Here is a 243,893-nt window from a genome sequence, read left to right as displayed (position 1 = left end):
CCAGTCTAGCTCTCTGCTGTGGCCTGGAAAGGCAGTGGAGGATGGCCCAAGTGCTTGGGCCCTGCACCCACATGGGAGACCAGGAGGAAGCATCTGGCTCCTGGCTGCGGATTGGCGTGGCTCCGGCTGTTGCAGCCATTTGGGGGGTGAACCAACGGAAGGAAGACCTTTCTCTCTGTTTCTCTCTCTCTCTCACTGTCTGTAACTCTACCTGTAAAATAAAAATAAATCTTTTTTAAAAAAAAAAGATGCTTAGGCCTTGTACCAGAATACCAGGGTTTAATATTCAGTTCTACTCCTGACTCCTGCTAATGTAGACCCTGGGAGACAGCAATCCTGCCACTCAAGCAGGGGACCTGGATTGGGTTTCTGGCTTCCAGCTTCAGTCTGGCCCAGCCCCAGCTGTTGTGACCATTTGAGGAGTGAACCAGCAGATGGGAGCTATGCCTCTATTTTGATCTCTGTTTCCATCTTTCTTTCAGAATAATTAATTAAACATTTTATTTTCTGAAGATTTACTTATTTATTTAAAAGGTAGAGAGTGATGGAGAGAGAGAGAAAGAGTGAGAGAGAGGTCAGTCCTCCATCTGCTGGTTCACTCCCCAAATGGCTTGACTGAAGTCAGGAGCCTGGAGCTTCATCCAGGTCTCCCACATGGGTAGTGGGAACCCATATACTCGGGGTGTAGTCCACTGCTTTTCCAGGCACATTAGCAGGGAGCTAGATCAGAAATCAGAGCGGCCAGGACTCAGACTGGTACTCCTATATGCAATGCTGATGCTACAAGTGGTGGCTCAACCTGCTGGACCAAGATGCTGACCCAAACAAATTAAAAAAAAAAACAATTTTTAAAAGAATAAAAAGCACTGGGTTTTTAAATTCTCAGAGCCATGGCTGCTTGCTTTGAAGCATTTTCCCTGCCTTTGGAAATGTCCCCATGGAGCCTGGAGAGCCAGCAGAGAAAGGGTGCTAAGGCCTGCACATGCTCCCCTAAGATGCATCTATTTAAACCCCAATCCCCCAGTGCAGTGATATTTGGATGTGAGACCTTTGGAAGCTGATTAGGTTATAAGGATAGTGCCTTAGTGTTGGGGATACATGTCCTTATGAGGAAAACATGGCAGTGATTGCCGCTTCTCTCCCTGCTCGCTGACAAATGAGGATACAGTGAAAAGATGCTTCTCCTAAAGCAGATCTTCTAGAACTGTGAGAAGTAAATGTTTGTTTCAAAGCCACCCAATCCAGGGGCCTCCTTGTGGAACTGACTGAGACACAGGGCTGTTTACGGAAGGGGTCTAAGTATTACAGTTGGAAAAGAGAAACCTTTAGAGTTCTTTTTTACTCTGGATTTCTATAGGCTTTTGTTGAGTTTTACACTCTTTGTTGGATGCTGGATTACATCAAGGAAACAATGGGTGACTTCTTCATGCTCCTGTGATGTGCGGCTCCCTTGTGGGTTACTAGTTGTCCCAGCATACCACTAGGGGTGATGGGATGAAAGTGGTGGAGACATGATTGACATGTGTCTGGAGGGATGTACCCCTAGAAGACATGTTTCTTAGACTGTGAAGTTGAATTATGATGGCCTAGTTGTGGAAGACCACCCGCAGAAGTGTTCTGGAATTCATGTCCTATGTATCATCCTCCTGTTGGGTGTGGATGGGGCCTGTGACTTGCTTCTTCTTCTTCTTTTTTAAAATTTATTTGACAGATAGAGTCAGACAGTAAGAGAGAGACAGAGAGAAAGGTCTTCCTTCCGTTGATTCACTCCCCAAATGGCCGCTATGGCCGGCACACTGCACCGATCTGAAGCCAGGAGCCAGGAGTCTCTTCCTGGTCTCCCATGCGGATGCAGGGGCCCAAGAACCTGGGCCATCCTCCACTGCCCTCCCAGGCCACAGCAGAGGGACTGGAAGAGGAGCAACCGGGACCAGAACATGGCGCCCATATGGAATGCTGGCGCCGCAGGTGGAGGATTAACCTAGTGAGCCACGGCACCGGCCCTGTGACTTGCTACTAATCCACAGATGGTTGCAAAGGTAATGGGGGATCATTTCCTTGATAGCTTATGTCGGATTGTAATGTACATCTTGTAGACTTTCTACATTGCCTTGCAACTTGTATGCTCTGATGAAGCCAGTGGCCTTGTTGATGGGGCTCATCTGACAAGGGACCTAGGGCAGCCAACAACCAAGCCAGCAAGGAATTGAGAGCTTCAGTTCAATGACCTGCAAGAAACCATCTTAGCATCCAGCTTGTGAGCTTGGAAATGGATCCTTCCTGGTCAAGCCTTCAGAGAAGACAACCCACAGACAACACCTTGATTGCAGCCTTGTGATGCAACGGCTAGATTCCTGAACCACAGAAACGGGGAAATAAGAACAGCATATTATTTTTACAGATGTATTTATTTATTTGAAAGGCAGAGTTACAGAGAGGCAGAGGCAGAGAGAGAGAGAGAGAGAGAGAGAGAGAGAGAGAGGTCTTCCATCTGCTGGTTCACTCCCTAGGTGGCCACCACGGCTGGAGCTGGACTGATCAGAAGCCAGGAACCACAAGCTTCTTCCTGGTCTCCCATGTGGGTGCAGGGGCTCAAGCACTTGGGCCATCTTCTACTTCTTTCCTAGGCCATAGCAGAGAGCTGGATAGGAAGTGGAGCAACTGGGACTCAAACTGGCACCCATATGGGATGCTGACACTGCAGGTGGCGGCTTTACCCTGTTAGGCCACAGTGCTGGCCTCATTTGCATATTATTTTAAGCCACTAAATTTGTGTCTAAATTGTTATACAGCCACAGAGAGCTAATACAAGGCCATGTCTAAAGATTCATGGAAAAATAGAATTAAAGGATAAGTTTATTTTGGTGTACAGTATTTTTGAAATCCATGCATAGTTTTTTCATAATATGCATTTTTCATGGACCCTTTGAAGACCTCTTTTTTTTTTTTTACAGGTAGAGTGGACAGAGAGAGAGAGACAGAGAGAAAGGTCTTCCTTTTGCCGTTGGTTCACCCTCCAATGGCCGCTGTGGCTGCAATGCTGGAACCAACCCAAATGCCCATCAACAGTAGACTGGATAAAGAAATTATGGGACATGTACTCTATAGAATACTATACAGCAGTCAAAAACAACGAAACCCAGTCATTTGCAACAAGATGGAGGAATTTGGAAAACATCATGCTGAGTGAATTAAGCCAGTCCCAAAGGGACAAATATCATATGTTCTCCCTGATTGGCGACAACTAACTGAGCACCAAAGGGGAAACTTGTTGAAGTAAAATGGACTCTATGAGAAACAGTGACTTGATCAGCTCTTGTCCTGATGGTTGATGTACAATGTAATACTTTATCCATTTTAGTATTTTTTTTTGTGCTAGTACCATTGGTTGAACTCTGTAATTAACACACAATTATTCTTAGGTGTTTAAATTTTAACTGAAAAGTGATCCCTGTTAGGAATTTGGAAAACATTATGTTGAGTGAAATAAGCCAATCCCAAAGGGACAAATACCACTTGTTCTCCTTGATAGGTGACAACTAACTGAGCACCAAAAAGGAAACCTGTTAAAGTGAAATGAACACTATGAAAAACGGTGACTTGATCAGCCCTCACCCTGACTGTTGATGAGCAGCTTAATATGTTATCCCTCTTAGTATTTTTTTTGTTCTACTTAATACTTTTGGTTGAATACTGTAATCAATACACAATTCTTCTTAAGTGCTGAAACTTAACTGAAAAGTGATCGCTGTTAAATATAAGAGTGGGAATAAGAGAGGGAAGAGATGTGCAATTTGGGACATGCTCAAGCTGACTTACCTCAAACGGTAGAGTTAGAAACATACCAGGGGATTCCAATTCAATCCCATCGAGGTGGCATGTACCAATGCCATCTCACTAGTCCCAGTGATCAATTTCTGTTCACAATTGATCGTAATGATAGGACGAAGAACCAAAGGGATCACATAAACAAGAATAGTGTTTGCAAATACTAGCTGATAGAATCAAAAAGGGAGAGAATGATCCAACATGGGAAGCGAGATTCACAGCAGACTCATAGAATGGCAAATGTCCTAACAGCACTCTGGCCTCATAATCAGCCCTTAAGGCATGTGGATCCGGCTGAAATGCCCATGAGAGTATTTCGGGCATGGAAAGCCAAGACACTCTGGGGGAAAAAAAAACCTAAATGAAAGATCTCCACGAGTGAGATCCCAGTGGAAAGAATGGGTCATCAAAGAAGGAGGTACCTTTCTCTGAAGGGAGGAGAGAACTTCCACTTTGACCATGGCCTTGTCTAAATATGATCAGAGTCAGTGAACTCAGGGGGCTTCCATAGCCGTGGCTGCTCATGACAAGAGCCTAGGGTGATTACTGATGCCATAAATAAGAGTGTCAATTTGTTAAGTCAACAACAGGAGTCGCTGTGCACTTACTCCTCATGTAGGATCTCTGTCCTTAGTGTGCTGTACATTGAGATTTAATGCTATAACTAGTACTCAAACAGTATTTTACACTTTATGTTTCTGTGTGGGAGCAAACTGTTGAAATCTTTACTTAATGTATGCTAAACTGATCTTCTGTATATAAAGAGAATCGAAAATGAATCTTGATGTGAATAGAAGGGGAGAGGGAGTGGATAAGGGGAGGGTTGCAGGTTGGAGGGACATTATGGGGGGGAAGCCATTGTAATCCATATTCTGTACTTTGGAAATTTATATTCATTAAATAAAAGTAAAAAAAAAAAAAAAGGCAGGAGCCAGGTGCTTCTCCTGGTCTCCCATGGGGTGCAGGCCCAAGCACTTGGGCCATCCTCCACTGCACTCCCTGGCCACAGCAGAGAGCTGGCCTGGAAGAGGGGCAACCAGGACAGAATCCGGCGCCCCGACCGGGACTAGAACCCGGTGTGCTGGTGCCGCTAAGCGGAGGATTAGCCTATTGAGCCACGGCGCCGGCGTTGAAGACCTCTTAAATGCCAGTCTAAAAAATTGCGTCAGTTTCCCGATAATCAGAACTATTTCAAGTCCCTGAACTTGTGGTTTTTTGCTCCAATAACATATCTGTTCCAAAGAGAAATCACTTATTTCACTGGGAGAGCACTACTTTCTCAACCCTGACAACAAATTACCATCATGCAAGAGGTGTTAGAGGTGTTTGCTTTGCTGTGCTGTGCTTTGTTTCTCATGCCAACACGAGGGACCATTCAGGTAGGAAGGGGATGGTTGTACAATCTACAGTTGTTCCTGCTGGGCAGCCAGATCTAGAACCACTAGTTTAGAGTCACCTTGTATATAATTGCCTGGCACTTTTATAGTGGCAGTTCTGTCCTTGTTTCAGGCATTCAAAGGTTCAGAAAACCCAGCTACATAATTAAGAAATGTTTTCAATAAAAGAAAAGCACTTTTTCTGTGTCTGGTTTAAATTTTCTCATTTTATTGGGCAGGAAGAAATGAAATGCCAGGCCATCTAATTCATGCCTAGCCATCTGGCAACTAGGGAGTCATCTCACAGGGACAGAGTGGTGTGGCCAACTCATAAGCCTTTAATTGGAAGCAGGATTAATTGGCAAAACCCAGATAATCAAAAGCTTTCATTTTAGCCCGGTCCCTGCCCTTTTGGCCTTTTCCCTGAACCCTTAGCAAAAACCAAAGGAGCTCCCAAACAAAGTAGGGTTTTACCCCATAGCTGTGTGTAGTCTGAGGCGCTACAGACAACCAGCTCTGTAGACACCAGTGTGGTGGCAGTAGTGGCGTGAGAGCACTGTTAAAATCCTCCCTGGGGGCCGACACTGTGGCGCAGTGAGTTAAAGCCCTTGCCTAAAGCGCTGCCATCCCATGTAGGTGCCGGTTCTAGTCCTGGCTGCTCCACTTCCAATCCAGCTCTCTGCTATGTCCTGGGATAGCAATAGAAGATGGCCCAAGTCCTTGGGCCCCTGCACTCATGTGGGAGACCCAGAAGAAGCTTCTGGCTTCTGGATTCGGATTGGCGCAGGTCCAGCCATTGTGGCCATCTGTGACCATCCAATGGATGGAAGACCTCTCTCTGTCTCTATCTCTCTCTGTAACTCTGTCTATTAAATAAATAAAATAAATCTTTAAAAAGAAACCTCCCTGGAGAAATGCTATATGGGAAACCAAGAGGTAAGTTTGCCACAAAGCACCTTTCTGTGTGAGGGAGACCAATCACAAGAGCTGACCAGAAAGAAATGTAGGTAACATTAGAATGGAAGTGTGGGGGCCAGCAGTGCTGTGGTGTAGCCACTACCTGCAGTGCCTGCATCCCATGTGGGCACCTGTTTGAGACCTGGCTACCCCACTTCCGATCCAGCTCTCTGCTATGGCCTGGGAAAGCAGTGGAAGGTGGCCCAGGTCCTTGGACCCCTGCACCCACGTGGGAGACCTGGAGAAAGCTCCAGACTCCTGGTTCAGATCAGCCCAGCTCTGACCATTGCAGCCAGTTGGGGAGCGGGCCAGTGAATAGAAGATTCTCTCTCTCTCTCTCTCTCTCCCTCCCTCCCTCCCTCCCTCTCTGCCTTTCTCTGGCTTTGCCTTTCAAAGAAATAAATGGATCATTTAAAAAAAAGGAAAAAAATTGGAGAGTGCCCCAAATACTATAAGATCATGGAGGAAGGAGGAGTAATTGATGTGAATTAGGAAGTTAGAGAAGTCTTCTCCAATCAAGGCTTCTATGTTGCTTAATTATTCCACAATGGTATGAATATACATAATAAGTAAGATGTATAACATGTGTGTTTTGCCATAATTTTGAAAATTGATACTTAGGAAAACTTTCCACTTGGGCTTCAACTAGATTGATCAACCCTTCTCAATAGCTCACTTTCAAGCTATAAAAGTTTGAAGAATTTCTGCAGACTCATAGAATGGCAGATGTCCTAAATAGCACTCTGGCCTCAGAATCAGCCCTAAAGGCATTCGGATCTGGCTGAAAAGCCCATGAGAGTATTTCAGGCATGGAAATCCAAGACACTCTGGCAAAAGATCTCTGTGAGTGAGATCCCAGTGGAAAGAACAGGTCTTCAAACAAGGAGGTACCTTTCTCTGAAGGGAGGAGAGAACCTCCACTTTGACTATGACCTTGTCTAAACAAGATAAGAATCGGAGAACTCAGAGGGCTTCCATAGCCTTGGAAACTCATGACTGGAGCATAGGGAGATTACTGATGCCATAGACAGGAGTGTCAATTGGTAAAGTCAACAACAGGAGTCACTGTGCACTTACTCCTCATGTAGGATCTCTGTCCTTAATGTGCTGTGCATTGAGATTTAATGCTATAACGAGTACTCAAACAATATATTTCACTTTGTGTTTCTATGGGGGTGCAAACTGTTGAAATCTTTACTTAATGCATACTAAACTGATCCTCTGTAAAAAAAAAAAAAGAAATTATCAACTCCCAACTTGACTCTCACTGGGATTAAACATGACAATAGGTCTGATCTGATTTCATCATCATTTAAAAAAATCATCTATTATTTTTCACTTTATGTTTCTGTGTGGGAGCAAACTGTTGAAATCCTTACTTAATGTATACTAAGCTGATCTTCTGTATATTAAGATAATCGAAAATGAATCTTGATGTGAATGGAAGGGGAGAGGGAGTGGGAAAGGGGAGGGTTGTGGGTGGGAGGGACGGTATGGGGGGGAAGCCATTGTAATCCATAAATCGTACTTTGGAAATTTATATTCATTAAATAAAAGTTAAAAAAATTAAAAAAAAAAGAATTTCACTGTAGGTGAATAAGAATCCTGATAGCATTTAAATAATGAATGGGATTCTCTCAAAAGGAGGTAGACCAGGAGAGGCCACAGCGAAAAGCAGAGGGAATGAATGGTGTACGTAAAAAGCTAGTGCTGGGTGGATAGCATTTGGGTGAATCACATCCAGTGTTGCTTAGGATGAGGAGGGAAATCAGGGGGAAATAAAATTGGTATGATTGTTTTTAAAAAATGAGATAAATCTGCATGACAAAGTTTGCTATTTTAACCATTTTAAATTATATATTTATGTGGTTTTCAATATATTCACAATATTGTGCAATGATTACTGCTACATAATTCCAAAATATTTTTATTATTCCAAAAGAAGCCCTATACCTTTTCCACATTCACTCCCAGTACCTGTCAACCACTAATCTACTTTCTGTCCATTTCTTTTTATCTTCTCCTTTTTGAACTCCCAGTATGTGTATGTTGTTCTACTACATAGACTCTGTTTATTTTTCTTTATGCTTTGTAATTTCTCAGTCCGGGTAAATCCAATCAGCCTATCTTCAAGTTCACTGATTCTTTATTCTGCCTGTTCAGATCTGCTGCTGAGTCCCTCTAATGAATTGTTCATTTCAGTTATTATACTTTTCAAATTCAGAATTTTTACTTGATTATGTTTTGTGATTTCTTTGTTGATATCCTCAGTCTTGTGTAATATTGTTCTCTTGGTTTTTACTTTGTTTATTATCAAGTTAGCATTACTGAAGAGTGGAAATTCCAGGGTTTTCTTTTGACTATCCCTGACATAATAGCCTTAATCCCATGGTTCAGAGAACCAGTGTGAACATCTGTCAGATGCCAAGAATTTTATTTTAATTACCTACTCAGGAGCTGCGGAAATCTGCACAGAATGGGTTTACAGACTCGTAAGACTCACTGTGTAATGGCCTGTGCTCCAGCCCCATTGACTGTCTGTCCCCATTAGCATCCCCCCGACTGTAGTCTCAGTGATAATCCAGCATCATAAAGATTTCAGGGTTTCCCTTGCTCTGGTGCACATTTATACTGGTAAGCACCTGCCACTCCATTTGTAAATGATTAGGACGACTCACAACACCCTATTATGTTATCATAGAGTCTTTCTTCAAGGGGTCCTGACTGCTCTTTAATCAAGCAGCTCCTTTAACTCGTGTCTTAAAATTTGTTGAATGGCTGTGGCCTTCCCATAAATCGAGACTCGAATCAGACTCCTGTTTCCAAGATCTCTCACTCTCTCTCTGTCTCTCTCTCTGCCTTAGGCAAGTCAGACTGGTTGTTAGTAGGAGATCCATCTGTTCTTCAATCCAGAGAATCCCATGACCAATCATTTGGATGGTTTCTTTTGTCCTATTTCTTATTGCAGATAACACATCTACTTTGTCTCTGAAAGCTGAGCACTGCTACACGGTCCTTGCACCACAGGCTGAGATGCTGGGCCTTTTTAAAGGCAGCATCTCCCACATTTGTCTCTGACCTTCAGAAGATGGTTACTTCTGTGCTTTCCTTCCTTTCTTTTTAAAGGTCTATTTATTTTATTTGGAAGGTAGAATTATAGAAAGAGAGCGAGGGAGAGAGAGAAATCATCCATCCCCAGATGGCCACAGTGGCTGGACCTGGGCCAGGCTGAAGCCAAGAGGCAGTATCTTCTTCTGGGTCTCCCATGTGGGTGCAGAGGTCTACATGGGTGCAGAGTGCACTTGGGACATCTTCCACTGTTTTCCTAGGTTCATTAGCAGGAAGCTGGATCCGCAGCACAGCATTCAGGTATTGAGCTGGTGCCACATGGGATGGCAGAGCTGCAGGCGGTAACTTAACCTGCTATGTCACAGCACTGGCCCCACTTCTGTGTTTTCCAAAGACACAAACACTTAACACTCTTTTTTTAATTTTTTATTTATTTATTTTTTTGACAGGCAGAGTGGACAGTGAGAGAGAGAGAGACAGAGAGAAAGGTCTTCCTTTGCCGTTGGTTCACCCTCCAATGGCTGCCGCGGCCGGCGCGCTGTGCTGATCCGAAGGCAGGAGCCAGGTACTTTTCGTGGTCTCCCATGGGGTGTAGGGCCCAAGCACTTGGGCCATCCTCCACTGCACTCCCGGGCCACAGCAAAGAGCTGGCCTGGAAGAGGGGCAACCGGGACAGAATCCGGTGCCCCGACTGGGACTAGAACCCGGTGTGCCGGCGCCGCAAGGTGGAGGATTAGCCCAAACACTTACCACTTTCTAAAGGGAATGTATTCTGGGTCCTCTTAAATGCCATATTAGGAACTGGGTAACTAGATTGCAATTTGAGCTTTCCTAATTATGTAACACTTTGGACTATTTTTTCTAAATTACACCTAGGGATTTCTAGCATCACAGTTTAATTCAGCATAGGCTATCACTGAGTCCATATTTCAAGTAACGGAGCCAACATTTAGAACAATTCTCAGCTGCTTCAGTTAGTTCATTGAGTCCAGAAGCCTTATCAAATTCAGTTATAAATTCTGAGAGAATTTATAACAACTTAGGTTGTTCTCTCTAATACAGGAGCGATACTAAATGTATATTCCCATTACAATCCTGAGACTTTAATCTGTACAAATCAGAAAATTCTTGAAATTGTTTTTGACATATGAGTCTTTTTCCAAGTATGACTTGGTGATGTACTTTATTATGCAATGCAATTACTGTAGTTAATAGTCTGGAGGTGTAGGGTAGGCTAAACAGACCTTGTGGGCCTATGACCAGGGCAGCCACATTGTTCTTTGTGTTTAGAAAGATCCCACACTTAGTTTATTGCTCTGCTGTCTCCACCTGGAAATTCTGTCAGGGCACACAGGACCCTGAGCTGTTATTTTGCAGCCAGTCCTGGGAGTGGAACACAAAGAGAATTGTGTTGTTTGTGCAGAATAACTGTGCTAGGTGCAGCTTTGTCCGACAGGGAAGGGGGTTGGTGCTTCCACTGGCATGGCTCAGTAGTGTTTATGAACTCAGGATACTCAGGCTTAAAATTTCCACTAGGGTTTTTGAGGTCCCCTTTATCCAAATTAGTCCCTGATACTTTTGCAAGAGTTATGGTAAGGCTATGACTTCAACCAAGGTTGCCCTATTTTGGATTTTTGGCTATGTCAACTTTATGATTAGATAAATGGAACTTTTAGGTGTTTTTTTTTTTTATTTTCTTATCATGGCTTGATTAAGAATCTGAAACCTTGAGTCTGTGACTTACTTTCTTGCTTAACTCTTTAGTAGTTAGAAGAAACCATTCAATTCCACAGTTCTCATATTCCTCATGCTCTTTTTATTTATTAACAGACACAAAGACTGTACATTTTTCTGGGTTGCCCTATGATGTTTGTATCCATGGTTACATATGTAATGTTCAGTTAGGCTAAGCATATCAATCCTCACAGACATTTAACACTTCCTTATGAGGAAAGCATTCAAATCCATTTAAAAATTTTTTTAGGAAAATCTGTAGTATGTTTTCACTATCAGTTGTCCCTCTGATGTGCAATAGTCCTCTCTAACTATAACTCAGTACCTGCTAATCAATCCTTACACACCCCTCCTTCCCCCTATACTCCCCAGCCTCTGGGAACCGCCATCATACTCTTAGCTTCTATGAGACCAACTTTTTTATATTCCACTTAATACTGGTCTTTCTGTGCCTGTCTTATTTCACTGAACATAGTGACCTCCCGTACCTATCATGTTGTTGCAGATGAACAGATTTCATCCTTTTTTATTTTAATTTTTTGAAAATATTTATTTATTTGAAAGTCAGAGTTATACAGAGAGAGATAGAGACAGAGCAGAAACACAGACAGAGAGACCAGTCTTCCATCCTTTGGTCCACTTTCCAGATGGCTGCAACAGCTGGAGCTGGGACAGACTGAGACCAGGAGCTTCTTCCAGGTCTCCCATGGGGCCCAAACTCTTGGGCCATCTTCTGTTGCTGTCCCAGGCCATTAGTAGGGAGCTGGACAGAAGTGGACACGAACTGGCACCCACATGGGATACTGGTGTTGCAGTTGGTAGCTTTATAATTACGGCCCCTCATCCATTAGAGTATGTACACCACAAACACACACACACACACACACACACACACATTTTCTTTACCCGTTTTTCAGACTCATGTTGTTTCTTTGACTCTTGTGAATGGTACTGCATGAACACAGGAGAGCAGGTGTCTCTTCACTAGATGTATTCAGTTTCCTCTGGCTGTGTGCTCACCAATGGGATCGCTGGACCACATGGTTGTATGGCGCTCAGCTGTTTCAAAAAACTTCCTACTGATCTCCATGATGGATGTACTGATATAACTTCCCACCAACAGTGTGTAAGGGGTCCCTTTCTCCCGCATCATCACCAGCACCTGTTATCTTCAGTCTCTTTGGTTGTAGCCTCACTGGAGTGACGTAAGAGCTCATTATGGTTCTGATTTGCTTTTCCCTGATGATTAATGATGTTGAGCATGTTTTCACTTACCTGTTGGCACTTTATATCTGTTCCAAGAAATTCTTGCCCATTTCGAAGTCTTGAAGCATCTCCCCATCTATATTTTTATTCTTTTTTAATTGCAATTTGAACCTCCCTATTTATGTAATACTTTGGATTACTTTCTCTAAATTGCACCTAGGAGATAGCATGCTTTTAATTTACATTATAGTCTAAGGCTTAATACTCCACTAAATAGTTCAATGAGTAGATAGTAAAAAGACCATAGTTCAGCAGAAATACAGGCTAGGACTGTAAACAATAATTAAATGAAAGACGTCCGTTTCACTCATATATAGTAAATTTTAAAATAATTACAAATCATTAAAACTATAGTAGTACATCATTTTTAACCATTGATTTGACAAAGGTATAAAACCAAGTTTGATAAAACTATATTTGCAGCAATACTGATACAGAGGCATTTCTTTCTTTTTTGTTTGTTTGTTTCTAGATTCTCCTGCATAAAAGGGAGAACACGTGATATTTGTCTTTCTGTGTCCAGTTTATTTCACTCAACAACAGTCCTCCAGTGCATGCAAATGGTATAATTTTATTCTTTTTTTAGCTGAATAATATTCCATTGTGTATATATATGTACACCACATTTTCTTTATCCATTCATCTGGTGCTGGGCATCTTGGTTGATTCCATATTTTGGCTGTTGAGAACAGTGCTGCTATAAACATGGTGGTGCAGGTGTCTCTTTGACTGTGTTCATGTCTTCTGGGTAAATACCCAGTAGTCGGCTTGCTGGATCATATGCCAAGTCTATTTCTAGTTCTTTTAAAAAAGAAATATCCATACTGTTCTCCACAGTGGCTCTATTAATTCATTTTGAGAATATTTCTCAAAGTCAGGTAGAATAATGCCTCTTTCAGTGTTCTTTTTGGTCAAGATCACTTTGGTTCTCTAAGATCTTTCATGTTTCCACATGAATTTTGGTACTTTGTTTTCCTAATTCTCTGAAAAATGTCATTGGTCTTTTGATAGGGATTGCATTGAATCTGTAAGTTACCTTGGGTAGTATGGACATTTAAATGATACTGCTTTTCCAATCCACAAACACAGGATGTATTTCCAGTTCTTTGTGTCTACTTCAACTTCAATGTTGTATAGTTTTCTTTGGTTAAACTTATTCCTAGGCATTTTATTTTATTGATAGCTATTAGAAATGGGATTGCTTTCTTTTTTAAAGATTTATTTTATTTATTTGAAAGAGTTACAGAGAACGAGAGGGAGAGATGGATAGAGAGACTGGGGGGAGGGGGTCTTCCATCTGCTGATTCTCACCCTAAATGGCCGAAACAGCTGGGGCCGGGCCAGGCCAAAGCCAGGAGCCAGGAGCCAGGAGCCAGGAGCTTCATCCAGGTCTCCCTCAGGCGTGCAGGAGCCCAAACACTTGGGCCATCTTTTATTGCCTTTCCCAGGCACATTAGCAGGGAGATGGATTGGAAGTGGAGCAGCTGGGACTCAAATCGGTGCCCATATGGGATTAAGTGTTGCAGGCAGTAGATTAACCTGCTGCACCACAATGCCAGTCCCTGGGGATTGCTTTCTTGATTTTTCTTTTTCTTTTTTTTTTTTTTTGGATAGTATGCTACGGGTGTGTAACAACATTAAGCATTTCACATTGTCTTATAGATTCTGATAGTTGTATTTCCATTTTCCTTTATTCAAAGAAATGTTCAAATTTCCTTCTTGATTTCTTCCTTGATTCATTGGTTCTTGAAGAGTAGGCTCTTTAATTTCCATGTATTTATGCAGTTTCCATAGGCTATTTTTTGTCATTTAGTTCTAGTTTTATTGCATACTGGTCAGAAAAGATACTCAATATGATTTCTATTTTTAAAAATTTGTCAATATTTGTTTTGTAACATCTTGGAGAATGTTCCATGTGCCAGAGAGAAGAATGTGGATTCTGCAGCTGCTGCATGGAGTGTTGTGTAGGTGCCCGTTAGGTGTGGTGACCTGGGGTATAATTTAAGTATGTGGTTTCTTTGTTGATTTTTTTTTATCTGGATGATCTGTTCATTTCTGAAATTGGAGTGTTAAAGCCGCTTGCTATTATTGTATTGATCTTGATATCTGTGTATGTGTGTGTGTGTGTGTGTCTCAGTTCATCTCTGTTTGCTTTATGTGTCACAGTGCTGACACTGTTTGCAAACATATGAGAAGGTAGTATTTCCTCTCCAAGAATTGAGCCCTGTATCATTATCAGCATTGTTCTATAATGATCTTCCTTGTTTCTCTTTACGTCTTTTGATTTAAAATCCATTTTATCTGCTGTAACTATAGCTTCTCCTGTTTTCTTTCAGGTTCCATTTGCATGGAATATCTCATTCCCCCTTTCATTTTCAGTCTATGATGTCTTTAGAAGTAGAGTAATTTTCTTGTAAGCATACATACATTTGGTCACTCTGTGTCTTTTAACTGGAAAACCAAATCCATCTACATTTTAAGTAGTTATTGACAGGTAAGTTCTTACTCCTGCTATTTTGATACATGTTGTCTACTTGTATTTCCCTTCTTTCTCCTTTTACAATCTACCATTGTTGTTAAGTGATTTTTCTCTAGTTGTGTGCTGTGATTTTTTTTGCCTATTGTTTTTGGTAAGTCTATGATACATTTTTATTTGTGTTACTATGAGGATTACAATGAACATATTTTGGTTATAACATTTTGAAATGATAGCAACTTAATATTGCTTATATAGAAAAAGAAACAGATAAGAAATTAAAATTAAGAATCCTACACTTGTACTCAATTCTTGTCCACATTTTGAATTTTATAAAAGATTTATTTACTTATTTTGAAAGCCAGAGTTACAGAGAGGTGGGGAGAGAGAGAAAGAGAGAGAGAGAAAGAGGAGTCAGGAGCTTCATCCAGTCTCCCACATAGGTGACCAGGGCTCAGACACTTGGACCATGTTCTGCTGCTTTTCTCAGGCCATTAGCAGGGAGCTGAGTTGGAAGTGGAACAGCCAGGGCACAAATGGGGTCCATATGGCATGCCGAGTTCACAGGCAGCTACTTTATCTTCTATGCTACATGGTAGCCCCACATTTTGAATTTCTGGTGTTCCACTTTACATCTTTGTATATTGCCTGTCTCTTAACAGATTTATGTAATTATTATTTATTTTTCTTTCTTCATACTAAACATGTGAATGGTTTACATACTATATTTACAACATAAGAATATTCTGAATTTGGATAGCTACTGTTACCAACACGTTTGCTACCTGCTGATGTTTTCTTCTCACTCATTAGCCTATCTTTCTTTCAGTTTGAAGAAGTACCTTTAGCATTTCTTATAAGGTAGATACTGTAGTAATAAATTCTCTCAGCTCTTTTTTTTCTTTGAATGTGTTTATTTCCCCTTCTTCCCTCTTTCCCCTTTGTCGCTCCCCCTCTTCGTGGAGGAACGACACAGGACCCTGCGCTGTTCTTTCATCTGCTCGGCCCTCCCCGGGTTTGCTGCTGGTTCTTCCTGGGTTGGCTACCGTCCCTCCACCTCCGTGGAAGGGCGGTTCCCCCTGCCACTTTCCCCACTTCTGCAGGGGAGTGGCACACCGCTGGCCGGCTCTCCCGGGGGCTGCTCAGGTGTTCCTTCAAATAGATGTTCCTGGTGCATGGTGTCTCTCTCCTCCTTTATAGTCCTCTTCCACCAATCCCAACTCTGCTACCCACACGCCGAGTACGCTGCTCTCCTGCAATCAGGAGCAGGATCAGCTCCTGCAGGTCATCACTCAAGTTGGCGAGAGGCAGCTGCGTAGAAGTTGTTACTCCCTTCTCAGCGCCATATTGTGGGAGAGCAGATGCATAGAGTAAGTCTTAATTCCAGTAACTTAGTCTAGTCCGAGTTGCTCCCCACAGATCCCCCTTTCTTTTTATTTTTGGCGTTGATACGCGCCTGTCTTCGGTGCCCCGTGGCGCACACTCTGCTCTGCTTGCTGGAGTTGCCCACAGGTGCTTACAAGCCCTACCAATCAGGCAAACCGAATCCGGGTCCTCTCTTCGCCATGTTGTGAGGAGGTTTTTAGGCGCTGATGCGTGCCTGAGTTCGGTGCCCTGCAGCGCATGCTCTGCTCTGCTAGAACTGCCTGCAGGTGCTTGCAAGCCCTACCAATCAGGCAAACTGAATCCAAGCCCTCTCATTGCCGTCTTGTGGGGAGACTTATTGATGTTAATTCGTGCCTGTCTTCGGTGACCTGCGGCGCATAAGCTGCTAGCCGCCCGCAGGTGCTCACCACCTCCCTAATCAGGCAGACCGAATCCAAGCTCTCTCATTGCCGTGCGTGTTGTGGGGAGGCCTTATTTTTCTCTATTTCTCTATCTCCGGGCATTCCTATTTCTCCTATTTTATTTCTATCTACCAGCATTCCTATTTCTCTCATTTTACTTCTAAACTTCTGTTTCTCTTATCCCTGCGGCATCCTGGCGCCCGCCCCGAGGCTGCTTCCCGGCGCCCGCCCTGCGGCGGGTTCCCGGCTCTGCGCGGCTCGGCTTCGTGCGCTCCGCGGTCTCCACGGCCTTCGCGCCCGCACCATGGCCTTCGCGCTAGCCCCACGTTCCCTATCTATCCGCGCCCCGTGCACTCTCCCCACTTGTGCCCCGCGCGCTCTCTCTGCGCGCGGCAGCTTCCGCGAGTCACACAGCCCAGCTCACGTTTCCGCCACCGGCATTCAGTCCAAGTTCCCCGGGCTAACCTGGCGAATTCCAACCTGGTGGCCCACGTCTCTGCCTCTGGTTCCAGATTTTCGCCTTTTGCTCCCCGGGCTGACTTGAAGAATTCCAAGATAGCTTACGTCTCCGCCTCGGCCTGCCCCCGCGGCTTCAATTTCCCTAACATTTTTCTCTACCCGGTATGTTTCCCTAACTTTTCTTCCAACAACAATATTCCCCTCTCATTTCTCCCGGCTTCTCCCCACAGTCCGCATCCGAGTCCAAGCCTCCTCCAGGTTTCACTTTCGCTTTCAATCTCCTAGCTTCCCTGCCATAGTCCGCATCCGAGTCTATGAAAGCTTTCACTTTCGCTTTCAATCCTAACTTCTTTCCCACAGTCCATATCCGAGTCTATGCCTAGGCTTTCGATAGCTTCTTCTGGCACCTTTTCCGTCCTGCTTTTCCCTAGGCTCTTTACTAGTCTCTCTCTCTGGTATTTTCCCGCTTCTTCACTCCTAAGTTTCCTATCCGAGTCACAGCACCATTATGTCGCTCCCCCTCTTCATGGAGGAATGACACTAAACCCTGCCTAGGCTTCCTATCCGAGTCACGGCACCATTATGTCGCTCCCCCTCTTCGTGGAGGAACGACACAGGACCCTGCGCTGTTCTTTCATCTGCTCAGCCCTCCCCGGGTTTGCTGCTGGTTCTTCCCGGGTTGGCTACCGTCCCTCCACCTCTGTGGAAGGGCGGTTCCCCCTGCCACTTTCCCCACTTCCGCGGGGGAGCGGCACACCACCGGCCGGCTCTCCCGGGGGCTGCTCAGGTGTTCCTTCAGATAGATGTTCCTGGTGCATGGTGTCTCTCTCCTCCTTTATAGTCCTCTTCCACCAATCCCAACTCTGCTACCCACACGCCAAGTACGCTGCTCTCCTGCAATCAGGAGCAGGATCAGCTCCTGCAGGTCATCACTCAAGTTGGCGAGAGGCAGCTGCGTAGAAGTTGTTACTCCCTTCTCAGCGCCATATTGTGGGAGAGCAGATGCATAGAGTAAGTCTTAATTCCAGTAACTTAGTCTAGTCCGAGTTGCTCCCCACACCCCTTCCCCTTCCCTCTTCTCCCCTCCCTTCTGTTCCCCTCCCCTCCCCTCTCCTCACCTTCCTTCCCTTCCCCTCCCATTCCCTTTCTTTTTTTTTCTTTTTATTTGAAAAAGAGAGACACAAAGACAGAGATCTTCTTTCACTATTTCACTCCCCAAATGTCTGCAAGATCCAGGGCTGGGCCAGGCCAAAGCCAAGAGCCCAGAATTCAATCTGGGTTTCCCACTTGGGTGACAGGAACCCATATACTTGAATTACCACTTGAACTTCCTCCCAGGGTGAGCTTCCTCCCAGGGTGCTCATTAGCAAGAAGTGGGGTCAGAAGCGGAGGAACCAGGACTGAAACCAGGCACTCTGAGAGGCTATGTGGGCATCGTAGGTGGCAAGTAACTGTTGCACCGAGTGCCGACCCCTCTCCTTGGCATCTAAAGGTCAGCTTTTCTGCATGGGTGTTCTTGGCTTGGTTTTGGTTTTGTTTGTTTACCCTGAGCACTGTGGAAGTCTCAGTCTACTCCCTCCTGGCCTGTAATTTTCTTCTGAGGAGTCTGCAGTCTGATGGATTGGGACCCCTTTCTATATTATTTGCTATCTGGTCTCCTGCAGCTTTGAGAACCCTCTCTTTATCTTTAAACTTGGTGAGCTTGACTCTGTCTGAGGCAGACCCGGTTGAGCTGAATCTTATTGGTGATCTCAGACGTTTTGTGCCTGGGTAGTGTCCTGCTCCAGGTTTTATTAGCATCTCCTGGAATAGACCTTTGGTACCTCTGGCATTCTCAAGTCCCTCTTGAATTCCAATTACTCGGATATTTGCTATTTTTGTGCTGTCCCAAAGTTCCCATAAACTTTCTTCATTCCTTTGGATTCTTTAAAAAATATTTCTCCTCTGTATATTTTCTTTATAAAAAAAGATTATTTATTTTAAAGGCAGAGTTAGAGAGAGAGAAAGGGGTCTTCCATCTGCTAGTTCACCCACCAAATGTTCATGACAGCTGGAGCTGGGCCAATTGGAAGCCAGGAGCCTAGAGCTTTATCTTGGTCTCCCATGTGGGTGCAGGGACCCAGGGACTTGGGCCATCCTCTGCTGTTTCCCCAGGCACAATAGCAAGGAGATGGACTTGAACCAGCACCCATATGGAATGGCAGCACTGCAGGCAGTGGGGGCCTTTACCCTAACAAGGCAACAGCGCTGGCCCCTCTCTGTGTATTTCCAAATAGCCTGTTTTCAAGCTCCCTGATTATTTGTTTCATCTGCTGTCTTCTATTGTTGATACTTTTTACCATGCTTAAATTGTGCTTTGTGTACTTCTCAGTTGAAGTATTTCTGTTTGATTTTTTAAAAATGACTTCCCCCTCTCTGTCAAGCCTCTACTGGAGTGTTAAGTTGTTTGTGCTCTCCTGAAGTTTCTTGGGTTTCCTTAAAATGCCTCTTATCTGAGCATTTGACAAGGCGAGATAGGTGCTTTCTGGAAACTTACTTTGTCCATTAGGTGAATCCCCCTGAAGGAGCTTGATGCTTGTTGACATATGACATCACTTGTACAATGAAGGATTGGTTATTTTTTTCCTCCAGTCTTCATAATCTGGCTGAATTTGTGCCTGTCTTTCCAGAAAATTCTAAGCCATCTGCTCCCTTTATCTGGGCCTGTAGACTCTTTGATCACTTCGGCACTAGGTGGCGTCCTAGGCTGAGATTGGCTGCCGGTGTGTTGCTCCTGCCTCAGTGACGCCCTGAGTTCAGGTGTGCCCCCAAGCTGCAGTGGGAGTGCTACGCAGACTGGACTGAGGAGAGGTCAAAAAGGGACAGCATTGTGACACTGAGGGCTAAGCTGCTACTTGGGATGCCTGAATCCCGCGTTGGAGTGCCTGGGATGGAGTCCCCACTTTACTTCTGATCCAGCTTCTTAGTAATGTAGGTCTGGGAAGGCAGCAGATGATGGCCCAAGCACTTGGGTTTCTGCTACCCACGTGGAAGACCTGGATGGAGTCCCTGGCTCCATGTGGGAAGTGAATTAGCAGATGGAAGCTCTCTCTACAACCCCCACCCCACACTGTGCCTTTTATTTATTTTTTAAATATTTATTTATTTACTTTGAAAGAGTTACACAGACAGAGAAGGAGAGGTAGAGAGGTAGAGAGGGAGAGAGGGAGAGAGGGAGAGAGGGGGAGAGAGCGAGAGCGAGCGAGCGAGCGAGAGAGAGCTCTTCCATCCACTGGTTCACTTCACAATTGGCTGCAACAGCTGAAGCTGCGCCAATCTGAACCCAGGATCCAGGAGCTTCCTCTGGGTCTCCCACTAGGGTGCAGGGACCCAAGGGCCCAAGCCATCTTCTACTGCTTTCCCAGGCCATTGCAGAGAGCTGGATCAGAAGTGGAGCAGCTGGGTCTTGAACCGGCACCCATATGGGATGCCGGCACTGCAGGCGGCAGCTTTACCTGCTATGTCACAGTGCCAGCCCCAATAAATCTTTTTAAAAATGAAGTGGCCCATCCTTACAAGTCTCACCTGGGAGCAGAGAAGGCCTAGCCAGCCAGTCCTGTGGCCCTCAGGGGGTCAACTCACACATTTTTGGGCGACCACAGCCTACCCAGACCAGCACAGCTAGGGTAGGACCAATGCTGGTGGTGCTATGGTCTGTCTGTCTGTTGCTGGGGTAGACTCTTAGCCCATGCCCACTGCAACTAGCCACCAGGGATGCTGGCTAGAGTGCTAGTTTAATTGCCTGGAGCCACGGGACTCCACCTGGGTATTAGCCTGGGGATAGGGACTGGTAGGGTGTGTTGGGTTTTTCCAGCCCAGCCAGCATTGAATTCCAATAGACACTCCTATGAGTCTTTGCTGTCTGCCCCAGGATGGCAGAATATAAAGGCAGCACCTTGGTCACCCAGGCTAGCACTAAGCTATGTCACACCTGAGACTCACAGTCACCAGGCTCTGCACAATCTTGGGGGTACAGCCAGGGCCATGTGAGGTTGGCAGTGGTACAAGTTTGTCCCACCAGGGCGAGGTTGCAGCAAATATGGGGACAGAGGCCTTGGGTTTGGTCAAGTGCTGGATCTCACCGAAGTAACCTAGCTATGAGCTCCACTACAAGTCCCTAAATTTCTTTTCCTGCATTACCCTTCCCTCCTATCCTGTCTTGCTTGACTGCCTACGGGACTTCGGAAAGGGACAGCAGGCACATTCCTTCAGCCACCCGGCTAAGGAGAGGCTAAAACTCAGGTGTGAGCCTAGGGGCAGTTTGTATTGTGGGGAGGGGAGCACTGGATTTCAGGTCTAAGGTCTGGACATAACCCTGCACCCCCACTGGCCCCCGCCAGGCAGATGTCATCTCTCTCTCCCCGCTGCGCTGTTTGCTGCTGTGGGAGGAGCGACCTGCACAACTCTTTCCCTTCCGCTTTCTTCAATGAGCCTTTTCTTCTCATTACACTGAGACCAGGCACTGTGGCCTTCCACCTGGCTTCTGAGACTCCAGTGAAGGCGATGTGGTACATGCGTTGCTGTTCAAACTGGTGTCTCTGTGGGGAGATCACTTGAGCATCTTACATAGCCACCATCTTGCTCTGCCTCCACATGCACTTTGGTTTTCTTTGAAAGAGTTACAGAGAGAGAGAGAGAGAGAGAGAGAGAGAGAGAGAATCTTCCATCTGCTGGTTTACTCCATAGTAACCATTACTCCATAATGACCATAATAACCAGGGCCGGGCCAGGCTGAACCAGGAGCTAGGAGCCTCTTCCGGGTCTCCCACATGGGTGCAGGGGCCCAAGCATTTGGGCCATCCTCCACTGCTTTCCCAGGCACATTAGTACAGAGCTGGATCAGAAGTGGAGCAGCCAGGACTCAAACTGGCACCCATATGGGATGCGGGCGTTGCAGGCAGTGGCTTTACCCACTACACCACAGCACCAGCCTCTCCACATGGCCTTTGTAGTGGCTCATCAGAGCAGCAGTGAAGTCCTCCAAAGCCTTCCCTCCACAGACATTTCACTCCAGGAAACCCAGGGCTGGTTTATGAAGATGTCTTCCTCTGCATGTTGTGGCTTCGTAGTGCCCCCTTCTCAAAAGCCAGAGCTCACTACTTTAAAACCCCATCAACAACAGAGACCCAAACAGGGAGATCTGTCTCTCCCAGGTCCTCAAGCCTGGAGGTGGGTGTTTCAAGGCTGATGGCAGCCCCACATGGTCCTCAGCCAGCTCCTTCATCTTCCTTCAATGTTGTATGTGGTAGATGGCTCCTGCCCACACAGTGGCTTCACATTACATTGGGCCTATTAGTGTGCCAGCCATCACGTAGAAGTTCTAGAGAGAATGAAAAGAAAAGGAAGAAAGCGCAGAGTGTCTGGCCGTGAAGTAAGCATGCTTTTAGAAAGTTTTCTTGTAAGTTCTACCAAGTGACTATAGCTTATATCTTACTGGCCACCCAGAGAAAGGCTTGAAATGTAGGCTGGGAAATGTGGTTCTGTAACCAGACACATGGCCAGGCACAGCTACATACGGGGTTCTTTTTGGCAAAAACGAGCAGAGAACAGGTGCCAGGAGGTAGCTCTGTCTTAAAGTGCTGAAGCATTTTCTAGATCTGCACTATCCCGTATGATGTCACTTGTATGTGGCTACATGAATGTAAATTAGAATTCAATAAAAAGTCAGCTTTTGAGCATACTCTTCACATCTTTAGAGCTGGTGGCTACCCTATTGGACAGCATACACCTCAATGTGGCCGTTACTACAGAAAGTTCTGTTGGGAATCACTGTCCCCATAGCTACACATCAGCATTTTATTCTTTTGGAGGGGATTTCTTACAACTGTGAAAGTTAAAGATGAGGTGGAGAAGCTGGTAGAGCTTGCTGACAATGGTGCAGAGGCAAGTGGGGGTGAGAGAGAGGAGAGAAGGGAGATGGAGTATCAACTGGCGACTGTGGAGCTTCACACTTCAAGCTTGATGACAGCAGAGAGAAACTAGGTTTGGCATTCTGGTCCCCTGAGGAGCGGCAGTGGGCACTCACATCTGGTTCCAGTGGGCTGATTGCGCCATCGGGAGGAGATGAAGAGACAGAAGCCAGCACTTGGCGATGACTCCTTCAGCATTCCCAGCGTAGATTCCAGCAGAGAACCAGGGTCACAAGTTGAGGAAGACTCAGGGAAGGACTGCTCTTGGACTTGTGGTTTGCAGGTTTCCCGCTTTTCCCCCCGGGGTGGGTAGCTTTGAGTGTGGCTGTAGGCGAACATAAGGGTTCCTCAAAGAGGAAAAGATGTATGACAGGAGAGGGGAATGTTAGTGGAGCCATTTGCTGTTGCTATGACGAAAATACCCACAACCGGGTAACTCATAAGGTTGTTTCTTTGGCTCACAGTTCTGAAAGCTGGGACATCTAAAGGTACAACATGAGCCTCTGGGAAGGATCTCACTGCTGCGTCACAGCCCGGCAGAGGGCGTCACATGTGAGACGGAGCAACCGTGCTAGCTCCGGTCTCTCCCCGTCTCCTAGAACTACTAATGCCATCTGATCTCCCCACAGTGCCAGGTTTTGAAGAGAACTCACAACATGGCCAGGCCATCCTTCTGGCCCTTGTTGTGATCTATGAGCCTAGATGTGGTCCCTAGGATGTGCTTCGATGTGGTAGAGAGAAGGATGGGGAAAACCAGACAGCATGAGCGGGGAAGGGAGCGGAGTGAACATATTCCTTGATGGACTGTAATTCTGGAGAAACAGCCAACTATTGCGTGGGAAAGAAAAGGAGATGGCTCAGTCTAAGGAAAATGAAAAAGAGCTAGAAAAGGCTGATGGTGAATGGAAAAGAGGCCAGAGTTTCAGGAAAAGAGTGACAGGAACATCACATGGACTCAGCAAATGTCCTCTGGTTCTGAGAAGCGTTCTGCCTGTCTGAATACTGATGCGACTATTATTGTAAGTACTGTGTATTCAGTCTTGTTGAGTGTGAGGCCCGGGCTGTGCAGTTGAGTGCATCATCTCGTTCAGTCCTCCCAACAGCCTTTAGGCTGGGGCTGGTCCTACCCCCATTTTACAGATGAGCAAGGACAGACGGAAATGAAGACGGTGCCGAGTCCTTGCTTGACCGCCTGTTTTGTTGTGGAACCCGGGCAGTTTATGTCATCTGTTAAAGCCTCAGATTCTTCTTGGAGAAACAGAGATAAGTCTATTTTCTAAAATGGGGCCATGAAATGAGATAATATGTATTAAAGAGCCTACTACAGGCTGGGTGTGTGACTTTTCAAATAAACAAACAAAAAATCATAGACCATGAACCATTGCTGAGCTAACCGTGTGTTCAAGGTCATCCTGATTTGAGTCTGTATGCCCTCCCCCAGATGTGGCCTTCTAGGAGGATCTATGTTAAATTCTGCTCCTCGGCAGGGATCATAAAACAGTGGTGCAGCGTGGTATAAAAAATAATAATAGTTAAAAAAAATTAGGAAGCAGCAGGAATAGGCATGGTGGCCTTCAGACACACTGTGGAGTCAAAGAAAGCTCCTCCTACCCCATGCTCGCTCTGGCACACACATGCTGCCAGCTTAGAGAATCGTGAGGGTCCCTAGATTCCACTTGCCTTTTTTTTTTTTTTTGACAAGCAGAGTGGACAGTGAGAGAGAGAGACAGAGAGAAAGGTCTTCCTTTTCCATTGGTTCACCCCCGAATGGCGGCTGCGGCCGGCACACCGCGCTGATCCGAAGCCAGGAGCCAGGTGCTTCCTCCTGGTCTCCCATGTGGGTGCAGGGCCCAAGGATTTGGGCCATCCTCCACTGCACTCCCTTGCCACAGTAGAGAGCTGGACAGGAAGAGGGGTGACCAGGACAGAATCCGGCGCCCTGACTGGGACTAGAACCGGGTGTGCCGGCGCTGCAAGGCGGAGGATTAGCCTAGTGAGCCGCGGCGCCGGCCATCCACTTGCCTCTTACCTATCATGTGACTCCCAGTACCACAATGGGAAACTAGTCAATGATCTGCATCTCAGAGCTACTGCTGGGCCAAGCTGACTAAAACAGCCCAAGTGCTGTGTCACTGTTGGAGCTGGAGCCTAAGGATGTCTTTCCAGCACAGTGAGCACAGGTGAGGGCTGCAGGAAGCTGACTGCACAGCAGATGACAGGGACCTGGCAACAGGCACCTTCGGCAACAGATCTCAGCGCCCTTGTGAAGGCAATGAGTAACGAAGCTGTCTGCCTCCTGGTGAGCGGCAGGGCAGGCTAACACCACTTTTCTGCAGGTATGCTGAGAGACGGGCACCCGGGGAGAGGCAGGGCTAAGCCACATCCAGATGGAGATGACAGAGCCGGCCCCAGGTATGACTCACACACATTTCCTGCAAAGGCTCGCAATCACTTTCCTAGGCTAAAGCTGGCAACCCTGAAATCTCCCTGACCCCGAAGAAACACTCATCGCCCCGCTGTTGTGGTTGAAAACCGCTGCTCTTGTTTATTGGAAAAGCAGAACGTCATGCACCTGTAGGGATCCAGCTCCCCCAGTTCTCCAAGCGCCAGCTGCTCGCCACCCTTGGCCTCACCATTCCCGAGGGTGGGAGCAAGCCTGCTTTCATGAAACGTCCTCAGCAAGAATAAACTAGAAGGTGCAGCTTCTGTCATACCATACTAGGAAGACTATAGCTAAGAAAGTGGTGGCAGAAGCTTGCGGCGTGTGTGCCCTGGGCAGAAGTCCCCTTCCTATCCAATCCAGGGCACAGATGTCTCTCCCGCGGTACTAGGCTGTCACCTAGACTTGAGTGACACGAGGCTCCTCTCCCTAGACTGGCTGGCCAGAGCAAGAAGCACCCGGTTCTCCTAAAGGCAGAAGAGTAGAAATCTGACAGTCACTGCCATTTCCGCCGGAGATGACAGCATATCAGGCCCTGCAGTGTCTGCGGGGGCCTCTGGCTGGCAGATCCCGGTGAGGGGCCAGCGGTGACTGTTGGTCAAACAGCAGGGAAGGGCATCTGTTGGCTTGCAGGGCCATCAAGGGGAGAGGCGAGAGGCAGCCACTGAACCAACTTCGGATCAAATGTGCTTGAGTGGGAAGTACAGTGTGCTCCCTTTTTTACTGGCAGTACTGTCTTTCCAGTGAGGATAAAAGTGCTTTGCTCCTGCTAATGGCTAACCTAATAACAAGCATGCTGATGTGCAGACATGATCCTCAAGGTGTGGGCGGGCCTTGGGGAGCCAGGAGCAGGTGCATGTGTCAACACGCAGAGACAGCAATGCCTGCAACAAGCCTTCAGGGACCCGGATGGGAATCAGGTGAGGTCACCTTGATCCCAGTAGGTAAGGAGGTGTCTCTGGCAGCACAAGAGTCCAGAGCTGTTTTAGGCAGGGGGCATCTGACCTTGCATTCAGGACGCTAGAAGTAATGACTGAGCAAGCAAGTCAAGAGTTGAGCAGTGGTTGAGATGGTTCTCAGCTGCTTCCAATTTAGCACCGCCGGCTGCAACCCTCTGTCGACATCGTCTTCAACCTTAGGGAGCTGGTACCGGGAGGCAGGTGTAAATGAACTTGCTTCATTACCTGTTGCTGCCTCGTTCCCAACTCAGTTCCTTCAGCTGAATGAGCGAATCCAGCCTGAACCAGCCTCAGTTGACAGGGGACTGTTGGCTGCAGCTGGGTGGGGTTCGTGGATGGGCGTCCTCCTTTTAAAGACGCAGGCAAGCCGGCGGACGTTCCAGGGCTTGCTGGATCTGAGAGCTGACAGCCACACCGATTCTCTGCTGAGATGAAGGCTGAGCCACTTGCCACCTTGTACACAGAGCCCAAAGTAAACGCACTTCCGGGTTGCTCCTGGGAGGAAGCAGGCGAGCAGAGAGCACCCGGAGCATCCTGCTGCCTCTGGACTTCCAGGCAGGTGTTAGGGGCCAGGGCGGGAAAGGGCAGGGCGTGGAGGCGGAGGCCAGCGAGGTCAGTACCCACGGGGAAAATCAGATGTGCTTTTTTTTTTTTTTAATCCAAATAGACCTTACCAAGTGCATAATAAAAATTCCTACCAGGTTTGAAACAGGTGCACCTAACAAAAGCTCCGTCGTTCTCCCATCCCACCTCCCACCTGGAAAGGCGAGGCGGGCGCCGCAGCCCGGTGCACCTGCGCTACCCGCGCAGGTACGGGGCGCGCGGGGGCTCCCGCCCCAGGGCGTTGATGTGCGGGAGCGCGGCGGCCGCCGCCAGCTTCTCATTCAGCTTCTGGTTCACCAGCTCCAGGTGGCGGCCGTTCTTGCGCGCCTGCCGCAGCGACCGCTTGACCTTCTTGACTCGCTCGCGGAGCTGCTTGTTCCGCTTCTCCAGCGTGGCCACCTTCTGCTGCAGCTTCTTGACGTGGTCCTCTTCCTCAAACAGGGCCTTCTGCACCGAGGAGCACATGAGCTGGGGAGAGAAACCGCGCGGTGGGAGAGGCCGGTGAGTCACAGACATCCCCCCGGCCCCCCACGGCCTCCTACCCCCAGCCCCAGCCCAGGGTGGGGACACACCAAGGAAGGGCCCTGACCGTGACCTTCCTGGTCCTCTGCGCTGTGAGTCCCTCCCTGACCTCATACACACGGAACCCCTCTTTGTGCTGTTTTCCTTACTTGCATGGCTTTGGAGGACTGAGTGTTGAAATGCTGTTCCGAATAGCACAACGCAAGGAGTGCCTATGAGTATGTGCAAGACTAAAACTCGAAACCGAAAAAGAACAAGGCTGGGTAACTTAAGAGCCTCAACCCTACTCCTTAAGATATATATCTTAGTATATCTTATTTTACGTCTATATAAAATAAAGGCATTTTCTCACTTCCTCTTTCTGCCCCCACCTGTTTTCCATTAGAGTGATGCTTGCAGAGAAAGCCCTGAGCCTTGATTTTTTTCTTTTTCTTCTGCTTAGGTGTAACTTCTGCATTTGCAGACTCAACATGTCTCGGCTCAAAAATACTTGGGAAAAAATTCAGAAAGTTTCACAAAGTGATATTTTAACTTGCAGAGTGCCAAGAGCTAGGCTGAATCCATGTTATGAAGTGAGGTGTGGTCATACCTGTCATAGCTCCCCCCCATTCCATGGGTCCCCCTCTCTCTGGCCCCTGTTTGAATGTTTGCACTGTGTAGTTAGGCCTTTGGTTACACCTGTACTGAATAGGTAGACTTTTTTCCCCCCTTGTTAGTCCCTCAACACAGGGTAACAACTAGTTACATAGCTTTTGCATTGTGTCAGGGCATTATAACCTGGAGGTGATTTTAAGCATATGGGAGAATGTGTTGTTGAATGCAAATACTGTGTCATTTCATATAAGGGTCTCAAGCATTCATAGACTTTACTATCCATAGTAAGGGTCCTGGAGCCAATTCGCCAGGACATTACAATAGAGTGATGTGGTTAAAATCCAGACCGTGAGGCCAGGCTGCCCTGGTTTCAAGTTCAGCTTCTTCTGCTGGATGAGTTGTGTGACCTTGGGCAAATATTTTAAGCCCAGAACTGGAGTCAGTGCTTCATCAACCAGAGCCCCCTTTGGAATACAAGAATGTGTCCCCCCAACTTCCTGGAGTGCTACAGGCTGACAGCCCTCAGCTGGGTCTCTTCCCACAAACTGCCCCTAACTTCCAAGAACCATCCAAGGTCACACTCTTCTCTGGGGCACCAGTATCTGGTGGCAGATTGACACAGGGTGTAGAAGCCAGGACCGCCATGACAACACAGATGATCCCAGAAGGGCTGTCTCAGCCTTGCAGCATCCCATGGGGTGGGTTCCAGCCTTTGAGACTGCATCACAGGCCACCTTTTCCCTCTGCCCTGTCCTGCTTACCTCCCACCCTCTCCCTCTCCCCTCCCCTCCCCTCCCCAGGTGTTGATCCCAGGAGAATTCTCTAGAAAACTCTCATCTCAGTCTTTGGCCTGTAGCTGTTGACACTGTGGAGGAGTGGAGTGAGTGTGTGTGTGTGTGTGTGTGTGTCGGTACCACTGGCAAACAGCAGGCTCCTTAAGGCTTAGATCACGTTGGTCTTTGTAACGTTCTTGGTCTGGCCATTTTAATGTATGGTGAAAACTCTGAGCCAAGTGTGGTGATCCAAAAGCACTTGCCGTTTTAGTCAAGACCTTTGGGCTCCTGCATGTGTCATGGTTACAAGATGGACCACACACACAACACTGCCCTCTTCTGGTTGAAACAAGCCTCCTCCAACAGAAAAGGTGGACCCAACAAACTCCTAGGAGAACTATTAACTTCCCTGCACGTGCATTGATGTAATCTATGTCTCTTCCTGAAGGTTTGATGTGGCCAAGTAACTAGGCTAAGCACTTTCTATTCTCACATTAAGTCATGGTTTTGATAAGTTCTGATAGATTCTCAGCTCAGAACAGGATACAAGAGTCCAAGCAAAGTCTAGGAAGAAAGGCAGTAGTGTGCTAGGTGGTAACGCCATGGAGAACAGAAAGCATGGTTGACATGCTTCAAAAGATGCATTTTAAAGTGATAAACACATAGAAAGATGGTGATATCGAGGGCCCCTTGTTCATAGAGTGCTTTTTGAAGCATCAATACTCTTCACTGGCACTGCTCTGACTACGGGGACACCTGTTCCTGCCTTTGGGGAGCTTAGGATAACAGGATGAACTTCAACTCCAGCAAGAATAACACAGCACAGCTAAGCAGAGGAACTTGGCAATGACTTGAAGCCACGGTAGAGCAGAATGAGAACTTGGTAGCGGTTAGGGGTCGAGTTGTGTGTGTGTCTGTAGAGGGCATGATTAAGGTGGGGTCAGCGAGTTCCAAAGCAGAGTTGAGTTTGGGAGGAATGGCTGGGGTGACTGGAGTTACTTAGTGGGTATGTTCTTCTCTAGTACTCACAGCTTCTGTTTGGGAGCAAGAAGACACTGAAGGAGGCTAGTTATTTGTCCAGTATCAACAAGGAAGCCACGATCCAGGACTCCCTACCAGGCAGAGAGTCTGTCTCTCTGCAGCAAAGTGGGCTATGCCTCCATCAGGGAGTGCCTTGGCTGTGTGAGTGCAGCCTAATGCTATGCAGTAAGGAAGTCCCTGCCAATAATCCACACCAGGACTGCTGAGTCCTGTCACCTCCAAAGAAAAGGCCACCTTGCTTAAGGGGAGAACTTCTAGGGGAAATGTGTCTGTTTCCTTAAGAAACTCTCCTTTCTCTGAAATGCTTATCCGATGAAATCAGTCGCTTAAAAAGAATCAGGATGCATTATTCGCTTGTTTAGCCATGTGGTGTATTTTAGTGAACTGAGAGGAGAGGGGAAAACCAAGCCCAGTGGAAACAGGTACTGCTACCTTTTTTTTTTTTTTTGAAGAAGAAGAAGAAGAGGAGCCCAAAAGAAAGTCCCACAGGGCAACCCTGTGGCAAGAGATTCCTAGCACGCAGGCTTGTCCTGAGCCACGGGTGAGAAATCACCAGCCTGGCAGATGCTCAAGCCCTCGAGCACTCTGTGGCAGAGATTTTTCTCTGGAAGTTTTCATGCAGCCAACAGGATGCCTGCTTCAGGGCAGATGGGAAGATTGTCACTGGGGAGCTTGCTGCTTTTATTTTCAACAACACACAAGTTAGTCTGGGATATCTATTCTTCCTCATCTTTTAAAAATAACACTTCTAAAAACATAAAAGCAACACAAAATGATTGCATAAAAACCTAAAACACAGGGAACCAAATGAAAAGAGAATTAAAGTACTGTGTAATTACACCGAGATAACCACTGTTGGCATCTGAATACATTTCTTCCCAGTGTAGTATCTGTGGGTATAGATAAGTAGATAAATGTTTTAAGCAAAAATGGAATCCTGCTGTGACTAGATTTTTCTGTTCTGATTTTTTCCCCCTTTACTTTGATCACGATGATTTCCAGACATTGGTTCCACTGCAGCAGTATCAGGTGGTTCCACTTAACCATGAACTACACAGTTGGGTCACCAGTTGTTAACCCTCTGTGCTTGTGACCACAGGCCAAAGGGGAAATTGGTGCTTGGCCCTGGTGAGGGGGAGTGGTCTAAATGTGGCTCGTGGGTGACCTGTCTCCAGTGACAGGCCAGATCCCTGGAGAGCCCCTCACCTGTGCTTCCAGCTAATGTCATCTCATTGGCTTTGTGGGTTCCCCCGGAAGCTCAGGTGCCATGAGAAAGTTCCACAGTCAAGATGATGTTGAAAGGTTAAGGAAATGGGTCTATGGTATGCTCTAGAGTCAGCTCTGTCATTTTCAAGCCATTTCAGCTTCCATGTGTTCGTTCATACCGGCAAGAAACATTTCCAGCGCTGTGTGGTGCAGAGTTTTCCAGGGCGATTGCAACATGCCTGTAAGCTTTGGATCTGGCTAAACCAAAAGATGGCACATCTCAAAGTTGCGCTTTGAGGGCAGCAGGGATACCAGATACTCATTGAAAAGATGCTTTCCTTCACAGCTGCTTTCAATTTAAATAACCACCTATTAAGACAAGACAGAGTGTACTTTCTGGAATACAAAAATAAGGGAAAGGTAGTCCAAAAGCAACAACAGACAATTGGCTTGTCTTTTAAACATTTTGTTAGTGTTCTGAAGAATGAAGAAAAAAGGAGAAAGATCTAGGGTGGTGGTCAACAAACTATGCCCTGTGGCCCAAACCTGGTCCACCACCTGTTTTGTGAATACATTTTGGTAGACTACAGCTACCCTCATGTGTTTATAAATAGTCGGTGGTAGCTTTTGTGCCATGATGGCAGAGCTGAGCAGTTGTGACAGTGACCATATACCACAAAGCCTGGCATACTTAGTACCTGGTCCTCTACAGTATAACAGTTCTGAACCCTGCATTCAAGAGGGGCTCAAGGCTAATGGAGGTGGAAAGGCAGCCACTGACAGATGGATAGATCTGGGGGCAACAAAGTAGGGATGGCCAAGGGATGGAAGACACTCAAGGATTTCACTGCCTGAACCTCACTCCTTGATTAACGCTTTGCATCACTGATTTGTGATGGCGGCTTTGGGCTGCCAGCTCAAAACCTGAACTCTTGGGGATCCTCATCAAGGGTCCTTTTAGCTCTATCTCGATGGATTGCTGCCAACTTCAAGCATCTATGTGGGTGTTAACAGCTCTTCCCAGCAGGACTCGCCACCCATTTCTAAAATGCTTTCCCCAAGAACACTGGGAAGATCAGCTCTCCAGCACCTATGACTGTGCTTGCCTCCAAAACATCAGCTCTCAGTGTGGAGAAGCACGGGGCAGGGCATTGCTCCGGCCATGCCATCGGTCAGTCCATTCTCAGATGTGTGCCCCACACTGTGTTTTCTCACCTAGTAGGGGGCAAACAAGAGTCCTGCATTGTCCGTCTGATCGAGGGACTCTGGGGCAGTTGATGAGCCTGTGGGCCTCCACCCAAGACCTTTGCACTTCTCTCTGGCTCTTTCCATAAACAGAAGTGTGTAAGGAAGTGGGTGGGAGAGCTGCATTCATGCACGATGGTTTCCTAAATGACTCTGCAGGGCCAGCCTGGACGACACCCAGAGCTGCTGGAAGTGACGACAGGGGAGTTCTTTTGAGGACTCTCTGGAGGAACAGCCAGAGATGTCTATGACTGTGTTTGACTTGGCAGAAGTTTTTTTTTTTTCGGTTTTTGGCTTCACCCAAAGTCAAAGGAGCTGGTCTCCTCAGGCCAGGAGTCCAACAAAGCAAAAGCATAGACCCTAGACTTGTAATGGTCAAAAGGCGAGGCTAGTGGAGAGTAAAGGAGAGGATCCTGGGGTCAGGCAGGAGTTTGCTTTCCACTGGGCAGCATTGCTTCAGAACCTCAAGGGCTGCCTCTGCCTTGCCTGGCTGGGCATGGCCCCAGTTGCCGCTCCTGTTCCTCCCCTTCTCATACTGCCAAGGAGGCAGCAGCTGGGCATCACATACAGGAAGGGGTTAGCAAAACCGGGACAAGTCCTGGCTCAAAGGATGCCATGGCCTACATAACCAGGTACCTGTTAGAGTCCATGGGGATTGGAGTCCTCAAATGCCCTGTCTCCTGACAGTGGAGGCCGTGCTGAAGTCAGTGAACTTGCCTCAGCTCAGTATCCTCATTGACAAAATGGGCAGAAGACTGTCTCTTCCACAGAACTCCGGACAGAGCCCTACAATCTTTTCAACCCCATTGTCAAGTTTATCACATTGTGCTCTGTTTAGTTGGATTCTCACCCAGACTATGGGAGCACAGGGCTCCATCCCTTTCTCTTTGTATCCAGCATCTAGGAAGCATTAAGAACTTAATAAATAGATGAAGGTGAAGACTGAAAACAGGTTGATTAGCTTGATTAGCTAGAAGCCAGAGCTATCTTTTGAACACTGTGCATGGTTTAACATCATCTTTGTGCAGCCCTGTCTGAAAAAAAGTTAGCTTTAACTAACTGTTGTGGTAAGAGGCAGAACTGGCCTTGACGATTCCTGAAATGAGTGCCTTTTCCCTTTCTGATCCCTGCATCCCACCTCTCTACTCCTCTTCTTTCCCCCTCTCCCTCTCTCCGATACTGGGTTATTTTTTTTCATTGCAATACCAAATCCCACAAAAGTTGTGAGGCAGGACAGATGAGAAAAGGTACTGTAATTTAGAGGGGAGATGCTGGCTTACAGAAGACATCATCAACTTCGGAGAAAGACCATGCTTCAGAAGCCAGGGCCCATTGGAGAGGGCAAACTGGGAGTGAGGTAGAAGAGGGCTGGATCTTACTTGGCCAGGATTTAAATCCTGAATTGCCCAGGATTAAAACCAGGAAGACTGAGCTGTCCTGGATGAACTCCCTGCCATCAGAGGGAAGGGAAGTTTATAAACCAAGTGCAGCTATAGAGATCATAAAGCTATGCCTTCAGATAAACACACAGTGCCTAGCATTTCCCAGAGAAGGAGCCATGGAACGCTCATGTCATGAGATGCTTGCATGGAGACCAAAGGGGCTTCACTGGTCCACTAAGTGCAGAGACACTGCATATTATGTCTTCCTCTCTGATGTAATGCTTGTTAACACAGACGTGCACACTGGTCCAGTGTGGAACAATCTCTATAGTCTTTATTTTCCTCCACATCTCATCCATAGTAGAGCTTGCCAGCAAGCATTAAACACAGACTAGGAGAGCGAGCAGCCATCTGCATTTCTCCCAGCAAGTTTAGCAGATTCTTTTCTCTTGTCTGTGATGTGAAGACTGGGAAAAAGGAGGCCATGGAATGTGGAGTTCAGCCCTTGGTGTGTTCCTTGACCTACCAAGGGACCATGTGTTGGGGGAGGTGGGGGGAGGTTGCTGATTCTGAAATCAGAATTCCAGGATAAGACAGCTGCTCCCAGCCTTCATTTAGCTGGCACTGTCCATGTGAGTAGAATAAGGCTCCCAGGTGATATGGGAAGGAGGATGTTTTAAGTTACCAGATATCCACTTAAGAATCAGCAGCACCATGGTTGGGGCACTGGTCTCGGCACAGGGCCCCAATCAAGCTGGTGACCCAAGACAGTCACGTCTAAGTTCCAGCCTCTGGAAAACACCTGCCGGTGCTTGATGCCTCTGAGTGTTTACTCAGAGCTGCTCCGAGACCCCAGCCCTCAGCCAGTTATGGTCAGCTAAGTTTGTCTTGTTACATGAAAACAGGAGGACAAGAAGCCCTGGCTGATGCAGGCATGCCCTTAGGTGCGATAGGTACCACTCACAGCCACTAGAGTCCCAGGTTTTTGTAAAGATGTGACCATCGGCCTTCTGATGTGTGTGCACTCACTTCTATGGTATCTCTGGCTATAGGGAAGGAAAGGTAAAAGGATCTGACGATGTAGCCTTCTTCCCCAAACGTAGCAGAAGATGTGCTACCATGAGGGCTCAGGATGGGGTGGGTGTGTGTGGATTCCTGTCCCGTCCTGAGTGAGTGAGGGACCCTGAGCCACCCCATCAGCCCTTTGAGCTCCATGCCTTGGGTCACTGCTGCTGCCCCAAGGAAGAGCAGGTCATCAGCCAAGTTAAGCTGAGCCTTGCCCTGTGGGCCCCTGGGTTCCAGGAAGAGCTCAGAGCAGCCCCTCCTCATGTCAGGACATAGCAGTGAGGCTGCTGGGAGCAGTCCTGCTGGCCCATGGACCAAGGGTCCAGGCTACCAGGTCCACAACAAGGCACAAGGATCAGCCCGCTGTGCCCCTGCTGCCTTGGCACCAGAGCAGTCAGCCTGACCATGTCTGGTGTGATGCCTCACTCGGACACCTTTCACAGCCTTGAGGTGTTGGACAGTTAAGGTTCAGGCTTCAGATTGTCAACTGAAAAGTGCAGAGAAGGCTTGGGCTCTGCCTTCCCTGCTGATGGCTGCTGTGTGCGCTGGCATCGGCACCACTGGCTGAGAATCCCAGCACTCCTGCCTCCTGCCCCCGACTGGGGAATGTGGTGGAAATTTATGAGCTGTGAATGGCTTCATGTGTACTTCTCAGAGCCTGATGACTTGTCCACACCACATCCAGGGCTTGACTCAGCTGAAAGTTTATTTGGGAGAGTTTACCAAGCCCAGCCATGGGTTTTCCTGCTACTGAACTAAGACAGGTAGCCCTCGAGCTGGGACCACCCTCCAACTGCTTCTCCTTACATTGCGTTCAGCAAGACTTTGCTTCCAACGTGGCTCTGCCACTTGCTGGCTATGTAGAGATCCTGATATTCTTGGTGAGAAAGACACAGGGATATTTGGTACCTTACAGCCACTGAATGTTGACTATGGTTAGTATTACACACAGCCAGGCTCAGCCCCGGAATTCCTTCTCAGTTAATATCTCACTCGGGAAAAATATTGTTGGAAAACATGTAAACAACAGATGACAAATGGATCCCGAAGCGCAGGGCTGTGTGCGTCTGCCAATTCAACGGTTGTCCTTCCTGGCTTAGGGTCTGGCAAACGTCCTTGCAAACTTGAAGGCTTCAATAATATTGTCAGGGAAAAATTTATATGCGGAAAGCGTCAGGTTCCAGAACCCTACCCAGTGTGGGGTTATGGGCAAGCCCTGTGACAAATGAAAAATGGATATTATCTGCAAGAAGAATTTTAAATATGCCTTAATTGGCCCATTATATAAACAACCAGGGAGTCAGTCCTAGCCACCTCTCCAGCACTCGGCTCTCCCCGCTTCCTTGGCCATGACTGCACAGCAAGCTCGTTTCTCATCCTCCTTCCTAGGCCACCTCCTGGGAAGCTTCTCCCTCCACTCTGTGAGCGGCCTCTCTTGATTAATGATTAATTGCCTCCCCTAAAACATGGCTGGGGGCTGGCACTGTGGCATAGCTGGTAAAGCCGCCCCCTGCAGTGCCAACATCCCATGTGGGCACCGGTTGAAGTCCCGGCTGCTCCACTTCCGATCCAGCTCTCTGCTATGGCCTGGGAAAGCAGTAGAAGATGATCCAACTCCTTGGGTCCCTGCACCTGCATGGGAGACCCGGAAGAAGCTCCAGGTTCCTGGTTTCAGATTGGCAAAGCTCAGGCCATTGCAGCCAGTTGGGGAGTGAACCAGCGAATAGAAGACCTCACTCTCTTTCTCTGCCTCTCCTTCTCTCTGTGTAACTCTGACTTTCAAATAAATAAATATTTTTAAAAAATGGCCTGATCTCTCAGGATTTTTTTTTTTTTACCAGTAATATGTGACTCGCAGCAAAGTCTCAAAAGAGCAACTATTGAATGCAGTGATAAATTATGAAGCTATTATATGCTATGTAGTTTCCAAAATTGGAGACTACCAAAAAACAGTCACCTGTAATCTCACCGCTCAACAGCAACTCTCATTTCATTCTTACTGGCATGTGTTTCCTTTAAATGTTCTTTTTAATTCTGAAAATATTTGTTTATATTGATGAGTGAAAATTTGGGGGCATGCCATGACGTTTTGAAGTATGCATTATTTCTAATAGCTAAATTGAGTTAATGAATGACTGCATTATCTCATTCACTTTTCATGGGGGTGAAAACACTTAAAATCTACTCTGAGTATACAATACCAATACACAATATTTGTATATTTCATTATTATTCATTGTAATCTCTCTGACAGATTTCCCAAACTGATTCCCATCTAACTGAAGTTTCACATCCTTTAACTGCCATCTCCCTAATATTCTACACTTCTTCCTTCACAACCTCTCGTACCCACTGTGCTGCCCCCTGCTTCTGAGTTCCCCTTGTTTTGGATCCCACGTCTCAGTGAGATCATGCAGTGGTTGTCTTTGCATGTTTCACTCAGCGTCACGTCCTACCAGCTCCATGACAAGACTTCGCTTGTGTAGAGGCTGAGTGCACTGGTATACACCACATTTACTCTGTCCATTCATCTCCTGATGCACACCGAGGTAAATGTCATATCTTGGCCATGGTGGATCATGCTGCAATGAACAGGGGTGCACAGAGATCCCCTCAACACCTGGGTTGCATGTTCTTGGGATACGTATCCTGTAGTGGATTGCAGGGCCGTGTGGTCGCTCTATTTGCAACTTCGGGAGGCTCTTCCATACTGCCTTCCGTATTGGCTGTACTGATTATATTCCTACCAAACATACAAGCGCCCCATATCTCCACACCTTTGCCAACACTGATTACCTCTTGTCTTTTTTCATGGTAGCCATAACAGGTGTGAGATGATATCTCCTAATGGTTGTGATTTGCATTTCCCTGATGATTAGTGATGCTGAGCACTTTAAAATATGGGCCATGTATGTCTGTTCAGATTCATTGTCCATTTTTTTTTAAAGATGTTATTTATTTGAGAGACAGAGAGAAAGGTCTTCCATCTGCTGGTTCACTCCCCAAGTGGACACAATGGCCAGAGCTGGGCTGATCCAAAGCCAGGAGCTTCTTCTGGGTCTCCCACGTGGGTGCAGAGGCCTCAGCACTTGGGCCATCTTCTACTGTTTTTCCAGGCCACAGCAGACAGCTGGATCAGTATAGGATTAGCTGGGACGTGGACCTACTCTCATATGGGATGCTGCCACTGTAGGCCTCTGCCCAGTATGCCACAGCACTGGCCTCTTGTTGATCATTTTTTAATTGGGTACTTTAAAATTATTCTTTTCTTGCTTTGGAAGTTAACCCTGATCAACTGTATGGTTTATAAATATTTTCTCCCACTTAACTGGTTGTGCCTTCACACAGTTTTCTCCTTGAATATGCCGGAGCTTCTCGGTTTCACGTAACCCCACTTCTCTATTTTCTCCTTCATTGCTGTTATTGGGATCAGGTGCAGAAATCTGCCCAGGACATCATTATAGAAATAAACTCCCTCTGTTTTCTTCTACCAATTTTACAGTTTCAGGTCTTACTTTAAAGCCTTTAATTCATTTTGAGTTGATAAATTGGAAGGAGATGAGAGTCTAATTTAATTATTCTGTGTGTGGATATCTAGTTTTCCTATCATTTATTGAAGAGAATTGGTACCGTAGTTGAAAATCAGTACACGTGGATTTATTTCTGGGCTCTTCATTCTGCTCTATTGGTCAGTGTAACCAGGTTGATTGGTTGGTTCATTTGCCAATACCACGCTGCTTTGATTACTAAGGATTTGTAGTGTTTGAAGTCAGGTGGAGTGATTGTCTCCCAACTTTGTTCTTCTCAAGATTACTTTGGCTATTAGGAGTCTTCTATGGTTCTATATGAATTTTAGGAATTTTTTTCCTATTTCTGTGAAAAATATCATTGGAAGTTTTTTTTGTTTTTTGTTTTATTTTTTGAGATGGCACAGAATCTGTAGATTGCTTTGGTTAGTGAGGACATTTTAACAATGCAACTTTTCCTCAGTATCTGCAAGAGATTTGTTCCAGAGCCACGGTGAACACCATCAGTGGATGCCCAAGTCTCTGATATAAAATGGTAGTTTTTGCTTATAACCTATGCACATCCTGCCATATGCTTGAAATCATCTCCAGATTATTTATACTACTTAGTTCAATATCAATGTTATGAGAATAGTTATACTGTATTGCTTTTAATTTTTTTAAAAAATATTTTTGATCATGTTTGGTTGAGTCCACAGATATGGAACCTGCACACCACAAGGGCTGTGCTTAATTTTTCCAAACCATGCACAGAGGGTATCTCTTCATTTACTTGTGTCGTCTTTGATTTCTTTCATTTCTGTCCTACAGTTTTCATGTTCTCTTACCTCTTTGATGAAATGTGTTACTAAATTTGTTTGGGTAACTATTATAAATGATATTGTTTTCTTGATTTTTTTCAGATAATTTGTGGTTAGTGCATAGAAACTACAAATATTTATATCCTGCAAGCTGCTGAATTCATTTATTCTAATAGCTTTTTGGTGGAGTCTTTTGGATTTTCTATATATGTAACACCATGTTGTTGCAAATAGGGAAAATTCAACTTCTTCCTTTCGTATTTGCCTTAGGTTTCTCTTTTTTGCCTAACTGCTGTGGCCAGGACTTCCAGTACTAAGTTGAATAGACATAATTAGAGTGGGCAGCCTTGTCTTGTTCCTTATTTTTAAGGGAAAACTTTCAACCTTTCTCCATGAAGTGTGACACTGGCTGTTGGTTTGTCCTATATGACCTTTACTGTATTGAAGCATATTAAAAAAAAACATTTATTTATTTAAAAGTCTGAGAGAGAGCTTCCCTTCATCAATTCACTCCCCAAATGGCCACAATGGCCGGGTCAGGGCCAGGCTAAAGACAGGAGCCCGTAGCTGCTTCTAGGACTCCCATGTGGGTGCAGGGGCCCAAGCACGTGGGCCATGTTTGGCTGCTTTTCCCAGGTGCATTATCAGGGAGCTGGATCAGAAGTGAAGCAGCTGGGACATGCACTGGTGCTCATATGGGATGCTGGTATTGCAGGCGGTGGCTTAACCTTCTGTGCCACAGCACCGGCCCCGGTATATTTTTCTTAAACCAAATTTGTTGAGTTTCTATGTTTTTTTTTTAATCATGAAAAGATGCTGACTTTTATTAAATGCCTTTTCTGTTTCTGTTGAGATGATTGTGAGGCTTTTCCATTTTCTGTTAATGTGGATCTCATTTATAGATTTGGGATGTTACACCAGGCTTGACTCCCTGGGATAAATTCCATTTGATTATGGTGAATGATTAATCCTTTTAATGTGCTGTTAAATCCCGTTTACTAGGATTTTTTGCTGAGGTTTTTTTACATCCCTGTTCTTCAAGGATTTTGCCTTGTAATTTTCTTTCCTTGTAGCGTCCTTGTGTGACTTTGGTACCAGAATAATGTTGGCCACGTAAAATGATTACAGAAGTGTGGCCGCCTCTTCAATTTAGTTTTCAAGTGGTTTGTTGAAGGACTGGTATAAGCTCTTTAAATGTTTAGTAACATCCAGCACTGAAGTCCACCGTTCCTTCCAGGCTTTCCAAGTAGTTGGCATATAATTGTTAGTAGCAGTTATGAGCTTTATGGTCCTTTGTACTTCTGTGGTGTCAGTTGTAATATCTTCTCTTTCATTCCTGATTTTATTTTTTTCTTAGTCTAGCTAAAGGTTTCTCAGTTGAGTTTATCTTTAAGTCAACTCAATTAATTCATTGTTTTTCTAGTCTCATTTCTGTTCGTTATGATTTAGTTCCTTTTACTAAATTTGGGCTTTTTTTTTTTTTTTTTTGACAGGCAGAGTGGACAGTGAGAGAGAGAGACAGAGAAAGGTCTTCCTTTGCCGTTGGTTCACCCTCCAATGCCCACCGCGGCCGGCGCACTGCGCTGATCTGATGGCAGGAGCCAGGTACTTCTCCTGGTCTCCCATGGGGTGCAGGGCCCAAGCACTTGGGCCATCCTCCACTGCACTCCCTGGCCACAGCAGAGAGCTGGCCTGGAAGAGGGGCAACCGGACAGAATCCGGCACTGGGACTAGAACCCGGTGTGCCGGCGCTGCAAGGCGGAGGATTAGCCTAGTGAGCCGCGGCGCCGGCTGGCTTTGTTCTTTTTTGTAGTTCACTGAGGTAACATTGGGTTGCTTCTTGGGTTCTTTCTTTTTTGATGTGGATGTCTATTACTGTTAACTTCTCTCTTAGAATTGTTTTTGTTGCATCTCCTAAGTTTTGGTATGTTGTATGTTCATTTTGGTTTGTCTCAAGATATTTTTAAGTTTCTTTTTTTTTTTTTTTTAATTCAATTCACTGGTTTTTCAGGAACATGTTGTTTAATTTTCATGTATTTGGGAATTCTCCTGAATTCTTGATAATGATTTGTAGATTCACTGTGGTTAGAAGAGATACTTGATAGGATTCCAGTCTTCCTTGTCCAAGTAAGACTTGTTTTGCCAGCTAGTGTATGATCTATCCTGGAGAATTTGCTACGTGCACTTGAAGAATGTGTACTGTGCTGCCGTTAGATGAAATTTTTTTGTTTCTGTCCTTTAGGTCTATTTGGTTTAAATGTAGTTTAAGTTTCCTTAATGATTCTCTGTCTGGAGGATTTGTCCATTATTGAGAGCATGAGAGTCCTCTACTATTATTGTACTGCAGGCTATTTCTTTCAGCTCTATATATTTAGGTGCCCCAATATTGAGTGCGTATATATTTATAGTCATTACATCTCCTTGATGAATTGACCTCTTTGCCATTATAGACTGTGTCTTGTCTTGTAGTGTTTGAGTTAAAGTTTTGTTTATCTGGTATAGATGTAGCTGCACCTGCTCTCTTTTGTCTTCCATTGCATGGACTATGCTTTTCCATGTCTTCAGTTTCGGTCTATGTGTGTTCTTAAAGGTGTAGCAAGGGCCTGGCACTGTGACATAGCAGGTAAAGCCACCACCTGCAATGCTGGTATCCCATATAGGCACTGGTTCGAGTCTTGGCTGCTCTACTTCCAATCCAACTCTCTGCTATGGCCTGTGAAAGCAGTAGAAGATGGCCTGCGCCCTTGGGTCCCTGCACCCATATGGGGACCTGGAAGAAGCACCTGGCTCCTGGCTTCAGATTGGCACAGCACCAACCATCGCGGCCATCTGGGGAGTGAAACAATGGATAAAAGACCTCTCTGTCTCGCTCTCTCTCTCTGCGTAACTCTGAATTCCAAATAAATAAATCTTAAAATAAAAAGGTGTAGCAAGTCTCTCTTGTAGGCAGTTTACAGTTGTCTTTTTAAAAATCCATTCAGCCTTTCTGTATTTTGGAGAATTTAATCCATTTACATTTTATGTAACTATTGATAGGTGAGGACTTCTGCTGTTTTGTTCATTGTATTCTGGTTGTTCTATAAATCCTTTCTTCCTTTGTGATTATTTCCTCTAGTGGTATGCTTTTATTTATTTTTACCTTTTGTGTTATCTACTGTGGGTTTTGCTTATTTAAATCTTTTTCTAATATGTATCCCTTAACAAACTATATAGCTTTTAGTTTTAATAGTTCTGTCAAATTCTTTTAGCATTTCTTGTAAGACAGGTCTGGTTCTGATTAAGTTCATCTGCTTTTGTCTGTCTGGGAGTCCCTGTCTCTGATTTCTGACGGACAACTTTGCTAGCTAAAGTATTCTTGCCTGGCACTGTTTTTCCTTCAGCATTTTGAAGATATAATCCCACTTTCTCCTGGCTTGCAAGGTTTCTGGTTAGAAATGCACCATCCTTATTTGAGCTTCCTTATAGGTGAGAGGTCTCTTTTTCTGCCTTCAGGATGACCTCATTGTCTTTGATTGTTTTTTACCTGATTATGTATTCATGTTTGGACTGGATCTGATAGGAGACCTTTGACCTCCTGTACCTGGGTACTTTTATCTTTCCCCAGATTTGCAGTTTTCTGCTATTATTTCTTTAAATAAACCTTGTGCTCCTTTGTCTCTTCTTTAATTCCTGCAATTAGAATATTTTCCCTTCTGTTGTTATCCCATAAATTCTAAAGCTTTTTGCGTTCTTTTTTGATCATTATTATTTTTCCTCATTTTTTTAAAGATTTATTTATTTATTTGAAAGTCAGAGTTACACAGAGAGGAGAGGCAGGGTAGGGGGGATTTCTTCCATCCGATGGGTCACTCCCCAATTGGTTGCAATGCCCAGAGCTGTGCCAATCCGGAGCCAGGAGCTTCTTCCGGGTCTCCTACGCAGGTGCAGAGGCCCAAGGAGTTGGGCCATCTTCTGCTTTCCCAGGCCATAGCAGAGAGCAGGATCAGAAGTGGAGCAGCGGCCGGTGCCACGGCTCACTAGGCTAATCCTCTGCCTTGCAACGCCGGCACACCGGGTTCTAGTCCCGGTTGGGACGCCAAATTCTGTCCCGGTTGTCCCTCTTCCAGGCCAGCTCTCTGCTGTGGCCAGGGAGTGCAGTGGAGGATGGCCCAAGTGCTTGGGCCCTGCACCCCATGGGAGACCAGGAGAAGTACCTGGCTCCTGCCATCGGATCAGCACGGTGCGCCGGCCGCAGCGCGCCAGCCATGGCGGCCATTGGAGGATGAACCAACGGCAAAGGAAGACCTTTCTTTCTGTCTCTCTCTCTCACTGTCCACTCTGTCAAAAAACAAAAAAAAGTAGAGCAGCTGGGCCCCAAACCGGCACCCACGTGGGATGATGGCGCTTCAGGCCAGTGAGTTAACCCACTGTGCTACAGCGCTGGCCCCTTTCCTCCTCATTAAGTCGTATGTCTTTCAGGTCAGATTCTTCTGTTTGATCAGTTCTATTGTTGATGCTCTTTATTGCATTTTCATTTCACTCATATTTTTCAGCTCCAAACTTTATGTTCGATTCTTTGAAAATAATTTCAATCTACTAAATTCCTTGTTTTTTTGAAGGTTTATTATTGTCCTGATTCAGTAAGCTTTTTGTCTATTTTCTTGAACTTCACTGAGCTAACTTAAAAGAAATTGATTATACTTGGGTAGTTCATACAGCTCAATTTCTTAAGAGTCAGTTTCTGGTGCCTTATCTTGCCCCTCTGGTGGTATCATGTTTCCCTGGATGTTCCCAGTCCCTTGTGGCCTTGCATAGATGTCTGTATACTTGAAGAAGGAGGGACTTTTCCAGTCTTTGCACACCAGCTTTTGGCTGAGAAAGCCCTTCACCAGTAGCCCATCCAGAGATGCTGAGTAGACCATCTGGTGTTGTCCATGGATGAGTTTATTGCTGGAGTCCTCAGGCTAGCCGGCTGGAGGCTAGGGTCTGCAGGATTGGGCTTGGAGCCTGGATCCAGTAGGGTAGATCTGCTAATTGGGTCAGTGGGAGCTCCCTAGTGTCTTGAGTCCACAAGGGCTGACCAGGTGCTTGGATGGTTTGGGTGCCTGGTCCCAGGACTATCACGGCTGGTGCAGAACCTGGGACTTCTGGAATGAGCCTGAATCCTGGGTCTACTGGAGCCTAGGACCAGCCTGGAACCTGGAGCCTGAGGCTATGGGTCCACAAGGGTTGTTCAGGATGATGGTCCTGAAATCAGTCTAGCACTGGGGTCTGTTGAAATGGGCCTGAACTCTGGATCTGCTTAGAGTACAAGGCTGCCTGGCCCAGCACAGGGCACACATGTAGTGTGTGGCCACAGGTGCTGGTCTAGTGCCGAGGTGGACCTGATGCCTGGTGCTGAATGACTGACATAGATCAGGTTGGATCTGGAACACAGGCAGGGCCTGGAGTCTAGGTAGGACGATGAGGTCTTGCCCAACTCTGGACTGGCCTGGAAAGTGGGTTTGCAAGTGCTGGCCTATTGGCCAGGGCTGCTGGAGCTCTGCCTGGTATAGAGGTGGGCCTGAAGCAGGGGCTCATCCAGAACCCGGAGCTGCTGGGCTGAGCCTGGCCATGGCCTAGAGATGAAGTCTACATAGCAGTTTTGATGCCAGGATAGTCTTAGGGGCTCAGATCAAAGATACTGGCCTGGACTCTGGGGCCGCAGAGGCCTGCAAGCAGTAGATGTGATCCAGTGCTTAACTTCCCACCCTTTCCGCCCAGGTGCCAGAGGGGGTCTCTGCCTGCATTGTGCTGCCTAGAGCTGGGGGAGAGGTAACGCACAACGGTCCGTCCTTTGCTCTCTGAGGTGTCTAATTTCTGCAACATATCCAGGTGCTACGATCTCACCTCTGGTTTTCTTAGCTGTAGTGAAGGTTTTCATGTGTGGGTGACGAGGGCTCCAAGGTCCTGGTCCAGCATCTGGCTGCTGTCCTGTTTCTCAGCACACTGTTTTTTAATCGCGAATTGTGTGTGTGTGTTTTTTAATTTGACAGAGTTAGAGAGAGAGAAAGGTCTTCCTTCCATTGGTTCACCCCCCACATGGCCGCTATGGCCGGCGCATCACGCTGATCTGAAGCCAGGAGCCAGGTGCTTCTCCTGATCTCCCACGCGGGTGCAGGGGCCCAAGCACTCGGGCCATCCTCCACTGCACTCCTGGGCCACAGCAGAGAGCTGGACTGGAAGAGGAGCAGCCGGGACTAGAACCCAGCTCCCATATGGGATGCTGGTGCCGCTAGTGAGCCACGTTGCTGGCCCCAAATTGTGCTTTTTTAAACCTTAAACTGCATAAACACATTACAACCCAAGAGTTTGGCTATTCTAATATCTGCTACTATTTCACTTAAGATGACTCCTTAATTTACTTAGCCATAATCCTTTTGTTAATACGAATTTAGCAACGGCCCACATGTCCATTTTAAATGCTGTTAAAGAACTGAATACATTTTTTATGAGGGTGACTTCTTTAGGATTAACACTTGAAAGTGAGATTACCAGGATAGAAATAACAAGCATTTCTTAGAATTGCCAAATTATTTTATAAAAATGTTATACTGGTTATGATTTTTCATATTTACTTAGCTGATCTCTAGTTGGGTTTATGGTTTAGAGTATGTAAATAAAACTTCAATAGCAAATCAGTTATTCTCCCATATTTTAGTAAATACTCCTCCCTTCCCCATCTATTTATATTACTTCCTTCTTTAGAATTCTTACTTGGACTAAGGTCTGATTAGACTTTGTCCTGTTTAGCTGTGGATTAGTCACCAATACCATATGACTTTTATTGAATTAAAATGTATGATAAAAATTTTTAATTATAATGTGGCCAGAATTTTTAAAATACAGAAGTATTCCCTAAACGTCTTAAAATGTCATGTGGGACCTATAGAGTTCCATATGTATTTTGAGAATGGATCAAATACTAAAGACCAGTGGCAGGCGTTATAGTGCAGAAGGCGAAGTCCTCCTGGGAGACTGCATCCCATATCCAAGGGCTGATTCAAGTCCCTCTTACTCTTTCCCATATGGATTCCTGCGAAGGCAACAGATGATGGCCCAGGTGCTTGGGTCTCTGCCACCCAAAAGGGAGACCTGAATGAAGTTTCAGGCTTCTACCTTTGGCCTGGCCCAGTCCTGGTTAGTGTGGGAATTTGGGGAATAACCAGTGACTGGAATCGATCTTGCTCTCTTTCTCTTTCTCTTTCTCTCTCTCTCTCCACCCCCCCACCCCTAAATGCCTTTCAGATTAAAAAAAAAAAAGTTTTTAAAAAACCACAGACCAATATTTCATTCCAAGTATACGGTTCTCTGATTAGTCTCTCCTTTCCCATTATTTTATCTTGAACATGTTTTTGGTTCTTTCTGTTCTTCCTAATCAGGGAATCAGGACATGAAATGTTATAGTTTCATCTTGGGTTTAATCTATAAAAGCGGCATTTCCCCCTCTTCTCATTACCTATGTAGAAAAATATGCACAGATGTTCACGCAGGGAATCAACAAAGAGGATCACTGCAGAAATGTTTATAAGCATGAAAAAGTACGAACAACTTTCATGTCTACCAACACGGGACCAGCTAAACTGTAATCCAAGCACTCTGTGTGTTGTAATGTGCAGTTAGAAAGATCAAAGGGAAACGTTTGCCAACATGCATTATCAAGTGTGGGGAAAAAAAAAGACCAGATTTTAGAACCATTCCTATAGTATGAGACCATTCATTTGAATAGTGACAAATGTCCACATAACTCTATTTAAGGGGCCACATGTGTGTATCTAAAGGCAAGAGGTCTAGAAGGGTCTTCTTTTTAAAGATTGATTTGTTTTGAAAAGGTCAGAGTTAGGGGGGGAGATACACATGTGTACACATACACACACACACACACACGGAGAGAGAGAGGTCTTCCATCCGTTAGTTCACTCCCCAATTGGCAGCAATGGCTGGGGCTGGGCCAGGCCAAAGCCAGGAGCCTGGAACTCTATCCAGGCCTCCCATGTGGGTGAAAGCACCTCTGACCAGGCCTTCATCTACACGCAGGTGGTAGGTTGTATTGTTTTCCCGCTTTTATAGATTATAAAAGTGAAGTGCGGAGAGCTGAAGTCCCTTGCTCAAGGCCCCATGAGAACAGACAGAGCTTAAAGTTGAGTCACAGGTTGTATCTCCATGCCCATCACCTCTGTAGGAAACGCGAGATCTTAGATACGGAGATTTAATTTGCAAACCAGCGATGAGGGGAGGGCTGGTTCCCCTGGCCTCAGTTTCCCCCTCCCCGTCCCCCCAGGAGCACACACAACCCGTTCTCACAAAACATCCACCTTCCAGCTATTCTCGAAAAAAAACCAAGCAAACTGCATAGTGTGATATGTGCTTGGGACACGGTGGACCAGAAAATAAAATGGAAAACCACCATTCCGTTTGACTGCCTTCTGTGTCCAGAATCCTGCTCATGGGCAGTCCTGGTATTCAATTTAAAATGAATTAAGGAGGCAACTTAATCAGGGAAGGACGTCAGACCCGGCTTTTAAAAACTCAAACTTAATGAACATCAAATTCCACACTGGTCCCCAAGAAGGTGACCTTTTGACTCGTAAACTCACTCCATGCTCTGAGGCTGGGGCCACCTCTGTGCTGTGTTCCTGTCCCAAGACTGCCTGCCTCTGTGTGTGTGTGTGTCTGTCTACTGGGAGGGTCAGCCCACACCCAAAGCCCTGTGACTGAACTTGAACCAGGAAGCCCTCCCCACTGCCAAGTTTCACTGACCAGTGGAAAAACCTAGCCTTATCCTTTTCCTAATGATATCTTTAAATTGTGGTAAAATACACATAACACAAATTAAACCATCTTTTTTGCCCTAAGATGTATTTATTTATTTGAATGTCTGAATTAGAGAGATATCTTCCATCTGCTGTTTTACTCCCCAGATGGCTGCTATAGCTGGGGTTGGGCCAAGCTGAAGCTAGGAGCCTTATCTGGGTCTCCCACATGGATGCAGGAACCCAAGCACTTGGGCCATATTCTGCTGCTTTTCCCAGGTGCACTACCAGGGAGCTAGATCGAAGTGGAGCAGCCAGGTTTCAAACCAGCACCGACAAGGGATGCCGGCAGCAGCTTAACCTGCTATGCCCCAATGCTGGCCCCCAAAATTGACCACCTTAATCACTGTTAAGTGTACAGTCCAGCAGTATTAAGAAAGACTGATGTTATCTGCGGTCTCTGTTCCTCTTGCAACACAGTTGTGATTTATTGTGAGATGCACAGGCCGTACAGGTTAGCACCCTAACACTTCGGGGTGTACAGGTGAGTGTGCTAAGTGCACTCCTGTTGTTAGGCGGTCGTCACTGCTGTCGGGCTCCTGGGCTTGACCTTCACCTCTGAGTGTTTCCTCCCCACTCTGACTCCTCTGCGCATCAGCTCAGCTTCTGCCTTTACACACTGATGTCTACTCTCCCAGATGGTTCTTTGCTTTATTTACAGAGGCGCTGTGCTTGTGGTTCCATTCCCCAGTGTGACCTGCCCATGCAGCACAGGCTCTCGTGTTGCCCCCCTGCTCCCCAGGGGCCTCCTGAGCATCCTTCCAGGCCCAGGCTGGCACTCCCTGCTCAGCGGGGTCAGGAGCCATTGCTTTGGGACCACACACCCTTGATGAAAGCCCACCCAGTGCCTTTGTTAGCATCTGTGGGGGCGGGGCACTGACCCAACGTTAAGATCCCTATACTGTCTACCATAAAACAGGGCGAGTGACGGCTAACTGGTAGGGTGAGGTTGTGAGCAGCCGGAGAGAGGCCTGCAGAGAGCTGGCTCTGGAAGGGCCAGTTAGATGCTGTTGTGCTGGATTCTAGGCGCTGTTCTGACCTGCTGCCCTTCTCCTTTCCACGACATCCTCTCCACCCTCCCCCAGCCCCTCAGTGGGAACCCAGCATGTTCGAGTGATCCCAGCGTGTGCAAAGCTGGTGTCAGGCTCGCTGACGTCTGAACCCTAATGAGTTTCTGTGTCTAACCGACCTCCCCCATTTGGCCGAATCTGGTGGAAAATGCCTACGGAGATGTCCCGCCCTATGGTATGGAGTGTGTGGCAAGAGACGCTTCCTCGAATGCCAATTTACAGCCCCAAAAGGGAGCTCGGGATCTGGGAGACTCTAGAAAAACATCCTCTCGCTCTAATTCTTGCCAAATATCCAATATACAAACTTAGGACGACTGTTCCTTCCCTCCCCGCCTTGGGCATGAGATAAGACAGACAATCCTTTGACGGGTCTGAAGAATAAATCACATCATCACTTCTTTTCAAAAGTCAGTTGGATCCTTCGCAAGCCTCAAGAACACAGGCAAGGAACCGGGAAGACACAAGCAGATCAGAGTGAGCTTTCACAGACTCCCCACCGTCTGTGAGTCTTGTCTTGTAGGAGGCAAAGTTGTCTCTGCAGATGCTCCCCGCCTGGGGAGTGCACGCTGGGACACTTGGCTTGTGTCACAGCTCAGCTCACCCCAAGCCTGCAAAGGGGCCTCCCTTAGCGCTGCTGTTCTGGCAACACTGCTTTTGCATAAGCAGCTGAGTCACAGCTACGCTGATTCTCCACTGTTCCCTGCCCATACCCCAAAAGTTGCTTCCGAGCTTTGATTCCCAACATGTCCCCCTCAGACTCCCCAAGGCCGGTCCTCTGATCCATTCCTGGATCCCTCAGCCTCACATAACCCACCTCTGGCCTCCTGTGGCACAGGGAACCTCTCCTTTTGCATTTATCATGCGGGGGCAAGAAACAAAACCAATTCTATGTTGTTGTAAGGGCCATAGCTGGGTTGGCCTTTGGGGTCTGTTTCCCAGTCATTTCTAGCCTTGTTTGTACCTCTCTGTACCAAGATGAGCTCTGCGAAGGCAGAGTCTGTATGGGGCTTCCTGCCTGGGACTTGTTGGGTACTCAGTGAACTTCAGTGCATTAAGATTTTACAAGCCAATACCACCCCTCTGGCCATTTAGTCTTTGGACACAAGTTCTTCTGCCATGTGCATCTTTGCAACTGTCGACAAGGACACCTGAACGCAGCAGTTCACACACCCTGGCCTCCCAGGGCTGTACTTGGTGGTGAAAGCCAGGGAGACTGGAGTTTTCCCCCTTGCTTTGGTGCATTAATGAAACTCTAGGCTAGGCGTGAGATGCAGTTGTGAGCTCAATTTTGAGATCAGTTTCAGTTGCAATAGAATCATCATGGCCTCAATTTCCGCGTTAAGCACCTGGTCTCATTAGCAAAAGCTCTGCAACCTTCTAAATGAAGCTCCGAGTTCATTGAACCCTTCCGAACCTCCCAGAAAGCTGCAGAGGAGACCAACAGTAGGGCATTCCAGTTCTCTGATCGTCTTAAAAACCTGCTTACCATACAGTGTGGTTTAAGATACAAGAGTATGGCGTGATAGGCTGCCAACTGCTTCCAAGCAGAAATGAACTTCTTGTAGTCTTCGGTGAGGTTTTAGGAAATCCTAGAGTGCCTCCCGAAGCAAAAATTCACTGCCAAAATGGAATGTCTAACTGTGCTGCCATAGCAACCAATCTGTCACATTTCACTTGGCCTAAGAATAATCTAAACCCTGATGATTCTGAGAATAGCCTAAGTGGAACAGCCAGGTGCAGTCTCCACAAGGGGCCGGGGTTAATATCCATTTTCCTGCTCCTAAGCCACTGCCTTTCCACGGATCCCAAAAAAAGCCCTCACTTTCTTACTGTGCATGTCATGGCGGCAACACAAAGCTTTCAAACCGGAAGTATATGCTGCAGCTCCTGCTTCCCTGTCCTGTGTGCATATGGATGTGTGAGACCGTCCGAAACATGCAGTCAGCTTGGGCCTCACAAGTTAGGGGGAATGAAGAATGGAAGAATAAAGTGAGAAGAGCTAGAGCTGTACATTATCAATCCAAGAGGCAGATAGAGAGCAAACTCCCATCTACTGGTTTAGCTTGCAAATGTCCACACTAGTTAGGGCAGAGCTGGGGCCAAAGCTGGGGACGCAATCTAGGCTCCCATGTGAGTGGCAGAGACCCAAGTACTTGAGCCATCACTGCTGCCTGCCAGGGTGCACATCACCAGAAAGCCAGAACCAGGAAACAGAGCTGGGACTTGAATCCAGGCCCTCTGGTAAGAGAGGCAGGCATTCCAGGTGGATTCTTAACTGGCTGATTCTTTTTAAAGATTTATTTACATGAAAGGCAGAGGTAGAGACAGAGACAAAGAGAAAGACACAGATTATCTTCCATCTGTCAGCTCATTCCCCATTGGCCACTATGGTCAGGTCAAAGTCAGGAGCCTGGAACTCCATCCAGGTCTCCCATGTGGCCCAAACACTTGGGAAAAGTGGTGGAAGATGGCCCAAGTCCTCAGTAGTGAGCTAGATTGCAAGTGGAGCTGCTGGGACTGGAACTGGTTGGCCATATGGGATGCAGACATCACAGATGGTAGCTTAACCCACTCCACCACAACACTGGCCCTGGGACTCGGGTACTCTTGAGTGGAAGGAGGAATTTATTGGGCTACATGGCCACTCCAGCAGCTAGATATTTTTCACTGGAAACCTGCAGTTCTGTAAGAGACTGGATGCGGCAGTGGTGAGCAGCCATTGGGTCACACTGAGCGCAGTTGACGATGGTGGATTCAGTCTGAGGTCCCAGAAGCTTCTGCATGCTGAAAGACAGGGGCTACCAACTCTGCTCAGGGGTGAAAGCCGATTTGGAAGGCAAAGATAGGCTGCACGAAGCACATGGCCCCAGGAAAACCGAACCGGAAGCTGAATACCCGAGTCAGGCTGGGGAGTCTCCATCAAGGAGCGGGTAGCAGCGAAGGAGATTCTAGACTGAGGAACACTGAAGCACAGGTGCTGAGAAACCCAGCCAGTGGGACAGTGTTAAGGTCCCCAGACAATGCTATACTCTTCGCTTCTTTAGCTTATATTCAATAGGAAACCACTCTTAGTCAAAAAAAATAACCGAGATCTCATTTTCTCTTTAAAATCCATTTTTTTTTTTTGACAGGCAGAGTGGACAGTGAGAGAGAAAGGTCTTCCTTTGCCGTTGGTTCACCCTCCAATGGCTGGCGCGGCCGGCGCACCGCGCTGATCTGATGGCAGGAGCCAGGTGCTTCCCCTGGTCTCCCATGGGGTGCAGGGCCCAAGCACCTGGGCCATCCTCCACTGCACTCCCTGGCCATAGCAGAGAGCTGGCCTGGGAGAGGGGCAACCGGGACTAGAACCTGGTGTGCCGGTGCCGCAAGGCGGAGGATTAGCCTAGTGAGCCGCAGCACCAGCCTAAAATCCAATCTTAATCAAGAATGATTCCAAGTCCAGGCCTGTTGAATCCTTTTTCAAGGCTACAGAGGTAGCTTCTCTTCTGGTGAAGGCATCTGTAGCTCTGCACATCCTCCCCTGGAATCTCCCTCTGCACCCCTGCAACAAAACACTCTGACCACGCCCGGGGTCCAACCCATGTTGGTTCCTTTTGTTCGTAAGCACAGTGGCCTATCCCAAAGGTAAATTCAACAAAAGGTGTCTTAACAAAATATAGGTAGTTTTACCTCTTGCCTGTGGGTTCATGCAGAATAAACCCATTTCCTCTTTCTCAAGGTCACATGCCAAAGGCTTGAACATAACCATTGTATCTTCCCTCAGTCCTCTCTATTCCACAGCAAACACTCCAGCTCCCTGGATCATTTCTCACAGATTTTTCCAGACCCCTCCTAAGTTGACTGCTCAAGACCTTCTCCAATCCATCCTGTTGCGGTGCCCACTTTGGGATGTTACAGCTCCAACTTTGCATAGGAGGCAGCGGAGCACAGGCAAAGAGCGGGGAACTCCAAGGTGGGCGAAGGAGCAGAGCAGCTGGGGCAGGATTTGGGAGGCCTGGCTCAGCTGCAGGGGCAGGATCTGTAGGTGTAGCCTGGCTGGCTGAGGTGCTATGTCCAAGAGGAGAGGTTGGGCAGGAGCAGAGGACAGCTGGCCACTTGGCGACCCAGCTGGAGTACAGGACAGTGCTATTTCTGGATGGGGACTAGGGTCCTGGCTGGGGTGGAAACAGCTGGGCAGTCAGGAGCAGAATCCCAGACATGGGATAGCCTGGGGAACACAGGTGGAGTGTGAACACAGCTGTGATTTCGTGATAACGAGTTGGTCTCTACTCCAAGCACCGGGTTGTGTATAACTGGCAGTGATCATCCAATCCTGGACCTAAGAACTTGATGTAACTCTTAAGCAGTACAGGAGGGGGATAGAAAGCTAGGTATTTAAACTTGTTTCTATCTGAAGTGGCTGAACTGTGGTCTTAGCTGTGAGGTCCAGTGAGAAACGGGCAAGTTTGTAATGCTTTGGGTTTGTGCCCTGCAGAGCACTGTTTTCCAGGAATATGATTTTAATGATGCTTCCTGGAATTCTGCATCTCTCTATTTGGAGAGAGAGCCTACTTTCCCGGGTGCATATCTTGCTTGTCTATTCAGGCAGGAACAAAGGTGAAATAACAGATGGGACAAATAGAAAACAGCAAATAGCAAGATGGTAGATCAAACCCAGCTATTCAGTATGAATGGATTGGCCACTAATAAGCAGATTATCAAACTGGGTAGAAAATTTATTTTCAAGAAATGGGCCTGAAATACACAAATACGTTGAAAGCAAAGGGACACAAAGGCTTATACAGATATGTCACGTAAACACGTAAAAACATGTTTGGCCCTACTGTTAGCAGGCAAAACAGCCTTCAGGACATGGACTAGGCAGGACTGGAAATGACAGAGTACTGCACTGAGGGTCAACTCATCATGCACACCTTGAAATCACAAGTATTTATCCCCCTACAAACAAAACACATGAAGTATACTCAGGGAATATTTAACACTGAGGGCATGAGAAAGATGAATAAAACATAGCTCCTACCCCCAAAACAGCTTCAGTTCTATTAAAAAAAAACTAGTGTTTTAAGATTAAGATCAGTATTAGCTACAAAGCAAGAGGTCTCCAGGTCTTATTTTTTTTCCTATATCAGCTGATGGAATTGGTATTTGCTGGCTCCTGTTTTCCATCCATCCAGAAAATAGTATCTTTAAAACTCTTTTCATTGGGGAAATTTCCAAACACATCAAAGTAGCAAGACCAGGATGAGGAACCACTATAAAGCTCTCACCACCAACCTTAGGCAGTTCCTAGCATTTTGCTCTCCTGATTAGTCTACCCACTGGCCCTTCCTCACCTATCTTTTGCTACAGTACTTTTAAGGAAATCCAGGATGCTTCTCTATCTAATAAGGGCATTCTGAAAAAGCAAAACCACCATGCCATTATCACATTTAAAATAAAGGATCATTCAGGATTACGTAACACCCGCATAACTGCTTCACTGCTATCTTTTTTTATGTGGGTGTCCCTTGACATCTGGGGGGGTTCCTGGAACCAATCCGTAGGAGACACCAAACCACAGGTGCCCTGGTCCTTTCTGTAAAACGGTATAGTGCAAGTATGTGCATGTGACTTGATGCACTTCCTCCCGTGTAATTGAAATCCTCTCCAGGTTATAAGCAGCATGATGCAAATGCAGTCGAAGTAGTCATTGGATTGTTTAGGGAATATTGACCCAAAGCTGAACATGATCATAAAGATGCACTTTTCCTCAAGTATTTCTGATCTGCAGTTGGGAGAACTGATAGGTGTAAAGGGCTGTCTGACTTGAGTTGTTTAAATCATGATTCACACGAGATGCAGCTAGACGGTCCGTTGGTTGCTTCCGGTCCTGAGTATCTTTTATGCTGTCTTCTCCCTACTTTCTTGAAGAAGCTATCCATCTCTTAAGAGAAACCAGGTCAGCCATGCTACAAAATGGCAAAGGATTCTTTTTAACATAACCAACATCTCATCTGCTACACAAATAAAGAATAACGTGGAAGCTTAGGGGTGAATTCTCTAATGCATACTGTTTGGTCTAAAAACAACTCCAAAGGGATGACATCTCATTCCCCAACTAATACAAGCATGCTAAACCTATTTAAGACAATTTGAACCTCATTAGAATCCCATGGACCCCATTAAGATTATCTGGAGCAGAAACTTTTTTTAATTCAATTTCAAAGTGAAATTCACGCTGCATTTCAAAAGCACTAACAAGATGTGTAGGTTCTGTCTGTCTCAGACTACACACACAGTCCAGAAAAGGAACCGCAATGGAGACAGAGGCCCCGGAGTTCTGCAGGATGCAAACATTGCCAAGTCATAAGTAAAGATCTAATTTCCTTCTAACCTCAAGGCATGCAGGGGCCTATGGAAGATGTCAAGGAATGCAGGTGTGCACACCCAGGGCCTCAGCATGTTAAGACACAGCTGAGTAAATGCCATAGCCACAGTGTTCAAATAAAACTTAACCTAGACACGCTCTGAGATTAGAAGAGACATTCTGACAGCCGTGGAACCAAGGCTTAGTCAGCCGGTGCCACGGGGAACCGTGTCCAGCTCTCATCTATGCCAAACCTAAACTGGATTTTCTCTTAAAGATCTGGGAGAGTCAAAATCTTGGAAAGACAAAGGTTCAAGAAGTCCCAGGCACAGGCTAGAATGCCGTCAAGACTACAACACATGCAAAGAAAGAGCGTGGAATGATTTTTTTTCCCTCTGCAGTTTTCTGAGCAATTTCTCTGCAGCCCTTGATGTCCAAGGTGGGATACATTAGTGAGGTGAAGGCCCCACTTAAGTCAAATCCTTGTCAACACACAGGCCTAGGAGCTTTTTATAACAGTTGTCTTACAGGGGGCAGGCACTGTGGCCTAGCAGGTAAAGCTGCTGCCTGCAGTGCCACCATCCCATATGGGCTCTGGTTCAAATCCCAGCTGCTCCACTTCCGATCCAGCTCTCTGCTATGGTCTAGCAAAGCAGTAGAAGATGGCCCAAGTCCTTGGGCCCCTTTGCCAATGTGGGAGACCCGGAAGAGGCTCCTGGCTCCTGGCTTCAGATCGGTACAGCTCCGGCCATTGTAGCCATCTGGGAAGTGAACCAGCGGATGGAAGACCTCTCTCTTTCTCTGCCTCTCTGTAACTCTGCCTTTCAAATACATAAATAAGTCTTAAAAAAGAGTTGTCTGGTGAAAGCAATTGTCAGATTCCTCTGAGATGTAACAGTTCCACGTATTTGTTTCTGTTCTATGCGGTGATAAGAGGACCCTCGACTTGCAAAGTGCTTTCAAAATGCTTTTATGTCATGAAAGCAATTTGAGATGCCGCTTTGTCGGGAAATAGGACCTAGTTTCTGTTGATGAACCCTGAGTGACGGAAGCTCTTCTCTTCCTGTGACAGGAACGCAGGTTCCCCCTGATGGATTGTTTCTGTGGGTTCTTGGCAACCAGCTCCTGTGGCATCAGGGGAACTGGGATGTCAGGTGGGAATGTGCAGAAGAGTCTTCCTTGTGTGACTGTCACCTGCCAGAGCAAACAGTGGCTGCTCTCATCGGGCTGACGGCTGACACCGTGTTCTAGGGCAAAAGTTCAAGAGGGAAGGAGAATATACGCCATTCCTCAGGGGGCCAAGTGGTGGCGTTTGGAGACACACTGGGCTGTCATCCATGGGGGATGACGCTCAGCAGGTAGAGACCAGAAATGCTAGCAACCTTCCCGCAACACACAGGACCAAGAATCATCCATCCTCAAACGTCAGCTGTGCCAAGGGCAAGAAACCCTGCTCCAAAGGATGTATGGGGTGCAGAGCAAAGGAGGGGCTGAAGACTGGGACTTCAGAGAGTCCAGGGGGACCAGGGCATGCAGCATAGCAAAACAAGGGCTGCTATGAACCTGGGGTACCTAAAGGGATCCCCCTGGGAAGGGCGATCTGGCAGCCTCTCCTTGGGAACAGTCCATGCATGATCGCTTGTTGCTCTGGCACTGGTTACAGAGCCACACTGGGCCGTGTCCCCCTGCAGCCCTCACCACCGGTGACAAGGTTCATCGGCTGCAGCGTGGGTCTCGGGCAGCCCAGGAACGCCTTCTCCAGGTGCCTCTTGCTCGCTCATTCTCAGTATTCATTTGCTTTCTTTTCCAGGCCTGCCTGAGGGTCCCCACTTTGCAAATCTGAAGGTTTATCTTGTCACCAGTGTCCACCACTCGCTTTAGCAGGGGCCACAGCCTACCCCGGCCCCTGACCCTGAGCTGCAGAGCCTCGGGTGGGCAGCGGGTCCTTGGGCTGAATGCCCTTGCAGAGGGAACCCCCAGGGTGAGCCCCACCTGGGCCTGGCTGTATCCCGGGGTGGCGGTCTTCTGCTCTGCAGGGTTCTGCTTCAGCTTCTTAGCACCAGGCCAGACTGCACAGGGCTCAGGGCAGGACCCTCGCAGGTGCTCCCCACCCAATGCCCCTGCCTCGCCCTGGGACTGTAAAGTCTCCAGACTGCCTTAAGGCATGAGCTGCTGTCTGCAGTGCACCGGTCCTCTGCAGAAGTCCCACAGTGAGGGTGTGAGGGACTCTCCCACGCCTCTGTGCCTGGTCCAGATCAGGGAGGGCCATGAAAGCTCAGTCAGGTTCCAGGGTCAGCCGAGCCTGGCTCAGGCCCTCCTGGCCTGTCGTCCCCAGCAGCTCAGGGCATGAGAAGGCAAAGGGTGAAACCAGGTGTTCCTACATGGGGAAGAAGGCTGCCCAGAGCTGGGGGCCTGGTGACATGAGGGCTCGCCCCAGACTAGTGGGTTTGAATGAAAGATTTAAAGTGTACGGCAGAGCTGGTGGAATAGGACTCCACCTCTTTCTGGGTTCACATTGTTTACGTCAGAGGATGGGAAGAATGACACTTCCCAGATGCCCTTCCGGTTGGATCTAGAGGCCACCAATCTCACACGTGATTGACAGAGGGGAGGTGGAGGTTAGCTCGCTGCTGGACCAGCCGCAGCTCTTCAGCTTTTTCTCTGGCTGCTTTTTGGCAGAGGTGGCTGCTCCCTTGGTGGGCTGGGTCTGTGGTTTGCTGAGAGTCACTGCTGCAGGTCAGCCTCAAACCAGCTCCTCCTGCCCTTTCAACAATTTTGCCAAGACCAAACGCCTCTCTCTGTTAAACTATTTGCTCCTTAAAATTCCTAGAATAACTAGTATTACCTCTAACAGAACTGTGATCAGCACAGCAAAGAAAGCCAGAAATCCTAAACTGTTCTCAATTCAAGCATTAGGTCCTGGGTGTGTGGCCTGTAACAGGGCTCCCCACCTCCCAGAGGAATTCAGAGGCTCTGTGGATATAGGTAGGAAAACATTACACCTTTTTAGCAATTAATGAACTCAAGGGCTGGTGTTGTGGCACATCAGGTTAAGCTGCTACCTGTAACTCTGGCATCCCATATGAGCTCAGGTTCAAGTCCCTGCTGCTCCACTTGTGATCCAGCCCCTGCTAATATCCTGGGAGAGCAGCAGATGGCCCAAGTGGTTGGGCCCCTGCCACCCATGTGGGAGGCCTAGATGGAGTTCCAGGCTCCTGGTTTTGGCCTGGCCCAAACCTGGCTGTTGTGGCCATTTGGGGAGTGAGCCAATGGATGCAAGATGGATCTCTCTTTCAAATTAAAAAAAAAAAAATCAGTTTTAGCTCCACAACAAAACTGAGCAGAAGGGACAGAGAGTTCCCATATTTCCACACACGGCCCAGCACCCACCCCACCCCTAGGAAATCCAGCTATAGTGGTGGATTTGCTACAGCAGAGGAGTCTGCATTGCCACCCCATCATCATCCAAGGTCCACAATGTGCATTAGCATCCACCCTGGGTGTTGAATATTCCATGGGGTTTGCCAAATGCATACTGGCATGTGTGCACCATTGCAGTATCACACAGAGTATTCTCAGTGCCTCCCAAATCCTCTGCCTATGAATCCCTCGCTTCTCCAGCCCTGGGTCTTGTTACTGTCTCGGTGGTTTCTGCCTTCTCTAGAATATCATGTAGTTGGAAGCATACAGTGCGTAGCCATATTAGATTGGCTTCTGTCACAGTCCGATAGGCATCTAACTTTCTGCCATGTCTTTTCATGGCTTGAGAGTTCATTTTTTTCTCAACAATAAATAATATGCCATTCTCTAGGTGTGCTGTGGCTTATGTATCTATTCACCTTATTGAAGGATTTCTCAATTGCTTCCAAGTTTTGCCAATTATGAATATATTTTCTGTAACTGTCCATGTGCAGGTTTCTGTTACACATTAGTTTTCAGTTCATTTAGGTAAATACCAGAGAACACGATTCTGGGATCCCATAGCAAGAGTATTTTAGTTTTGTTAAAAATCTACTAACCTGGGACCAGTGTTGTAGCACAGTGGCTAAAACTACCACTTGTGATGCTGGCATCCCTTATGGGTTTGGGTTCAGGTCCCGGCTGCTTCACTTCCAATCCAGCTCCCTGCCAATGCACCTGGGAGAGGCACCAGAAGATGGCCCAAATGTCTGGGCCTGTGTGGGAGACTCGGGATGAGGCTCCTGGCTTTGGCCTGGCCCAGCGTGGGCCATTGTGGTCATCTGGGGAATGAACCAGCAGATGGAAGATCTCTCTGTCTCTCCCTCCCTGTAACTCTTTCAAATACACACACACATTCACTCTAACCAGTACTTCATAGTGGCTGTACCATTTTGCTTTCCACCTGCAATGAATGAGAATTTCTTTGCTCCACATTGTCACCAACATTTGGTTGTTCTCAGTGTTCTGGAAATTGGCCATTTTGATAGGTGCGCAGTAGTGTCTCATAGTTGTTTTAATTTGCATTTTGCTAATGACACCATGTTGAACATCTTTTCATATGCTTATTTGCCATTAGTGTAACTTGAGATGTCTTCAGATCTTTTGCCTGTTTTTAAACCAGATTGTTCATTTTCTTATTCTTCAGTTTTCAAAGTTCTTTGTACATTTTAGATGTGCAAAGAGTTTCTCCCAGTCTGTGGTTTGCTTTGTCATTTTCTTGACACCATCTTTAGCAAAGTAGAGGTTTTTAATTTTAAATAAAATACACTGTATCAATTTTTTTTTCATGGATTGTGCCTTTGGAATGTTATCTTTAAAGTCATTGCCATACCTAAGGTCCTCTAGATTTTCTTCTGTTACCTTCTAGGAGGTTCACAGATCTGAGTTTTACACTTGGCTCTGTGGTCCATCTTGAGTTAAAGGTTTTGAAAGGCAGAATAAATCCTGTGTCCTTGTCTTTTTGCATGATGATATCCAGTTTTCCCAGTGCATTTGTTGAAAGCACTATTTTTGCTTTAGTGCTGGCTTTTGTTTCTTTGTCAAAGATAATTTGAAATTTGGGTCTGTTTATGGATTCCCTATTCTAAGTCTTTGTCTTTTATTATCATTTTTGCCAATACCATGCTGTCTTGATTACTGTACCTTTAGAGTAAGTTGTGAAGATAGTCACAACTTGAAGGTTCTTGGCCTTCAAGGTTGTGTTGGCTATTCTTGGTCTTTGGCCTCCTTATATAATTCTTAGAATCAATGCCCACAGAAAAAGTACTTACATTCAGATTGAGATTACACTGGCTCTATCGATCAAGGTGAGAAGAGCTGACATCCTGACAATATCAAATCTCCCTATCCGTGAACACAGAATCTCTCCACTCTTATTTTTTTGATACCTTTTTCGGGGTTTTATAATTTTCCTCATATTGATATTATATATTGTTAGATTATAGCTAAGTATGTCACTTCTAGGGAATGCCAGTGTACACGATGACTCAAATTCAATTTGTTCCTTGCATATTGAAAGGTGATTGGCTTTTATATTAACTTTGCTGAAATCTTGATACAATCACTAGTTTCAGAAATTTTTCCATCCATCCTTTTGGACTCAATTTGCTAGTAGTCTGTTGAAGATTTTTGTGTCTGTGTTCATCAGAGAAGTTGATAGTTTTTTGTTGTATTCTTGCTTGGCTTTGGCATCAGGGCAATGCTGGCCTCATAGAATGAGTTTGGAAGGGTTTCCTCCCTTTCAATACTTTGAAATAGTTTGCAAAGAACATCTGACATTCATTCTTTCCTTAAAAGTTGGGTAAAAGCAAAGCCCTATTCAGTCATAGGCTTTTCTTTATTGGGAGACTTTTTATTGCTGACTCAGTCTTAATACTTGTTATCAGTCTTATGTTTTTCAATGTCCTTTGGTTCAAGTTTGATAAATTATACATGTGTATAGTTACATAACTTTCTTACAGGTTTTCTAATTTGTTGGCATTTTTTTTTATTATTTTTGACAGGCAGAGTGGACAGTGAGAGAGAGGTACAGAGAGAAAGGTCTTCCTTTTACCGTTGGTTCACCCTCCAATGGCCGCCGTGGCTAGCACGCTGCGGCTGGTGCATCGCACTGATCCGAAGGCAGGAGCCAGGTACTTATCCTGGTCTCCCATGGGGTGCAGGGCCCAAGCACCCGGGCCATCCTCCACTGCACTCCCGGGCCACAGCAGAGAGCTGGCCTGGAAGAGGGGCAACCGGGACAGAATCCAGCGCCCCGACTGGGACTAGAACCTGGTGTGCCGGTGCCGCAAGGCGGAGGATTAGCCTATTGAGCCACGGTGCCGGCCTGGCATATAATTTCTAATAGTCCTTAATGATCCTTTGTATTTCCACAGTGTCTGTTGTTATGGCTCCTTTTTCATCCGATTTTGCCTCCTCTCTCTTTCTTGGTTAGTCTACCTAAAATTTGTCAATTTATCTCATCAAATAATTCTTTATTTCATTGCTTTTTTTTCTTTAAGTGTCTGACATTTATGTCTGTCCTTGTCATTGTTCTTTCTTTCCTTCCAAGAACTGGATTTAGTTTGTATCATTGGTTCTTTATTTGAGGTCTTTTTATTTTTTGAGGCATTTACTGCTGTAAACTTTTTTTTTTAAAAAAAAGATTTATATTATTCAAAAGGCAGAGTTACAGAGAGAGGGAGAGAGGAGGGAAGGGGCAGAGAGAGAATCTTCATCTGCTGGGTCATTCCCCAGGTGGCTGCAATGACTGGAGCTAGGCTGGTCCTAAGCCAGGAGGTAGGAGCCTCCTCCAAGTCTCCCACATGGGTGCAGGGACACAAGCATGTAGGCCATCTTCCACTGCCCTCCCAGGCACATTAGTAGGCAGCTGGAATGGAAGTGGAACAGCCAGGACTCGAACTGATACCCATAAGGGATGCCGGCACCATAGGCAGCAGTTTACCCGCTATTCCACAGCAGCAGCCCATCAACTTTATTCTTAGTACTGCTTTATTTGTATCTCATAGGTGTTGGCTTGATGTATTTTAACTTGTATTTCCTCCAAGAAATTGATATCCTTTTTGATTTCTTTATTTACCCGTTGGCCATTCAAGAGAATGTTGTTTAATTTCCAAATTTTTGTACGATTTTCAAGGTTCCCCGTGTTGAGCTCTGGTTTCACCCTGTTGTGGTCAGAGGAGATACATGTTATGATTTCAACATTTTTTAAGAAACTTTTTCCCTGAGACTTGCTTTATGGCCTAGCATGTGGACTATCCTGGATGAAGAGAGAAGTGAGTGTTCTGCAGCTATTTGGTCTGCAAATACCTGTTAGGTCAATTTGGTCTGTAGTATAGTTTAACTGTGATGTTTGTTTATTTTATTTTTGTGGATGATTTGCCCATTGGTGAAAGTAGAGTGTTGAAGTTCCCCACAATGATTGGACTTTACTCTCTTTAGATGTTTTTTTAAAATTGTGTGTTTCAGCATTGGATGTGTATATATATATATATACACACACACACATATGCAAATTTAATTCCTCTTGTTGAATTGAACACTTCATCATTATATGGCCACCTCTTTTCACAATTCTTGAATTAAAGCCTATTTTTTCTGATACCGTTGTAGCTGCTCCTGCTCACATTCGGGTTCTGTTTACATGGTGTACCTTTTCCCATCCCTTTCCATCTATGTGTGTCTTTATTGGTGAATTAAGTTTCTTGTAGGCACTGTATCCTTGGGTCTTTTTAAAAATCTGTTCAACTAGTTCACATATTTTAATTGGAGATTCTAACCAATTTACATTAAAGGTTATTAATAAGTAAAGGTATACTCTGATTTTTTAATATCCTTTGTTCTGGCTCTCTTCTTCAGGTTGTGGTTTGGTGGCTTTTTGTAGAGTTTCTCTTTTTGTGTGTCTGCTCTACTGCTGACACTTGTACATTTTCATGACGGCAGGTGTCACCGTTTGCTTCTAATGCAGGGCTCCCTTAACCAGTTCCTGAAGGGTCGTCCTGGTCGTGATGCGCTTCTTCAGTTTTTGCTTGTGGAAAGTTTTTATTTCTCCGTCATTCTGCAGGACAGATTTTTCCGAGTACAGTATTCTCAACTGGCTTTCTTTTCTTTGAGGATTTTGACTAGGTCACCCTTTTCCTCTCCGGGCCTGTAAATTTTCTGCTGAGAAATGTGCCATGAATCTATTGGGGATTCCCTCGGTTCTCTAGCTAAGTTACTCTAAAATCTACTTAGATTCTAGAATCCTCCCTGTGTCTTTTGTTTTTGACATTTTGACTATAATATGCCTCAAAGGGGATTTTTTTTTGTCAAATCTATTACAGGGTACTTTGAGCATCCTGATGTGAGATGTCCATATCTTCCCCAAGACATGGAAACATTTAGCGATTATTTTATTGAATACATTTTCTATCCTGACCCCTTTCTTCTCACTCTGAGACACCCACAATGTGAATGGGTTGTTTGCTTAACGATGTCCCTTAAGTCTCAAAGGCTTACTTCCTCCTTTCAAAAAGATTTTGGTCTGTTTGATTATTTCAAGAGACATGCCTTCAAGCTTAGAAAGTCCTCCTTCCTACTAAGTCCTTCTGTTGAGGTTCCTAAATGTGTTCTTAATTTTATTTATTGAGTTATTTAGCTCCAAGATTTCTGATTAGTTCTTTTTTATGGTCTTTTTGTTGAACTTTTCATATCATTGTCCTAATTTTATGGAATTGTTTATCTATATTCTCTTGTATCTCATAGTTTCCTTACAAGTTTTTTTTTTTTTAAGATTTTATTATTTGAGAGGCAGAGTTAGAGAGAGAGGGAGAGACAGAGAGGTCTTCTATCTACTGGGTCACTCCCCAGGAGGCCACAGGTAGGCTGATCTGAAGCCAGGACCTTCTTCTGGGTCTCCCATGTGGGTGCAGGGGCCCAAGCACGTGGGCCATCTTCCACTGTTTTCCCAGGCCATCAGCAGAGAGCTGGATTGGAAGAGCAGCACCTGGGACTTGAATAGGCACCCTTATGGGATGCCAGTGCTGCAGGCAGAGGCTTGGCCTACTATGCAATAGCAGTGGCCCTCTACAATTACTCTTCTGAATTCTTTGTCAGGAAATTGATTTCTATTTCTTTGTAGTCCAGTTTTTTCATATTTCTTGTATCCTTATGTTGGTTTTTGTCCATCTGGCATGCTAGCTGCTTCACACTGATATTATAGTGTGACTTTTGTAGCAGGAGATTTTCTGCTGGTGATGTGTCCCAGGGTGGTGGTTGGATGTGCTGCATGGGCACTTTAGGGTAGCTTCTGTGTGACTTGTTGAGCTATCATCAATGTAGATGATATTTGTATCTCAGTAGCCTAACATGCAGGGGCTGTGGGGATTGCACTGGTAGCTGGGATGCGGCTCACGGATGGCTCTGGGCACAGTGCACCAGCTATGAATGTAGGCCACCCATCCGTTTCCATGGGCATGGGAGGGTGGGGCCACCGTGGGGGGCCTGGGTAGGTGCAGCACAGAATGCCAATCCCAGAGTCATGCACCTGTCAGGGTCTGCACAGGGAACTTCACCAGGCCCCTGGGGGCTGACCGCTCAGGAAGGTTTGCCCAGCTGCTTTCCGGGGGCAGAGCATGGGCAGGTGGGCAGGTGAGGCCAGACATCGCCTTCGTAAGGCTGAGCTTCTGAGAATGAGCAGCTGTATTGCTTCTTGAGGCCCTAGGAGGGTGGGTGGAGCCACCCAGTTGCTTCCTGAGGGCCTTGGTAGGCAGATCCCCGCCCCCCCCCCCAACACACTGCTATGAGGGAGCAGGGAGGGGAGGGGGGAGGGTCCATCCAACTGTTCTGGGGCCTCTGCAGGCTGAGCCATTCAGGGTATGATGTGGGAAGATGGACAGGGAGCTCCTGGCTGGCTCACGGGGCTGGGTGTGTGGGGATGCTGGGAGCAGCCACTTCACAGGGCCCTGAGTGAGGGGAGGGCACAGTGTGGGCTGGACTCTTTCTCTGGCTTAGCACAGTGCTGTGGCAATGCAGCAGCTTCCCAGACTGGCTCAGGGCCTGTGAGGGCTGCAGGTTTTCCAGGAGTAAATGCCTCAGTGCAGGTGGAGTGAGTGGGGACTCTGGGGGTCTCCTGCTGAGTGCAGTCCCTTTCGGTGCAGGGTGGATCTCAGAGGTGCACTAAGAGATGGCTGTGTGCTTTGTTCCCTTCCTGCCAAGGCCATTGTGTACCTCCTTGCTTTGGCATTGTCCAGTCTTGGGCTACTTTCTTCCCTCCTCCCCAGCAGGTGGAGTCTTCCCTCTGCTGTGCAGCAGAGCAATCCAAGGCTTTTTAGAAGTCTGCAGCCATGACCGTACATGCATCTGTGGTTCCCTGCAGCGCGCAGCTTTTGCTTCTCATGTTTCTATGCTCTGCTGTCAGGTGCACAGTATCAAGGATTAACATGTCTTCTTGAATGACAGCTTTTTTTTTAAAGAATTATTTATTTGAAAGTCAGAGTTACACAGAGAAAGGAGAGGCAGAAAGATTGAGAGGTCTTCCGTTCCGCTGGTTCACTCCCCAAATGACCGCAATGGGTCTCCCACACGGGTGCAGAGGCCCAAGGACTTGTGCCATCTTCTACTGCTTTCCCAGGCCACAGCAGAGAGCTGGATCAGAAGAGGAGCAGCCGGGACTTGAACCTGAACCCATATGGGATGCTGGCACTTTAGGCTGGGGCTTTAACCCGCTGCACCATAGCGCCGGCCCCTGACAGCTTCTTTCTTCCTGAGCTCTTTTTTTTGCTCTCAAGTCCACCCTGAAATTTCTTACTCTAGCTTTCCTGGGAGTAGTGTTAACATGGTATATCTTTCTGCATCGCTTTACTTTTAAATCTCGATGTGTCTTTACATTTCAAGTGCAACACATATTTGGGTCTAATCTCTGATCCACTCTGACAATCTCTTTTAGTTGGGATCTGTAGACCATTTATGATTAGTGAGTGATACTGACCCAACTATATAAATAATCACATTTGATACTGCTGATTACTTGTTACTGCTATTCACTGTTCCTACTTTCGTTTTCCACATATTTTCTATCTTTCATGCTTTTAATTGGGCATTTCATTCTTGATGATTTCATGTTCTTTGCTTTGTTTGCTGTTTTGCTTTGTCACCCAATGGCTGCCCTAAAGTTCTCAGTATACAAGAAATCCAGACTCACTGTTGAGTAACACTATATTGCTTCCCAGGTAGTACCTTCTAGTAAAATATGCCCGATTCCTCTTTCCCACCCCTGTACCATTGCAGTTATTTATTTCACTAACACATCAACTTATACAAATAATCACACAAGCATATGTCATTGAATACAGTGTTGCTATTATTTGCAACAGATGTTCTGTCAGATTAAGAATAAAAGACACAAGGTTTTTTTTTTTTCTTTTGAAGGTTTATTTATTTGAAAGGCAGAGAGACAGATCTTCCATCCACTGGGTCACAGCCACAGTGGCCAGGGTGAAGCCAGGCCAAAGCCAGGAACTGCACGCTTGTCTTGTTCAGGGGCCCAAGGACTTGGGCCATTTTCTGCTGCTTTCCCCAGGCACATCAGCAAGGAGCTAGATCAGAAGTGGTGAAGCTGGGACTCAAACTGGTGACCAAATGGGATGCCAGCACTACAGCGTAGGCTTAGCTTTCTATGGCACAGCACTGGTCCAAGTTTTATTTTATCTTTGTTTTTCCATTTCCCACTGCCCATCCTTCTTTTGTGTATAGCCAAGTTTTCAAATCTCCCTCTCTGAATAACTTGCAAATCGAAACTACCAGCAAAAACGAACAACAAGCCTTTCATTTTTATTTGCCTGAAAAAGTCTTTCTCCTTCACTTTAGAAGAGTAATGACGGGGCTGGCACTGTGATGTAGCGGGTTAAGTCGCTGCCTGCAGTGCCAGCATCCCATATGGGTGCTGGTTCTAGTCCCGGCTGCTCCTCTACCTATCCAGCTCTCTGCTATGGCCTGGGAAACAGTAGAGGATGGCCCAAGTCCTTGGGCCCCTGCACCCACATGGGAGACCCAGAGGAAGCTCCTGGCTTTGGATCGGCACAGCTCTGGACGTTGCAGCCATTTGGGGAGAGGACCAGCAGATGAAAGACCTCTCTCTAACTCTGACTTTCAAATAAATAAATCCTTAAAAAAAGAAGAAGAAGAATGTCAGAGGGTACAGAATTCTAGGTTGGTGGTAATTTTCCTCCTGCACTTTATTTCATTCCCGTCTTCTGCCTTGCATAGCTTCTGAGAAGAAATGGGAAATAATTCTTGTCATTGCTCCTTTCAATGCTATTTCTTTTATTTCTCTGACTTGAATAGGTTAAGCCTAGGTCTCATGTGTTGGCATTTATTCTGCTTGGCGTTCAAGCTTCTTACACCTGTGGTTTGTGTCTGCTGTTAATTTGGGGGACATGCTCAGTTGCTTCTTCTCCTATTGTTCCCATTCCATGTATGTTATGTCTTTTGCAGTGGCCCCAGTGTTTGGATATTCTCTTCTGTTTCCTCTCCGGTCTTTTCCAAAAATTTGAAAGGCAGAGTGACAGAGATATTCTGTCTGTTGGTTCACACCACATAGCCAGGGCTGGACCAGGCAGAAGCCAGGGCCCAGGTCTCCTACGTGAGTGGCGGGATACAAGTACGTGGGATCTCATCCACTGCATTCCCAGGCACATTGGCGGGGAACAGCAGCGACTGGAACTGGAGCTCTGATAGCGGATGCCAATGTCGCAAGCAGCAGCTGCACATGCTGTTTCACAGTGCTGGCCCCTGCTTTTCCGTTTTTGAAGCGTCTGTTGTCATATTTATTTCCTTTACCCAAAGCCCACAGACGTTCTTCTTTCCCACTGTAGTCTCTTTCATTTATAGCATGTATTCTTGATTCTTTATGGTTTCTACCTCTGTTTACATCATTCATCTGTTCTTGGATGTCATTTACTTTTTCCATTAAACGCTCAGCATAGTCAACATGGGTATGAAAGAATTCATAGTCTGATAAGTTTGAAACTCCTGCCACCTCCAATTCCTGTTTGGATGTTTGTTCAGCCTTTTCCAACCTGCCTTTTGGTATGCTTGGGTCAGTTGGGCTATGACAAACCCCCAGTGGGGGTGAGGGTCTGTTTGTAAGTCCCTCTCGATGGCCTCATTAAGAAACAAGAACATGCTCTTGTGTATTTGAGAACATTCTCTGCTTTTCCTTCAGGCAAAACTTTGGGAAATACCCACCCATCACACCCATCCAGAGATTTTGACTTTGGGCTTCTCCCCCTGGCTCCTGCCATTCTCAGCATCCACCTCTTTCAGTGTCAATGTTGGGACCCATGGTTTTCCCTGTGACCTCGCTTCTCTGATGGACGGTGGTTGGTTTTTCAATTTTTTCAAACTTTATTTGCCGTTCAGATACAGTTAGGACTTTTAAGTTCCTTACGTGGCTTAGAAACAGGAAATCTCTACATATTTATTTGCACTCATCTCTTCACTGATACAGCATTTCTTTCAGCATTAGCAGTACCTGAGATGTCACCAGTCTAAACCAGAAATGTCTTGTCATGTCAGGATTCAAGGGTACTTCCACAGTTCATGGAACTAACAGATAAATTTATTTTGATGCAAAAATTTGTAATCTGATTTTTTTCATAAGACATTGTCCATGAACTTTATGAAGATCCCTCGTATTATTTATGCCCATTGTGACTTTGAAATTAGAACTGTCCGTAGACCAGCTGCTGGATGTTTTTTGTAGTCTTTTAACAAAGGTGTAGGTCTATTTCTATATCACAAAATTGTTTTTAAACATTGTCATAGTCTCTGTAACCGGAATTGCTATCCCTTGTAATTCTGTGCATTTCATTTTATGCATTGAAAATGCTACCCTGCAGACTGTCAGACAGCAGCTCCAGGCCACAGAAAAAGTGACGCACCCCTGTTCACGAGGGACAGCGAGTGTGACTCAGTAAGCCCATTCAGAGCTGACTGCTGTGGCTAAGGGAAAGCTGACTGCCGTGCCTCGGACAGAAGGCTGCCCTGGTCCCCGGCCTACAGCGAGGCCTGTGCAACCTTATATGTGGAACTTCAGAGGCCACCAGCTCATCCACGTTTCAGTCCATCCCTCTCAGTCATCATTCAACATGCTGGCCCCCTCACTCTCTCATCTGGCCCCTCCTTGTCTTCCATTCTCTGACACAGCCTCGTCTCGGGTCCTGTTGCCCCCAAGTCCCTGGAGCTCTACGGGATAGAAAATAAGTGTCTCCAAACATCTTCATCTGCCTGCCTATCTGAAGCCTGGATGTTGCTTAAGAGCACGGCCACCTCACCCCTCAGCATTGAGGGCTGGAAGGTGGGGTCCACGTTCTTTCCCCAGCCATGCTGTTTCTAAACTGGCCCTCCTCCGCTCCCACAGAAGAACCCCCGGGTTTTCAGATACAGTCCATCTTATTACATCACCTTCTTTACCTCTTCATCATTTACAGGCCTCCTGCATGCCTGCCCACACCTGTGAATGTTTCTAGCCTCCAGTACCCAAGCTTGTCTCCCCAAGTCCTGTTGTCATTCCAGCAGACATTGGGAGCCACATGGATAATCAGTTGTGTCTCAAATCTTGCCTGCTGTGATCTTCACCCAAGGTTGGCTTTAGCTGCTTTCTCCTTACGGATATGACCAATGATGAGTGATTACCTAGAACTATACTACCTTTAAAATTCTGCATCCTATTCTGACCACAGACTTCTTGGACACAGTGTAACAAAGTGTGAAAATCTTGGGCCTTGATACCAGTCTTCCTGGCTCAAGTCCCACCTCCACTATGTACTAGCTTGAGAACTTGGAAGTTGTGAATGATAATAGTTGTGTCTCAGAGGGTTACTGTGAGTTAGATGCAGTCATGTGCACAGAGGATCTGGACTAATGCTCAGCATGTAGTCAGAGCTATTTAAGCACTGGTGGGAATGCTCACCCTCTAGACCACTCATCACTTGTGTTTTCTTTAACCTGTTGACATCCAAGGCTTTCAGTCTCCAGGCCTCTGCATTTGCTCCAGAAATGCCATGAGCTCCTGTGTTCACTCCTTCTCTTTGCAGCCATGCTGACTCTGCCAATGAATGGACCCATGGTCCATGAACTTCAACCATATTCCTGTCCATATCCTCAATCCCCTTGCCTTCTTGTCCTTTTAATAAAGTTTCTAAGAGGTTGGTGGCTTTTGCTACAAGTGAATACTTACTGACTACAACTCTGATGTCCCAAGTCAGATCTCTTTCCCATTACTGACAACAGCAACTTCTATCCTTCAACACTCTCCACACACCTTATTCTAACAACTCCTTTTTCTGTCTGGGTTGACGACTTTGGTCTTTCCCATTCCAATGCAAAAGTTGTCCTTTTTGTGAGGAAGTTCAAGTCCTGCTCCTCTGCTCCCATTTCTGTCTATCCCACTCAGAGTTTAAGCTGTGCAAGAAGGAAGCCATGCATTTTATACTGCATGCTGTTAGCATCTAGTACATGGTAGAAGCAGATGAATTCTGTCCAGTTATCACCTCTAAAAATATGCACCCTGGGAAAGCTAGATTTCACTCACATGGGGACTATTAAGAAAAGTCATTGCATGATGTAACAGAGACTCTGATCAAATCATAAAAAATAGCTCCTGAAGGGGTGATGAAATCAAATCCTGGTAAATCCTATCCAAAAGTTCTTTTTACAGCCAATGATGTAAGCACTGGGCTCATTCTATGCATTTTCTGAACCTACAGATTGTTAGGTACTGAAATCACTCATCAGTAAAGGTTACAGACCTGTTACAAACGGGACATTCTGAGCAGGGAGGATAGTCACCAGCCTCCTTGTGTATTCACAAGGCAAACCTAGATATCTGAAAACCTGCCGATTTGTCTGACAGAGAACAGGATTCTGTTGGTGGATATTCTACATAGTCTGATGTATTTTGAGCTATTTTCTATTTCAGTTACAAAAGCAACAACCGAAAGAAAAAATGAGACATCTGGAAAAGGAATAATTGTGAAATATTTTTTTTCCTAAACCAAGCTCCAGTTTACTGTTTCTCCTGGGAATGTGTTTTTATAGTTGGAAAATGAGATGTGAGCGGTAGCTGCTGCATCTCAGTGCCCAGAATTCAAGCACACGAGCCACAAGGACCTCACCGTGTATCTCTCAAGGGGCACAAAACATTAAGATCCAGGCAGTGGATGAGGTTAGGCATCTGCAGAAATCACCTTAAAGGTTAGGGCAGTTCTGTAATCAAAGGCGGAAAATCAGATCAAGGCCTTTGCTACAGCACAAAGAACATAGGATATGGAGCCAGACACATCCAAGGTTGAGATCCTACTCAAGTCACTAATTGGCTGCATGACCATCCAATCAGTAACCTCCAAAGGGCCCTAGTGCGTGTTCATGGTACCCTCTTTGCATTTGGTTTGACTGTATCCTCCCAAAGTTGTTTGCAGGTTCTGGGCGGAGCCAGTGCCTTCAGGAGAGATTAAGGTGGTTCTCAGGGGAGCTGGTTGTCCTTGTGGGAGTACCTTGTAAAAACAGCAGAATTGGCCACTTCTTTCTTTTGGCTTCCTGTCTCCCCCTGTGATGGCTCTTGCTGCTACAAAGTACACTGCAGGGATCCTCGCCAGAGGCTGAAAGGATGAAACTGGCCAATCTTGGACTCCCAGGCAGCAAAACTGCGAGCTGAACCTCTAGATGTACCCTCTCTAGGTATATTTCTATAAAAACATAAAGTGGATTAGTACATATGTTCCATCCTATATTGACAGGAAGGCGTAAGCTAAATAGTGTTTGTGATAGGTGGACCCCTCTCCCTTGCCTTCTGAATTGCTTTTCATTACTATAATGAAATACCTGAACCAGGATAAATTTATAAAGGAAAAGGCTGAAGGAGCTCCCAGTTCTGGAGGTTCAAAGTCTGGGATTTGAGGGCCAATGGTGAGCAGTGTCACGACAGGAGCACGTGTGGAAGGAAGAGATCACATCTCAAAACAGGAAGCCAGGGAGTGACTCGGCCGCCAGGTGTGCTCTCAGCCCCTCACTCTTGCTAGAGCTCAGAGATCCCAGCCTTTCAAGGACAACTCTCCTAGGGACTTCAGGAGCTGTTGCCTGTCTAGAGAATTGGATGAACCTTACCAAAGGTAACAGAATGACAGTAGCCACATCTTTATAGCTTTGGGACCAAGGAGAATCCCTTTGTGTGCATTTTAGACCAAAACCCAAGGGCCCCTTGTGCCCTGAGATGTCCATCTTTACCCCATTCCCACTAGGCCTAGACTGTTTCCCACACCAGAGGAATAACCCCAGCAGCTTGATTCCCGGGACAAAACTCACTGACATCCCAGAGGAAAAGAAATACTTCTGTGGCAGGGATTTCCAGTGAAGCCCACGAGGCCTGTGGGTCCAGACCTGTCCAGCTGATACCCAGATAACTTTCATCAAAAACAGTGGTAGGCACTGATCCTCTGTCTTCAATCTTGCTCTTCCCATGGGAACCTCTTTTCTCCAACCCCTGCAGTTCTGCCCGTGATCGTCACTGTATTACCAGACTGCCTCTTGAATGGGAAGAAGTAACTATGACGCTTATCCTGCTTTGCCTTGCACTTGGTAACCTCAGAAGCCCAAGCTTTGCTAGGGAAGCACTAAGTTAACCAGATTAGTTTCCCAAACATGCCTCTCCTAGCTGCTCAAGATCCCAATTCAAGAGAAATTTTCATATTTTTTAAAAAGTTGAGAGGTAGAATTAAAGACACAGACTGGTCTTCCAATCACTGGTTCACTCCCTGAATGGCTGCAGCAGTCAGAACTGGGCCAATCTGAAGCCAGAAGTTTCCTCTGGGTCTCCCATGCAGGGGCCCAAGTGCTTGGGCCATCTTCTACTGCTTTCCCAGGCCACAGCAGAGAGCTAGATAGGAAGAGGAGCAGCCAGGACACGAACTGGTGCCCATATGGGATGCTGGCACCACAGGCACAGGCTTAGCCAACTATGCCACAGTGCTGGCCCTGAAATTTACATTTTTAACTCTGTTGGGGCTGGTGCTGTGGGGTAGTGGATTAAATCACCGTCTGCAGCACCAGCAAGCCACATGGACATCGGTTGGAGTCCCAGCTAGTCTGGGACTAGTTCAATCTAGTTCCCTGCTAATGTGGTGCTGGGAAGGCAGAAGATGGCCCAAGTGATGTGGGAGACCTGGATGAAGCTGCTGGCTCCTAGCTTTGGCCTGGCCCAGCCCTGGCTGCTGCAGCCATTTGGGGAGTAGACTAGTAGAGGGAAGATCTCTTTCTCCCTCTAATTCTGACCTCCAATAAATTATTCAAAAATGGCTGGCGCCGCGGCTCAATAGGCTAATCCTCCACCTGCGGCGCCGGCACACCAGGTTCTAGTCCTGGTTGGGGCACCTGATTCTGTCCCGGTTGCTCCTCTTCCAGTCCAGCTCTCTGCTATGGCCCGGGAGTGCAGTGGAGGATGGCCCAAGTCCTTGGGCCCTGCACCCCATGGGAGACCAGGATAGGTACCTGGCTCCCACCTTCGGATCAGCACGGTGTGCTGGCTGCAGCGGCCATTGGAGGGTGAACCAATGGCAAAGGAAGACCTTTCTCTCTCTCTCTCTCTGTCCACTCTGCCTGTCAAAAAAAATTATTCACAACAAAACAAAAATCCATTTTTAAGCAGCAGGGAATTCTACATCACAAGCCTTACCTGTGCTTAAGGTACTTTTCTTGGCCATCCTGTTTGAGCTACACCAGTGCCCTTCGGTCTTTTTTTAGGCAAATGGTGGTAATGAAGCTGAAAAATCCAAGCTCAGTAGCTTTGAGAAAGAATTTTTCTACCCTGTCTTCTCTAGGGCCTCACAGCTGTCCCTCAAAATACAAATTTAGAGGAGATGACTCATCTTTACAAGAGCAAAAAAGATATTTGGAAATTGAGCAAATGAAAAATCGCAGAAGTATTTTCCACAAATATTAGTGAAACGCTGTAGTTTTTTTTTTTCTTACATAAGCAAGTAAATTTAACTTGTTCCATCCATCTGCCAGAAAGCCAGTTCAGATTCAGATATTTCATAAATGAGTTTTATGTTGTTGTATCTGTCACAAGGCTAACCTTTTAGAACGAGAGCTCTAATTTCCTTCTGTGTATGTGTGATATTTTTCTACTTCTGGGAGGTATTGCCAAAATTAAATTTTAGAAGAGCTCCATTTAAAGAAAAATAAATGCTTATAAGTATTCCTTAAACTCTTCGAAAGTAACTCAAAAATGTTTTCAGACTTATCATGATGTGGGGTAATATTTGGTAAATTAAAGCTAGTTTAAAATTGCTCAGTTTGGTTAAACGAGGCATGTCTTCAGGGTTGTCAGCATTGGAACAAGTGTGCAATTTTCTTATGCTTATTAGTGAAAAGTCAGCTCACATTATTCCTGTACTACAAAATGTCAAGAAAAATAAGGTGACCTCTGGCTGTTTAATGTCCCATTCTCATGAGTAATCCAGCTATATTTATTAAGAACAAAGGAGAAACATGCCACTAAGGTAAAACTCGCATGGGAACGATGTCTTAATTGAGGCCAAAGGACATTCATGTGATTTCTCAGGCCTAGCCAAAGACCCGAAGAGGCTAGGGACAAAAAGTTCATATCCCCCACGTCTTATCCCAGAAAGATTGCAGACAGTAGGGTCTGTTGGTAAGCCTAGGTGCTGCACTGAAAAAGGATAGCAGGAGAAAGAACAAGCTTCCAGAAGTGATGATTCACAGATTTGCCGCTCTCCAGCATGGTGGCGTGACAGGCAGTCACAATCGCCTGCTTCCTAGTTTTCACCAGAAATAGTCAGGGAAACAACTCAACGTACAAGTGTCCAAAGAAGATGTGTTTTTGGTAAGGAAAGCTGTTTTTTTAAAGGCAAAAGTAATTTTTGTTCTAATGTAGAATGACTGGGTTGTGTCACAAGCAAAGTATAGGACTCAAACTGAGTAATATGGCAAAGTTGTAGAGGGTTTGTGGGAAGAGGAATCTGGAGAAGGAATCTGTGTGATTAAGCTAAGATTTTAAGGCAATTACAAGTTTTTCTTAAATGGGTATTAATGCCTGAAGTACCCACTAGTGCAAAACTGTACTTGGTTCCTCTGTTCAAATAGTAATGTTTTCTTGGGCCTACTCTTAAAGAAAAATCCTTTAACAATTTCTTATTAAGTAATTGGTGTAGGAAACAAAGATTCTATTTTCTCAAGATAAATTTTCTGTGTTTCATGTCCTTGTTAGGTCTTCGGTTACTCAAGAAGACTGAATCCTCTCTATTAAAAGAGCCAGGGGTTCTCTACAACTATCTGGCTGTCTGTATTTGCCTTTGAAGTCTTTCAATTATCACTCTGGTTAAATGGATAAGTATCATTTCACAGGGTCCTCTGATCCTAATTTAATCAAATGTTTTAAGCCTTTTGGCATTTTGACAACATCCTAAAATCAAACTCTAAATTAAGACTTTTTGACCTCAAACTTACTTTGGGAGTTTCCAGACGGGCCTCTGGAATATCTCAAAAGACTGCCTTCCCTCTCCTTAGGGAGATACGGTAATTAATTGGGCTACTATAATAGGTTAAATTGCATGAGAAGCATTGTCAAATAATAAATGATACTGAACATTTAAGTCACACTGTATAAATATTACTAATAACAAGTTTCTGAAATTATATCAAATTCCTAGAAATCTACTTAAGATATTGTATGTTGCAGAAATAACCATGGCCATTTGTGTTTTTGTTGTAAGATTGACTGGGGCTGGCACTGTGGCGTAGTGGGTAAAGCCACTGCCTGCAGTGCTGGCATCCCATATGGGCGCTGGTTCGAGACCCGGCTGTTCCATTTCTGATCCAACTCTGTTATGGTCTGGGAAAGCAGTGGAAGATGGCCCAAGTGCTTAGAACCCTGTACCACGTGGGAGACTCAGAGGAATCTCCTGGCTTTGGACTGGCACAGCTCCAGCCATTGCAGTCATTTGGGGAGTAAACCAGGGGAAGATCTCTCTCTCTGTGTAACTCTGACTTTCAAAAAAACCAAATTTTTAATGGTTGATTTATTTGAAGGGCAGGGTAAGGCTAGAGCCAAGAGCCAGGAACTCTATCCAGATCCCCATGTGCCCAAGCACCTTGGGCCATCTTCCACTGCTTATGCAGGTGTGTTAGCAGTGAGTTAGATCAGAAGTGGGACAGCCAGTATTGCAGGCGGCAGCTTAACCCACTGCACAGCAGCACCGGCACAAACCATGGCCATTTTAAGTCATGTCCTCCAACAGTTAATTGTTTCACCATGGTAGTTTGTTCAAAGCTGTTACAAGCAGCAATGAATGTCAAGTTTTTTTTGTGAGAAGGGACTCTGACAAGTACTGGTTTCAGATAACTTTAAGATCATACCGTTGTACTGTGTAAGACTTTCCAGAATTCGCACAAAGAAATTGATTGGTTCATAAAGCTTCTAATACAACATCAGTCTGAAAAAGAATTAGTCGAATACCAAGGAAATGTCTTGGCAGATTTTCATGCTAAGATATGCAGTGAGATTGATCCAAGCCAAATTTCCTATGATAACCTATGCAATAAACACTGCCGTGTATCTGAATTGGAGAAGCCAAATTAGCACTTAAAAGGATATAAATCCCAGCTAAGCAGACTCATGGAGGGCCCAGATGGCCAGCTAGTCCTACCTGAGTCCTTAAAGCTTCAATTATTAAAATCTCTATATTCTGTAACTCACCAGGAATTAAATAAATTGATGAAAATTGCTAAAATGGTTTATAATCAATGTCTGCCTTATTAAACCCATAATCTTGGTAATACATGATGATTAAAACATCAGGTGATTCGTTCCCACCACCTGCTGGACTGAACACATAGAACATAGACTTCTGTGAGAATTTGTGAGATTTCATTCAATGGCTACCCTCAGTGAAATATGTTCTCAGGGCTGGCACTATGACCTAGCGGGTAAAGATGCAGCCTGCAGTGATGGCATCCCATATGGGCACTGGTTTGAGTCCCAGCAGTTTCACTTCCAACCCAGCTCTCTGCTATGGCCTAGGAAAGCAGAAGATGGCCCAAGTCCTGGGGCCCCTGCACCCACATGGGGGACCTGGAAGAAGCTCCTGGCTTCGAATTCGCACAACTCTGGCCATTGCGGCCATTTGGGGAGTGAACCAATGGATGGAACAGCTCACTCTCTGCCTCTCTAACTCTGCCTTTCAAATAAATAAATCTTAAAAAAAAAAAAAAAGTCTATGTTCCCTAGTTGAAGTTTTCCTGCACAGGAAGACCAATGCTGTAATAGTAGGCAAGATATCATTAGCAAATGAGTTTTCATGAGCTGGGCATTGTGGCACAGTGGCTTAAGCCACCCCTCGCAATGCCTGCAACCCCTATCAGGATGTCGAGTTTAAGTCCTGGCTGCTCCACTTCTGATCCAGCTTCCCGTTAATGCATCTCAGAAGGCAGCAAATGATTCCTCAAGTTCTTGGGCCTCTGCCACCCACATGGGAGATCTGGATAGAGTTCCAGGATCCTGGTTTTGGCCTCACCCAGCCCTGGCTCCCATGAGGATTAGGATGGAGAACTAGCAGATGGAAGACACCTACCTCTGCCTTTCACAGAGATGAAAATAAATGAGCATGGCTTTAAAAAAAAAAAATAGAATGTTTCCTTTCTGAGGTGTTCCTGGAGAATCTCTAGCAATAGAGGTGGTTATTTCACTAAGCTATAAAATCATTAAATGAGGTATTACAAACACAGCGGCACTTGCGAATGGGCAGGATTGCCTTGGTCAAAGATATTACCACTAGCCTTGATGACGAACAGATTCATCCCTCATGGAATACACATTCACCCCTCTGACATAGTTACCGTAGGGCATACAGATGCTCTAATAATACAATATCATCTATCTCCCACCCTTATAAACTCTGATGCGATTCAATATTGCCAGGCTTTAATGCATTATGCTAAAGTATATTTTCTCCAGGTAGAAAAATCCCTTCATGATTCACCAACTGGTGACAACCAGACTATTCAAGATCTAGAACCTGGAAGTTGGGTTTTTTTGGAAACCACACCAGAGAAAGACTGCTCTCAACCTTTACTGGAAGGGACCAGACCAAGTCCTTCTTACCCTTTGTTATAGCACAGATTCATGGCTTCAAGTCTTGAAGGATCCACATCTCTCAACTCAAGAAGGTCCCTCTGGACCCTTGGGACTATATATTCATTGGAGACCTCAAGGAAAACAGACTGAGGAGGGAGCTTTCTCCCCAGTAGCAGACAACATTCTGGATGCCCCAGACCACAAATCAAGGCTGTTCTACTACCACGAAACCTCTGTTCTTTTCCTCTTTCACCTTTGAAATCTTTTTGTTTATACATGGCAAAATGATGCTGTGGTTAGGATTTCCCAACTGATAGCTTCCACAGGAAATGTAACTGAATGCTGGAAATGCCATGTAGAATCTAAATCATGTGATCCTCCTGTTCACCCTGTGACACATTTTACTGATGTTCCAAGTGTGATGCCTTTTCAAGTTTGCACATCTGGTCCTTTTTTATATTGACATATTTATATTCCTTGTGTGCACTTAACAGTGCAGTGAAGATTTTACTGTTTAATTTTGCAAGAAATTACATAAGAAAACCAAATGGAAATGTCATTATACAGTTTGTAGACAGATTCATAACCCTAATTCTCTAATTGTTGGTAGCCTCTAACCTTGCAATAACTCAGTAGTGGAGCACTGAATAAATACTGACCTAAATATTGGCCCCTAAGGCATAAGGCTTCCCACAGGAAACCGTCTGATGTGCCTCACCAGGGTGTGTTTTCATCTGTGGAGGATTTAATGGTCAACTATATGTGATGACAACTGCATGTCTCAGTGAGTGGGAAATGAGAGGTCAGTTTGGGTTAAGGATTCTAATGGTACCACTGTTACTCTCTAACCGGTAGGAAGCTAAACATTAGTCAACCCCTGGTTAGTGTTCCCTAAGGAATGGAGAGGCATTTGCCAGCAGGTGTAAGTCCCTCTGAATGGGCAGCTTTTGGTAGAATGCTTGTTCCCCAATTTGGCATACCTTTAAATGAGGTTGTGCTGAGAAATCTTTCTCAAACATGAGCTATTCTATTGCGAAGGTCATGGTTGCCCAAGAAACATGTCTAAAAATCCCTTACTAAAGCTGATTTAGATGACAGGATTGCCTCTGGCTATGTGACAGCTCACACTTCCTGCTATACTTGGACAGACACGTCTGGTATTGTAGAAACTCAGCTACAATAAATCAACAAGCAGGCTACTTGTTTAGAATAAATGGATTCCTCTTCTGGATCATTCTCTGGTTTATGGGGATCTTGATCAAGGAGCATATTTCAGTCTGTTGGTGTTATCCTCATCATAGTCACCATTCTAGTCTTCCTGGTATGTTCTATCCTTTCAGGTGTCTTAAATGCCTGTAGGTAGCTCTCCACTGGGTACCAGATAGTTTCATTCCAGTTAGAGCAACACACATAGGAAAACAGCACAGTGAATCATTCATCTGACCTGATACCATGGTGAAGTCCATATGGAGGCCAAAAAGACCACTACAATGGGGACAGAGAGTGGTGGCAATGTTTAAGGTTTTGGCCAATCTCTCAAGATTGAGAGACTTATCAAAAAGGGGGAATCATTAAGTAAGTAGGAGGCCATCAGCCTGAGGATGTCTCTTTATAGTATAAGTTCCTCCATAACACAGTGCAATCCAAATGTAAGAATATACCTTTTGTAACAAACAGCTAGATTTTAGCCAACCACAAGCAGTCAAACTTCAGGCAGCCAACGAGTCAGCTATGTCCCCACAAGGCCAGTACTCAGCCAATCAGTGCTTTTCCTGCTTTGCTTCCTGTTGAACCTATAGAAGCTCACTGCTCCCACTACTGAGCAGAGCTCTCTGAATCCCCTCTGGCTCTGAGTGCTACCTGAATGATGCATCATTCTTTCATCAAGTAAACTGTCAAGTTTAATTCGAGGTTTTTCTTTTCAGACATAGCACATTTTACCATGAGCTCAAGACTTGTACGCTCCATTTGCTGTTGTGGCAGGATAAGGTTTTCCTTCCCTAACCTGTCTCCTGCCTTTCCCCTCTTAGCAACATTTCCTGCAGGATCTTCACTACTTGTGAATGGTGCACCTGCTTCCCTTTCATCCCATGTGACCTCAATACTCTGCTTCCTGGAGTCCCCATACCGACTCCTCTTACTATAACCATCCCCCTCCTCTGCACAGATGAAGACGAAGACCCCGAAAAGACAGTCTTAGAAAACTTAAAATGGACAGAGGCTACCTCTATCACTGCTGGGTTCCCCATTTGATCTCCAGAATTTATTTTCTGTCCATCACCAGTTCCTCCCCACTGAGGTTCCTAACTGGGTAGGGCCCTGTCTCCTGCCCAGATTCCCATGTCCCTGCTGTAGCTTCCAGGCACTGTCAGTCCCATTCTGAGGCCAACACAGGAGGAAGGGATCAGGAGAGAAGGAGGCTCTGGAGCGGGGTTGTAGCTTGGTAAAGGTGTTGCCTATCCAGTGTTTGGTAGATGCAATTTGGTCTCCAGTGATCAGAGGATATAATGTTCTTCCTGAAGTTTATGCCCAGGGGGACCAATACTCATTTATCTTCTGCTCACTTCACAACAGCAAACATTTCACAAGCATCTACCACGTGCCTGGGTGTTGGAAGCCAGAAATACCTAAAGTGATGACAGGATCGCATCGGACTATCCTGCTGCACAATTTGGTGGATCATCGCCTCAGCTGCAGGCCACCTTGTCACGACCTACAGTATCTTGTATTGTGGCAAGCACCCAGGTCTTCTGTTTAATGACTGTGTACTCTGTAACAGGAACTTAACAGGAGGTGCTCCGTGCATGACTGAATAGAATACATCGCTACAATTTGGGCCTAGCAATCAATCAGTGGCTCTTGTATGAAGAGCTGAGTTAGGGCAGAGAGGCGGCTTATAGGTTTCCTTTAAATGATGATAATAATGGCTACAGTTGTCCAGTCCCTCCTAGGGGTTAGGCACAGTGCTAAGCACAGCTTCCCAGTAGTCCTCTGGTATGCTCGCTATTATTAGCAGCGTCCCCCCACCCCCCGCCCAGTCTGTAGATGAGGAAATGCAGGGCTACGGCTAAGATGTTCCCGAGCTTAAATGGACAATCCAGACTTTGAACTGACGTGGTCTGACTTCAGAGCTCAGCTCCTGGCCACTAGTTAAACAAACTGACTCTCAGAATACGGGGCAGGCCAGGGCTCCTGGGCATGCCAGATGTCCCGGAGAAGAACGTGTGTGATGTGGCTGAAGGTCTGTTAATGGAGGGCAGGGTCTCCCTCTGCTACTGAAACCACCTGTTCTTTTTCGTTTCTCTCTCTCCCTTCAGAACTTTTCCTAGAGTAGCTCATCTCTTCTTCCAACCCTTATGTAAGGGTCCTTGTTAAACAGGGTCTGCCCTTTCTAGTAACATTGGACCCAGAGTCCAAGTGACTCAGCTGCTGACCCAAAGTAGTCAAAATCCCAGTTCTGGCTATTAGGCCGACTCTTTTACGTCTTCTAACATTGAGGGGATACCTAGGCGCCGGCAGGCCCGTGAGAGGACTGCAGTATCCCAATTGTTAGGGATCCTGAGAGGGAATGCTCCATGGGTTAGCCAAATAGCAAAACAGCCAAACACCATTATCCGTGGGTCCTTAATACAGGCTCTCACCTTTTCCTTGGTAATGGACAACTGCCTACAACACGTGAAACTGCCCAGAATAAAGACCATGTGTCCCAGCCTGTGTTGAGCCAGGTGTGGACATGTGGTTTAACTCGGGCCATGGGAGACCAGCAGAAGGCTGTGTGCAGATGCTACAAAGTGCTTCATAAAGGAAAAGGCACGTCCTTCTCTTGCCCTTTTTTCTTCCTGCCAGCTGGAATGCAGGTGTTTAGGATCCTGAGATGAACTTAACCATGGAGGCCATGGGTGCTAGAGCAGCCAGATCTAAGAACCTGTCACCATCAACTTCCATTCCAGCCTGGACTGCCTGAATTTCCCAACAAAGAGAAATAAGATTCTACCTAGGCCACGACACTTGGGTTTCCCGATCCTGGAGTTGAACCTACTCCTGAAGAATATACCCTAGTTTCTCCAATAGGACAGGACTGTCCTGCTCACTGAGAGAAAGCCACAAGTGCAGGTTTCCTGTGCTAATCAACAGCCTGACCTATCACATCAGTTACTTAGATGAGATTAAATCCCTCCTCCCTAACCCCAGTTAGAACAGCTGTTATCAAAGAGACAAAAAGTAACACGTGTTGGAAAGGATGCAGCGACCAGGGAACTCTTACACACGTTGGTGGGAATGTAAATTAGGAAGCTACTAGACAGCAGAGCAGAGGCATTTCTTTTACAACTGAAATTAGAACTACCCTATGATCCAGCAATCCCACTCCTGGGTGTATCTCCCCCAAAAGTGAAATCATGACACCAAACACACTCCCATGTTTATTGCAGCATATTCACAATAGCCAAAGGTAGGACTCAAACATGATGCCCAGCAGTGGATGATGAATGGCTAAAGAAAATGTAGTGCATATACACAATGGGATACTATTCAGCAACAACAAAGAATGAAATCCTGTCATTTGCATCCAAGAAGATGGAACTGGAGGACATCCTGGGAAGTGAGTCAAGCACAGGGAGACAAACTGCATTTTCTCACTGAAAAGTAGATCTCACAAAGAAGTGGAATGTGGAATAGTGGTCGCTGGACACCGATGAGGGCAGGGAGGTGGAATGAGGTTAATGAGCACCAAAATACTCTAACAGGTAGAATTAGTTCTAGTGTTCTTTAGGATAGTATGGTAACTAAGGTTTATCTATAACAATCTGTGATGATTTAAAAACAACTAGAAAAGAGTCTGCACAATTTCTGTACATAAAAATGATTAATGTTTAAGATGGAAATCCTAATTACTCTGTTGGATCTTTAAAATTATATACATGTATCAAATTATACTGTACCCCATAAATATGTACAAATATTATGTTGTCAATTAAAAAAACTATTCCATTAATCCACTATATTTGGGTTTTTAAGAAAGCTTTTATTCATGTGCTTTCAATTTAGTTGAAATACAGAGAGACAGATCTGCCATTTGGTAGTTTACTTCCCAAATGCCTTCAACAGTTGGAGCTGGGTCAGGCTGAAGCCAGGAACCCAGAACTCAATCTGTGTCCCCAAAGCGGGTGGCATGGACCCAGGTACTTGAGGCATCATCACAGCCTTCCAGGGTGTGAATACAGGAAGCTGGACTCAGAAGCAGAGCAGCGTGCTAGTGTTGTGGTGCAGCAGGTTAAGCTGCTGCCTGCAATGCTGGCATCCCATATCAGAGTGCTGGTTCAGGTCCCAGCTGCTCTACTTCTGATCTAGTTCCTCTACTAATGTGCCTGGGAAAAGCAGATCATGGCCTGAGCTTGGCCTGGCACCCAAGTGGGAGACCTGGATGAAGATCTGGGCTCCTGGCTTTAGCTTAGGCCATTTGTTCAGTGAATCAGTGAATATAAGATCCCTCTTTCTCTGTCTCTCCTTCTGTCACTCTGCCTCTCAAATAAACAAACCTTTAAACAACAGCAAAAAAGCAGAACATGACTTAAACATGCCATTCCAAGTGGTGTCTTAACCACTGCATCAAATGTGTGCCCCAATATAACTGGGTTTTTTTGACCAGAGGTAAGTGTAGCTACGACTTCTGTGGAAGCTTAGATTATTTCTATGACTGTATAGACCCAGAGAAGTGCCATCAAAAGGCGGGGTGAGAGGCAGGTGTGTGGCACAGCAGGTTAAACCACTGCTTGGGATGCCTGCAGCCCGTATCGGTATGCCTGGGATTGAATTCCACCTCTGCTTCCCATCCGGCTTCCTGCTAATGCACATAGGAGACAGCACATGATGACCTAAGTACTGGGTTCCTGCCACACACGTAGGAGACTAGGATGGAGTTTCTGGCTCCTGGCTTTGCCTTGGCCTAGCCCTGGCTGTTGTGGGTACTTGGGCAGTGAACCAGTGAATGGAAGATTGATCTCTCTCTCCCTTCGCTGCCTTTTTTCTTCATTTTGATTTTTTTTAACTGAAGTGGTGGAGACTAGACCAAGAACCTCATCATATACCTATCTCTGTGAGCAAGCTCTGGGTACACACCTGAATGCAAACGTGTGAGACAGCTATACCATGGAAAGAGGTGGTTGGCCTACTGTCCACACACCTGGGTTCTCTCCTAGCTGGTGCTCCACATGCAAGTTCAACATTACCTCCTGTGTTCACCTCCACTGACTCCCTTCATTGCCTTCACTTGGGTTGTTGTGGGTGTAAGTGGGAAGCCAGCATCTGCTGTCTCTTTAAAACACAGCACCAGCCCCTGCCCCCACTCTTCCCTTGCCTGGTTCAGGCCACATCAATCCTATTTCTCCTCTGTCTATGCATCAACATAACTCATGGCTTACTCTCACAGGCTGGAGTTTAATCAGTACTTACTGAATGAATCAGTAAACCAAATATGATCAACAGGGCCTTGAGTCTAAGAGTTCAAGCTAACAAAAAGTCTCTCCAAAAGAATCTTTAGGAAGCAGTATACATTTAAAAGGAAGGATCAACCAGAGCAGTCACCAGGCTGCTCTTAGCATTGTTTTGATTGAGAAGTAAAGAAGGAATACTACCCTGCTGTAATGGTCAGCGTGAGTCTAAGGATGGGAATCGATCCATCACCCCACTACCAGATTCTAGCCATTGTGACCGAGACTGGCTCCTGTGCACAGAGCAGGATGAGGCCAAGCATTCTCTACACACACAGAAAAAAGTGTTTTCACATGTTTGGGTTGGTGAACACTAGAAAAACTTGGACTTGTCATTTTTGCCCCTTAGCCTGTGTTTTTCTGACTAAATCTCTTGCACAGTATTGAAATAGAGCAAACACTTCTAAATTCCCTACCATGTCAGAGACCCTTGGGAGAACCCATGTACCACGGAAGTTGACAGCTGTGATCTTGTCCAAAGAAAGGCACTGTGACCTGACCACCAATTCCCAATGATAGGAAGCACCTCGGTAGGGAAGGTAGGAAGTGCCTTCTATTCTACCACACCTGATTCTACAGAGTGTCCGACCATAGTAACTAGGACAGTTCAGCCTGGGCTGCCTCACGGGGGACAGGGTATGCAGTCAAGTTTGTCTACTAGGTCCCCTTCATAAACGGGCTGTTATCTGTACCTCAATTTACCTACAGCTACTTGAGCCATTCAAGACCAGGAACGAGGTGAAATGACCCGCCAGCACCATCACCAAGTACTTAGTGAGCAGTGGAGAGACAAAGCACCCTGCAAACCCTCTCCGGGCCCATGAAGAATGTTCATTTCAAGGCAATGTGTCTTCCTCTGGATGCTGGGACACAGCAGGAGTGAAATGTGGGTCTCTCCCAGCATTTAGGAATAAAGGAGGATAGAAAAGAAAGGACCAGGCACCACGCATTCATGCCCTGGTGACACTTTGGGTTATAAAATATTCCTCTGTTGTTGGGCCTCAGCTAAAAATGTTCAGAAGCCAGTAATCAAATATGTGATGGCTTGGCTAGCATGGCCTGCAGTGCCAGCATCCCATATGGGTGCCGGTTCAAGTCCCAGCTGCTCTACTGCCAATCCAGCTCTCTCTATGGCCTGGGAAAGCAGAAGATGGCCCAAGTCCTTGGGCCCCTGCACCCATGTGGGAGACCCGGAAGAAGCTTCTGGCTCCTGGCTTTAGTTCAGCACAAATCCAGCCATTGTGGCCAACTGGGAAGTGAACCATCAGATTGAAGACATACCTTTCTGCCTCTCCTTCTCTCTCTGTGTCAACAGCTGGAGCTGCACCAATCTGGAACCAGGAGCTTCCTTTAGGTCTCCCACATGGGTGTAGGAGTCCAAGGACTTGGGCCATCCTCCACTGCTTTCCCAGGCCGTAGCAGAGAGCTGGATCACAAGTGGAGCAGCCGGGACTTGAACCTGCGCCCATATAGGATGCCAGCATGGCAGGGAGCAGCTTTACCTGCCATACCACAGCGCAGTCCCCAACCAAGAATGGACTTTCAATTAAATAAATAAATTTTTTTTTGACAGGCAGAGTGGACAGTGAGAGAGACAGAGGGAAAAGTCTTCCTTTGCCGTTGGTTCACCCTCCAATGGCCGCCACGGCTGGCACACTGCGGCCGGCGCACCATGCTGATCCAATGGCAGGAGCCAGGTACTTCTCCTGGTCTCCCATGGGGTGCAGGGCCCAAGCACTTGGGCCATCCTCCACTGCACTCCCTGGCCACAGCAGAGAGCTGGCCTGGAAGAGGGGCAACCGGGACAGAATCCGGCGCCCCGACCGGGACTAGAACCCAGTGTGCCGGCGCCGCAAGGCGGAGGATTAGCCTAGTGAGCCACGGCGCTGGCCAAATAAATAAATCTTAAAACAACAACAAAAATCGAACGTGTGACGGGCAGTCGGGATGTTCTTGGGGATTTCTCCTCACATGTCACGTGCATTCATGCTCTCTGGAACTTGGCCCCCATCTGCACAGCGTCTGATTCATTCTGGGGCTGTTCTCAAAGATGGCCAGGATTCCATCTTTCTGACAGACAAGGAAACAAAGGGTGCTGAAGAACAGAAACAACTTCTCACTTCCACACATGGAACAGTGCTGAACTGATTGTGACAAAATCAGATACGATCCAAAGGTAAGCTGGTGTGGCTCTCCTTAAACCCGCACTTGCCAAACAACAAACAGCCATGTAGACCTAGCAGGCACCAGCCTGAACATGAGCTCACAAGAGAGAAGGCTGTCTTTGCTCACTGCTTAGTTCTCAGTTCCCAGAATAGATCCTGGCACAAAGTAGGCCCTCAATAAACATATACTGGATGAGTAATGGTAAGAAGGAAAGAATTAGGACAGGCCCCAAACTCAAAGATAGCTATTTATAGACATAGACTAAATGTACTTAACCCCTCCAAAGAGAATACATTTCCTCAAGGAGCAATAGATAGATCTGCCTAGACTTAGAGAACTAGTTAAAACAGAACCAAGACTGTGTTGACTTCCGGCTGGAAATGTGTTGATGGCATCTTGTCCCTGAGAACAAATACTAGAGTGGCCTATGTCATTGTCTCCTATCCGAGTTCCCCCCTGCCTTTCTGGTTGCACCTTCCTATGCTTCTTATCTGATTCTGAACTTCATTATCTAGCAACAGTGAGCTAAGTGACATTCTCCAAATGCATGTGGCTGGGTCATGACTTGGTGGCCCTGCACGTTTAGTATTCTCCACCTAAAATGCCACCTGTCCTGGGAGCTCAGCAGTATACTGCCATCCTCAGAGCCTTTCCTGATCATACACTCACAGTCTCAACTTCTGCAAGTAAATCAAGTTCCCATCCACATTACCACTGTCCCATGTGCATGCCCACTGTGGTATCATTAACATCCTACTGTAATTTAGTCCATTGGATATTTTCCTTTCCCACTGGACTTTGAGTTCGTTGAAGGCAATAGTTGAACTCAGTCATCTTTATGAATGAAAGGATGAACGAATGAAACAAATAAGTGATTCATTCAGTCGTCCTGGAACCTCTGCCCGCCCTTACCCATTCTCACTATGTCTCCATATATACACGTCTGTAGGCATATACTGAGGAACTGCACTGACAAGATTAAAATGTTAAAAGATTAAAATACACATATTTAGATAGTTTGATGCAAAAAAAGGAAATAAAAGGCAAGTGCTTGATACTTGTTCTAACAGGTAAACTACAGACAAGCTATGAACCCACTGCTGAGGCACAGACTGATGAAATATGGGCCAAGAAAAATGCTACCCTGAGTCTCACTGACTTTCTGAAGGGGCCAAGGCCGAATAGACAGCTCCTGCAACTTGACTCCCAGGAAAAGAGTGGAAGAAGGGGAATAACAGATCTCTTTGCCAGGGTCTGCTTCAGGGGTCAGCAATGTTTTCTGTTAAGGGCCAGGCAACAAGAATCTCAGCTTTACTGGACATCAGTCTTCGCCCTAACTTGTACTCAACTGTGCTAACCAAAAGCAGCCACAGACTTCATGACCAGGACTGTGGGCCAGTAAAGCTTCTTTTATAGACCCTGAAATTTGATTTTCAAACAAGTTTTGTGTGTCATCTAATAGTTGTCTTTTTTGTTTTTACAAACTATTTAAAAACATTTTTAAAAATCACAATTAAAAGCCTTACAGAAACAACAGCACGGATTTGGTGCACAGCCTGTAGCTGACTGACCTCTGATCTACTGTGGAGAAATGATGCTATGCAACAATGTCTGGGAATCTTCACTTGGAAAACAAATACTGTAGTAGTTGACCCATAATACCCATTATCTGACCTAACCCACATTTGAATATTTTTAATCCAAACAAACACAAGGTCCATAAAAGACTTTATTCAACTCAGTTTTTGTTTGGAATGATCTTTGGATTTCCTTTCCCTGATATGGAATTTCCTGAATGGAATATACGAGGCAACTTCAAAAAGTATATGGAAAAATTGATTCAAACAATGAGTTTATGTTGTTGCAAAAGATTTTTTTGTGGTCCATGTTTAGTTTTGTTCATAATACACATTTCATGAGATTTTGGGAATCCCTTGTATGCATGGATTTCAAATATTTTGCACCAAAAAAAAAATTGGGGGGTGGGGGGCAGGTGCTATGGCATAGTAGGCTAAACCTTTGCCTGCAACAGTGGCATCCCATATGGACACCAATTTGTGTCTCGGCTGCTCTTCTTTTGATCCAGCTCTCTGCCCATGGCCTGAGAAGGCAGTGCAAGATGGCCCAAATGCTTGGGTCCATGTACCCATGTGGGAGACCCAGAAGAAGCTCCTGACTGGATCAGCCCAGCTCTGGCTGTTATGGCCCTGTGAGGAGTGAACCAGTAGACCAGAGACCTTTCTGTCTGTCCCCCTCTCTGTCTGTAACTATTTCTCAAAATAAACAAACTTTTAATTCCATTTTCCACAAACATTTTTAAGCAACAGGGAAGAAGAGAGAAAGAGAGATCTTCCATTCACTGGTTCACTCCCCAAATGGCTGCAGCACCCAGGACTGGACCAGGCTGAAACCAGGAGCCCAGAACTTCTCTAGATCTCCCCCTTGGGAGGCAGGACGCAAGTACTTGGGCCTTCACCCACTGCTTCACAGGCATATTAGCAGGGAATGGGATTGGAAGCAGAATAGCCAAGACTAGAACCAGGCACTCTGATATGAGATGCCAGCATCCCAGGAGGCACCTTGACCTTCCTGTGGCACAACACCTGCCCCGCCCTCTTCTGTAAACTCTTAGAAGTACCTTCATATAACGTTTTCCCAATTACAATCTAAAGATCCATAACCACTGTTTTCCAGAGGGTAAATGGTATGGCCCAAAACTGACAGCTGGTCAAGGTTAAGGCCAGAACCTCTTCCTGGGCCAGTGTTTACCAAGGCATCTCTTGGTGGCCAAAACCTGCGAGACCCAAGGAAAGTTAAAATTTTCTGTCCTTCCTTACTGGTTTTCTGTACTGGCCTTGGGGACAAAGGCAATGAAAAACACAGACATGCTGCTTTGGAATATCCTGTCTTAATTCTTTAGCTTTACAGCCTCTGGAATTACATTGCTGTTTTTCTAGTGTTTCCTTCGCATGCATTTGGGAAAAGAGGAGAGAGAATACAAGAAAAGTGAGGCAGGAGAGACAACATGGGGACCCTGAGAGAAGGTGCTGGATGCTGGAGCCTCAGAGGATGGAAATTCCCCATCCCTGTGTTGGAATATTATCTGCTTACTGGCCCATGGAAGGCAGCTGCCGGGCAGGGAGATTAATAACGTGACGTTCCAGCACAGATCTACACTGAATAAACAGACTGCAGCCCACAACTCGCCACGTGCCTCCTGTGCTTTTGTTCCAGGCTCAAGCAGCTTACCCACAGTGACAAATTATGCAGAAACAAAACACCAGGTGGGGCAGGGTGCACTCTACCATGGGGAGAGGCGAGAGATGTGGCAAGTGGCCAGGAAGCCCAAGCACCCCAGGCTGCACAACCTTGCCCCTGAAGCTAGAAGTTTGGACGACTCAACACAGGTTCTGAACAGCTCTGCTGCCCAAACTTCACCTGCCCGGCCACAGGCTGGGGATTCTGTCCTCACGTCTAGAACGAGCCGCCTTGACCAAGCCAAGCAAGATAAGAGATGGGGACGTGTCAGTGTACTACACCAACAGAAGGGATTTGGGGGCAACCTGCAGACTTTCTTACCCTTTATTGTTGGGAGTGATGGTCTTAAAATATGATAGGTAGGTGGGAGATAAAGTGGCCAAAAGGTAGCACAGAGGTGCCCAACAAGAGGTGAGAAGCCTCGAAGTATAACTTTGCCCCTTAGCAACTTGAAGTAGCTTTTGCCGTGTAGGCACTGCCTACTGCTCCGCATGGTGCTGCAGGGGAGCTGGGGCTTAGAACGCCACAGACCGGGGTTCCCAGCCAGATTTTGCCCAAGCTCTGTGGCTTGGGCAAATGGCTTAACCCCACCAAGCCTTTGTTTTACCCTCACCTGGGATGTGAGAGTAATAACACTGTGCACACATCAGAGTTGTTGTCAGAAATCTAGCATCACAAGAGCCCGCCCAAGAGACCACTGCCTACTAAATTCACTCTGCCCACAAATGTGTCAGGAAAGCAAAAGGCAGGTGGGTCAATTCACGGCTAAAGACCAATATTCCCTCTAATAATGGGGTCCAAATAGCATAAAGATGGAGAAAGAAGAAAAAGCTTCGACTGGTCTTAAATTATCCCAGCCACAGTCTATGCAGCAACTCTATTTATTGGAATGGTCCTTGTGAGTCTGCAGGGGATTCTGACATAAACAAATCTGGAGTGTTTTTTCTGTGGTTCCTTCCCAGAGACTCTGAGACTACTGAATAAATGCCTCCCAGCTCTCCAGCTGGCCTGATTTACTCTTGTTTGAAGACTTCTTTGACAGAGCTACAAAGAGAGAGGGAGACACAGAGACACAGACAAGGAGACAAAGAGATCTTCTATCTGATGGTTCACTTCCCCAGACAGCCACAACAGCCAGAGGGCCAGGGAGCAGAGGCCCAAACATTTGGGCCACCTGCTGCTTTCCCAGGCATATCAGCAGGAAGCTGGATCAGAAGTAGAGCAGCCAGGACTCAAACTGGCATCCATATGGGATGCCAGCTTTGCAGGCGGCAGCTTTACCCACTACGCCACAAATGTCTGGTTTACTCTTAAGCCTGAAGCAACTCAGGACAGCAACTGTAGTCCATCAACTTGATCTTCAAAGGAAGACTCTGCAAGAAGAAGTTCATGGAGCTTAAGCTCATCCCACCCCTAGGTAATCAGATGGAATCAACAGTTTCCATTTCAACCTTGTCTTTGCTGATCCAGGCTTATACTAATCCTCAGGCGTTCCAATGGCTAGCTGTAGTCTGAACTTCAAATCACCACCACTCTGGGGCTGGCACTGTGGCATAGCTGGTTAAGCCTCCACCCATGAAGTTGACAATCCATATGGGCACCGGTTCGAATCCTGGCTGCTCCACTTCCAATCCATCTCCCTTCTGATGTGCCTGGGAAAGCAACACAGTATGGCCCAAGTTCTTGGAAGAAGCTCCTGGCTCTGACCTGGCAGCACAGGGCTGTTGTGGTGGCCATTTGAGGACTGAACCAGCAGATGGAGGATCTATCTCCTTCCCTCTCTCTGTTATTCTACATTTCAAATAAATAAAATCTGAAAAAAAAAAAAAAACCACTCCATAAATTTAGAGAAAGAGCCCCTTGACCCATTCACGAGGGATAGGTGTGGGAGGAAATGCAGACATCTGATGAAGGAAGAAAGGACAGTTTGGACTTGTACGTGCAAAATGCCAAACCAGATAGAAGCGTAAGCAGCAAGTTTTATGAGGCCGATTATAAATAACGGAACATGTTACTCTGAGAAGATTAGAAGTAAAGTTTGAAAAATGTCCAAGAAGAATGGAAACACAAAGTGCTGTTTTCATGCCAGTGTGAGAGCTCCAGCGTTTCTCCAGGCCTTCTTTGGCTCCCCTGAAGTGGAAGGATTTGATATGACAAATTCCTCCCACAGATGAAAACCCTTGCTTTAAAGTTAATTTACTTGGCATTCAGGAAAACTATACCATAAGACCTTCCTCTCCACTCAAAAAAAAAAAAAAAAAAAAAACTCATCAAGGCCACAAAACCAACATTTGACACGTTACCGTGAAATGAGTTTTCCCATTTATATAGCTGCTTTTTCCTTTTTTTATTATAAGGACATGAACACATAGCTTTATACTTGTTACCTTTACCTTTAAATGCCACATCAAGAGGCCAGGACAAAAAGCTAAGTCCCAAATGGTATAAAAAGCCATGAGCTGGAACTGCGGGACCTTCTTTAAGTCAAAAAGTGTGGACAAAACTCAACAATCATCTGCGATACACAGAGTAGTTTCTTGAGTAATTGTAGCAAACAGACTACGAGGATTATTTTTAGATAGAGCTAAAGCCTAGGAAGCCAATTTGCTTTGCCGTTTTTTGGAGGGGGGCTATGACTGCAGGAGCTTTTAAAAGCTTTCTTACAAGTGTTAAGTGTGTGCTTTTCATGAAGAGATATTTAAATTTGCATACCTGTGAGTGCATATACACACACATGTATATATGTACACATATAAGTATATACATATATCATACAGACACAATATACACTTCTCCATTTTCTTTCTTCCCATATCAAAAATAATGCGACCTAAACATTTTCTTTGGTAAAGAGACCTCAGCTCTTTGGAAAAATACTTCTGCAGTTAAATACCACTTTCAACTAATCAAAATAGCTGTGAGAAAGAGGCTACTGAGACCCCATTTCGTGACCACATGGGGCAATTGTAATTCCCTTTATTTACAAGGCTGCTTTCACTTCTCCCAATATGCAGACTATGACCAAAGGGGCCATCCTTTCTTTGCCCCTGAGCAACACACTAGATTCCTATCTACTTGTACATCCATCTTTCTTCCTTCATCTCTAAGAACACACACTAGTTATAATAACATTGTTATTTTTATTGTCTTCTGAGACTTATCCAACCTATATTTTAATCACAATAATAACAGCAAATATAAGTATACACACAGCACTTCCCATGTCTGAAGCACTGCTTGAAGTTTTTAAAAATAAATGAATTAAATCATGTGTTACATCATCTATTTCTCATGGCTTATTATGTTGGTTGCCTAAATCCATCCCTCCTTCCTAGTGAAACCTAGTCATGTCCAAGCTTCACACAGTCATGACCTTGGGATGGGCTGTCCTAGGAGGTGGATCCTCATTCATCTAAGCTCATAGGCGAAGCCTTCCAGGGACATGTAGATGACAGATTCCTGGCCAAGGACATGTGAGAAAAAAAAAATCTACTGATTTTAAGGAAGAAGAATTTGTTCAAGAGGACAATTTTTTTGGTTGCTGTTCTTAATAAAAAGTACACAGGAAGAGAATCTCTCCCTCTAGAATTTTGTGAGTCCAGAGTTGATGCCTAGAAATTCTGGAGCCTTCTTGCAAGCCTAAGGGAGCTGGTCTGAAAACCAACGTACCCCAGAAAGAGAATGCCAAGAGGTTACTGGGCACCAAGGAGGGACCCAGAAACCCAGATTTTCCTGTATACACAGCAGCCGTAACTTTCGCTTTCTTGCCTCATGTGTTTATACATTTCCTCATTGTTTTAAGTAGTTGAGTTCTGACATCTCTTACTTGCTGTCAAAGGCATCCTTAATGATAAGATTAACTTCCCCGATGCAGAAAGAGAGTAAGATGACAAGTGATTTATGCCGCTACCCTTAGTAAATGCAAAAAGACCCTGCAAACATTAGAGACACAAATTTGAAGGAGTTCGGAATGTGCCACCCTCAAATATGCAGCTCAGGTGTGCCAATCGCTGCAAGCTGAAGGCAAGGAGAGCTGTCTCTGGATTCCCGATATCTGCCTAAAGACAGATCCCCCAAAGGGAACTTGATTGGCCTCCATCCCTTCCCCAGGGGTTCCATCAGCTGAGGATAATTACCTCTTATCACAGAAGAGGAGACCCAAGTCAACACCTCACAGGGCACAGTGCAGCGTGTCACAAGCCATCCTACCTCCCCTCCACTTGTCTAGGGGCCCACTCATCATCCCTTCAGGGATGTGTTCTCTAAACTGCCCACACCTCCCTCCCTGCTGCCTTTGAAAAGGATATATAAAACTCCTATATCTGGTCCTGGAGAGGTATTTCTCTGATGTTCCTATGCATATAATAAATTTGCATAACTTTTCTCCTGTTAATCTGTTTTCATAGACCCGGAGAGCAAAGCGAAAGTTTCTCCACTCCCACCCACATAAAAAAAAAAAAAAAAAAAAGGCAAGTTCTAGAGAAGGGATCTTGGGATCTTGGGGCCAGCACTGTGGTGTAGAAGGCTAAGTAAGCCTCTGCCTGCAGTGCGCCAGTTTTGAGTCCCGGCTGCTCCACTTCTGACCCAGATGCCTGCTAATGCACCTGAGAAAACACTGGAAGATAAACCAAGTGCTTGGGCTCCTACATCCACCTGGGAGACCCACAAGAATGCCTTGGTTCCTGGCTTCAGAATCAGCTGAACTCTGGTCATTGCCGCCATTTGGGGCGAGAACCAGTGGATGGAAGATCTTTCTCTCTCTCTTGCTCTCCCTTTCTCTCTGCCTGTTAATTTAAAATATTGAGAAGGGCTCCCAAACCCCAATGCTTAATAAATGACAGGTATATATACTGTTGTAACCACCCCCTCTTCATATAATTCATCTTGAAATTATGGTTACCAAGTTCATCAACTAGAGTTCAATAAAGGTCTCTGATTCTTGCTCCCACTTTCTGATTTTGTGTGTATGTATGTGATTACACACGTGCAAATCACTCAAAGTATCACAAGGCACATGGAAAGGCAACTGTGTCATTTTTTTTCTTAAACACTAATGGTTTGGGCTCTAACAGTGCATTTTAGAAAATGCATGAATTCAAAGTATAAAACATGGCAGTAATTTGTTAATTGTTCATGCTTATGTCCACATGTAATCCTGAGTCAATAACTTTTCAATGCCAGCAGTGTGAGGGTTTTAGCTGCAAGCAGACTTCATGCAAAACAAAACCCTGAGAAAGCTCATCCCTGAAGGGAAAGCTTCATTACATAAACACGCTGCAAGTTGCATTGCAAAAGGTAGCATGCTCCCCAGTGTGCAGTGAATAGGATTCAGGACAGAATTCACATTGGAAGACAAACCACCAAGTTCCATGAGGCTTTTATAAAGATTGCAGGTTTAATGACCACAAGTCATTAAGTGAGGGCTCTAGAACAGAAGTGCATCCTCGGTCTCAGGCATCTTATGTCCCCTTTCTCCAGCTGTTCCCAAGGCTGGGCCTCTCTGTAATCAGTCAGATTACTGAGCACCTGGGAGTAGTGTCAACAGGCTGTACTGAACTCGAAGCCCATAGCATCAGTTTTGCTTCTCATCCTTGGGCACTGAGTTACTTCTCAATACTAATACCTGTTGCTGCATTAGAAGCACACTGCTGCCCTCCCTCTAAGTCTTGCACCAACACCATCCTAGAAATAAGGAGCAAATTATGTCTTGTGGCTTTGGGAACAGGAACTAAGCATGCCTAGCTCAGTCCTACTCTCTCCCTTTTCCTCTTGGGAGACAGCTGACCACAAGAAGCTCCCAGTCTAATATTCTAAGCCCAGCTGACCACGTTAGAGCCATCAGACCACACATAGGTTCTATCCTTGCAGGAAGGCCTGGCCTACCTGGGGGGGCGAGTCCATCTACCTCAAGGAAGGGAATCAGCCATGTTGTCTGAAGATAGAAGCTGTTTTTTCCAATATAATCTTTTTGTTTTTTTTTTAAACTTTTATTTAGTAAATATAAATTTCCAAAGTACAGTTTTGAATTGCAATGGCTTCCCCCCACCCCATAACTTCCCTCCCACCCACAACCCTCCCATCTCCCGCTCCCTCTCCCATTCCATCTTGATCAGTTAAAGGAAAAAGTAAAAAGGAATCTTCAACTCATTTAAACCAGAATATGGGTGACAAAAACCTATCGGTAATAATTGGGCTCACCTAAACCCTCATGATTTTGAAAATAGAGATATTCCACCAGATCGTACTTGTACAGGGCTTGATGGTTATCTCTCTGGGTCTCAACACACAAACCTGGGAGGAAGGCAAAGTTGATTCTCCCAAGATGGACTCTACTGGGAAGCGGAGACTGAGCTATTTTTAAAGAACTGTCCAGGGCAGCACAGCCAGTACAACATTCCACATCCCTAGCTCCTGCGCTGCTGCTTTGGCTGGAGTTCCTTCCCCTCCCCGGCTTCCTGCAGCTCCCTAAGGAGCTGAGTAAACTCAGTGACCTGCCCAAGTGGGGCCCTGGAACCAGGCCGCCCCCTACCTCCCCCTAACAGTTTTGTCTTCTACTTCAACACACAACACATTTATTGAATTCTGTGCCATTTAGTCAACAACCTGATTTGTTGGAAGTCCCAACTTTAATTCTGCCTTCCTTTGGAGGTTTCTCCCAGGCAAAGAAGAGAGTTAATTATTTTGTTGGTTTAGTGAATGCTTTTTCATTCTTAAGCAGAAGGTCTCTACCCAAACTGAAAAAGCTTAAGAAGTTCTTTAAAGTCACTCCAGGAGAGTGGTATCACAAGATGGAGACACAGGAAATACCAGCCTTTATCCTCCCCGCCCCCTAGAAAAACAAACACAGACAGTTCTTCACAAACCAAAATAGCCCAGGAGGGCTCAAGGGCCCACGAAAGAATATGCAACAACACAGTAGAGAAAAACAGCAAAAAAGGAGGATATTCACAGAGAAAGGACTGCTGTTGAGATCAGCATACCTGAGATGCCGGGGACATTAAGGGCAAAAAAAGGAAGTGGGAAGCTATTGGTATCAGCCACATGCTGGGGATCACTGTGGTCCCCAGTAGCCTGGGGTGCAGAGGATGCCAGGATCTTTGGCTACAGAGGGAACCAACAGCCATTCCCATTATGGTGCCTCAGGGAGAGACAGACAGACAGACAGATGGCTGCATATGCCTACCCGCCATCCCCCAATAAACAGCCACTGTGGAGGTGCTTCTGGAAAGGAACCACTCTCCAGACCTGATTTTGGTGGCTGCGCTGGGCCAGCCACATCTCAGACACCAAAAGCCATCACCATAGGGGGCTGGTTCACACACTCTGGACCTCAGAACCAAGCCCTCCTTGCTCATGCCCATACTGTAGGCAGGCAATAGCACACCCCCACTCCCCGATCCTAACACCATTCTAACTCTGCACACACCATGGCAGTGGGGCTGCCCACATTCCGAGGGACCAGTGCTATCACCGCCTTGGACCTCAGAGCCGTAGTCCCTCTGTGCACACCCAGGCTTCCACCCTCAGCTCCGCAGCCTCTCCCCGAATGCCACTCGTGAGATGTTGATGCCACAGCCATTGCAAGAAAGGCTGTAGGTAAGACACGGCACCGAGGGCAGCTCCTCCTCGGCTGTGACTTCCCCAGTGGGAAAAGACAACACCAGGAAAATGTTAGCCACCGTGACTGCCAAAGACCCCAACAGCCGTCAGCACACTGAGGAAATCCACAGCAGCTGAAGATCCCTTGAACTCAGCTGAGAGAGCTGCACCCTCACTGGTACCAGCATCACTTCACCCTGCCCAGCAAGTGTCTCCACACTTCCCCATAGAGAGAAGTCTTAGCAGGGGTGAAACAAGGCCGTAAAACCTGGGAGAGGTGACTGCCCAGTGAATGCACAGACGTTAACCCAAGGCCAAAAGAAACATGAAATAAAACGAGAGAGAGAGTCTTAACACCACCAAAAGAACATGATAACCTTTCAGTACCTGACCACAAAGCAGTGCATGTATGTAAGAACTGTCTAAGAATTCACACTAATTGTTTTAAGGAAGTTCAGTAAACTTCAAGAGAATACAGCACTATTCAATGAATGAGAATGCCCCAAATGAGAAATTTAGTAGAGAATGAAGCGACCAAGCAGAAGAAAATACCTGAAGAACAGGTTATTTGAAACTCTAGGGGTCGGCACTGTGGCACAGTTGGTAAAGCCACTGCCTGCAGTGTCGGCATTCCGTATGGGCGCCAGCTCGAGTCCCTGCTGCTCCACTTCCAATCCAGCTCTCTGCTATGGCCTGGGAAAGCATTAGAAGATGGCCCAAGTCCTTGGGCCCCTGCACCCACGTGGGAGACCTGGAAGAAGCTCCTGGCTCCTGGTTTCAGATTGGTAGAGTTCCAGCCATTGTGGCCAATTGGGGAATGAAACAGCGGATGGAAGACTCTCTCTCTCTCTCTTTCTGCATCTCCTCCTCTATGTAACTCTCACTTTCAAATAAATAAATCTTTTTAAAAAATTCTAATCATTGTGGCACCACATGTGAAGCCACCACTTTACTTGGGATGCCCTCATCCTACTCTGAAATGTGTGATGTAACTCCTGCCTCCTCTATTTCCAATCCAACTTCTTGTCATTGTGCACCCTGGGAAGCAGCAGATGATGCTCAGGTAGTTGAGTCCCTGCCACCCAAGTGGGAGACCTGCCTGGGATGAGTTTTGGGTTTCTGGCTTTAGCCTGGCCCAGCCCTGGCCACTGTACACATTTGGGGAGTAAATGAGCAGATGGAAGATCTCTCTTCTTTTTCCCTGTCTCCCACTCTCCCTCACTCTCTAAAAAGTGAAAATAAATGCATAATATTATATTTAATATATTTATATATATGATAAATAAAAATGGAAACAATATATCAAAACTTACAATGATGTAGCAAAAGCAGCTTTTTGGGGGGGCAGGAAGAAGTTCATAGCAATAAATGCCTACATCACAGAATAATATCTCAAATAACCTAACGTTACATCTCAAGGAACTACAAAGAGACGAACAAACCAATCCCATGTTAACATAAGGCAGGAAATGATAAAGATCAGGCAGATGTTAAAAAAAAAAAAAAAAAAACAAAAACAAAAAAAAAAAAAAAACAGAAACTTGGGGGCCGGGCGCTGTGGTGTAGCGAGTTAAGCACCACCTGCACTGCCAGCATCCCACATGGGCACTGGTTTGAGTCCCGGCTGCTCCACTTCTGATCCAGCTCTCTGCTATGGCCTGTGAAAGCAATAGAAGATGGCCCAAGTCCCTAGGCCCCTGCACCCACGTGGGAAGCCCAGAAGCTACTCCTAGCTCCTGGCTTCAGACTGGCACAGTTCTGACCATTGCAGCCAATTGGGGAGTGAACCAGTGGATGGAAGACCTTTATCTCTCTATCTGCCTCTCCTGCTCTGTGTAGCTCTGACTTTCAAATAAATAAATCTTTAAAAAAAAAAAACAGAAACTACAGGAACAATAGAAAAAAAAATCAATAAAACTAAGAGTTGATTATTTGAAAAGAAACAAACTACACAGGGCTGGTGCTGTGGTGTAGTAGGTTAAGCCTCTGCCTACAGCTCCAACATCCCATATGGGCACTGGTTCATGTCACATCTGCTCGACTTCTTTTTTTATTTTTATTTTTGACAGGCAGAGTTAGACAGTGAGAGGGAGAAGCAGAGAGAAAGGTCTTCCTTTTTCCGTTGGTTCACCCCCCAATGGCTACCACGCTGCGCTGATCCGAAGCCAGGAGTCAGGTGCTTCCTCCTGGTCTCCCATGCAGGTGCAGGGCCCAAGGATCTGGGTCATCCTCCACTGCCTTCCCAGGCCAGAGCAGAGAGCTGGAATGAAAGAGGAGCAACTGGGACAGAATCTGGCGCCCCAACTGGGACTAGAACCTGGAGTGCTGGCGCTGCAGGTGGAAGATTAGCCTAGTGAGCTGTGGCACCGGCCCTGCTCGACTTCTGATCCACCTCCCTGCTAATGCCCTGGGAAAGCAATGGAAGATAGTACAAGCACTTAGGCCCCTGCTCCCATGTGCAAGACATGGAAGAAGCTCCTGGCTTTGAACGGGCCCAGCTCTGACCATTGTGGCCATCTGGGAGTGAACCAGAAGATGGAAGACACTCTTGGTCTCTCCCTCTGTTTGTAACAGCCTCTCAAATAAATCTTTAAAAAACAGTAAACTACACCAAGAAAAAAATAGAAGATAAAATCAGAAAGGAAAGGGAACATTGCAACTGATATAACTGAAAGATAAAAGACCCCAAGAAATTACCAGGAATAAGTCTATATCCACAAATTGTATAAACAAAATAAATGGAAAAATTCCTAGACATATGCAACTTACCAAAGATGAATCATGAAGAAGAATTAGAAAATCCACAGAGACCAATTATGAGTAAGGAGATTGGATCAGTAATACAAAGTCTCCCATCAAAGAAAAGCCTAGGACTCAATGGCTTCACTGCTGAAATCCACTTAACGTTTAAAGAACAACAATCCTACCCAGACTCTTCCAAATAAATAGTCAAAGTGGGAATAAATCCAAACTCCTTTCTGTGAGGCAAGAATTACCATGATACCAAAGCCAGACGGGGAAACTCCCAGAAAAGAAAATTACAGGTCAAACTCACTAGTGAGCAATTTCAAAAATTCTCAACAGAATACTAGAAAATCAAATTCAACATTCACCATAATCAAGTAGCTTCTTGCCTGGCATGCAAGGATGATTGAACATGCACAAATCTATAAATGTAACATACCATATAACAGAATTACAGAGAAAATATATGATCATCTCAATAGCTGCAGGCAAAACAAAAAAAATTAACATCCTTTCATGATAAAAATTCTCAATAAATTTGGTATACAGGAGACGTAGCTCAACACAATAAAGGCCATATATGACCAGCCCACAGAGTGCATCATACTCAGAGAACAGCTGAAAGCAATTGAAAGGATACCCATTCCCTCCACTTCTACCCAACACAATTTTCAAGTCCTATTAAAAGCAATTAGGCAAGACAAAGAAATAAAAGGCACCAAATCAGAAATGAAGAAGGTACAAATTGTACAAGATGCCACCAAAAGACTGAACTAATAAACAAATAGTCTACAAAATAAAAAAAAAGTTCCTCACTTTTTGTAAGAATTACTTTATTTATTTGAAAGACAGAGTTACAGAAAGAAGTAGAGCCAGAGAGAGAGGTCTTCCATTCTCCTGGTTTACTCCCCAAATTACCACAACGACCTGAGCTGAGCTGATCCAAAGCCAGGAACCAGGAGCTTTTTCCAGGTCTCCCATGAGGGTGCAGGGGCCCAAGGAGTTGGGCCATCTTCTACTGCATTCCCAGGCCACAGCAGAGAGCTGGATCAGAAGAGGAGCAGTCAGGACTCAAACTGGCACCCATATGGGATGCTGGTGCTACAGGCTGGGGTTTTAACCTACTGCGCCACAGCGCTGGCCCCCTTTTTTTCTTTTTTAAGATTTATTTATCTGAAAGTTAATATTACATAGTCAGGGAGAGACAGAAAGAAAGATTGTCCATATGCTGGTTCACTTCCCTAGATAACCACAGCTGCCAGGGCTGGCCCAGGCCAAGGCCAGGAGCTTCCTCCAGGTCTCCCAGGTGGCAGGGTCCCAGGCATTCGGGGCCATCTTCTGCTGCCCTTCCCAGGCCATCAGCAGGGACGGTGGGTCGGAAGTGGAGCAGCCGGGACACAAAATAGCACCCATATGGGATGCTGGCATTGCAGGCATTGCCTTGACCCACTACACCACAACACTGGCTCCGAGTTATCAGACAAAAGAAAACAATCCTATGCATGATATCTCTAGGAAAAGTACTCTACTCGGGAATAAATTTAACCAGGGAGGTGAAATCAGCCAGCTGGTTCGGCTTCTCAGGAGACAGCAGCACCCTGATATGTATCTGGACAGATTGATCATGCCCGAATCCTACTGCCTGCCCGCATGACCAGTCAGCTTCTCTTCTAAGCCTGGATCCTCATCTGAAAGAGAGTGGGGGAATACATCACTTTGCTTTCAGTATTGTTGTGAGGGATAAAGGCAACAGCAAAGACAACTACAGCAGCTACCACTGATTCAGCCCTGCATGCCGGGTGCCTGCTACAGGCCAGGAGAAGACAAGGAGGAGAAGTCATGGCTTTTTCCATTTCTTAAAGATGTGGAGTTCTACTGTCCATCAACAGTCGGAGGTATCTGACGCAGTGGTTAAGTCGCCCATCAGGATGTCCACATCCCCTACTGGAGTGCTTGGTGCAAGGCATGGATCTCTGCTTCCCATTCAGCTTTCTGCTACTGCACACACTGGGAGCCAAGAGATGATGGCTCAAGTGATTTGGTCCATGACACCCATATGGGAGACCTGGATGGAGTTTCTGGATCCCAGCTTTAGCCTGGCTCAGCCCCAGCAGTTGTAGGCATTTGGGAAGTGAGCCAATAGATGGAAGATCTGTCTCTGTCTCTCCCTCTCCCATTCAAATAAAAGGGAAAATTTTTTTTAAAAAAAATGAGAGCAGCCCTTAGAGATGCAAGAGACAAAATATCATAGCATGGTGCAAAGGCCCTCCGCAAGCCATGTGTCCCAGTACTGGGCCCAACGGCAGCGGCAGCAGCTATAGTGCAAGTCACAAGGCTGAATGGAGGAGGAGAGCCTCTACCAAGAGGCCACCCAGTGGGGCCAAGGGCCAAGGCTGGGGTGCAGGCAATGGACATATTTGCCTCATCCATGAGTCCCCAGGGAGCTCCTCTGGGCAAGGCCCCTGGTTCTCGCCTGTCAGTTCAGGGAAACGTAGCAGGAGCCAGCTGTGCTCTTCCAGTATGGAAGTCCCCTCTAAAGGGCCACAGACGGTGACCATGTAGTGAGTTCCCAGTACCAGACAGTGTTGCTGTCCCCATATCAATGACAATGGATAAGTTCCCCTCTTACCCATGGCACATGTCACCCAATTTCCACCGGGATTAGGTTCAGGTAAACCTGACCCAGGTCTTCTATTCCCACGGCCCCTTACCTGACCCTACCTTTTTCCCTCAAGATGTGTGGTATGACGAAAAAGGCACCAGACCAAGCATTAAGGAGACCTGAGATTTCCTTCCTAGCCACCACCAATCTCTGTGACCTTGGTTGGATCACCTATCTCCACGTCCTCATCCATGAAACGGATGCTTGTGGGGGCCCCATGAGCAGAGTGGCAAAGCACCCAAGGAGTGGGGCAGCATTCCAGAAAGGGCCAAGAGGGTCAAAGGACACATCAATGACTCCTTCAACAATGGGAGGTAAGGGACAATGGACAGGATCAGAAATAACGGAGGCTCCGATGATGAAATATGCTGGCTAGGAAAGGCCTTCTGGTGGCAGTGAAACAAAGCTCACCTCATATAGAAAGCAGGGCCAGGTTTGCCAGCATCCCATCTACAATTCCCATTTGTGAGACAGGCTGGTCTTTGAACTTGGCCGAGCTGGTCAGCGTGTTCCACGCAAGGTGTCATCAACAGAGTACAAAGCTCAGAGCCAGATTTCCAGTATCCTGCCGGCAGGGACCGCCCACATTCCCCTCTTCCTGTTCTCCTTTCAAAGTGTGTTTTCACAGTTGTTACCTCCACGAGCAAAGGGGATGGAGCTGAGAGTAGACTGATATATTTAAGTGCCATTGAATATACAAAATGTGGAAGTCATAGATGTGGCCATTTCACCCACCTTGACAGGCAGGGGATGGGTGAGGCAGGGTGGAAAGACTATTATAACCCAGCAGGAACATGAGGCACTAGGAAGCAGAGGGCGTGGGGCAGAAGATGGATTAAGTTCAATTTATGAGTCACAGTGGAGCTGGGAGCTACATTCATACCCAGGCAAAAATCCATGCTGGGCTTGTCTCCCAGGCCAACATGATCACCCCGTCTTTCTAAGGGGAGGAGGAATGGATGAGGTGAAGAAGAACATCAAGCTCTGCCTAGAGAGGGCATCTTCCCTGTGAATCTCAGAATCTGGGGGTATTGAGTAAAAGTTCTTCCTGGCAGCCCCCGCAAAGCCCCATGTGCGCCCCTGGTGGCCAACACTTTGCTCTCTTCCTCATTGCCCCACAGGCCCACCTTGCAAGGCCCAAGGAGGATACTCTCTCACCGGACCCCAACATGGTAGAGCCCATCCTTACAGAGAGTAAGACCCGACATGTGCCAAGCACACAGGAAGAACGCTGGGCTCACTCCAAATACTGGAACCAAGGTGGGAAGGTGGAAGATCGGGTGTGGGATAAAGACAGCTCCTACAACATCAAGTCCCTGCAGTCCTCTCCTCTCCCCTTCCTGTGGTTAAGGAAGCTTCTCAGAGCCAGGATGGAAGAAGATGGAGAGGTGGGGAGAGGAGGGAGATGGCACAGTGATCACTAGTGAGGAAGATGCTTCCTGTTCCCTCCCTCCAACATCACACAGAGTCCCAGCCTCTCTGCTGCTCTTCAGTGGAAACAAACTAAGGTTCCTTTAAGGCTTTCTTCTAGCCCAAGCTCTGAACAGGCAGGAACCATCCAGAGTTCCACCCTATCCAAAGTCCACCTGTTAAGCATTAGTTCAGCCTTACAAAGGATTAAGAAAGTGGGGGAGTTCTGCATCACCTTTTATGAGAAAGGCCTGTTTAAAAGGAAACAAATCCACCAACTCAATTCACCCCAGGTTATTTCTACCCTGGAGGAAGGAAGAGCAAGTCAATACTGAGGTACCTCTCCCCTGGTTTCAAGGCTCCTCAACCTCCCCTCATGCAGATGGCCAGGCCTGCAGCACGCAGCCCTGACAAAGCAGCTGCCCACCTGCTGGAAGAGAGGTGGGACAGTCCCACCAGCAGTCATCCTTCTGTTGCCAGCACCCTCTGCCACACGAAGGGGTGTCCCTGGCAGGTGACCAAAACAATGCACAGAGTACGCATTTAACCAACAGCTTCTACAGAAAGGCCCCTTGCTGTCCACTATCCATGTTAGCAAGGGTGACTAAGTTAGCCCATCCTCAGTTTGCAGTATGACGTCTTACTTCCCTTCATTTCAATGAGTTGAAGTGAACCAGGCTGGAAATTCAGGCAATGGCCCAGTCATCACCCTGGGCCCCAAAACCTTCTTACACCACGGGAGATGTGAATCCCTACATAGGTAAGCTCTCCGTTAGCTGTTTCTAGTCTTGTGTTTCCCCAGGGTGGACCAGGCACTAGAGCAACTTCATCTCAGCACACCCACACCCTCGCTCTCCGGCTCAGAGCAACAAGCCCCAGATTGGGCCGAGAGGAACATCTGCACACCTCTGGAGACTTGGCCTCTTCCTTGCTTCCCTTCTGATGGGTGGATAGAGAATGGGGAGGGGCAACAGCAGAGGGGAGGGGAGGGTGGCTGGGGTCAGGAGAAGATCATGGAACAGCAGGAATGAAAAGTAGAATGAAAATTAAATTAATAGTAAATTCTCATTGAAAGAAAATAGCACTTGATCACGTTATTGAGAGGACTCACAGGTGCCTACCCAACCCATTCACCTACAGTGTGCTCTTGACATGGAACCCTCTGCCTGGCAACCATCAAACATTCTGACTTGGGGGAAGAATCCTAGGTGCCAAAATAGGAGACATTCAAGCCATCCAAGGCTTTTGAGCCCCCGTGTCCACCCCTCAGGAACTCCAAGGCTTAAAGGATCAATCTGTAATCTCTATGCTAACAAACCACTCTGAGATGGCAAGTAAGTAGACCCAAATGCACCCCTTTGGGGATTTACCAAATGTTAGATTCATTCACCTGCTAGCCCTTGCTCCTCTCTGTGCCAAGCTCTGTATGGGCATCTCAACTACATCTCCAAACAGCCCTGTGAAAAGGGACTCATTGACCCAGTTTTGCAGCTAGAGAGGCTCAGTGGCTTGACCACAGTCACAGTTAGTAAGGAGCTCTCCTAGGATTTAGCCCTGGGTCTGCCCCGATCCAAAACTCCAGATGCAGCCACCATTTGTTAATTGTTCAAAGAGTGAGCAGTGCCTTCTAAAATTCTCCCGAGTACCAGACTACCCGTTACTATCAGCGGCCATAAAGCTTTTCAAAAGATGACAACACATCTACATTCCCTGGAGCTGGTGGCCACTGCCACACTGACAACTGCACCTTTAAAGCCAGTTCCCAGGAAGCATGAAACCTCAGGCAGCAGAGAAACCTATTTGTTGTATCGACTGGGTAAAGGCTAAAGAAATGACCTTCACATAGGTTTTAATTAATTGGTTTCTTGCAACCAAATCTAAGTCCTCACAGGGCCTATATGGTTATACAGATAGGGGCCACCATTGTGGTATAGCTGATAAAGCTGCTGCCTGTAACACCGGCCTCCCCTGTGTCCTGGCTGCTCCACTTCTTATCCATCTTCCTGCTAATGTACCTCGGAAAGCATCAGAAGATGAACCAAATCCTTGGGTCCCTGCTACCTACATGGGAGACTTGGATGAAGCTCCTGGCTCCTTGCTTTGGTCTGGCCCAGCCCTGGGCATTGCAGCTATTTGGGGAGTGAATTAGCACATGGAAGATCTGTTTTTCTCCCTCTCCTCTCTCTCTCTTTTTAAAGTCGGAGGGAGAAACAAAGATACACAAATAAAGTGAGATTCTCTTCCCAAATGCCCACAACATCCAGGACTGGGCCAGGCTGAAGCCAGGAGCCGGCAGGTTTCTCACATGGGTGGCAGGAACCTAGTCACCTGAGCCATCACCTGCTGCCTCCCTGAGTCTGCTCTGGCAGGAAGCTGGAGTCAGGAATCCAACCCAAGCACTCTGATATGGGACACAGGCATCTTATAAGGCCAAATCCCTGTCCCCAGTAAGACTTTGTAAGCAGCTTTTGAATGCTAGGAAAGACTATTGATTCCATCAGTCATAATACTACTATATCATAAGCCACTATATATTAAGTTCCTCTTGTTCATGAAAAGAATTACATATAAAAGATAGGATTCCTATTCATTAGCAGATTCACATAAATGCTCATAGAAAACATGGCTGGAATAAACATGATTTAATTTTCCTCCAGAAAACCAGGAGGAGGAGGAACTGGGGTCAGGGCTCGCCCGTTGTGTGGTGGATGGGAGGTATCACTTACGTGGCTTGCAGAACTCAGTGTGTCATTCCAAAAAGCAAAGTTGTTTTTCCCACTCTTGCGGGAAATGCATTTTAGGGTTGGGGGGTCATAGCTTTGAGATGCACATTTCTATGAGAGGTAATGAATTCTTCCTACCACTCTCTAGCACTGTAACTTCCATTGTCCTACAGAATCAGCTTCACCTGTCCTGCCAAGCCTTAGGGTTCCATGCCACAGTCAGCCAAGTATTAGAGGGGCAAAAGCAATCTGTGGGGTACAGAGAACAGGAGGGGAGAGGGGACAGTGAAGGGAGAGAAAGGGGAGACAGGGGACAACCAGGAGGACAGAGGGCAGGAAGCTGTGGAGGTGGGCTGTAGGCAGCAACAATCTGGAGTCTGCAGAGAGAACCAGGGAGGTGACAGAAATCAGGAGGCACTCAGACTGGCTAGGTTCTAGACCCAGCTGCAAACATTTCCTCTCGGAAATCCACCCTTTTTGGTAGCCTCAGAATAAGGAAATGGGTAAAGGGTCCTTTCCTTGAGCAAATCAAGAGAAACAAGTTAGGAAGTAGCAACAAGGTCACCACCTGGTACCGTGAAACAGTGTTCTTGCCTCACTCTTCAAAAAAAATTATTTTGAGAGGCAGAAGGCAAAGAGAGATTTTCCATCTGCCAGTATACTTCTCAAATGCCCCCAATAGTCAGGGCTAGGCCAGGTCAAAGCCAGGAAGGAGACAGGAACTCAATTCAGGTCTCCTACGTAGGTGGCAGGGACCCAAGTACTTGAGCCATCATTTGCTGTCTCCCAGGGTGCACACCAGGCAAGAAGCTGGATCAGAAACCAAATACCTGGTATACCTCAAACTGGGTACTCTTCCCAAAGCCACGCAACTCTGCACCAAACACCTCCTCCCCACTCTTCACTTTTTTTAAACATTTTTTATTTCAAAGTCAGCTACAGAGAGACAGAGGCAGAGAGAGAGAGAGAGAGAGAGAGAGAGAGAAAGAATTAGAAAGGTCTTCCATCTACTGGTTCACTCCCCAGATGGCCAGAGCTGGGGCGTTCCAAAGCCAGAAGCTTCTTCTAGGTCTCCCACGTGGGTGCAGGAGCCCAAGCACTTGGGCCATCTTCCACTGCTTTCCCAGGCCATAACAGAGAGCTGGATCGGAAGAGGAGCAGCCGGGACTCAAACTGGTGCCGAACTGGTGCAGGATGCCAGCACCGCAGGTGGAGGCCCCACCTGCTACACCACAGCACCGGCTCTCACCCAGCTCTGCACTTTTGAAAGTGTGGATGTATCTGTTGCCTTCAGCTGACTTACAGCATGACAGTCTTTGCTTTATTACAAAGATGTGACAAAGAAGTCTGCACTTATAAAACCCTATGCCAGTCACTGCTGATTTTCTTAACCATTTGATCATTAAAATCATGAAGATTGTACTTAAAGTCCAAATAGCATGGCTGGGCCTAAGCTCACAGTTGCAGCTGCACAGTGGGTCTTTTCTCCCCTCTGAAGCTCTTCTGCCGATGCTATGTTAGGGGTTGGGTTGGACAGCCTCCGGGACCCCTCTGGCCCTGTTACTCAGCCTGTGTCCTTGCAGAGCAAGCAGACTGGCCTTACGTGCACTGAGTAATCTCTGCAGCCCTGAGCCCCTGAACACGTGGACAGCATCCAGTTTTTTGCTTAGACCACCCCACCCCACCCACCCCGGGAAGCATGTCTGCCTGGTGTCACAGCTGATTTAACTGAAAGAAAGATGAAAACCAGCCAGGTGAACTGAAGCTTGACAGTGTCCCCAAGGGTCTGTCTAGAGAGAGGCACAGCAATGTGGGGAAACAGGAGGAGATGCCCTCCGACCCAGGATTCACAGGCAGGGCTGTTCTAACCACTGCAATGCATGTCTGGAAAGGCCCCCAAGGCCCAGTGTTCTCTGAACACTAGGGAGACAGGAAACTGCTGGAGAGGAAGTTCCCAGATGGGCTGAAATGGAGCCAGGAGCCCACAGTGAGGAGGGGTCGTGGAGAAAGCAGAGTTAAAGCCAGGATCCTTGTTCCCTGCCCCAGAGAAGCTGACATGATCACGAGATCCACAGGAGAGCTCAGATGGTGGCAAGTTTTCTGGTTTCCAAGATGATGGAGAGATAAATGATCACATCTAATATAAATCTACCACTTTTGTCCAGAGATCTCATGAAGTCACTTTCTGCACAGTCCCTGTAAATTCTGTCAGCCCCCATGTCTACTTGGTGACAATGAGACAGAGTTTCATCAAGTCAGCCACTGCAAGAGGTCTTGGGAACACAGTCAGAACTTCTGCTTCCCAGCCTGCAAGACTTCTGGAATGTTGTGTTTCCATTTTCTCAAGCTTTATTCCTAGCACCGTGGCATGTTTCCATAGTAACAATCCCAGAATGGGCTATGTCACAGGGCCAGGTGAAAGCTGGCTCGGAATGTCTCCTCTTTGGGGGACAGAAATGCCCTTTGTAGATGGCTGGACTCCTTTTCTGATTCTCTTCCTTTCTGCCCTGAGTATATCCTGTCCTGAGACACTCTCGAAAGGCTTGGAGGATTCAAGAGTGAACTCTGTTATGCAAAAAAAGAAGTAAAAAATAAAGAAGAAATAAGGTCACTCAATGAAGCCCTTTAACCAGCTGGGATTATACCCTTCTGCTAATGGTTCAGGTTTTGTTAGAGGTGCTGTAATTGAGGGCATCTATGAGGCAGTGTGTGAGCTACAGAATCAGTTACATATGAAATCCTTATTTTAATTACTCACAAGTTCATCCCCCTTTGACCTACTGTTATCTATGTTGCTGATGGAGAAACTGAGTCATGGTGAGATTACATGATCATCACCAAGTTAAAAACTAGAGTTGACTGAACATGCATGAAAACTTCTAGCTATGGTCACATGCTACAATATGGCTGAACTCTTAGGATGACATGCTGAGTGAGATAAGCCATTCACAGAAAGATACACACACACACCCCCACTTCTTTTAATATAAGGTATCTCAATAAGTTACACTCAAAGAAGCAGAATGAAGTAAAATGGTGGCTTCCAGGGACTGGAAGAGTTGGGACGGGACACGGCAATGAGAAGTTGCTCTTCAGTAAGTATACGGTGTCAATCACGCTTGCTGAAATTCTAGAGATCTGATATACAACAGTGTACATAAAGTGAAGAATACTGTAATAGATCTTAAATTTTTAAATTTTGTTAAGAGTAAATTTCATTTTTTTAAAATGGCTGGTTAACTCCCCTAATGCCTGTAGTGGCCAAGGCTGGGCAAAGGCAAGAGCCAGGATCTGGGAATGCAATCCAGGTCTCCCATTTACAGGAACCAAGGAACCCAATTACATGAGCCACCACTGCTGTCTTTGCACTGGCAAAAATCTGGAGTCAGAGCCGGCGCCGTGGCTCAATAGGCTAATCCTCCACCTTGCGGCGCCAGCACACCGGGTTCTAGTCCCGGTTGGGGCGCCGGATTCTATCCCGGTTGCCCCTCTTCCAGGCCAGCTCTCTGCTATGGCCAGGGAGTGCAGTGGAGGATGGCCCAGGTGCTTGGGCCCTGCACCCCATGGGAGACCAGGAAAAGCACCTGGATCCTGGCTCCTGCCATCGGATCAGCGCGGTGTGCCGGCTGCAGCGGCGGCCATTGGAGGGTGATCCAACGGCAAAGGAAGACCTTTCTCTCTCTGTCTCTCTCTCTCACTGTCCACTCTGCCTGTCAAAAAAAAAATAAATAAATAAATAAATAAATAAATAAAAATCTGGAGTCAGGAGCCAGAGCTAGGAATTGAATGTAGGCACTCCAATACAGAACATGCGTGTTTTAACATCAAGGCTTAACTCCTACTCCTCCTCAATAAAGAAATTGAACATCGATTTTTCCTCAAATGCCTCTAGAAACATGAAAGCAAGGAAATCTAAAATGAGCATTACCTTGATACCAAAAGCAAACAATGGCAAGCTGAAAGAGAGAGAGAATTTCCTTGATGAATATAGATGCAAAAAAAACTAAACAAAATATTAGCAAATGGAATGCAATAGAACATGCGTAAGATCATACACCATGATCAGGTGAGGTTTGTCCCAGGAAATCAAGGATGTGCAAATAAATAAATGTCACACATCAACAGAAGGAAGGTTAAAAAATATGGTCACATCAATATATTCAGAAATATCATTAGATAAAATTCAGCATCCATTCATGATAAAGGAAACCCTGAACACACAAAGTATAGAAGGAACACACCTCAACATGATAAAGGCTATATGAGGAAAAGCTGGAAGCACTTCCTCAGATTCAGACAAGGATGTGCACTCTCACCACTCTTATTCAATTTAGTACTAGAAGTATTAAGCAGAATAATTTGGCACAAAAAATATGCATAAATAGGAAGGATGTCAGATTATCCTTATTTGCAGAAGATTCTAAATACTGATAAACCTAAAGGATTTCACCAAAAGACTTAGAACTGATAAACCCAGTAAGGTTACAAGATACCAAAGTCAATATACACAAATAAGTAGCATTTTATATACACCAATAAAAAACTTATTGAGAACAAAATTAAAAAGCAATCTTATTCAGTGTCTATGAAAAATAGTAATTCCTTTGGAATTTATTCCTTTGGAATAAATTTAACTAAGAAAGTGAAAGACCCCTACAATGAAAATTACTAAACATGAAACAAATTGAAAAAACACAAAAAATGGAAATGCTACCTATGTTCACGAATTTGAAGAGTACTGTGAATAAGACTACACTATCCAAAATGATTTACTCACTCTACATGGTCCTCATCCAAATACTAATGACACTCTTCACAGAAATAGAAAAAAAAATCCAAAATTCATATGCAAATACAAAAGACCACAAATAGCCAAAGACATAGTGGACAAAAAGAACAAAGCTGGAGACATCATGCTACCTCATTTCAACACATACTATGCTAACGAAAACCGCATGGTACGGGTATAAAAAGATGTATAAACCAATGGACCAGAATAGAGATCTCAGAAATGAATCCATGTAACCACAGCCAAACAAGACTCAACAAAGATGGCAAGAATATACTGGAGAAAGAATGCTGCGAAAATTGGAGGGCCATGAGCAGAACAGTGAAGCTGCTCACTCTATACAAAAACCTGCTCAAATTGGATCAAAAACTAAATATAAGACTTGAGGCCGGCTCACCAGGCTAATCCTCCGTCTGCGGCGCCGGCACTCTGGGTTCTAGTCCCGGATGGGGCACTGGTTCTGTCCCGGTTGCTCCTCTTCCAGTCCAGCTCTCTGCTGTGGCCCAAGTGCTTGGGCCCTGCACCCCATGGGAGACCAGGAGAAGCACCTGGCTCCTGCCATCAGATCAGCGCAGTGCGCCAGCCAAAGCGTGCCAGCCGCGGCGGCCATTGGAGGGTGAACCAACGGAAAGGAAGACCTTCCTCTCTGTCTCTCTCTCTCACTGTCCACTCTATCAAAACACACACACACACACACACACACACACAACGAGCTATCATCTCAACTACTTAGAACGGCTATTTTCAAAAATACAAAAAAAATGAAGCATACAGAATAAAGGGAACCCTTATATACTGTTGGTGGGAGTGTAAATTAATACAGTCATTATAGAGAAGAGTACATATGGTCCTCAAAAAACTAATGATAAATCTATAATATGATCCAAGTATCCCACTTCTGGGAATATCCAAAGTAAATCAAATCGGCATACCCAAGAAATACATTTCCATCTTCATTGCAGCACTATTCATAATAGCTAAGATGCAGAATCAACCTAGCTGTCCATCAATAAATGAACAGATAAAGAAAAGTGTGGTGTATATATAAACAATGGGATATTACTCAGCCATAAAACGAATGAAATCATGGGGTTGGTGCTGTGGTATAGTGGGCTAAGCCTCCGCCTGTGGCACCATTATCCCATATGGGCACGGGTTCAAGTCCTAGCTGCTCCACTTTCCATATGGATCTCTGCTATGGCCTGAGAAAGCAGAAGATGGGACAAATCCTTGGGCCCCTGCACCCTCATGGGAGACCCAGAAGAAGCTCCTGGATCCTGGCTTCCAACCAGCCCAGTTCCAGCCATTGCAGCCATTTGGGGAGTGAACCAGCAGATGGAATACCTTTCTCTCTCTCCCTCTCTTTAACTCTATCTCTCAAATAAATAAATAAAATCTTTAAAAAAAAATGAAATCTTGCAATCCTGCAGCCGGCACTGTGGCCTCACAGGTGAAACTGCTGCCTGCAATGTCAGCATCCTATATTGACACCAGTTTGAGTCCCAGTTGCTCCACTTCTGATCCAGATCCCTGCTAATACACCTGGGAAAGCAGCAGAGGATGGCCCAAGCACTTGGGCCCCTGCAACCACGCAGGAGGCCTGCATGAAGTTCCTGGTTTCAGCCTGACCCAGCCCCAAATGCTGAGGCCATCTGGGGAGTACACCAGTAGATAGAAGATCTCTATTTCTCTCTCTCTCTCTGTAGCTCTGCCTTTCAAATAAATAAATGCAACTTAAAATGAATGAAGTCCTGTGACTTGCAGCAAAATGGATGGAACTGGAAGTCATTACATTAAGTGAAATAAGCCAACACAGAAAACAAAACATCACATGTTCTCATCATGTGTGCATGTTGGGGGGAAAAACAAACCTCAGTCTTAACATAAATAGTGATTACCAGGGATTGGGAAGTGGGGTGAAAGAGGGACATTGGATAATAGATATGAAATACAGTCAGAAGGAAGTAATATATTATAGTGTTCCACTGCACAGAAGGGCAACTATACTTTATAGTAATGCATTAATTACAATATGAATCACTAGAAGAGTTCAAGAAAATGGAAATGCTAATTACCCAATTTGATCCACTGATGCTGTAGACATGTATTGAAATATTACACTGTATTCCATAAAAATGTACAAAGATACATTTTACAACATAATTGATGTCAATTTTTTTAAAAGACATGACAAAATTGAGCAAAAGACATGAATAGACATTTCACCACAGAGATCATACACATGGTAAACACGTAGATGAGAAGATGATCAAGCATCAACAGTCATTAAGGAAATGCAATTAAAACCACAGTGAAGAAGACGGTCCACAGAAAGGAAGAAAATGTTTGCAAGTCGTAACTGAGAAGATTCTGCAAGAACCTATTAGAACTTGACAATAGAAACATCCAGCTAAAATATGGGCAAAGAACTTGAATAGACATTTCTTCCAAGGGCAAATACAAATGGCCAATAAGCACATGAAAGACACTCAATGATGCCAAAACTCCCATGAGATACCACTTGACTTCCACTTGGATGGCTGGAATCAATAAGACCTGACAGAGAATACTGAAGAAGTTGGAGAATCTGGAACTCTCACGCATTGCTTGGGGGATGTAAAACTGGGCAGCTGCATTGAAAAACAGTTTTGTGATTCCCCAAGAGGACAAACACAGAAATGCCACACAGTCTAGCAACTCCATCCCTACTTACATACACACATATGTGACCTTACTAAAAACCCCGAACAGTATATTTGGGCCCCTGCATCCACATGGGAGACCTGGAAGAAGTTCTTAGCTCTGTCTGGATCGTCTCTTCTGCAGCCATTGCAGTCATTCGGGGAGTAAAACAGAAGATGGAAGACATCTCTCTCTCCTTCTCTTTCTGTGGGTCTCTACCTCTCTCTGTAACTCTTTCAAATCAACAAAGTAAATCTTTAAAAAAAAAAAAGCTTTTTAAATAAGGGTAAGTCTATGACATATCTATTCTATCCCAATTTTTAAAAAGTAAAAAAAAATTTAAGCTACAATGACACAGTAGCACATCACAGTAAAAAGTTAAAGCTAGTGGTAGCACCAAATGCTGGCGATGATGCAAAACTAGATCATTCATACTTTCCTGGGCAAAGTGTAAATGGTATGGTATAGACATTTTGGAAAATAAGTTGGAAGCTTATTTTAAAACAAAACAAAAAATACTTACAATGCAACCCAGAACTGGTACCTCTTAGGCTTTTATCACACAAAAATGAAAATATATGTCCACATAAAAACCTGTACAAGAGGGGTGAGTGTTGTGGTACAGTGGGTTAAGCTGCCACTTGGGGCACCCACATCACATATCTGAGTGCAGGTTCAAGTCCTGGCTACTCCACTTCTGATCTAGTTTCCTGCTTATGTGTAGCCTGGGAGGCAGCAGGTGATGGCTCAAATACTTGAGTCCCTAGAACCCATGGCTGGAGTTCCAGGCACCTAGCTTTCGCCTGGCCCAAATCATGGGTATTTAGGGAGTGAATCAGTGGATGGAAGAGCTAGCTTGTGCACTCTCTCTATGCTTTTCATATCAATTAAAATAAACAATTTTTAAGTTGTATATGAATGGCTCATAAATGCTTTCTTCAGAATAGCTAAATGCCAGAAACTATCCAAATGCCTTTCAATGGGTAATACGGAATATCCTCCAGCAATGAAAATGTATGCAGAATCTTGGACTAACTGCAAGGAAACTATGCTGAGAGGATTAAAAAAGAAAAAACACCTCAAAAGGTACATCCTGAATGTTATATTCATGTGATACCCCAAATAGCATTATAGATACGGGGATCAGATTAGTGGGTGCCATTATTCAGGAATGGGTGAGGAGGAAGGCATATGTACCATAGGGAAGTCATGTGGTACAGGGACAGTTCTGTACATTGACTATGGTGGAGGTTACAAAATTGCATAACATTTTCCACACATATACAAATCTGTATAACTAGTAATATCTGAATAAGCACTGTGGATTTAACCAATGTTATTGTTGGTTTTTTATTATTATTATTTGAGGCACAAACAGGAAAAGAGATAGAACTTCCACCTGCTGGTTTACCCCCCAAATGGCCACAAGGGCTGTGGCTGGACTAGGCTGAAGCCAAGAGCTGGGAACTCAATCCAAGACCCCTGTGTGGGGAGCAGAGACCCAAGTACTTGAGTCATCACCTGTTGCCTCCCAAGGTGCTTATTATAGCAGGAAACTAGAATTGGGAACAGAGCCAGGACTCAAACCTATCGACACTCCTATATGAGATGCAGGTGTCCCAGCCATCATCTTAACTGCTGGATCAAATGCCTGTCTCCCACCATTACTTGATTTTGATATCATAGTATAGTTACACAAGACATCAATATTAGGAGAGAGTGGGGAGGGGTACCTAGGAACTGTCTTTACAATTGCTTATGAATCTCTACTTATTCCAAGATCAAAAGCTCCTTTCAGACCTAACTAGTCAGAGCATTAGTCACTGTTGAGGAATCACAGTTGGGGCCAGCGTTGTGACACATTTGGTTGGGCTGCTGCTTGTGATGCAGGCATCTTGTACTAGATTACCAATTCGAGTACCAACTGCCCTGCTTTCCATCCAGCTCCCTGCTAGTGTACCTGGGAAAGTAGTCGATGATGGCTCAAGTACTTGGGTCCCCCCACTGCACCCATGCGGGAGAGTTGGATGGAGGTCTGGGCTCCTGCCCTTGGTCTGAACCAGCTCCAGCCATCTGGGGACTGAACAGCAGATGGAAGACATCTCACACGGTCTGTCTCTCTCAGCCTTTCAGATAAATAAATCTTTTTTTGAAAAAAGAAGCAACATTTGTTTCAATAAACCTCTTTTCAGTAAAAAGAAAAAGGCAGCCTCCATAGTATAGTCACAAACCCTCCCATCTCACTTGAATGTCAACTGCCTACCTCTAAACCAAGTACAGAACTGCCAGTGTGGGCCCACTTCCCTGTGTACACCCACTTACTCTCTCTCCCCCGGTGCCCTCACTCTCTCCCCTGAGTCTTCATGCCCGCTCTTCCTTGTCTGAATTCTTCTCTCACCTTCACCAAATCCTTCCCATCTTCCAAGGTCAAGCTTGAGTGTCCACGTCTCCAGGTGAATTAATTGTACTGTACTCAATAACTTGAGCTCAGAGTTCTATTTTGTTCAGAATATATGGCACAGTGCTAACAATGTACGAGGTACTTAAAAACACAGGTGGATGGACTACAGGCCTGTGTGCCTCAATACCTTATAGCTGTAAATGGGACATGGGGGCCAGCACTGTGGCATAGCAGGTAAAGCTGCCTCCTGCAATTCCAGCTTCCCATATGCATGCCCCTTCATGGCCCCGCTGCTCCAGTTCCTGTCTAGGAACTGCTAATGGCCTTGGAAAAACAGCAGAAGTGGCCCCACGGCTTGGGCCCCTGCTACTAATGTGGGAGGCCTAGAAGAAGCTCCTGGCTTCAGCTTGGCCTTTGCAGCCAACTGGTGAGTGAACCAGCAGATGGAAGCTCTCTCTTTCAAATAAATAACAATCTTTAAAAAAAAATGGGACATGAAAACTATGACATAGTGCTTCACACGTAACCAATACTCTGAACTTTTTAACATTAACTCAGTTTTTGTTCTTGCTGTTTTTAAAAGTGCAGTGTTGCGGCTGGCACTGGTGGTGTGGCATAGTAGGTAAAGCCGCTGCCTGCAGTGCCAGCATCCCATATGGGTGCTGGTTCGAGTCCCAGCTGCTCTACTTCCAGCTCTCTTCTATGGCCTGGGAAAACAGTAGAAGATGGCCCAAGTCCTTGGGCCCCTGCACCCACGTGGGAGACCTGGAAGAAGCTCCTGTCTTTGGATCAGTGCAGCTCTGGCCATTGTGGCCAATTGGGGAGTGAACCAGTGGATGGAAGACACCTCTCTCTCTCTCTCTCTCTCTGCCTCTCCTTCTCTAACTCTTTCAAAAATAAATAAATCTTAAAAAATAAAGTGCAGTGCCATGAACTATAGTAAGTGGGTATACTTAGACCCATTTTACAGAAAAAGAAACTAAGTTCAGAATAGTCAAGTGACAGCCAAAGTCGCAAGGTTAGTAGACAGAGCCCAGAACTTAGTTTTAAAACCCTATTAAGTTGCAAAATGCTACCTTTAAACTTTATTTTCAACAAAGCAAGATATGAATGCATTGCGGTGCAAATATTGCCAAAGGAAGTATTACATTTTACGGCATAAAATGTGGTACCGGCAATGCCCTAGAGGCGGATAAGGTCCTGCAGGATGAGCACAGAGTGGAAGCATCTTCACAGGCAGGGCCAGAGGAGTGGACTTGGATCAGGGATGAAGGGGAAGAACACAGGAAAAGCTCTACTTCCAAAACATGTCCTGAACCCAGCTGCTGCCCAAGTCCACGCCTCCATTCCTTTTGCCCGGATTATCTCGGTCATTTTCCTGGCCGGTCTCCCCTCTCCCGCTGGAGACCCCCAACAGTCCCTGGTTCACTCAGCAGCCAGAGCATTACTTTGCTTAAACATGAATCAGATCATTTCACTTCACTCAGTGCCTCCCCAGAGCACCAAGATCTATTCGTCTTACCCTCGCTCACCTCTCCAAACTGCACGTTCCTTGCTGCCCCCAACAACACCCCAGTCACGCTTTCCTGTCTCTCATGCATGCCAGGCTGCTTTCATCTGGGAGCCAGTTGTGCTGGCTTTTTCCTCCACACTTTTCTTCTAATGTTCTTTTTTTGGCCTGATCTTTGTAGGGCTGGCTCTGTGTCATTAAGACTCCAGCTCAAATATTTTCTGAACCCAAAGCTAGTATTATATTATGCTCTTGTAATTCTTAGCTAAATGCCTATCATTATCTTGAACTTTTCTTATTGACAAATTTATCAGTTGATGCATATTCTCTCTCTCAACCCTAATACAACGTAAGCTCCTGGGGGCTGGGGTAAGGAGCTCTTTTCTTGTCACAAAAGAAAATATTTTTTATATATATGTATACATACATACACACACACACACATACATTCCCAAGGCCTGACACACAGACACATGATAGGTGTTTAGTATACACTTGTTCATGCAGAATGAAGTTATGAATGAATCAAAGAATGAGGAGACCACAATGTGACCCACTTCACAGCTTTGGCTATATTTGGCCAAATAGTGGTCTGGTTGTGACTAAGAGTAGGTTAATAGGTTCCACATACAGGGTAAAGAGTAGCTTGATCCTAGATATCTCAAAAGCACTTTGAAAATAGTATAATGGGATCAGGCATTTAGCCTAATGGTTAAGATGCCCATATCCCATAGTGCATTGCCTAGCTTTGATTCCCATCTCCGGCTCCTGTCTGGGACTTTCTGCCAATGCAAACCCTGAGAGGCAGCAGTGATGGCCCAAGTAATTGGCTCTCTGCCATCCCCAGGAAAGCTCTTGGTTACACACCTGGATCCAGCCCCAGCCCGAGCCACTGGAGGCATCTGAGGAATCAACCAGCAAATGGGAGTTAGCTAGCTTGGTATCTCACTTTCTCTCTTGGCCTCTCAAACAGAATTTTTTTAAGTTAATCCTTGATCATCCTACGAGATGACCCAGATCCAAGCCTTTTCCTCTACAATCTTCCTGGAATACACAAGGCCTCATTCATCACTTGACTTTATAAAGCTCTTGCCCACACCACTCACCTGATACTTAATAAAGCCCTTTGTAACATTGCTACTGCCATTCATCTGCATGAAGGCCTACTATGTGCAGGGGAGCTGGGTTAGGCCCTGGGAAGCCAACAATGAATACAAAGGAGTTGACATTCTGTGAACCAGGTGGGCACACATAGCCAACCAACAGGTTCACCAATCATGACTCTGTCAGCTGAAAGTCTCCTAGTTCTGGAAGAGAAGCCAGCTAGAAGGTGAAATAAAGAACAGAAACAGCAAGAGCCTCAAATCAGGAGACCCCACACTCATTTTCAGCTCTATTATCCTTTACCCACATATCCCACTGAACCAGTCTAAGCCTCAGCTGACTCAACAGTGATGTGCAGTAGTGAGTCAATGCTTAACTGTTGTTTATAGAATCCTTGGGAGGGGGCGGATAGATGGATCTTCATTTTCCAGAGGTGAAAATTGAAAATTAATTCCCATCAATAAAATATGCATTAATTGTGTGCTTAGCACAAGGATCCATTGAGATAAGTTTATTCACTCAAGATCAGTATCAGTCAGCGGAAAAAGTCCAGACTGGAACCTAGGTCTTTTGAATTTGAGTTTGATTCTTTGCAAACATGTTTGTAGTCCTCTGCAACCAGGCCCAGCCCTACTTACGCAACTTCACACTGTTCCCAAGTAGCCCCAGCTACTGACATCATTCTATTATCAAAGTCTACTCTCGGACTCCTGAAATTCTGGGCCCTATACCAAGGTCACCCACCTCCCTTCACTCAGACCATTAAATACCCCAACCTTAAGAGTGTGCCTCAGGGGGCCGGCTGTGGCATAGCAGGTAAAGCTGCCACCTGCAGTGTCAGCATCCCATATGGCCGTTGGTTCAAGTCCTGACTGCTCTACTTCCAATCCAGCTCTGCTATGGCCTGAGAATGCAGTAGAAGATGGCCCAAGTCCTCGGGTCCCTGCACCCACGTGGGAGACCCAGAAGAAACTCCTGGCTCCTGGCTTCAGATCAGCACAGCTCCAGCCTTTGCAGCCATCTGGGGGGGTGAACCATCAGATGGAAGACCTCTCTTTCTACCTCTGTCTCTTTGTAACTCTGCCTTATCAAATAACTAAATAAATCTTTTAAAAAAAAGTGTGGCTCAGTCAACACTCCTATACTACTCTAAGTCAGTCCAGGGCAGCAGTTCTCCAAGTCTGCAATTCCTAGGGGGCTCTGGGACCAGCTCAGGTAGTCCATGAGATGAAAACTATTTTCAGAATAATACGAAGATGCTATGTTTCACTGTGTTGGCACAGGCACTACTGGTGCCACAGCCATGGTGGTTTAAAACTTCTGGCCCTGTGGTGCCAATCAAGGCAAGGGTATTGAATTAAATTAGTGGTCATCATATTCCTCAGTGCTGTGGGCTGGCAGGAAAACACCGAGAGCTTAACAATGTACTTATTGAAGCAGTAAAAGTTATTAATCTTATTAAATCCTGACTTCTGGGTACATGTTTTTAATACTCCAGGAAGCAATGGAATGCACAAAGGACAATGGTCATCTCAAGGACACATACTCACATGACTGAGGTCCAAGTCAAACCAGTGGCTTTCTTCACCAGGCACAATTTCTACTTTCAAAGAATGAATGACAGACAAGCTACATTTATTCAGATTTGAGTTTTTGATAGACATTTTCTTCAAAAAGAAATCAAGTAAGACTGTCACTTCAAAGCAAACAACTGACATTCTTTGTGTCCTGTGATATAATTTGAGATTTCAAGCAAAAATTAGAATTTTAGGAAAGTTGCCACTCTGAGTGTGACAGGTTCCCAATACTTCACAAATAGAATTTTTTATATATTTTAGAATCAAATGTCATATTTGAAAGATCTGTAGAATGAAGTGAATTAATATTTTCCAAATGGCCAATTCCAAGTACAAGGATAAGGGGTAAGTGTTTGGCCTAGTGGTTAAGACAGGCCTGTATCTCCTATCAGAGAACCCGGCTCCAGCCTCTGACTCCGAGTTCCTGCTAATGCAGACCCTGGGTGTTAACAGTGATGGTTCAGGTAATTGGGGTCCTGCCACCTATGTGGAAGACCTGGGTTGAGTTCCTGGCCCAAATTCAGCCTGGCTTAGCTCCAGCCTTTATGGGCATTTGAGAAGTGAACCAGCAGTGGGGAGCTCACTTTCTCTTTCTCCCTCTCTCAAATAAAAGTTTACAAAAATTTAAGTACAAGATAGACCAATGGATTTTCATGCAAGAATACTAAAAGTTCATAGGAAATGTTTCAGATTCAACATTGCAATTAACTTTTAAACATTTCATTAATATAAAGAGAACAGATTTTAAGCATTCCACAGGTAAAGTTCCAAGACAACAACTAAACTTCCCTCATTCCCCTGTTTCTCCCCAACTCCCTCCCTCCCTCTTCTGTCATCAGTTTTTACAAAGTCTTTATTTTAATCTATTCTCACAGGCTTAATTTGTCACTAGTCATAATATTCAACAAGTAAAAAGTAGAAACACCACAGTTGCGCTGAGTATCAACGAGGTCTAAAAAATGACAATCATATCCAAAAATGACCATTTCATTCCTATTTATTTTTGGTATTCTAAATTAACTACCATATATCAGAAAACATAAATAAATATCTTATGTGGGAGTATAGCTTTCTGTTCGAGTGTGTCAGTTTATTTCACTAAGCATAATGGTTTCCAGTTGCATCTATTTTGCTGTAAAAGACAGGACTTGAGTCTTTGTTATGGCTAAATAGTAATCCATAGTGTATATACACACATTTTCTTTATTCAATCATCAGTTAATGGACATCTGGGTTGATTCCATATTTTAGCTTTTGTGAATTCAGCTGCAATAAACACGGGGGTACAAATACCTTTTTCATATACTCATTTCCTTTTGTTTGGGTCAATTTCCAGGAGTTGGATGATTGGCTCATACAGATTTTCCAGTTTCTGAGAAGTCACCATACTGTCTTCCATAATGGTTGTAAGAGTTTACATTCCCAACAACAGATCAGGTACCTTCCCCTCTACCACCACATTCTTGCTGGGATTTTGCTGTTTTATTTTTGGATGATAGCCATTCCAACTGGGGTGAGGTGATAACTCATGGTGGTTTTTATTTGCATTTCCCTGATGGCTAAGTGATCCTGAGCATCTTTTCATATGTCTGTTGGCCATTTGTAGTTCTTTCTTTGAAAACTGCCTGTTCATGTCCTTTGCCCACCTCTTCATTGTATGGTTTTGTTGTTGTTGAGGTTCTTGAGCTTTTTATAGATCCTGAATATTAATCCTTCATCAGCTGCACAGTTTGCAAATATTTTCTCCCATTCTGTTGGTTGCCTCTCCATTTTCTTGAGTGTTTTCTTTGCAGTGCAGAAGCTTCTTAGCTTGATGTCTTACCATTTGTCTATTTTTGACTTTATGGCCTATGCTTCTGGGGTCTTTTCCAAGAAGTCTTTGCCTACACCCAGTGTCTTGCAGAATTTCCCCAATCTTTTCTTTGAGTAACTTGATGGTATCACACATCATAGATTTAGACCTTGATCTATTTTGAGTTGATTATTGTGTAAGGTGTAACATAGAGGTCTTACTTCATACTTCTGCATGTGCAATGAACTTTTTAAGAAATGACATTTTTTGAATTTTGGTACAGAAGCAAAGAAGAAAACATCAAGAAAAGGGGAAACTTCACAGGTGCTGACACACTCGAACAGAAAGCTATACTCCCACATCCCTAAGAGATAAGCACTTTTGTTTACCAAATGACCTGTCAGGCCTGACCACCTCAGCCCACTTGCAGGAACTCTCTTTCAATCAAATTGTTCCAGGGTTAATTATGGAGGTTCTGGATAGCCCAAGTTCTGATTTTCTTGACTGCTTTGGGGCTCAAATCTCATTTGTGAAACTAAGTTCCTCCCTCCCTCTCATTCCTATTTGCTTTTGATTATCAGAAGATAAAGTAAATATTGTTTGTGTTTTTTCCTCCATGATGTATGCTCTATACCAACTTGACCATAAGTCAGGATGGAAACCATAACTTCCAGCAGAAAGCTGACCATAGTCTATGACTCCCTAGAACTAGAACTTCTGCATGTGATACAAAAAACAAGCACCTGAACCCTGAAAAGTTACGAAGTTGGGGCAATGGGAACCTGAATCATGGACCTACTCAGCCAAAAATCCAGGGGAAATCCCTTATTCTATTCAGAAACCTAGAAAAGGGGCTCAGCCAGCCCACTCTCAACTCTGCACTGCCATGGTAGCTCAGGCTGCTCAAAGAGATTACCAGAATAAGTCTACTAAAGAAACTGAATTAGTAAAGACCTCCCAAACAAAGCAAACTCTTGGCCTAGGTTATTAGCTTATGAAATCTACCAGAAATTATGGTCAGAAATGTGGCACCCCACCCCCACACCAACCCCCTAAATTCATTTGCTAACTCTCAGTGACTCAGAATGTGACTGTAATACAAGATCCTTAGGGCCAGTTCTAATACAATTGAATTGGTGTCCCTCCAAAATAAGGAGAGTAGGGTACAATCACACACAGAGAGGAAGATCACATGAAGAGGGAGCGAGAAGGCAGCCATGGGCAAAGAATGAAACCTCAGAAGCAGCCTACCCTGCTGGAACATTGATCTTGACCTTCCAACCTCCACAGCTGCTAGAAAATCCATTTCTGTTGTTTAAGCTGCCCCATCCGTGGTCCTGTGTAAGGGCAGTACTAGCAGACATCTACACAAGCACTTAATAAAAACCTAATTCCCATTCTGCACAATCTCATCCAGAACACCAAAGAGGAAGAAGCAACTGCCAATACATTTTCCAAGGCCTACATTACCCTCAAACTCTGTTCCTGATTCTAAGAAAAGGAAACTACAGACCAACACTCCTTATGGAAATAGACATAAAAATCAAAAAATTAGCCCATTAAATTCAGAAGTATTTCAAATTATGATTTCTGGTACAGGCATTTAGCTGAGTGGTAAAGACACTCATATCTCACATTAGAATCCTGGATTCAATTCACAATTCTGGCTCCTGACTCCAGCTTCCTACCACTGCAGACCCCGGAAGGCAGTAGTGATGGCTCAAGTAATTGGGTTCCCACAACTCACATGGTAGACATGAGTCAAGTTCCTAGCTCTTGGTTCTGCACCCAGCCCAGCCCCCATCACTTAAGCATTTAGGGAATGAACCAGCAGAAAGAATATGTCTGCATCTCAAATTTTTAAAAAAGTAGAATTGGGCACCAGCACTGTGATACAGTGGGTCAAGCCACTGCTGGCAATGCAGCATCCAATATTGATGTGTTAGTTTGAGTCCTGGTGCTCCAGGCTTCATGCCAATGTCCCTGGGAAATCAATAGAAGATGGCCCAAGAACTGTGCCCCTGTCACCCAGAGGGGAGCCAGTTCCTGGCTCCTGGCTCCTGGCTCCAGCCTGGTTGTTGTGGATATTTGGGGAATGAACCAGCATATGAAAATCACTCACTCACATTCTGTGTTTGTGTGTCTTCCTCTCTCTTTCAAATAAATAAATCTTCAAATAAATAAAAATAGAATCTGTCCTGAGAGTATAAAGCTGGGAACAAGTTCTTAGATACAACACCAAAAGCATCATCAACAAAAGAAAAAAACTGCTAAATCAGAACATAAAAACTAAAAACGTTTGCTATGTGAAAGACACAGGCCAATCAACAAGGAAATGAAAAGGACAAGTCATAGATTGGGAGAAAATACTTGAGAAGCATATGCCTGACATCGGACTTTTACCTAAAATATACAAAGAAAACAAAAAACTCAGTTTAAAAATGGGCAAAAGATTTGAATAGACACTTTGCCCAAAGAACACACATGGATGCCAAACAGGCACCTAACAATGTGCTCCACACCATCAGTGATCAGGGAAATCTATGTTAAGTGATAACGTGATGCCATGGCACACATTACAATGTTTACTTTTGAAACAAAAATACAGATGTATTTCCTTAAGATGCAGGGAAGCAGAGAGACAGAAAGAACTCCATTCTGCTGGTTCACTCCCCAGATAACTACAATGCCTGATGCGAATGCTGGCAGCCAGGAGCACAATCCAGGTCTCTCACACCAGTGGCAGGAAACCAATTACTTGAGGCATCCCCATTGCTTCCCGGGATCTGCATTATCACAAAGCTGCAGTTGGGAGTCAGAGCTGGACACCAAATCCAAGCTAACTGATATGGGCCACAGCCCTCTTAACCACTAGACAAGCATGCATCCTTAACTGTTTTAAAAACTGACAACACCAAGTACTGATGAGAATGTAGAGCAACTAGAACCTTCAGACATTGCTGATGCAATACAAAATAGTATCCCAGTCTCAAAAACTGTTTGGAACTTTCTTATATACTGACACAGGCATTTCCCATGTAATCCAGTGATCTCTTCCTGAGCATTTACCCAAGAGAGATGATGGTTTATGTTCATGCATAAGCCTGTTCCTGTGCACTGGAAAGGACCTAAACATCCCCTAAACAGTGAGTGGCAAGTGAAATTGACGCAGCATGTGGTGGGACACTTCTCGGCAATAAAAAGAAGTGAGCTATTGACATAGCATGGAGGAATCTCAAGTGCACTGTGCCAAGCGAAAAAAAGCAAAAAAAAAAAAAAATGCATCATGAGACTGAGACACTTGAACCTACCCTCTTTCCTTGTAAGGGCTATCTTTTGGAACAGTGGTTAAAATGCTGCTTGGGATACCGGCATCCTGTATCAGAGAACCTGGGTTCATCCCCATTCTATTTCCAACTCCAGTGTCCCACTAATGAACACCCTGGGGGACAGGAAGGGATGATAGTCAAGTACTTGGATCTCTGCCATCCACATGGGAAACCCCAATGGAGTTCCATGTTCCTGGCTTTGACCTGGCTCCACCCTAGCTGTTGTAGGCACTTGGGGAGTCAACCAGTAGATGGAAGATCCCTCTCCCTCCTGCTCCATGTCACTCTGTCTTTTGAATAAGTCATTCTCTGAAAAAATAAAAAATATCTTCTTCTAGCTCTATCTGTGAATGAAGCAACATACGGTACCAAGTGCATAGTGTGCTACCATTTATGTAAAAGAGAATGACAAATGATTTACGTCTGGATTTTTGGTGGTATAAAAGCACTCAATAAAGATTTATACAAGAAACTTAACAGCAGCTACTTGTTTTAAGGGTGAGACTGACCCCAGAATATGCCCCTTAGGCATTCTGGTCTGGCTGAAAAGCCCAGGGGAGCATTTCAGGCATAGAAAGCCAGAACACTGTGGCAATAAAATGTCCCACAAGAAGGATCTCTGTGGGCAAGACCCCGATGGAAAGCAGCGGCCACAAAGGAGGATACACTTTGCTCTGAAGTGAGGAGAGAACTTCCACTTTGCTTATGGCTCTGCTGAGTTGTAGATCCAAAAAGCTTCCATAGCCTAGATAGCTTATGTCAAGAGTCTGGGGTGATAAAGTCAAACTAAAAATGAACCATAATGAAGGAGATGGGAGAGGGAGGTGGGATGGGATTTGGGGCAGGGAGGTAGGGGGAATGAACCACTATATTCCTAAAGTTGTATCTATGGAAAATGCATTCATTAAATAAAAACTATAAAAAAGAGTCTCGGGTGATCACTGACATCATACATTAAGAGTGTTAATTGTTAAATAAGCAATAAGAGTCACCGTGCACTAACTTCCCATGCAGGATCTCTGTCCCCAGAGAGTTGGATTATGAGACTTAATAGTAACAAGTGTTCCCGGGGGAGGAGCCAAGATGGCAGAATAGTGAGGGCATGCGCTGACAGCTTAATAAAAGATAGCTTAATAAAAGTGGAGTTACTGTAGTCTCAGGAAAAGGCTCAGGAAAAAATTACAGAAGAAACTCTTCTGGATCTAGTGGATGTGACACAGAGGACCTACGGGGAGAGCAAGGATGCCCACGGCGTGGAATCCCAGCCGTGGAAGCCGAGCTGTGGAGTCTGCGCGAAAGCACTGGAAGGGGAGGGGAGACAAAAACCTCAGTAACCTGAGTCATTGGCAGGAAAAGGCAGAAAGAGCCTACAGGGAACAAGGCCTGAAGCCCCGCTGGGAGAAGTTCACCAGGCTGACTGGAGGAGAGAAAAAAAAAAAATCAATAAGGGGAACCGGCACGGACACTAGCCTCTCTCTCCATGCACCTACAAAACTGAGCAAGACAAAGAGCAGGCACCATTTTGGACATACTTAAGCAGCGCTAACCATCAGCCAAGCAGAAAAACCTGACTGGTGGGGAGAAATAACTGGAGGTTAGAACCTAGTGAAAGTGTGGAGCTAACAAACTGAGACTGAAAATCTAAGGGTGGGTGAGAGAACTCACTGAGTACACAAACTCAGTAACCTTGGCAACCTGGTGAGAGACTGCTGAGAAATTTGAGACCACACTGAGGGCTGCATAGACCCTTTGTGTGGTCCTTGGGGTAGAGCAGACACAGGGGCCAGATTTCATACATCAACTACCCTCAATTCCACTCAGCTGTGCAGAATTACTTCCCTTCTGAGTCAACAAAAAAAGAGAGAGAGAGAGAGAGCGTGAGCGAGAACAACCTGGTGAGTCACCTTTGGCACACCCTTAACCCTGAAGAACCAAACAGAGCCACACCCATCACAGCCTCTAAGGACACATCAAAAGCAGACAGTTCACTTAATCTAGAGTCACAGTATAACGAGAAAAAACACCTTAGCAAAGAAACCAAAGACTATCTCCACAATGCCAAACAAATGCAGAAACTGAGGTAACAAGAACAAGGAAGATGCTATGATGCCCCCAAATGATAAAGACACCCCAATTCAAGATTATGAAGAAGATTCAAGATTATAGATTCAAGATTCAAGATTATAGAAGAAATGCAAGAAGTGGATCTCCAAAAATTGATAAGAACATTAAGAAGTTCTCAAAAACAAATTCTTGAACTACAGAAATCCTTACTGGACAGGATAGAAAATCTCTCGCGAAAATGAAATATTCAGGAGGAATCACAATGAAACGAAGCAACTAGTAGAACATGAAACTGTGATAGTGACAAGAATTCATAATGAAATGAAGAACTGAATAGATCAAATGACAAACACATTAGAGAGCCTTAACAACAGAATGAGTGAAGAAGAGAGAATATCGGACTTAGAAGACAGAGCACAGGAAGGCATACAGTCAAACCAAAGAAAAGAAGAGGAAATTAGAAATCTAGAAAATAATGTCGGGAATCTACAGGATACTATTAAAAAACCCAACTGAGCAACAAAGGGGAAACCTGTTGAAGTAAAATGGACACTATGAGAAACAGTGACTTCATCAGCTCTTGTGCTGACTGTTGATGTACAATGTAATACTTTAGCCATGTTAGTATTTTTTTGTTCTAGTACTATTGGTTGAACTCTGTAATTAACACACAATTATTCTTAGGTGTTTAAATTTTAACTGAAAAGTGATCCCTGTTAGGAATTTGGAAAGCATTATGCTGAGTGAAATAAGACAGTATCAAAGGGACAAATACCATATGTTCTCCCTGATCAGTGACAAATAACTGAGCACCAAAAAGGAAACCTTTTGAACTGAAATGGACACTATGAGAAATGGTGACTTGATCAGCCCTTGCCCTGACTGTTGATGAACAACTTAATACTTCATCCCTTCTAGTATTTTTTTTGTTTGTTCTACTTAATACTTTTGGTTGAATACTGTAAGCAATACACAGTTATTCTCAAGTGTTGATACTTAACTGAAAAGTGATTGCTGTTCAATATAAGAATGGGAATAAGAGAGGGAAGAGATGTACAATTTGGGACATGCTCAAGCTGACTTACCTCAAACGGTAGAGTTAGAAACATACCAGGGTATTCCAATTCAATCCCATCAAGGTGGCATGTACCAATGCCATCTCACTAGTCCCAGTGATCAATTTCTGTTCACAATTGATCATAATGATAGGACTAAGAGTCAAAGGATCACATAAACAAGACTAGTGTCTGAAAATACTAACTGATAGAATAAAAAAGGGAGAGAACGATCCAACATGGGGAGCGGGATACACAGCAGACTCATAGAATGGCGGATGTCCTAAACAGCACTATGGCCTCAGAATCAGCCCTTAAGGCATGCGGATCCGGCGGAAAAGCCCATGAGAGTATTTCAGGCATGGAAAGCCAAGACACTCTGGGGGAAAAAAAAAACCTAAGTGAAAGATCTCTGCGAGTGAGATCCCAGTGGAAAGAATGGGTCATCAAAGAAGGAGGTACCTTTCTCTGAAGGGAGGAGAGAACTTCCACTTTGACCATGGCCTTGTCTAAATATGATCAGAGTCAGTGAACTCAGGAGGCTTCCATAGCCTTGGCAGCTCATGACAAGAGCCTAGGGTGATTACTGAGGCCATAAACAAGAGTGTCAATTTGTGAAGTCAACAACAGGAGTCACTGTGCACTTACTCCTCATGTAGGATCTCTGTCCCTAATGTGCTGTACATTGTGATTTAATGCTATAACTAGTACTCAAACACTATTTTTTTTCATTTTTTTTATTTAATTATTTAATGAATATAAGTTTCCAAAGTACGACTCATGGGTTACAATGGCTTCCCCCCCATACCGTCCCTCCCACCCACAACCCTCCCCTTTCCCACTCCCTCTCCCCTTCCATTCACATCAAGATTCATTTTCGATTATCTTAATATACAGAAGATCAGCTTAGTATACATTAAGTAAGGATTTCAACAGTTTGCTCCCACACAGAAACATAAAGTGAAAAATAATAGATGATTTTTTTTTAACGATGATGAAATCAGATCAGACCTATTGTCATGTTTAATCCCAGTGAGAGTCAAGTTGGGAGTTGATAATTTCTTTTTTTTTTTTTTTTTTTTTTTTTTACAGAGGATCAGTTTAGTATGCATTAAGTAAAGATTTCAACAGTTTGCACCCCCATAGAAACACAAAGTGAAATATACTGTTTGAGTACTCGTTATAGCATTAAATTTCAATGCACAGCACATTAAGGACAGAGATCCTACATGAGGAGTAAGTGCACAGTGACTCCTGTTGTTGACTTTACCAATTGACACTCCTGTCTATGGCATCAGTAATCTCCCTATGCTCCAGTCATGAGTTTCCAAGGCTATGGAAGCCCTCTGAGTTCTCCGATTCTTATCTTGTTTCGACAAGGTCATAGTCAAAGTGGAGGTTCTCTCCTCCCTTCAGAGAAAGGTACCTCCTTCTTTGAAGACCTGTTCTTTCCACTGAGATCTCACTCACAGAGATCTTTTGCCAGAGTGTCTTGGCTTTCCATGCCTGAAATACTCTCATGGGCTTTTCAGCCAGATCGGAATGCCTTTAGGGCTGATTCTGAGGCCAGAGTGCTATTTAGGACATCTGCCATTCTATGAGCCTGCTGAGTATCTCACTTCCCATGTTGGATCACTCTCCCCTTTATTTATTCTATCAGTTAGTGTTAGCAGGTACTAGACTTGCTTATGTGCTCCCTTTGACTCTTAGTCCTTTCATTATGATCAATTGTGAACTGAAATTGATCACTTGGACTAGTGAGATGGCATTGGTACATGCCACCTTGATGGGATTAAATTGGAGTACCCTGGTATGTTTCTAACTCTACCATTTGGGGCAAGTCAGCTTGAGCATGTCCCAAATTATACATCTCTTCCCTCTCTTATTCCTACTCTTGTGTTTAACAGGGATCACATTTCAGTTAAATTTCAACACTTAAGAATAACTGTGTATTAATTACAGAATTAAACCAGTCATATTAAGTAGAACAGACAAAAAAACTACTAAGAGGGATAATGTATTAAGTTGTTCATTAACAGTCAGGGCTATGCTGATCAAGTCACCGTTTCCCATAGTGTCCATTCCACTTCAACAGGTTTCCTTTTTGGTGTTCAGTCAGTTGTCACCAATCAGGGAGAACATATGGTATTTGTCCCTTTGGGACTGGCTTATTTCACTCAGCATGATGTGTTCCAGATTCCTCCATTTTGTTGCAAATGACTGGATTTCGTTGTTTCTTACTGCGGTATAGTATTCTAAAGAGTACATATCCCATAATTTCTTTATCCAGTCTACCGTTGATGGGCATTTAGGTTGGTTCCAGGTCTTAGCTATTGTGAATTGAGCTGCAATAAACATTAGGCTGCAGACCGCTTTTTTGTTTGCCAATTTAAATTCCTTTGGGTAGATTCCAAGGAGTGGGATGGCTGGGTCGAACTGTAGTGCTATATTCAGGTTTCTGAGGAATCTCCAGACTGACTTCCATAGTGGCTTGACCAGTTTACATTCCCACCAACAGTGGGTTAGTGTCCCTTTTTCCCCACATCCTCGCCAGCATCTGTTGTTGGTGGATTTCTGAATGTGAGCCATTCTCACCGGGGTGAGGTGGAACCTCAATGTGGTTTTGATTTGCATTTCCCTGATTGCTAATGACCTTGAACATTTTTTCATGTGCCTGTTGGCCATTTGGATTTCCTCTTTTGAAAAATGTCTATTGAGGTCCTTGGCCCATCTCCTAATTGGGTTGTTGGTTTTGTTTTTGTGGAGTTTCTTGATCTCCTTGTAGATTCTGGTTATTAACCCTTTATCTGTTGCATAGTTTGCAAATATTTTTTCCCATTCTGTCGGTTGTCTCTTCACTCTCCTGACTGTTTCTTTTGCAGTACAGAAACTTCTCAATTTGATGCAATCCCAATAGTTAATTTTGGCTTTGACTGCCTGTGCCTCCCGGGTCTTTTCCAGAAACTCTTTGCCTGTGCCAATATCTTGAAGGGTTTCTCCAATGTTCTCTAGTAACTTGATGGTGTCAGGTCGTAGATTTAGGTCTTTAATCCATGTTGAGTGGATTTTTGTGTAAGGTGTAAGGTAGGGGTCTTGCTTCATGATTCTGCACGTGGAGATCCAGTTTTCCCAGCACCATTTATTGAATAGACTGTCCTTGCTCCAGGAATTAGTTTTAGATCCTTGATCGAATATAAGTTGGCTGTAGATGTTTGGGTTGATTTCTGGTATTTCAATTCTGTTCCATTGGTCTATCCATCTGTTTCTGTACCAGTACCATGCTGTTTTGATTACAACTGCCCTGTAGTATGTCCTGAAATCTGGTATTGTGATGCCTCCGGCTTTGTTTTTGTTGTACAAGATTGCTTTAGCTATTCGAGGTCTCTTGTGCCTCCATCTAAATTTCAGCACCAATTTTTCCAGATCTGAGAAGAAGGTCTTCGGTATCTTGATTGGTATTGCATTGAATTTATAAATTACTTTTGGGAGAATGGACATTTTGATGATATTGATTCTTCCAATCCATGAGCATGGAAGATTTTTCCATTTCTTGGTATCCTCTTCTATTTCTTTCTTTAAGGTTTTGTAATTTTCATCGTAGAGATCTTTAACGTCCTTGGTTAAGTTTATTCCAAGGTATTTGATTGTTTTTGTAGCTATTGTGAATGGGATTGATCTTAGAAGTTCTTCCTCAGCCATGGCATTGTCTGTGTATACAAAGGCTCAAACACTATTTTTCACTTTGTGTTTCTATGTGGGTGCAAACTGTTGAAATCTTTACTTAATATATGCTAAACTGATCTTTGTATATAAAGAGAATTGAAAATGAATCTTGATGTGAATGGAAGGGGAGAGAGAGTTGGAAAGGGGAGGGTTGTGGGTGGGAGGGAAGTTATGGAGGGAGGGAAGCCATTGTAATCCATAAGATGTACTTTGGAAATTTATATTCATTAAATAAAAGTTAAAAAAAATTGTTAAATTAAAAAAAAAGAGAGGAAAGTTTATAGCAATAGGTGCCTACATCAGGAAATTGGAAAGGCACCAAATAAGTGTGCTTTCAGTGTATCTCAAGGATCTAGAACAACTGCAGCAAACCAGACACAAATCTAGTAGGAGAATATAAATAATTAAAATCAGAGAAGAAATCAACAGGATTGAATCCAAAAAACATTATAAAAAAGTCAGCCAAGCGAAGAGATGGTTTTTTGAAAAAAATGAATAAAATTGACACATCATTGGCTCAACTAAAAAAAGGAGAGAAAAGACCCAAATCAATAAAATCAGAGAAAAAAGGAAATGTAACAACAGACACCACAGAAATAAAAAGAATCATCAGAAATTACTACAAGGACTTGTATGCCAGCAAACAGGAAAATCTATCAGAAATGGATAGATTCCTGGACACATGCAATCTACCTAAATTGAACCATGAAGACATAGAAAACCTAAATAGACCCATAACTGAAACAGAAATTGAAACAGTAATATAGGCCCTCCCAACAAAGAAAAGCCCAGGACCAGATGGATTCACTGCTGAATTCTACCAGACATTTAAAGAAGAACTAACTCCATTTCTTCTCAAACTATACAGAACAATCGAAAAAGATGGAATCATCCCAAATTCTTTCTATGAAGCCAGCATCATCTTAATCCCTAAGCCGAAAAAAGATGCAGCATTGAAAGAAAATTACAGACCAATATCCCTGATGAACATAGACACAAAAATCCTCAATAAAATTCTCACCAATAGAATACAATAACACATCAGAAAAATCATCCACCCAGACCAAGTGGGATTTATCCCTGGTATGCAGGGATGGTTCAATATTCGCAAATCAATCAATGTGATACACCACATCAACAAACTGCAGAAGAAAAACCATATGATTACCTCAATAGATGCAGAGAAAGCATTCAATAAAATTCAACACCCTTTCATGATGAAAACTCTAAGCAAACTGGGTATGGAAGGAACATTCCTCAATACAATCAAAGCAATTTATGAAAAACCCATGGCCAGCATCCTATTGAATGGGGAAAAGTTGGAAGCATTTCCACTGAGATCTAGTACCAGACAGGGATGCCCACTCTCACCACTGCTATTCAACATAGTTCTGGAAGTCTTAGCCAGAGCCATCAGGCAAGAAAAAGAAATTAAAGGCATACAAATTGGGAAGGAAGAAGTCAAACTATCCATCTTGCAGGTGATATGATTCTTTAGAGGATCCTAAGAACTCTACTAAGAGACTATTTGGAACTCATAGTAGAGTTTGTCAAAGTAGCAGGATATAAAATCAATGCACAAAAATCAACAGCCTTTGTATACACAGGCAGTGCCACTGCTGAGAAATAACTGCTAAGATCAATCCCATTCACAATAGCTACAAAAACAATCAAATACCTTGGAATAAACTTAACCAAGGACGTTAAAGATCTCTACGATGAAAATTACAAAATCTTAAGGAAAGAAATAGAAGAGGATACCAAAAAATGGAAAAATCTTCCATGCTCATGGATTGGAAGAATCAACATCATCAAAATGTCCATTCTCCCAAAAGCAATTTATAGATTCAATGCAATACCAATCAAGATACCAAAGACATTCTTCACAGATCTGGAGAAAATGATGCTGAAATTCATATGCAGACACAGGAGACCTTGAATAGCTAAAGCAATTTTGTACCACAAAAACAAAGCCAGAGGCATCACAATACCAGATTTCAGGACATACTACAGGGCAGTTGTAATCAAAACAGCATGGTACTGGTACAGAAACATATGGCTATACCAATGGAACAGAATAGAAACACCAGGAATCGACCCAAACATCTACAGCCAACTTATATTTGATCAAGGATCTAAAACCAATTCCTGGAGCAAGGACAGTCTAATCAATAAATTGCACTGGGAAAACTGGATCTCCACGTGCAGAAGCATGAAGCAAGACCCCTACCTTACACAAAAATTCACTCAAATATGACCCGACTCCATCAAATTATTAGAGAACATTGGAGAAACCCTGCAAGATATTGGCACAGGCAAAGAATTTCTGGAAAAGACCCTAGAGATGCAGGCAGTCAAAGCCAAAATTAACTATTGGGATTGCATCAAATTGAGAAGTTTCTGTACTGCAAAAGAAATGGGTGAATGAAGAGGCAACTGACAGAATGAGAAAAAATATTTGCAAACTATGCTACAGATAAAGGATTAATAACCAGAATCTATAAAGAGATCAAGAAACTCCACAACAACAAAACAAACAACCTACTTAAGAGATGGGCCAAGGACCTCAATAGACATTTTTCAAAAGAGGAAATCCAAATGGCCAACAGGCACATGAAAGAATGTTCGGGATCACTAGCAATCAGGGAAATGCAAATCAAAACCACAATGAGGTTTCACATCACCCCGGTGAGAATGGCTCACATTCAGAAATCTACCAACAATAGATGCTGGTGAGGATGTGGGGAAAAAGGGACACTAATCCAAGGTTGGTGGGAATGTAAACTGGTCAAGCCACTATGGAAGTCAGTCTGGAGATTCCTCAGAACCCTGATTATAACCCTACCATTCAACGGAGCCATCCCACTCCTTGGAATTTACCCAAAGGAATTTAAATTGGCAAATAAAAAAGCGGTCTACACCTTAATGTTTTGCAGCTCAATTCGCAATAGCTAAGACCTGGAATCAACCTAAATGCCCATCTACAGTAGACTGGATAAAGAAATTATGGGATATGTACTCTTTAGAATACTATACAGCAGTAAAAAACAATGAAATCCGGTCATTTGCAACAAAATGGAGGAATCTGGATAACATCATGCTGAGTGAAATAAGCCAGTCCCAAAGGGACAAATATCATATGTTCTCCCTAATCAGTGACAACTAACTGAGCACCAAAAAAGGAAACCTTTTGAACTGAAATGGACACTATGAGAAATGGTGACTTGATCAGCCCTTGCCCTGACTGTTGATGTACAACTTAATACTTTATCCCTTCTAGTATTTTTTTTGTTTGTTCTACTTAATACTTTTGGTTGAATTCTGTAATTAATACAGAGTTATTCTTAAGTGTTGATACTTAACTGAAAAAAATGATCCCTGTTAAATATAAGAGTGGGAATAAGAGAGGGAAGAGATGTACAATTTGGGACATGCTCAAGCTGACTTGCCCCAAACGGTAGAGTTAGAAACATACCAGGGGATTCCAATTCAATCCCATCAAGGTGGCATGTACCAATGCCATCTCACTAGTCCCAGTGATCAATTTCTGTTCACAATTGATCATAATGATAGGACTAAGAGTCAAAGGATCACATAAACAAGACTAGTGTCTGAAAATACTAACTGACAGAATAAAAAAGGGAGAGAACGATCCAACATGGGGAGCGGGATACACAGCAGACTCATAGAATGGCGGATGTCCTAAACAGCACTATGGCCTCAGAATCAGCCCTTAAGGCATGCGGATCTGGCTGAAAAGCCCATGAGAGTAATTCAGGCGTGGAAAGCCAAGACACTCTGTCAAAAAAAAAAAAAAGACCTAAATGAAAGATCTCTGCGAGTGAGATCCCAGTGGAAAGAACAGGCCATCAAAGAAGGAGGTACCTTTCTCTGAAGGGAGGAGAGAACTTCCACTTTGACTAAGACCTTGTCTAAATATGATCAGAGTCGGTGAACTCAAAAGGCTTCCATAGCCTTGGCAACTCATGACAAGAGCCTAGGGTGATTACTGATGCCATAAACAAGAGTGTCAATTTGTGAAGTCAACAACAGGAGTCACTGTGCACTTACTCCTCATGTAGGATCTCTGTCCCTAATGTGCTGTACATTGTGATTTAATGCTATAACTAGTACTCAAACACTATTTTTCACTTTGTGTTTCTATGTGGGTGCAAACTGTTGAAATCTTTACTTAATATATGCTAAACTGATCTTTGTATATAAAGAGAATTGAAAATGAATCTTGATGTGAATGGAAGGGGAGAGAGAGTTGGAAAGGGGAGGGTTGTGGGTGGGAGGGAAGTTATGGAGGGGGAAAGCCATTGTAATCCATAAGATGTACTTTGGAAATTTATATTCATTAAATAAAAGTTAAAAAAATAGTAACAAGTGTTCCCAAAGAGTTATTTTCTTTCGGTGTTTTAAGCAGAGGATATTCTCATGCCTCATAAGTTATAGTTACAGTTATGTCTAAGAGCTCGCAAAAAAAATTATCTTTAAAGAAGAACCCAAGAATGATGTATTAAGTCTCTATAAGGAAAGAAGGGGGAAGGAAGGAAGAAAAAAAAGTCAAAAAAGGGAAATTACTTTGAGATGCAGTAACTTTGAACAGCACTTGTCTGGACTGTTGAGGAAGAGGATTTTTGATTTTTTTTTTTTTGCTTGTTTTTCTTTTCTTTTTTTCTTTTTCTCTCTCATACAAAGGGCTAACCTCTTTACCTAGCATAGAGTTAACCCTCTGCATATAAAACTAAATGAAAATAGATCATAGTAAAAAACAAGACAGGGAACAGGAGAGAAGAGGAAGTGGGGGTAGGAGATTGGAGGGGAGGGCAAGTACCGTGGGAAAAATTACTATGATCCTAATGTTGTATTTATGAAATACATGCAAATAAAAAAAAATATGAGTGAGAAATGGTGCATGGTGTCAGGGGGAGGAGAGAAACTCCACTGGCTACAGTTTTTACTTTCAAAATTGGGAGCCATGTGAGTGCATTCTATGCTTACAATAACTCCATAAACATTTGTCAAGGGCTCCCTACACAAAACTGGTACATTCTGTGGAACAAAAGAGATGAGTGGGGCCAGCATTGTGGTACAGTGAGTTAAGCTTAAAAGCAGGCATCCTAGGCATCCCGTTATCAGATCGAATCCAGGCTGCTCTGCTTTCAATCCACTCCCTGCTAATGGCCTACAAAAGCAGTGGAAGACAGCCCAAAAGATTGGGCCCCTGACATCCAGGCAGGAGACCAGGACAGAGTTCCTGGCTTCTGGCTTCAGCCTGGCCCAGTCCCAACCCCTGTGGTCATTTGGAAAGTAAGTCAGCAGATGGAAGAACTCTCTCTCTGTTCCTCCATCCTCTCTCTTCTGTCACTCTTTCAAATAAATATATAAATCTTCAAAAAAAACCACATAATATGCATGATGACTACCCCCAAGTCTATCCTTTTCAACACATGTCCACATCACCACTGATGCCCATACACTGCCACGTGATGTCTGAGGACTCCCCGGGAGGTGGTAGGACACTTTAAATATTTTAAATGTCATTTTTAAAAAAACTAATAGTCAATTTACAGTAATAAGCCTTGCTATTGTTCTGTACAGTTTACAAAGTGCTTTCAAAATGTAAACCCTAGTTAGGTCCTTACCACCACTTCCAATTTCAAAGACAATGGGACTCAAGTTGTGAGAACGAAGGGACCCGACAGGTTCTCCCCCTGGAAATGGCAGAGCCAACCCTCGATCTCAAGTCAAGGTTGACATTGCTTCCACGGTGGCTCAGAGGAAGACACAACACCACCCACCCACCCCTGCCCCTGTCATCCTTCTCCACTCCAGAAAGGGCAAAGACAAAGTGATGGCAGCAAGAACCTCCTAGATTTCATTTCAATCCCATGACGTTTTGTGACAGACTGATGTTAAGTATGAGTCAGTGTAGGTCTTGGTCCTAGGGGACAGTACTGGCACAGAGAGAAATGACTCCAACTTCTGTTTTGACTGTTACACTTACCCAGCAGGAGACAGAAGAGGAAGGAAGAATGTCCTTGGCTGGTGTGGACAGAATCCTGCCAGGAAGCATTTAACAGCGTGCCAGGGACATCCCAAGTCCCATTAACACCATGACACCAAACCAGAGAGGCGCTGAGCACTCAGTGACACTGCTAACTTCTTGGCAACTTTTGAAAGCAAGATCGTGTTTCTATTGACTAAGGTGTGGGCGAGATATTTGAAATGCAGAGGCGCTGGAAAGGCACCAGTGAGGGGAAGGATTTTTCTCCCCACAACTGAGATGAACATCACTCTGAGGGGTACATTGCAAACCTTTGCTCACATAAGATTTTCCTCCTGTTTGATTCTTCACCTCCACATCAACTTGAGAGTCCCAGAGTCATATGATCCCCCAAGACAGAGAAGGCAAGAGCTATCAGTAAGCAACAACAAAATCCATCTTTGTAGCTGCGATGTGGGTCCACCACTCCGGCTGAGGGACAGTTCAGGGGGTACCAGCACCAATGATGGGAAGCCTAGGAGCTCGCTAACACACCTGTGGGACCTGTCATCTAAGACCCGGTGTGCAACTCCACCAAGGCGTGTGTGTGAAGTCCTGAGCCACTCAATGCTACTCAGCACATGCCAAGGGCGAGTGTGTTCTCATTAGCAAGTCTCCTAACCCTTATTCCTCATAGACTAAAAACTTGACATGACTAGGAATTCTGATCCCTCCTAAAGCTGGAGGAAAATGGGATGCTTATGATAAATTAATCCTGGGGAGAATCGACCCTTTGATGCTTACTTTCCCACAGGTAAGTTTTTTTTTTTTTTTGGAAGAGGAAGTTGTCAATTCTTCATCTAACTCACAGATCATCAATTCACATCTGTTTCAATTACTTCAGAGCATGCAAAAATATTCCAAGCAGGGTCACGAAATTCTTGGGATTTCATTTTGCTCTCAGGTCAAATATGCAACTAGTAGGCTAATTTCATGTAGCCCTGATGTGATCCCTTTCAAAGTGGGTGAGATAAAAATGGAGCTCAGGCCCAGCTTCTGAATTCTGCTCACAGCAGTTTAGCACTCTGTAGCCACGATTTTCCTTGCTTCGAATTCTGACTCTCCCTCCAAGTATGTAGCTCTCCCACACTTTGTTATCTAGAAGGTCAGGAAGAATCAAAGGAAAAGGAAAAGAAATTCTCCCCAAGATCAACATCTGATCAACAAAAATAGGTCTGCCTTCACACTGAAACTATTCTCCATGGTCTTATTGTTCTATTTTTTCCCCCAAAAAGGATGGAAAACCTAATTCCCAGAATATGTTAATAGCTTCATTATGTGACCATAGGACTTGTAAGTTATGCAGCTCAAGTGTTTCAGAGCTAAGCTACTGAAGTATTTTTAGAATAATATCTGATCTCTTGACATCAATCTGTTATCAAGGGTCTAGTCTCAGAAGCTTAGCTCCCGTCTAACAGAAAACCCAAGGGCCACATCTAGAAAGCTGCATTTGCGATATGGAGGTGTGGCTCAGGCTTGAGGTTACCCAGGCTTAGTCTTGGCGCACCCATTTTAACTAGGGGCGGGCAACAGTAAGGATTAAGAAAAGGGGTGGGGGGGAACAGGTGCTTGGAATCATATTGGGATCAAAATAGAGGCCACGCATTCAGAAAATTCCAGCAAAGTGTGGAGGAGGATTTAGAAAAGTTCAGATTATTGTCCATAGCACAGAGCTAAAGAAGAGGAAGGCACCTCTTAACTAAGAAGAATAAATGAGTTCCTTTTGTCAGACAACTCTCTCCACCACACAGCCAGCTTTGGACCTCAAGTATAGAGAAGGCATTTGGGTGCCAGGGAGCCCTGGACAGGAGACAACAAAGTTGGAAAGAACAAGGCAGTACTCTAGGCCTAGACAGGGGGAAGATACTTCCTTCAGACTCTTCGCCTGTGGATACAAAGAAGAGCATTGCCTAACACATACATTAATCCACAAAAAACCTCCTTATGTGATGCCTATAACAGAACCTCCTCCAGCAATCTGTTGCATTGCCCTAAAAAATGCCTTCAATGGGGAGTGGGAAAAAACAGGTCACTGCCTCACAGACCTGGGCTGACCCGGCCCTACCATCATTCCAACTTGGTTAGGGCAGTGCCATAGCTTTGGGAAAGTGACAATCCTCAAAAAGTTGCCTGCGACTCTGGTGTCCAACTCAGACTGAAAGACCCTTTTATATTTTCAGACTCAAAAGAACCCTGACCCTTGCAGTCCATAGGTACACTGGCCATGCTATACACCGTATCTTAACAACCATAACTAGGAATCATAGAAGTGCCAGCTATGATAGTTATTTTTGATGGCTTTCCCCCACTCCAAGACAAGCCCTTAGAGCTCCATGTTCTCGATGACAATGATAATGACTTACTCACACATATTAGACATCTTTCGAGCACTGTAACAAGCCATTAATACACATTCATTCTTCACATTCTCAAATTATATTGTACGAGCCCCATGATACACGCCAGTATTGTCTCCATTTTGCCGAAGAAGAAATCGAGGCACAACTGTGCTAATCTCATCCCACCTTTGTTAAGAATCCCTTATCAAACAGCAGAGCCTTGGGGCTCCAAAGCATGCGGTCCATCCTTTCTAACAGCTGGGAGGGAGTGAAGGAGGAAGGCAGGCTGGGATTGATAATAGTCTTCAGACAAGTATGCCCAACTCCTTTGGTCACAAGATACACACACGATGTACCCCTGCTATTGTTTTCCCTAGTGCTCAGTTCTTACCCGACTGTCCTCCTGGATCTCCCAGTCGCTCGAAAAAGTCACCAGCTGCTGCCCTTGCGAACAGTTTGAAAACTGGAAGAGGCTGGAAAACATTCTTCTGTTCTCTTGAGTGTCGGGAAAGATGGCATCTTGGAAATTGACTCCATGCGGCAAGAGGTTATAGTTTTCATCCATCCTGAAGAGGGGGAGAGAAAAGTAACAGAGACTTAGACCGGACAGCCAGGGAGGATCTGGCTTCAATCAAGAGTACTAGAGGACTGTGCCAGCCTTGCCAACCTCCCCACCACGTCTCACACGCTCTCACTGGAGGGGACACTCCAGTTACCACTACCTCTGTTTCCCTGCTTCATGCTATGATGCAATGCTATCCTCCAGGTTTATAAAAAGGCAAGTCTGGGCAGGGGAAGGGAGAAGGCATATGCACCTATGCCTGCTAACTCATCTGTGTTTCCCAAGTTCCCCACCTGCCTTCCTTCTTATATATAGTGTTCTTTGCTTCCTGGTGAGGAAAAAGCCAGTCAGTCTTAGGGCCTGGGTTCAAGTCCTGCTGTTGCCGCTTTTTCTGTAAGACAGGAAACAAATTTCTTAACTTTACACCTCAGTACTGTCCTGGTGCTGTTCTAAGGATGGCACTAGAAGACCTAAGCAAGTACAGTATCATCTCTTACCTATGGTTTTGCTTTCCCTGGTTTCTGCTACCTGTGGTCAGCCATTCCAGATATAAAGGTTTTAAATAAATTTTGCAATATCAAGTTGTCATTCTCCCATTTTGTTGTGAGTTATGGTAGTTAATCTCTGACTATTCCTAATTTAGAAATTAAAGTTTATCATGGCATGCATTTAGAGGAATAAAATACTATCTACAAAGTTTGGTACTATCTGCGGTTTCAGGCATCCGTTGGTCTTGGAGTGAATAAAGGGGAACTACTTGTAAATCACTTTTGCTCCAAAGAGTGTGTGCAGCTTTAACATTAGACAGCATTGTTACAGAGCCTAGCCTAGCTGGTCAGAAAGATGAGGAAGTCAGGATGACAAGGTAAAGGAGGCTAGGAGGTGGATTCACACCCCATTCCCCACCCCCAAACACACACACACACACACACACACACACACACAGACCACAGTCTGTTCTCCTCTCACTGAGTCCCAGAATAACAAAGGAAGAATGATTTGTGTGCAGTTGTTAGCACACTTCAGAGCAAGACAAGCACTGGGAAAGGGAAACCTGTCAGGCTACTGTTTCACTTTGTGTCTCTGCCCGAGCTTTTTGTAACTCAATTAGAGCAAGAGACGGAGGAACCAGCTGACCACCACAGAACCAATGGACAAAAGTAGTAATGATTAAAAGCAACAATAACAGAGTCTGTTCAAACCCTCCTGTTTTTTATTTCTCCCCTTGGAAAACAAAGTTTGTTGTTAAATAGTTTCGAGCCAAGTTCTCAGTTTTCATTCTAAATAAAAACGTCAAAACTCAGAGTTCTTTGCCTTCAAGAAGCGCACTCCCTAAGTTCTTGCTGACTTTATTTAGAAACTGGCCTTTTTTTTTTTTTTTTTTTTTTTGTGAAGAAGAGTTCAACCTCATCTCGTGAAACCACTCAAGCCAACACAAAGCAGGATGTGTATCCTAAACTTAGATAGTCTGCCCGCAGTATGGAAAACCCAGGTCTCGGGAGCTTACGAATGCCCCTCTGTGGAATTGTTTTCTTTCTCAGAGCAGGATGAGCGACAAGTGAATCTGCAGACCCGGGTCAGAGTCATGGCAAATATCCTAAGTGCTACTCAAGGACTGGGAAGACTGCGATGGTTATGAATAAACTCACTTATCACCTCCATGTATGGGTTCAATTGCATTTTGATGTTTCTCTCAGTTCTGTATCACAATGGGGGAGGCAACTAATGAATTCAGGGTTGCACCTGCCGTTTACTATTTCAAACTTCCTAATTCAATAGTCTATAAGAACTGATTGTATTCTGATGCAGATGAATTCTATCTTGATCACAAGCCAACTTTCATGAGACTTTACAAGATTCCAGAAGCCTACAATCAGAGAGGACATTCTGCCGGATTCCCTTCTTGACTCTTTGAACAGACACTGTGAGCAGGGGTCGCACTCCCAGAAGGTCCCCCACAACCCTTGCTATTTTCAATGACCTGGCAGCTGAGAGGAGATAGTAAAACAAGAGGCCAGCCAGACTGCATTCCAAATCATTCCCATCTTGGCAATGAAACGGGTGGGAGATGAGAGTAGGTACTTGTTAAGAGGCTACCATGCACCAGGTACTTCACAGCAATTAGTGTTTCTAATCAATCTTGTTTCTCACTTCATGCAGGTGAAGCTAAGAAGGCTCTTGACAAAGTAAACTAGCTCAAAAATCAGCAAAGAGGCGGGTGTTTTGGCTAAGTGTGGAGCAAACGGGCATCTTACATTGGAATAGGTGGATTCTATACCTCGCTCTGGCTCCTGACCCCAGCTTCCTGCTGATTCGAACCCTTGGTGGCTCAAGTGACTGGGGTCTTGTGACTCATGTGGGCAACCTGGATTGAGCTCCTAGCCTAGCCCAGGGCCACTGTGGGCATTTAGGGAGTGGACCAAAGATGAGAGCTCTCCCCTTTTTTTCTCCCTGGCACTCTGCCTCTCGAATGATAAAAAAAAAAAAAAAAAAAAAAAAAAAAAAAAAAAAAAAAAAAAACCAGCTTTCCTCACTATCTCAGTCTGTTTTCACTGAAACCAATTTTTAAAAGATGAGGCAAATGGGTTACAGGAAAACACCCGAGAGAGGCTTTTGCCCAAAACTCCCCTGTGTGCCCCAGGTCAGGGAACCACGCCTGCCTTTGAAACAGAGGGGGCTGCCCAAGGCACGTCCAAGTTGGGAATGGACTCTGCGGGCGTCCCCATCGGCTCCAGTACCGGCGACATGGGGACACGCGCACCTGCCAGGTGGCACGGGGCGCGGGGCTCACCTGAGGAAGAAGAAGTAGGAATAGTCCTGGACCACGGTGTGGGAGTGGCACGAGAAGTAGCCCAGGCCGCTGAGGTTGAGCCTGGAGCCGGCGGGCACCTCCAGCATGCTGCCCCACGCCTGATCGCACAGCATCTCCACCTCAGCCGAGTAGAAGAGCCCGCCCTGGCCAGCGTGGTACTGCCAGGGCAGGTAGTTGTAGAGGCCGGGCACCTCAGGGTGCAGCGCCAGCACCTTGGCATACACGATGGTCTCGGCCAGCTCGGCGCGGCAGCCCTCGCTCAGGGGTCTCCACTCGGAGGGCAACTGGCAGGCGCGGGCGGGCGCCGGGCGGCCGGCCAGGCAGAGCGCGGCGAGCAGCAGCGGGCGCAGCATGCCGGCGGCGGCGCGCTAGCCCGGGCGCATGGCGGGGCCCCGCGGGGCGCGGGAGAGGCCCGCAGAGGACAGCCCTGGGAGCTCAAGGCTGCTAGCGCCGCGCCCGCAAGCTCGGCGCGCCGCTGGCTCTGCCGCCGGCTTCACCATGCCCGGCCTCGCCCGCCACGCTTTAAAAGGGTCGCGGCGCCGGGCCGGGCGCCCGCCTCCGGCCCTGCCCCCGCCACTCCGGAGGGGGCGGATCCGCGCGGGGCGGCCGCTCGGGCCGCGGACTGGGGCGGGGACCCGAGCGCGCTGAGAGCTGGCCCGGCTCGAGCGTGGAGGCGCGGGCGGGGCAGCCCCTTTTTAGGGCCCCTGCACGACCTGGGTCAGAGCTTGCCCCGCATCAAGCCTCGTTCCAAACGCTGAGCATCCTCGAAGTAATTGCTGTTCGTTTGCATGAGTTCTCTGCTCAAGTTTTTACATTTTCTATGTAGTTAATTTAGAGCCCATATACATATAAATGAAATCTGATTTTAACTTCTCGGAGGGCTAACTGCGAAGTTCAGTGTGAGCTAATTTCTCTCTCTCTCTCTCTCTTTCTCTCTCTCTCTCTCTCTCTGTCCCTCCTCCACCCCCCAATTTAGTAAAGACTTGAGAAAAGATTTGGAAAGTTATTTTGCCCTGATTTTCCTACACCTAGAAAATTTTCACATAATCTTGACTTCCAAATGGTGAACAATCTACACCTGAGAAGTAAGCTTATTAGTAAATTCTGAAAAGCCTTTCAAAAGACAGTGAATTAGAGACGCAGACTCAAACAATTCTATTGCTCTCAAAATAGTCCCTATTGGCCGGCGCCGCGGCTCACTAGGCTAATCCTCCGCCTTGTGGCGCCGGCACACCAGGTTCTAGTCCCGGTCGGGGCGCTGGATTCTGTCCCAGTTGCCCCTCTTCCAGGCCAGCTCTCTGCTGTGGCCCGGGAAGGCAGTGGAGGACGGCCCAAGTCCTTGGGCCCTGCACCCCATGGGAGACCAGGAGAAGTACCTGGCTCCTGCCATCCCATCAGCACGGCCATTGGAGAGTGAACCAACGGCAATAGGAAGACCTTTCTCTCTCTGTCTCTCTCTCTCACTGTCCACTCTGCCTGTCAAAAAATTTAAAAAAAAAAAAAGTCCCTGTTATTTCCAATAAGAAGAAATAAGACGTTTTTATCATTTATCAATATATTGGTAAATTCATATTTATTATATCATGCCTATTATACATATAATGTGCAGATTATCATGCATGTGTCATATCTATTATAAATTACATATATTTACAATAGATTTATAAGCAAAAGTGCCTTAACATGAATGATCATTCTGCAAGCATCTTACTCATTTGGGTTTCTGCAAGGTTGAGCCTTGGAACCAACTGAGTGCTTCTATGAACTGCCAGGAAGAAAGGTCCTGGGGAATTCTGGAAGGCAGGTAAGGAGAAGGGAGGCTACAGAAGTGGGGAGAAAATTCACTCACCCCCCCCCCCACGATTCCCAAATCTTCTAGGAAACCTCAAAATGTCATTTGTCATGATCGGATTCCTGAATGCTTGTTGTGAGCACAATTTTTTTTTTAAGATTTTATTTATTTATTTATTTGAGAGGTAAAGTTACAGACATTGAGAGGGAGAGACAGAGAGAAAGGTCTTCCTTCTGATGGTTCACTCCCAAATGGCCGCAACAGCCGGAACTGCACTGATCCAAAGCCAGGAGCCAGGAGCTTCCTCCAGGTCTCCCACGTGGATGCAGGGGCTCAAGGACTTGGGCCATCTTTTCATCTTCTGCTGCTCTCCCAGGCCATAGCAGAGAGCTGGATTGGAAGTGGAGCAACCGGGACTCCAACCAGCATCCATATGGGATGCCAGCAGCACAGGTGGAGAAAACCTACTGCGCCACGGCACCAGCCCCGTGAACACAGTTTTTGAAAGGTAACTCAGGTATCCATCCAGCCTGTGTGGAAGGGACTCGGGAAGAGCAGCTAATGGGAAGGGCAGTACTTTGGGAATTGGATGGAACCTGAGGGGGTCTTTGGGTGTCCTGGGACAACGAGGTGATCAGACCTCCAGGCAGCCTTGCCCATCTCTTGAGGGACCTGGGCTCTAGCTGACACCAGGGTCACCCTACTTCAGATTCCTGGCATTGCCTCCATCAGCTGAATCCTCAGTCCTCACAAACCCTTCAATGATGGTCCTCAAAACAGTCCTCAAAGACAGGGCGGGATCCCTGCATATCTAGTCCTGAGCCTCAATAGATTCTGTAAGGAAAACCTACGTATCACATGGGAAATCAAACAGACGACAGCCCCAAGGGTCTATGAGGCACAGCTCTGACCTGTCATGGTAGAGCCCAGACTTCCACAGGGCAGGTAAATGGCATTCAAACATGATGTCAGAGACCAGATATCAGCACTGCTTACCGATTTGTTACTGAATACTTACATTTAAAAATTCTACACTGTTGTGTATCTGCTACCATAACAAAATATTGTCGAGTAAGTGGCTTTATTTCTTACGAATTTGGAGTCTGAAAATTCAAAATCAAAGTGTTGGCCGGCGCCGTGGCTCACTTGGCTAATCCTCCACCTGCAGCGCCGGCATCCCATATGGGCGCCAGGTTCTAGTCCCAGCTGCTCCTCTTCCAGTCCAGCTCTCTGCTGTGGCCCGGGGGGTGCAGTGGAGGATGGCCCAAGTGTTTGGGCCCCTGCACCCACATGGGAGACTGGGAGGAAGCACCTGGCTCCTGGCTTCATATTGGCACAGCTCCAGCTGTAGTGGCCATTTAGGGGGTGAACCAATGGAAGAAAGACTTTTCTCTCTGTCTCTCTCTCTCTCTCTCACTGTCTAACTCTACCTGTCAAATTAAAAAAAAAAAAGTACTTTAAAAAAAATCAAGGTGTCAGTGTTCCTATCCTCTCTTCCCAGCTTGCAGACAGCCACCTCCTTGCTGTGTCCTCACAGGTACTTCTTTTTGTGTGCAGTGGAGAGAGGGGTCTCTGGTAACTATTCCTTTTCTGATAAAGTCACCAGTCCTGTGGGGCTACAACCCCACCTTTATGACCTCATTTAACCTTGATGGCCTTCATAAAAGCCTTTTCTCCAAATGCAATCACATTGTGGGATTGGAGCTTCAGTGTAAAAATGTGGGGATGGGCACTCTGCAGTTCATAGCAGTGATGTAGCAGGTGCTCTTGGCAGACACACTCAAAGCAAGCATTGGCAAATTGCAGGATTAACAATTACTAATGTTCGTTGGTGGCCTACTACGGGCCAAACACCATTATAAGGACTTTGTGTATGTTAATTAATTCTTCAAACAACATTCAGAAATAGATATGACCGTTATCTGCATTTTACACGTAAGGAAACTTCACCACAGAGAACTTAGTTGGCTTACCCAAATCACAATGCTAGAAAGTGACTGAGCCAGGATCCAAACTTTGGCAATCAGACTCCAGAATCCATGTACCTAACTATACCATTAGAATAAGGGTTAAAATAGAGAACATTTGAAAGGCACAAATTGGCCATTTTCCTAGGATGTATGTAGACCGCATGAGGAATAATAACCTTTGCATAATCACCAGTGGTGGCTCAGTGAGTGTGTAACTTAATTAACATTAATTTTGTGTTACCCAGAAGCCCTGCTCTATTTTAATCTGATGCTGTAACTTTAGCAACAAGACAGTAAGAAAGTTTATCTTTTTATTTTCATCTGCATCTTCAAATCCCTCAGAAGCCTGGAAAAGTTTTGTCTACTTCTATAAATCTTAAAATCCTGAATTTTCCTTCCATTTAGATGAGCAGATAAATAAAAATTGGTATGCTTGGCCGTTTCCTCTCTTTGTAAACGTGACAGATTCAAGATCCTTCTTATACTAGCCAGAACAGATTTTCCAAAATTGCACACATTCCAGAGAATGTCCTCATCACAGATGCTCCAGACAAACACAGCGGTCATGTTTTCTCCTTCTATGAGACCTGACAGTGACACTATCACTAATCAGGGATCTTCTGGGGGAGCCATTGGTAGAGCCATGGTGAACAGTTCCTTTTCAGGGACTAAGACCTCCAAGCAGGCAGAGCTCAAGGTAGCCAGGATAGGAAACAAAAAATCCCTTTTGTGAACAATTAGTTTTGATAATGAGATGAGCCACTTCCACCCCTTGATTCTAAGAACCGTCTGTACTGTACTGGCTATAGGGTAAAGAGTACCATTTATTGTTCTGTTTCGAAGTATAGACAGTATCCTCTAGGACAGCACCCCAGGGCTGGGCTGCGGTGGAGTGGAGGTAGAGTGGACTGCTACCTACAGTGCTGGCATCCCACATGAGTGCTGGTTTGAGTCCTGGCTGCTCCACTTCTGATCCAGCTCCCTGCTAATGTGCCTAGGAAAGCAGTGGAGGATGGTTCAAGTGCTTGGGTTCCTGCATCTACATGGGAGACTTGGTTGGAGTTCCAGGCTGCCAGCTTTGGCCTGGCCCAGCCTAGGGTGGTGTGGCCATTTAGAAAATGAGCTGGTGGGCCGGCGCCGTGGCTCAATAGGCTAATCCTCCACCTTGCGGCGCCGGCACACCGGGTTCTAGTCCCGGTCGGGGCGCCGGATTCTGTCCCGGTTGCCCCTCTTCCAGGCCAGCTCTCTGCTATGGCCAGGGAGTGCAGTGGAGGATGGCCCAGGTGCTTGGGCCCTGCACCCCATGGGAGACCAGGAAAAGCACCTGGCTCCTGGCTCCTGCCAGGATCAGCGCGGTGCGCCGGCTGCAGCGGCGGCCATTGGAGGGTGAACCAACGGCAAAGGAAGACCTTTCTCTCTCTGTCTCTCTCTCTCACTGTCCACTCTGCCTGTCAAAAAAAAAAAAAAATGAGCTGGTGGATAGAAGATATCTCTCTGCGTCTCTTCTCTCTCTCTCTCTCTCTCTCTCCCCCTCTCCCCCTCTCCCCCTCTCCCCTATCTCTCACCCTCTCTCTCTGTAATTTTAGCTTTCAAATAAATAAATAAAAATCTTTTAAAAAATAGTCCAATCTTTAGTATGGTATATATACATTATGGACAAAATACCCTATGCTTTCCCTGCTCTGTGGTAACTAATAGAGTACATAACAGAGTACTAGAAGGTAATCTATAGGAGTGAAATTGATACTTTAAGATTGGATGATTATTTGCAGCTCTTGTCTTGACTGTTGAGAAATAGTGTTTTTTCTTCATACTATTTGTTGAACTGTTTACTTAGTGTAGGGTTAATCTTATGAGTATAAAGTTAACTGAAAATAGATCTTTCTAAAAAAAAGAATAAGTACTGGAATAGGAGAGGGAGGAGGAAGAAGAGTGGGAGCGTGGGCAGGAGGGAGGGCAGAATGGAAAGTATCACTGTGTTCCTGAATCTGTATATAGGAAATACATGAAGTTTGGATACCTTACAATAAATTTCAAATTTTAATCTTTAATAAAATTTTAAAAACAAAATATAAAAATCATGTGATTCTTGCACACAACATGCTGGTAAATTCAATCAATATGTGATAAGTATCACCACCTGTGTATCTTTCAAGACTTTGAGGGAAGCATTGGTTTTTGCAGTCCATCTCCCACGAGGATGCAGCATTGATTCACATTTACCCACCTGATAAGAATAGAAGTTCTAGGAGCTTCTGCTTAGCTCTGTCTGCAAGAATAGCCCTGGTGCAGCTGTCAGTTAATCATCACTTAATCACCAAAGTGCTGATTCGAGTCCCGGCAGCTTCTCTTCCAATCCAACTCCCTGCTAATGTACTTGGAACAGGAGCAGAAGATGGCTCTAAGACCTGGGTCTCTGGCCATCCATTTGAGAAACCTGGATAGAGTTCCGGGCTCCTGGCTTTGATCTGACCCATTCCTGATCAACCAGCCATTTGGGGAGGTAAACCAGCAGATGGGAGATCTCTTTATTTCTGCCCCTCTCTCTGACGCTGCCTTTCAAATAAATAAGATAAATCTTTCAATAAAAGAATAGCTATGAATCAGAGTACATATGTGAGATATAACAATGGTCAATTATGTCTATTTCAGCTACACCTTCAGAAACTGGAGAAACAGTCTTTAGATGAGTCTCTGGACCAACTTTGATGAATACGGGTCTCATTTGAGCTAAAATTTACCTATTACTTGGAAAGAGTAAGATCTCACTTTGGCTTTTGGACCACACTTATTTTGGGGTCCCTCTGGAATTAGCATCATTTCAGAGCCTGTATATAATGATCCCTAAAAGGCTTGGGTATTTCCTTTTTCCAGTGAACATTTCTTCTAGTAAATCAATTCTCACCCCTTTGGGGAAGTCTTAGAGAGAGATTTATGGTGTGTACCTGTAGTAACTGTGCAGGGCCCTTCCTCAAGGGCATCAGCCTAATCTTCAGTCAAAAGGGTCTGTGTCTGTGAATTTACTTATTTCTGAAAACCAGGTAAAAGGCCCCAGTTTTCCCCTGTGGCATCCCAAATCATGTTTTTAGCTCTGAGACTAAAGAGTTTCTCCTATTCTTTAGATAAGGCAATGCTCTAACAGGCTGCCTATATTTTCAGCTCTGAGACATGATCAATTACTGCCAATGACCTCTGCTAATCAAAACATTCTAATTACTGCCATGGCCCTCCTGTCCTTTACAGTATATTTGCTCACCTTATCTTCAGGATTTTAGTGCTGCCGCTGGTCCCTGCTACTAGAATACCATGAGTCCCTTTAAAATCAAGGAACCCATCTCAATGATGGCACCCTCCACCGTCATCCCTGGTCTAGAAAGGAGATTACCCATTGATGTCTTCAAGGATGCAGGTTCTCCCCTCACTGATGTATTTCTCGCTGAGCTTCCCGAAGGGACTGTCCCTGAGCCACACTGTGGAATAAAGCCAGAAGTGGCTGTGCAGCTCACACATGGAACAGGCAGTTTAACACTCCTGACTTGCTAAGCCTTTGGATTTGCTCCCCTACATTATGCCAGGGAAGGTCTAGCACCCCAACCTCAACAAACAGAGGCCACCATGGAATCCAGACTTCAGTTGACCAGCCAAGCTATTAGAGCCACTTCTAGAAATACATTAGGGGGCCGGCACTGTGGTATAGCAGGTAAAGCCACCACCTGCAGTGCCAGCATCCCATATGGGCACCAATTCGAGTCCCAGCTGCTCCACTTCTGACCCAGCTCTCTGCTATGGCCTGGGAAACCAGTGGAAGATGGCTCAAGTCCTTGGGCCCCTGCACCTGTGTGGGAGACCCGGAAGAAATCTCCTGGCTCCTGGCTTTGGATTGCTGCAGCTCCAGCCATTGCGGCCAAGTGGGAAGTGAACAAGCAAATGGAAGACCTCTCTCTCTCTCCCTGCCTCTCCTTCTCTCTGTGTGTAACTCTGACTTTCAAATAAATAAATGAATCTTAAAAAAATACATTAGATCTAGACTCTAGTAAATGTATGAATGACAATAAATTTTACCAGAACTAGATCTGCCTATTGATACAGTCATAGGTATATTTTTTTAAAAAAATTTTGGCACCAAAATAAACATGCTTTTTATTTCCATTTTAAATGAGCTTTTGGAAGTACCCTGAAGTCGACTGGCAGTCCTGCAATTCCTTCAGTGTATAGGATACGTTCTCCTGGATCATGGTATGTGCCAGACCCCTGGAGCATGCTGAGCTGTGACCTCCATGATAGCACTAACTGACCTTAGTTATGACCAAAGTTGCCTTGTAAGAAACACTTCTGCAATGATGGAGTTGAACCCTCCAAAGACAGACCTAGTACTGTCAATATGTCATTTCCTCCAACAAATGATTGTAACAAAATCCCAGTCAAAAATATAATGGAACTTTTTTGAGTTTGATAAAACTATCCTAGGTTAATCATGAAAAATAAATGTGTTGTTCCTCATCCTTGCTCCTCTTTATATCCCTTCCGGGAAAACTGCATCTTTAGTTAGAGCCAAGCAAGTTGGGTCTCTAACCCAGGGCAGGGGAGCAATGGGAAAACTCAGGCAAGCTAAGGGGAGACTGCCCAGTGCAGGGATGAGTCACGATGGGTGACGAGGGCATCAGTGCAGGGGGTGGCCCAGTTCAAGAAGTTAGGGGCCAAGCAGTAGCTTGTTATGAGGTTTTGGAGCCCAACAAGGTGGGAAGGATGACTGCGTGGGAGAGCATCCTTTGCAGAGATGCAATGTGAAGTAGGGTAAGAGACGCCTCACAGAAGTGAAGCCCAATATGGGTTTCAGAAGCCAACAGGAGTGGAGGAAGACATCCACATAAGATGTCAGTGCATGAGACAGAGGGAAGGACTTCCCTGTGGAAAGGGATGGCCTGGGGCAGAGTTGTCAGAACAATCAGTACGGGGTGGGTGGCCACGAAGTAGGGAAGCCCAGGACAGGAAGTTGGAGGTTAAACAGGGTGATGAGGCATTCCCTGTTGGAGAAGACAACACCAGTGCAGTGAATGTCAGAGGCTCAGTGGCCTGTGAAGGGCATCCACCAGAGGTATGGAATGGTGGGAGGAAGGGTATAATAGGCTGATCAATAAATAAATATTTTCAGAATAATAGAAACCAGTTTTCTCACTTTGAAAAAAGGAGTTACATGTATGGAAATGAACAAAACTAAAATGAACCCTGAGGAGTAGAAATATGAATTTCTGGGTTTTAATATTAATAAAAATATAGAAGGGCTGGCATTGTGGTACAGCAGGTTAAGCTGCAATGCCAGCCTCTCATATGAATGTTAGTTTGAGTCCCAGTTGCTCCACTTCCAATCTAGCTCCCTGCTAATGCACCTGAGAAAAGCAATGGAATGTGGCCCAAGTACTTGGACCCCTGATGCCCATGTAGGAAACCAGGATGGAGTTCCTGGCTCCTGGATGCAGCCTGGCCCAGCCCCAGCTGATGTGGCCATTTGAGGAATGAACTATCAGATGGAAGATCCCTTTCCCTTTCACTCTATAACTCTTCCTTACACATAAATAAGTAAATCTTTTTTATTGGTCCCAAAAGTCTTAGTTCAGTTTCAAGTTTTAATAAATTCAGAAATATGTTACATGCTTGCACAAAAAGATAATTCTTGATTAAAAACTCTCATCCAATTAGAAATAAAAGAAAATGTCTTCAACCTAATAAACAGCATTCTGAAGAATCTACTGCTAACATGACATATGTCGGATTGTGTGTTTTCCCCTAAGATGAGGAGCAAGACAAGGATGCTGATTCTTACCACTCCTAGTTAACATAGCACTAGAGGTTCTAGCCTGCAATAAGTTGGTAAAAAGAAATAAAAATAGTCAACAGAATGGGAAAAATATTTGCAAACTATGTATCTGATAAAGGATTAATATCCAATATATAAATGGAGCTCAAGAAACTCAATGACAATAAAACAAACAGTTGAGGTAAGAAATGGACAAAGGACATGAACAGGCATTTTTCAAAGGATGAAATAAAAATGGCCAACAGACACATGAAAAAATGCTCAGGATCACTATCCAGCAGGGAAATGCAAATTGAAACCACGCTGAGATTTCACCTCACCCCTGTTAGAATGGCTATATCATGCAAACATCAGAGAAATACTAGGTAATGGTGAGGATGTGGAAAAAGGTACCCTCACGCCCTGTTGCTGGAAATGTAAACTAGTTCAACCATTATGAAAGACGGTATGGAGATTCCTCAGAGATCTGAAAACAAATATTCCATATGACCCAGCCATCTCACTCCTGGGAATTTACCCAAATAAAATGAAATCAGCATATGAAAGAGGTATTTGTAACACTGTATTTATTGCAGCTCAAAAAAGACAAATATCATGTTTTCTCTGATACATGTGGTGGTTAATGTACAATACAAAAATAAATCAGTGTTAAGAATGAAACTGACATCTTATGGTTGATTATTGTTTGTAGCCTAATCTATATTCCTGTGGAATGGGGATCTTTCTGCTTTGTACTTGTTGAACATTACAGTTAGTGGTGCATTAAGCCTATGAAAATAAAGTAAATTAAAAGTATGTTATTGCAAAAAGTAAAGGAAAAAAAAAGAAAGAAAAGGAGGGGGGAGTGACGGAGGGAGGGAGGTAAGTACGCTTATCCTCTTAGAATTGTATCTATGAACTACACGAAACCTGTTCTCTGTGTATTATTTTTAAAAAGGAAGTTAAAAAGCACCCAAATTCAAAAAAATATAAAATTCCATTTACAGATGACACAGTCATGACCTCAAAAATCCAGGTGAACCTACAAAACAAACAACAAATAAACAAAACTACTAGAACTATTATTACTACTACTACTACTTGGAATACAAGATCTATACAAAAAGTCAATTGTGTCCTATATACTAACAGGAAAATGAAATTGAAATGTAAAAATCAGCAACATTTCTAATAGTATCAAGATATATGGGACACTTGGGAATAAATCTGGCAAAATATATAAACCATACACTGAAAACTACAAAGTATTACTCAGAGAAATTGAAGATGATTTTGAAAAAGGGAGACAGTACATGATTTTTTTGATTCATAAGTCAAGAGAATTAATATTGCTAAGGTAAAAATTCTAACCAAACTGATCTGCAAATTCAATGCAAGCCAAACAAAAACCCAATGTGGGGCCAGCACTGTGGTGGAGCAGGTAAAGACGCTGCCTGCAGGGCCAGCATCCCTTATGGGAACTGATTCGAGTCCTGGCTGCTCCACTTCCAATCCAGTTCTCTGCTATGGCCTGGGAAAGCAGTGGAAGTGGCCCAAGTCCTTGGGTGCCTACACCTTCATGGGAGACCCAGAAGAAGCTCCTGGCTCCTGGCTTCAGATTGGCACAGCTCTGGCCATTTCAGCCATCTGGGGAGTGAGCCAGTGTATGGAAGGCCTCTCTCTCTCTCTCTCTCTCTCTCTCGCTCTCCCCTCTCGCTCTCTCTCTCTGCCTCTGCCTCTCTGTAATTCAGCCTTTCAAATAAATAAATAAATCTTTAAAAAAAACCTAATGGGCTTTTTAGTAAAAATTAGCAAGCATATTAAAAGTTTAAAATGGAATTTAAAGAATTTAGAATATACAAAACAACTCAGAAAATAAAGAACAAAATTAGAAGGCTAACATTGCCTGATTTCAAGACTTATTAAAAAGCCATAAAGGTAAATAATAAAGTGTGGCTTGGTACAAACACAGATGCACAGGTCAATGAACAGAATAGAGTCCACAAATAATCTCACATGTACTCACTTATAGAATTTCCTACAAAGCTGCAGAGAAAATTCATTGGAAAAATGATAGTCTGAAAAAACAGTGCTAGAGCAACTTAAAAAAGAAATTTCAATCCAAACCATGCACCATATATAAAAATTAATTCAAAGTATAAAATTTGTAACTATAAATTTTCTAGGAGAAAGCCTCTGCTAATTTGGGCCAGTTAGAATAAAAATTGAAAACTTCCACTCTTCAAAAGACAGTGTTAAGAGAGCAAGATGCCAGATGATAGGCTGGAAGCAAATATTTGCAAAGGCTGTATCTGATAAAAGGACGCATATCCAGAATACACAAAGAAATCTCAAAACTCCTTGTTAAGAAAACAAACACCACAATATAAAATGGGCAATGATTTGAACACTTTACCTAACAAAAATGTAAGCATGGCATAAGTTATGAAAGGATGATCAACATCAGTAGTCTTTAGGAAAATGTATACTCCTGTAAACATATACATATTAAAATGGAAATGAAAAAATAACCATACCCAAGGGTTGTCAAGAATGTGAAGGCACTGTAACTCTTTATTTTTTCCCCAAATATTTTATTTAATGCGAACAAATTTCGTAAGTATAACTTTAGGAATATAGTGATTCTTCCCACCAAACCCACCTTCTTACCCTTATTTCCACTGCACTTCCTCCTCCCTCTCCCATTCCCAGTCCCATTCTCCATTAAGATTCATTTTCAGTTAACTTTATACATACAAGACCAACTCTATACCAAGTAAAGATCTCAACAATTTGCACACACACATAAACAAAAAAAAAAAAACCGTTTAAGAACAAGTTTTACAGTTAATTCCTATAATACAACTCATTGAAGACAGAAGTCCTGCATTGGAATAAGTGCACAGTGACTCCTGTTGTTAATTTACCAATTAACATTTCATGTATGACATCAGTGATAACCAGAGGCCCTTGACATAAGCTTCTAAGGCTTTTGAATCCACAATCTCCGTCAGTATTTAGACAATAGCATAAAAAAAGTGGAAGTTCTCTCCTCCCTTCAGAGGAAAAGTATGTCCTTCTTTGATGGCCACTTCTTTCTACTGGGGTCTCTCTCACAGAGAGAGAGAGATGTTCTTCATGTTGGACATTTTTTGCCACAGTGTCTTGGCTTTCCATACCTGAAATGTTCTCATGGGCTTTTCAGCCAGACCAGAGTGTCTGAAAGGCTGATTCTGAGGTCAGAGTGCTGTTTTAAACCAGTTGTCATTCTATGAGTCTGCTGTGTGGACTATTTCCCATGTTGGAACATTCTCTCCTTTTTAATTCTATCTATTATTATTACCAGACATTTGATCTTATTTATATGATTCCTTTAACACTTAATCCTATCTATATGATCACTTTAATACATAATAAGGTCATTTTAACACATAAGATGGCATTTTTATCACCCAGCTTAATGGGATTTGGGGTCCCATGGCAAATTTTCAAACTGTACCCTTAGAAGATCATAGGAATGTATGCAGAACTATACAGCTTTACAGTTACAAACTTCCTCCTCCCTCTCTTATTCCCAATCTTGTTTTTTACTGATATCTATTTTCATTTGACATTATACATATATGATTTATTTTTAAAAGATTTATTTATTTACTTGAAAGTCAGAGTTACACAGAGAGAGAAGGAGAGGCAGAGAGAGAGAGAGACAGGTCTTCCATCTGCTGGTTCACTCCCCAATTGGCTGCAATGGCCAGAGGTGGGCCAATCCAAAGCCAGGAGCCAGGAGCCAGGAGCTTCCTCCAGGTCTTCCCATGCGGGTGCAGGAGCCCAAGGACTTGGGCCATCCTCCACTGCTTTCCCAGGCCATAGCAGAGAGCTGGATCAGAAGTGGAGCTGCCACTTCTGCAGTGCCCATATAGGACGCCAGCACTACAGGTAGTGGCTTTACCCACTATGCCACAGCACCAACCCCTACATAAATGATTAAATCTATGTTAAGTGAAGAGTTCAATAAATAGTATGAAGAAGATGGAAAAAAACTGTTCCTCAACAGTAAAGGCAAGGACTATTCAAGTCATTGCTTCTCAAAGTGTCAGTTTCACCTCTACAGATTTCATTTTAAGTGCTGTATTGGTTCTCACAGATCAGGGAGAACATATGGTGTTTGTCCCTTTGGGTGGCTTATTTCACTAAGTATCATGTTTTCCAAATTCATCCATTTTGTAGCAAATGACCAGATTTCCTTTTTTTTAACCACTGTGTAGTATTCCATAGAGTATATATCTTATAATTTCATATCCCATAATTCCCTCCCCAATTCAAACTGGAACTCTTTTTTTTTTTTATGGACACAATAACTTTTTTAAAATTATTATACAGGTAGAGTTACAGACAGTGAGAGAGACAGAAAGAAAGGCCTTCTTTCTGCTGGTTCACTCTCCAAATGGCCACTATGGCCGGTGCTGTGCCAATCCAAAGCCAGGAGCCAGGTGCTTCTTCCTGGCCTCCCATGCAGGTGCAGGGACCCAAACACTTGGGCTATCCTCCACTGCCTTCCCGGGCCACAGCAGAGATCTGGACTGGAAGAGGAGCAATCGGGACTAGAACCCGGTGCCTATATGGGATGCCGGCGCTGCAGGCGGAGGATTAGCCGTGTGTGCCACAGCGCCAGTCCCCTTGAACCGGAACTCTTGTGTACTGCTGGTGGGAACAAAAATCGAAAACAATTTGGTAGATGCTTGAAAAACTATATCAAGACATTATTTTCCTAGGCATTTACTTAACAGAATTAAAGCATATTTTATACAATGAAGTTCAAGGTAGCTTTATTTGTAACATACACTAGAAACAACATGTGTTTTCAATCTCCTGAGTAAACAGGTAAGGAGTAGAATTGCCAGATTATCTGATAAATCTGTTTATCACTTTGAGGAATTAACAAATTGTTTTTCCAAAGCAATGATACCATTTTACAATCCCACATCTATGTATAAATGTTGTGATTTCTCCAAATCCTCACCAACAGTTAGGATCGCCTGTGTCTCTTATTCTACCAATTGTAGTGCGAGTGAAGTTTTATCTCATTGTGCATTTGATGTGCATTCCTCTAATGAAAAATAACGCTGAACTGACATTTGTATGCATTCTCTGTAGAAATATCTATTGAAAGCTAGCTCTGCCCCCCCCCTTTTTTTTTAACAAAGAGAAAGGTCTTCCTTTGTCGTTGGTTCACCCTCTAATGGCCGCCGTAGCCAGCACACTGCTGCCAGCACACCGCGCTGATCCGATGGCAGGAGCCAGGTGCTTCTCCCGGTCTCCCATGGGGTGCAGGGCCCAAGCACTTGGGCCATCCTCCATTGCACTCCCTGGCCACAGCAGAGAGCTGGCCTGGAAGAGGGGCAACCGGGACAGAATCCGACGCCCCGACCGGGACTAGAACCCGGCGGAGGATTAGCCTAGTGAGCCGCGGCGCCGGCCACTGCCCATGTTCTAATCATATCATTTGTCTTTTTATTGTTGAGTTGTAAATATTTTTTGAAGTATTAACTCTGGTTAAAAGATACTTACGTATGATATCCAAGTTGTTTCTCCTATTCTGTAGATTGTCTTTTCACTTGTTGATAGTTTTCTTTTGAAGCAAAAAGCTTAGACTATTTAAAGTTTACTTATTTATTTATTTGAAAGGCAGGATGACAGAGAGAAAAGGTGAGAAAAACATCTTTCATCTGTTGATTCACTCCCCAAATGACTGCAAAAACTGGGATTGGATCAGGCTGAAGCCAGGATCCCAGAACTCCATCCAGTTCTCCTGCACAGATAGCAGGGACACAAGTATTTGGACCATCCTCTGCTGCCCTCCCAGGTGCAATAGAAGAAAGCTGGATATGATGTAGAGCAGTCAGGACTCAAAATGGTACTCTGATATGGGATGCAGGCATCCCAGGCAGCAGCTTAATTCACTGCACCACAAGTCCCACCCACAAAGTTCTGAATTTTGATGAAGTACCATTTATCCATTTTTTTCCTTTTGTTGTTTTATGCTTTAGGTATCTTATCCAAGAAATCACTGCCTAGGGGCTGGCAGTGGCACAGTGAGTTAAGCCATTGCTTAAAATGTCGTCATGCCACATGAGCACCAGTTCAAGTCCTGGCTACTCCACTTCTAATCCAGCTCCCTGCTAATGAACCCGGAAGAGCAGCACCAGGTAGCCCAAGTACTTGGGCCTCTGTCACCCATGTGGGAGACCCAGATGGAGTTCCAGGTTCCTGGCTTCAGTCTGACCCATCCCCTCCCATTGTAGCCATTTGTGGAATGACCAGGGAATGAAAGATCCATCCTTCTCTCTCTCTCTCCTTCTCTCTCTGTAACTCTGCCTTTCAAATAAATACTTTTCTATTTTTTTGTTTTTTTTTTAAACTTTTATTTAGTAAATATGAATTTTCAAAGTACAGTTTATGGATTAAAATGGCTTTCCCCACCCATAACTTCCCTCCCAACCGCACCCCTCCAATCTCCCGCTCCCTCTCCCATTCCATTCACATCAAGATTCATTTTCAATTATTTTTATATTCAGAAGGTCGATTTAGTATATATTAAGTAAAGATTTCATCAGTTTGCACCCACACAAAACATAAAGTGTAAAGTACTGTTTGAGTACTAGTTATAGCATTAATTCACATTGGACAACACATTAAGGACAGAGATCCTACATGAGGAGTAAGTACACACTGACTCCTGTTGTTGACTTAACAATTTGACACTCTTGTTTATGGCATCAGTAATCTCCCTAGCTCTAGTCATTGAGTTGCCAAGGCTATGGAAGCCTTTTGAGTTTGCCGACTTTGATCTTATTTAGACAAGGTCATAGTCAAAGTGGAAGTTCTCTCCTCCCTTCAGAGAAAGGTACCTCCTTCTTTGAAGACCTGTTCTTTCCACTGGGATCTCACTCACAGAGATCTTTCAATTAGATTTTTTTTTTTTTTTTTTTTTGCCAGAGTGTCTTGGCTTTCCATGCCTAAAATACTCTCATGGGCTCTTCAGCCATATCCGAATGCCTTAAGGGCTGATTCTGAGGCCAGAGTACTGTTTAGGACATCTGCCATTCTATGAGTCTGCTGTGTATCCCGTTTCCCATGTTGAATCATTCTCTCCCTTTTTTATTCTATCAGTTAGTATTAGCAGACACTAGTCATGATCCCTTTGACGCTTAGACCTATCAGTATGAACAATTGTGAACTGAAATTGATCACTTGGACTAGTGAGATGGCATTGGTACATGCCACCTTGATGAGATTGTATTGGAATCCCCTGGCACATTTCTAACTCCACCACTTGGGGCAAGTCCGATTGAGCATGTCCCAAATTGTACATCTCCTCCCTCTCTTATTCCCACTCTTATATTTAACAGGGATCACTTTTCAGTTAAATTTAAACACCTAAGAATAATTGTGTGTTAATTACAGAGTTCAACCAATAGTATTAACTGGAACAAAAATACTAAAAGGGATAAAGTATTAATTTAATATTTTTTTAAAAAGATTTTTTAAAAATTATTTGGGCCATCTCAGCGAGGAGCTGGATCAGAAGTGGAGCAGCCAGATCTCAAAACAGTGCCTAAATGGGATGCTGACAGAATAGGAGGAGGCTTAGTTCACTACACCACAATGCTGGCCTCAATAAATAATTTTTTATAAAAGGAAATCATTGCCTAATCAAAGTTTACATACAAAGATATACATCTAAATTTCCTTCTAAAATTTATAAAGTTTAAAGTTTTATATGTAGGTCTTTGATCTATGTGGAGATCATGTATATGGTGTAAAGTTAGGGTTCAACTTCAATTTTCTGTGTGTGAATATGCAGTTACCCCAAAATCCTTTATTGAAAAGAATATAGTTTCAGTGGCTTGTCAAAATATTGGCCATAAGTGTTTATTTCTAGACTCTCAGTTCTACTTTATCTGTCTGTAAATCTATCCACAGGCCAGCACCATAGCCTTGATTACTTTATTTTTGTGTAAAGTTTGAAATTGGAAAATGTGAGTCCTCCAGCTTTGTCTTTTTCAAGATTATTTTGGCTATTCTGAGCCCTTTGCATATGCATGTGAGTTTCAGGAGTAGCTTGTCAGTTTCTACCCCCCAAACAAAAGGCACTGGCATTTTGATAAGTAGTGTGTGGAATTTGTAGGTCAATGTGGAAAGTATTGAAAGATTGTCTTTTAATTAATGAGCATGTGACGTTTTTCCCAGTTGTTTAGGTCTCCTTTAACTTCTTTCAATGACATTTTACTGTTTTCACTGTATACATCTTGCATTTGTAAGTTTTGTCAAATTTATTCATATTATTCTTTTTTGATATTATTTGTAAATTGAATTGTTTCTATCTAATTTCACTTTTAGAGTACTCATTGATAATATAAGAAATAAAATCGGGGTTTTTGGTATATTGATTTTATACAATGTGAGCTCATTTATTTTCCGTAATAGTTTTGTCAGTGTCTTAGGATTTTGTCTATGAAATATCGTGTCATCGGCAAATTGGCTAGGCATTCCAAAGCAATGTTGAATACAAATGATGAGAATAACATCCTTATATGTGTGTGTGTGTCTGTGTATATATATATATATATATATATATATATCCTGACCTTTGAGGAGAGGTTTCAGTCTTTCACTATTAAATATATTAGCTCTGGGTTTTGGGGGTATCTTTTATCAGGTTGAGGGTATATTCACTTCTATTTATATTATATTTATATATACTTCTAATTTCTGAAAGTTTTTCAATACTTTTTCATAAGGGTTGTTGGATTTGCTAAATTTTTTGTTTTGTCTATCGATATAGTCATGTGGTTTTTGTCCTTTGTTTTAGTAATATGGTGTATTGACTTGGAGGAGGTTGGACCAACATTGGATTCCTGGGATCAATTTCACATTTTTATGATGATTCATCATTTTATATGGATTCTGCTTGCTAGTTGAAGATTTTTACCACTGATACTCATGAGAGATATTGGTGTGCAGTTTTCATTATTTATGATGTCTTTATTTGGGTTTAGGATTTGTGTAACACTGGCCTGAGAAAATGAGTACAGAAAAAAATCCTCTCATCTTTATTTTTCATTGCTTGTTTTTGGAAGAGTTTGTGAATTATTACTGTAACTTCTTTAAATGTTTGGTACAAATTGCCAGTGAACCCCTGTGTTCCTGAGCTCTTCCTTAAAAAAAAAAAAATTAAACTGGGGCTGGCGCCATGGCCCAGTAGATTAATCCTCAACCTGTGGCGCCGGCATCCCATATGGTTGCCGGTTCTGGTCCCAGCTGTTCCACTTGCAATCCAGCTCTCTGCTAGGCCAGGGAAAGCAGTAGAAGATGGCCCAAGTCCTTGGGCTCCTGCACCCATGTGGGAGACCAGGAAGAAATGCCTGGCTCCTGGCTTCGGATCAGCACAGCTCCAGCCATTGCAGCCATTTGGGGAGTGAACCAATGGAAGGAAGACCGTTCTCTCTGTCTCTCCCTCTCACTGTCTGTAACTCTACCTCTCAAAAAAAAAAAAAAAAAAAAAAAAAAACTTTTTAAAAAATTTAAACTTGGCCGGCACCGCAGCTCACTAGGCTAATCCTCCACCTGCAGCACTGGCACCCCGGGTTCTAGTCCCGGTCAGGGCGCCGGATTCTGTGCCAGTTGCTCCTCTTCCAGTCCAGCTCTCTGCTGTGGCCCGGGAAGGCAGTGGAGGATGGCCCAAGTGCTTGGCCCCTGCACCCGCATGGGAGACCAGGAGGAAGCACCTGGCTCCTGGCTTCAGATCAGCACTGTGTGCTGGCTGTAGCAACCATTTGGGGGGTGAACCAACGGAAGGAAGATCTTTCTCTCTGTCTCTCTCACTGTCTAACTCTGCCTGTCAAAAAAAAAAAAAATTAAACTTATTTCTTTGTTGTTAATCTGTAACAGTTCTGCATTTTCATGGAGTACAGTGTAATATTTTAACACCTGTATACAATTTAAACAGATTTAGTCAGGTAATTAGCATTTCCTTTTTAAAAAATAAAATGAGATAGTCAGATGAAGACAGACATCTCCATATGCTGGTCTGCTCCTCCAAATGCCTGCAACAGCTGGGAGAGGGGCAAAACCAGGAGCTGAGAACCCTTTCCAGATCTGCCACTTAGTATCAGCAATTCAACAATGGGAACCATCGCTGCCGCCTCCCGGTGTCCACATTAGCAGGAAGTTGGCATCAAAATCGGGAGCCAGGAACTAAACCCTGGCACTCCAGTATGGTACATAGGCATCCTAACCAGGGGCCTAACTGCTAGACCTAACACCTGCCCCACATTTAGCGCTTCTAATACTTGTATTTCCTTTGTGTTTAGAGCCTTCAAGTGCCTCTCTTCTAATTCTTCATACTCTGTATGATATATTTTTGTGAACTATAGTTTCCACCCTGTGCTAAGGAACACTGGAACTTACTCCTTCTATCTGTTTTGGTACCCATTATCCAAGTTCCCTCTCTTTGCCTCCCTCCACCCCTCCCAGCCTCTAGTAATCAGTATTATAAGTTCAAATTTAAGATTTTTTTTACATTCCAGCATGAGAGAGACCATGAGGTATTTGTCTTTCTCTGTCTGGCTTATTTCATAATGAATTCTAGTTCTATCCATTTTGATGTAAAGAACAGGATCTCATTTTTTTACAGCTGAATACTATTCCATCATATATGTAAACATATGCCACGTTTTCTTTATCCATTCACTGATGCACACCTAGGTTGATTCTGCGTCTTGGCTGTTGTAAATATCGCCACAATAAACTTGGGGGTAAAGGTCACTCTCATATGCTAACTTCATTTCCTTCAGACACATACCCAGACATAGGAAAGGGATTTTACATCTATTTTTAGTTTCTAGAGGAACATTCACACTGTTCTCTGTAATTGCTCTACCAATTGCTTTCCCACGAACAATGCTGAAGGGTTCCTTTTTCTCCGCTCCTTATGCTTTTGTATATTTGATTTTGTGAATGCTGCACAGTGAGATTTTAATTTAAACTTTTCTTCATGACAGCACTTGTTATTTTGTATCTTTTTATTAGTAGCCATTCTCATGGTGGTTTTGATTGACATTTTCCTGATAGCTGATACTAAGCTTTTTTTCCATATATATATATATATATTATATGTGTATATATATATATAATCCATTTGTATTTCTTATTTTGAGAACTGTCTATTCAGATTTTTTACCCATTTTTAAAGATTCGTTGTTGTTGAGTCCCTTTACTTGGCTGGGTTCTTAGCACCTTTGTTGGGTATCATTTGGCTATAGGTACATGGATTTATTTCTGGGATCTCTATTCTGTTACATTGGTCTGCGTATGTGTATGTTTTTATGCCAATACTGTGTGGTTTCTACAGCTCTGTTCTATCTTGAAATCAGATATTGTGATGTCTCTGGACTTATTCTTTTTGCTCAAGATGGCTTTGTCTATTTTAGTTCTTTTGTGCTTCCATCTGAATTTTAGGAGCTTTTCTTTTTTAGTTCTGTGAAGAAAATTCTTGTCATTTTCATGGAGATGGTGTTGAATCTGTCAATTGCTTTTGAAAGTACATACATTTCAAAGCCACTATGGAAAACAGTATGGAGATAACTCAAAGACCTACCGTATGACCCAGCCATCCCACTCCTGGGAGTTTACCCAAGGGAGATGAAATCAGTAAACAAAAGAACTATCTGCACCTCCATGTTTGTTACAGCTCAATTCACAATAGCTAAGACATGGAAGCAACCTAAATGCCCATCAACCGAAGACTGGATAAAGAAATTATGGGATATGTACACTATGGAATACTACATAGCAGTAAAAAGGGATGAAATCTGGTCCCTTGCAACAAAATGGAGCAAGCTGGAAAACCTGATTCTTAGTGAAATAACCCAGTCCCAAAGAGACAAATACCATATGTTCTCCCTGATTGTGGAGAATTAATAGTGTGCCTAAAATAAAGGCTATAGAAGCAAAACTGTCACTTTTAGAATCAATGTCTTGAATAGTCCTTGACCTGACTGTTGAGAGACAGTTTATCATTGTTACTTTTTACTGTGTATATCCTTTTTGTTTGGTTTGGTTTGGTTTGGTTTTTTCTCTGTTTTCTTTCTTTCTCTCTCTTTTCTTTTCTTTATACTATATGCTGATCTCTCTGTGTAACACAGAGTTAATCATATGTATTTTAAGGCAATTGGAAAAAGATCCCAGTTAAAAATAAGGGGGGGGGGGGTCCAGCACTGTGGTGCTGCGGGTTAACATCCTGGCCTGAAGTGCCGGAATCCCACATGGGTGCCGGTTAAAGACACAGCTGCTCCACTTCTGATCCAGCTCTCTGCTATGGTCTGGGAAAGCGGTAGAAGATGGCCCAAGTCCTTGGGCCCCTGTACCCACTTGGGAGACCTGGAAGAAGCTCCTGCCTCCTGGTTTCTGTTCAGCGCAGCGCCGGCCGTTGCAGCCAATTGGGGAGTGAACCAGCAGATGGAAGACCTCTCTCTCTCTCTCTCTCTCTCTCTCTCCCTCTCTGTATGTGTTTGTAACTCTGATTTTCAAAAAAATAAATAAATCTTTAAAAAAAATAAGAGGAGGAATAAGAGATGGAGGAGGTAGCCAGTGCCGTGGCTCAAAAGGCTAATCTTCTGCCTGCGGCACCAGCACACTAGGTTCTAGTCCCGGTCAGGGCGCCGGATTCTGTTCCGGTTACTCCTCTTCCAGTCCAGCTCTCTGCTGTGGCCAGGGAGTGCAGTGGAGGATGGCCCAAGTGCTTGGGCCCTGCACCTGCATGGGAGACCAGGAGAAGCACCTGGCTCCTGGCTTCGGATCAGCGCGGTACGCTGGCCGCAGCGTGCCACCGGAGCGGCCATTGCGGGGTGAACCAACGGAAAAGGAAGACCTTTCTCTCTGTCTCTCTCTCACTGTCCACTCTGCCTATCAAAAAAAAAAAGAGAGAGAGAGAGAGATGGAAGAGGTAGTCTATAACTGTAAAACAGTCTAGTTCTGCATGCAGTCATACAGACTTACCTCTAAGGGTACAGCCTAGGAACTTGTCATGGGGCCCCAAACCCATAAAAATCGGTGGTATAAATGCCATCTTCACTGTTAAAATGATCATATTAAACATTAAAGTCAACATACAGATTGGTCTAAGTTTAAAAGTGATCATATAAATAACATCAAGTACCTGGTAAAAGTAATAGAATTAGAAAGGAAGGGAAGTCCAACATGGGCAGCAGTCCACACAGCAGACTCCTAGAATGACATTCCCTGTAAATAACACTCTGACCTCAGAATCAACCCTTAAGGCTTCCTGGTCTGGCTGAAAGGCCTGTGAGAGCATTTCAGGCATGGAAGGCCAAGACTCTGTGGCAAAAAAATATCCTACATGGAGGATCTCTGTGAGACCTCAGTGGAAAGAAACGGTCATCAAAGAAGGATGATATACTCTTCTCTGAAGGGAGGAGAAAACATCCACTTTGCTTATGGCCGAGTCCAAATCTTGATGGAGTGTATGGTCACAAAAGGCCTCCATTGCCTTGGCAGCCCATGCCAAGAGCCTCTGATGATCACTGACGTCATAAATAAGAGTGTTAATAGTTAAAGGAACAACTGACACTCTCCCATCTCCTTCTTCATTATGGTTCATTTTTAGTTTGACTTTATATACAGAGGACCAACTCCATGCTAAGCATAGACTTCAACAATTTGCACCCATGCACACACACAACATATAAGTTTGGGAAGAAAATTTGCAATCGATTCTCATAGTACAATTCATTAGGGACCTACATGGGAGAGGGAGGTGGGATGGGAGTTGGTTGAGGGTGGGGGGCAGTATGGGGTAAAGAGCCACTATATTCCTAAAGCTGTATCTATGAAAATATGCATTCATTAAATAAAATCTTTTTTTTTTTTTTGACAGGCAGAGTGGACAGTGAGAGAGAGAGACAGAGAGAAAGGTCTTCCTTTGCCGTTGGTTCACCCTCTAATGGCTGCCGTGGCCAGCGCGCTGCGGCTGATGCACCACGCTGATCGGATGGCAGGAGCCAGGTACTTTTCCTGGTCTCCCATGGGGTGCAGGGCCCAAGCACTTGGGCCATCCTCCACTGCACTCCCTGGCCACAGCAGAGAGCTGGCCTGGAAGAGGGGCAACCGGGACAGAATCCGGCGCCCCGACCGGGACTAGAACCTGGTGTGCCGGCGCCGCAAGGCGGAGGATTAGCCTAGTGAGCCGCGGTGCCGGCCCATTAAATAAAATCTTAAGGGGCCAGCTCCATGGCACAGTAGGTTAATCCTCTGCCTGCAGTATTGACATCTCATATGGGTGCCAGTTTTAGTCTCAGCCGCTCCACTTCCAGTCCAGCTCTCTGCTATGGCCTGGGAAAGCAGTGGAAGATAGCCCATGTCCTTGGGCCCCTGCACCCACGTAGGACACCAGGAAGAAGCGTCTGGCTCCAGGCTTCAGATCAGCGCAGTTCCAGCTGTTGCAGCCATTTGGAGAGTGAACCAACGGAAGGAAGACCTTTTTCTCTGTTACATACACTTCAATAATATTAATTCTTCCAATCCATGACCATGGAATGTGTTTCTATTTTTTCTGTCTCTTTATATTGCCTGCATTTGTTTTTTGTAAATTTCATTGTAGATATCTTTAACATTGTTGGTTAAATTTATTCCAAAGTTTTTGTAACCATTGTGAATGGGATTGCTATTATAATTTTTTTCTCAGTGAGTTATCTATTGATTTATAAAAATTTTTTGTATGTTTTGATTTTTGTGTGTTGATTTTGTATCCTACAATCTTACTGAATTTATCTGTTCCTATAGTCTTTGGATGAAGTCTTTCAGTTCTTATCTATATAGAATTATATCATCTCAAACAGGGATAATATGAGTTCTGCCTTTCCTATTTTTATGTCTTTTATTTCTTTCTCTTGTCTAATTTCTCTGGTTAAAACTTCCAGTGGTATATTGAATAATGGCGGTGAAGGTAAACATCCTTGTCTTGTTACATATTGTAGGAGAGGTTTTGATTACTGACTCAATTTCTTTGGTTCTTATAGCTTCATTTACATTTTCAATTTACTTGGAATCAGTTTTAGTATTTTGTGCTTTGTTAAAATTTGTCCATGTCATCTAGGTGATCTGGTTTGTTTTTAAAAGGATGTTTTGATGTGTACATGACAGTTTTGATGTGATCCTACAAGAAAAGACCTAATGGAGTTAGACTGAGTGACAGAGCAGTCAAGCAAGAAAATTTCTTCTGCCCTCTGATCTCAGAAACTCACACCTACAAAACTGTCATGAAGAAAAGTTTTAAATTAAAACTCCACTGTGCAATATTCACAAAACCAAATATACAGAAGCATAAGTAACCTAACATCCTAATAGCGTTTTGGTGAAAGAGCATTTATAATTCTGAAGACTTTTGGGACACCCAGATAGATATACACATATAGTCACTATCTCTGTTGACCGAAATGGTCCAGGAGTGTAAATAAATACTCCAGTAGCAATGAGAGCATCTAGAACCTTGATTTTGATTTCTAAATATTATTTCTGCAAAAAGGAACCCGAGCTGTTAGGAGAAGTAGCTAATACTGGATGGTGAGTAGACATGAAAATTTTTGGATGAACCAGGAACATTTTGTGCTAGTAACTAAGGGAATGCTTAATTACTAGGACATGCAATACACACACATATACATGTACCCAAAGGCCCTCCCAGTGATCACTTAAAATTAATAATGATAGCAATAGCATAAATACCCATAGAATAAAATAGAAAATGTATATTCACTCTAGCAAATACATGAATGAATAAACAGAACTGTTATAGATATTTGCATAATTACAAGTAGCTTCCCACAAAATATTTACCTATTATAAGGGGCGTAAGAACAAGTTTATAAGTGAAGGTTTCTGGCTAATACAACATTTACTAAAATAAATATCATGAATAATGGAACAAATTAGAATCATGTGCCACCTGATAAAATGCAATGAGAAGAACATAGGGTCACGTCTATGATACACATGCCAATGATTCAAAACATAAACATAAGTAAGAAGAAATATCAGACAAACATTCTTCAAAATAACTGGCCTATAAACTTAAAAGTGTCAAGTGTATAAAAATCAATAGAAGACACATAGCCATTGCAGTTTGAAGAAGATAAACAGCCATGGGAAAGACTAGATGCAACATGTGATTCTGAACTGGATCATTTTTCTATAAAGGACATTATTGATACAAGTGGAAAAGTTGAATGGAGTCTGAATTTCAATGATGGCAATATGTCAGTGCTAATTTTCAATGACTACAACTGATTGTAGTAAATACACGTTGAGGTATTCTTATGTGATAAGGTATCATGTAGCAACTTACTCTCAAGAATACAAGAAAAAATTTATATTTACTGAACTTGCGACTTGTCTGTAAATTTTGGAATACTTCAAAACAAAAAAGAGAAGAAAAATTAATGTGTAGAACAGCTAATAAGTTTTTGAAAGATGATTGGAAGAAACTGTTTGCCCTTCCACATATTAAAAACATGCATTGCAAAGTGATAATTCTTAAAACAGTGCAAGAATCAACAGCCATATCACAAAAACAAAAAAATATTTTAAAATATGGATTTAATATAACATGTAGAAAAACTCATATTGTGCACAGAGAGTAGTTTGTAAGTTGTAGTACATTCATGTACTTGAATAGTTTGTCACAAGTATATTTTTAAATATTCTAAATGGCATACACAAGATGGAAGAGGATAAATGAGCTGCAGACTGCTCCATTGCTTGAACTTGGTGGTAGTTATATGATCATTTATTCTGTTTAATAAGTATACTTTATGTATCCGTTGTATTTATAATAGAAAATTAGGGGGGGCACTCCGGTGCAAAGGTAAAGCGACCACCTGCAGTGCCACCAACCCATATGGGCACAAGTTCAAGTCCCGGCTGCTCCACTTCCAATCCAGCTCCCTGATAGTGTGCCCAGGAAAGCAGCAGAGGATTGCCCAAGTCCTAGGGTTCCTGCACCCACATGGGAGACATGAAAGAAGCTCCTGGCTCCTGGCTTCAGATCAGCCCAGCTCCAGCTGTTGCTGCCATTTGGGGAATGAACCAGTGGATGGAAGACCTTCCTCTCTCTCTCTGCCTCTGCCTCTGCCTCTCTGTAACACTGTCTTCCAAATAAATAAATAAAACTTAAAAAAATAAAAAAAAAGTTTGAAGAACATACAAAGCCCATTATCATATTGGGCTTCATAAACATAAAAAGGACTTCAAAAACATTAATAGAAAAATAGAATTCAGGGCCGGCGCCATGGCTCACTTGGCTAATCCTCCACCTGCGGCATCGGCACCTGGGTTCTAGTCCCGGTTGTGGCGCCGGATTCTGTCCCAGTTGCTCCTCTTCCAGTCCAGCTCTCTGTTGTGGCCCGGGAAGGCAGTGGAGGATGGCCCAAGTGCTTGGCCCCTGCACCCGCATGGGAGACCAGGAGGAGGCACAGGCTCCTGGCTTCAGATCATCACAGCATTGGCTGTAGCGGCCATTAGGGGAGTGAACCAACAGAAGGAAGACCTTTCTCTCTGTCTCTCTCTCACTGTCTGTAACTCTATCTGTCAAATAAAAAAAGAAATTCAAAGATGAAAATTAAAAGTATAAGTTTAATTTCTTAACATAAGCTTCATCAAGTTCAAGACAGGTTTGTAAGTAATAATAGCAGCCATTTCGTGCATCCTTCGGAACTGAGGGGCCTGGGAATTTAACAGTGCGGTCTTTTTTGCATTGTTAACTGAAAATAAATGGGAGCCCTTTAAAAGTTTTTTAAAGTTAGGAAAGAAAAAGAAGTTTGAAGGAGCCAAATAAGGACTGGGAAGTGAATGCCTAATGGTTTCCCAACAAAACTCTCACAAAATTGCTCTTGTTCGATGAGAGGAATGAGCAGGAACACCATAATGGAGAAGGACTTTCCAGTGAAGTTTGCTAGACATTTTTCTGCTAGAACTGTGTCTAACTTTTTCAAAGCATTCTCCTAATAAACAGAGGCTATTGTTCTTTGGTCCTTCAGAAAATTAACAATCAAAATGTTATGAGCATTCCCAAAAATTGTTGCCAAGATTTTTGCTTTCAACCAGTTTGCTTTTGCTTTATACCACTTCCACAACTTGATAGCCATTTCTTTGATTGTGTTTTGACTTCAGCATAGTACTGATAAAGACATGTTTCATCTCCTGCTCCAGTTCTTCAAAGAAATGCTTCATGATCTTGATCCCATTTGTTTAAAATTTCCATTGTCTGCAGCTACTCTGGGTTTATCAGTTTGGGCACCCATCACTCAAAAAGTTGACTCCAATTTGATTTTTCAGCCAGAATTACGTAAGCAGAACCAGTAGAAATGTCTACAATGTTGGCTACACTTTCTGCTGGCAGTCATTGGTCCTCTTCACAGAGTTCATGGACAGATTAATATTTTCTTCACAAACTGATGTGAATAGCCTGCCACTGCAGGCTTCATTATCAACATGATCCCATCCATTCTTAAACTATTCATTTGTAAACTTTGATTTCTTTGGAGCATTTTCCTCACAAACATTCCATAAAGCATCAGTGACTTCACCATTCTTACACCCAAAATTCACAATATATTGGGTGTTTATTTTTGCTTCAATTTTAGCAGAATTCATGTTGCTCTGCCAGGGACTCTTTCTGTACTGATGTCTTATCCTTCTTAGTGCTTCATACCAGAGATCCTGTTCACTCTTGTGACAATGAGTTAGTATGAGTTCATTTTGATGCAAAAAAATTGATTCCTGCACAATTGTCTATAAAATGCTTTTTCCATGAAACTGTCAGAGACCCCTCATATTTTAGAGATTGAACTTTTAAGTAGATTAAGACTGTTACCCTCTTCCACAGATGAGGAGCCAAGTTCCAAAAGGATTAAACCATTCTTCTCCAGGAGCTGATACATAACAAGGCCAGAAAGTGTATTACTGGATTGCCTGTCAGTATGTAGAGCAGTTCACCATCACACTAGAACCCTAACAAAAGCCCTGAGAGAGTTCTGACCTCCAGTTTACCATGAAGGAAAAGGGGCATGAGGCTGTAAGAATGAAGCAGTAATTCTGAGCCTAGCCGGCTCAGCTCGTTCATTCAAGAAAAACAAGCTCACTGGCAGCTGTGTGTCAGATACTGGAAAGATAAACTCTTTTTTTTAAAAAAAGAGATTTATTCATTTTATTTTAAAGTCAAAGTTACACAGAGAGAGAAGGAGAGGCAGAGAGAGAGAGAGAGAGAGAGAGAGAGAGAGAGGTCTTCAATCTGCTGGTTCACTTGCCAATTGGCTGCACTGATCCAAAGCCAGGAGTCAGGAGTTTCTTCTGGGTCTCCTCTGGGTGCAGGGACTTGGATCATCCTCTACTGCTTTCCCAGGCCGCTGCAGAGAGCTGGATGGGAAGTGGAGCAGCTGGGACTTAAACCAGCACCCATATGGGATGCCAGCACTGCAGGCGGAGGCTTTACCCGCTACACCACAGCGCCGGCCCTGAAAGATTAAACACTTAAGACACAATTCCTACCCTCCATGAGCTTTCCATCCTGACGAACTCCATATATAGGCTGACCGATCTGTGCCTAGAAGAGCCAGCTGCTGTTGTCTAAACATGGTCCAAACTCAGGTACTTCTAGTAGCAACCAGTTTACTTCCCACAGAAGTCAACAAATGAATAAACAAATGAAAATCCCAGCAGCTGTGACTCAGAACTCTCCTACCTGAGTTAAATTCAGAACACTCTTTTACAATGGCCTGTTATTTTAATACTGTTCTTAGGGAATAGGTCCAGAAAGCCTAAACAACGATGAACAACTCAAAAATAAATGACATTCTTCTCGTGATATCATATTTCCCAGGCCTGCAGGGCCTTCCTCGGAGCCTCCAGTGAGCAGTGTCAACGTTAACTCATTCTTCCTTCTGGTATCCTCCGGAGGCAGGAAGCCAATGTTATTTCATAGACAACGAAGCTCGAGTCCCAAGAGGTTAAATGGTTTGCCTGGGGTCAGATAACGACAGGCAGTTGGGGGTGCTGGGAATGGAGCTTGGGGTTAGGACTCCCTGCCTGGGGCCCTGGGCTCCCAAATGGGGCCTCCTTCCTAAGACATAACTTAGCATGTTAAAAATCCACTGGAGTCTTGTTCTATAAAAGGAATGTTATGAGTGCTGAGACAAAAACATGCAACCTTCTTCCCCTGTACATTCATGCATATTCCATTTTCAGGAGGCAGTTTAACACATGTAACCATTTTTGACGATAGTTTCAATTTCATCCAGTTTGGGGACTAATATTTAGCCTAAACGTTCCTTCCAGTGCTGAGGACATGACAACAGGACGACTCTGTTCTATCAGGAGAGGACAAAAACAAGGGGATTGAGCTCTTGATAGCAGAATATTTGCCATTGTAAGCATCTGCTGTTCAGAAAAAGAATGAGCTATATTTAGGATGGAAAAGCACCTCACAGAAACGCATTGCTCTTTGTCAGCTGTTCTAAGCACTTCAGTTCAACAATGGGTTTGCATCCTCAACTCCGCACTCATGATGAAGACACGGCCAAAGCCCTTTTCAGATGGAAAAATGAAAACAGAGAGACTGGTTGATTCCTCAAGTGGATGAGATGAATTCTGAGGATTCATCAAACCAAGTTTCCAACACTCTCTTGTTTAAATTTTTAGAACATAAAATAGAAGTATTAGTCATGGAATAAGCATTTTCACACTCTATATTTATCCTGCAACATCTGCATTTTAAAAAATAACTTTCTTAAGCCGGCGCCGTGCCTCAATAGGCTAATCCTCCACCTGTGGCGCCAGCACACCGGGTTCTAGTCCCGGTCGGGGCGCCGGATTCTGTCCCGGTTGCCCCTCTTCCAGGCCAGCTCTCTGCTATGGCCCGGGAGTGCAGTGGAGGATGGCCCAGGTGCTTGGGCCCTGCACCCCATGGGAGACCAGGAAAAAGCACCTGGATCCTGGCTCCTGCCATCGGATCAGCACGGTGCGCCGGCTGCAGCGGCGGCCATTGGAGGGTGAACCAACGGCAAAGGAAGACCTTTCTCTCTCTGTCTCTCTCTCTCACTGTCCACTCTGCCTGTCAAAAATTAAAAAAAAAAAAAAACTTTCTTTTTTTTCTATTTATTTTTATTTATTTGAAAGGCAGAATGACAGAGAGAGATAGAGATCTTCCATCTGCTGGCTCACTCCTCAGATGGCTGCAACAGTCAGAGCGGGGCGAGGCTGAAGCCAAGAACCTGGGACTCCATCTGGGTATCCCCTGTGGCTGGCAGAGATCCATGCACTTGAGCCATCATCTGGGGCCTCGCAGGATGCATTAAAAGGAAGCTGAATCAGAAATCAAACCAGCACTGTTTTGGAATGTGGGAAACCCAACCACGGTTTAACCCACTTGCTGAACGACACTTGCCCCTCAACAAATAGCTTTCAATATTTATCTTTCAATTAGTGTGCATTGGACATTATTCAAGGAACTGGGGATATAGCAATAAATAAAGCAAAGAGACTCTGCCCATAATTAAGAGTGTCAATTGTTAAATCAACAACAGGAGTCACTGTGCACTTGCTCCCCATGTGGGACCTCTGTCCTTAATGTGTTATACTATGAGAATTAATGGGAAAACTATTCTCCAAACAGTACTTTATACTTTGTCTGTGTGGGTGCAAACTGTTGAAATCTTTACTTAGTATATACTAAGTTGATCTTCTGTATATGAAGATAATTAAAAATGAATCTTAATGAAGAATGTAATGGGAGAGGGAGTAGGAGGTGGGATGGTTTGGGGGTGGAAGAAGGGTATGGGGGGGGAAGAACCACTATAATCCAAAAGTTATACTTATGATATTTATATCTATTAAATAAAAGCTTTTTTAAAAAAAAGTTATAGCTTCTAGAACAGCTTGTAATTTATATTTTAATCCTATAAACATACTTTGTTATTGGCACAAGGTTAGTGGGTAAATAAAATGAAGCAATAATTAAAAAAGAGAGAGAGCCCCTCTTGGGGCTTACATCCATCCATAGCTAAATTGTTATAAACAACATGTTTGGGAGAAAAAAAAAACTAGCCCTTTGTAGACACAAAGTGTACCTAGGAAAGAAAGGATGGTGTGAAAATTCTTATTAACCATCCTCTGAAACACCTTCATTTAAACATTCATGGAACTGCTAAGGCGGAAATTAACTAAGCCAGAATCTAAGGGAGTCTCTAGAAGTGAAACCTCCCTTTGCAGGTTTGAGCATAACAAACTGAGAGCAAGGTTTCATGGACCTTTCTCTCATGCCTACATCCTTGGAACAAAATGGGGAAAACAAGCCCACGTTCTGGAATGGTGGAAGCTCTGAGTCCCCCCCCCCCCCGCCCTGAGATGCTATCAACAAGTGCCTTGTTCTCAGAGGAAGTCAAGTCTCAGGGGAAGGTGGTAGAGGGCACTGCCGGTGGCAAGAGCCTTCCTACTAAACGGAAGACCTACAGCCACTCAATGGACTGAAATTTCACAAACTGCACACGAGACCTATTTCCACCTCTGACATACATGCCTGCCATCACAGCACATCGGCATCTGCGAGGAATGTATGACACTGCTAGACTAGCATACGTGGGAAAGTTTATAGACTCTGAGCACACATACCATGGTGTGTTTTCAATTTGCTGGCTCAATGTTTTTGCCAGCTTTACACAGAAGACAGAATCCTGTTGAAAAGCTGACTGGGGAAATGGATTCTCATCCCAGAGGAAGGGGTCTTACAGGATTTTCAGCTTGGTAAGACAATGCAATGGGCTGCTGAGAAATGGATAGAAAGTACAGAAGTTGGGATATTCATATGTTTACTATGCATGCACTACATTAAAGAGATTATTAAAGATGGTAGTGAAACAAATAAAATTAGATAGTGCTGATTTCAGCTTTTTTTTTTTATTTCAGGAAAAAGTCCAACTTGTACATTTAAAACAAAATCCCAAAGGCATCACAATTAGAGTATGCTTTTCTCTCAGTAATTTTTCACTTGCACTCAGCATTTATTAATCTTTCTATCTGTTCTCTCATTGCAGACATAATGTGGTAGATATTTCAGCAAATTCCATTCCTAAGATAAAGTACTTGATAGTAGAATAACTGCTTTTTCTGAATTTTTCCATTACTTTGTTCAATTTTAAAATATTATGAATTAGGCTGATGACCCCACTTTATAATTTAAAGATTTATTTATTTGCAAGGAATAGTAACAGAGAGATTGGGAGAGATAGAGAGAAAGAGGGAGATCTTTGATTTGCTGGTTCACTCCCCAAATAGCCACAATGGCTGGAATTTGGCCAGGCTGAAGCCAGAAGCCAGGAACTCCATGCAGGTCTCTCAAATGGGTGGCAGGGGACCAACCGTTTGTATCATATTTTGCTGCCTTCTCAGGCACACCGATAGAAAGCTGGATCAGAAGTGAAGCAGTCATACTTCAAACTGGTGTTCCCAAATGGGATGTCAGCATCACAAGGGAGGGGGGGGGGCTTGGGGCCAGGCTGTGATGTAATAGGTTAAGCCTCTTCCTGCGGCACTGACATCCCATATGGGCACCAGTTTCTGTCCCAGCTGCTCCTCTCCCAGCCCAGCTGTCTGCTAATGGCCTGGGAAAGCTTAGAATATGGCCCAAATGCTAGGGCCCCTGCACCCATGTGGGAGATACAGAAGAAGCTCCTGGCTCCTGGCTTTGGATCAGCCCAGCTCCGGCCGTTGCAGCCATTTGGAGAGTGAACCAGACTCCGCTCTGCCTCTCCCTCTCTCTGTCTGTAACTCTACCTCTCAAATAAATAAATAAATCTTTAAAAAAAGGTAGCTTAACCCACTGAGCCACAACGCCAGCCTTGATTTTATGCATTATAATTTTTAAATATGTTTTCCAAATTTATATTTGCATTAATAATATGAAGAATAGATATGACTGGCACTGTACAACCACTGAGATATTTGTTGAATGAGTGAATGCATGCATATATTCGGTAACTATAAATAAAACAGTTTAAGCTTTATGGATTTTTATTCAGTACTAAAACTGCTTATTCAGCTTAAAAGTTCTCTTATCATAGATTTAGTCTGTATGTTCAAATTCAAACATGTGGGCCTGATAAATAATATACTATTCATTATTTACAAAAATGTTATTCTTAGTGGAAATAACTAAGTTTAAGACCAATTAAAGTGGATACACTTGTGGAATAAGAATTTTTTAAAGCAGAGAGACAGAGACAGAGATCTCCTGTCTACTGCTTTACTCCCAAATGCCCTCTACAGCCAGGGCTAGGATAAGCTGAAACCGGGAGCGGGGCATTCAATCTGGGTCTCTTATATGGAAAGTAGGGACTCAAGTACTTGAGCTGTTTACCTGCTGCCTCCCAGGGTGCACATTAGGAGAGAACTAGAACTGGGAGCACAGCCAGAACTCAACACCAGGCACTCCAATATGGGAAGTGAGCACAAGCGGCGTCTTAACTGGTGTGCCAAGTGCTGGCCCGGGAATAACTTTAAAATAAGCTAATTTGAGATATCATTGTTTCCCTTCCATCTGTTTACTCCTGTCAATCACAGCTTAGTCTTACACTGATCTCCAGATCTTCACACCAAAGCTTCTCTCTGCTCTTTAATCCTCTCTTGAGGACAATTCCCTCCTAATTCTACCACCAGACTTTGGGCAGCTTTTTTCAGCAAGAATTTCTGAGAATTTTAGCTTAGACAAGAGCTCATTCCTATAAACAGCCTTTCTAAGTCTGTTGCTAAAGCATTTTTACCATGAGCTGTGGTTTCCTTTGCTTAATAGTCTATTTTTCTGCTCTTTGAGACAGAATGGAGAAAGAAGGGCTAGCAATATGGCATAGTGGGTAAAGCCATCACCTGTGATGCCAGCATTCCATATGGGTCCCCGTTCATGTCCTGGCTGCTCCACATCCAATTTAGCTTGGGAAAAGCAGCAGATGATGGCCCACGTGTTTGGATCCCTACCATGCATGCAGAGACCCAGATGAAGCTTCTGGTTCCTGGCTTTGGCCTGGCCCAGCTCTGGCCCTTGTGACTCTCTGGAGACTACCAGAAGATGGAAGATCTCTCTCTCTCTCTCTCTCTCTCTCTCTCCGCATCCCCATCTTTCTCTTTCTCTCTGTGTAACTCCAACTTTCAAATAAATCAATCTTTTTTAAAAAATGGGGAAAGGAATATGGAGTGGTCTGCCCTTTCTCTACTTTATGGCTTCAAAACTTCCCCATCATCCAATGGGTTGGATCTCTCCAAACAGATGAGTATTGTAGAGGCGTAGGTCTCTGCAGTCTTCTTTCCCTACTCCTCTACTTTTTACCCCTCTCTTTTCTCACTACTCCCACAAGAGGTGAAGAATGACTACTTTTACTGATGCAAGCCCAGGGCGTTCACTAGGTCACCTCTACCACTCAGAATCACAGAGCCTTTAAGGACAACAGAGGGGACCTATTCTCTTGCTCCAGCCTCCTCCTGTAGACAACACAGAAGCTGTCTGCTCAGAGAAGCCCTCTCTCTTTTTTCACCTCTTCCACACCTACAGTGGCATCTAAACAAGACAGATCAGGAAGATCTGGACTTCTCTTTGACTTTCTCCATCCCCAAAGCAGGTAGGTGCCAAGGTTTAGATTTGGAGGGAAAAGTAGGAAGTCTGTTTTAGCTCAAGAACCTAAATCATACACTTCAATTAGACTTTGACTGGAAAGCCCAGCCTCAGATACCACTAGCTATAAATAGAATAGAAAGGGTCCCCTCACTCTGGGTGACTATCATCTGAGTTGCAAAATCATCATAAGGCAAAGTTATTTATCAACAGACTGACAACTTATAAATTAATTCCCAAGCAAATAGCTCTCCTTTCAAGACATTAGTATGTATCTCAGCAATACTGTATCAGATAATTACTGTAAATGCAGTGCAGGTCTACTATAAAAAATTATAAATACTGTAAAATGTGTAGGATTCATAAAGTTAATTAATGCAGTATTGTAGAACTACTTGAAACATGCCAAGCCGTTAACAAATGAGGATATAGTCCAATTTAGCTAGTTAATAATTTAAAAGATAATCAACAAGAACAATGACATGAAAGGTAACTGAAAAGAATAAGGATTTACAAAGCACTCTGGAAAAATTAGATAAAATCCTTGAATATATTTTGCAAAACAGAAACCTTATGGAGATTGTATGGAAAAAGCCAAATGTGAAGTAATGATTTAATGATTTAAAACAATTACAATATTTCTCGCAATTCTGTGGACTGATCTGGTATGTTTACTACTTCACTCGGATGTTGGCTGGGGTGCTGGAGTGATGGGTGTGGGGAGCAACTGAGACTAGACTAAGTTACTGGAATTAAGACTTATTCTATGCATCTGCTCTCCCACAATATGGTGCTGGGAGGGAGCAAACAACCTCTACGCAGCTGCCTCATCAGTTTGACTGATAAGCTGCAGGAGCTGATCCTGCTCCTGATTGGAGGAGAGCAGTGTGCTCGGCGTGTTGGCAGCAGAGCATGGATTGGTGGAAGAGGACTATAAAGGAGGAGAGAGACAAGATGCACCAGGAACATCTGAGGAACACTGAGCAGCCCCTGAGAGAGCCGGCCGGCGGTGTGCCGCTCCTCCGCGGAAGTGGTGAAAGCAGCAGGGGGTGCCGTCCCTCCGCGGAGGCGGGGGGCCGGCAGCTAACCTGGGACGGCGTCGTTCCTCCGCGAGTGAGGGAACGGCAGCTAACCTGGGAAAGAGCCGAGCAGATAAAAGAACAGCGCAGGGTCTAGTGTCGTTGCTCCGCGAGAGGGGGAGCGACAATGGGAAAATCCCAAATGGCTTCAACATGGCCGTTACTTGGTGCTGGCCATTGAGTAGGAGAATGACTAGCCTGTCAGTTCCTGAACATATGGTTTATTGGGCTTCCTCAGGGCTCACTGGATGTGTTTCAGAAAGGACATTTCCAAGAGAACATACCCCAGTGTGCAATTCCTTATCAGGTCTCCGGTCATATGACTCTTGCTAAAGTCCCATTGTCCAAAGCATGGTTAAGGTCATAGTCAATGAGAGAGGAAACTCTTCCTCGCCTGGAAATGAGGCTCACTGAGGACCACTGGAATGCATCCAGTCTACTGCAGAGCATTTTCTGACCTCTACGGGTCAAATCCCTCCAACGAGGAAAAAAAAAAAATTCATTTATCCCCTCCAAGACTCTCAAGATCTTATCCCATTGTGGAATCATTTACAGAATCTCATCATCTAGATCAGGTCTACGTACAAAAGAGTTTTTTGGGTTGCAAGCACTCTTGATCTCAAGAGGTGTGAACTAAAGAGACAAATTTTCTAGCTTTCACATACTCAACATCCAATGATTATGCAAAGATAGGAAAACTACAATAGACACTTCTACTCCATATGGTTGAAACTGGAAGGCACAACAGCAGGTAACAACCCATATCAGTTTTGAAATCCAGCCAGGCACATGTAGCCAGTTTCTTGAATGTGATCCAATTCTGCTCCCTGGGAATGGTTCTTTGTGGCTCTTACCCTGTCCTCTGTGCTTTAGGCTCTGTTCTCTGAGAAATCCTTCTTTGTCCAATAAAAACAGCAGGTTTGCGGTTAAGCTTCTTTTTGGTTTGCTTTCTCTCCATAGAGGTTTGGAGGTCTTGAGGCATCTTTTCATTTTAAACTACTTCTGTCTTTTTAATCCAAGCAGATATAATTTTTAAACATATTATAATTTATTATAATTATAAATTATACTATAACTTATTTAATTTATATCTATATTATAATATCTAAATTAAACTGAAATTTTTGTAATTTTCTTTACATATCAAACTATAATTCACTCCATTAGATTGAACCAACGGCAAAGGAAGACCTTTCTCTCTGTCTCTCTCACTGTCCACTCTGCCTGTCAAAAAAAATAATAATAATAAAAATTTTAAAAAACCACACCTACAGATTTCTTCAAGGATGTCCTCTCTCTTTTGAGAGAGGCTGAAATGAGGAAGGTATGGGAAAACACCCTTAAGATTCTTCATCTAGTAGCAAGGATCTTTGAGGCATTCCTTAGATATTTATGATATCTTAACAGAGATCTTAACCCTAAGGCTATATTTTACTGCCAGAACCTTGTATTTCATCTTCAAATCAAGGCCATTTCTAACTTTAAGAGACTGAGAATGAAAAACAATTTTGTTACCAAACCCATTAAGTTCTAACACCTTTTTAGTTCTAAACTCTGCTTGAGAGCTGAACAGTTCCTTTTTCAGCTCAGCTTACTCTTCCCATACCTTTTCACAGGCAGCTAAGAAAAACCCTAATGGCTTTTTCAACACTGTGCCTTTAACTCTCCTTAGCCAGATCCACACATTCATTAGGTATGCTTACTATTTCCTACATTTCCACAGGCAACAATTTTACTAAATGTTCTGCCAATCGTTCCTTCTTTCTATTTATAAAAAAAAAGATTGATTCATTTGAAAGGCAGAGAGAAAGAGAGACAGAGACAGAGAGAGATCTCCCATCTACAGTTTCTCTTCCCAAATGACCACAAAAGCAAGGTCTGGGCCAGGATGAAGCCAGGAGCTGGGAACTCCATCCTGCTCTCCAATTTGGGTGGCAGGGCCCACGTGATTGGGCTATCATCTGCTCCCTTCCCAAGCACATTGGCATGGAACTAGATCAGAAGCAGAGCAGCTGGGACTTAAACTGGCACTCTCAAGGTATACCAGTACTGCAAATGGCAGCTGAACCCATTGCACCACAAAGCTGGCTTCTGCCAATTGTTCCTTATCTAAGTTGGGTTCTCTTTTCTCCAGCTCCCAATATGAATTTCCTTACTGCCCTTCCGTCCTGCCACCTCCACTAACCCACTAACAGTCTCCTTCCTAGTCTTCCAAATTGTTCCATTCTTCTACCAGATTCAAGACAAATGCCCCATGTTATGGCAGGGTGCCACTTTCAAGTACCAGTTTCTGTTTTAGTTAACTATTTCCGCAAAACAAACCATTCCCAATAGGATGGTTTCTTATAGCTCTGTGGGTGGACCAGGAGGCTATTGTACTTCATATGCTGTTGACTTGGATTTGAGATGTCTGGAAAGTCTAAAATGGCCTCATGTACATGGTTTGACATTGGTACTGGCTGCTAGTTGAGAACTCAGATGAAGTGAGCTAGAGAGCTGCTGTTCTCTTGATCAGCAGCCTCCACGTGGGCTTCTCTTCATGGTTGCTTTGTCCATCTCATAACTTGGCCAGTGCGTTCCAAGAAGCATTCCAAGAAGACATGAAAAAACCTACAAACCTGTACTTACATCACTCTTTTTAGTGTTTCATTGACCAAAACTAGGCATATAGCCAAGCTTCTCAATGGGTGAGGAGACCGATAAAGGGTGAAAAGACCAAATAGCGTTGTCATTGAAGGCCATTGTAGCCCCAATCCATCACATCCTTCTAATAAACACTTGACTTGCTTTTGATTGACCAGTGATTTAGGACATGGTTGTCATTATACAATAGTTCTGTTAACCATAGGACAAATGAACTCATTTTTATAAATTTTCATTTCATTTTTCAAAAACATGCCTCTAAACTTGTTTTGTGTTCTTTACCATGATATTTTGGTCCCCACTTTAAATGAATTCCATTTGAAGTGGCTTCTTTCTTTCTTTCTTTCTTTCTTTCTTTCTTTCTTTCTTTCTTTCTTTGACAGGCAGAATTAAACAGTGAGAGAGAGAGGCAGAAAGAAAGGTCTTCCTTCCCTTGGTTCACCTCCCAAATGGCCGCTACGGCCAATGCGCTGCACCAATCCGAAGCCAGGAGCCAGGTGCTTCCTCCTGATCTCCCATATGAGTGCAGAGCCCAAGCACTTGGGCCATCCTCCACTGCACTCCCGGGCCACAGCAGAGAACTGGACTGGAAGAGGAGCAACCAGGACAGAATTGATGCCCCAACCAGGACTAGAACCCAGGGTGTTGGTGCCGCAGGTGGAGAATTAGCCTGGTGAGCCGTGGCACCAGCCAAAGTGGCCCTTTTGTTATATGGATTAGTCTCAGATACGAAAATCCAGTATTTTGTTTCGCATGGAGCATTTGCACCTTGAGCCTCAGTCACAGGTCAAGAACACTTTTCAGAGGAAGCGTGAGTCATAAGAACGAATTTAGGCATTGCTGGTCCCTGGAAACACCACCATCGTAGCAACAGCAAATGTCCTCCTTCCTCCAGAGGGATGTGTTTGTTACTTTACTTTTTAAAAAAAAATATTTATTTATTTATTTGAAATGCAGAGCCACAGAGAGGCAGAGGCAGAGGCAGAGACAGAGAGAGAATTCTTCCATCCACTGGTTCACTCCCCAAATGGCAGCAACGGCTCAAGTTGCATCTGAAGCCTGGAGCCAGGAGCTTCTTCTGGGTCTCCCATGTGGGTTCAGGGGTCCAAGCACTTGGGCCATCTTCTACTGCTTTCCCAGGCCATAGCAGAGAGCTGGATCAGAAGTGGAGCAGCTGGGTCTTGAACCAGCACTCATACGGGATGCCCGAATTCAGGTGGGACTTTTTTTACCTGGTATGCTACAGCACCAGTCCATTACTTTACTTCTGAAGAAGAATGAAATGGCCATTCTCTCACCAGCTCCATAACTGGGTGCTGAGAACTGAGTATGGCTTGGAGTTATATATAGCAGCACTTTCTTTGTCGTGCCTTAGTAACTTACAGCTTTTACAGACTGCTTTTAGTAGGACAGTTTTGCAGAAATTAATTCTAAAAGGCCTATAATCATTCCACAGAACATTTTGAACAAAGGTGCAATTTTTAAATAGAGGTTTAATTTTGTTCTCTGTAACATGTTAAAGCTTTAAATAAAAGTTTAAAGAAGAAGAGTATTTCATGTTTCATAGTGTTACACAGTCTGCACTTAGCATTGAGTATTGGGGATGTGTCTTTTTCACATAGCAATAGGAAAAAATCCTACAGTGACTGAATTCACTAAAACATAGGAAACACTCTACATTCTTAGCTAATCCTTGATTAAACTATGGGTTATTTTTTAAAAAGGGATTTAAAATCCAGCCAAAAAGCATAGATGCTGACCATTTTGGTTTTTTTCTCCAGAGAGTCTTAGTTTAATCTCATAATAGTTGATGTAACATAAGCTTTTTTAAAAATCTTCACTGCAGCATGAATCTGAGAAGCACTATAAGTAATCTCTCTAATAAAAATGCTCCCACAGATCCCATGATTTCAACAGTGCTGTCCGGGGTCTCCCTGAGGATGTCGTTACGTGTTCTTTCATTTCCTCCTCTTGAACAGATCTATCATTTTACCAGACCTGAAACTTCCTTTCCTTTCACTTATCATCATAAGCAATTAACCTAAGGATACCCCCACCCCTGGATTTTGTCATTTTGCGTTCAGTTTCTATGGCAATCTTGGGAAATTGTAAAGAATCCATAAAAGTTGCTCTAGTACTAGCTGGCTGCTGTCAAATAGAAGTACAGGCAGACAGTAGGTACCTGCAAGCTGGCAGTCGGGGCCACTATTAGGGGTGAGCTTATGAGAAAGATCCATGTATAGGGTTATAGGCAAATATCAATAGCAATTCCTCTGCTAACCAACATTTCCAAAACCAGAGCACAGCTCCCAAAGAAAGCCACTCCACGTATGACTCTTCCAACCTTGAGATGCTGAGTCTAATGAGAAAGAGATTCAATAGCTTCCATTAGAAATGAGTGCTGTTTTCCATTTCTGCATAGGCAATAGTAATATGACATCTTCCCCTTTGTCCCTTACTCTCTGACCTCTCTCTGAGCAAGGACACTAGTCATTAATTCATTACTAGCTATCATAACCTCAGCAGTCCCCACATTCCATATCACAGCAATAATCTACTAGGCAGGCACTTTATGTATCTCAGCTCAATTACTACAGCCTTGTAAGGTGACCATTATTGCCCCTATTTGGTTGATATTAAACCTAAAGCAATAGTCCAGAGAGCTTTTTTTATTTGAAAATCAGAGTACAGAGAAGAAAAGGCAGAGGCTAAGAGAGAGAGAGAGAGAGAGAGAGAGAGAGAGAGAGAGATCTTTCATCTGCTGGTTTACTCCCTCAATGGTTGCAATGGCCAGGGCTGAACCAGGCCAAAGCCAGAAGCCAGGAACTCCATCCAGCTCTTCTACTTGAGTGCAGGGGCCCAAGTACTTGGGCCATCTTCAGCTGATTTCCCAGGTACATTAGCAGGAAGCTGGATCAGAAGTGGAGCTGCTGGGACTCAAACAGGTACTCATATGGGATGCCAGCAGCAGGGAGTAGCTTTACTTGGAATGCCACAGGGCTGGCCCCTGAGAAGTTATGTTAATGCTTCAGGTTCTCATGGTCACATACAGTAAGTTCTGGAGCTAGAAGAGAAATCTCACATTCATTCTTCTCAACTAATGATAGAAGCTAAGGGTAATGGCCCTCTTGGGTGGTATTATTACACAGAAGTATGTTTACCAGTTTATTAACCAGGACCTTTTGGTTTACAATGGCCAGGCTGACACACTATATAGTGTTACAGCATCAAAAAACAAGTGACTGAGATGGGTGTTTGATGCAGGGATTAAGATGCCCATTAGGGGCCGGCGCCGCGGCTCACTAGGCTAATCCTCCGCCTTGCGGCGCCGGCACACCGGGTTCTAGTCCCGGTCGGGGCGCCGGATTCTGTCCCGGTTGCCCCTCTTCCAGGCCAGCTCTCTGCTGTGGCCAGGGAGTGCAGTGGAGGATGGCCCAAGTGCTTGGGCCCTGCACCCCATGGGAGACCAGGAGAAGTACCTGGCTCCTGCCATCGGATCAGCGCGGTGCACCAGCTGCAGTGCGCCAGCCGCGGCGGCCATTGGAGGGTGAACCAATGGCAAAGGAAGACCTTTCTCTCTGTCTCTCTCTCTCTCACTGTCCACTCTGCCTGTCAAAAAAAAAAAATAAATTAAATTAAAAAAAAAAAGATGCCCATTAGGATACCCACACCCCATATTGGAGTGCCTGGTTTAAGTCCCAATACCATCCCCATTCCTGATTCCAGCTTCTAATGTGTCCCCTGGGAGGCTCAAGTAATGGGTCCCTGGGACCCACTTAGAGCAGTCCCAGTTACTACCAGCATCTGGGGAGTAAACCAGATGAGGGCTCGCTCTCTCTCGCTCGCTCTCTCGCTTTCTCTAAGTCCCCTTACCCGGCTGGTGCCACGGCTCAATAGGCTAATCCTCCGCCTGCGGTGCTGGCACACTGGGTTCTAGTCCCGGTCGGGGCGCCGGATTCTGTCCTGGTTGTCCCTCTTCCAGTGCAGCTCTCTGCTATGGCCCAGGAGTGCAGTGGAGGATGGCCCAAGTGCTTGGGCCCTGCACCTGCATGGGAGACCAGGAGAAGCACCTGGCTCCTGGCTTCAGATTAGCGCGGTGCGCCGGCTGCAGTACACCGGCCACGGCGGCCATTAGAGGGTGAACCAACAGTAAAGGAAGACCTTTCTCTCTCTCTCTCACTGTCCACTCTGCCTGTCAAAAAAAAAAAAAAAGAGTCCCCTTACCCCAAAAAGTCAGAGTAATAACTCAGAGCATAATCTAAAACAAGGAGTTAAGCAGATCACCCAGACAGCTGAATAACATCATTGTGATTTCAAGCTCATTTTTTCTCTAATGTGAGAACTACTCAAGTCGCAGTTCTTTGGGCAACACAAAGAATGGGGCAGAACCAAAAAATCAAGGGATTTAAGTGATTGTCCTATTTTACCAGAAAAAAATGGCAGTGGTGTGAATATATAAACTATTGTCAGCTCTTTAGCCCCATATGTTAAATAACAGGGTTGGATGGAGTCTTGGAGGATGAATTGAGAGCACTCAACTACACATATTTAGGAAATAGAAGGCTGTTAGAGACAAATTCAAAGTGCACTGTCTCTCTAATACTCAGACCCACCAAAAGCAGGGTTTTGCCTCTTGAAAAATCAGGAACTGTCCCTGATGTTGCAGGACTATAAACGGCACAAGGACAAGAAACTGGAGGGTCTCTGTCCTGGCCATACCACAGAGCCTGCAAAATGACAACCACACGGTCAGAGCTTAACATATTTATTAGATCAATGAATGAGCTAACAGTGTGTGAAATTTCCGTCTGACTTAGAGAAGCCTATTCTGCAATAAACTGGGTATGCAGGGTGTGATTAGGGTGCGGAAAAGACAGACAGGTGCAGGTCCCTGTCCCGTGCTCCTGTAACATACCTGCTGGTTCCAGTGCCCCTTCTATGGCTTCCACCTTCAAGTCCCAAATTTTCTGGGCTGAAGAAAGCTGTTTTGACACTGCCTGAGAAATCTGTTTCATTTTGTCCATTTGGGTTGGAAACAGAATTCAGGGAAATTGTTATAAAACCCAGTCTTGGCATCATTTCAAGGTGCCCAAGTACAGAATGTGGTGTCTCTCTTCCCTCCTGGAAAACAGGCTTTAGCAGAAAGCAGAGGCCTCTTTGAGGCTTCAGTGCCTTTGGCTGCTGCATTTGCTCCAGCATGTCTTACATTCTATTTTGTCTGTTAACTTCCTGAAAGCTATACAAAAAAAACTCTTGCTTTTTGGCATGGCTACAATGATGGGTCTTGTAGTTCAACAGTTATAAAAAAGGTATCAGAGACCAAACGAAAACAGAAAACGAGCACTACTTAGTTAGGAAAATAAAGCTCCACATGGTCTGGGATGAATGACAACATCCTTCAGAAACACACTGCCAACTCAGGTCTATTATGCTAGACTCTTCCAAAAAATGTTCTTCTAAAACTTTACTTACTTAAAAGGTAGAATTATGGAGGGAGAGGGAAACACACACACACACACACACACACACACACACACACACAGATTGAGAGAGAGAGAGATCTTCATCTGCTAGTTCTATTCCCAAATGGCTACAATGGCCTGGTAGGCCAAAGCCACAAGCCGGAAATCCATCTGGGTCTCTCACATAGGTGACAGGGCCCAAGCACTTGAGCCATCGTCGGCTGCTTTCTCAGGCATATTAGCAGGGAACTGGCGAGATGTGGAACAGCCAGGACTCAAACCAGCTCCCGTATGGGATGTCTTGGGCAGTGGCTTAACCTGTTGGGCCACAATGCTGCTCCCCTCCTCAAAATCTTCAATTTTCTTGTGAGTCTACATTGTATTGTTAGTTAAACTGGTGTGCAAGTTAAGGGCAGGAACCATATCATTTTTATTTAGGAAGGAGCTTCAAAAAGTCCATAGAAAATTGAATTCCAAGATGTTTATTTTGGTGCCAAAAATCCATGCATAGTTTTTTCATAATATGCATTTTCATGAACTTTTTCAACACTGCTCATATTCATGAATTTAAAATAATTTTTGTGCCCAAATAAACTTAGTTTAATTCCATTTCCACAAGTTTTTGCAGTACCTAGTTCCACTGAACCAACCATGTTTTGCTTATTTGATTCATGTTAAGGAAAGGACCATGTTATCCCATGTTTTTGAAATCTCAAGAATATGCAGCTTGGGGAAAGCATTTGGACTAGTGGCTAACATGCCCATGTCCCATATAAGAGTACCTGCGTTCAGGGCTGGTGCTGTGGCATGGTAAGTTAATCCTCTGCCTGTGGTGCTGGCATCCCATATGGGCACTTTTTCTAGTCCCAGCTGCTCTTCCAATCCAGCTCTCTGTTATGGCCTGGGAAAGCAGTAGAAAACAGCCTAAGTGCTTGGGCCCCTGTACCCACGTGGGAGACACAGAAGAAGCACCTGGCTCCTGGCTTCAGATCAGCTCATCTTCAGTTGTTGCAGCCATCTGGGGAGTGAACCAGCGGATGGAAGACCTTTTTCTCTGTTCTCCTCCTCTCACTGCCTGTAACTCTACCTCTTAAAGAAATAAATAAAATTGTTAAAAAGAGTACCTGGGTTCAGTATTCAGCTCCAGCTCCTGACTCCAGCATCCTGCTAATGCTGATCCTGGGAGGCAACAGTCTGGGAGGCAACAGTGATGGCTCAAAGAATTGGGCTCCTGCCACCCATGTAGAAGACCTGGATTGAGGTTTTGTGTTCAGACTGGGTCTATCCTGGCCATCACAGGCATCTGGGCAGTGAACCAGCAGATGAGAAATCTCAAACTAATAAATAAAATTTTAAAGATAGAATATTCAGGTGTCATGGTGAACATTTATATACAATTCAAAGCTGCTTGGCTCAAGTGACCCCAAAATTGGTACCACTTAAGAAGACATACCATCGCTTCCCGGCCTTTTGGCTAAGATCAAGTGTAGGAAGACATACCATAAAATGGATTTGAATACACAACCCAACAGCAACAATAAAAAACCTATTCTAGGGAGAAAGGTAAACAAGTGCTGAAGTGTCTAACACCAATAGGAAGTGGCTATGACTGTGATATGATAAGAAAAAGAAGAATGTGGAAGGAATACTGCCTTGGGGCAAGAGGTATCGTGGATCCTGCCCAGTCTTTTTTAAACTATTGACATCACTGAATTTACCATTTTTTTCAAATCTTGTTTTAAAATTGGAGCCTAGAGTTATGGCCCAATGAGTTAAGCCAGTGCTTGCAATGCTAGCATCCCACACTATAGTGCAGGTTCAAGTTCTAGCTACTCCACTTCCAACCACGCTCCCTGCTAATGCACCTAGGAAGGCAGTGAAACTTGGTCCACATACTTGAATCCCTGCCACCAATGTGGAAGATCCAGATGGAGTTCCTGGCTCCTGGCTTTGGCCTGGACCAGACCTTGCTATGGTGGCTATCTGAGGAGTGAACCAGCAGATGAAAGATTCTCTCTCTCTCTCTCTGTCACTCTGCTTTTCAAATAAATAAATACATGTATTTTTAAAACCCATAAAATTTTTAGATTTTTAAACTTCATGCAAACCATAACAAACTTGGCAAATAGAAATCTCTTTCTCAAAGATCTTATACCAGACAACTTCTAGAAAACTCTGCTCTCTGTAAGTAGACTGGAAGTGAAGGCTTTATATACTTTGTCTTTATTACATAATTCCTATATTTTTCATAAAAATATTTAATTTCTTCCTTGTTATTTTTTAAAATTAAAATTTCCAGTAATTCTCCAAAAGAGAATTCAACAAACTCCAGCTTCAATGATCAACATTTTGCCATACATACTTGTTTCATCTACATGCACTTTTTTTAAGCTGAGGTAATTCAAAGCAAATTCAAATTCTCAAGTCTTTTTACCACTGAATACTTCATTTGGCATCTCAAAAGAACAGAAGATGTTTTTATATAACCATAATGGCATTAACACACCCAAGAAAATGAATCATATAATGCCTGAGCCTTCATAAAAGTTCCCCCAATACCTAAAATAATCTTTTTGCCACAAGTTTACTTGAAACATTGTATAAAGTTACTATGTCTCTGAAGTCTTTTATATTTCATTCACACGAAAATCACTAGAACATTCTTTTCCCACTCTCTGTCTCCCCCAAGGCATTGAATAGTTGAAGAAACTAGGTCCGTTTTCTTGAAGTTTGGTTTGCAAAGTCATTTCTTAAACTTTGAACATTTTTGCTAGCTGAGCTTTCCAGAGAAGCACTTTTGATCTTGTGACCACTCTGCATTCCTCCAACGCAGTGAAACTGGTGAGCATACAACTTGTGTTCACATTACTCTACTTCCCCTCTGGGTCCATGGTGGAGGTATGAAACTAGAACCTTAAGAAAGAGCTTCTCTCCAAGCAAGGTCTCCACCAGATTTCCAAGGAGAGCTGGAGGATCCAAGGGTGCTCCCGCAGCTCAGCAAACAGAAAGAGAAACCCAGGGCTATGGAGAAGTCCTGCTGGTAAAGAACAAAAGCTGATTGTTTAAGGACAAAAATCAACCAGCACTTGTGTTCCAGAAGAGGAAGCCCTGATCATGGACAAATATGTAGAACTTGTTAAGGCTTAATTGTGTAGAGGTCTCATGTTTCTGGTGGGAAAAGCACAAAGCAAGCAGCAGTCTGGAATGCTCTAAGGTGTTGGCTTCTGTCTTCCCAGCTCCACTTCTTTCTTTGTATATACAGAGAGCCCAGGATCGACAGAGTAGGAGAAATAGTACGGATGGTGTTTGTGTAGCCCCTTATTCCAGAAAGCTCAGAGTATCTGGAAGACGACATCTTGTGGCTCTGCTAGAGCCCCTGGGGGGAGTGACCTGGGGGCTGGCAGGAAACTGTTCCCTACTCCCCAGCCCAGCAGCACCCATGCCCCAAGTTGCACACCTGCTCAGTGATTCCTTTAGCTCCCATCCAATTCTGGGCTGCTTTTGAAGATCCAGTTTCCCCATAATCCAGATGAAATCATTTAGGAGTCCCTGGGGTGATTAGAAATTAAACTCTAAGAGAAGGTTTTTGAAGAGGTATCTAGGATAGCAGCTCAAATGCCCGTTTGGTTCAGATAAATAAACACTGGCCACCTATCAGATGGTGCCAATGTGGTGCTCAATGCAGGGCTATATAAACAGAATATACCACATCCTGCTTTTCAGAGCCTTTTTTTTTTTTTTTGACAGGCAGAGTGGACAGTGAGAGAGAGACACACACACACAGAGTAAGGTCTTCCTTTGCCATTGGTTCACCCTCCAATGGCCGCCGCGGCCGGCACACTGCAGTCGGCGCACCGCGCTGATCCGATGGCAGGAGCCAGGTACTTCGCCTGGTCTCCCATGGGGTGCAGGGCCCAAGCACTTGGGCCATCCTCCACTGCACTCCCTGGCCACAGCAGAGAGCTGGCCTGGAAGAGGGGCAATCAGGACAGAATCCGGCACCCCGACCGGGACTAGAACCCTATGTGCCGGCGCCGCAAGGTGGAGGATTAGCCTAGTGAGCCACGGCACCGGCCTTCAGAGCCTTTCAATAGGAGTACAGTCCATCAATTCCTGATCTATGTCTTTGGGAAAAATACGTCCAGAACAGAGTACAACTTAAATTATTATTCTGCCATTTATGCTCATGTAAATAATGCGTAAGCTATAAACAACTAATAAATTATTTGATAGCTATTTGATATAATTTGTCTAGGACTTTAAAGCAATTTGCAAATAATACTCATGCATAATAAACAGATTAGAGTGTGATTTCCTATCTAACAGATTGCTTCAGAAGGATTACAGTCAGAAGAATTCAGAGCGGAATTCTGAACTCACGACTAGTTTTTAAGATGATCCCTTAGAGGAAGGGCAAAGAGAGGAAAGCAAGAGAGCAAGCTACCCTCCCTCCCTGGATCTAGGTCTCCTCCATGCTTTTGTTCATTGTGTGTTGTTATAATGAAATACCTGAGGCTTAGTACTGTATTTCTAAAAAGAGGTATATGGAGCTGACATTACAGTACAATGTGTTAAGCTGCCACCTGCAACACCAATATCCCATATGATTGCCAGTTCGAGTCCTGGCTGTTCCACTTCCAATCCAGCTCCCTGGTAAGGCACCTGGGAAAGCAGTGGGACATGGCCCAAGTGCTTGTGCCCTTGCCATCCACATGGGAGACCCAGATGGAGCTCTAGGCTTCTGGCTTCAGCCCAGAACTAGCTGTTTCAGCCATTTCAGAGGCAAACCAGAAGATGGACAATTGATAGATCATGATTCTCTCTCTCTCCTTTCAAATAAATAAAAATAAAATAAAAGATTTATTTCACTCACAATTCTGGAGATTCAAGAGCATGGTGCCGACTTCGGCTTGGTGTTGGTGAAGGCCTCATAGTGAAAGACATAACAGTGGCATCACGTGTAGAAAAGGTCACCAGGTGGGAAAGGAGGCAAAGGACTTGCAAGGTGCCAGTCTCACTCTTTTTATAACAGCCCACGTTCAAGGTAACGAATTCACCTCTAGCAAATCTGAATCACTAGACTCCACCTCTTAAAGGCTCCATCACCTCTCAACATTGCAATACCAAGGACCAAGTTTCCAACACACACACCATGGGAGTCCACACTGAAATCATATCCAAATCACAGCACTTCCTGCGGATGGCACTGTCCACTAAAAGTAGTAGGATCCTTTCTCCCTCTCCCCCCTCCCAGTTTTTGGAAATGCAAAAAAGGCGGGTTTTGATTGTTATAACTGTGGTAAATGCATTTCTGGTAAATACATAGATAATGCCAAGATCTAGGATGTTGTTTGTCCCTCAAAAAAAAATCCACATAATAAAGTCTAGCAGTGTGAACTTCTCATAGCGCTGTGGGTATATCTTACTTACAGATTCAAACCTTTAAGACTTGGAGAATCAAACATTTTTAGAAATCCCGTTGACTTTCTCATGTTCTTGAGGACTCAGGCTCAACCAAAAAAAATCAAGTTGCAAAGACTATTTTCCCAAGATGTATCTAGTAGTCTTTCTAGTGAATACACTAAAAAATTATCCTCAGAAGTTTTTAAAAATAACAAAACATGAAGTTGGCTTACTCACTCAGAAATACCTATTCATTCCGTACCCTTTGAGTTAAGTCAAAACAGGTTGAGTGCTTATCTTGGTTTCTAAAATCCTTTGTCTTCCATTAAAAATAAAAACTAAAGCTAGATGACTGGTATTTTGATATCTGACCAAGTCTCATTTCCAGTACAACTATAGACTAAAACACCACCCACAGCAAATCTCTTACATTTTTATGTGGAAAGTTTGTGTTCTTGTCTTGGCTCCACACCGTAATATCTTGTTCAGCGTCAAGTATGTGTATGTTGATTTCCCCCTCATTGTCTCCTAAGTCCATTACAGGTGTCTGGTGGAGAATCTGACTGGGAGATCCCAGAAAGTAGCCCAGACATCAAAGAAGACCTGGAGCACCCTCTACCATATCCAAGGAGGGGGCTCATTAAGGATGCTGAGTGGGCCACCCAGACTCAAAGCCTTGCACTATAATAGACTTCCCCAAACAACAAAATGTATGAACATATCCTAGGAGTTTAGAGATTGGTGACCTGGATCCAAATATTAACTGCCATCACTTAAATCCTCTGAGCTACAACTTCTTCATCCACCACAGCAGGATGTAGTGGACAGCAAATAGATCATATGGAGTCAGGCTCTGTGAAAGTGCTAATCTACAGATTGCTGTTGATGACTGAGATGGTGGTAAGTATGTAGCGCATGGGAACCTGGGCCATCTCTGGACTTTGTACTGTCTGAATGAGGTGAGCCTGTGGAGCAAAGGACCCCACACTCCCAAAACAGTTTCTATGAGGTGATGTCTTAGTCTATTTTGTGCTGCTGTAACAAAATTCCTGACACTAGGTAAATTGTAATGAACCAGAAATTTCTCAGTTTCTGGACACTGAGAAGTCCAAGACCGAGGGGATCACATCTGGTGAGGGCCACCTTACTGCATCAACCCATGGAAGAAGAGCAGAGAGGGCAAGAGAAAGATCAAAGGGGCTACACTCATCTTTTTATAAGGAACTCACTGCTATCTATGGTAATGATTATTGATCTATTCATAGGGCAGAGTCCTCACAGTCTAATTATCTCATTAGGCCCCACCTCCCAGCACTGTTTAGAGGTAGTTAAGTTTCCAGTATGTATTTGGTGGGACATGTTCAAATCAACATTATTATCCAATATGAAATATTAGGAACACTCAGAAGGTGATTCAGGCCTAATGTTGCCATTTCTGAATCCCTGTTTTTCATTCTTAAGAGGTGTAAGAGGCAGAGAACTTCAATTTTTGCCGGGTCATCTCCTAAAATAATGTTTGAGAACTTTATGGCTTCTCACACCTTTTTAAATTAATATCTAAAAATGTTTCTTTCTGAGTTTATATAGATGCAAAGGATATATGTCTGGCAAATTGAAAATATTGAATATTTAAAAAGCAAACTCTGATATGACTTCTTTATGTACATTTTTAAAAAAAATATTCATTGGTTTATTCGAAAGGCAGAGTTACAGAGACAAAGAGATCTTCCATACATTGGTTTGGGGCTGGGCCCCGTCAAAGCCAGGAGCCAGGAACTCCATCTGGATCTCCCACATGGGTGTTAGGGGCTATCTTCCCACTGTCTTAGAAGCACATTAACAGGAAGCTGGATCAGAAGTAGAGCAGCTGACTTGAACCGGCGCTCATATGAGCAGCCAGCATTGCGGGTGGTGGCTTAATCTGCTGCGGCACAATCCTGGTCCCCTGATAGGACTTTTTTTTTTTTTTTTGACAGGCAGAGTGGACAGTGAGACAGAGAGAGACAGAGAGAAAGGTCTTCCTTTGCCGTTGGTTCACCCTCCAATGGCCGGCACACCGCGCTGATCCGATGGCAGGAGCCAGGTACTTATCCTGGTCTCCCATGGGGTGCAGGGCCCAAGCGCTTGGGCCATCCTCCACTGCACTCCCTGGCCACAGCAGAGAGCTGGCCTGGAAGAGGGGCAACCGGGACAGAATCCGGCGCCCCGTCCGGGACTAGAACCCGGTGTGCCCCCCGGCACCGCTAGGCGGAGGATTAGCCTAGTGAGCCGCGGCGCCGGCCCCCTGATAGGACTTTTTAAAGTGTTTCCCACTGAATCTAAACACCACAGAAATTTGGTGTTGAACGAAATTCATTTTAGAAACACGTATACACAAATAAACAAGCTCATCTTTAATAAGCAAAAATAAATAAATAAATAAACCACACAGCTCCAAGGGGCAAGCATTTGGCTTGGTGGTTATGATGCCCAAGTTCCACATTGGAGTGCCTGGGTTTATACCCTTGCTCTGGCTCCCAATTCCAGCTTCTTGTGGAGGCAGACCTTGGGAAGTAGCAGATGATGACTCAAGTAATTGGGTTCCTGTCACTCACATGGGAAACCTGGATTGAGACCTTCTCGGCGTTGCCCAGATCGGTTTTGGACATTTCAGGCATTTGGGGGAAGAACCAGCAGACAGAAGCATTCTCTTTCCTTCCCTCCCTTCCTCTCAAGAAAAAAGAAAAAAAAAACAGACAAAAAGACCTAAACACAAGACCTAAACCTATAAAATTTCTGGAAGAGAACATAGTATGAAATCCCCTTGAAACTGACCTTGGCAATGATTTTTTTTTTTTTTTTGCTATTATACTGAAAGCATAGACTATAAAAGTAAAAATAACTGAAACCACAATAATATTGTCACTGGGTAAGACAATAATCAAGAACAAACTTTACACGTTATTAAGACTGACTCATGAGGCAAGGCTGCTAGAGACGACAGGCATGGAGTCAGATGTCATAGCTGGCACAGGAGAGAATCAGTGTCCCAGCCCCTAGAGTAAAGGGAAGAGGTATGAGGACACCCAATGGGAGAGGCAGTTATCAACCATAAAGGGAGCAGACAAAACTAAACAGTTCTGCCTGAACAAAACAAAGCAGAAACAAACTGGAGCCAAGGATAGTATGCTGCAGGAGCAGGGACACATTTCCCTGGGTTCCTCCTGCAAGTGTGTGTGCAACTGCTCATCTGAGGGTGAGGATAGACGAGTCCTTTCTAATAGGATTGTCAAAGGGATCACATAAATAAGACCAGTGTCTGCTAATACTAACTGATAGAATTAAAAAGGAGAGAATGACCCAACATGGGAAGTGGGATACACAGCAGACTCATAGAATGGCAAATGCCCTAAACAGCACTCTGGCCTCAGAATCAAACCTTAAGCATTGGAAAACCAAGACATTGTGACAAAAAATGACCTAAATAGAAAGAGCCCAGTGGAAAGAATGGGCCATCAAAAAAGGAGGTAACTTTCTCTGAAGGGAGGAGAGAACTTCCACTTTGATTATGGTCTTGTCTAAATAAGGTCGGAGTTTGGCCAGCGCCGTGGCTCACTAGGCTAATCCTCCTCCTAGCGGCGCCGGCACACTGGGTTCTAGTCCCAGTCAGGGTGCCGGATTCTGTCCCGGTTGCCCCTCTTCCAGGCCAGCCCTCTGCTGTGGCCAGGGAGTGCAGTGGAGGATGGCCCAAGTGCTTGGGCCCTGCACCCCATGGGAGACCAGGAGAAGTACCTGGCTCCTGCCATCGGATCAGTGCGGTGCGCCGGCCGCGGTGGCCATTGGAGGGTGAACCAATGGCAAAGGAAGACCTTTCTCTCTGTCTCTCTCACTGTCCACTCTGCCTGTCAAAAAAAATAAATAAATAAAAAATAAGGTCGGAGTTTGTGAACTCAAGAGGCTTCCATAGCCTTGGCAGCTCATGACAAGAGCCTCAGGTGATTACTGATGTCATAAATAAGAGTGTCAATTGTTGGGGCCGGCACTGTGGCACAGCTGGTTAATGCCCTGGCCTGAGGCGCTGGCATCCCATATGGGCGCCGGTTCGAGACCCGGCTGCTCCACTTCTGATCCAGCTCTCTGCTATGGCCTGGGAAAGCAGTGGAAGATGGCCTAAGTACTTGGGCCCCTGCACCCGCGTAGGAGACTCGGAAGAAACTCCTATCTCCTGGCTTCAGATCGGCACGGCTACAGCCATTGTGGCTGATTGGGGAGTGAACCTGCGGATGGAAGACCTCTCTCTCTCTCTCTCTCTCTCTCTCTCTCCTTTCTCTGTGTAACTCTGACTTTCAAATAAATCAATAAATATTTTTTAAAAAGAGTGTCAATTATTAAATCAACAACAGGAGTCACTGTGCACTTACTCCCCATGTAGGATCTCTGTCTTAATGTGTTGTATTATGTGAATTAACAGTAAAACTAATTTTCAAAGAGTACTTTATACTTTGTGTGTCTGTGTGGGTGCAATCTATTGAAATCTTTACTTAGTATATACTAAGTTGATATTCTGCATATAAAGATAATTAAAAATGAATCTTAATGAAGAATGAGATGGGAGAAGGAGTAGGAAATGGGATGGTTTGCAAGTGGGAGGGTGGTTATGAGGGGGAAATTGCTATAATCTAAAAGTTATACTTTCTAAATTTATATTTATTAAATTAAAGTTTTCTTTAAAAAAAAGAGTCCTTTCTTTGAGACATTGGGAGGAGGCTCGAAGGTACAGGTTGCTAGGGTGTAATCTGCAAACTTTATTGGTTGTCTGTTTGATTTAATCAGGTTCCTTCCAGATAACTTTATAACTTATTTACATGTGTTAATGATATATTGAGACTTAGATTAAAACAAACCCAAAGAGATATGCTCTACAATGTTGTGCCTATAGTCAACAATACTATATTGTGCACCTAAACTTTTTTTGATCTCATATTATGATAAAAACACACACAAATAAGCTCCCATGTTTACCGCCATCTTCCCAGTAGATCATCTACCCAATTTTGGATACTCTTGGCCCCCCAAAACAAGAGGTTATGTCGAGGAGGTTTTTCCTCCAATGTCAGTAGAACAACAACTCATTTTTCTTCCATTAGCACAACTAATCTGAAAAGAGTACAAGTAGAGTTGCTTTTTTAAAAATTTTTGTTCTTGTAGTTAGGAGGGTTAAAATTAGGAAGATGAAAACATCTGATGCCCAATGATGTAACAAAAAAAGCATGCAGATCCCAAATTAATGCATTTTGTAAAAACCAGAAGCAATTAAAACATGAAGGCTATCAATCCTCCAGGTGCAAGATGTTGATCAGCCTGGAAGGCACTTTTGATTTATCTGTCATTTACAAACCTGAACCTGACAGTCAATTTGTGCAACACTCTACCCAAAATGAGAACGGATTCATTTGATCCTGGCAAGCTGTGTAGGCTGTTGAGAGGGTCACATGACTCACGGTGTCACCTGGCACCATGTGGCACACAACACTGTCAGGCAGCAGTGAGCTCTATTCAGAACAAGAGAACTCTGCAAAGGTACAGCTCACTGGGTTTGCCCTCCCTCAGTCCAGAAATTGCCCTTCAGTTATATTGATTTTCTTCTCATACCTTTATGCAGTCTCCCTCTGACTATGATGTTTTTGATTCTCCCTTCAGCTGCTCATCAAGTCCTACTCATAGCCCTGTTTTAGTTTTTGGATACGGACTGCTTCCACTGCTCCCTGCCCCAGCGGGACAATGCATTTTCCTGTCTCTCTACTTTGCTATTACTTCCATGGAGTCAGGAATTTCATTTCAGTTCTTTTTTTTTTTTTTTTTTTTTTTTGACATATAGAGTTAGACAGTGAGAGAGAGAGAGAGACGGAGACAGAGAGAAAGGTCTTCCTTCCGTTGGTTCACCCCCTAAATGGCCGTTACGGCCAGCGCTATGCCAATCTGAAGCCAGGAGCCAGGTGCTTCCTCCTGGTCTCCCATGTGGGTGCAGGAGCCCAAGCACTTGGGCCATCCTCCACTGCCTTCCCAGGCCACAGCAGAGAGCTGGACTGGAAGAGGAGCAAGTGGGACTAGAACCCAGCACCATATGGGATGCTGGTGCTGCAGGTGGAGGAGTAACCAAGAGAGCCATGGTGCCGGCCCCATTTCAGTTCTCAATAGGCCTCCTTGACCTACACAACCCAGACTAAGGGAATTCAGTAATTTATGGGTTTCTCTGCCCTGTCTTGTCTCACACTCTGCTGTACCCTGGGACATCCACCTCTTATACAGGAGCACTGACCCCTTAACCTGTGTTTCAGTTACCCATTGCCACAGGATAAACCACCCAAATGAAGTGACTAACAACATCATTCATTATTTATGATTCTGTAGGTTGACAGATCTTGGATCAACAAGTCTGCTCTACATGGTATGAACTGTGGTTAGTTAGGCAGCTGCATGCAACTGTTAGCTCTGCTGGAGTTAGGACGTCCATGAAGGTTTTGCCCAGATGATAGGCAGTTGGTGCAGCCTTTTGCCTACCGCCTCTCTTTTTCCACAACCTGAAGAGGCTTCCTCATAGCACGACCACTTGTTTCCAAGAAAGTAGAAACTATCTGTGCCCACAACTGGCACAGTACCACCCATGCTGCCTTCTGTTGGCCAAGCAAGTTGCATGGCCAACCCAGAATCAAGGGAAAGAGAAACAGAACATACCTCTTGATGTAAGAGAAATGTGTATATACAGGAAGGGGGGAAATTATTGGTGGCAAGCTTCAGAGGCAATTCTACTGCAATGAATAGTTCTTGTTATGGGACCATTATACTAGAGGTAGTGAGTTACCTACTTTACTCATAAACAAACTTGACCATGCCATATAGTCTCTTTAACTTGTGTACATGAAGTCTTTGTTTGCTGAGACAATTGATGTAGAAAGTCCTTTAACAACCCCTTTGAGGGGAGGCCATTTGCTACAGCAGCTAAGACCTGCTTGTATCCTATATCAGATACTTGGATCCTATATCAGAGGGTCTGGGTTCAAATTCCAGCTCTGCTTCTGATTCCAGCTTCCTGCTAATGAAAGCCCTGGGAGGCAGCTTGTAGACTCATGTAGTTAGGGCCCTGCCACCACAAAGGAGACCAACATTTCAATTTTAAGTACTGATTTTGTGTAATAAATAGGGAAACAGGCACACACACATAGAAGTAATGTCAACTCTAGTAGAAAGTTTGAGGGAGTGAAATTTATCTGCATTGCACTAACCTGTTCTTCTAGTCCCCGTTCTTTTTCGATTTTAGATTATTTTATTTATTTATTTATTTATTTGAGAGGCAGAATTACAGACAGAGAGAGGGAAAGATAGAGAGAAAGCTCTTCCATCTACTGGTTCATTCCCCAAAGGGCCACTATGGCTGAAGCTGGGCCCATCCAAAGCCAGGAGCCAAGAGCTTCTCCTGGGTCTCCTAAAAGGGTATAGGGGCCCAAGCACTTGTGCCATTCTCCACTGATTTCCCAGGCTATAAGCAGAGAGCTGGATCAGAAGAGGAACAGCTGGGACATGAACTGGCACCATATGCGCTGCAGCCAGAATCTTAGCCTTCAATGCCACAGCGCCGGGCCCAGTCCCCACTCTTTAGAATCCTCCTGTCCCAGTCTTTAATGGCAACTGCAAAGTCTTCAAGTCTTCTCTTGTTCTTTTCTGTTTCAAACAAACCCTTGTACAAAGGAACTTATTACCTAGTAGGCATCGACATGTAAAGGATTCATAAAATTTACTTTGGCACATATTTCTGATCTCAGAAGCACTTGCCTCAGGAGTTCTGAGATAATGCTTTAACCTGGGCAAATGATGTTTGAATAATGGTATTCCAGGTATCAAAAAAAGCTAAACTGAAGTTGTGCACATACGTGTGCCTGCATATGTCTATAGGCTAGGTGGGGCTTCTCACGTAAATCTAGCTCACATTTTAAGAAGCAGAATGTTACCTGGATGTGTTTGTACATTTGTGTGAAACCACTTCTGAGAGTAAATGATCTCTGAAGGCATTTAATGGAATCAAAGATACATTGCTAATCCTGCTCTGATTAATACCACGTTAGCCAATTTTCCTGATCACATCATTAAAACACCCTACGTGAAGATTAGGAACAAATTATACCATGCTACATACAAAGACTTATCCTAGAGGAAGAAATGATAAATTCTGTTGTGAATTCAAAGGTGACCAGAGAAGCATTACAGAGAAGGCTGTAGCTAAGCAGAGATTGGGCGAGATGAATAGGACCTTAAGAGAGAAAAGCAAATGCTTTGAGTTGATCTGTTTAATTTTTTAAGAGTCTGAGATTTATTATAATGCTAACATTACCTCTAATGCACTAATGAGAATAAAGAAAGAAATTAAAGACTGAGTTCACATTCAATTTTAAGGAGTCTTGTAACAATGAAACCAGACAGTCTGTTACCAATCTTGAAAGTATAAAATGGGGATGAGTGTTGTGGTACAGCAGGGTAAATCAACTCTTGAAATACCTGCATCCCATATTGGGGTGCCAGTTTGAGTCCCAGATGTTCCATTTCTGATCTAACTTCCTGTTAATATGACTGGGAAAGCCGCAAAAGATGGGACAAGTACTTGGGCCCCTGCCACACATGTGGTAGACCCAGATGGAGTTCCACACTCCTGGCACTGGCCTGGTTATTGTGGTCATTTGGAAAGTGAACCAGCAGATGAAAGATTCTCTCTCTCTCTCTCTCTCTCTCTCTCTTTCTCTCTCTCTCTTTCTGTCTGCATCACTTCACTTAAATAAATAAAAATTTTAAAATCTTTTAAAAATGTAAATGATGTGGTTAGTACCAAGATTACAATACACCAGAAGGACCATGGAAGTACATTTTCCAGTGAGACTCACAGGTCTCATTCTACCACCCATGTGGGAAACCAAGATGGAGTTCCAGGCTCCTGGTTTAAGCCTGGTCCAGACCTGGCTATTATAGCAAATTGAGGAATGAACCAGCAGATGGAAGAAGTCTCTTGCTCTCTCTCACTTGCTTACTCTTGTTCTGTCTCTCTCTCTCTCTCTCCCTTTCTCCCTTTGCCTTTCAAATAAAAAAAAATCTAAAAAAATAAGTAAAATATATGCAATAAATTTAATCAAAAAGGTGAAAGCTCTCTACAGTGAAAACTATAACATACCATTTCTCTACAATGAAAACTATAACATACCATTATTAAACAAATTAAAGGGGCCAGTGATGTGGCACAGTGGGTTAAAGCCCTAGCCTGTAGCTTCAGCATCCCATACGGGCACCAGTTTGAGCTCTGGCTGCTCCACTTCAGATCCAGCTCCCTAATAATGCTCCTAGGAAACCAGCAGAGGATGGTCCAAGTCCTTGAGCTCCAGCACCCATGTGGGAGACCCAAAAGAAGTGCCTGGCTTCAGATTAGCTCAGCTCCAACTATTGCAGCCATTTGGGGAGTGTACCAGTAGATGGAAGACCTCTCTCTCTCTCTCTCTCCCTGTCTCTACCTCTCTCTGTAACTCTGTCTTTCAAATAAATAAAATAATATTAAAAAAAAAAAAAAGAAATTGAAGGCTGGTGCCATGGCTCACTTGGCTAATCCTCCACCTGCGGCACCAGCAACCCAGGTTCTAATACCGGTTGGGGTGCTGGATTCTATCCAGTTGCTTCTCTTCCAGTCCAGCTCTCTGCAGTGGCCTAGGAAGGCAGTGGAGGATGGCCCAAGTGCTTGGGCCCTGCACCCACATGGGAGACCAGGAGGAGACACCTGGCTCCTGGCTTTGGATTGGCACAGCACGCTGGCCACAGAACACCAGCTGTAGCGGCCATTTGGGGGGTGAACCAATGGAAAAGAAAGACCTTTCTCTCTAACTCTGCCTGTCAAAAAAAAAAAAAAGAAAGAAGGAAAAAAAATTGAAGAGGACACAAAGAATGGAAAGACATCCTGTGTCCATGGATTGCAAGGATCAATATTATTAAAATGTCCATAGTACCCAAAGTGATTTTCAATGAAATTCTTGTCAAAATATCAACTTTTCATACAACTAGAAAAAGCACTATGAACATTTTTATGGAACTAAAAAAGACTACAAATAACCAAAGCAATCTTGAGCAAAATGAATAAAGCAGTAGGCATTTATGCTACCTGACTTTAAAACATATTACAGTAATCAAGACAGAATGGTATTTGCATAAAAACAGATCCATAGACGAATGGAACAGATTAGAGACTCTAGAAGTAAACCAACACAACTACAGTCAACAGATTTTTAATGCTAAGAATATGCATTAGCAAAAGGACGGTTTTTTCAATAAATAATGGTACAAAAATTGTATATCCACATGCGGAAGAATAAAAGTAGACCCTTATCTCTCACCATATAAAAAATCAACTCAAAATGGGTTAAAGACATAAATTTGAGGACGAAACTCTGAAACTATTAGAAGAAAACATAGGGAGAACACTTCAGGACATTGGAATGAGTAAGCACTTTTTGCATCAGACTACAAAAGAACAGGAAATAAAAGCAAAAATAAACAATTGGCATTTTATAAAATTAAAGACTTTTTGTACAACAAAGGAAACACTAAACCGAGTGAACAAACAACCCACAGAATTGGAAAAAATATTTATAAGCAACACATCTGACAAGAGGTTAAAATCATGTTTGTGTGTGTGTGTGTGTGTAGACCTGAATGGAGTTCATGGCTCCTGGCCTTGGCTTGTCCCAGCCCTGGCTGTTGCAGTCATTTCGGGTGTGAACCAGTGGATGGAAGACCTTTCTCTTCCTCACTCTTTTTTTTTCACTCTGCCTTTCAAATAAAAAAAAAAGGAATGTATATTCTGCCATTGTTGGGTTGAGTGTTCTATATACCTCTGTAGAGTCTAATTGGTTTATTGTATTGTTATTTTTCTCTATGTCCTTGTTGATCTTTGCCTAGATGTTGTATCTGCAACTGAAAGTTATATTTTGTATTTTCCAATCATTTCTATAGAACTATCTCTCCCTTAAGTTCTGTCATTATTTACTTCATATAGTTTGGTCTCTCTTGTATAGTGCAAATATGTTTATAGTTATTATATCTTCTTGATAAATTGGCCTTTTTATTAATTTATAATGTCCTTATTTGTCTCTTTTAATAGTTTTTTGAGTAAAGTTTATTTTGTCTGCTATTAGTGTAGCCACCCCTGCTATCTTTTTACTCTTTGCAAAGAGTATCTTTTTCTGTACTTTCACTTTCAACCTATTTATATATTTGGTTCTAAAATGAGTCTTTTGTAGTGTACATATAGTTGTATCATGTTGTTTTATCCATTCTGCTAACCTATGTATTTTACCTGAAGGCTTTAATCCATTGTAGTTAAAATAATTGCTAATAAAGTAAAGCCTTACTTTTGCCACTCTTCTATTTGTATTCTGTATATCTCACTGCTATTTTGTCATTCATGTCCTCTATTGTGTCTTCTTTTTGTTTATTTTGTTTGTTTGTTTGTTCATTTGAGAAGCACAGAGACAGAGACAGACTGAGAGAATTCTTCCATCCACTGGTTCACTTCCCATGTGCCTGCAACAGCCAGGGTTGAACAAGGCTGAAGATGAGAGCCTGAGACTTAATCCAGATCTCTCACATGAATATGTGAGCATTCTTCTCTATTCATGAAATCAGTTTGGTACTGGGATCCATGTTTTCTAACTTTTTAAAGAGTTTCTTGAGGTCTTCCGAAGCTTCTGCACTGTGAGTTTTCTTGGGGATTCTTTTCTTCTCTTGGAGTTTCTTTTTCTTTAGCTTGTTCTTCAGTTATGTGATCATGAAGCCTAAGCAACAGGAATTTTTTTAACTCCATTGTAATCTTAAGGAATTGCTCTCATTGGCCGTCATTGACCAAAATCTTGTTATATAGTGCCTGTCTGTTGGATTGCTATTACTTTAACAAAAAATTCTGCTCTTATACCTCCCTATCCTCCCCTACTTTATTATATAGTTATCAATTGCAACTTTTTTTAAGATTTTATTTATTTATTTGAGAGGTAGAGTTAGAGACAGTGAGAGGAAGAGGCAAAGAGAAAGGTCTTCCATCCACTGGTTCACTCCCCAAATGGCCACAATGGCAAAAGCTGAGCAAATCAAAAGATGCCTCAAACTAACTCATATTCATAAACTCTTGGGGTAGGAAAGACTTTAGAGCCATGAGTTGAAGCTGTTGTCCTGTGTACAGGTTCTGGGAGCAGCATCCTGCCAGGTGTGGAAGCAGACCTTCACCTCACAGGTCAGATGTCCCATCATGATGCTCTGGATGCTACTTCCCAAGGAACAAATGTCATTCTCTGTGAACACAGTAACACTGAACAAGATCTCCTTTCTGACCTACGTGATATGCTGGGTACCCACCTAGAGAATAAGATTAATGTTATCTTGTCAGAGACAGACAGGGATCCTTTTCTTGTGGTATAAGGGATACAGGAACATCAATATGACACAGTCTACAGATTGCATCTCCTTAGTTTAATTATAGTTGGGATATGTTAATCTAGATTCCTCTGCCATTGGTTAGTTTTAAAATGTCCTTTAAAAACTTGTGATTGAGGGGCCAGCATTGTGGCACAGCAGGTCAAAGCCCTGGCCTGAAGCGCTGGCATCCCATATGGGCGCCCATTCTAGTCCCAGCTGCTCCTCTTCCGATCCAGCTCTCTTCATGGTCTGGAATAGCAATAGAGGATGGCCCAAGTCCTTGGGCCCCTGCACCCATGTGGGAGACCCAGAAGAAGCCTCTGGCTCCTGGCTTTGGATCAGCGCAGCTTCGGCTGTTGCGGCCATCTGGAGAGTGAACCAGATGGTTCACTGTCTGTCTCTACCTCTCTCTGTAACTCTGTATTTCAAATAAATAAAATAAAATAAAATAAACCTTGGGATTGAACACCTATTTTTTGGTAGTAGCCTGCTTGGGATGATATGGTCTGTCTCTGTGTCCATGTTCTGTAGATCCACCTAAATTCCAGTCTCTCACCTCAGTTTCAGAATCAAGATGAGATTTATTAGTAGGAAGATTTTGTAAAATATGATTGTTATTCATGTTACTATGTCTTTATTTTATTTTTAAATTTTTTAATTTTTAATTTTTATTTTTAATTAGTTTTTAACAAATTCAATATGATCTGTAGATCCAATTCCAAGAACATAATGATAGGTGACTTGCCTATAATTTTATTAGTGATGTAAAGTTGTTTAGTCCTGAAAATAATACACCATTAATTTTTATCAGGTACTCACTCGATGCTTCATAAATTTAACACTTTCAGTCCTCATAAGTAAGCATATAGATATTATTAGCCTAACCATTTTACAGGTGAGGAAACAAGCAGATTAAGTAGTTTGCCTAAGGCCACATAGCTACAGATGATGGTTATGATGCAAACTCTGGCAGTCTTGCCCCAGAACCTATATACTTAACTACTTAATTCAATACACTGACAATGAAACTCTTACAAGAAGTGTGGAAGAAACCTGAAGGAAAATAGTCCATTTTAAGAATAGTTTTTAAAAATGCTTTTATATACATGTCCAGTTTCTCTTTGGGGTATGTTACTTTGAAGATGATAAAAGCAAATCTTAAAATACTTCCCCAAATTAGCACTGGCATTGTGGTGCAGCAGGTTGGAGTGCCAACTCAAGTCCCAGCTGCTCCACTTCTGATCCAGCTCTCTGCTGATGTACCTGGGAAAGAAATGAATGATGGCCCAGGTACTTGAGCCTCTGACCCCCATGTAGGAGACCCAGATGGAGTTCTGGGCTCCTGGCTTCTGCCTGGCTCAGTTCCTGCTATTAAGGATGTTTGGGGAGTAAGCCAGTGAATGGAAGATATCTTCTTCTCTTCCTCTGTCACTCTTTCAAATAAATCTTAAAAGGGCTGGGACAGGCTGAAGCTGGGAGCCAGTAACTCTTGTCAGAGTCTCCACATGGGTGGCAGGAACCCAACTGCTTGGGCCATCATCTGCCTCCCAGGTGTATTAGCAGAAGGATCTAAAGGCAGCAGTAGGACTTGATCTCAGGCACACCAATGTAGATGCCAGCAACCCAAAGGATGGCTTAATCTGGTGTACCACAGCACCTTCCCCAGGAGTTCGCCTTTCTTTTATAGGTTGCTTATGCTACAATCTTACTATCTCCTGGATGATTTGGTATCCTAATTTAGAAATCATTTGTAATGGATCACCTGTATTATTGATTCACTCTATAAATAACCAGTAGGTTGAACCCTTGTGAAATGCTTCCAGTAGTGTTAGAAGCCAAGAAGTGGAAAGCTTCAGAGGGATGGTCAACGGTGTGAAAGTGGAGAGAACAAGCTAGTAGACAGCCTTCGGAAGACCACCCAATACTATATGGCTCAGTCAACCATTGTTGGCTTTCTTCTGTGTGCTGGGTGCAGAGTTGTGGAGACAAGATAGAATTTGGATGGTTATAATAAAGTTTTTAAGTAACCATGCCAAAGATAAACTTAGGATAGATATTTAGGGAAGGTTTTCTAAGGAAAGAGAATTCAGTCAAAAGGGATGGCTTGAACAAATACAAGGTTAGAGTGAAACGACACACTACATTGAAAAAGCCCATGTGATTCATTATTGTTAGGGTAGAAAGGGGCTGCAGGAAATTGTAACCATGGATGATACTAAAGAAGGAACGGGACTACTGACTCACACCTTTTGTTCTTTATGGAATTCTTAAAGATTTCATCTGTGATAGTGATGGCAGGAAGGCTCTTATGGAGTTGGAGTTTGTAGTTAATTCATTTGGATAGAGTTCTGGAAGGGGTTAATGGATCAAAGAGTGTGTTTATGATTGGATATACTTACTGCCAAGTGGTTTTAAATGAATGATGATATTGCTGTAATAAAATTTGTTTAAAAAAAAAAAAAGACTGTGACAACTCTGACTCCCCAGCCACGTTAAGACTCTTAGCACCTTAAGTTTACTGTCACACCAGGGAGATGTGAAGAAGGGCTTGTAAAACCACTACCAAACCTGTCTTACCTGTCCTTTCTTCATTTCAACGCTCCTGTGGTTGCTATAACTTTTGACTGTTTTCCAGAGTTCACAAAATTGGTTCTAACACTTCTGCTTGTTTTTTGATGTTTCCATGAAGGGATGAGAGCTTCCTCACTGCCATTTTGCTGACATCAATGCTAAACTCTTACTTTTTTCAACTTGATGACTTTTTTCATTTTTCCCATCAGCAATAATGGAAGTGTAAAAAGAAATTGTGACCCAGTTTGGGTTTTTTTTTTTGGGGGGGGGAATGGTATAACTTTTTTACTGTACTTATTATACCAATTATGATTAATTACTGTATTAATTACTGTATTTGTATTAATTACTGTATTTGATAAGTTGACTAAGAAGCAACATCTTATTTCTACTATAAATTTGAAATAGTATATTTAACTAAAAAATTTAAGTTCTAATATGATTGATTTGGGTGTCTGTGTTGCCTTGATGTGTTTTCCTCATTAAGCCCTTAAAAATTGTTCACTGGGCATTTGGGTTAGTTTGTGTCTACTGATGTGAAAGCTAAGATACAAAAAATATCATCACACAAGAGAATTTAGGTTTAGAAGGAACCTCACATATTATATTATTCCAGTCATTCTCACAGGAGTCATCCATAGAGCCCTAAACAACATCTCAAGCCCTGCCCAACTGAACATCTGGGAATCTATGTTTTAAATTTTTCTCTGCTGATTCTCATATGTAGGTAGGTTTGGGAATAAGTGATATACTCTATCTAGGTGTAAGGAAAAGGAAAATGAGGCCCCATTAGGTAAATGAAATTGACCATAGTAGGGATCTCTTTAGGGTCAGCAAACCATCCCCATAAATCTGTTATTCTGGAAAGGAAGACAACATACCTGACCAAAAAAAAAAAAAAAAAAAAAAAAGAAGAAGAAGAAGGAGAAGAACCAGGGGTAGGTGTTTAGTGTAGTGGTTAAGACACTGTTTTGGATGTCCAATCCCCTATCTGAGTGGCTGGTTTGAGTCTCGGCTCCACTTCTTATTCCAGTTTCCCACTGAAGTACACCTGGGAAACAGTGGTCATAGATCAAGTACTCAGATACTGCCACTCACATGGGAGACCTAGATTGAGCGCTGGCACCTGACTCCAGCCTGGCTCAGCCCCAGCCATTGGGAGCATTTGGGAAGTGAATCAACAGATGGAAGATCTCTCTCTCTCTCTCTCTCATTTCATTTAAATAAATTTAAATAAATACAAAACAAAGAATCAGATGATAAAAACAGGGCTATCGTTTCCATCTTCCCACCAATGCACACCCTTGGAGGCACCAAGGGATGGCTCAAGTAATTGGGTTCCTGTTACCCTTGTGGGAGACACAGATTGAGATCCCAGGTCCTGGCTTTGGCCTAGCACAACTCTAGCTGTCAAGGACATCTGGGGACTGAACCAGCAGATAGCAAATAGCTCTCTCTCTCTCTCTTTCTGCCTTGCAAATAAAAGAATTAATTAATTAATTAAAATAAAAATTTTATCATAACAAAGCAATGTACTTTTGGCCTGGAATTTGTACATGTATGTGTGTTGATTTGGGCTTCTGAACTGCATTTCTGGTACCAACAGGTTGAGGAAAAGTGAGACACAATGTAGAAATGTAATGAGAAACTAAGGGCTATTTAAATGTGATCTTGCCTGAAGAATGTCATAGGCGGTGATCCCACTGTTCTGAAATCAGTGGCTGTAGTTCCTTAGTTGTTTCTGATGGACTCCAATCCCAAGCACGGTTTCTCTCCCTCTACTCAAATAGCTGGAGGCAGGTATCAGTCATTTGTTTTGAAGCAATTTCCAGTGGGTGAAATCTACCACCAGGGGTTATTGCCAGTATTTTAAAAGGTAAATGTTGTGGTTGCTTGTATTTTTCCCCACTTCTGTTGTTCCTCCAAGGAAACAAGCACAGGTTGGGTCACCCAAAATGTAGTACATGTCCATTCTTTTTCTTTAATTAGTAGCAACTTTTCCATGGAGCCCACTTCACCAGTGCAGAAGAATCCTGCAAACAATTTTGAAAGAAGGCTCTCATAGATTTCACTAACCACGAGACACACTGAACTAGCTTTGAAATACCAGAGCTGTTTAGTATTGTGTAGCTGGTTGGAGTTCAGGGGTGTGTAAAAAGGTAACTGAATGTGTGTTCTTTCTCAGGGACAGCTTGTGCTCTGCTACCTGTTGTGTTCTATTCACACCCTTCTGAAGATCAGAGTGGAATTCATCCTTGGCAATGTTTAAGTAAATCCTTGTGGTTCTGGAATGCTAGTCAGTGGATTCATGCTTGGCTAAGTACAAAAGAATCACCCTGGAGAATTTGATAAAGGAAGAGAGTCCAAACTTTTCTGTTCCTTCTTTTTTTTTTTCCCTCAGTCGGTCTGAGATTATGCCTGGGAATTAAAGGTCTCTAGTTGACAAGGGTGAAAAATTACTGTCCCAGAGGTTTCTGAATAAGTGTTAATCAATAGGTGGAATTTTGGTATGGAAGCTACTACCATCAATTTCATGATTTTTCTTTCCACATTTACAGGCTTGACTGTGTACAAAGTAAGATGTGGTTTGCAGGCTCTGGAGTGCTTCTGCTGCCTCAGCAGCGGACAGCAGTGTCAGCCTGATAGTATACATGGGAATGCCAGCTGTGATCATAATTGTAAATTCACCACTTCTTACCCTGGGTGAGTAAAACAAAATGTGAGGCTACACACTGGATATGTGGCAGGCTGGGGTAAATAAGGAAGGAATTGTATTTAGGTGGCTGCACAAATCCAAAATGAGGTGTCAGGAAATAAGAAAATAAAATTGAATTATTGGAGTTGAGAAAATCTAGTACTTCAAAGGGACAGACAGACAGGGGACATGAACAGTAGCAGTTCACGCCCAATAGTCAAATACAAGTCACTGAAGATGTAAGGGGGAAAATGACATCTCAGCTCATCAAGGGATGTAAATTAACCCAAAAGCAAAACACCTCATCTTCTTTTAGTTAATACTAGTAAGTTTGAAGGGTTTTGGAAGTTTGTGCAAATGAACACATCCATATATTGTTGTTGGGGGAAATGTGCATCGACACATTACTTTTCTTTGTCCAAGTTTGTGACAAATCAGAAGACAAAAAGAGTATCTTTGACCCACCAATTTCACTTCTAGGAAGTTCTGATAATTGGAGAAATGCTGAATAGTAGAACTACTGTGTACATGTATGTATGATTTGGAATCAGGAAATATTACAAACAACCTAATCTCTTCTCATTATGGAATTGAGCAAATCAAACGTAGTATATTAAAATACTGGAATGATGTGTTTCAAAAGAGGTAGATATATAATGCTAAAGAATATTCCAGGTCATAAAATAAAAGGTTTGAAATAGTTATATGTGTATATTTGCATAGAACAAATTCTGGATGGAATTACACTGAAATGTTAACAGGGATTGTACTTCAAGTGTGGAGTTACCCTGGTTTTCCATTTGTCTTAGTATTTTTAGTACTAAGCATGAGAAAACAAAGGCATTTATATTTTGGAAAGTAAACCACTTGGCAGAAATAATAATTGATTTCCAGGAGGACACACTAGAGCTATGTACTAGATTGTCACTGTATTTATTCTAGTTCTTCAGAGTATACATCCTCATACATAGTCACACTCATATACTCACTGTGCTCTACAGAAAATAACTATAGTTAAAGTGCAGATAATTAGTTTCATAGAAAGCATTTTGTACAGTCTATACATACTTTGGAATCTATACTTGTGTACCTATACACAGTACTTTTAAAAGCATGTAGTGGGGCCGGTGCTGTAGCGCAGAGGGTTAATGCCCTGACCTAAAGTATCGGCATCCCATGTGGGCATCAGTTCGAGACCTGACTGCTTCACTTCTGATCCAGCTCTCTGCTATGGCCTGGGAAAGCAGTAGAAGATGGCTCAAGTTCTTGGTCTCCTGCACCTGCTTGGGAGACCCGGAAGAAGCTCCTGGCTCTTGGCTCCTAGCTTCAGATCAGCACAGCTCCGTTGAGGCCATCTGGGGAGTGAACCAGTGGATGGAAGACCTCTCCTTCTCTCTGCTTCTCCTCTCTCTGTGTAATTCTGATTTTCAAATAAATAAATAAATCTTTTTTAAAAAGTAAAAGTATGTAGTAAAATAGAATTAAAAGATAAATGTATTTTGGTGTAAAAAAGTTTGAAATCCATGCTGTCTTTTCATAGTACACATTTTCTGGGGCTGCTATTATGGTGCAGCTAGGTAAAGCATCTACCTGTGACACTAGCATCCCATATGGGCACCAATTCAAGTTCTGGCTGCTCCATTTACTACCCAGCTCCCTGATATGGTCTGAGAAAAGCAGTGTAAGATGGCCCAAATGCTTGGGTCCCTGCACCTGTGTAGAAGACCCAGAAGAAACTTCTGTCTCTTGGCTTTGGCTTGGCCCAGCCCTGGACATTGTAGCCATCTGGGGAGTGAAACAGCAGATAACAGACCTCTCTCTCTATCACTCCCTTTATCTGTGTAAATCTGACTTTCAAATATATCTTTTAAAAAATTACACATTTTACTTGAAGTTTTTGAATACATGAAATTTGTATACCTTTAAATAAAATTTAAATTTGCATACCTTTAAATAAAATTTAAAAAAGAAACCTAATGAGCAAATATGATTTCAAGAATTGCTGTAACAAAGTAAACTTATATTTTGGGGCCGTGCTGTGGCATAGTGGGTAAAGCCACTGCCTGCAGTACTGGCATCCCACTGGCTGCTCCACTTCCAATCCAGCTCTCTGCTATGGCCTGGGAAGGCAGTGGAGGATGGGCCTCTGCACCCACATGGGAGACCTGGAAGAAGATCCTGGCTCCTGGCTTTGGATCAGTGGAGCTCCGGCCTTTGCAGCCAGCTGGGGAGTGAACCAGCAGGTGGAAGACCTCTCTCTGTCTCTGCCTCTCCTTCTCTCTATGTGTAACTCTGACTTTCAAATAAAAAAAATCTTTAAAAAAAAGTAAACATATTTTGTTTTTATTTTCCACAAATCTTGGGAGGGATCTGGTATATTTTATCATATTCATGGCTCTATGGAAAAAAATAAATAAATGACCATCTAATCAATGACTGTCAAAAACAAATACATTTTCCATGAACTTTTTGAATATGTTTCATGTGCATGAATCTCAAATTATTTGCACAAAAATAGAAATCTTTTAATTCCATATCCCATGAACATTTTTAGATATCCTCATACATGTATATGTGATTTTGACAACTTAAGCAAGAAATGTGTGAGGATATTTTCTGAACAAGGTTTCATAAAAAGTAAAATTACTTTACAACTACCTAGCAAATCAATTTTTTTTTTACTTGTTAATATTTATCTTTTTTTTTTATCTTTTATTTAATGAATATAAATTTCCAAAGTACGACTCATGGGTTACAATGGCTTTCCCCCCCATACCGTCCCTCCCACCCACAACCCTCCCCTTTCCCACTCCCTCTCCCCTTCCATTCACATCAAGATTCATTTTCGATTATCTTAATATACAGAAGATCAGCTTAGTATACCTTAAGTAAGGATTTCAACAGTTTGTTCCCACACAGAAACATAAAGTGAAAAATAATAGATGATTTTTTTTTAAATCATGATGAAATCAGAGCAGACCTATTGTCATGTTTAATCCCAGTGAGAGTCAAGTTGGGAATTGATAATTTCTTTTTTTTTTTTTTTTTTTTTTTTTTTTACAGAAGATCAGTTTAGTGTACATTAAGTAAAGATTTCAATCGTTTGCACCCCCATAGAAACACAAAGTGAAATAAACTGTTTGAGTACTCGTTATAGCATTAAGCCCCAGTGCACAGCACACTAAGGACAGAGATCCTACATGAGGAGTAAGTGCACAGTGACTCCTGTTGTTGACTTTACAAACTGACACTCCTGTTTATGGCATCAATAATCTCCCTATGCACCAGTCATGAGTTTCCAAGGCTATGGAAGCCCTCTGAGTTCTCCGACTCTTATCTTGTTTAGACAAGGTCATAGTCAAAGTGGAGGTTCTCTCCTCCCTTCAGAGAAAGGCACCTCCCTCTTTGAAGACCTGTTCTTTCCACTGGGATCTCACTCACAGAGATCTTTTTGCCAGAGTGCCTTGGCTTTCCATGCCTGAAATACTCTCATGGGCTTTTCAGCCAGATCCGAGTGCCTTTAGGGCTGATTCTGAGGCCAGAGTGCTATTTAGGACATCCGCCATTCTATGAGTCTGCTGAGTATCTCACTTCCCATGTTGGATCACTCTCCCCTTTATTTATTCTATCGGTTAGTGTTAGCAGATACTAGACTTGTTTATGTGCTCCCTTTGACTCTTAGTCCTTTCATTATGCTAGCAAATCAATTTTATTCTTGGTCCTTCTGCTTATTCTCCTTTCTCCAAAAGAATCCAGTTGGAATCCTCAAAGCCACCAGCCTTGTGTATGCCACAGGGCAGCTGATGACAGACTACATGGGGTTGTATCAGTTTGGATCTTCCTACCTTGATCATATCCAGAGAACATGTGAACTAGAGGCTACATTGCAATTTCCTATAGCTTCCCAATTTTAGCATGGAATCCATGAGGAAGAAATGGAAATTAGGATCAACACTTCAGTGCCAAGACCTGGTTTTGGATCAATACATATGGAAATGAAGCCTCCCAGGAGTTAAAGTTATGTCAACTCAAGTAGATAGCTTGTGAGAGGTGAGCTGTATTTGCCACCTGCTATCCAATCTTCCAATCCCCATTCTTTGAAATCCTTCTTTCCCAGGCTTCAGTGGCAATTACAGAGTCCCCAAGTGTTCTCCTGTTCAGCTTCAAACCAATCATGAAGCACCACTGTGGAAAGGAACTAATTAACCAGTAGGCATTGATGTGTAAAGATTCAATTCAATTTGGTACATATTTCTGATCCCAGAGTACCTGTGTGAGGAGTAATGGGGTAACACCTTAACCTGGGCAAGGGAAGTTGGAATAATGGCATTCTAGGTATCACAAACAAGCCAGCCAGCAGGAAAAACTAGATTTGTTCGTGTGTGTATGTGTGTGTGTGTGCCTGTGTGTCTAAAAACTATGTGGGGCTTTTCAAATCATTTCACATAGATAGCAGATGTGAACTGTGATACAATAACACAAGTAGGATAACACAAGTAGGAAGATTAGGGTCACCAGCTGGAAGCCACACCTTCCCATCCCATGTAATCCTAGCCACTCACCTACCAATCAGATGATCCGTTCCCCAGGATGTATCTCCCCTTACCTGGGATCTGGGGGCAGTACTGGTAGCTTTGGGATCCGCAAGGAGAGAAGGCCTATACTTCCAGGAATGGAGAGTCCCTGCCTGTACTTCCAGAGGAGAAAAGTCCTTGTCAAGGTCCCCACGGATGCCTAAAGGTCAACCAATGAGGATCAGACCTACCTCGACCTTTAACCCCCACACCCTGTATCTATAAAAGGAGCCCTCCCAACCTCTGACGCAAGACTTCCCCAGCCCCGACTCTGTTGGGACCAGGGAACCTCACCTGGGACGGAATCCCAATAAAAGCTTGTGAATTAATTGATTCACCTGCCTGGTAAGATTTGTTACGCGCTAAACACCTTCCATCATCTTTGTGCCTGTACTTCGATTGCTCCTCTAAATAAAAGGCAGCAGTCTGGAATAGAAATTTAAGCCCAATCTAGTCCACAACAACCATAGAATACTTAAGTACATAAGCTTATATTTTAAGTAACAGGATGGTGGCTGTATGTGTTTGTATGTTTGTGTGAAATAACTTCTGAGAGAAAATTATTTCTTAAGTCATCTAATGGAATCACAGATACATTGCTAATCCTGCTCTGATTATTACCCATTCAGCCAGGTTTCCAGGTCACATCATTAAAACACCCTACATGAAGATTAGGAACAGAATATACAGGCTAGCTGCAAAGACTCAGCATAGAGGAAGGAGTAAGAAATTCTGTTATGAATTCAGAGGTGACCAGGAAAAGCATACTAGAGAAGGTTGTATCTAAGCAGAGACTGAGCATGATAGTTATCTATCATTCCTTAAGAGACCAGGAAAGAAAATATTTCAGTCAATTTTTAAATTTTTAATGGATTTTAACATGTATGAAATTCTGTTCCTTTTGTTACAATCATTGGAGTCCATAACATGTTTGTTATGGTTTCTGCCTTGCAGAAGACCAGCCGCATGGATAGCACAAGAGAGCAGATGTCCAATGTTTCTTTAATCATGGCTCTGTCTAGTTCAATCACTGTTACCACCAATATCCTGGCCACCTTTCTTTCTTTTATTTTTTAAAGATTTATTTATTTATTTGAAAGGCAGAATTACAGAGAAAGAGGTGGGGAGAGAGACTGAGCTTCCCTCTGCTGGTTAACTCCCAAATGGCCACAATGGCCAGGGCTTACTCAGACCAAAGCCAAGATCCTGGGACTCCATCAGGGTCTCCCACGCAGGTGCAGGGGCACAAGTACTTGGGCCATCTTCCACTGCTTTTCCAGGAGCGTTAACAGGGGATTGGGATTCTGACATTGCAGGTGGAGGCTTCTGCTGTGCCACAGGCTGGCCCACGTCCTGGATTAGGAGGGCTCTCAGGTCCACACAGTACTTTGCATCTGTGTAGGAACAATCCTGCTCTGTTGGTATGTTTATGGACCTGGAGGGTAGACGTAATCTTCCTGCTTGGGTTGAAAAAGCCTGACCAACCTGCCTTGACAATCCAATTCTTAGAGAACTATGCTTTCTTTGAAAGAGATAGGCCACTGGGCATCACTCAAATATTTACACAGAGTGGAAGGAGAGGGAAAGGAAAATAGAGAAATGGAAAATAATGTGTTCATTTGAATTTTGGAATTTGTGAATAAAATGAGAAAGTTTTCTTGAGGAAAACACTTTAAGAACAACTCTAAGAAAGTATAGTTACAACTATTAATATTTTCCCCAAGTAGAGAATCTTTGTGCTGTTATCCTATTTGAGAAATAGAGAATCAAATTACTTTCAGGCAATTTCTTTGAAATGAGATCTTAAATTGGTATGTTTTCCTTTTTCACGTTAGAAACAAATAACATAGATCACAAGATAAATTAAAATTTTGTAATTGTTTTATCTAGTTACTATTAATAATAATTAAAATTAATTTCTCAGTTTTTTTTAGAATTATTTTATTTAAAAGGCAGAGTGACATGGAGAGAAGGAGAGACAGAGGGAGATCTTCCATCTGCTGGGTTAGTATCCAGATGACCACAACAGATCAGCTGGGCCAGGTTGAAGCCAAGAGCCAGGGTCCATCAAGGTATCCTATATGGGTAGCAGGGCTCAAGTATTTGGGCCTTGCTCCATTGCTTTCCCAAGCATGTTGGTGGGCTCCTGGGTCAGAAGCAGAGCAGCTAGGACTCAACTGGCACTCTGGCATGGGGTGAGAGTGTGGCAGGAGACAGTTTAACCCAGGGCTCCACAATGCAGTCCCCCAAAACCAATTTCACATAAAATTTTTTAACATTTAGGAACCACTTGAAAGTAAAACCTCCAAGCCAAATTATTTTATGTCATATTATATTATTTATCACTATTATTGTTTCTATACCATTCAATAGTTACAGCAATTCATAAAGAAGCTTAGTAAGCATTTGTTGAGTAAATAATTGAATAAATATAGCAAAATAAAATTATACATTTATTTATAAAATATCTTCAAATTATACATTTATTTATAAAATATCTTCAAATTTCTATGGCTTACTACACAAGTCACAGAACATAATTGGAAAAATTTATGTGTGTGACTTGAAAAACACTTTCAAAAACAGGCAGATCGGTTTCTGTCAATAAAGTAGATTCTAAGTGAATCTAAGTGCCCTACAAATTGGAATGAAAACCAGTAAAACAGCAATAGAAAGGAAGTGAAACAGTGATATAGATGCGGGACAAACACCCACAAACAAGTCTTAGAAGTTTGTGTGCCTTTCATAAATAACACATTTTGATTCTCTATCACTTCTTAAAATATTTTGTATCCTGTTTCAGATGTGCAAATCCCTACAGCGTGTAGTCTTCACTGAGACGGTGCATTGCTCTGCTTTGCTGGAACACTGCCAAGTAAGTGTGGTATAAAGTCCTGGTCTGTATGCCATTTTCAATATAGAAAGAGCTTGTAACTGGACCAGAAATGTGCTCTGAGTAAGTGAGCTGAACCAGACTGAGGAACGATTTAAAGTAAAAAAAAAAAAAAAAAAAAAATCAAAAAACATGACAAAAGGCTAAAACAAAATGGAATTCTCTGGTAATTAGCTTATTGGAGGGGTTACTCTAAAGAGGTCATGGTCAAGATTGCAAACACAAACCCCTGTCGGTACTAGGCTGTCAACATACATGCATTAAGTTGACTGGGATACAAAAGGGAATAGCAGCTGATAACGGAATTTAATGTTCTGAAATGCAATCCAGAGTAGTGAGTACTGTGGCCAAATGGAGAGGAAGTGTATGTCCCAAATAAAGGGTTCAGCCTTCAAATTGCCACAGCTGTGCTGACATGTGGGAATCCACGTATAGTATCTGCACCTCCAGCTAGGACTGTAAAGAACTATTCAGTTCATTTACATGAGAAATGGAATAATAAAGAGTGATATAAGGGGATCCCCAAAAGATTGTGGAAAATGCATATTATGAATACTGCGTTTTGTCAAACTTTGTTTTAAATCCTTGTAAAATTGTTAAGAATTACATAACACTACAATTTTCATGATTTTGTGATTTTAAAATTTACTTTATATGAGTGAAGCTGAATTTCTTTTCATTTCATTATTGTTTATAGCCCTGGCCTATCTTCCTGCTCAATCATATTTTTGTTTGTTTGTTTGTGTTTTACTTTTTATTTGTTGAACTCTTTATTTAGTAGAGCTATTAAGCCTTTGGCTATTATGTAAATTAAAAATGTGATATAAAAATTTTAAGGGGCCGGCACTGTGGCGCAGCAGGTTAAAGCTACAGCCTGCTGCGCCAGCATCCCATATGGACACCAGTTCAAATCCCGGCTGCTCCTCTTCCAATCCAGCTCTCTGCTATGGCCTGGGAAAGCAGTGAAAGGTGGCCCAAGTCCTTGGGCCCCTGTACTCACGTGGGAGACCCAGAAGAAGCTCCTGGCTCCTGGATTCAGATCAGCTCAGCTGTGGCCATTGCGGTCATTTGGGGAGTGAACCAGAAGATGGAAGACCTCTCTCTCTCTCTGGATCTACCTCTCTCTGTAACTCTGTCTTTCAAATAAATAAAATCAAGCTTAAAAAATTTTTAAAAATTGGGGCCAGCACTGTGGCGCAGCAGGTTAATCCTCCGCCTGTGGCGCTGGCATCCCACATGGGCGCAGGTTCTAGTCTCGGCTGTTCTTCCCATCCAGCTCTCTGCTATGGCCTGGAAAGGCAGTGGAGGATGGCCCAAGTGCTTGGTCCTTTGCACCCATGTGGGAGACCAGGAGGAAGCCCCTGGCTCCTGGCTTCGGATCGGCACAGCTCCAGCTGTTGCAGCCATTTGGGGAGTGAACCAGCGGACACAAGACCTTTCTCTCTGTCTCTCCCTCTCACTGTCTGTAACTCTCTCTCAAATAAATAAATAAATGAAAATTTAAAAATTATTTATTAAAAAAAGAAACCAAAAATATTCCTCATTTAAAAAATTCTGCTGTCTGCCTTTTGGTTCCATCCATATAAACATGGTTCCAGATAAACACATCCAATAAATGTGTTTTTTAGAGACTGTTTTGGCCCTTTTCTCACAAGCACCAAGTCCAATTTTTTGTTGTGCTGATACACAGTCTGTACAGCAAAAGCAAGTGTATGTACGTGAGTATTTCCAACTGCAGAACTGTGTTCCCAGCTCCTGGCTTCAACTTGGACCAGCCCTGATTGTGGTAGGCATTTGGAGGACTGAACCAACGGATAGGAGCTCTGTCTCTCATTCTCTTATTCTGTGTGTGTGTGTGCGTGTGTGCCTTTCAAATAAAAATTTAATTGAAAATGTTAAACGATGATGGACTTATGCTCAAATCTCCTATCATCTAGAGGCCATGCAACCCAGTTGTGTCCAGTCATCTGGCGCCATCTACAGGACACAGATAAGCAGTTGCCACAGATAGGAAAATTAAATATGATCTTGAGCCCCTGTTGCCCAAGGCATATCTGGAACTGCTATGAACAAATTGTTTCCTGATAAACAATGCCTTCTATCCCTTTATAAAAAATCTCTCCAATGTCTTTATAAACATCTCGGAAGCTTGGGAGTTTTTCCTGCTCCTTTTGCTCTGAAGTTTCATAAAGCACTTTTCTTTCATTTATTCAGGGAAGATGTAAGGGTTAAGAGGTCCTGTGACAACTGGGCAATGATCAGATCTCTCCTCTCTTTATTTCACTCTGCCTTTCAAGTAAATAAATCTTTCTAAAAATAGGAAATACCAAAAAGAAAAGTAAATCAGTAACAAACTCTTGTGGAAGGCATCATAGATTTTCCGTGCAACCCAGGCTAGAATTAGAGAAATATCAGATACTCAATATACTTTTAAAAATTGATAGTTAACAAAGTTGCCCAATGTGCTGGTTAATTTTATACATCAACTTGCCTAGGCTGTGGTTCCCAGTAGTTGCTCAAACACCAGTTGAGGTACTGCTATAAAGGTGTATTATTTGTGATTAACATTGTAGTCAGTTGACTTGGAGGCAAACAGTTGGATCATCCTCCATAGTGTGGGTGGGCCCTTTCCAATCAGTAAAGACTGGGGTTTTCCAGTGGAAGAATTTGCTTCAAGACTGTACCATAGAAACCTCACCTGAGTTTCCAGCCTGCTACCTTACAAACCACAATTCTACCTACCTCCCTATCTCCATCTGTACTATCTCTGTCTCTATTTTCTTTTCCTATTAGCTCTGTTCTCTCAAGACCATTCACACCCCTTACTATGTGCTCCACAACGCTGGTTCTCAGACTTCAATGTGCTTCACAATGATGTCTCTGAATCACTGTCTCTGGGGATACAGTCCAGGGCATCTATATCTGTACTAAGTCCTACGGCTGATGTGCTATGTTAGAAACTATGTGACACGCCAGATATGATCAAGAGCTGCTTGATGCCCATAATGTGCTTATTATGTAGAGACCCGAAGGGGAAAGGGCAGTAACATTAATTAAAAACCTGCAGTGTCAGGGCCTGGACTGTGCTCTTCCGTGGGTGTTATCTCACGTCTCATCGAATCCTCTTAATGTTACAGAATAGACTTAATTGCCTCCTCAAGCTTAGGTGAATTGCTCACAACAACCAAGCATGTGCTCCTCAATGAAGAGTGAGTGATAATATTCAAGTAAATGAGAAACAAATACCACCTGACTGCATGTGAGACGAGCACGCAGTAGAAGAGCAGGGTGGGGTTATGGAGAACAACTGTGCGATGAATCCACCTGTTAGGTTAGCCAGAGATGGTGAAATCAAAGCTCTCTGAGACCCAAAGGAAATCAAATGAATAGTGTGCTAGGGGAACCATCCCAGGCCTTGCTGGACAGAGACTGCTTTGGTCCAGTTACACTTGAGCTGCCCGTGAGTTGTCCTAGTGGTGGTCTCCAGGTTGCAGATGGACAGAGTATGAAGGCAGAGGAAAAGGTCTGACCTGAAGATAGAAACCCGGAAGTCATCAGGAGAGAGATGATGTTTAAAGACATAGAAATGATAAGACCAACTGGAGAGAGGCTGTGTAAACAGCAATTAGAGCCCAGAGTGGAGACTGAGGAGTTCCAGCAACAGGAAGGCCTGCAAAGGAAGCTGAGTAGGAGGAAACAAAGGAGAGGGGTGCCCTGGAAGCCAGGCTAGAATTCAGACCCAGGTGTGTCTGGTCCAGTGCCCACTGCGCTCACTGCATGCACCGCTGCATCCCGAGAGCACACAGTGATGAGTTGCATTTGTACTGCATTCTGAAAATCACTTAGCTCAGCTGACTCTGTGATTTTAGAAAGTGAACACGGCAAGTTCTGCCCTCGTCTCTGTTTCCAGGTGAGGATACTGATGCTCAGAGAATTGAAGTAACTGGATAGTGAAGTCGGGATTTGAATCCATGTCTTCAGCCTGCTGGCTCAGTTTCCTTCCTGCTTAGTTCAAACCCTTAAAGCTGCCAAGCCCTTAAGGATAGTTTTTAGCTTTTAAAAATCAGCATCAAAATTTTTTTTAAAAAAAAAGGCACCTAGGGGCCAGCACTGTGGCATAGTGTTGGGTAAAGCAACCGCCTGGAGTGCCGGCATTCCATATGGGTGCCAGTTCGAGTCCTGGCTGCCCCACTTCCAATCCAGCTCTCTGCTATGGCCTGGGAAAGCAGTAGAAGATGGCCCAAGTCCTTGGGCCCCTGCACCCACCTGGGAGACCCAGAAGAAGCTCCTGGCTCCTGGCTCCTGGCTTTGGATTGGCGCAGCTCTGGCCATTGCGGCCAACTGGGGAGTGAACCAGCAGATGAAAGACCTCTCCCTCTTTCTGCCTCTCCTCTCTCTGTGTAACTCTGACTTTCAAATAAATTTAAAAAAATTTTTAAAGGCACCTATTGAATGAAAAAGTGTTAAAAATATGAAGATTATTATCAGTGATAAACGGGAAATAAAAGTGTGATCCTTTTGAATGTCAAAAATCGGGCTTAAAGAGACTTGGATAGAAAATAATCACAGGTGTCCCCTCCCCCACAAAAGAACTCATGCATTTCATTTTTTTTAACCTAAGAGCCACCAATCAGAGCTCCCAAAGCTTTCTCTCAGCTTCCTGGCTTCCAGTGAGCCATTTTATATAAGAAGACACACGGTCAGCTGCCAAGAGGCCTGGCCAAGAGCCTTCAGCACTAGGAGCAGAAAGAAATTTAAGGAGGTAAACGATATGAAACTTAGTGAAAAGGATACCAAAAGGAAAAAAAAAAAACACATCACACCTCAAAGCCATCTGTGTGGTATTGGAGTATCCTCCCCAAATGGGAATGCATATAGCTGACACACATGGTTGGGAGATGGGCAAAAGGGGCATAGGAAGGCCATTTAGAAAAGAACAATTCCTTAAGGAAGCCAGCATGGAGCCCAGGTGTTGCCTATTACTAAGAGCCAATCAACCAGGCATTTGGCCCAGCAGTTAAGATGTGTTTGAGACACCTGCATCCCATATTAGAGTGTCAGGATACGAGTCTAGGCTGCATTCCAGATCCCAACCTCCCGCTAATGTGCACCAGCAGGTGATGGCTCATACTTGATTTAGTTGAGTCCCTACCATCCATGTGGGAGACCCAGATTGAGCTTCTGGCTTTGGACTGGGACAGCCCCAGCTATTGCTGGCATTTGGGGAGCATACTACTAGCTGGGAGATTCTGTCTCTCCCTCCCCCCCATATTCCTGGCCACTTCTATGTCAAATCCCATGTGGACATCCATGGTAGCCTCTCCTCTTCATTCCCCTTGCTGTGGGCTGAAATGTGTCCCCCAGGAATTTGGATGCTGAACTTCTCACCCCCAGTCCTCAGAGTGTAGCCTTACTTGGAAACAGGGTGATTTCAGAAGTAATTAGTCTAAGGTGAGGTCATTAGGGTGAGAGCCTAACTCAGTATGACTGGTGTTCTTATAAACAGGGAAAATTCTGACCCAGACATGCATTCACAGGAAGAAAGCCCCATCACAAGTTGAGGATGGCCATAGATTCCCTGCAAACCACCAGCAGCTGGGAGAGGACCCTGGAATAGATTCTCCTTCATAACTTTGGCAGGAACCAACCCTGCTGACTTCTAGCTTCCAGAGTTGTGGGCAATACATTTCTGTTGGCCAAGCCATCTAGTCTGTGGCACTTTGTTGTGGCAGCCTGTACAAACCAGTACACACTCTCTCAAGCAGTATCTTCCATTTGGAAACTGGCAGTTTTAGTCCTTGGTGGACTTGGCTTTTTCTTTACCCAGATCCATTTGCCACTGAGTACTGAACTGTGTAAGGTAGGTTACCTGCAGGTGGGGCCCTCAAATTACATAGGGGCTAATAGGCACCATCTGAGCTGACCTACCTCAGACAACTGATACACCCCCGCAGTATCCTTAGTGCACATAGGCTTGTGCACACACATTTATGCACACACTCATGAGCATGCATGTAATTCATGAGCATGCATTCTTTGGTAATTAAGAACATTTGTTGGTTAATTTCAATGAGAAGGCCACTGCCCCCCCCCCCCCGCTCTGTAGATATAAAGTTGGGAGGAGCGGTTACGATAACAGAAACATGATTCCCACCTTCACATAAGAAGACACAGAGAAAACAAATAACCCCACCGTAAAAGCAAAGTCATAATAAGTGCAGGGATAAAAGCATGCTACGGATACTATAGACACAGAGACAGGGCCCCTAACCCAGTCCCAAGAACGGCTGGAGGAGGTTTCAGATGAGATGAGTCTCAAAGAAACAAAAGATAGGGAGCAGAGGAAGGAGGGAGGCAGGCAACACAGTGCTGGGGGAAGACTTGCCCTCTGGGAACAGGGACAACCCTTCAGGGTGATTGGAAGTGACAGAGAAGAGGCGGGAGTGTTTTGCCACCAGGAGTTCAGCGAGGTGGACTGAATCACTCAGGGGTGGCAGGGTCAGATTTCAGTTTGTGCAGAGGTCTCCTCACCAGTCAACTAGAGAGTGGCCCTCTCTCTTTCTGCCTTTGCTTCTCTGTAACTCTGCCTTTCAAATAAATAAATAAATAAACTTTAAAAAAAAAAAAAGATGATTGTAAAGGAACAAAAGCAGAATCCAGTGACACCTTACTTATTTAGGGACTGAGTTACTTTGAGAAGGACAGAGTCTTCCATATGTTTGTAGTGTAAGGGAAGAAATCACAAGGGAAAGGTGGCCAGTATGAGAAACCAAGTAATTTACAGAGCAAGCCCCAAAGCAGTTTATGTGGTAAGAGTTCTTACAACAATGTCAAGTGCAAGGAGATAAAACCCTAAGTTTGTAAGTCCTAAATGCAAAATAGACCAAGAATCACTCTTTTAAAGAAAGAGGAGGGAGTGTGGATGCCTGGGCAGCTGCGCAGGAGGGAGAGTGGGGTGGAAGTATCACTATGCTCCTAAATCTGTATATATGAAATGCATGAAATTTGTTCATTTTGTATAAATTTTAAAAAAATGTTTTAATGTGAAAAATTACTCTTTTGAGATAGTTCAAAAACAAACTGGCACGGCAATTCTTTTTTTTCTTTTTTAAAGATGTATTTTATTTATTTGAAAGGCAGAGAGAGAGCGAGAATGAATTTCCATCTGCTGGTTCACTCCCCAAATGGCTGTAACAGCAGAGGCTGGGGCAGGCCAAAGCCAGGAGCCAGGTGCATTAGTAGGGAGCTGGATCAGAAGCTGAGCAGCCAGGGTTCCAATCAGCTCTATAATATGGGATGCCAGCACCTCAAGCGGCAGCTTGACCCACTGTACCACAATGCTGGCCCCCAGAATGAGATTCTAAATGACTCTTAACCTCCTTATTTAAGAATAAGGCAAGTTTTGTAATATTTTGGGACCTATAGATAAAAAATTGTTCTCTCTACAAAAATCCTATGATGGACATTAGAGGATTTACCTTTAATTCCCAGTTTGCCACCAAAGCTGGGGTCCAGAAAGTTGCAGCTGCCACCCAGAATTCAGTTAAAATGCAGAAAAACATTGGTCACAGAGACCCACAGGCCTGGGCTGGTAACGGTCAAGGGAACATGGAAGGGACTGCAAATTCCTTTGCTGAAGCCCACACATGTGCAGCAGCCTTGGTTTGCCTAACTTGGCACAGAAGCTGCTTCTCAGCTCTATCCTGAAGACTACTGACAAGGCAACATCAGAAATATGGTTCTCAGAGTGTGGGCCTTGCGGGGCAGCAGGTTGAGCCACCGCTTGGTACATTCATATCCCATATGAGTGCTGGTTTGAATCCCAGCTACTCTTCTTCAGATGCAGCTTTCTGCTCATGCTCCTGGGAAGGCAGCAGATGATGGCCCTGGTACTTGGGCCCCTGCCACCAATGTGGGAGATCCAGCTGGAATTTTGGGCTCCTGGGGCTGGGTCAGGGTATTGCAGCCATTTGGAGAGTGAACCAGTGGTTGTAAGATCTCTCTCTCTCTCTCTCTCTGTCCCGCTGTGTGTGTGTGTGTGTCACTGTGTGTTACTGTGTGTTACTGTACCTTTCAAGTTAATTAATTTTTAAAATATTTATTTTATTTATTTGAAAGACAGAGTTACAGAGAGAGGTAGAGACAGAGAAAGAGGTCTTCCATCTGCTGGTTCACTCCCCAGATGGCCACAATGGCTGGAGCTGCACCAATCTGAAGCCAGGAGCCTGGAGCTTCTTCCAGTCTCCCATACAGGTGCAGGGGCCCAAGGACTTGGGCCATCTTCTACTGCTTTCCCAAGCCATAGCAGAGAGCTGGTTCGGAAGAGAAGCAGCCATGACTAGAACCGGTGCCCATTTGGGATGCCAGCACTACAGGCCAGGGCTTTAACCCGCTGCGCCAGAGCAACGGCCTTCAAGTTAATTAATTTTAAGAAAAAGAAAGGAAGGAAGGAAGCAAGCAAGCAAGCAAGAAAGAGGGAGGGAGGGAGGGGAGGGGAGGGAAGGGGAAGGGAAGGGAAGAAAATAATCAAGTTTTCCAGGCTTATAACTTCTGAGATACAGGGGAGCATAAAAGAAAGTAGGAATGGACTGATGATGTCTGGCACAACCTCTTGTCCCCTTCCTTCTCCGTGCCCACACCAGCTTCTCTTCTCATCAAAAACCAACAACCAGGCCCCATGCAATGGAAGAACAGATGAAAGGACCACATGTCAGCACAGCACCCTGGAAGCAGGGGCGTGTGAAAGTACAGGGAGGCTATGGGGAAGTGGAGATGGGAGGGGGAAACTAGGAGGTCCAAAGGGGAAGCGGTTTCCCTCCCTACCACAAGATGACAGCCGCATCAGAGCAGGAAGTAGGTTCTGTGGCTGGTGGAGAAAGTGGACAGGGAAGCAGAGGAGCCGCAGCTTGTGAACTCTGCAGTGGGCTGCAGTGCACAGCTGGAACCTGAGGGTAAGGCTAAGATGCTCTTCCAGACTTGGCGCTCACAGGTGGATTCTTCAGGAAGGACTGCCCTGCTCCCTCCCGTTCAGGGTAGCACTGGAGGCAGAGGATGTGCATAAATCGATCAAATCTAGGATTCCGCTGGTAGATAGAAGGCCTCCTCTGTGTAAATTAGAAAAAAAAAAAAAAAAAAAAAAAAAAAGGCCGGCGCCATGGCTCATAAGGCTTATCCTCCGCCTTGCGGCGCTGGCACACCAGGTTCTAGTCCCAGTTGGGGCGCCGGATTCTGTCCCGGTTGCCCCTCTTCCAGGCCAGCTCTCTGCTGTGGCCAGGGAGTGCAGTGGAGGATGGCCCAAGTACTTGGGCCCTGCACCCCATGGGAGACCAGGATAAGTACCTGGCTCCTGGCTTCGGATCAGCGCGATGTGCCAGCTGCAGAGCGCCAGCCGCGGCGGCCATTGGAGAGTGAACCAACGGCAAAGGAAGACCTTTTTCTCTCTCTCTCTCTCACTGTCCACTCTGCCTGTCAAAAAAAAAAAAAAAAAAGAGTTGCTATCCTGGGAAAATGTAGCTTCCCAAGAAAGCGCATGGGCTGGCAAGGGCAGCACCAGTTGTAGTTCTGCCTGTGTTCTCCTGCTTGGCCTTGCACTCTTGTGCAGTGAACAGCCTGCACAACTGTAGTTTGCAGCCACAGTCAAATCGCAGCAGGAGACTAACCTGCAGTAAATTCATGTTAGTAAATTTATATATAGGATGTCTGAATAGTCTTATTCACCATCCAGTCATGTTTAAATATTAGCATCAGTTTTTAGTTATCATTTTAAAGGCTTGACAATTTAATTTAGAAATAGTGTTGAGAAACGTAGAAAGGATCTACATGCTATTCCCATGGTGCTGCAAAAAGTCAAAGCTATTGAGTGATTATGAAACTGCCTCTCGTCTGCCTGCTCTTATCTCCAAAAATGTAGGCAAAATCAGTGAATATGGCACTAAAGAGATAGGATGAGAAATAAAAGAGCACTTGTTTATTAACCAAATCTGAAGATATATGTAGCATAGGTTTAGAATAAATTTTCCCTTCAAATTCTCCAGGGTCTGGGGCTGGCATCTTGATGTAGCAGCCTAAGCTGCCACCTGCTACACCAGCATCCTATATCAGAGTGCCAGTTTGAGTACTGGCTGCTCCTCTTTCAATCCAGCTCCCTGTTAATGCACCTGGGAAGGCAGGGGAAGATGGTTTCCCACATGGAGTTCCAGGCTCCTGGCTTCAGCCTGGCTCAGCCCTGGCTATTACAGCCATTTAAGGAGTGAATCAGCAGACACACACTCTCTCTCATTCTGTCTCTCCCTGCCCCTGTCACTCTGCCTTCCAAATAAATAAAATAAATCTTTTTAAAAAGTCTCCAGGAGCTGACTTATGCCCAGGAACTAATGATATAGCTGACCATGCAAAAGATGTCTTGTAGCTTACAGATGGTGGGCAACTCCTTAGAAATAGTCATTTTTATGTGATGACTTCATTATTTGATGTTTATAAATATATTTAAACATGTAAAGAATGTAAGTAGACCACTTAGCATCTTTGTTTGATGCTTTTTTTTTTTTTTTGACAGGCAGAGTTAGACAGTGAGGGAGAGAGACAGAGAGAAAAGTCTTCCATCCGTTGGTTCACCCCTCAATGGCCGCTACAACTGGTGCACTGTGCCGATCCGGAGCCAGGAACCAGGTGCTTCTTCCTGGTCTCCCATGGGGTGCAGGGCCCAAGCACTTGGGGCATCCTCCACTGCCTTTCCAGGCCACGGCAGAGAGCTGGACTGGAAGAGGAGCAACCGGGACAAAATCCGGCACCCAACTGGGACTAGAAACCGGGGTGCCAGCACCACAGGTGGAGGATTAGCCTATTGAGCCATGGCGCCGGCCGTTTGATGCTTTGAAGTTGACTGGAACCTACTGACTAGAGTCTCCAAATCTTATGGCTGCTGGGCTGGCTGCTCTGTGGCCTTTGACATTTCCCATGGCCTCTCCATGGCTTTCCCTGCCTAGATAACTGGGACCCACTCTCTTGGGGTCCATTTTTTCCCTCTCTGGCTGCTCCCTTTGCTCTTATCTTCAACTATTTGGTTCCTTTGAGTCACCCTTAAATTGGACGAATTCTCTAGAATTCAGCCTTCATAGATGAGAATGCTGAAGATGGCTCCTAAGATCACATTCCCAAGCCTAATTTCCATCCTAACGTTCAGACCCATGTTTCCAAACAGATATGGACACCATCTCTCTGCTATCCCACAGGCAGCTGAAATGCCTCAGACAGGATGAGCCACCTTCCCTCCCACATCACTATCTGTCCTATTTCCCATGTGCCATGGCCTGAATGGTTGGGTCCTCCCAAAATTCACTAGGTTGAAATCCTACCCTGATGTGTGTACATGTTGGAGGTGGGAATCTCTGGGGGATGATTAGGTCATCGGGATAGGGCCCTCACAAATGTGATTCATGCCCTCATAAAACAGGCTGCAGGGAGCTGGCTCCCCCATTCACTACTTGAGAGCATGGTGAGAAGAAGGCCATCTGTGAACCAGAAAGCAGGCCCCCAGCTGACACTGAATCTGCTGGCATCTTGATCTTCTGGCCTTTAGAACTATGAGAAGCAGATTTCTATTGTTTTCAACCACCCCTATCCAGTTTATGGCATTTTGTTGCAGGAGCCCGAATGGGTTCATATAATCACCCTAGCTAGAAGTTTTTGCTCTCAGTAATTCTCTTTGTCCCCTGCTACATCGAATCATCTTGAAGTTCTGTCTACTCCCTGTGTATAAAAGCTGTCAGCTGTATCCCCTTTTATTAAGATAGAGTGAGACACATGACTGACTGCTTTTGTCTGATTTCAAAGGTACCGAGAAAGGCCCAAACCTGAAAAACAATTCCTCCCTGAAACTTCTTTCACAGTCAAGGCTTTTATTAAGAAGTCACAAGAGAAAACCCTAAATGCCACAAATTCTGGACAGGTAACGTCTTAAACTGAGAGCACATAGAAGTGCCAACACTGTGTCATGCCATCTTCCAGGGAGGAAAGAGATGGGGGAAGGAGAGTGAGCATGAAAAATTGGGAGGTGGAGGATAAGTACAGAGAAGAAAGAATGCAGGGTGAGGGTAGCTGTGGCTGTGATGGCACTTCACGAACACGCAAAGAAAGTACACAAGCTAATCGAGGAAGAATCAGCTAGAATATTCTTTTGCGCCAAACATGAATTTAAAATTTTAAAAAGCCTCACAAGGATGGGAGCCAGGGTAGACAGGAAATAGTTTTACAAAAGATTCACAGAGACTCTTCCCTTGTTTCTATAATAAACAGAATGGAGCAGCTTCCCAGAATTAGAAGAAGACACAATGAATGAGAATATTCCACATTTACGTGAGATCAGCTTTTGAAGTCTCAGAAATTGTTGTAGTGGAAAATACTGGCTATGTGCTTCCAAGTTCCCAAATAGATCTTCCTCTCAGAGTTTTCATAGCCAACTCTTCAAAACTTGGCCGTCATTGCGATAATAGTCTATGAATATCCCATTGTCTCTGCATGAAGTGTGTTATGCTGGGACTTCCTTTTGCCTCCCTGGGGTCAGATCAATTAACTTGGTGAAAATTGTTTTATGTGAGGACAACCCACATTGGAATAACTCCTGCGTGTTCTGTGACATATTTTCCCATTTAGTTCCCAGTGGATCCAGAAGGGGGAATGGATGAGGCCAGGAAAAACAATGGGGTCATTACATGCAAAATTTAAGGAGATGGCAGCTGCAGAATTGAACCACAGGATTTGGGGAGGAAAGAAATGAGCTACTGGCATCCAACTGTAAAGACCTAAGGAGACCAGCCCCAGAAAAGCTTTATCACTGCTCATGATTTATTAACTGTTTACTGCCTATGACAAGAGCCCGGGAATTCTGCCACAAAACCAAGAAGGGCTGATGGAGCCTAGAGAGAGGAACATTGAATTTTTGTAGGTACAAAAGACTATAGCTAATTCAGCTATAGCAGGTTTATTACAATCTACTTGAAAGCCACATACAGACACGTTTTCTTACAGAAACGGAGGACCTAGGAATTTTTCAAGTTGCAAAATCATTTATAACAATTGAACCAAGTGTTAAGTCAGCCTCTACAGAAGGAGCAAATCTAAACTGAAATTAAGTGATTCTGGTGTCTACTAAATTAGGATATCAAATATAATGAATCACAAGGAATTCTCTCTCTTTAAGAACTGGAGGAAAGCTAAGAAATCCCCACCTGTCCCTGTCCCTGCCTTTATCTCAGGGTCCCTTCCTGGTTTCTCAGGCCACGCCCACCTGACCCTGGTCTCTGTGCCACTCACTCCACCATGCATTTCTTCAGAGTTGTGAGACATCTCATTTTGGGGAAAATAAATGGGGGAAAAAAGACATCACAAGGGCTTCCACGCTACGGATCAACGATTTAATCAGAAAGCAAAAAGCTAAACTACAAATAAAGTTAGACACCCCAGTTATTTCTCACTCTTAGGCAAGCAAAAAGATAATACAATGTTTTTCAGAACATGACGAAGAATTGTAGTGTATTATAGTGATTATTTCCACAAATCACCGGCTCTGGCTAACTGGTACTTTGTCAGAAAATTTTGCTCCAGGAACTCTTGTTTTGCAGCAAAACAAGAAAGCAAGGATTTAGCAGTTTTGCCTGTACTCTGCTTTAACTTGATAGAAAAGGTGGCAGGGACCAGACAGTTTCTGTCTACCCATGGTGGGAGAGGCGTGTGAAAGAGTCAATTAACAGCAGTATTACCATCTTCCTAGAGCCACCAGATCTCTTGGAGATAAACTTCCTCAACCCCTCCCGCAGGAAGTTGACTGTTTCAGGGTGAAGAACAGTGGGGCAACAGAGAGGAGGAAGGAGCAGACCTCACCCCACAAAGCCCTTGTTCCCGGGGCTCTGGGAACTTGGCTGACGCTGAAGATTGAACACTAATCCCAGAGCCCCATTCTGATGGAAGAGGCAACTGCCCGCCTCCCCGCACATGGGATTTCAGGAAAGGGAATGCAGTCTATTAGAGGCACTTTGGGTCTGCGTTTTCAGTTCTTTTCGGTGTATACCTAGGAATGAAATTGCTGGCTCATGTTGTAATTCTGTTTAATTCTCTGAGGAAGCTGCTCTCGGAGTACCTGGAGCTGGTGAAGCTGAGGCACAGCCCCGACCCAATTCAACTAAAGAGGAGGAGTCTGTGGCAGTCACCTTCTGGTGGCCTTGCAAAAGAAGGACATGGTTAGTGTTTCTTTTCATCTTTATTTTATCTATTTGAAAAGCAGAGAGACGGCCAGAGATTTCTCATCTGCTGACTAACTCCCCAAATGCCTGAAATAGCCAGGTCTGGGCCAGGCCAGGTTAAAGCCCGGAGCCCAGAGCTCCAACCAGATCTCTCACATGGGTCGCAGGCATGTCAATTTTTGATCCATCACATGCTGCCTCCCAGGGTGTGCATTAGCAGGAAGCTGGAATGAGGAGTCCAACCTGGATATTGAACCCAGGTTCTCTGATGAGGAATGCAGGCATTCCAACATTTGTCTTAATCACTAAGTCAAATGCCCACACCCTGACAGTGTTGTCACTAACTTTAGTCTCTAGTGTGCTTGGTGGTGGTGCTTGTACAACTGTGTTCAGATATAATCTACATGCTATAAAATTTACCCCATTAAAATTTTGCAGTCCAGCGATTTTAATTTATACTTAGAGCCGTGCAACCATTATTACAATCTGTTCTTAGAATATTTTCCATCACAATCCAAAACTCTCTTGAACTCATTTGCAGTCAATACCACCCCAGGGGTCAGTGCCGTGGCGTAGAAGATTAAGCCTCCACCTGCAGTGCCAGCATCCCTTATGGGCATCAGTTAGAGTCCTGGCTGCTCCGCTTCCAATCCAACTCCCTGCTAATGTGCCTGGAAAAGGAGCAGAAGATGGCTCAAATGCTTTGGACCTTGCCATCCTTGTGGGAGACCTCAATGAAGCTCCTGGCTTCTGGCTGTGGCTTGGCCCAGCTCTGGAAGTTGTGGCCATTTGAGGAGTGAACCATGAGACGGAGAATATTTTCTGACTCTTGCTCTCCTTCTCTGTCTGTATCTCTGCCTTTCTAATAAATAGATATATCTTTAAAAAAAAAAAAAAAAACACCTCCAGACAGCCAACAGTCTACTTTCTGTCACTATTTCCCTTTTCTGGACATTTAATATATATGGAATCATAGTATGCATAGATGTAGTCTTTTGCATCTGGTGTCTCAGGTATGAATATTACTGCTAGCTAAATGTGCATAAAATGTTACATACTCGGGCCCTCTAGGGAAATCCACTCTCAGGTCACTGGGGTTTTCAGTTTCTTTCCTTAGGGTTATGCAAAAACCCAGGAGGACTTTTTTTCATTGGAATTAGAACCATTTATGCTTCAGCCCATGAGCCTTGCTGCCGGTGCCCTCATTAATCCAACACAGGGATTTCTCAAGGGACAGAGCAGGCTGCTCTGCTGTTCCAATGCCAAGGCTGGGCACTAGCACATGTGGAAGGTTCCTGAGGTCCATCACCCAGCCGTGTCACTCCAAGAGCTGGCCATCTGTTCTGTGCTCCTGGGACCAAGGCTTGAGTTCATGAAGCTCATGAGACCATGAGTCTCCTCCTCTCTCTCAGTGCCGGAGAGCTCCTTCCCTCACTGGCTCCCTTCTCCCTCCAGGATAGCTGGTATAAGTAATGAATTTACAGAGATGGGGCTTCCTCAAAAGACAAGAAGAAAGGCTGTTCTTCCTAGAGCTCTTGCTTAGACCCCTACATATGCCCTTGATGTAAAACCCAAAGAGACTCTCTGCTAACACAAAACAGAGGCGATTAGGGTTGGAGAGGAAGACAAGGGGCATGGAACACAAATTACTATCTCACTGATGCTCTACCATACTGTTTCGCATTTACCAGTAGAAAACCGCTTGAGTGCAACAGCTAAAATCATCTTATGCTGTCAGTGCTTAGAAGCACTTAGATTCCATCTACTTACGGAAGTGTGAGGGATGGAGACCCTAAACGGGTCTATTCAGCTAAGACACAGAGCTGCCTCTAACTCTAGTGACAATAATAGGGACTAATACCATGTGCCAGGCATTGTGCTAAGTGCTTTATCATCCCCATCCCTTTAATCGATACAACAGACTTATGTAGTAGGCAAAATAAGTTTTCTTTCTCCCAATTCAGAAAATTTTGGACTTTAGAAAGGTAACACTATGCATGTACTTTATACCACATAATATCCCAGCAGTGTCTGAAGCAGCTCTCATGCAAATTAATTAATGTTCCTTCAACAAAACGAATAAATAACCAGGGGCCAACACTGAAGCACAGTGGGTTAAGCTGCTAAATGCAATGTCGGAATCCCCTATTGGGTGATGGTTCAAGTCCCATCCACTCTGCTTTTGATCCAGTTTCTTCAGAAGGAAGCAGATAATGGCTCAAGTGCTTGGCCCTTACACCCAACTGGGAGACTTGGATGGAGTTTCTAGCTCCTGGCTTCAGCCTGGTCCAGCCGTGGCCATTGCAACTATTTGTGAAGTGAATGATCAGCTGGAACATCTTCTCTCCCTCTCTCTCTCTCTCTCTCACTCTCGCTCTCTCTATCTTTCTTTCTCTCTCTCTCTCTCTCATGCTCTTCCTTTCAAATAAATAGATTGTAAATGAATAAATAACCACATCAAAGGGCCTAAGTAAATAGTCTTTTTTTTTTTTTTGACAGGCAGAGTGGACAGTGAGAGAGAGAGACAGAGAGAAAGGTCTTCCTTTTGCCGTTGGTTCACCCTCCAATGGCCGCTGTGGCCGGCGCGCTGCGGCCGGCGCACCGCGCTGATCCGATGGCAGGAGCCAGGAGCCAGGTGCTTTTCCTGGTCTCCCATGGGGTGCAGGGCCCAAGCACCTGGGCCATCCTCCACTGCACTCCCTGGCCACAGCAGAGAGCTGGCCTGGAAGAGGGGCAACCGGGACAGAATCCGGCGCCCCGACCGGGACTAGAACCCGGTGTGCCGGCGCCGCTAGGCGGAGGATTAGCCTAGTGAGCCGCGGCGCCGGCCTAGTAAATAGTCTTATATCAGTTGGGTCAGATTTTTGCCACTCAATGAATTAAGAACATATTTTTTGTTCTCTGATGTTTTGGATTTGGGATTTGAATTATAAAACTTTTTAAGATTTGTTTATTTATTTGAAAGGCAGAGTTACAGAGAGGCAGGGGCAGAGAGAGAGGGGGGTCTTCCATCTGCTGATTCATTCCCTAGATGACTTCAAGGGCTAGAGCTGTGCCGATCTGAAGCTAGGAACTTCTTCTCAGTCTCCCACATGGGTGCAGGGGTCCAAGGACTTGGGCCATCTTCTACTGCTTTCCCAGGCCATAGCAAAGAGCTGGATCGGAAGTGGAGCAGCCAGGACTCAAACCAGCACCTACATGGGATGCTGGCACTGCAGGCAGCAGCTTTACCCACTACGCCACAGCACCGGCCCCCTGAATTATATTCTTTAACAGATGAGGAAAATGAGGTACAGTGAGATTAAGGAACCTGTGGGAAGTCAAACAGCTAAGAAGTGGAAGGAGTGCTCAACACTGGGACCCACCCTGCTGACAGCAAGGCATCAGGAGAAAGCACCTTGACCAGGGTCTCTACAAGGAGCTCAACCCCAGCCTTCCCAGCCCAAAGTCCTCAGCAGCCTTTCATACAACCTCTTCACCCCAACCCCTAGCACTCTGATGATCATCTTATCTCACCTTAATACGGTTTAAAATAGTGTGTCAATGGACAATTTAGTTTAATTATCTTAATTGGTTTTATTTTTTATCCTGGTGGGGGGGGGCAACACTGCATTCCATAGAGTAAGTATTCCAATGAGTCAAGCAGAAGAGATTGGTTTTATAAACAGAGAGGAACTGAAGAAAACAAAAACAACCAAAAGACAAAAACCAAAAAAAAAAAAAAATGGATTGGTCCATTCTAAGTTAGTTTACTTGTTAAGGGGACAGAATAATAGAAAAATAACTGATTGGTTAAACATCAGACTATGTTAGGTTCCTTTATTATGTAAGCATCAAAGCCAGTTGAAACTGGCTGCTTGGAAAATCTAGCTGTAACCTATCTTCAATTCTGATGTCTCAGAAGTCCAGACAAGCAGCTTAGTTTCAGCTGAATAAAGTGGAACTTCAGTGTCATCGACTCTATTTTGATGTTCAGTCTGGTCTCTGGGATCCAGAACAGGAGTAGATCACAGAAAAATGATCTGGAATTTTTAGTTAACAGGTGGGAGATCTCAAGGGAGTGCAACTCATCCTGATATGGGGGAATTATGCAGGGAGTTAGGGGGAAAAGAGCTTAAAGATTTTCCCACAATTTCTATCTCACATGCCTGAAGTTTAATCCCACCCCATTCTATGTCAATCCAATATGCCCACTCTCCCATGACACATCCACCTCTTCTACACACAGGAAGGAGGAGATATCATGAACTCTGCGTGAAGATTCCATGAAACACCCAGAAAATCCCACACACACTAAACTCTGCCCAAACTCCATCCCATTTGCATATTCAATCAGGGAACCACACTCTACCCCTTGGCAGAGTAGCCCTTTGTGGCCTTCTCCTTCACTCTCTCCTCATAGGAAGCCCTCTCCTTCTCTCTGATCCTCTCATCGCAAGTACCTCTTCTCATGGGGTTGCACATGCTCACGCCTGAATGTAGGCTCACTCTCACATTTAAATAAATCCTGCTCTCCTTTATGTACTTACTTACGCCTCTGCTTTTTTTTTTTAAGGTTTATTTATTATTTATTTGAGAGTCAGAGTTACACACAGAGAGACAGAGAGACAGAGAGGTGCTCCATCCACTGGTTCACTCCCCAAACGGCTGCAACAGCTGAAGCTGTGCTGATCTGAAGCCAGAAGCCAGTAGCTTCTTCCAGGTCTCCCACACAGGTGCAGGGGCCCAAGCACTTGGGCCATCTTCTACTGCCTCCCCAGGCAATAGCAGAGAGCTGAATCAGAAGTAGAGCAGCCGGACATGAATATGGGATTTTGGTGCCCATATGGGATGCTGATGCTGCAGACACAGACTTAACCTACTACGGCACAGTGCCAGCCCCATGTGAGCATGGATCCCACAGGGATCCCAGGGAATCAGGGAGCCCCGAATCAAAGCCTCTGCTTTGAATTTCTAATCTTATGCAGGGGCAACAACTTGGGATAATAAAGTGGTGTACACATTCCCATGACAACCTTAGGCATCTCTGACAGACACAGGAGGGACGCTCCTCCACAGTCCCCAGGGGACCGCTATGACAAAGACTGAATTATCCCAGTAGTTGGACAACAACTTCAAAACTTTACTCCATTTCTCTCCCTCCCTCCTCTGTTTTCTCAGCTCTCATTTATGAGACCAGTCCTGTACTTCACTGATGTTTTTAAGTCCTTATTTAGCTCTCCTCCTCACCCTCATGCCAGACCGATTCCAAACAAACCAGCTGCCTCACATTATCTCACAGACCTACACCACACCAACTTTGGGAGTTGAGTCTCAGGGAACTTACTGCCTTGCCAGGTCTTTGAAGTATTGTAAAATCGATATTTGGTAAATGTCCCCCTTTCCTGGCAAACATCTCCTAAAATCCTTGAATCTCCAAGGTGATGTGTCTTTTCTACACTAATGAGTGCAGTGATGACTGACATCTCCCAGGTAGTTTCAGGATGCAGGCTGGTCAGGATTAGACCAACCTCTGGGGAGGGGAAATGATTTAAGGTTAAGTTGATCACCAATGACCAGTGTTTTAACCAACCATGCCTATGGAATGAAACCTCCAAAACTCAAAAATAGATTACTCCCCAAGATGATGGAATAGGGAGGGAGCTTACTGCTCTAGTCTAGGGGCTACTTAAAAAAACAAGTGGAGAGAGTGTAATCTCAGGGAAGAGTTAGGGAGAAAACTACAGAGGAAACCCCATGCAAGTTGGAGGGACACTGTGGATCTCTGTGAAGGGTGTGGGACGCACAGCATGAATGTGGACACACACAGGACCCTGGCAGCCAAGAGCTTCAGCACCAGCTTTAGAGAGTGGGGTGAAACCAGACTGCAGCAGCCCAACCCACTGGCAATAAAGCAGCAGGAAGAGCCTGGCATGAGTCTGGCTTGGACCCCTGTGAGGGAAAGTGTACCTGCCAACCTAGAGGGAAAAGAGGGGCACATTTCTCTCTCACCAACCACCAGCACTGCATCTTGTAACTAGCTGAGAGATGGTGTGCACCAATTTGGATATACATAATAGCTGCACTAGCAACCAGCCAAGAGGAGATGCCTAAGTCTAGCTGGGAGAACTGAGAGGGGGCTGAGCATTTGTGACTGTGAGAGCCTGGCGTGCCAGGAATGTGAAAACACTATGGCTGTGTGGAAGGGCGCAGAGTGTGGCTAGGTCTATGGGCTGTCACTATATGCAGCTCCATGCACTCGGGGCTCCCTGATTCCCTGGGATCCCTGTGGGATCCATGCTCACACGGAGGACTGTACGGATCCTTTGTGAGGTTCTTCTGGCAGCACAGATGAATACTGCAGTCACTAAGGCTAGCACCTGAGCATTGTTCTCCTTGGAGGAGAAGAGGTGAGTGCGAGACTATGCCAATCGAGCTGATGAAAGCACACCTCTGATAGAGAGAGAGAGAGAGAGAGAGACAGAAACAGAGAGAGAGAGAGAGAGAGAGGGAATGATTTATCATGCCCAACTTGGGTGTCACTGTGAACACTCCCCTCACCCTGGAGCACTGAACAAAACTCACTGGCCACACCCAGAACACATCTCTGGGTATTCACTGAAAGAACAGACACTGTACTAAGCCACAGAGGAATAGTCTGAAGATAAAAGCCATCAGAGGGGGTAAAAAAGCCAGCAAGTATCTCCACAAATGCCTAAAAATAAACACAGAAAATCAAGAAACAAGAATAGATAAGACAACCTATTTGGGGGACTTCCTCCCCCAAAGGAACATAACAAAACTTCAGTACTAGAATGTGAAGACGAAGAGACTGAAGAAATGCCAGAAACAGAATTCAAAAAAATTGATCATGGGATCACTTAGAAGTAATCAGAAGAAAATCCATGCATTAACGAATTCTGCACATGACATGAGTGAAAATTTTTCCCATGAAATTGACATATTAGAAATGAAGAATTCAGTAGATCAAATTTAAAAAGTAGTGGAAAGCCTTAACAACAGATTCTGTGAGGCAGAAGAAAGATTATCTAAGTTAGAAGACAAATCTCTGAAAAATTTACAGTCAGACCAAAAAAAAAAAAAAAGAAATTAGAAAACTTAAAAACAGTGTTGTAGATTTATGGGATACTATCAAATGACCCAGCCTATGGGTCTTAGGAGTTCCTGAAGGTGTGGAAAGACAGAATGGATTAGAATGCATTTTTAGTGAAATAATTACAGAAAATTTCCCCAATTTGGAAAAAGAAAGGGACATCCAAGTACAGGAATCACACAGAATTCCTAATAGACATGACCAAATTGGCCAGCGCTGCGGCTCACTTGACTAATCCTCCACCTGTGGCACTGGCACCCGGGTTCTAGACATGGTTGGGGCACCAGATTCTGTCCCGGTTGCTCCTCTTCCAGTCCAGCTCTCTGCTGTGGCCCGGGAGGGCAGCGGAGGATTGCCCAAGTACTTGGGCCCTGCACCCGCATGGGAGACCAGGAGGAAGCACCTGGCTCCTGGCTTTGGATCGGTGGGATCGGTGCAGAGCACCGGCCCTAGTGGCCATTTGGGGGGTGAACCAACGGAAGGAAGACCTTTCTCTCTCTCTCTCTCTCTCTCTCTCTCTCTCTCTGTCTAACTGTGCGTGTCAAAAAAAAAAAATAATAATAATAGACATGACCAAAAAAGATGTTCACAACACATTATAGTCAAACTGTCCACAGTAAAACATAAAGAAAATACTCTAAAATGTGCATGAAAGAAATACCAGATTATTTTCAGAAGATCTCCAATTAGACTCACAGCTGATTTCTCATCAAAAACCCTACAGGCTAGAAGAGAATGGTGAGATATATTTCAAGTCTTAAGAGAAAAAAACTGTCATCCCAGAATATTATACCCTGCAAAACTCTCATTTATGAATTAAGGTGAAATAAAGACCTTCCATAACTAACAGAAATTGAGAGAATTAGTCACTACTCATCCAGCCTTATTAAAGATGCTTAAGGATGTGCTATACCCAGAAACAGAGAAATATGGTCATCACTATGAAAAAAGGTGAAGGGAGAAAATCTCCCAGTAAAAGAAAAAAGGAAATCCAAAGTAAACAATAGGAATATATATGGGAAAACGACAGGGCACAGTCACTACTTATCAATAGTCAACTTGAATGTAAATGGCCTCAACTCTCCAGTTAAAAGAATGGCTGAGGGGCTGGCTCTGTGGTGTAGTGGGTAAAGCTGCTGCCTGCAGTGCTGGTATCCTATGTGGGAGCCAGTTCAAGTCCCAGCTGCTCCACTTCCAATACAGCTCTCTGCTATGGCCTAGGAAAGCAGTAGAAGATGGCCCAAGTCATTGAGCCCCTACACCCAAGTGGGAAGACCCAGAAGTGGTTCCTGGCTCCTGGCTTCAGATTGGCACAGCTCTAGCCATTGCAGCCAACTGGGGAGTGAACCAGCGGATGGAAGACCTCTCCCTCTCTCTGCCTCCCCTTCTCTCTCTGTGCAATTCTGACTTTCAAATAAATAGATAAATATTTTTTTAAAAAATGGCTGAATGGATTTAAAAAGCAAGACCATCCATTTGCTGCTTATAAGAAACACATCTCACCAACACAAATACACACAGACTGAAAGTGAAAGTATGGAAAAAGATATTCCATGCTAACAGAAACCAAAAAAGAGCTGGAGTAGCCATCTTAATATAAGAAAAAAAAAACAGACTTTAACATAAAAACTGTTAAAAGAGACTAAGTAGGGCACTATTTACAATCAGACCAAAAAAAAAAAAAAAAAAAGAAAGAAATTAGAAAACTTATTGAATTGATTAACTTTGTTGTTTCCTTGCTGATTTTCTGTCTGGTTGATCTGTCCCTTGCTGAAACTGGAATATTGAAGTCCCACATTACTATTGTATTGGAATCTACATCTTCCTTTAGATCCATTAACATTTCTTTTAAAGCCAGGTGCCCTGTAATTGGGTGCATAATTTTATTATAGTCACATCTTCCTGTTGAATTGGTACCTTAATCATTACAGTGTTAAGAGGAAAGTTTACAGCAATAGGTTACCACATCAAGAAATTGGAAAGGCACCAAATAAATGAGCTGTCAGTGCAACTCAAGGACCTAGAAAACAACAGCAAACCAAACCCAAAATTAGTAGGAGAAAATAAATGTTTAAAATTGAAGAATAAATAAACAAAATTGAAACCAAAAAAATTACAAAATATCAACAAAACGAAGTTTTTTGAAAAAGAATTTAGGCCGGCGCCGCGGCTCACTAGGCTAATCCTCCGCCTAGTGGCGCCGGCACACCGGGTTCTAGTCCCGGTTGGGGCACCGGATTCTGTCCCGGTTG

At 44.1% G+C, this 243,893-nt stretch overlaps 1 protein-coding gene and 1 long non-coding RNA gene across 3 annotated transcripts; one reads left to right on the top strand and one right to left on the bottom strand.

Moving 5' to 3' along the window:
* Positions 1–25,419: 25,419 nt before the first annotated feature.
* CCDC3 (coiled-coil domain containing 3) lies at positions 25,420–145,807 on the bottom strand. Of its 2 annotated transcripts, none has more exons than XM_002717565.5 (3): positions 145,215–145,807; positions 142,253–142,427; positions 25,420–27,370 (listed from the first exon to the last, which is right to left on the bottom strand). In XM_002717565.5, the coding sequence occupies exons 1-3, from the start codon at positions 145,586–145,588 to the stop codon at positions 27,098–27,100; spliced, it is 822 nt and encodes a 273-aa protein (XP_002717611.1). In that variant the 5' UTR covers positions 145,589–145,807; the 3' UTR covers positions 25,420–27,097. The 2 variants fall into 2 exon arrangements, with proteins under 2 accessions (XP_002717611.1, XP_051677509.1); XM_051821549.2 differs by lacking the exon at positions 145,215–145,807 and adding an exon at positions 142,717–142,814.
* LOC103350900 (uncharacterized) lies at positions 105,921–142,371 on the top strand. The gene is made up of 3 exons (XR_007909999.2): positions 105,921–106,055; positions 139,488–140,276; positions 142,239–142,371. It is a non-coding gene; the product is annotated as an uncharacterized lncRNA (long non-coding RNA).
* Positions 145,808–243,893: the final 98,086 nt, after the last annotated feature.

Source organism: Oryctolagus cuniculus, chromosome 13 (genome assembly GCF_964237555.1).
Source record: "Oryctolagus cuniculus chromosome 13, mOryCun1.1, whole genome shotgun sequence".
NCBI classification, from domain to species: Eukaryota; Metazoa; Chordata; class Mammalia; order Lagomorpha; family Leporidae; genus Oryctolagus; species Oryctolagus cuniculus.
The sequence above is the reverse complement of the archived record's forward strand: the minus strand, read 5'-3'. Positions and strand labels throughout refer to the sequence as shown.

Bases quoted from the DNA above. Each gene is read 5' to 3' on its own strand.
- CCDC3 (XM_002717565.5), bottom strand. From the start codon at position 145,588: ATGCTGCGCCCGCTGCTGCTCGCCGCGCTCTGCCTGGCCGGCCGCCCG. The intron at 142,428-145,214 runs GTGAGCCCCGCG...CCCCCTCTTCAG, and splicing joins TCCTACTTCTTCTTCCTCAG to GATGGATGAAAACTATAACC. The intron at 27,371-142,252 runs GTAAGAACTGAG...TTCTCTCCCCAG, and splicing joins AGATCCAGGAGGACAGTCGG to CTCATGTGCTCCTCGGTGCA.